The 252,266-nt window shown below is 44.0% G+C and overlaps 4 protein-coding genes and 1 pseudogene across 4 annotated transcripts; 2 read left to right on the forward strand and 3 right to left on the reverse strand.

Annotated features, from left to right (window-relative positions):
* Positions 1-6,797: 6,797 nt before the first annotated feature.
* On the reverse strand, positions 6,798-146,478 carry LOC118592293 (coiled-coil domain-containing protein 144A-like). The gene is given in 30 exon segments (XM_036201110.1): positions 6,798-7,013; positions 8,815-8,968; positions 8,970-8,995; positions 34,766-34,833; positions 34,836-34,939; positions 36,461-36,671; positions 44,370-44,448; positions 45,123-45,156; positions 47,467-47,619; positions 47,621-47,635; positions 54,121-54,293; positions 57,733-57,966; positions 60,950-61,011; positions 62,777-62,870; positions 64,509-65,549; positions 72,099-72,186; positions 73,649-73,685; positions 76,320-76,378; positions 78,189-78,295; positions 88,650-88,707; positions 97,499-97,593; positions 97,684-97,806; positions 115,258-115,324; positions 127,674-127,777; positions 135,721-135,793; positions 138,043-138,180; positions 140,503-140,609; positions 143,659-143,832; positions 144,171-144,285; positions 146,270-146,478. Coding segments are annotated over 30 exon segments (4,218 nt in total).
* A 13,969-nt stretch (positions 146,479-160,447) lies between these two features.
* On the forward strand, positions 160,448-161,998 carry LOC118592294 (protein FRG2-like-1). The gene is made up of 4 exons (XM_036201111.1): positions 160,448-160,544; positions 160,905-160,979; positions 161,217-161,282; positions 161,547-161,998. The coding sequence occupies exons 1-4, from the start codon at positions 160,448-160,450 to the stop codon at positions 161,996-161,998; spliced, it is 690 nt and encodes a 229-aa protein (XP_036057004.1).
* A 19,620-nt stretch (positions 161,999-181,618) lies between these two features.
* Ccdc117 (coiled-coil domain containing 117) lies at positions 181,619-193,715 on the forward strand. Its single transcript, XM_036201514.1, has 5 exons — positions 181,619-181,949; positions 182,311-182,361; positions 187,259-187,486; positions 187,889-188,026; positions 191,379-193,715. Exons 1-5 carry the CDS (start codon positions 181,768-181,770, stop codon positions 191,614-191,616), a joined length of 837 nt encoding a protein of 278 aa, XP_036057407.1. The 5' UTR covers positions 181,619-181,767; the 3' UTR covers positions 191,617-193,715.
* Positions 190,836-190,932, reverse strand: LOC118592621 (annotated as a pseudogene).
* A 3,414-nt stretch (positions 193,716-197,129) lies between the features above and the next one.
* Xbp1 (X-box binding protein 1) lies at positions 197,130-202,516 on the reverse strand. Its single transcript, XM_036201459.1, is given in 6 exon segments — positions 197,130-198,191; positions 198,430-198,513; positions 198,516-198,575; positions 199,603-199,737; positions 201,485-201,581; positions 202,240-202,516. Coding segments are annotated over 6 exon segments (1,140 nt in total). The 5' UTR covers positions 202,446-202,516; the 3' UTR covers positions 197,130-197,633.
* Between the last annotated feature and the right edge of the window lie 49,750 nt (positions 202,517-252,266).

Raw genomic sequence — 252,266 nt, forward strand, 5'->3', positions numbered from 1 at the left:
CTCGAGGTAAAGGGCTACACTTCATGGACATCCTTGTGCGCTTGACCAAGCTTGGTTTCTGTCCAAATGAAAGTCGCCTTACCCAATAGCTCTTGATGTTTATCTATCTATCTATCTATCTATCTATCTATCTATCTATCTATCTATCTATCTATCTTTTGGTTTTTCAAGACTGGGTTTCTTTGTGTAGCCTTGGCTGTCCTGGAACTAGCTCTGTATATCAGATCCACCTGCCTCTGCCTTTAGAGTGCTGGGATTAAAGGTGTGTCCACCGCTGCCTGGCAGCCCCTGCTTTTTTAATGAACAGATTTCTACAGTGGGGGCAAAAACCCCAAACCCTTAAAACCCCTAAAAGGCTTTAATTCTGGATGCTTTTTCTTTGGGGCCTTAAGAAGACAGTTTGTAGGTTCTGGGTATGTCTACTAAACGGAAGCCAAATACTAAATAGGTGGGCTTCCGCTATGAGTTGATTTCAACTATGACTTGGGGAATGGGACCCAGCACACTGACATTAGGTGACAGTAACCTACAGGGTTGTGTACTAGCCTGAGGGGACATGTAATTTTTAATTTTTGAGACAATTCAATTATAGAGACCTGGCTGGCCTTGAACTAACAAGTCCTCCTGCCTCTCCTCCCTAGTACTGGGACTAAAGGCCAGTGCCACCGCACTGGCTCTGAGATACCCTACTCCCTACTTTCTGTCTTAAGCATCATTCCCTCCTGGAGAAGAGAGCAAATGTGTTTATTGCATCTGCTTTAAGATGTTGAGTAACTTAAGACAGAAGTGCTAGAAGAAGATGAGAAAAGCAGTCTTTCTTGGGTGTGAGTGGATGAGGGTGTACAGCCACTACAGGTCACTCAGGATCATTCGAAGCTCTGAGAAGCACTTAAGAGATGTGTACTTCAAAAGACCAGTGAAAGCTGGGCAGATGGCAGAGCAGGGAGGAAGCTCCAGCCTATTGCCCAGGCTTATCGGAAAGACAGCAGAATAGATAGAGTAAGGGAAGTGTGGCCACATGGACGTGCCCACATTGCTTTCACCAAAGGAAAGAAATTTCTCCTGTTAATTTTCCAGAAAGCTGTCACCATGTGCTTGTCCCAGATATATTCCAGTGCCCACAAATTACAAGGAGTGGTATTCAATTGTCAAATATTGAGACTTGGCTAGAGATACATTTTTTTTGTTGAATGTATCTTCCCAAAAAATTATTTTGAAGGCTGGGCAGTGGTGGCTCATTCCTTTAAGCCCAGCACTTGGGAGGCAGAGGCGGGATCTCTGAGTTTAAGGCCAGCCTGGGCTACAGAGCCAGTTCCAGGACAGCCAGGACAGTCTCTTTTTTTTGGAGACAGGGTCTTTGGATAACCCTGGCCAGCAGATAGGAAGCTCCCTGGTCAGTATCAACTTGATTCTCCACATCCTGTGACCAAAGCATGTAGGCAGACATACTTTTTAATTTTTCTCTTACCACCACTTCCTCCTCTATCCACCCCCTTCTCTTCTCCTCTTCCCGTAACGGCCCCTCTCTTGTATGATAGATTTATGCAAGACTTTATTTAGAGACAGGATCTTTTTAGCCTAGGCTTGCCTGGAAAGACTTGAGACCCTCCTGCCTCCACCTTCTGAGCCGAGAGCCTGGATTACAGGCATGTGCTGTTTATAACATTCCTTCTTTTCTACCTTCCTCCCTTTTTCTGTGTGTGTGTGTGTGTGTGTGTGTGTGTGTGTGTGTGTGTGTGTGTTCGCACGAATGGTCCATTGCCTGCAGAGACCAGAGAATTTCCTGGAGCTAGAGTGACATGAAGTTTTGAGTAGCTGATACTGTTTGCTGAAGCTTGTATTTAAAGAGCCTGGATGTCACTCCCATCTTAGGAAAATATCATCCAAATGATGGTGAGACACCTCATTTTCTTACCAGTGCAGAGCCATGGTAAATAACAAAAAAACCGAACCAGCATGGTACTGGCTCAGAAACACATGTAGACCAGTGGGATGGAAACCAGATGTTAGCCCACAGCAATACAGCTGTTTGAGGTTCAACAAAAGTGCCTGAAACACAATTGGAAAGAGGAGCAGGTGTGCTGGGAAAAGTGGAGATATACAAGACTAAGATGAGATCCCTGTGATCCATGCTACACAAAAAGCATCTCAAAATGGAACAGACATGTTAGATCGGACCAGTGGGAAGGAGGCTTCAGTGTAGAGGGGGAGGCAATGCTGTTCTGGATAGGCCCTGAAGAGCTTAGGGAAGAGCAGCAAGAATCACCCAACCAGATCGTGTATAATTTAGAAGCTCCCACACAGAGAAGGAAGGTGAAATTTAGGTGTGTTGAGTGTGTGTGTCTGTGTGTGTGTGTGTGTGTGTAGGACAGTAAATTAACAGACTACTACGGATGCAGAAGGGGAAAAGGAGGAGGTATGAAGAAGTTAATACAAAGGTGGACATTGTCAAAATGTCAAAGTTGTGTGGATGTATGATTATGTCATATTGTACCTTAGTTGTTTGTACAATTATAGATAAAATACAAACATGCTAACTCAGCTATCCAAATTCCACTACATCAACAATGAATGTGTACAGCAATGATTACAAAAATATAAAGTTGCAGTAGCATAATCTAGCAACTGATGATATAATTGTATTTAAAGAATGTAAAAAGAATTTAGTTTTCTTTAATGTTACGTATTTTTTTTTTACTTCATATAATACATTTATATCATTTTCACTTAAATTAAAACTGTGATTATATGTTGGGTTGTGAATCATTCACTTCTGATTGGGGTGTCAACCTTTCACGCTGCAGGAGACTCAAAGTGTTATGACTCACAGCCAACTAAAGTTACATAGAGGCTAACCTAAAGCATCATGCACTGCACCGTTAATTAGAGGCAGTAATATTCATTTCCTTGGGCCAAGTTTCACTGTAAGTTATACCACTTGGTTTTCATTTATGAATAAAGTTAACATAATTATTTTTAAAATTATTTCATTTTTCATTTATGTGTATGCATGTCTGTCTTCATGTGTACACACACATGCATGAAGATGCCTGTGGAGACCAGAAGCGGGTGATAGATCCTTGGGAGCTGGACTTACAGACGGTTATAAACCACCTGATATGGGTGCTAGGATCCTCTGAAAGAGCAGCAAATGCTGTATTTTAAATTTTTTCATAAAATATATTTGATCATATTCTTTCCCCTTTCCCAGTTGCTTTCAGATCTTCCCCTCCTCCCAGTCCACCCAATTTCATGTTCTCTCGAAAAAGAAAAAAAAAAAAACACCAAAAACACAATAAAAAGCAAACTAAAACAACAACAAAGAAAGCACGCGCGTGCACACACACACACACACACACACACACACACACACAAAGAATTTGTTTTGTATTGGGCCTTGTACCATAAACTGTCTACTTACACACAGACACAGACTGTGGTGTATTGTGTTCCCCAAAATATTGTGCACCCTAATAAACTTATCTGGGGTCAGAGAACAGAACAGCTACAATATTAAACATAGAGGTTAGGCAGTAGAGGCATATGCCTTTAATCCTAGCATTTCAGAGACAGATCTGCCTGGATCTCTGTGAGTCTAAGGCCACACTGGAAACAGCCAGGCATGGTAACAAGAGCCTTTAATCCCAGAAAGTGATGACAGGAAGCAGAAAGGTATAAAAGGCATGAAAACCAGGAACTAGCCTGGTTAAGCTTTTAGTCTTAACCAGTTAAGCAAGAACTTCTAAGATTCCTGCTACACACACATTTATATTATATTTAATATATTATATTATTATATATTCAACATAATTAAGATATCAACCTTTAGTTCTACATAAATATGTATCAGTGATTTGATCCATATGATCTAGAGTCAGTAGGAATGTGATGGCTAATGAAAATGCACTCTGTACTAGGCATCCATCTTGGTACCCACCAGCCAATCATCTCTGATTCCAGTCCCTAGAAGATTCGTCCCCAGCAACCTTGACGTAGTGACCCCCACCCAAAATGTCCTGCCATGACCATCTACTTGTTATGACATGACTAACTGCTTTTTTGGTTTCTGTAACTTTCTTACACAGATACCCAAAGATGATTTTCACCTTAACCACTTAAACTTGGCAGAACAGACCAACTTTTGCTTACTTGTAGGTCTTCTTGTGGTTTTGCCCTTAAAAAAACCTTTCCCCAGGCCCCTCCTTCATGACATGCCCAAGATTCAGCTCCAAGGCTGTCATCCTGCCAGCAGCTAATCAATAAATCTTTTAACTCTAATTGGACTGAGTCTACAGTCTCTTCCCAGGGGTCACAAACTCCATAACCACACTGTCCTGAGGCTGCTCATTACAAGGGCACTCAGGCCAGGCTTCCCCTCAGAATACTTGGCCAAGTTCTCTCCTACTGTTAAGCCACAGAGGTTGTGAACTGGCCACCTCCAGCCTCTCTCTGGTCGCAGGAAGACTGCAGAGTGCAGAACGTATCTCCTTCCCAAGTGACTGTTTCCTAAAAGGAGTCATACAATTAAACAATCTCCATTCAGACAGTGCCTTAAAGGTGGAAAATGCCACTGCACACATTATAGATTTAAAATTATTTTAAATAAACATTTTCTAGCAGGATTTTGAACTAACTGGTGCTCTAACAAAGCAAGAGAGGCGATTTAACAGGAAGGTGACACCGACTTCTGGAAGAAAGGGATCCGCTGACAACAGTCTTGAAGATGGGGCTGGAGAGATGGCCCCAGAGGTAAGATCACATACTGCTCTTCCACTGGGCCCGAGTTCAATTCTCACCACTCACAGCAAGTGTTCACAACCAATTGTAACTCCAGCCCAGGGGGAGCTGACTCCTCTGGCCTCTTTGAATACCTGAACTCATGTGCACATACCCACACATGCACACATAATTAAATTTAAAAAATCTTAGCCAGGAGGTGGTGGCACATGCCTTTAATCCCAGCACTTGGGAGGCAGAGACAGGCAGATCTCTGTGAATTCAAGGCTAGCCTGGTCTACAGATAGAGTTCTAGGACAGCCAGGGCTACACAGAGAAACTCTGTCTTGAAACTGCCCCCCCAATCTTAATGATACCATGAAAATGTTTGTATTAGGGATTTTTATGCCTTTAATTTTTATGTGTATGGGTGTTTTGTCTGTGTGTATGTCCATGTACTATGTGCATATAGTGCCCTGGGATGCCAGAAGAGGGCATTGGATCCCTTGGGACTGTAGCTATGGTCAGGAGCTGCCCTGTAGATGCTGGGACTTGAACCTGGGTCCTCTGGAAGAGCAGTAAATGCTCTTTTTTTTCTTTTTCTTTTCCCTTTTTTTTTTTTTAGTAAATGCTCTTAACCACTGAACCATCTCTCCATCCCTAATATGCATACTTTAAAGAGTAAAATTATGTGGATGATGGGTATAATAATCCGTTTAACTGCAAAAAATATCATGCTTTACATACATTTATTAATAATTATTTTGATCTAAGTGTATTTAATTAAAAATAAAACTATGTTTAAAAATAAAACTGAAAACCAATCTAGAAGTAACTTGTGTTTTGTAAATTGGCTTAGGACTTAAAAAACCCTTTCTTAAAGTCATTTCAATATTTTTTTTTCCATTTGTTTGTTTTTTGTTTTTTGAAACAGGGTTTCTCTGTGTAGCTTTGGAGTCTGTCCTGGATCTTGCTCTGTAGACCAGGCTGGCCTCCAGAGTGCTGGGATTACAGGCGTGCACCACCCCCCCCCCTCACCCCCCCCTCACCCCCCCCACCCACCCACCCCCCCACCCCCACCCCCGGCCATTTCAAGGTTCTGCTTTTACTAGCTGCACGATTCACCTGAAACCTGGGCTAAAGACCTTTTTGACACTGAGGGAGAGGGACGATTGAGGGATGACAGAGAGCAACTCTGGGGAGGAGGAAACAACTGGATTTGGTGATCAGCGGGAGTGAGTGTGGCTGAAGTCCATTGTTGTGACATTACCAAGCCATGCGGGGGTGTGGGGTGTGGTGTGGGGGTATGGGGTGTGGGGGTGTTCTTTCTGAGGTTCACACCCTTCACACTGACCATGCAGTTATTCTGATGATTTTCTGAATTATTCTTTCCTTCATTTGTTTCTTTCCTGTGTCATAAGCATGTCTTTATACAGTCTCGAAAACCTGTCAATGACAGTTTGCCAACAGGGACCCTTCCATAGGTGATACCAAAGATCCCAATCCAGAGCTGGGCGGTGGTGGCGCACGCCTTTAATCCCAGCACTTGGGAGGCAGAGGCAGGTGGATCTCTGTGAGTTCGAGGTCAGCCTGGGCTACCAAGTGCCTTCTAGGAAAGGCGCAAAGCTGCACAAAGAAACCCTGTCTCGAAAATCAAAAAAAAAAAAAAAAAAAATCCCAATCCTGCCCCATGTCAGAATATGCCAGGGCAAGTCCACCGCCGTTCAAGTTGTAATACTCCCCAGTTAGTTAACACATGTTAAGATTTCTATTAAAATGGCAAAGAGTAGTTTAATAAGCATATAAATGCTTTATATAGAAAGCTTTCAAATACTAATCTAAAAGACTCACGAATCAGGTTAGCTACGTGATACATGAGAGCATTGGGGAGGGGCAAACGGCCACAGAAATCCAAACTGAAATGGAAGAAACAAGAGCCTCCCTGAACGGCAGTTCAAGTGCACATCCATTTCTAACTCCGAGTCTGTTGTGCGATCTGTTCCCTGGTACCTGTCAACCTGCCGCAGAGGTAAACCGAGCTCCGCTATTTCCGTGGACTCCGTGGACTCTGCTTGGCTTGCTCACTCAGCTCTTTTCTCAATGGCTGCGTCAGGCCACTCTCTTCTGCATAATGGTGCTCGCTCGGATTTCAGCCTTCCTCCTTCATGGAGACGTTGCTGAGCTCCCCTCGTGGCTAGCTGAGATTCCAAGTTTTTAATTCTGAGTTCCATCTGGCTTATCGTTACATCATTAGTGTCTCTCAAATCCTCAGTGCTGTTTTCATCTCTTGCTTGGGTCTAAAGCAAAAAGTACAAAATTTCAAAATAATTAACCTTCAATCAATCACTTTGTTCTTGTTCCCTTTTGTTAAGAATCATTGAGTCACAGGCAGTTGTAAGTGTGTTAAATAAGATGCTGGGATTTACAATTTATATTCCTAGTGTCAACTGCATTACATTTAAAACATAAAGCCAGGCACATGGGGGCAGAGGCAGGTAGATCTCTGAATTTAAAGTCAGTCCGGTCTATAGAATGAACCCTTGTCTCAAACAAATCTAAACAAACAAAAACAAAAACCTGATTAAAAACTTTAAAACCTAAAAATAGTATATTGTTTTCCCTTGAATGGTGTTAGAGTTAAACACAGGTCCTGTGTTTGCTATCTCAGCTCTGCATCACCCTCATGTCAGCCCCAGTGTAGTTTCCTAAGTCACAGAACAAAAGAATCAACTCAAAAGCATTTAAAAAACCTATCTGTAACTGAAGGAAATATTTAAGAGTATGCTTTAATTTTTCTTTTCCTCTCAATTGTCTTAAAATGCAAATGATTATCTAAAATATTGTGGAAGATCAATTTTTTTTTTTTTTTTTTGGTCAACTTGATACTAACCTAGACATATCTGGGAAGAAGGAACCTCCCTTGACGAATTTCCTCCATCAGATTGGCCTGTGGGCAAGGATATATGGCATTTCTTTGATTAGTGACTGATGTGGGAGGACCCAGCCCAGCCCACTATGGGCGGTGCTGCCCCCAGCAGGCGTTCCTGTGTTGTATAAGAAAGCAGGCTGAGTGCCCCTGGAGGTCCAGCCAGGAAGCAGTTTCTTACCACTTCTGATTCCTCAGTTCCCGCCTTGGCTTCTCTCCGTGACGGCCTGTGAGCAGGACATGTGAGCCTATTACAAACTCTTTCCTCCTGTCTTGGGGTTCCTGTTGCTGTGATAAACACCATGACCAAAAGCAAGTTGTGGAGGAAAGGTCTATTTGGTTTACAATTCCAAGTCCATCATGTAAGGAAGTCGGGGCAGGAACTCACACAGGACAGGAACATGGAGGCAGGAGCTGATACAGAGGCCATGGAGGGGTGCTGCTTACAGGCTTGCTTACAGAGGCCATGGAGGGGTGCTGCTTACAGGCTGCTCCTCATGGCTCTTATAGAACTCAGGACCATCAGTCCAGGGACGTCACTACCCATAATGGGGTGAGTCCTCTCCACCAATCACTAACTAAGAAAGCCAGATCTTAGGGAGTTTTCTTTGTTTTGGTTTGTTTGTTTTCAGAGACAGGGTTTCTCTGTGTAGCTCTGACTGACTTGAAACTCACTCTGTAGACCAAGCTGGCCTAGAACTCACAGAAATCTTCCTGCCTCTGCCTCCCTCTCTGCTGGGATTAAAGGTGTGCACCACATCTCCTAGCTGAAGGCATTTTCTTGAGGCTCCCTCTTAGATTACTTTAGCGTATGTCAAGTTAACATGAAAGCAGCCAGTACACCTCCCCTAGTTCTTCTTAGTCAGTGGGTTTTTTTGTTTATTTATTTTTTGTTTTTGTTTTTTACAGCCATAGAAAAGCAAACCAGCACAGTGACGTACTTTAAACTTTAAAACATACTGAAAACTTTAAGGAAGGATGGATGCCATTCAGAAATCTACAGGTAACCACTATCGGAAGAGGAGGAAATGCAAGGGATAGAATCCTCATTACTGCTGTGCTGAAATAAATTCAAGCATGTTGCAGATTAATTTAAAAAAAAAAAAAAGCTTCCTGCAATTGCCTGCTCTTCTCAGGCTCTGTTTGGGTTACATTGTTCTCATACCACCTACCACGTTGTCTCGCATCCAGCTTTTGAGGTGAAGAACTTCTTCTAAGTCCTTGTGGTTCATGAGTAGGTGTCCACACTTCTTTTGTTCTGTTTTTATTGCTGTTAGCTCTTGCTCGATAAACTGAAGTTTTACAACCATGTGTAGATATTTGTATTTCCCAATTTTCTTTCAACTTGTACAACTATGACTAAAAAATATGGTTTTCACGGTGAAGGATATGAACCGAGACTAGTCTAGCATAAAGCTGACTGGCAACTGATGTCAGTGCGGCTGTAATAAGCTAAAGCCATACTCCATAGCAGACTGCTAGAATGTACTCCATGCAAGTATCCAGAAAATAAGCAAAGTTAAACCCAGCAGTAATGACAAAACGTGCTGTTTACACACATCCTCTTGTCAGACACTTGACAAGTGACCTCACCCACAGCTGTCATTCTCCCGTGCCTAGTTGATTCTTTCCTTAATAACATGATGATAAGTCACTCCAGCAGAAGTCTCGGACACTTTCCTCCCACGTTCACGTTCAGTGCCTGTAAGTTCTCTCTCTCCTTTCTTTTCTTTCCTTCCTTCTTTTCTTTTTCTTTCTTTCTTTTTGTGTGGTGTTTTTTTTTTGTTTGTTTGTTTTTGTTTTTTGGTTTTTTTTTGAGACAAGGTTTTTCTGTGTATCCCTGGCTGTCCTGGAACTCTCTCTGTAGCCTAGTTGTCCCTGAACTCAGAAATCTGCCTGCCTCTGCCTCCTGAGTGCTGGAATTAAATGCATGTACCACTACCACCTGGCTAGTAACATGATTTTTGTTTGTTTTAAAAACAAAAATGTTCTGATTCAAGAGCATTGACTTGTAAACTTTGATTCATTTTGCAAAATACAACACACATTCAACAACGATAGTGACCAAATTTAGCTGGCTGAATTAGGATCTCTTTAGTTATAATGATGTTCTGTGGTTGTGGGTTTAAAACAAGGCTCCATTCTCCCATGGAACCCATCTCCTGGCCTGGCCTCGAACTCACAGAGATCCATTTGCTTTGCTTCCCAAGTGTAGTAGAATATTATTTCAAGGTGTGTTACTTTTGTTTATGTTGCATTTGTTTAACTCTGTGAGGCTGTGTTACTGTGCCTGTCTAGAACATCTGATGGTTTAATAAAGAACTGGCCAATAGCAAGGCAGGGGAAAGGATAGGCAGGGCTGGCAGGCAGAGAATAAATATAGAAGGAGAAATCTGGGAGGAGAGATCTAAGATCTAGGAGCCAGAGGAGGAGGAGGACTCCAGGGGCCAGCCACCCAGCTACACAGCAAGCCACAGAGTAAGAGTAAGATTTACAGAAGTTAGAGAATGGGAAAAGCCCAGGGGCTACAGGTAGATGGGATAAGTTAAGGTAAGAAAAGCTGGCTAGAAACAAGCTAAGCTAAGGCCGGGCATTCATAAGTAAGAATAAGCCTCTGTGTGTGATTTATTTGGGAGCTGGGTGGCTGGCCCCCCAAACAAGTAAAAAAAAAAACTCCACCACCACCCAAGTGCTGGGATCAAGACTAAGTTGGATGGAGCTTGCGCATAGACTTCTCTAGGGGAGCAATACTTAGTAAGTTGCTGCTATGATCATGATTTCATTGCTGTGTTCCCTGGATGTTTAGGGGCTGTGCTCTGCACATGGATTTCTTCTAATGGGCTGAGCTATTGCCCTGTGGATCTTGGGGTGGGGGCTGTGCACCTCTAGTGGTTAAGGTGCAGGGGGTGAATACAAGGAACCACGGTGTCTGAGAATGAAGTTTGTCTGTGAAGAGGATCAACTTTGGTTCCAGCACAAAGTCAGATATCAGGTGTTGTGTCTACTTCTTCCAAGCTGGGGCCCCCCTTGCTGGAGGGAGAAAGAGGTTCCTGGGGCCCAGGAAGCTAGGGAAACCCATAGGCTCAGGAAATCTGCTCAGGTTACTTGATGGGCAAGTCTTTCCCATAGTTGTAAAAGAAGTAATTGCTGGGGAGAGGGTACTATCCAGCAGAGCTGCTGTGAGGAGAACTCCTGGGGTGCAGCCTTCCTGAGTTCATGTTGAGACGGGCCTTTTGAGTCACCCAGGTTCACAACACACCCATTAGGCTTGGGTGAACTCATTTCTTTTTCTTTTCTTTTTTGGTTTTTGAGATAGGATCTTTCTGTTATATAGCCATGTCTATCCAGGAACTTACTCTGTAGACCAGGCTGGCCTCAAACTCACAAGAGATCCACCTGTTAGGATCCTGTACATGCGCAGCTCGGGGTCTTGCATCTTACATCATCAGTGGGCACTGGCGACTACATACCCACCTTAAAAAGCCGGATGCGGACATGCACCCTCTGTCTGTGCTCTCTCTCTGTTCCCGTTCTGCTCCCGCCGTCTTTCTTTCTCTCCAGGCCTGGCTCTCCTCCCTCCTATCCCCTACTTCTTTCTAATAAAGCTCTTTGTAACTCTGGTAGTCGTGATTGTGGCCGTGGCCTGTAACTTTTCTGCCAGTAACCAGCGCTACACCCAGCGCCTGTTTATCATAACCATCACCATCTGCTTCTGCTTCATAAGTGATGGGACTAAAGGTGTGCTCTGCCATGCCCAGTTTTGGATTTGGTGTTTTTTTGTTTTTGATTTGGGTCTATCATCATATCCTATCTTCCCAGAAAACTCACTCAACACCACATCAAAAGAGACTCCTAGGGGTTGGGGATTTAGCTCAGTGGTAGAGTGCTTGCCTAGCAATCAAAAGGCCCTGGGTTCGGTCCTCAGCTCCAGAAAGAAAGAAAAAAAAAAAAAAAGACTCTCACTGCCAACAGTAAGATGACCATTGGTTTAATTTCCAATGAGACAAGCTGACGTCATGTCCCTTTTCTTAGTTGGCCAAAACACTGATGTGAACTAAAATGAAGTGATGAAACTTAAATGCTGTCAGCAGTGAACTGGCTCAACAGATTCTGTGGCCATGATCTGAGGAAATGAGAGCAAAGAGGGAAGTGCTAGGTGACTGTTTCAGGGGAGGAGAAAGAAAAAACCAGCTATCTCTGAAGGCCTGAGCTTACTGTGTTATGGAACCAGCAAGGCATAAGCGGCCACATTAACCCCGCTGGATTAAGAGCTTCCCATCCCACACGAGACTCCCAGAGAGCAAGGGGACTGCAGGGGAGCTAACCCCTCCTCAGCTGCATGCAGGGGAGCTAACCCCTCCTCAGCTGCATGCAGGGGAGCTAACCCCTCCTCAGCTGCATGCAGGGGAGCTAACCCCTCCTCAGCTGCATGCAGGGGAGCTAACCCCTCCTCAGCTGCATGCAGGGGAGCTAACCCCTCCTCAGCTGCATGCAGGGGAGCTAACCCCTCCTCAGCTGCATGCAGGGGAGCTAACCCCTCCTCAGCTGCATGCAGGGGAGCTAACCCCTCCTCAGTTGCATGCAGGGGAGCTAACCCCTGTGGTGATATTTGTTCCCCACAATATTGTTCACCCTAATAAATTTATCTGGGGTCAGAGAACAGACAGCCACTAGAACAGAGCCAGAAATGGTGGCTAGAAAATGGGTCAGAGCAACCCATAGCAGAAGTTGGGTGGTGGTGGTGCATGCCTTTAATCCCAGCACTTGGGAGGCAGAGCTAGCTGGATCTCTGAGTTCAAGGCCACATTAGAAACAGCCAGGCATGGTGACACACGCCTTTAATCCTAGAAATCCAGCCTTTAATCCCAGGGAGTGACAACAGAAAGTAAAAAGATATATAAGGCGTGAAGACCAGAAAAGAGAGGCATTTAGTTAAGCATTTAGCTAGTTAAGCATTCAGGCTTTCGAACACAGTTCAGCTGAGATCCATTCTGGATGAGGACTCAGAAGCTTGCAGTCTGAGGAAACAAGACCAGCTGAGGAACTGGCGAGGTGAGGAAACTGTGGTTTGTTCTGCTTCTCTGATCTTCCAGCATTCACCCCAATACCTGGCCTAAGGTTTGATTTTATTAGTAAGAACTTCTAACCATTCTGCTACAAACCCCTCCTCAGCTGCATGAAGGCCCAGGCTTTTTGTTGTTGTTTTGTTTTGTTTTGTTTTGTTTTGTTTTGGAGACAGGGTTTCTCTGTGTAGCTTTGCGCCTTTCCTGGAACTCGCTTTGGAGACCAGGCTGGCCTCGAACTCAGAGATCCGCCTGGCTCTGCCTCCCAAGTGCTGGGATTAAAGGCGCACACCACCACCACCGCCCAGCAGCCCAGGCTTTTGACAGAGCCCAGGTGGGATCAGGTTAGAAAAGTAATGGGAAACACCACAGCAACTGGAGCTGCTGATAGCTTTTTGAGAGCTCTTCCCTGATTGGCCCCATTTCTAACCTTATTTGCGTGCCACTCAGGGCCCGTAATTTCTGATGTCCTGGGGCTGCAAGAACAGAAGCTTGAGAGCTCGGTAGAGGAAGAGGAGGACTGGCCGAACTTCTGCTCCCTGCACAGAGCTCGGACTGAAGCCTTCTGGATGCGCATGCGCCGCTGCTGCTCTGTCCCTGACCTGCAGGCTTGCTCTGCAAGAGACTGTTCCTGGCTGATGCCAACGCCCTCTAAGAGCCTTCCAGATGTGATACTACAGTCACTTGGTTGGCACCCAGAAGCCTGCTGAGGGCTTACAGCTGCCATACTACCAACTGCTTTCTGTGGGCATCCTGTTGCCGGGTCTTGGGGCTCTTTCTCATTTATACTGTTATTCCCTCATGGCAAATGCGGCCCTAATTTTTCCTTTGCTGTCTTCCCCGCAGGGAAAGTGACGAGAGCGGGGAGGAGAGAGTCTGTTCCTTTAAGAAGGAGAAAGTCTACACCAGAATGAAGTTAACACCCCTACCACAGCTGTCACGGAAGACAGCTGGCAGCAAGCCACGCTGCTGGAGAGGAGTTCTCACCTGAGAAATCGATTTGATTTGGTGCTGGCTTACAGGACCCAAAGCAAACTCCCGTGTTTATGATCAGTTGAAACTCAACAAAATGCTGCAAAATCATTCTTCAGAGCAAGAACAAATTTTTTTTTTTTTCAGTAAGAAATAATCCTGGGACACCTTGGTATCCACATGTGAAAAAAACAAGTGTGGGTGACTACTGAACACCACCAATAAAATTCACTCAAAACGTGACATTAAAGTTTGAAAGTTTGAGACACACAAATTCTAAGGAAAGAACATGGGCATACGTCATCATGACTGGATCAGGCAAAACTTGGTGTTAGGGCCTCAAAGCATAGACATAATGTGCTAGAGTACTTCAGAGACACTGTTATGGAGTGCAAGGGCAAGCTGGTTAGAAGAAGAAAATATTGGAACATTAGTGTGCCTGATAAAGAACTCATGTCCAAGATCTACAAAAGACTAAAAAACCAGTGAGAAGTGAATCCAATTGAAAACTGGAGAAACAATCTAGATCGACCTTCTCTAAAGAGGTAGCTAATGGCCAATAGGCCCCCAGTGACACCTGTGCTCCACACATCAGTGCTCCACACATCAGTGCTCCACACATCAGGGGAACGCAGAGGGAAACTCCCGTGAGCTACCCACCACTTCATGGAAACGTGGTTTAGTTAAAAAGATGAAAAAAGCCAGTGTGGTGGCCCACACCTTTAATCCCAGCCCCGCGGGAGCAGGGGCAAGAGCGGGCAGGGCCAGGGCCAGGGCCAGGGGTGGGCAGGGGCAGGGGCGGGCAGGGGCAGGGGCAGGCGCAGGGCAGGTGGGTTTCTGTAAGTTTGAGGTCAGCCAGGGCTACATAGTGAGACCCTGTCTCAAAACAAACAAAAATAAAAAGATGGAGTGAGTGTTGGCAACAAAGTGGAGAAGTTGTGGTGTGCCTTCAGGACTTGTGGACAGAAAACGGCCACCGGAGAAGGCACACCCTGCTGGCTCCTCAGAAGGGCAAGTATGCAGCTATCACATGACTCAGCCAGCCAAGAGAAATGAAGCCATTTCATGCAGGACCCGGGCCTGCACTGTCAGAGCACAGTCAGCAATCAAAGTTCAAAGTGGACCACCCAGAGGTCCATCGATGGGTGAGCGTAAATAAAACATTTGCTTACCCATGTAACAGGACACCAATCGGCAATGAGAGGAAATGAAGAACTTACAAGGTGTTTGAACAGGCTGAACAATGAAAGTACGCCCAAGAAAAGGAGCCAGACACAGAGGCAGACAGAGCGCAGACTGTGTGAGTCTCTCCACACCAACTGTTCAGAACCTGACAGCCATGACGTGTACAGGGTTCCTTAAGTCTCAGCATGAAAGAGCAAGGCTTAGGACATATTTGGATGATGAAAATACTAAGAAATTGAGATGATATTTGTGTATGTGGGAATATACACAGTGTTACTAAGTTCAACTGACTGGCTTTCACAGCCTGTCCACTGCAGCCCGATAGTGCTGCTAGCTAATAGAACCGGCAGGTGCTTATGACTTTGACATCGTAATGGTGGACTGTTTGTTGTTACATCATCCACCAGCATTAAGAGGAGCTGAGGGATGGCCCAGTAGTCAAGAGCCCTTGCTGCTCTCCAGGGGACCTGAGTTCGGTACCAAGTATCCACACGGTGGCTCACGACCATCTGTAACTCTAGTTCCGGGGCATCCAATGTCCTTTTCTGGCTTCTGAGGGCACTAGTCATGCATGGTATGTACACACATGCAGGTAAAGCACTCATACACATAAAATAAAAGAAATAAGTCTAAATAAGACAAAGATTTAAAAGAGAATTGTAGGGAGCCGCCATTCTAAGATGGCGCCGACTTCCTGACAGCTTTGCTGTAAACAACTCCATATTTGGCTGTGCTTGCTGGGCTGTGTGCCTCCAGGCTTGCGCATGTGCGTATATGGTAATTTGGTCTTATGTCCTCAGCCTATCCCGTGGCTCCCTGTGCTTGCATTCTGGCGGGATCCAATCACAGACTGACCCGTTCGCTTGGTTCCCTATATAAGCAGCTGCCTTTTGGTTCTTGGGGCCCCTCACCTCCCGCTCTCCCTCAATCAAGAGGCGCTCCAATAAAGTGTGATCTGAGAAGAATCCTCGAATGGTGGTCGTTCTTCCTCGCTGGTCGAGGAGCTCGCTGCAGAGAATCAGCACAATTCACCTTTAATAGAAAACATACATTTTCATCGATTGCAAGTCAATGTTTTTCTGACTCTTTGTTTTACTGGCCAATATATAGTTGTATTTATCCAAAGCAAGGGATATTGAAACCTACAGATTATTGAAATTACCTCATGCCTTAGCGTAGTAATTGAATGTGCATATCAAATTGGCTAGTTGGTTTTTAAATCTCCAGGACCACTAAGCTCTCAGTCTTCATGTTTATTTAACTTCTTTTTTGTCTCCTCAAAGAGCTTCTTAATCTGTGAGAATGTACAGAATTGGCATATGAATGTCTTCAGCATCAATATTTAATAATTTAAGTAGATAATTATGTAGTATCATCAAAGGAACAAAGCTGTAAGTTATGAATGTCTCATTTGTCTCAACCTAAAATGAATTGAAAGTATTCTAATGAAATTATAATCTTTACATACATTTTTTTGTGTGTGAATGTTTTGTTTACATGTATGTATGTATGCATGTATGTATGTGCACCACATGCATGCCTCATGTTCATGGAGGCCAAAAGAGGGCGTCAAATCTCCAGGACCAGAGTTACAGACAGTTGTGAGCCACCATGTGGGTTCTGGGACTTAACCCAAGTCCTCTGCAAGAGCAGCCAGTGTTCTTAACCCCTGAGCCATCTCTCCAGCCTGGAATTACAATCTTAATTATTTTATTTTTTGAAATTAAAATAGAATTACATAATTTTTCTCCTTTCCTCCCTCCAACCCTTACCATGCACCCCTCTTTTTCTCTCAACTTCATGGCTTCTGTTTCTTTAATTGTTGTTACACATATTTAGTTCTAAATGTGCTGTGGATATCACTCTGTGTAAATAAAGTTCTGTTTGGCCAGTGGCCAGGCAGGAAGTATAGGCGGGACAAGAGAGTAGAGAATTCTGGGAAGTAGAAGACTGGAGGGAGACACCGCCAGCCGCCGCCATGGAAAGCAACATGTAAAGACACTGGTAAGCCACAAGCCATGTGGCAAAGTATAGACTAACAGAAATGGGTTAATTTAAGATAGAAGAAGTAGATAACAAGAAGCCTGCCATGGCCATACAATTTCTAAACAATGTAAGTTTCTGTGTGCTTTCTTGGTTGGGTCTGAGCGACTATGGGACTGGTGGGTAAGAGAGATTTGTCCTGACTGGGCCAGGCAGGAAAACTCTAACAACAAATGGCGCCCAATGTGTTGGCAAGAGTTTCCACCTAAAAGATTCTAAAACGGAGCTAAAAACGGCTTCCTAGTTGTCTCTCTCAAGTTAGCGGCAGCCTGCCGATTTGAGCTACTATGGCAGGTTCCTGGCTTGTGCATCTGACCAGCAGTGTGGAGGGAATGAGTAGTCTACAAGCCACACTTTACTTTGCTGCATGGTGGATTTAGCCTTTGCTAATTAAAAAAAAAAAAAGTTTCTGGGCTATGCGCTGCTTTGATAGAACTGCTTCTAATAGTTGGTGGTACACATGGCTCCAGACCCAGAGCTGGCGGTAAACTGTACCACCGCCATGTTGGGAAGCTGAGGTGGGTGGAGCCAGTAGCCACAGGGGTGTTTCAGTCTTACAAAGATGGATATTACACAGAGAATCTGGTTTGTGTTGTCTTTGGGATTTTTAACTACAGAAAAAGATTTGATCTTAAAAGCTGTTGAGTTAAACAAATATGTAAATTTTAAAGATAACTTGACTTCAAAATTTGGATATAAGGATATGTTGCTTTGGAAAAGAGTCTCTGCTTTTGTTTCCACAGAAAGCCAGAGGCTGTGGATTTGTTCCAGATTAAGATACATCAGGTTTGATCAGCCAAGACCACCTGAAAGGTCTCCAATGACACAATGGCCCAGATGATCCAACATCCAGAATGGTTTCAAGGCAACTGGTTCAGAGGTTCACCCTAATGGACTACTCCATAATCCTAAAATTTTGTGTCCCCATAAGATACAGCGCCTCCCTCCAGCAGGAAGTAGTAAGAGAAACTATGCCCACATTCCCAAAATTATCAAGCTGGCTTTGGAGATGGAATTGGCTCACTCCTTCTCTAAACCCAGACATACTGCTAAAAGAAAAAGTTAAGAGATTCTTGTGTCCCAAATCAGAAGAGCCCTCTGGTGTGGGACAGAGAAAAAACAATATTTTTCTTTAAAGTAGATTGATTATAAACATGATCTCTTTCTAAAGAAGAAAAGGGGATATGATATAGATATAATATGATAAAAGGGTAGTTTAAGGAACTTACTTCTAAAGAGCAACAACTTGTTTAAAATGTTTTACATTGGTATAGACTTTAGTCTATTGGTACAAACTTAAAGTTAATTTTGTTATACTGTGTGCATATTTCTACTCATGTTTAAGGTATTATGTTTGTATAGCTCATTTAAATTGTAATGGATAATTAAAAATAGATTAATAATTAGTCATCTATGATAATCATACTCGTAGCCATGTTAGTTAAGTCTTCTAGGTGTACATAGAGATATTTCAGACAGATAGGTAATCTTCAAATACTTCAAAGACCTACAGAATATGGCATTTAAAATACTTTTAAAATTTAGACTTTCTGGACAGTGAGACATGTCTGCTCCTAGCAGCACCAATTTACTTCAGAGAGGAGGATGGGCATTGAAGACACTTCATATCTTATCTTCACCTTTGCAAAAATAGCCATTTGGGCAAGAAACTGTTCTTGCCTGGACTTCTTGATCGACTGGACATGCAGGACCCATAGAAAGGTGACCACTAAACTTTGCTTGACAAAATGGTCCTTCAGGTTCCTGCTTCGCAGAGGAAACTGCCAGACATTCTTCAGGACACTGAGAGAAGTGATCGAGAGACTCTAGCTCTGTGGGCTGAAGACAAATGCCCCAACTTTACAAAGGAACATTAGGTGACTGTCCAGGCTGCCAGGTGTCTCTGTCTACTCTTGCAAGACTCCCAAAAAATGCTTGCATCCTTCTCCTGGTTCTCAGGTAATATTATATCCTTCTGAGGTCTTTGATGTGGTTGAAGACTAGATAGTTATAATTTCCTCAATTATGATAAAAGATAAGTTAGATATAAAACCTTAGACTCACAAATATAAGATAGATAGGATATCTTCTTTAATATTGTAACTGTAATTCTTGCTTGATAATTGTTTTGTTATATGTAATTGTACTATGTAAAAGTTAAAACCTTCCTTAAAAAAAAAAAAGAAAAGGGGAAGTGCTGTGGATATCGCTCTGTGTAAATAAAGTTCTGATTGGCCAGTGGCTAGGCAGGAAGTATAGGTGGGACAAGAGAGTAGAGAATTCTGGGAAGTAGAAGACTGGAGGGAGACACCGCCAGCCGCCGCCATGGAAAGCAACATGTAAAGACACTGGTAAGCCACAAGCCATGTGGCAAAGTATAGACTAACAGAAATGGGTTAATTTAAGATAGAAGAAGTAGATAACAAGAAGTCTGCCATGGCCATACTGTTTATAAACAATGTAAGTTTCTGTGTGCTTTCTTGGTTGGGTCTGAGCGACTATGGGACTGGCGGGTAAGAGATATTTGTCTTGACTGGGCCAGGCAGGAAAACTCTAACTACATAAATGTATAAATACAACCTGTCAATCCATATAATGTTACTTGTATGTATACAATTTCAGGGCTGACCACTTGGTACTGGAAAACCAGGTGGAGGGCTCATCCCTGGGGGAGACCGTTTCTTCCTCTCTCATTGTTTCTTAGTTACCTGCAGTTCTTTGTCTGGAGTTGAGGCCCCATGAGATTTCCCCCTTCACGTTAGCGTGTCTGTTGGTATCATTCTTGTTCAGTTTGTGTTGAGATTTCATGGTTGCAGCTTCCTGACATTTCTAGGGGACACAATCTCACAGCAAACTTCATCTTCTTTGTTTCTTGCAGTCTTTCCGCCCTTCTGCTCTCATCCTCGAGTCTTAGGAGGGAGCTGTGCTGAGATGTATCAGCTGGAACTGGGCTCCACACAACCTCTTGCTCTTTGCATTCTGACCAGTTGTGATTTTTTTTTTGGTAGTTTTTTTCTGTTTATTGCAAAGAAATATTTCTTTGAAGAGGTGCGAGAGCTACACTTATTTGTGGATGTAAGAAGAAATCTTTAGAATGCAGTTAGAAATTACATGGGTTTAGTAAAGTAGTGGTTGTAGGTGTTCCTCCAAGACCTGTGACTTCGCCAGCCCTGAGTCACTGCCTAGGTCTCTGAGCCGGGTGGTTCCCCTTTCATTGAGTGGGCCTTAAGAGAACTCTTGGTTACTTCTTGAGTATGCACGCCACTATTGCACCATACGGCTGCTGTGCAATGCTGGTTGTTGTTCATCAGCATCATAGTTAGGTAGGATGAGTGTTGTTTCCCCCCTTGAAATCTTGCATAGCACCTTCTGATACCAGAAAGGTTAGGGAGGAGGCATTCAGGTCAGTTCCAGCTCAGGAGTCCCTGGACCCTGTGTCTGAGTGCTCTGTGTTTTCCACAATGGGAACTTACTTCCAACCTCTGGCAAATATCCAAGGGCAACATCAATAGCCTATACTGGTTTCGGAGTCTCTTGGAAACTCTGACCAACAACTCAAAATCGGGCTTCCCATGTCTGCTGTTGGGACTTTTGTTAGATAGTCTATGGCTCATGGGTAAATTATAGACTTAATAAATAATATGAAAAAATTTTTATGACATATATGTTACATGAGGAACAAGTATTAGATCCACATGCAGATGTTTTATAATTATTATTATCCATTTAGCATGCAGTACTGACACATTATTAAAGGTTAGCTGTAACTCGGAGATTAGTAGCGGGGGGTGAAGCAGGAAAACATACTTATATATCAGTGTCACTGAAAGATGCAAATACGCCTTGGTAGTTGTCTACTCAGGTACACAGGAAGACGAGGCAGTGCATGCCGAGAGCACTCAGGGAGCATGGGAGCTTAAGCACAGTGGTAGAGTGCTTACCGTTAATCATTCAGTAGTGCTCTGTTTGGCACCCATATATTTGTCAAGGACCTGCCATTTTTCTTCCTATTAATTTTAAGTTTCATTCCATTATGATCCCAAAAGAATCAACAAGTTCTTTTGATTTTTTTGTATTTATTAAGATTTTCCTTTTTTGGCTTTAAATGTTATTTATCTTTAGGAATGTGACATGGGCTTCTAGAAAGTGTATTCTGTGGTTGTTAGTTGGAACCCTCTGTAGGAGTCTGGTAGGCCCATTTTGATCTGTCCTTTGATTTTAGCACTGCGGGCTTTAGGTTTATTTAAAATCCTGAGTCTGGACATTACATGTCTATTTACAAGTGCAATGCATTCTTGGAAGAATATTCCACGTTAACTCACCATCTTTTCAAGTTTTGTCTTAAGTACCACTCAATCACATGTGCACTTAGGTACTCCTAATTGTTTTCAGCTTCCATTTACCTGCTGTATCTCCCCATCCTTTCTCTCTCGGTGTGTGTATTTGACTGCACTGTGTTTCTTCAAGATAAAACCATTGCTATTCTTACGAAGTCACATTGGAAGGGTCACTCCAGTGTCAAAGCTCTCCAAACTGGCCTTCACTGCAAATTTATCACAGATCCACTAGGAACGATCCCCCACAACCTTGATCTTTTATAGTTGTTGCTCCCGGGGAACAGCCTTGACAGACAAAGAATCTACAAGTGGCTTGTAGATAAGCATCCAAAGAACCCGACACAGAAGTAACAGGAGCTGGAGAAATGCTCTCCCTGCTCTCACAGAGGACCTGAGTTTGCTTCCCAGCATCCACATAACAGCTCACAACTACCTGCAACTCCAGTTCCAGTGGATCCAACACCCTCTTCTGGTGGGCACCAGGCATGCATGTGGTGCACAGACATACATGCAGGCACAACACTCATGCACATAAAATAAATGACAGTAAAGTTATACAGCACCAACTGGTCATCCCTAAAATCCGTGCATAGGAGCAATCTGAAGTGGACCCAGTAGACTGTATTTACACGTTTACACTCACATAAGTGTAACAATAGAAATTAAAGAAAAAGAGGAATTTGAGAGGAAGTTGGGGGCCGTGAGAGGAGTCAGAGGGAGGGGAAATAAAGTAAATATGGCACTCATATATGAAATCCTCAAAAATATGAAATAATAAAAATTGCGATGCAACTAATGATTTAAAATATTAAAATCTTGAGCCGGGCGGTGGTGGCGCACGTCTTTAATCCCAGCACTTGGGAGGCAGAGCCAGGCAGATCTCTGTGAGTTCGAGGCCAGCCTGGTTTACAGAGTGAGATCCAGGAAAGGTGCAAAGCTACACAGAGAAACGCTGTCTCAAAAAACAAAACAAAAACAAATTAAAATCTTACCCAGTTAGCTCTGTCATCAATTCCTCATTTTTAGCCATCTGTTTTTCCAAAGTACATTCTAGAGACTGTGTTTGCTGAATGAGTTTCTTTGTTTCATCACCAAGCTTTAAAAGATTATAAAAAATATTTAAAAGTATCAGGAGCCATTCTTCTCTTTTTGTAAGAGTTTAAAATTACTTTTTTATTTGTGAAATTACATAAATTTGACTGTATAGGGCCTTAAAAGGGTACTTAGTATATCCAGTGTATAGCCTTAGCAAAATATAAAATCAAAGGAAGAACAAAAGAACCAAAAAATAACAAAACAGCAAAACAAAACCTAAATTCATGCAAACCCCAAAGCAAACCAAAACTATTTACACTAAGAAAGAAGCATTCTCATCATGCAGAGTTACAGCAATGTCCTACACTCTGTGGCTGGCTTTGGACACAAGTTGGAAGACAACCCTGAATTGAAATAACCTCTTCAAGACAAGTGTAGCCATGCCACTTTGGGGCTTTTAGGTTAAGCCCTTGCCAAAGTTGATCTTATGCCGTGTTTGCCATTATATAATTCTGTCACCCAAAATGTGTCTGTGTGCAGATTCAAGACCAAAAAAGAACATGGGGAGCATCAGCTACCAAAAGACATAAAAGTTCATGGTGACATCCTTCCTAAGTCATTTCTCAGAACCATTCACTTCACCATCACAAGTGCATGAAATTGAGTAGCTCCAGCACTGGACTGGAGTGAGAATATGATGCTTCCTCTGTGTGTTCTATCTGGATAGCAGCATGACATCAACACAGTCTCTGTTGACATATCTCCCTCCACATATGAAGGGCTGAGGACTCAGTCAGCTAACAAAAGTTTGTAGCAATAAACTTTCAGAGTAACTATGAACAGAAACATATTCTCCCTCCATGTTGTTGTGGTCCTCACTGGGACCACTTGCTGGTAGATATCAGCTTTTTCTGCATAATTCTTGGTGTTTATTTTTTGAATCTCAAGCATCTTCTTAATGGTTTCTTTATTCCATAACTAGTGAGTCAACAGACACATGGATCAGATTATGGATGATATTTGCCTCACTGGTGATTTTACAACTAGTTGTACATGTCTTGTTTTGAGGAGGTCTTGATCATAGAGTGGAAAATGTCAGGTGTTCTGGTTGACTATGGATTCCTTCAGCCTTCTCAGTTCTCATAAAGGGTGTTGCTTATGACACTTAGTGCTCCTGCTGCATCAGCTCTGTTGGCAGAAGGCTCTCATCCTGAGCTGTGGACTGTTCCAGCTCATGTTGGAGTTTTTCCTGACCTCATCTGGGAGACAGTCAAATGATGTTGCAGCTTTATTGCCAAGTGTTTTTGCTGTGTGACCAGCTCCTTCTGCTTCAGCAAGCTCTGAAGTCTCTCCTCCATTTGTTACTGCTCTTGCTGTTGCTGGTTCTGGAGGCCACTGGTCTCTTCTTGGTCCTTACTGATCACTTTCAAGTCACCCAAGTGGTACTTCAGCAGGACCCAATCCTCCAGTAGTGTTTCTTCTCTTGCCTCAGCAAGTCCAACTTCTTATTCATCTGACTCTGATCCATCAGGAGCCGGCTCTGCAGATTCTCATTCTCAAAATTCTGCAGGTCTGACATGACCTGTTGATGTTCCATCTTGAGCATTTCACAGAAAGGATTTGGCCTATGGTATGGCCTGTTGTCCAAGGAGCCCTCAGTTACTACATTCTTCTCTTATAAAATCATTTCTTATAAGCTTATGAGTAATATGCATTTGTACAACTTTATAGCATTCCATTTAGGATCAAAAAATAACTCCTTAAAACCAATTCTTATTTATTTATATATTAATCTTTAAGTTTGAAGAAATTTATTATTTTCTATTTGTGCCCCACCTCTCTCTCTCTCTCTCTCTCTCTCTCTCTCTCTCTCTCTCTCTCTCTGTATATATATACATGCCATATGTGTGCAGGTGCCAACAGAGGTCAAAAGAAGGTGTCAGATGTACTGGAGCTGGACTTAAAGATGGTCGTGAGCCACCACATTCGGTGCTGGGCACTGAGCTTGGTCCTCTGGAAGAGCAGCCAGCGCTGTTAACTGATGAACCATCTCTCAGGCCCCTCATCATTAATTTTTCTAGAATTTACAGTCCTTTAATTTGTTGAATCATTTTCATCTGATTTTAGAATGAGAAAAAATATTCATTCTCTGTAAGAATTCTCCTGGGAGCTTGAAATTTTCTTCTCCACTTACTATTTTTCTCTAAGGAGTGTCTTCATGCTAACACCACAAAGCATTACCCATGCCCAGTTCTTCTGAATTCCCTGCCATCCTGATTAAGCCCTCTCCATGGGCTCCAATATTCTTTAATACACAGTTCATCTAAAAATCTCTTTTCGTCACTTTGTACCTTCTATTAACTTAAAATCCAATTTTAAGAAGGATTTATTCTGTTTTCTGTGCATGTGTGAGAGCCTGCATGTATGTACATGTACCTGGTGCATGCAGGTATCAGTCCTTCTGGAACTGGAGTTATAGATGTCCATGAGCCACCACATGGGTGCTGGGGATGGAACCTGGGTCCTCTACCAGAGCAATGCATGCTGAGCCATCTCTGCAACCTCTTAAAATTTAAGATTTAATCCTACAATTCATTAACAAAATGCAGAGTGACAGGGACATTTTGGAGTCCTCCCCATGTTTTATGTCTTGTGAGCAAATTCTAAAGATGCGCATACTTCTCCATAGGCAGCTTGAGCCCCACTTCATTCGAGAATGCAGAAGCCCGGCTGTTTCTTTCCTCTGTGTAAGTCACCCACTTCTTACAGAGCTCCCTGGGACTTCCTTAGCCCACATAGTCCACAGTTCCAGTCTCGGCCTATTATTGAGGTCACTCTTTCATTTATATCTTCCTTTCTTGTTCAGGTCTCGTGGATTACCACCCATCATCCATCGCTGAATGGATGATTAATGGAGCGAATTTCCTGTGGATTTTGATTGGTGCTACTTTGAAAGTCACATGACTTTTTCATACACATATCACTGCTTGTTTCCCTCTTTTCCTTTGCTACACTGACAACCTTGGGTAAATATTGTTCTGAATTTCCCTTTCAGATGGAGACTCAACTATATTGATGGAGGCTTGGGTGAGCCAGAGCTCCATTTTCTACCCACCTCAGACATTTTGCACAAAATTGTAAAATTATATATGTAAAATACCTCAGCTCTGATCATCTCTTGGCATATTGAGGACATTCTGGAGAAGTTACTGAAGGAGCTGGGATAAAAAATCTCTTATTTATTTTTTGAGTCAGAGTAGGCCTCCAAGTGGCTGCAATTTCAATGCCTTATTCCTTATTCATTCTGGGGGGAACCTGTAAAATATGCCTCTTTCTTTTAAGATTTATTTTATTTTATGTGCACAAATGTTTTGCCTGAATGCATATATGTGCACCATGTGCATGCCTGGTGTCCCTGGAGGTCAGAGATGGCATCAGATCCCCCGGAGCTAGATTTACAGGCAGCTTTGAATCCTCATGTGGGTGTCGGGAGTGGAAACTGGGTCCTCTGCAAGAGCACCAAGTGTTTTAACCTCCCAAGCCCCTGCCTCCTTTCTGAATAAACTGAATAGGTTTGAAATCCTACCATTCACCTCTCAAGCATTACTATTTCAAGTCAATCCATTTCTGTATGACACTTAGTAAAAGGATGTCCTTGGTATTCTCTCATGCAGAAGATGCTTCAACACATTCTCCTTTTTGTTGTGTGGGAAGGATTGAAGTAACACAGCTCCAATTTCTGAGAAATCTAGAATTACTTTTCTGTGCTCCTTCATGGTTGGAGGGGACTAAGCTCTGGTTTCTGTGTTGTCTGTCACCAGCAATGGAGCCGCACAGCGCCTGCTCTTTGAGAGTTAACAGGTAACAGGGGGCAGCCGTGTCCTGGCTCCAGGTGGGTGTTCATGCTGTAGACGTCTGACTGTGATGCCTGGAATGCAGTGTGAGAATCAGGAGACTTCTGTTCTGTCTGGGGAGGAACAGAGCTTTCACTATCCATCATTAAAGTGGACTCCGAGACTATTGTTTTCTCTGAGCAGGACAGGAGCTTCTCTGCAGATTTGGAAGTGGGCTCCACCAGGAAGATTCTTTGCAAACCCCTCCTCCCCCCCCCCACACTTTGGTTTATCTTCCTGCCTTGTCCCTGCTGAGCTTCCGTGTAGAGAACAAAAAGGCCTTGTGCACACAGAGAAGCATTGGAGGAGAAGGGAGAGTTAAACACACTGCACACCTCTTCTTCAGTGGAATGAGGTGTGTAGCTGCTCCTCCTGGAGCGCTAGGGGTGATGTTGTTTTACAGCCTGGCCATCTTCTGCTGTCTGATGAGACAGGACCTGTCCAGATCTCCCAGAATTCTTCTTTTCACTTATCTCACTAAATCCTGAGCATTGCTTTTAGGCCATAAAACCCACTCTTATGAGTGAGGTCACTTGTGCCTTACAGCAGCCTAAGTGACGGCTACGTCATCTGAGGGCCAGGCCAATCCCAACATCACAGGCCTATGTTTCCCTCAGTCAAGCTTCCTAGACCCTAAATCTTGGGCACTATCTCTGAGTCTACAGTACCCATTCTTGTGAAAAAAGCCAGATGTACTTTGTAAGGAATCCAAGTGTAAACAAGTCTTAAATAGTTGTGCACTTGGGACTACGTTAATGGTTATCTCAGTACTTTTTTCCAAAATTGTGCTGTGCTTAAATACGGCTAAAGTAAAATGATCTGGGCCAGACTCCAGAAGTCTGGTCCAGTGCTGGTTACAGTAAAATTGGGCTGAGCCGAGTTTCATTCTTGTCTCTTTGTGGATCATTTTCTCCCCCGCCTGCTGTAAAGCCTGCAGAGGAATCACCACACTTCCATGCCTGTGATCCACTCCTGGGACAGCCACACAGCTTCTGCCATTGAGATTTCCTGCAGACAGGGGCCTGTCACTGGGGGAGTGGGGGAGGGAGCATTGGACAGCAACTCCCCAGGGCAGCCACACTGAGGCAAAGTAGAGGACTGTGTTCTTGGAAAGCTGATGGACATGATGAATAACAAAACCGTTTCTTCAGTTCTTTAAGGTCCCACTCAACAAAACATTTCCTTCATGTAGTCAATGGCATCGCCTTTCTTTTTGAAAAATGTTCCTTGGTGGAAATGTTTGTATAATGACAAAACAACCATTCTTCAAAAACATTTTTTCAATACTTATTTGATGTGTATGAGTGTTTTGCCTGCAAGTATGCCTGTGTACCATGTGCATGCCTGGTGTCTGTGGAGGTCAGAAGAGGACATCAGAGATCCCTTGGAACTGGAGTTATGGATAGTTGTGTGGCACCATGTGGGTGCTGGGAACTGAACCTGGGTCCTCTGCAAGAGCAACAAGTGCTCCTAAGTGCTGAGCCCTCTTTCTAGCCCCAAGTATCTGTTCTTAATTAGAATTGGAAGTTATAATTCATCCATTCTCAAAACTTCACTGAAGGCTTCTGGTAACAGACTTGGAACCCTAGACCAGGTATCTACGGAACAGTCTTAGAATAGCAAGACCTTCCCAGTGAAGACGACAGTTGCACACTACATCCACAGCAATCCTTCCATAGTAACTATGAGCTGCAAATAGTCCACAAGTACATTAACCAACTAATGGAGAAACAAAATGATATATTCTAAAGCATTGTTATGTATCTCAATATATTTAAAACTTATTTATAATATAAAATTATAAAACATTCACTTTATAAGAATCCTGTTTAGTAAAATCTTTTTTTTCTTTCTAAGGCAGGGTTTCTCTGTGTAGTCTTGGTTGTCCTGAAACTTGCTATGTAGACCAGGCTGGCCTTGAACTCAGAGTTTCACCTGCCTTTTGCCTCCTGAGTACTTGGATTAAAGGTATTCATCACCATGCCCAGTGAATTCTTAATTTACAAAGAAAAGAATTTCTTTTCATTTATGTGTATGTGTACATATGCCAAGTGTGTACAGGTGCCCACAGAAGCCAGAAGACAGCATCAAATCCTCTGGAGCTGGACTTCCAGATGGTTGTGAGCTACCTGACATGGGTGCTGGGAACTGAATTCTGGTCCTCTACAAGAACAGTACATGCTTTCAATCCCTGAGCCATCTCTCCAGCTCCTTGTTTAGTTAAGTCTTACTACCAAAGTCCCTAATTTTTATCATTTCAACGAACTTCTATAAAATCAAGAGGATGTCCATTATTGGTTAAAAAAAAGTAGTAGCATTATGAACACCACACACACCACACCACACCACACACACACACACACACACACCCACACACACACACACACACACATACAATGGTCTCAGCTATGTAGCCCTGGGTGGTCTGAAACTCACAGAGATCCATCTGTCTTGGCTTCCTGAGTGCTGGGATTAAAGGCATTTGCCACCATGCCCAGATACAAGAAATATTTTTTATCAATGGCACTGGTCATATATCCTAAAATATTCCCATATAATTGTAGTGATATGTAAAGTGTCTGACTCTGAGTAAAATGTTTCAGCAAAGCCTTTGCTATGCTTGGGTTAATCAGTAGAGGCTGAGAAACTGTTTTGAGGCTGAACCTCAGAGAGTCTGTACTGGGTGCTATGTGAGAGCTTGGTCCTAAGACACTCTTGGCAGACTTGGACTTCTTTCTTTCGCTTATGGCTTGTCACAGTCAAAAGGGACAGAGATTTGTGTGGGTTGTCTGCTCACAAGGCAGCAAGAGTGAGATGACTCTGGAGTTGGAACCTTTCCCAGCCCCAGTGAACCCTGTACAGGTTTGAATAAAGGAACTGGAGTGAGCTAGCTGGGCATCAGTCTTCCAAGAAGGCTGAACCCCTCTGCTCCTTTGGAAAATGAAGACTTAGCATCTTGGAGAACTTCTCTTTCTACTGCGGCACCTAGGAGCCACATCAACAGTCTGTAATCCCACAAGAGGAGAAAACATCTTTAGTATAGCAGAAAGAAACAAGACTCACCAAACCTTCATGTAGCAGTTGAGTCTGAATCTGTTCAATTTTTGCTGATTGCTCTTTCAATGTAATTTTTAACTTGGAAAGTTGAACTTCAAGCCTAAAATGTATTTGAGTATGATTCACATATAGAGTTTTAAAAAACATTACCACAATTCCTGGACTAGCATCTAAAAGAAACATTTCATTATTAATGTTTGAAAAGCATGTGGTTTGGAAATTTTCATTTTCTTCCTGCCGTGTTTTGTGGATAATGTACATAATAGTGTAAAATATTACACATTTATTTTTTGCAGGGTTTGGAACCAAACTCTTCACTTGGTACACACAGAGATCATGCCCTGTCCAACTGAACTACATAATTCTGAAAGTTCCCTGGCTCTCCAGAAGGGTATTCATTATCATAACGGTAGACTTTTCTATGCTGTACTATTCTTTTTTACCAGACTCATAATACTCTGTGTGCCGCTCTACTTTGTACCTTTGTAAGATGGCGTGTGTCTTCTCAGAACTCTGCACTGTCTCTGAGAGTTGATCCTGTGGTCCTTGTAACTAAAAAGAGCAATGAAGAGGAATTTAATCTTCCTACTTTGTGGCCTCCTTCTAGGTATGCAATCTTTCTTTTGAAGGTTTTTTTTTAACAATTGAAACATTATTTTTTCACGTGGTGTATTTTATGTTTTTCTCCCCCTCCACTTTCTTCTAGATTCTTCCCTGTTATTATCCACTGAACCCGTTGTTCTTTTCTTCTCTTTCTTCTTAAAACGAAGACAGAAAACCAAGAAACACCCCCTCTCACATAAACAGAAATCAAAATAAACAAGCTAAAGGCCAACCAGACAAAAAGCCCCAAACAAAGCAAAGTGAGGTAAAAAAGACACTGGATTTTTCACAGCTGCCATGGCGGTCTGGATCCCAGCAAAGTCATTCAGGCGTGGTGTCAGCTTGAGTAATTGATTTTCCACACCTTGGTGTCTTCACCTGTGAGACAGAGCTAAAGTACAGAGCCTACCATCTGGAACAGCAGGATTTAGACTTGGGAGTCTCCATGAAGCAGTATCCACATACGTTGAAGAGCTGCATTTGGTATTTGCTATTACATTAGTATTTTGATTATATTTTATGCTCTAATGAAATCTGATATTTCACATGGTTAGTATGCCAGTGGAAGTGGTCCCTATGTAGGCCCAGGGGAGACTCAAGGTGGAGCATCAGGGCGTGGAGAGCCACACCAGAGACTGTGGAGGAGAGAACTAGCTGGGAGTGTGCTGACATGTGGATAGTGTCTGTTCAGGCAGACAGTAGCAGACTCCCAAGAGAAAACTAGGAATGGACACTGCAGCCCTCAATACCAGTTCCACAGAAGAAAATGTCTCCATTCCTTTACAACTCAATACTCTCCTGAACATTTGCATGCCTACACTAAAAGAATAAAGGTGACTTAAACAAACAAACCAACAAAAAAAGAGACTCAGTTAACAAACTACTTCAGACGTGCAAGTCCCAGCATGGATATATAAGGAACACAAAAACTTACCACAACATGTTCCCTCCCACAATTACTAATTCTATAGTAATAAACTCCAATGAGGATTATGTGGCAGATCTTTCAGACAAAGAATTCAAGAGAATTATTATAACTGTCTTCAAACAATTCATAGAGGATAGGAATATACTCAGAGAAGCACAAAGACCTGAATGAAATGCAGAACTCAAATCAAAACATAAAAATTAAGGGGTTGGGGACTTAGCTCAGTGGTAGAGTGCTTGCCTGGGTTCGATCCTCAGCTCCAAAAAAAAAAAAAAAAAAATTAACTCAATAAAGAGAATTGCTGGAAAAAAATCCAAATTTAAAATGATCCTGGAAAATAAAATAAAAAAACAAAAACTAAACATCAATGGGAAATCTCACCAACAGAATGAATCATATGCAAACCAGAGTGTCCAGACTAGAAGACAAAGTAGAGGAAATGGTTACTCAGTAAAAGTCAGTGAGAAATTAAAAATCAAACATGGGAGAACTTTTTTCTTTTTTTTCTTCGAGACAGGGTTTCTCTGTAGCTTTGGAGCCTGTCCTGGACTAGCTCTGTAGACCAGGCTGGGCTCGAACTCACAGAGATCCACCTGCCTCTGCCTCCCGAGTGCTGGGATTACAGGCGTGAGACACCACCGCCCGGCAGGAGAACTTTTTGATACAGTGAAATGACCCAACCTTACAATTACGGGCATAAAGGAAGAAGAACACCATAGTGAAGATGTGGAGAATATTTCCAATAAAGTCATAGAAGAAAGTTTCTCAAACCAAGAGAAAGAGTTGCCTACCCAGGTATAAGAGGCCTTCAGAACACCAAATAGACAGGACCAGCAAAGAAACTCCCCATGACATATTATAGCTAAAACATTAAAAACACAGAATAAAGGGAGGGGGTATTGAAAGCTCCAAAAGTGAGGAGTCAAGTAGTTTATGAAGGCGAGTGTATCAGAATGACAGCTGCTTATTATTTGACAGAAAAATTAAAAGCCAGAAGTACTTGGAAAGACACATTCCAAGTTCTGAAAGGCTGAAACCACCAACCCAGATTATTATACCCAGAAAAACTATCTCTAAAAGTGAAGGATAGCCTGGTGATAGTGGTGCATCTATTGGCATTTCTATACAAGTTATTTTGAGATTCACAAAGTAAGATATCTAGATCTAGGGCTGAAGATGTGACAGAAGAATATTTGCTAAATAGTCACAGTATTCTTAAGGGAGGGAATGTTCTTAGAAAATGGGTCTCTGCTGGTTTTATTTTTCCTCCTTACATGGTGGTTGAAATATTAAAATTGCACAGAAATCTCCATAATAGCACATCAAGGTCAAGTCACTGTCCCAAACTAGAAAATGTACTGTCTGTAGATGGGTTTGAAATCCTAAGAATGACCTATTTCTATGGAAAACACAGAAAGCCTTTTCTTTGGATTGGCCTATTATGAGGTCATGACTCAGACAAACAGAGCTAAATTAAGAACATCACTGTAACTTGGGAAACAGAAGTAGGATGATCAGGAATTCAAGACCAGACTTGGCTATGCACAGAGAGCAAAGATTACTCAATCCACCAGTGCCACAACCTCTCCCCAGACACATCCATTATATGCATAAACGTAAGGCTCAAGATCTCTGTCTTTTCCATGATACAAGTACACATTGGAAAATGTCTCAAGTATCTTAAACCTCCTCTCTGCTTTGTGCATTTACTATCAAATCTTATTGCAAAGATGATTTTCCCCAGTCCTATCTTATAAGATGATGGCATTGTGTTCTTGAGAAACTTGCAATTGGGGCTCTTTTTGGTCCTTAAATCACTGGAGAATATTTCACTAAGGGTCCAGTCTTGTGTAAGCGCCCACACTTTGAAAACAGCACAAAAGAACCTTAAAACAAAGCACAGAAAGCCAGGCAGTGGTGGAGCACACCTTCAATCCCAGCACTTGGGAGGCAGAGGTAGGCAGATTTCTGTGAGTTCAAGGACAGCCAGGGCTACACAGAGAAACCCTATCTTGAAGAAACAAAACACAACAAACTAATCCCCCCAAAACACCCAAACAACAAACCCAAAGCACCAAAAGGGCATGACCTTCTCAAGGATGGTTACCCCACATGAATCACTTTAATTGCATGAATAACCAAAATTTTCAAAGAGCAAAAGCAGCTGCAAAGACAGGTGTAAATAAAACTGTTACTTTATAAAAGATATAGCAAGATACATGACAGATCCAAATATGGATACCCCATTGTAGGGAAAGGGGGCTGGCTAAAGAAATCCACCCTGACCCTGGAGTCTAGAACTAGGAAAAAATGGCTCAGTTAAGGCAAGTGAAAGAAACACAGTTTGGCTCAAATCAGAGCCATCTCTGCTCCTAGCCAACTGACTTGTGAAACCAACCAATCACCAAGCAGGACAGTAGCACCCTGGCCCTGGGACCCAGGAATAGGGAAAGAAACACAGCCTGTATTTGGGACCTGAGCCAGAGAAATGAACACTTTATCCCCAAACCCAGAACAAGGGAAACACCCTGACTCTGAAACTAGTGCCAAAAATATCACTCTTGGTCCCTAAAATCAGAGTCAGTGAAAGAAATGTGCCCTGGCCTTAGAGGTAGTGTCAAAAAGCCTAGAAAGGCCAGTGAAAGAAACACAGTTTGGCTCTGAAATCAGGGCTGTCTCTGCCCCTGCCCACAAAACTGGCCAATCCCTGGGCAGAAAAACAAAACAAAACAAAACAAACAAAAAAACCAACTAACCAATCACTGGTTGACTCTGCCCCCAAGACATCCTATATAAACGGCCCTGCCTCGTCAGTTATGGGCTGTTCTCTCCACCCTGGTAGAGGCAGCTACTCTCCTGGACTCCTCCTTCCCAAATAAACCTCTTTCTCAGAAGAGTTTTGGGTGTGAAGATCTTCATTCACTGGTGTAGAGAAGATCCTTGCTGAGACTCCCTCAGTGGACAGAGCAAGGGAAAGCTGAAAGAGCTGAAAAAGTAACACTTTTCTCTGGAGACAAAGGAGATTGCTACATCTCTGCAACTTCTTAGGCTGGAGAAGCAGAGCTCTGCTGGGAAGCCCCCTTAAGTGGGGACTGAGCAAAGCTCAGCTGTAGCAGCTCTCCAGGAGGGGAGCAGGATTGCTATATCCTGTGGGGAAATCATCCCCCATCACACTAGGTATAGCCTGACTCTCCTGAGCAGTCAGGATACCTTTCCCTGCTGAAGCAGTTCCAGGCCTGACTCTCCTGAGCAGTCAGAAAAATTTCCCTTTCAGGGCTGAGCTACCTCTTTGCAGCTCTAGCAGGCAGAGCTGCCCTGAGCAGCTTGCCCTGAGCAGCTTGAGGTGTCCGGGATACCTTGCCTTTCAGGGTTGAGCTGTCTCTTTTGGAGCTCCAGCCATTGGAGCTGTCCTAAGCAGCTCAAGGTTTTGCCTGACTCCCCAAGTAGGCAGGACACCTTTCCCAGAGTTGTAAAACTCACATTTTGGTGCCAAAACCTCGGATCAAATCCACAGAGTTGCAACAATTTTACTCACACCCATGTTCTAACATAAAACTCTAAATGGTTACCCAGGTGGTGGCCATTGGCTAAAACATCAGAGACCCTTTAGTCCTTCACTCAGGAAACACATGGTGAGTACCATTAGATGCCAAGATTTATAATTTGCAAACTTAGCTATAAATGCCTTAATTTAATTTTAGAGTGAGGTACCTTTTGTTCTAAGTAATTCAAGAATGAATGGCATAACAACATTTAGGTCAACAATAGACTGGATACACAGTGTCCACAGTGCTCCATAGATGACACTGTCAAGTGATGAGTGCATGTCTCACGTTTGTGTAATTGCATGCTTTCATGTTTTCACAGTGATGAATTGCCAAGAAATACATTTTCTTCTGATCATTTTCTGTTAGTCACATGTATTTATCTAAAAACATACAAAATTGAAGTGATCCAACTAATATCAAACCTTCAGAAACACAAAATTTTACTCACAACTAATTTACCTGTCTGAGATCATTTTCTATGGTCTTTACATCTGTAATCACTGTCCTGATTTCAGGGTGTTGATCCTTTCCACATTTTCACCATATTGCTCCTCTTTCCTGCTTAACTGCACCTTTTGCTGTTGAAACACAGACTCAGCATTTTCTTGCTTCTCATCTTGTTTTAAGGGTAAACTGAAATATTAAGACATATTACAACTCATTTTTAGGGAAAATGTTCATTGTGGGATGTGATTTCATTGCACTAATAGATAGACTTCTTGATTTATTACCCTTCCAAACAACTGAGTAAGTTGACCTGAAATAAAATTTCATCACCATGCAAATGTGCAGATGTGCCTCAAAATGATTGGCGTTGCAAAGGAGAACTTCCAGATGTTCACACAGCAGGACCTGTCATAGCTATAACCCAAGATCTGAAGAAGGAATCTAGTATCTGTTAACTCTCATTCTGTTTTTTCTTAACACTTCAAGCATATCTCAATATTGTTTATTACATAAGAAGCTTGATGATCTTTTGTGAACAACACATGTTCTGATCATTTAACAGAAATGAGTAGTTCTTTAACATAGAAATATGTCTTAATTTTATCAATGCATGAAAGAGACATATTGAATAGGTTAATCAGTGATCTCCATTTTCTTTTTATTTCATTTGTGTTAACCAAAGTACAGATGGAAGTCTAGCTTATCAGCCTCTAGAGGGCATGTCAGTCACGATTACCTTTGTTGGATCCCTAGCAATGTAAATGAGTAATTAATTCAAGAGTACAATTGTATAAGTTTAAAAATATTTGAGTTGAGAGATAATGATCCCTTCATACTCTTTGGATGGAGCTATCAATGAATGTTAAGCTTTCTTTAGAACAATTAAGATGTATTGATCTAAAGTCTTTAAAAATATTCCTATATTTTGAACAAGTAATTGTATACAGATGATTTTTTCCAAAATATTTAGAAATTCAGAAAACAGCTGGGTGGCAGTGGCATATGCCTTTAATCCCAGCACTGGGAGGCAGAGGCAGGTGGATCTCTGTGAGTTCAAGGCTAGCCTGGGCTACAGAGTAGTAAGTTCCAGGAAAGGCACAAAGCTACACAGAGAAACCCTGTCTCAGGAAAAAAAAAAAAAAAGAAATTTAGAAAACAAAGTCCAAATGGTATTTCTTGCAGCATCAACTATAACAGAAAAATTTGAGAAGGATCATACATTCTTATTCCTAAGTGAATAATAGAACTCAGCATAACCATTTGAATTCTAGTTTTGAAGATTATAAATTTACTTATTTAAAATGCTCATACCTAAATGAGGTGGTTACACTTTCTCTAATAATTCCATACTTTACAGGACTTAAAATGTTCTTCCCCTCTAGGGCACTAGACCATAAGCCAGCAATTATGAAAACCTCACAGCGGATCTATAATACAATATGATGGTTCAAGTGTTTCTTCAAAACTAAAATGTCATGGGACTGGAGAAAGAGCTCAATGGTGAAAAGCCCTGGCTGCTCTTGCACAGGACCTGGGATGGATTACTAGCACCCATATGGTGGCTCACAGTCACCTGTCACTCTAGTTCCAGGCCATCTGATGCCCTCTTCTGGCCTCTGAGGGCACTGTATGCATGTGGTATACAACAACACATACATATAAAATAAAAATTTAAAAAAATTTAAAAAACCAGCTAAGATGTCATGCCTCAAGGTGTGGAGTTCTTCCCCTTCCACTCCTTTATGCTGTAGCCAGGATTTTATTTTCTTCATTTCTGTCTGTTCTCTCTGTGCTCCACTGGCCTCATTTTCCATGTTTTCAAGTTTCCTTGTGAATAGTTCGTAGTGACTATTTTTAAGCTCTGTCAGTCTTTCATATGAATGAATCATGTCCCAGAGCTCCAACAGGCTACTAGAATCTGTATGAGAGAGGATAGCATGGGGATAAGTTATGCACAAGCATATTTTGTACACAGAGACTATGTTTTCACAGTCAGTCACTCATACACTGAACAATAAAGCACTATGTGCCTATGATGAGGAAGGTAGTGTTAAATTCTGCTGATAAAACCAGTGAGACCTTGTGTGATGGCTATTCTTGGTTGTCAACTTGACTACATCTGGGATTAACTAAAACCCAAATGGCTAGGCACACATGTAAGGTTTTTTTTCTTAAATAATTTAAAATGGGAAGACTCATTTCTAATCCAGTTCCAGAAGTGGGAAAGTCCACATTTAATCCAGATCTTTTGAGGTGGGAAGATCCACCTTTAATCTGGACCACACCTTCTGCTGGCAGCCTATATAAAGAACATCTAAGAAGGAAGCTCTCACCGGGCAGTGGTGGCGCATGCCTTTAATCCCAGCACTTCGGAGGCAGAGCCAGTCGGATGTATCTCTGCGAGTTCAAGGCCAGCCTGGGCTACCAGGAAAGTTTTTTTTCCTTTCCAGGAAAGGCACAAAGCTACACAGAGAAACCCTGTCTCAAAAAAACAAAACAAAACAAAACAAAACAAACAAACAAAAAAAGGAAGTTCTCTCTCTTTGCCTGCTTGCTCTCTAGCATGTCCATTCCTTCATTGGCATTAGAGCCTGCTTGTTCTTCTTCAAGATTTCAGCATATACTGAGGAACAGCTGAGACATCCAGCCTCATGGACCGAACAATTACTGGACTCTTGGACCTTCTATTGGTAGACAGCCATTGTTGGACTAGCTGGACCACAGTCTGTAAGTCACTCTAATAAACCCCCTTTATTTAAATATATTCATCCTATAAGTTCTATTACTCTAAAGAACCTTGACTAATACACCTTACTTTTGTTTAGGTTCAAATCTAGAGGAGAAAAGATACAAAATGAGGTGTATATAGTTTGATAAATGAGCATTATACATTCAGATAAACACTGTAAGAGACCGTCCTATGATCACCCATGAGAATCAGTGATCTAAAATGGCTCAAGGCAGATTGTTCCATAGAGGAAAAAGCTGCACTGAGAAATGGAGGATGAGCTGGAATCAGACACACACAGAAGGTGAAGAACTCTAGCTGGTCCATTCATTTATGGAGACTCCATTGCAATCAACTTCCATCCAAGATGTAAAAGGTACTGATTTCACTTCAACATGAAACAACAAGAAAACCGAAACAGCCAAAATATTTTCATTGATGATTATTAAGACAATAGGTTATGAAGATAATGATCTATGTTTGACAGAAAACAGATGAAAAGGTGTCCCAGTGTCATATCTTCCTGTAAAGAGAAGGTCCAGGTCGGAAAACGAGGAACTGATGTGGAGCCTTCTGGACTCTATGGTGAGGAAGGTGAATTTGGTAAAATGTGGCTTGCAGAGACCACAGGACAGAAGACCAGAGGGAATGGAGCAGTGTGGCAGGACACTGCCGATCTGCTGAGACCCCTTCAACACAGAGTATGACAAGACGCTCATGCAGGAAGCCATCTTTATTAGTGGAAAGACTGGGAGAGCTTCCAGGGAACTGCAGTGCTCACAGAATGCCAAGAGGCATGTTCCTTCCCAGTAGGTCGCTGGATAAATTCATGAGTCAGGGTACAATAGGCTAGCAGAGAGGTTCTGCCTAACACTGGAGAACTGGAGGCTGTCTGAACAGGACTGGGAAGGGTCGAGAGTTTAATGTGTCTTAAATGTAGTTAAATGTGGTTACTTTTCTATTGCAGTGAAAAAACGCCATGCTCAAGGCCACTTATAAAATTTTAATTAGGGGCTTGCTTTCAGAGGGTGAGAGTCTATCAACCATCATGGCTGTGAGCACCGCAGGAGGCAGACCGGCGTGGTGCTGGAGCAGTATCTGAGGACTCACATCTTGAAACATAACCAAGAGGCAGAACAAAAGAGACACTCTGGGAACAGTACAGCATGAATCTTTCTAAACTTCAAAGCCTTCTGGACTCTTTATGGTGAGGAAGGTGAATCTGGTAAAATTCGGCTTGCAGAGACCATAGGACAGACACACCTCCTCCAAAAAGGCCACACCTCCTAGTCCTTCCCAAACAGTTCGACCTACTGGGGGCAAGGCAAATTCCAATATATGAGCCTGTGGGACCATTCTCATAAAAACTACCACATTCCGTTCCCTGGGCCCCACAGGCTCATGGTCAGATCATAATGCAAAAGTCCCAATAGTCTTCCAGGAAGGTTCTGCCCAACACTGGTGTCAGAGGGGACTGGAGGCTGTCCTAACAGCAGAAGGAAGTATCGATTTGTTTCAATGTATCCCATATTGAAATTCAAAGAGAGGTAGATTCACTGAGAGCCACCTTTTAAAAAACTTAATGTTTGCTCAAACAAATCCAAATCAATATGAACAGCACAATGACAGACAAATTTAACACAGCTCACCTGTGTGTTCAAGCAGTGTTGGTCAATGTATACATTGTATTTTTTTAATTGTATCAGGCCTTCACATAATCTGAAAAGTTCACAGAATCACATACCATAGGTATATTGAAAAAAGCATAAGATATATGTCATGAATGTATAAAACACACATATGAAATAGTCTTATTTTATAATCTGCTAACAAAAGAAAACACAGGAGGCCATAACATGCAATTTATCCGTTATGAACATACTTCTGTCCCTAAGTCCCTGAAGCCAAGACAAATATAAACGAAGGTTAAAAAAAGCCACGTTCTACAACCACACTGCTTCTTAACCACACTGTGGATGCCAGCCATCTCTAGCAGGGCAGTTTGACTCTTAGGCAGATTGGTGATTGCAACTCAAGGGTAAAAAGGACATGAGTGCTGTGTGGTTAAGCAGATGCCCTCACATGGGGTCTAGCAGGAAAAGTTGAAGGCGATTGTTAGGTTGCTGCAGGAGTTCCATTTCAGAAGTAAAAAATGCTTGTAAATTTTAGATTGTCGGGGTTGTTACTCCTATGTCCAATAAAATGTTATTGAAGAGTCAATAGAGTCTAAGTAATTATGTAGAACGAACATGATTGAAAACTTCAGGTGAAGGACAGATTGTCAGGTTAAATAAAAAGCAAGCTACAACTACATCCTACACCACCACCACCACCAACAACAACCAACAACAGACAACAACCACCTAAGGGCTGGAGAGATGTTCAGAGGTTCAGACTACTGGCTGATCTTGCAGAGACCTGAATTGAACTCCCAGCACACACATGGTGGCTCACAACCACCTGTGACTCCAGTTTCAGGGGATCTGATGCCCTTTTTTGACCTCTGCTGGCACTGTGCACACATGGTGAACATGCATACATTCACGCCAACACATGGACACATAAAACACAGGCTTAAAATGCACTGTAACACAGGGCCTGCACTCATGAACTCAGAGCACTCCTGGCTATGTCCCTGAAGAGGACCAAGTCAGTCATGGACGGGGAGGACACAACAGGACATTGCTTCCTGCCCAGTTTGTGCATCCAGTGATAGTTTACAAATACAAGACACAAAATTTAGTCACAGTGCCCAAAGAAATTCAGACACCATCTGAAATTCCAAACCGGCCTACTCAGTAAGGGATGGAGGAGACAGTCAGTGTGACAGTGTGTAGTGTAAGCATGCTTCATCACATCAGAACACATGCTAAGATCCTAAGTAAACCTGCATAGGATTATTAAGTCAAAACAATTTAAGAGTTGTGTCCCCTGACAATAAAGAAATCAAATGGAGTTTAATGATTAAAATTTAATAGATATTGGCAAAAGTATCAAAAAAGACAGTTTATTAATGAAGATATAGAATTCAGGCCTAGCATGTGGTTAGTTTCTACAGTCAACTTCATATAACCAGGGAAGAGGGAACCTCAACTAAGCAATCAGATTGGCCTGTGGGCATTCTGTGGGGCATGGCCTTGGTTGCTAATGGGCGCAGGAAGGCATAGCCTGCTGTGGGTCGCGCCATCCTAGGCAGATAATCCAGGCTGTGTAAGAGAAGCTAGTTGAGTGTGAACCTATGAGTCAGCTGGTGAGTCAGCAACATTGTTCTCCTGTGGCTCCAGACTCCAGGTACCTGCCTCGACTTCCCTCTTGTGATCTGGAAGTGTGAGCTGAAATAAGCCCAGGTTGCTTTCATTTGCCAGGGTTTTCAAAGTGACAAAGGGAACCTGGAACACCCAGTGGCAAAGGTCTGTAACCCCAGCTATTTAGGAGATTGAGACAGGAGTATCAAAGGCCACTTAGTACCTGAGCCACACCAGGAGTTCAAGGCCAGCTGAGGAACTTACCAAGACTCTTTCAAAGTAAAAAAGTAGCCGGAGAGTTGGAGACACAGCTCAGTGGTACAGCATGTGCTTAGCACGCACAAGGACCTAGGTTCAATCCCCAGAACCACACACACAAACACCATACAAATAGAAAATAAACACACGGAAGAAGCTTATCATTGACTTTACAAATAACACTGAATTGGGGGACAGAAACCAACTAGACACCCCACGCTGGCATAAAGATCCCTGTATCTGGAATAGGTTACCTTTTTTTGAGTTGTTGGCCAATGAGGTCACATGACACTATTGCCAATACTTTTGGTTACCCTCCAGAGCTTGACAGTAAGACCCTCTTGCTGAAGACAACACAAACTTCAGTACCAAAACATGGAAAAATCACCTGGAGGCCACATCCCTATTGGCTAGCTTTCATGGCACTGGGGGGTGCTATGCATGCTACTGGAGGAGAAAAGTACTCATCAGTCTCCCCAGCTGTGACCCCTGCACACCGCAATGACTAGCCTGACAAGATACGCCCACTGGGGAAATAGTGGTACACACAAATGTCATGGGATTAGCCAGTCACTTTCTGATTGGATCTGAGGTCTGCGCCATGAGATGGAATCCATACCTGGCACTGTGAAAATGGCCAAGAATCTGTGGCTAGACAGGCCAGAGGCGCTGGAGAAGAATCTAAAACTGTTATTCTGCTAAATGGACGCAGCACTACAATGACCCCTAATGACTTACTCTGTACACATCAATCAGAACGTCTCTCAACCTCATCAGAGAAGCTCCTCCTTGCTGTAGATGACGATTAATACAGACTCTCAGAGTCAGCGTGTAGAGAAGAGACTGTCGAGTGCTCAGCCCCAAATGCGACGTACATATCACACCCCTCCTTAAGGCCCAGGGATCTTCGAGGAAGAGGGGTTGGAAAATTCTAAGAGGCAGAGATTGTGATAACACCAAGGCACAGCAGGACAGTTTCACATATAAAACCACAGTGGCTGCTATGGTATGCAAAAGACATGCATGAACTCAAGCAGAGAAAAACCCGAGCATTAGACAGGGAGGTGGGCATAAAATCCTATGACCAGCTCAGGAGCCATTGGCATTTGATGTCGGTGGAGGGAGAAAGACCCCTGGTAGGTCACCAACATGCCAGGGCAGGTCCCATCCCCAAGACTAACTGGGCAACACACTGGACTGCATGGGGTAGAGGGGGCAAAACTCAAGGCCGGGGGGAATGGAGAGGAGGGTGGGGAAGGGAGGGTAATATGACCAAAATACATCATATGAAATCATCAAAGGAACACTAAAAATATTGTTTAAAAAACAACACTGATCTATACAAGGGGCACTTACTAGAATGGCGGAAATGAAAAAGGCCCCTGATAATACTATGAACAAATACAGAGGATCTGGACACTAGGAGTCTATATATTGATAATGGGAGTGGAAAATGATTCAATACTTGTCAAGATCAATTAGTAGCTTCTTGATAGGAGACTATAAGACAACTGAAACAACTGTGGAGGAAGATTTATCGTTACCCACGTTGACAATAGTGGTGAAGCATGTGTTTAAACATTCAGACACCTAACACATGGCACACTTTACATACAAGTAATTTATTTTGGGCAAGAAGACCTCAGCAGAGTTGCTGAAACACATGGTTCTGTTAGGGTGACACATGTCTAAGGGGGTGTTAGGCTGAAAAGAGACCCACAGAAAGCTAGAGCAGCCAGAGAGAGCGAGCTCTCGGCAGTGAGAAGGGACAGTGGGGATCTGGAGGGCAGAGGAACGTGGCAGGTTCTGGATTTTCAAAATAGATAGTTCTAGGAACAGAAGTGATCAAGGTTTGAGGAGGTGGAATTCTAAGGTTCCTACAGCAAGATGAACTGGCTGCCTATGCCTCTCATGTCGGGTGCAGTGCAGCGGGAGTCCCCAGAGCCCCTTGGCTGGGAGTTGAAGTGGTTCTCTGTCTAGCATGGTATAGATGATAGGAAATCACAACATGTCCACACGGTTGGGCTTTCCCGGCAGACCGCCTAGTTATTTCCGGTTCAAAATAGCCATTTCCAGGTCAGAACATCTCACGTGGCTAGGACTCCATGGCTTTACATGGTTGCGTAAAGCGGGCGCGGCCATGTAATCTACGTGCATGCGTGGAGTAGCCACATGCGGTCCTGTACGCATGCACGGCTCACTCTTTAAAAAGCCGGCGCCATGTTGCACAGGTCTCTCTCTCCTCTCCTCACTCACATATGTGCTTCACACAGGCCTGTCACATCTCTTCCTATCCTCTTTAATAAAAACTCTTCTGTGGATTTGTCGTGTTCGGGACATGTTCCTCACGGGGTAAGAGCACTGATAAATAACTAACATTGGTGCTGTGAGGGAACGGGTGCTTCTGGGCACTTTGTGCCTGGAAACCCGGGAACCAGGGACGGAAACTCTGTGCTACACAATCCGGGAACTCTGCTCCATTCACGACAGATCACTCTCCATTAGCCTGGTCGCACAAATCCGCCTGCAACACCGCTACTGATTGGTGAGTTTTCCCCTTCTTGGCTAGCGTAAATGGTTTCCTGAATCTGTAAGAATGACAGTTGAGCATCCAGCACCTCACTGGTTATTCTTTAGACCAGGGGAACCCCCGGCCATGGTCTCCACTGGCTACGGTCGGCCCCCATCGCCGGCCCAGATTTCCAGCCACCTCCCATGTCTGCAGCTTGAGATATTTTTGGTAGGATCACCACCGTCAGGTGCGTCCTGGGGCTGTGTGAAGCCGGCACGTTCTTCAAGCCCGATGGGGCAGCTGGGTGTTAAGGGCTTCCGGGGAGTCCTTGCTTCACACAGCGGGCCCCCCCCCTCTCCGCTTATAAGCTGACGAGCTGATAAGGTGGCTTGTGCCCGAGATCTGTCCAGCCTCCGGGAGGTCTTGGCTCCGGATCATGTTTGTGTTTTTTTCTGCCTCTCCACTGCAGACATGAGAAATAAGGCTTCCAACCAGATCCCTTAGGTTGTCTTCTTGAGGCTTTACTTAAAGATTCCTAAGCTTATCTGTCTCTGTACTGAGAGATGGCCCAAGTATGCTTTAAAAAATAACAAAAATCCCAATCTTTTACAGGAGTTATCTAATTCTGGCCAGCGAACAGGCAAATGGAAAGAGTTGCTCTTTATCTTAGCTTTCTCTCTCTCTCAATAAAGCTCTAGAAAGGTAACCATGGCTTGTGATTCTTCCGCCAACCAGCACGCACCTCCAGTTGGCCACCTCGGGTGGTGGCCAGCCATGGGAAGCGCGGCTTTCCACTATTGATACCGCCACAATTTTTCACAGTGAGTCTGCTGTTCTAATGGTTGAAATCTGAGCTAAATGTTTGCGACGGACAATCCCGGGGGGCTGGGATGCTGCAGTGGACGTCCACAGGGTCACCAGCTGCAGACACTGGGACACTGTAGTGGACATCCTGGGGTCACCAGATGCAGACACCATAAACCTTTGCCTGACTTTGGCCCTTCATAGCTTCATTCAGCCAACTTTGGGAACATTCTCTAACTCCTCATTCTTCCCCCTATAAGCTTATGATTCTGCTAATTTTGCAGTGAATTGTGTGAAGGATCTTGGGCCATGGACAGTCTCTAGAATAGGTAAGATCTTCTATGTATTTACTGCCTTGGACTGAAGCCACCAGGACCTGAAAATCTGCATTTTCCATCCCCTTCCTTCCTCAGCATCAGTCTCCATCACCCTCAGGGAGGAGTGACTTCCTGGGTTACTCTTTTTGGCCGCCTGGCACACAGAAGCATTGGTCCATTCCTCAGGTTGAAACTCTTATTTTCATGGGATAAAACTTAGCATTGTTTCCAAAACCTTCCTTGCCACGACTATGTCTGTAGGACAAACACTACCCTTGTGAGGACTCGCAGACCTGACTCCCTACCAGATACCCTTGGTGCAGGCTTGGGGTGGGCAGGACCAGGGATGGGCACTGGGAGGCTGCAGGTTTGCATCCTGTTGGCAGCTGTGACAGCTGTAGCCCCTCCCAATGTGACGTCACTCAGCCGGCAGCCCAGGTTCCCCAGGGTCTGCTTCACTCCTACAACCAATCGAACTGTGCTTCTGATTATTCACTTACAGTACCTTGTGCTTTTCTTCAGCTTGTCTCTGTGTCAGCCTTAAAAGAAAATTAAAATCTTTTCAGGCAAATGTTAAATATCTAAACCACAAACACTGTCTTTTTTTAAAAATAACAATCTCTGCAGTAATTTACTTCACATGTCCATAATAATTATATTTGATTTAAAGTACAATCCTTTCCTATAAAGCAGATTCAACTATAAACAGAACTTAAGGGACAAAGAATAATAGAACTTGTGATAGTTTTAACTGTCAATTTGACATAACCAGGAGTCACCTGAGGGGAGAATCTCAGGGGGGATTTCTAGATCAGGTTGGCTTGAGGTCATGTCCATAGTGGACTGTCTTGATTGTACATTAAAGTGAGAAAACTCAGCCCATGATGGGTGGCACCATTCCCCATGCAGTGGCTCCTATAACTGGGGTTGGAGCTCTCTATCAACTGTGCAGTCGGTGCACAGTACTCTGAGCACTCTGTGTGTCACAACTGTTCTTTCCCTCACAATTGGTGTGGTAATGTACTAGATAACCTGTAAAGGAAGGATGGGGACAAGAGAAGGGCAAGCCACCGTGTGAGCGCATACAGAGAGCCGACAGGTTCAGAACTGAACCTTGGAATGGCTGGGGTTGGATGATACTGTTTAAATCATAAACACCACATGCCACGACACGCCAACATGAACTGTGCAGTGATGAACATCAAATGAATCCACGTTTGCATGTCCTTTGTGGACATATACAAACAGTAGCTTCAGAATCTTGCAATTTACAAAAAAGGCTGAACTCTGCATGGAGTCATAGCTTGGAAGCTCAGCTGTACATGGCAGCGTGATTTCCAGGTCAGCCTGGGAGGCTCAGACAGGCTGTCTGGTGGCTTTAAAAAAAGTGACAAGAAACCTGGGATGGATCTCAGTGGCAGAGTGCTTGCTTGGCTGGCATGAGGCCCTAGGTTCAGTACTGTCGTCAAAGCTTGACGAGCATGGATAAACTAACAGAATTTAGAAAAAAAAAAGGGGGGGGGGTTGCAAATCTGTCATTCTACTTCCAGTGAAATTAAGTTACATTTTAAAATTCCTCAACATGTGTCTTTATCAGTTGAACTAACTGTTCATCACCCCTTAGACACCTGTTCAGCGCTCAATGCGCAGAAACAGCATGTTGGACCTGCTGTAAGCAGGAAGACAGTTCTGTATGTTGTGACTTTATTATTCAACATTAATCTCTGACACACTGTTAATAGTTTACTTAGCTACTGCACATGAGGAAAATCTCCGTCATCTCCGGAATGCATACAACAACCTCTAAACCAAAAATCCTCACATTCAAGGGCGGCCTACAAAACCATAGTTACTCATCATGATCCTTAAAACACACAGGAGACGATTAAGTTCATAGTATGCCTTGAGTGTCTTAATACTCTGTTATTTTGTAAAAGGGTTATTTTATAGTTTTTTTAACATCTGATTTCAAATTTTTATATATATATATATAGTGTGTGTGTGTGTGTGTCTGTGTGTGTCTGTGTGTGTGTCTATGTCGGGTACGTGCATGTGAATGCAGGTGTCCAATGAGGTCAGAGGAGGGTACCTGACACCCTGGACTGGAGTTGTTGTAAGCTGCCTGTGTAGGTTCTGGGACCCAAGCTTAGGTTCATTACATGAGCAGTCACTTTTAACCACTGGGCCGTCTCTACAGCCCACAGCTTAGTTTTATGTTGTCATTCCAATTGGCAAATAGAGCAGCATTCCATTTCTGATCCATTTTCACATAAACAATCTTTCTCTGTCTCTCTGTTTCTCTCTCTCTCTCTCCTCTCTCTCTTTCTCTCTCTGTCTCTCTGTGTGTGTGTGTGTCTCTGTGTCTGTGTGCATGCGTATGTGTTCACATTTATACAAGCTCAAATTACAGTTTACCATTAGCCTGATATAATGTATCAAGATTTCAAATACTTTGTCATCCAAAATTTTCAACTGCATTCACTGCCTGCCCACTGGATCATTTCCACCCTCATGCAAATATCTTCTCAAAAAGCTTCATTTTAAGAGGGAAAAGGAAATGCGTCTCAATTCCACCCTCTTCTTCACTGCTGTCACTAACTGCTCTCTTTCTTTTCTGAGAAAAAGTCCTCCAGGGACCTGCCCATCCTGCGCACTGTCTGGCTTTGTTGACAGCCACTTATTAAAACTCTGCTCTTCCTGGTCACGTGTCTGCGCTCTCCCTCTGCCAGCAACACTGCCAGGGAGGGCGCTCCTTATTTTGAGTTCCATGACTCTGTTCTGCTCTGTTTCAGAAAAAGTAATCCCTGTTAGCATTCCTTCACAGGAGGTAATGAATGCACAGTTTTTACCTCTTTTCATCCTGACCCATTTCACCCAGATGGTGGCTGTCCTTCACCAGCAGCAGGCCATCAGCTTCTGAAAGGGACTTCTCAAACACTGATGTGATCATGGCTTGTCTGGGGGTCCACGGCTCCCTCTCACTTTTCTTTATTTCTTTTATACGAGTCAGGAACACTCCTTTGAAAAGTCTATAAATATCAACATTTTCTAGTACATCTGCTGAGTAAGGTTAAACAGCAGTTTGGTAACATTTCAGTTCTTCTCCATTTCTTAGTTGTAAAAACATTATAAAATACCAGGTAAGGACAAGGAAAGTCACATTCTTCTTAAAGTAGGCAAACATAGGACTGAGTTTGTGGGTCAAGGGTTGTGTGTGAGTATACGGAAGGCTTTACAAAAGAGATCTAATAAAACAAAAAAGCAAACTGTGGAAAACCTAGTTTTAGGGACTTCAGAAGGTTAAGAACACTTGTTGCTTTTGCATAAGACCCAAGTTTGATTCCAAGCACCCACAAAGTGGTTCACAACCACCTCTATCTCTAGCCAGGGAATTTAGCTCACTCTTCTGGTTCCCATGGGCACTGCACACCCATGACACATATATGCAGGGAGAATGCCATACATACAAAATAAACAAATTTAAGGAACAAATTCTAGTTATAGGATAGAATGTAAGCACAGAGACTAGGTGCATGTCAACTAGACATTAAGTATAAACTTAAACCGGAAAACCTAGACACCCAGAGATGAATACCACATTAACAGGAAATGCAAGGCTAAAAGGCTGGTACTCACAGGAATTATGTAAGGTGCTAAATTAGATTTTGTTTTAAAATACAATAATTTTAAATATCACAATACCACAAGACATATAAGATAAAATGAAAAATTGAGGAGTTATCTTTGGGGACCAAACATTAATTTGAAAATACAGCAATATACACAGTTCAAATATCACAATATAGTGATTTGCTTTCATTTTGTGTAAAATAATTTGACTAATTTTGTACACTTCGTGCCCAGTTTCTAATCCTATTTAAAAGGGCTGTATTTACCCATAGACTACTGTAATTCTCTTTTCTATGGAATTCTCATGCACTGCAACTATCATATACCTGCAAACATCTCTGAAGAGTTTTATCACTGGGAAGTTCTCACTAGTAGTTAGTATGTTATAGCCCTGAAGGTTCTAAGGCAAAACCCAGAGGTCCTTTTACTTTATGAAGATCTTGTGTAGCTCGCTCCCCTGATGAAACCCAAGTACCTATAAGACCAGCCAAGACTCAGGAGGGCAGTGACTAATTTATCTAGAGCCAAACTCCAATGATCACTTTATAATCATAGAAGGCATTATTATTTTCATTTTGAAAAGTTTATTGAAAAGAAATCAAAGAGAAAACATTTGGATAAGGTTTCCTCAAAAATCAGGAAGGCGCTAACCTGCAGTGCTGTTCACCATTAGCTCCCTAAGGCAGCCCATGAGAGGAGCCAATCATTGCTAGATTTCCTGAAACCATGCTGTCCATGTCAACCAACAAACTTGAATAGTTGTGTTCCTGCAGATACTAGCTGGTTCACCTTCTCAGAGTTGGTTTCTAAATGTTGGCTGATTTTAAATGTTATTGCCTCCTGTCCCATGTCTGCCCACTCACGTTCCACAAGTTGGTTGAGCTTTGAACTCCACTCTTACCCATACCCTGGCAAAGTAAGCCAGGTACTCTGGTGTCAATCACTGTGCCTGGTGCAGAGCTCCTCTTCGATAATGAAAATGACAAATTCAAACTTATAGTTTCTTCAAGATATTCAAGGGTCTTAGTGTTTTCACAATTATTTAGAGTTGACTTTAATATCATATTTAATTCTAAATATGTATCTATTATTACTAGTGTACATGTATGTGCATGTGTGTGCATGCACCATGGAGTGTGTGGAGGTCAGAGGGCAAATTTGTAGTCATTGGTCTTCACTTTCCACCTCTCTTCAGGCTTCAGGATTGACCTTTGGTCATCAAGTTTGCCGAGAAAATGCCTTTACCCACTGAGCCATCTTGGTGGCCTTTGATTTTAATAAAGTACAAATACACTTTGGAATTTATTCAACACAGTTTGCCATAGTTGAAATTATCTTAAATACCAACCAAAGAATAAAGAATCATGGCTACAGTATTGGATTTTTCTGTGAGAAAATGGCATAATATAGGGAATATGGACTATCATTTGCCAGAACAATTCAAAATTCATGTATCTGCAAATGAAGAATTTAAAAAATATAACTATGTGGGATGACTCATCCCTAACAGGCCTGAGGGCCAGCTGGCCCAAACCAGTAAAAAGATACTTTCTGAGAGCCAACCTGGGTCTGCCTAAGGGCCTTAGCAACAGCAGCTGAGACATGATCTGGAGATGACCTGACCAATGAGAGGCAGCCATGTCACACCAGCAGATGCATATTCATCAGACCTTCTCCCAGGGTGGGGTAGAGGCTTGCCTCTACTGAATATAAAGCTTGCCTCTTTCTGAATAAACTGAGCTTGATTACTTCAGCATTCTCCCAGAGTCTGTGTCATTGACTCTGTGCCTACTTGGCCCCCTCCCCCAAAGGGAACAACAGCACAGAACCCTGATACACAACTAGTCAAATCTTTAATGGCACCAAAAAATGCCATTCACTAATGTAATATGAGGAGCCACTGAGGATAGTACACCATCCCCATTTATACCCAATGTGTTTGTGTCGGTAGCTGGACAAATTGGTGTTATCAGGGATGAAATATGTGATACCAATCCACAAGCCAGACAGCCCACAGAAAGATGCCAAAGGGGGGAAACCGGAGCAGGGCGACGAACATGGAGGTATGCTGGGAATGCTGTCAGTGTGGCCACATCCTTTCTTGAAAGGTGCTGCGTGAAGCCAGTGATGTAGAGTGCTCTCATAGCATACACAAAGCCGATTCAGTCCTCGAGATGTCAACATGGTGCAAGTGTGTAGTTCCAGCCTTGGCTACATGTGACCAGTTTCAGAGAGGCAGAGGGAGAGAAAGTAGCAGTGGACCCCCACATTTTAGGAGAACAGTCACAAAGTACCCTAAACCAGCAGCAGAAAAGGAGTGATGAATTCTAGGACATAAATTAATGCAATGGAGATGAAAAGACTATGAAGAACCAATGACACACAATTATTTCTTTGAAATGATGAACAATATTAACAAGCCATTAGGCAAACCAACCAATAGAAACAGGAAGAAACCAAATTCTTAAAACCAGAGATGGTGGAAAGTAACAATGCAATAGATACCAAGAAAACATAGGATGACCAGCAAATACTTTGGGAATCTACATTGCTGAAAATTTAGAAGAAAGGCAAAACTCTCAGACCACAGGACCTATAACATCGAGTCAAGACCATGAACAGAGTGACAGCGAGTAAAGAGGCAGGTGGGGTTAGTGAAGGGTCTCTCAGCAGGCAGTCACTCAGGCAGATCAATGTAGACTCCAGTAAGCTGGGCTGAGATATATGGGGTGTGTCCGAAGGTCAGTCCTGACTGCTGGGGAAGCAGTGGAGTCTAGAGGGCAAGTTCCAGGTTCAGATCTTGGCCCTCATTTTAAAGCTGTGACTAAACGAGGCGGAATATCGGCCTAAAGAAGCCTGCAACTGTGTTTCAGTGAATGGATGAGGTGTGGATTTTAGTAACAGTTCTGGCATGCATTGTAAAAATTGCAATAAAATACTGGAAAAAATAAACAAAAAAGAGTCAGCGTTGGGAAGGATGGGACTAGGCAGAATCCATGCACAGTCAACCAAACACTCAAATAAGGACTAGCACACAGGCCTCATACTGTTCCATAAAGAGGAGTGGAAACTGCTGATGATATATGTTTGGTCATTACCCTGGCATCAGAATCAGAGAAAAAATAAAATAAGCAAATGAATAAACAATCAAAATTATAGATCAAATGTCCTGATGAACACAGGCACAAAACTTCTCAGTAAAAATGCTTGCAAAAAAAACCTCAACATATTAAAATATACAGTTATCAAGTTAGTTTCATTTCAGCTATGCAAGCTATGGTTCAACACACACAAATCAACAAATGTAATTCATCCCAAGATACTCAGAGACAGAATCCACCTGATCATCTCAATGGATGTAGCGGCCCTCTGTCAAAGTTCAGCATCCCTCACGGTAAAAGGCCTGAAGGAATGTACCTCATCACAATAAAGACTGTATTTGAACAACATTCCACAAAATGGGGAGAACTCGAGTGCATTTCCCCTATAGTCAACAACCATTTTAGTTAACATAATCCTTGAATTTAGACATAATGTAGCAAGCCAGAGACACAGGACTATAGACAGGAGAGGAAGAGAGCAAATCAGTTCAATTTGTAGAGTAAGTAATCATCTTAAAAGATTCTTTTATCCCAGCAGAAACCTTTTAGATACAATAATATTTCCAGAAAGTGTCAGGACACAAAATCAACATAAAAATCAGTAGCTTCCTACAGTAGTTCACCAAGAAAATGAACACGTGAAAAAAAGAGATCAGAAAAACAATCCCATTCCAGTTGCCTCAATATCTTTTCAATGAGATGAGCAACATAAGAAGGAAATTAAACATGAAAGAAGACGGAAAGGTACAGGAGAAATGGAGAGTAATAAGTTGACGTTAAAAGGATCCACTAAACTTGCTTAGGAAATGGTGACTCACACAAAGTGGAATTAGCTAAAGGAATACTGCCAGTTCTCCTATCAGTGTGATTCTGCTGGGGAGGAGGGAGGACCCTGGTGAACAGCTGGGCAAGAGGGAGGACCCTGGTTAACAGCTGGGCAGGAGGGAGGATCCTGGTGAACAGCTGGGCAGGAGGGAGGACCCTGGTTAACAGCTGGGCAGGAGGGAGGACCCTGGTTAACAGCTGGGCAGCAGGGAGGACCCTGGTCAACAGCTGGGCAGGAGGGAGGACCCTGGTTAACAGCTGGGCAGGAAAAACAGCCCTGGTTAACAGCTGGGCAGGAAAAACAGCCCTGGTTAACAGCTGGGCAGGAAAAACAGCCCTGGTCTGTCTTGGGATGACCATGACAATATTTTTACATTGCAAATTTTATACAAACAACCAAACTAAAATTTCAGTCTCTGTAAAACTCAAAGTATAACTTGGGGCCATGAAACCACATAAGCTGATGGGGGTTTCTGTTAGGGCTGGTTCATTTTGTTTGTTAGGCAGATCTAGCTGTGCATGATTAGTAGAGGTTTTCCTTTATTGATCTCTAAGTTGTGGAGTGATTTCTCATTGGGAAGGCATATGAATTCCGTAACAGAAAGCCCCCTCGTATTCCTGGTTGACAGTAATAATATTGTGAAAAGGGCTGTATTACAACAATAACAGTAAAATACAGATTTGATACAATCTCAATACAGACGTTCTTCACAGAAACAGACAAAAGTTTAAAATGATGGGGAATCAGGAAAGACCCCGGAATAATAAAATTCTAAACAGAAAAGGTGATGCCAAAGGCGTCACAAAATGTGGCACAGAGCCACAGGAACAGAAAAAGCATCACGCTGACAACGAAACGGAAAGATAAACCATGGGATGGAATGGAGGACCAGAAGGAAACCCTTAGCTACTGCCGCCCGAGTGTTGACAAAGGTACCAAAGTACACATTGGAGAAAGGAAGTTTCTTCAGTAAACAGTGCTGGGACAGCCCATTTTCGACACAGAGGAAGGAAACTAGATGCCCATGTCTCACCCTGTACAACATGCAGTTAGAGTGAATCTAACACCTTAAGGTGAGCCCTGGGACGTCTGAGTCAGCTTAACAACTCATTTTATTTTATGTGTGCAGGTGCTTTGCCTGGACATCTGTCTGTGCACCACTTGTGTGCCTGGTGCCTGTGAGTGCCAGGATGCTGTGTCCCCTGGAACTGAAGTTACAAACAGTGGTGAGCTGCTGTGTGGGTGCTGGGACTTGAACCTGGGTCCACTGCAAGAGTAGCCAGTGATCTTAGTTGTGGAGCTGTCTCTCTGGGCCAGAGCTCATTTCTTAAATAGCTACATATTACAGTCTTTTTGTGGACATAAAACTGTAAATACATCCTTATTGATAAGTACACTCTGAACTAATAATTCTAGCATAAGTACCCATCCATATTTATGGATACGTAAAATATTTATATAAACATTTTAATAATATGTCCTTTGTGTTCACATTATATAATGACTATGTATTCACCCATTCATGTTGTATATAATATGTAATAAATGTCCTTAACATTTGGTTTTTATGTGTTTCCAAGCCATATCTTTCTGTCTCAGATCCTGCTCTAGAAATGAAGATTTTTAGCTTCAAAGGATGACGCCAAAGAAAATGTTGGTACACGCTATACTCAATCACCCTCAGTTCCTCTGCTCAGCAGTGTCGTTAAACAACAGTACACCAGAAGGATCATCACTTCACACTAGTCAACCCACACTACTTAAAAAAACTTATCAATTTAATTGGATAAATAGTATCAAATTACTTACATACTTCTGCTAACCATGCAGAACCTGAATAGTCCTAGCAGAAGTGTAAAATTTGTCAGTTGCGCATGTTAGCCCGAATCAGGATTACTTTTTAGGACGGAGTGATGATTGACTTTGAACTATTCCTACAATCTTACTTAGCAAGTTCATCTTTCTCCTCAGTAGGAAGCAGCTTCTGGGTCCTTCCACTTTTCCTTTTGACAATCAACCTGTTGTCATTATAGTCAGTGACTGTAAGACACAGGTTCTCTGAGACTCCCAATTCCAGACTTGGCTGCTTCTTGCTCATTTCTTCAACCTTTGAAGTAAGCTGGAGGCAAGGATAAACGTTACTGTTCAAGAAGACTAACTTTATTGTTCTCATCACTCGGCTCTTACTTTCACTGCATCATCTTAGTGCATAAAAAGGTTTCTGGAGGGCTGGAGAGATGGTGCAGGGGTTGAGAGCGTCTTCGGTTCAGTTCCCAGCACCCACCCACATGGCAGCTCACAAAGTCTGTAACCCTAGTCCCACAGGATCCAAAGCCTTCTGTCCTCTGAGGGCACCACACACACCAAGTGCAATACATACATACAGGCAAACTATTTATAAAGTAAAAATAGACACATCTTTTAAAAAGACTTTTGCTTTGTTTAATTTTAGCATTAGAGACATGAATATTTTGTGTAAACTCTGCTTTATTTTATTTGTTTGATCTAAAAAAAAACAGAGTTCTATAAAACTTCAAAACTGGGCCTTCTTCTTCTTCTTTTTTTTTTTTTTTTTTTTTTGAGACAGGGTTTCTCTGTGTAGCTTTGAGCCTTTCCTGGAACTCACTCGGTAGCCCAGGCTGGCCTCGAACTCACAGAGATCCACCTGGCTCTGCCTCCCAAGTGCTGGGATTAAAGGTGTGCGCCACCACCGCCCGGCTCAAAACTGGGCCTTCTTAATTCTGTGTCTTTTTGCGTTCATTCTTAGCCATCCAGCATTTCCACTACCTGTCTGATGGAAGAAGAGGAGAAAACACATCACCTTCGTGACTTGCTGCCGGGGTTGCTCATGGGACAGTCAGAGTCCGAGAGTGTGCTCTCATGGGTATTAGGGCAGAAATGAGTGACTCCTCGCTCCACAGCCATTCTCTCCCCCTTTAATGTTGACAACTTTTTTTTAAGTCACTTGGATACCAGGTCATCAAGAAAAGGGAAGTGCCCCTCCCCCCTGCTGCTGAGCCGAGTTTCAAACTCTGGAGAAGAGATGCCTCCCAAACAGGACAGGCACCGACGGTATTTCACAAGTGAAACGTACCCAAGTCATTCCTGCTTTAGCTGCAACCACTCACTCAGAGCTCTCGGGGGCCATTAGGTAGCGTTTGACAGCACCACAAGACACAGTGCGATCCCACAATGCTGGGTCAGATAAGTGACCCAACAGCTTGGTTAGTCAGTCGAACTAAAGGGCTGTGAATCTGTGTGAGGAGTGGAGGAAGCCCTGCGTGAATGAAATCCTGAGTGCATGTGTGTTGCTGACACTGGTGAATGGATCTAGAAAAAAATCATTCTGAGTGAGGTAACCCAGACTCAGAAAGACAAACATGGTATGAACTCACTCATAGGTGGATACTAGATGTAAAGCACAGGATGACTAGACTGCTACTCACAACTCCAGGGAGGCTACCTAGTAAAGAGGACCCAAAGAAAGACACAGGAATCACCCAATGACAGAGAAATGGATGAGATCTACATGAGCAAACTGGATGTGTGTGGCGGGAAATGAAGGGCAAGGGTTGGGGGAAAGAGAGCTTAGGGGAGTGGGAGATCCCAGCTGGATCAAGAACAGAAAGGAAGAACAAGAAGATAGAGACCATGATAAATGAAGACCCCATAGGAAGTGCTAGAGAGATCCCCAGAAATCCACAAAGATACCTCCACAATAGATACTGGCAATGGTTGAGAGAAAGCCCGAACTGACCTACTCTGGTCATCAGACGGCTGAACACCCTGTCGTGACAGAACTCTCATCCAGTGACTGAGGGAAGCGGATGCAGAGACCCACGCCAGGTCCCAGGTGGAGCTCTGGGAGTCCAATCATCAAGAGAGAGGAGAGATTGTATGAGCAAGAGATGTTGAGACCATGATTGGGAAAAGCACAGGGACAAAATAGCCAAACAAGTGGAAACACATGAACTATGAACCAATAGCTGAGGAGCCCCCAACTGGATCAGGCCCTCTGGATAAGTGAGATAGTCAATTAGCTTGAATTGTTTGGAAGGCCCCCAGGCAGTGGGACCAGGACCTATCCTTGGTACATGGGCTGGCTTTTTGGGACCTGGGGCTTATGTGGAGACACTTTGCTCAGCCTGGGTGTAGGGAGGAGGGGAATGTACCTGCCTCCACTGAATCTATCAGGATGAGCTGAATCCCCAGGGGAGTCCTTGCCCTGGAGGAGGTGGGAATGGGGCGTGGATTGGGAGGAGAGGGAGGGAGGACAAGGGAATCTGTGGCTGATATGTAAAATTAAATTAATTGTAAAATTAAAAAAAAACTTTTATTATTTAGACAGTAGAAATCATCTCTACCTAGAAGCGGTTTCATACATGGATAATCCCACTGTTTAGGGAAACTTTTTGTTTGGTTTGTTTGAGACACAGCCTCTCTATGTAGCCCTTGCTATCCTGGAACTTGCTATGTAGACCAGGCTGGCCTCATACTCACAGAGATTTTCTACCTCTGCCTCCCATGTGCTGGGATAAAAGGTGTGGAATACCATGCCAGCCTGTACGGAAGCTTTTCATCAGCAAAAATTAGTGAAATTGAAAACAAGAATAGCAGCATCTTTTTGAAAGTGAAATTTTCTTTCTTTCTTTTTCTTTTTTGAGACAGGGTCTCACTGTGCAGCCCTGGCTGGCCTTGAACTCACAGAGATCCACTCGCCACTGCAGCCATCGGGCAATCCCTGGATTAGTTATATTATCTTATCAATGTCTTTAGTTGCAGAAACACTGTGATTAAAATTATTATGTTATGCGTATGGGTATTATGTATATTTATTCCTTGCATGTGTGTCCATGTACCACATGCCTGCCACCTAAGCAGGCCAGAATAAGGCATTAGTTCCTCAAGATGTGGGTGCTGGGAATCGAACCTTCATCCTCTAAAACAACAGCCAGTGCTCTTAACCACTGAGCCATCTCTACAGCCTCTGTGTTTTGTTTAATTTCAGCCACAGGATTTATTTCTTTGAAGTATGTAAGCCCCTGCCCTTTAGTTTACTAGGCGTGTGCTCTGTCTAATAGCTAATTTCCAGTTCCTACCTTTAGCACACCAGTATCAAGCATGTTACTTCCTTACATTTCAGTTGTAACACTTCCGGGGACTTTATAATCTTGTCTTCTGAATCACAAGCAAACCCTTGTTTGTGTGCCAAGTATGTTCACAGTTTGCCTTAATCACTCAGCAAACGCACAGGATGGCTGGCAAGCTCGTGCTCAGACCAAAAGCATAGAGGAGATGGAGGACATGCTCAGTGTTCCTTTTCTCACATTTGGGGAAGTCCATGTGACCTCAGACATGCACTCCAGACACACCTTTACTTTACCCTCACATCAGGCAGATTATTTGCGGAGGTTACAGGTAATTACCTTGAACTGAGTTTTTCCCCTATAGCTACCCAGAAGTGGCTCTTTGTCAGGACAGATGTTTGCAGACACATCCCTAGCTGTGTGCTGTAACTCACAGATGCTTTTGTCTGGCTCTCGATTATTCCCTGTTACATCTTGAGTGAGAGACATTTTCTCATGTGCTCTCACTGCAGGAACTTCTGAATGTACAGGTGCACACTCTCCATCACATTTCTTATTTATTTTGGGGTCTTCAGACATTTTCTCCAGATGCAAAGGTGGAGGGTGGCTGTGTTTGCTTTCCTTCTGAAACTGAGGGTGGGTTGGCCTGGGTGGATCTGCAGATGTGTTTTGTGTTTGGGGGCATGTCTTTGAGAGGACTTTATCCTTCAGGAGCCACAGGATATAGATGAGAAAAATAGTTATAAATAAATTTATATTTTGCATTTAAATTTCTTAATATATGTTTAGATGTCAGAAATCACTTGGGCAGTCATTTTTTAAAAAAGTTTTAGCTGGAGTTTTTTCCAGTCCTGCCCGGGCCTGCAGCCACTCAGACCCAAATAAACACACAGAGGCTTATATTAATTACGAACTGTATGGCCTAATGGCTCAGGCTTCTTGCTAGCTAGATCTTACATCTTAAATTAACCAATTTCTATAAATCTATCCCTTGTCACGTGGCTCATGACTTACTGGTATCTTTACATCTTGCTTCCTCTGTGTCTGGCTGGTGACTCCTGACTCAGCCTTCCTGTTTCCAGAAATCTCCTCTCTCTTTGTCCTGCCTATACTTCCTGCCTGGCTACTGGCCAATCAGCACTTTATTTATTAACCAATCAGAGCAACACATTCACAGCATACAGAGCAATATCCACAGCAAAAATTAATTAAAAAGTAATTGACTTAACCAATATGAACTAGAAAAGTCAGGTTAGTCACTGTTGTTTGGACAAAACAATGAATTATGAGTTAATTAATATAATTAAAAATAATTATGAGTTAATTATTAATTAATCCTCTGTGTGTTAATTTACCAAAGATGATTACTTATTTTTAACATTACAAATTTGCCCTTATGTAAAAATATTTGACCTCACTGGACCTCAAAAAATGAGCCATGCCTGTGAGCTTTATCCATTATCTGTGAAGAACTAGGGAGATTGAAACTATTAAAAGACAAACCCAAAGCTTTATATCACCAACAGCCAGAGCATGAACACCAGTCATACAAAAACTAATTGCTAAGTTGTAATTTAAATCACATAGCAACACACTTGTTGCTTTCCTTCTGAAACTGAGGGTGGGTTGGCCTGGATTCTGGGTGTTAAGGTTTAATGTACTCTAACATCCACAGAAGACAGTGGGTAATACAGCATCAACCTCATTCTAAATATCTATGCTACCCTAGGACAAAGCCACTCTCAGCCAATTAGAGGAGCCTGTCCTCACAAAGAACAGTGGTGAATGCAAAGGTTTCTCAAGATGCTGAATGTAAGCGAGTGCTGAGTTCTCAGCCTTAAACAAGGCACTCATAATGCCCCCTTCAAGGCTCAGAGGACACCATGAAAGAAGGGGCAGACAGAATGTAAGACTGATAGACAGGGTGACGACTATGATATGTCATCCTAGACTCAACACAACCAATGTAATCAGTAACTTGCAACAGCTGGGCCACCTGCATTGGGTTCACACAAAACTGGCCTGTCAATAATTAGTCATGGATGGGGAGCAACTCAGGGTGTCCACCTTTTCAGCTAATTATTGGGAAAAGGGAAATTGTGGTCTTCAGCTGTGAACCCACATCTAAGCCCACCAGGAGTCAACAGTAGCTCAGGAAACATGGTCAAGCAGAGGCCCCTTGTAAAACTCAGTGGGTCACAAAACAACATGACTAGACATGGATGTGAGAGAGATTTTTGGGAATGGAGGTAGAGAGGAAGTGGTAGGGAAGGGGTGGGGTGAGGGGCAATATGCATTGTGATCATGTGGAAAATATTCTAAGAACAGATTTAATTAATAAAAAAGCTCTGTAGCAAGTATCAATTCACAACACTGAAATTGAAACACACAGAAAGTGACTGTTTTTACAGTTCATACACTTGACTACAGCTGAGTTTTCTCCCAGCAGGCATGAGCTTATCTTTATATGTGCTATCTCTTTCAATACAGATGCTGAAGGCAATTATTGACTAAGGGACAATATTAACTCTTTGAATTTCCCACCAGCCATTGCAGATATGAATCAGTGAGTTTAAGCCATAGGGCATAATCTCCAACAGTGGCCATCACTGTTAGGTATGGGCTACATAGGTCTACAAGGGTTGACACAGGTCCACACAGGTCCATACAGGTCCGCACAGGTGCACACAGGTCCACACAGGTCTACACAGGTCCACACAGGTCCGCACAGGTCCACACAGGTCCACACAGGTCTACACAGGTCCACACATGTCTATACAGGTCAATGGCTCAGAGCTGACCTCTCTCTGTCATGAGAGGAAGCTAAACATGGTGAAGGGAAAATGCTCAGAAAAATGTCTGCACTCAAGCAACAAACTGTACTCACTACAGCTTCAAACAGTACACTGTTTCAGAACTAATTAAATTTTATAAAAAATTAAATGTCAAATATGATCTAAAAATTGCCTCTGAGTCAGGCAGTCATGACACACACCTTTAATCCCAGCACTCAGGAGGCAGCGGTAGAGGATTTCAGTGAGTTCCAGGCCAGGCCAGCCAGGGCTACATGAAGAAACCTTGTGTTGAAAAACAAAAACAAACAAACAAAAATTGCTTTTGGAAAGGTTATTATGAAAGTGCTCTTTGGAGTGTGGCACATTATTAACACAAAGAAAACACTAATGAGAATTTATATTAAGTTGTGCATACTTGCAGCTGGGAATTTTCACTGCCATCAAGACTCTTTTGTTTTGACTGGCTTGTCACCTCAAAGTCCGAGTCCTCTGTAACAAATATACATTTCTCTTAAAAAACCACCCACTTAGAAGAGCAGCACTTAAAACAGATGAGAAGAATGAAACTCTAAAAGAATAATGGTTATTTTCAATTTCCAAATTAAAATTTAAATCAAGCTTAATACACAGGTATTATTAGAAAATATTTTATAAGCCAGCTACTACACACACACACACACACACACACACACACACACATGCACACAAAACCACACATATACAGATACTCACATATACACATATGCTCTCTCCCCCCACCACACATACACATGCACGCTCTCACACACACAGACATCCACATATACTCATGTGTGCTCACACACACACACACACAAATACCCCACACATACACATATAGGTGTGCTCACACACACACACACATCCACACACACCCTTTTTGCAATCTTGGGCTTGATGAAGCCTTCTCCTACATGGGGAAAACTGTCTCCCCACGCTTGACAACAGTGGTTCAGGTGAGAGCAACTTCTTGTCACCTGTGTTGGAAAGATTCTACAAACGCAAAGGCCTGACTTTGTGGACAAGATCCTCAGGAAACATGAAAGCAGGAGAGAGGGGAAACCAACACAACCACACCATAGTTCTTTGCCTCATAATAATTCATTTTAGACAACTATGTTATTAATTACTGATTCCAAAATTAATAGGATGTTTTTACACATTTATATGTGAATACCCTATTCCTTATATCACAAATGTTTTTGTTCATTTTGTGACAAATTCCCTTCCTCCACTGCAGCTGAGGTCCTCACTGATGGGGACTACACAGATGTGTTTACCAATGGCATGGGGACTTGTGTTTCAGAGTGTGAGGTGGCCATTTTCACACAGACAGAGCATAGCGACTGTTGAGAGGCGGAGGTGAGGGGCCTGTAATGTTTAGATGGCAATAGCATGCTAGTGATGTAGGCCTGAATTGAAGGAAAATTCCCAGAAAGTTTTTTTGTTTGTTTTGTTTTTTGTTTTGCCAGGGCTGAGGACCAAACCCAGGGCCTTACGCTTGCTAGGCAAGCACTCTACCACTGAGCTAAATCCCCAACCCCCCCAGAAAGTTAAAATACAAAAGTGCACAGCAGAGAACCAAGTTTTATGAAACAAATATACAAGTCTGTGCACTTGGAAAACTCGATATGGTTCACTTCATCACAAAAATAAACAAAACCCCATGATTTTTATATGCAAGGCCTTTTAGATGTACAGCTTGCTCTCTCTGCTTTTGGAGAAAGTTGGTAGCGATGTACAAAGTAACAAGGGTCCCAAGCGTAAGTGGAAAGTGCCCTCAGGCTTTGCAGCACTCATGAAGGTGCTGAATTAACCGATGCACGCATCGATGCAGTAGATGCAGCTAAGAAGGCTGGGTGTTAGGGAAGAGCCCAAACTGACTGACAGTACAGCCCCACATCTGCTGGTCTGCATGTGCACACTCACATGGTTCAGCCTGGTGACTCCAGCCTGGTGACTCCAGAGAGTGGCAATCTTGTTTTACAATAGCCTGCTTCCAAAGTGTTCACCGTTACTTTTGGGCTCTGACCTCAAGTTGCCCTTATCAGACAACTCACATTAAGATTGCCAAAGGAATCTGAAACTCTGGTAACATTTCTAAAGACCTATGTCTTTTTAAAATTTCTTTATGGCAAATCCTACTTTTTCTTCTTTCAAGCCTTTGAAATAATGTGAAATAACATTTTCCCCAACATTAAACTGTATACCTATGTGGCCGACCACACACATTTAAATTTGTTTACTATTAAAATGTAACACAACTGTGTGTGACCTGGGGGAAGACAGGAGTGAGAGAACTTGGTTCTGTTTGAAACCGGAAGCTGTCTCCCAGCTCTTCTGGTGTTTCCAAGCACCTGTCTTTGTCTGTGTGAAGAAGGGTTTCAATTCCCTGCCCATCACTGGGCTGTAAAGCTTCATGCCCTGCATCCACACCTGCACTATTGGCCTTTCCTGTCTTCCCCTCCCCTGTCTCTAAGTCCCACCTTTCCTTAGATCTTAGCACATCTTGACACGGAACTAATAATGAGTATTTAGAGGTGCTCTCGGTTGTCGTGGAGTGACAGACACCTGATTCCCACTTCTCTTGTCCTTTCCTTTCTATGCATCTGGTCGACACATTTCTTTGGCCATAGGTCACATTCCTGTCACTCAGTGGGTGAATGCTATTTCCAGTGACTTCCAGGACAGGTTGCTCCTACCTCCTGGGTCTTCGTTTTCTAGATAGATCCTCTTTGGACCCATGGCATCAGATGAAATCCCCTCACACTTGTTCAGCAGATCCTCAGAGACACTCTGAAAAAATTAATGTCTATAATTAGCCTGGAAAGACCCAATAATTTCATAAGAAGGTATCTGAAGTTTTCCTATTTATTCTTTATTTTTTTACTTCGTTATTTAAAAAAACCTTGGAAATGAAAACATCACACACCAAAATTAACCAGATCCAAAGACAATACACATTAATAACTTCTTACTGAAGTTCCTATTTCAAAAGCCATCATTTTAAAATTAAGTGCATGTTGAGTTCCAGAACATCTCCATGCAGCATCTTTTATACGGTTTCTAGATGCAGCCAATCCTTTTGCTTCATATGGTAACCAACCCTTGTATGTTGATCATGGGGTCCATGGCTGTCATAGAGATGAACCAAAACTGGATTGCATGTGCATCTCAACAAGGAACTACATGTAGGATCTCTGCCTCTGATTTGTATTTGCACTGAAATTAAATGTCTATATAAAAATTTAAAATACAATTTTATATGTATACTGCCCTTAATATAGATGAGGGCAGAAAAAAGTCCCATGTCTTTGAGACATTCATTATCTTCCTATGTAGCTCAGGCTGACTTCAAACACGATGTGTAGAGGTTGGCGGCCTCATCACATTGCACTCTTGCTCACCCCTACCAAGTGCTGGGGCTACTAGCCTGTCAACCATACCCAGAGAACACCCAGACTGCTTCTCATGAGCCTGTTTCGGTAGTTCAGCCCCATATTTGCCATGCTGAGATGCACTAGATAACACCTTGGTGAACACGGGCACAGGATGGCAGACCTTCATTTAGGTAAACAAGAGCATAGACAATCCAGATGTGCAGTGGAAAAACTGCCGATGGGAGGCGGTTGACTAAAACGTGAGCGCAGTAAGAAAGCCTTCCATGTAATGTTAAAAACCCCTAAGAGGGACTCGAGAGATGGCTCAGTGGTTAAGAGCTCTGGCCAGTCTTCAAGAGGACCCGGGTTCAAGTCCCAGCACCCACGTGGCAGCTCACAACCTTCTGTAACTCCAGTTAAACATACGTGTAGGCAAAAACACACACTAAAAATAAAAATAAATCTAAAAAACAACAAACAAACAAACAAAAACAAACCAGACCATCATGCAAATATTATACCTGCCATGGCATTTTTTCCTCATTACATAAAGGCCACAAAGTATTTCAAATCTAGAGAAAAAGGAATGTTAAGAACAATACAGAACAAGGTGGCGCACGCCTTTAATCCCAGCACTCAGGAGCCAAGGCAGTTTGATCTCTATGAGTTCGAGGCCAACCTGGTCTACAAAGTAAGTTCCAGGACAGCCAGGGCTACAGAGAAACGCTGTTTCAAAAAAACAAAAAAACCAACCAACCAACCAACCAACCAACCAACCAACCAACCAAACACCACCACCACCACCACAACAACAAAAACAAGTTATTTATTACATGTTTACAAAATGCCAGGAGTTTAATTCACACCTTCTCTTCCTAGTACCTCAAATGACACTCAAGGTGGTTTAAGGAGCTGATGTTACGGCCTTATGCTCCATTGCTTAGGAAATAGAGCAGTCTACATGGCTACGCACACATAACCCAATTTTCACTAGTACACAGTTTTTGCTAACAGAAAATCGGAGTGAAACCCGAGGCAGCACAAGAGCCATTACCTCGTTCTCGAGGTGGACTTTCTCCCAGGCCAGGATCTCTTCCTCCAGTACGTGGAACTCAGCGTCCGACAGCCGGTCCTGAAGATCTTCATCTGCAAAAGCGTTTGCGGTCCTGCCACCTGGGGGCCGGGCACGGGCGGTTCCCACGGTGCGCGGCGGGGCTTCGCAGTTGCTGTGCAGTGGTTTCTGGGTAAAGTCCCGTGCACCTTTACTTTGCTTGTAAGTGTCGCGAAGGGTAGAATCACCCCAACCTTTTAATTCGCTCACCTGAGTCTTTTCTTTGAAGTCTGAAAGCCCTTTGGGCTCACTGGACTTGGGCATGTGGCTGATCTCTAACTGCCAGGCCATGCATTTTGGTTTCATAGTGTTTTGCATCTGGTCCTTGAACTCCCGGGCTCCTTGCTTTTCACCCATACAGGCTTCCGGGTATGTACCGTCTACCTTTCCACTTTCTGGTTTTTTAGAAGATCTCTCCTTACTTTCATGAAGGGATTCTTCCATTTCGGACTTGTTATTTTCACAGTCTAATTTATTTTTAATTAAAGGAAATTTAGTAACCGACTGGCCACTGTTTCCCACGACCTGAGAGGATGAGGGAGATGGAAAGACATCACCAAGGTCACCTTCCTCCCATCCGGGAAAGGTCTGCAGTGTGACAGAGACCGGCGCTGCAGCTCCCTCTCTGTCCTCACAACCAAGCCCGTCACAGGCCGGTTTAGGGGAGGCCGACTTCAGGGGTGTTTCCCCTGAACAGTCCTCACGTGGTCGCTCTTCCTCGTGCTGAACATTAATTGTGACAGCTTCCCGAATCTCGCGAGGTTTCTGGTTTACAACAAGTTGTAGAGCATCTTTGCCCTCCAGTTTTTCTCCTCTGAGCACTTGCCCCTCGGCAGATCTTGAATGTCCAGACGTATCTTCTCCGTCAGAAGCCGCGTTCGTCTCCGGCTCCTCCGCTTGCTCTTGGAGTGGTAAAGGTGCGGGGCTCTGCTCGGCTTGACCCGAGGATGCTCTCTGTGCCAAGAGATGTTTCTCTAACTTATCCTTGGAAATCATAGGACAAGAACAAAAAAAAAAAAAAAAAAAAAAAGATTTAACGTGTACCATTTGGCTTTTCATAATCTATATTTAGTTACACAAAAATCACACAAGCAAAATTAACAAATAAAACTAGTTTGGGCTGGTGAGATGGCTCAGAGAGTAAATAAAAGTGCTTGCCACCAAAGACTGACGATCTGAGGTCAACCCCCAGAATGCACGTGGTGGAAAGAGACAGCCAACTCTCCCAAGCTGTTCTCTAATCCTCATGGGGTGCTGAGACATGCGCATGCTCCCACACATACAATAAATAAATGGAAAAAAAAATCCTTCATTTACAGTCCTTCCAGGAGAGAACATGACCCAGGAGGCTTAATGCTGTCACTACTATTTAGATGAACACTCACTTGGTATGTGTTAAGTAATTTTAAATACTACAAGAACATTCTCACATCAAAAGGTTTTATTTTGCCATTCTTTAAATACCAAGCCCTGATGTTCACTGACATTTAGTCTCTGAAAATCAGTAATTGAATAGTAGGAGAGCTAAGATATTTACTTCCAAAACGGCGACACCATGTGTGCAAAAACAAATTAACATTAGAAGAAACCAGTTTTACTATGATGTTTGAATAGCCTGCAAATTTGAGGGTCTCCTAAGTTTTCCAGGTGAGGTACAGCTTCAGGAAGTATGCAAGCCTTAGCAAGAACAGAAGCCGGAGAACACTGATTTATCTAGAACATGCCAAGTCCTCTCTGTGCTTTCAGTTATGAGAAGAAAATGACTTTGGGGGTGATTGTCCTACTGCTGGGTTCCCTATTTCAGGATATTAAGAGGCAAACTATGGAGGGCTGGAGAGACGACTCAGTGGTTAAGAGCACTGGCTGCTCTTCCAGAGGACCCAGGTTCAATTCCCAGCATCCTCATTGTGATTACAACCATATGTAACCCCAGTTCCAGGGAATCCAGTGCCCTCTGCTGGCCTCCATGGGACCTTCATGCATGTAGTGCACAGACATGCAAATACCCAGAGACATAAAATAAATAAAACTGATGATAGTCTGAACTTCCTTTCTGAATCTCACTAGGACTTTTACACATGAAAATATGCAAAGAATCATAGGGGACATCAAATAACCTGGAATCATCCTTCAGATTTTAGATGTTAGTCACAGCTCATAGTGTTCCTTGTAGCTTCTACACTTGCATTTCTGTACCATATAAATATATTATATATTATAACATATATATACACATACCATAACAGCTTTATTAAAATGAGCCTTACAAAGTAGCGGAATTGTACTAATGATCAGTACGGAGCACCAAGAACCAACCACTAGTACTGGGGTGGTAAGCACACGACTACCTCGTTAGTTTCTGTGTGGGGAATGTGAGGAAATAACACTGGGCAGGCATATGCAGAAGTCTCACTACATGTGTATCCTCAGCTGACTGCCTCAGCCCTGTGTGGCGGGATTACAGGCACACAGCAGCACACCTGACTCTCTTTCATACTCTTAACATCTCTTGATGCTTATTTAAAAATAATTGCAACATTAAGAAAGGAAATACTTCAGAACCTCAAGACAATTCTTCATCTGTCCCCTTGGCTAATACATGTGATAGCTACAGAATATAGTCACAGGTCCATGAATTACAACAATTATTACTGTGATTTGAAAAACTTATACATCTAGCTCTGGTTATCTCAATGATATAAAAGTACAGCTAAAGATGGTCAGGGATTTGAAACCACTTCAGAAGGAGGTCACTTTACAAATGAAGGTAGCAAAGGAAGCGTGCAGAGAGGCGGGCCGTGTTGTCATTCATTTGCCTGGCCTTTGAACGATGGTGTCCTTCACCGCACAAAGCTTTTCAGTTTCAAGAGGTTCCCCTTTGTGCCTCCGTTGCTGGTGTCCTGTTCCATGTCGATGAGTTCAAATCTGTTCCTCCCAGACTCTCCTGTCAGACTCAGTGTATCTGCCCTTATGCTGAGGTCCTCGACCCATTTGGAGCTGAGTTTTTGCAGGTGATGAACTTGAGTCTATTCACATTCTTCTTCATGTAGCTGTCCAGTTTGACGAGCACTGTTTGTTGGAGATGCTGCCTTTTCTCTAGTGTGTATTTTTGGCTTTTTTTTTAAATCAAAAATCAGGTGTCTGAAGGTGTGTGGAATTGTTATGTCTGGCTCTTTGTTTTGATTCCATTGATAAGCGTGTATGTTTTTAGGTCAATACCATGTTGTTTTTATTACTACAGTACAATTTGAAATCTGAGATGTGATTTCTCCAACAGGCCTTTTATTATTCAGGGTGTTTTAGCTATCCTCTGTGTGTGTGTGTGTGTGTGTGTGTGTGTGTGTGTGTGTGTTTCCATATTAAGTTGAGGATTATTTCCTCAATTCTGTGAAGAACTGTGTTGGAACTGGGATGGGAATTGCATTGAAGCTGTAGACTGTTTTTGGTAGACGGTCACTTTCATTACATTAATTCTAATGACCCAGGAGCATGGGAGGTCCTCTCATCTTTTGATGACTTTAACTTCTTTCTTCAGTGTCTTAAAGTGTTTATTGTACAAGTCTTTCATTTGCTTGGTTAGAGTAATTCCAAGACACACATTTTTGAAATGGTTCAGTTTCCAGGAGCTTACAGACTCTCTGCTGTTTCTGTTGTGGATATCCCACTTTGATCCATGGTAGTTGGATAGGATGCAGGGTGTTACTTTAATTTTCATGTGTCTATTGAGACGATTTGTGTCTCAGTATGTGGTCAATTTTGGGGAAAATTTCATAGCTGAAAAGAAGGTATATTCTTTTGTGTTTGGGTAAAATGTCCTGTAAGTATCCGTTAGGTCACTTGGGTAGAATGTCATTTGTTTCTGCATTTCTCGGTTAAGTTTTTGTCTGGATGATCTGTCGATTGATGAGAGTGAGATATTGACATTACCAATGACCAAAATATGTGGTTTTAGCTATAGTAGTGTTTATGAACCTGGATGCTCTTGCATTCAGAGCATAAATATTTATAATTGCAATATCTTCTTGGTGGATTTTTCCTTTGATGAGTATGTAAGTATCATCATTATAATAGCATCTGACTTCTCATTGGAGACTTTGAAAGCCAGAAGGTCCTAGACAAATGTTTTGCAAACTCAGAGATGCCTGACCAGAATACTATACCCAGCAAGACTATCAGTCACAATCAACAGAGAAAGAAAAATATTCCATGATTAAAAACAAAGTAGTTTCTATTAATCCAGTTCTACAGAAGCCATTAGAAGGAAAACATCAGTCAGAAAGGTTTAATCACACCCAAGAAAACCCAAGGAATAAACAATCCTAAGCAAGTAAATCAAAAGAGGGGAAATTTCCACAATAAAAAACAAAAACAGGAATCAATAAACAATGCTTCCCTGTCCCTTGTGTTTAGTATTTGTTTGAAGTCTATTATGTCAGATATTAAAATGGTGACATCTGCTTGCTTCTTGGGTCTATTTGCTGGAAATACATTTTTCTGTCTCTTTTCTCTGAGGTGATATATCCTTGTTGGTGAGGTGTGTTTCCTGGATGCAGCAGAAAGGTGGATCCTGTTTTCTAATACAATCTGTTAGTCTGTGTCATTTTTGTGGGGGAATTGAGACCAATTATAATGAAAATTATTAATGAGCATTGTTTATTGATTCCTGTTTTCCTGTATGTTTTGAATCTGGATGTTTTTAGATTAAACATTTTCTTTAAATGGGATACCCAGTTCTTCTATCTTGTCTTCAATGCCTGAGATTCTCTCTTCTATGTCTTTTAATCTGTTGGTGAGGCTTACCTCTGAGCTTCTTGTTTGACATGCTAAGTTTTTCATTTTGAGTTTTATTTCAGTTTGGGTTTTCTTAATGATGCTGCTGTTAAATTCTACTTCTATGTCTTGTATTGTTTTTATTATTTCTTTTAACTGTTTATTTGCATTTCTATGATCTCCATTAAGGCATTTATTAATATCCTCTTTAAGGTCTTGAATATATTCATAACTGCTATTTTGAAGTCCTTGCCTTGTACCTGAGCTAAATTGCTTTTCTCAGGACCTATTGCAATAGGGTTGCTGGCTTCTGGAGGAGGTATACCACCTCGACTGCTCCTGTTTGTGTTTTGTGCTGGGATCTAGGCATCTGGAGTTGCGATGTTTGAGGTTTTCCTTGGTGTAGCTGTCTGGTCTCATTTTGGTTGGTTGAGTGTTTGGTTCAGTGGTTGCTGCTGCTCACCCTGGATCCTAGGCAAGTGGATCCTAGGATCTATGTGTTTGTTTCTGTGGGTTGATGGGTGATGTAAATGCATGGGGATGAGCAAGAAGGAAAGGGTGAGGGGGCAGCAGGAAAGAGCCAGAGGACCCTGGGTCCCCACAAAGAGGTGGGGTCCCCAAGCAATGCAGGAAGGTGGGAGGAGGGCCTTCTGCTGCACGGGTCTATAAATAAGTCTGGAGAGGAGAGTGAGAGTTAGGGGACTCTGGGTCTGCCAATTTTTGTATTTTAAAGTATCACTGTGATGTTAGAAACGTGAAACCCTATGTTAGAATCACGCTGGTTTTCCTAATTCTATATCGACAGCAGACACATAGTTCTTCCTTTCTAGCTTTTCCATATGCTGTGGAAGTTAAAAATTAGACAATAAGCTAATAAAATCACAAATCCATCACTCTTCAGATCTTAGATTTATAAGCATTCAAATACTTTCCAGATACTGTCCGAATGTTGGAAACTTAGACCCAACACTGACACACTGCACTACTCAGTTACACACTCAGCTGTGGTGTTCACAGTTGCTAAATCTTTACACGTGGACTCTTTTGGAGTGTTGGAGGAATATAATCCTGAGGATTCCTGAGTTTCAAAGTTGAAGGAAGTTTTATGTTATTGAGGTGGGGTAGCCATGTGGTAGAGCACTGATTACATACACTTGGTTCTGGGCTCAAACAGTCCAGTTAAAAGGAAGAAAAAACAATGAATATGAATGTCAGTCAAGCCTTCTGTGAGTGCTTCCAAGGGACTTTATTAGAAGGGATACTTGAAAATACCGACAGGTGCTATCTAGAGAGGGTTTTGTTGATTCTGTAGTTCATCTTGCTTTTCATTCTTTGATGACAGATACTGACTCTTAGAACATACCATGACTTAAGTGGCTCAATGGATGTGCCAACACGTGTTTCTGTAACATGGTGACATTATTATGAGAAGACAAATCTGAACTGCACAGAAAAATGCAACATCTACATTTTAAAATAGTCTTTCTTTTTGATTGTCCCAGATGAAGAGTCCTCTCCAGTGCTGAGAGTGTGGCTCAGTAGACGGACTTCCTATCACATGTATGACACTTGGTTTGATAACCAACACCCCAAGATAGGATGCAGGAATACAGCTGAAATCTTCATTACTACGCTGCAAATAATGCTTGTTTTTCTTATGATATAATTGATTTTCTTAAAGCACCACAGTATGGGCTGGGAAAATGGACTGGGAAGTTAAGAGCACTGGTTACTCTTCCAGAGGTTGGTTTCCCAGCACCCACACCAGGCAGATCACACAACCCACACAACTGCCTAACTCCAGCTTCAGAGGATCCAACACCTCTCACCTCCATGGGCAAGAGCACACAGGTGCATATATGTGCACTTGCGCGCACACACACACACACACACACACACACACACACACGCACACACAAATGATAGCATAAATCTTTTAAAAACTCTACATGATAATAAATCAAAAATCACTGAAGGAATAAAAATCTACATGTCTTGGTAGGTAGTTAGAACCATGGGACACCAGAAAATTCCTTGATCACTATGTTAAGTGACTATATTAAAATTTTAAATTTATTTTGTGTGTAAGTGTTTTGCCTGCATGCATGCCTGTGCACTATATGTGTGCCTGATTCCTATAGAAGTCAGAAAAAGGTTGCTGGGTGGTTGTAATGCATGCCTTTAATCCAAGCACGTAGGAGGCAGAGACAGGTGGATTTCTGAGGTCAAGGTCAGCCTGGTCTACAAGAGTGAGTTCCAGAACAGCCAGGGCTACACACAGAAACCCTCAAAAATCCAAAGAAAGGAAGGAAGAAGGAAGGAAGGAAGGAAGGAAGGAAGGGGCAGGCATCTGAATCCCTGGAACTGGACTTACAGATGGTCGTGAGCCACTGTGTGGTACTGGGAACCAAATCCAGTTCTTCTACAAAAGCAGAAAGTGGGGGCTGGAGAGATGGCTCAGTAGTTAAGAGCACCGACTGCTCTTCCAGAGGTCCTGAGTTCAATTCCCAGCAACCACATGGTGGCTCACAACCACCTGTAATGAGATCTGGTGCCCTCTTCTGACCTGTATGGACACATGCAGACAGAGCACTGTATACGTAATAAATAAATCTTTAAAAAAAAAAAAAAAAGCAGTAAGTGTTCTTAACCACTGAACAACTCTCCAGGGCTGTGACTGGGTATTTTGTAAGTATGGAAAGTAGATTATTATTGAATTTAAGAATAAATGCTAAAACAATCAATGCTCAGAACAAGATGAACCTCAAAGATTTTTACCTTTGTATCAAAATTACATTTGTCCTTTCTTGCTGTGGTCTCAGGGTCACTACGATCAGGTTTGGTGGAGAACCTTCAGAATGAAAATATATAATAACAAATGAGTTCTGGTGTTTTAAAAACTGCCTCGGTTCAACTGTGATCGTGTTGGGCACACTGAAACTGTGTTATGTAGAAAATCCACTTCTCTATATCAAGGTTCAGCAACTCATTTAAACTGTAACCATTCTGTCTACTTTTCTCAGAGAGAAGCTAGCAATGTTTTTATACTGGTCTTATGAAGAATATATATGATTTGGATGTTTATCAATGACAGTCTTAATCCATTTTAAGCTAAACACATATAAAAACATTTCTCGGGGTTGGGGATTCAGCTCAGTGGTAGAGCGCTTGCCTAGCAAGCACAAGGCCCTGGGTTTGACCCTCAGCTTAAAAAAAAAACAAAAACAAAAGTAAAAACAAACAAACAAAAAAAACCACACCAAAAAAACCAAAAACCATTTCTCTTTAATAAATGCACAGATTAAAAACAATCCATTTTTAAATTTTTCATAGGAACCAGAGAATGCTATATTAACAATATTATAAGCAAATAATTATGATTGTGTTATTGATTAAAGTCAAATGTGTTTGGTTATGAAATGTAAGAGATAGAATGCAATATTTAGGAGTCTGAGAAGTGTTACCAAGTGCAGGAGACTATATCAAATTTAATAAATATGTCCCAAATTCCTGTATCATCATGATTATGATGCTATAGACCCCAGATACTCTAAACTCATCAGCATGACCAAAAGCAATCTGACCTTCTAAAAGCGCCTCACTTCGTGGCAACTCCATCCTTAGAAACTGCCATGAATCTGCCTTTTAATTCCACTCTCATCTTCAATGGACTTCACTATTCTTACACACTTCGTCTTTAAAGCACTGACCTCCAGAACAATAACTAAAGGTCTCTGTCCTTAGGAACATGAGGTCAAATGGCTTTTTTTCCCTGACTCCCTATTTGTGTCTCCCTTGAGCTGCCCACTTCGTTAAATTTTGTCTAGTCTGTTCACCGACACTGAACACACTTGCTGCTGGTGTTTCCTGCATTACTTTATCTTCCTTTCCTACAGCTATGTATCCCCTTTGCTTGTGCAGACCCGATGACAGTCCACACAGTGACAGGATTGGTTCTGACTACAGCTGTAAAGTTAAGACCATGATTAGAGAACCACCACGCTTGCTGAGAACACTCTGCACATGAGCTCACACGTGCCCTGGACATCGTGAATTATGTTATATGAAGCAGTTTCTTTGGTCTATCAATTATGCAGAAGAGCAGGAAAACACACTGTAGTGCACAGGCCTGGGTCGGCTTCCCGACAATTACAGGATTGTGGGCCCTTCAGTGAGAGCCACCTACTGGGTTGTGACCGACGTGGTGTGAGGACTGTGAGATAGCAAGTGTCCGGCACACCATGTGACAGTGAGCTAGAGAGTACCAACAAACACCAGTTCATTTTTTCTGTACTTCACCTTTAAAACCCTACCTTAGCACAGAGCAGGATTCAGTACTTTCAGCTGCTTCTAAAGGTAGAGGAAAATATGTTGTTAATCAGCAATATCAAATACTAGCAAAGAGGTAAGTATGATGTCTTAAAACTGTATAACTGATGATTGTTTGGTAGTATGAATAAATTTGGAGCCATGCATCAAGAGAATTCTTGTGGTAGGCAATCCACTCTTTAAAGGCCGATACTTCCACTAGTTTGTGTCTTTCAAATCAAAAGAAGAAACCTGTCAAAATTTAATACCTAAACGTAAACTGCCATGCACACTGACCACGATTGTAGCTGCACACCATCAGACTGATGGAAAATGACATTATTAGAAGAATCAGTGTGACAGGCTGACAGTGTCCAACAAGTAGTGTGACTCTCGGGTAATGGCACCAGGAGCAGTGCTAAGGAGTTTGCTCACTTTTATTTTTAGATATTTTTTCATTTTTATTTGACCTCAGTGGATGTTTTGCCCACATGCAAGTCTGTGCACCACCTGTACATCTGGTGCTTGCAGAGGCCAGAAGAGGGTGCTGGATCTCTTGGAACTTGAATTACAGATGGTTTTGAACCATCATGTGGGTGATGGGACTTGAACCTGGGTCCTCTGGAAGAGCAGCCAGAGTCACGACCCAGTCACTTCTCCTCCTTAACTTACTTTGTTAAGACACAACATGACCCTGCAGGGTTTCAGAGGAAACTTCCCCACTACAGATAAAAACCTGCCATAAGCAACATCAGTGAACGGCTGTGGTCCTGTGCAGCTTTGCAAAACATAATGGACAGAGCAATGGGGGAGCAAGATCTTTTTCAGTCTCCAGACTCCAGCAGAAGAAAAGATAGAGAGGCATCAAGATGCTTGCTCTTGCTACGAAACACTAATAACCTCTCTCAGTTCTGCTCTGTTCTCTACCTCATGTGTGATTCAATGGCTCACTTTGGCTCCCATGGAACTATTTCATGGGAAGAACATTCCTCGATGATTTATCCATGCTTTACATTACTTATAGCCAGAGACAGGCTTGAAATGCACCACTGAGGGAAAGAAAATTGCTATCAGATATGAAAAATGTAGAAATGAAATCATTATCTCACTCAAGCTTCAGAATGGGTCAACACAGGGCTCTCTGCATATAAAGAAAACTTTCTTTATCTCATCTAAAGCATGAAAACAAGTAGTGGAATTCTCTTAGGTATTTCCCAGGACAGACAATCTACAATACTCATATATATATATCAGAGTGTACTCTGTGTGTGTGTGTGTGTGTGTGTGTGTGTGTGTGAAGTATGGCTTCCTTAGAGTGTTGGCAACTGTGGTGGTCTGAATGAGAAAGGCCCCCATCAGCTCATATGTTGAACACTTGGTGTCCAGTTGGTGGAACTGTTTGGGAAGCATGAAGAAGTGTGTCTTTGTGTGTTACTGGGGACTGGCTTTAGGACATGCCATTCCTACCTAGTTCTCCATGCCTCATGCTTGTGAATCAAGATGTAAACTCTCAGCTATGCTCCAGTATCATGCCTCCCTGCCTGCTCCCATGATCCCTTCTATGATGGTCATAAACTCTAACCCTCTGAAACTGTAAGCCCCAAATAAACTTCTTCTATAAATTGCCTTGGTCATGGTGTTTCTTCACATCAATAAAAAGGTGACTAAGACAGAGGTGTTAGGTACAAGGCCTATCACTAGGAAATAAAACAAAGATGCTAAAATGTAATGATTTCCAAAAGGAACTTCATTAGGTTATAAATTTACAGACTGCGCTCATGTTCATCCCTTGCGTTCTTTCATGTGTAACAAAGTGTCTCTTATTCAGATTTGTACTTTACCCAACCTAGAGTCTTCTAAAGGAGTCTCAATTGAGGAATTGCCTACATCAGTGGCCTGTGGCCACTTCTGTGAGAGATTGTCTTGACTGATGATTGATGTGGGAGGGCCCAGCCCACTGTGGATGACACCATCCCTAGGCAGGTGGGCCTGGGCTATTTAAGAAAGCTAGCTGGGCATGAGCCAGTGAGTGAGCCAGTAAGCAGTGATCCTCCATAGTTTCTGCTTGAGTTCCAGAAAAGCAAACTAGACTAGAACAAGACTCTAGTCTTATTTCCAATGGCAAGGTAGGTATGAAAATCATTGTGATGACCATTTTATAAAGTATGAATTCTTAAGAATGTATCCTCCTATTTTGTAAATGTTGTGTCTGGATGTAATTGAGCCTTGTTTCTCCTAGGTATTACAGAATAATGACATTCCTCTCAGCCATTCTCAGTCTATTGCATATCTCTAAAGAAATTAAGTTCTTTATATGAACGTCTACATATGAAAAGCATTCCATGAGAGCTTACACCCATAAATGACAATAAAAGAAACTCTAGAACAGGTGTATTTCAGTGGGAGAGCATTTATCCAGAACTGGGGAAGCCCTCGGTTCAACCTCAAGACCACAAAAGGAAAACAATCTTTTTCAGGTTACACTGCTTCAGAAAGCAAAATATATTTAACGATTAACTCATTAAACAGCTCTGATTCTAGACAAATAAGTGATTTAAAACTACAAAATCATTTTACAAGTTCACTTTGTAAACACCACTTTCATGATTTGAATTACTTATTACTTTTTTAATCAAAGAAAGGATTATCTAGAATAATTCCTAGTCCAAGTCTTACCTAGATTGCTTTCTTGACAAGTTTCCAGTCCCATTTCTTCATATCTTAAAACACCTTGTCTTTTTCCATAAATGAGAAAAATAATAAGCATTAATTACTATTTTAGTAGAGGTATGAAAACATTTAACAAATACTTAAATTCTTCAAAGAATGTTTCATTAAATACAAGAGAAGTTGTCTCATATACTTCAAATGTACAAACTTTTAAAGTTTTGTGGCATTTGAAATTGAACAAGCAAATAAACACATAAAGACAAAAATAAAAACAAGTGATACAACCACTAACCAATGTCTCAAGGCCACACATCTAGCAAGTATGAAATCTAGGAATTAAATGCTCTCTTATGTGAATCTAAAACCTATTTGTTGGAGAATATTATTTTAAAATGTGTTGTATTTTTTCCTTCTGCTTTTGTTAGCAATTAAAATATATGTTTGATTAAATAAAATTAACCTGCAAGCAGGAGGCTGAGTCAGCAAGTAGCTGACAGGAAGTGGTAAGGAAGAACCACATGTAGCAAGGGTTTTTTAAGTGGGTGCTCAGAGAAGGATGCTGGGTTTTCTGGAAGACACCAGCAAAAGGAGAAGATTAGCTACTTGCTATTCAGCCTCTCTGAGCGACAGAATTCTACCTAAACCATTGAATCATGAGTCTTTACATTTAGATAAGTTCTCTTAGTAGCTTTGAAAGAGTCGGTGCCTGAGGGAACAGAATCCCCTCAGGCTGCAGCCCTTGCAGCTGAATCACTGCTGGTCACAACAGAGTTGCAATCTCTGACTAGGATAGCCATTGCTTAAGGGCAGCCACTGTTGCTAATAAAAAACAGATGATGCCTACTTCTGTTCTTGTTATCATCCACCTATTCCCTACATTCACTGAAGAATGGTTAATGCAAATAAAGACAGTTTACCCCAAATTTCTGTGCTCACTACACATAAAGTCTAAGACACTATTAAAAAGAAATGTAAAAAGACCTAAGTGGATTCTGGTAATCACAATCAACAGTCACTCATAAATACCATCAGGTGAACATTCCTTAGAGATAGCAATCTGAAGCATAGTTATCCAAACAAGAAAGTGATTTTCAATTCCTGTTGTGTTTAACAATGTACTTTCATAAGACATGTGCATTAGAAGCAGTGATGAAAAAGAAAACAAGATGTTTGTGCTCAATGTTGAATAAAATATGAACAAGTCCGTATTTTACAAAATCTGTAAAGCTAATGTGGAATCCTTTAGCATCATGTAACATAAGACCAGGTTGTGAATAATGAGTACTATGCATCATTAAAGTGAGTATCAATCCTTTTCAACACTTCTTTTTTGTGTCTGCACTGAATAGTTCATTTCTAAATTACTTATGCTCTGTGTTGGTAGTTTGAATGTAATTGGCCCCATAAGCTCATAGTGAGTGGCACTATTAGGATATATGGCTTCGTTGAAGTAGGTGAGGCCTTGTTGGAGGAAGTGTGTCACTATGGGGTGGGCTTAAGGGTCTTATATATGCTCAAGCCATGCTCAGTGTCTCAATTCACTTCCTGTTACCTGTGGATCAAGTTATAGAACTCTCAGCTCCAGCACCATGTCTGCCTGCATGCTGCCATGCCCCACCATGATGATAATGGACTGAACCACTCAACTGTAAGCAAGCCATTCCAATGAAATGTTTTCCTTTGTAAGAGTTGCTGTGGTCATGGTGTCTTTTCACAGCAATAGAAACCCTAAGACACTTTGTTTTGATAACTATATCTCATAAACTAGAATTGAAATTGGTTTCTCGCCATTGAATTTTTCAGATCTCAGCACTGACTGCAACCACCCAGAGCACAGTAAGGCTGTTCCTCAGAGAAAGGAGGAAATGGGGTCACCTCTTCAGCTTGGCATCTGTCTGTAACTTGGCAGCTTCTGTTACTGAAAATTCTTTCCTCTGTAGTTTGTTTTCCTCCAGAGGAGCTGAAAGTGACACCAGATCATCCTGTACAAAACCAAAAACACAGTAACTCAACAACTCACAAAATGACACATATTCAACATAGTTAAAAATCTCCTAACACACTCTGTTAACATGGTTGTGTAAGGCAGATGGGAACTAAATGGTGTCTTTCCCCTCCTCTGAGCCTTCCCCTGTACAGTTCTTCCCTGTTCCCCAACTGGAGCTGTCATACCAGCCCCCTCTAAACTCAGTTCATGAAGGAGAGTTGGAGTGAGGACAATGGACCGTATCTCTAGTAGAGGGAGGATGCCACCAGTCACCAAGTGGAAGGAGAAACAAAGAGCAGCAGAGAAGTAAGTGAACTCTGTTCCTTGTGGAAGGAAGGGAAGCAGACGCCATATCCAGAAGGCACAAACCACAGTCCTCACCAGCTCAAACCCAGTGGAGGATGTGGGTGAAGTTGCGAGTCTTCTATGGACAGGCCAGTTAGTGATGAAGAGAAATTGTGTGTGTTGTTACTACATGAAACATGGAAAGGCAAGGCAACATGATTCCTTCAACAGATCATAGCTCTTTAGACAGAAATCAAAGATACTCAGATGTATAGAATATTAGAAGACTGTAACATTTTTCTGGTAAAAGTTATTGATGACCTGAAAAAGAATACAAATGAGCAGATGAGTTCTATCAGTAGCTCACAGGAAGTAGTTAGCAAGATGGCTGAGAAAGTCAGATGTGTGGATGACAGGGTCACCAACCTGGACGTACAGCTCAGCAAAGAAGTTGAGATTTTTTTTTTTCCACCAGAAAACACTGAGTGAGGCTTGATAAACATTTTCAGCAAATTATCAGGATACAAAATCAACATGTAAAACTCAGTGGCTTTCCTACATGCCAATAACAAACTAGCCAAGAAAGAATTAAGTGAGGAAAAAAAATTCATTCACAGTTGCTTAAAAGACAAAATACCTAAAAATAAACCAAACAAAGGAGATTAAGAGTTTTATAAGGAAAAGAAGACCCAGAAGAAGGGAATTGAAGAAGACAATAGAACATGGAAAGAACTGCCATGTTCATGACTGGCAAATTGAACATTATGAAAACTGGTATATCACCAAAAATGACCTACAGATTCAATACAATCCACATCAAAATTCCAATTGCATTCATCATAGTATTAGAAGAAACTGCTAAAATTCATATGGGCCCACAATAAACAAAGCAATCCTTAGAAAGAAAAATCCCCAAGGTATTACAATGACTAATCTCAATTTCTGTTACAGAATCATATTAACAAAACCAACATTATATTGGCATAGAGACAGAAGTGGGACCTGGAGAAATGCCTCAATTGTTAAGAGTACGTGCTGCTCTTGTAAAGGACCCAGGCTCAGTTCCCAGCAGCCACAGGGCCACTCACAACTGACTACAACTCCAGGTCCATGTAATCCAGTGTCCTCTTCTGGTCTCTAGGGGGAACTACATGTGATGCCCTTAGATATGGGCAAAACTCCCACACACATAAAAATAGTTAGAACACAAACATGTGAAACAATAGACTAGAATACAGAATATACCTATAAACCCAAGCACTTAAACCCACTTTTTTTTTTTTTTATAAAGTTCACAAAAACACACACTGGAGAAAAGACAGCCCCTGACCAATGGTGTTCAGAGCAATGGCTCCATATTAAGAAGCCAGGAACTAAGATCCACACATCTCACTCAACACAATCATCAATTCAAAACAGATCAAAGGCCTCAGTGAAAAACTGTAAAATGTATGAGGAAAACCCCTAAAAGCTATGTTAAGTATTAGTATAGATTTTCCTTCCACAAAGGATTCTAGTATTGCAGAGACTAATAGATGTGTAGAAGTTGGGATTGTGTGCTATTAGAATCATGAACAGTGAAGAAGGCAGAGTAAAGAGACAGCCTATAGAGGGCTCAAAACAATTTTTGCCAACTATGCATTGGAATTGACTTAATATCTAGGATATATAAGGAACTGCAAAAATTAAACATCAACAAACCAATCATTGCTGTGGAATGCCATTCTGTATGCTGTGAATATGTGTTGCTCTGATTGGCTGATAAATAAAACGTTGATTGGCCAGTAGCCAGGCAGGAAGTATAGGTGGGATAAGCAGACAAGGAGAATTCTGGGAAGAGGAAGGCTGAGTCAGAAGTCACCAGCCAGACAGAGAGGAAGCAAGATGGCAAGGCAGAACTGTGAAAAGGTACCAAGCAACATGGCTAAACATAAATAAGAATTATGGATTAATTTAAGTGTAAGAACTAGTCAGTAATAAGCCTGAGCTAATGGCCGAATAGTTATAATTATGAAGCCTCTGTGTGATTATTTTATAAAAGGCTGTGGGACTGTGGGTGAAAGATTTGTCCCAACTGTGGGCCAGGTGGGACACAGGAAAACTTCCAACTAAAAATCATCAAATCTATCAATAGACTGATGAACTGAGTAGACAGTTCTCAAAAGAAGACACACAAATAAATGATCAATAGACTCTTGAAAATGTCCTCGATGTTCTTAGCTGAGATGGCTGGTTTTTCATTGTCAACCTGACTTCATTCAGAAGCATCACAGGAACACAGGTCAACCTGTTGATGGTGTCTCCAGAAGGGTTTTACTGAGGTGGGGAGGCCAACACTGAATGCAGGCATCATCCTCCTGTGGGCTGGAATTTCAGGATAACAGTTGGAGGAAAAAAGCTGAGATCCAGCCTTCATTCCTGAGCTTCCTGGTGGCCGACATAATGTGACCATCACACTCACATTCTTGCTGCCATGGCTTCTACCATGGCGGGCTAGCCTCAACCATGGTGGGCTAGCCTCAGACAGGGGACTGATATTAACCTTTCCTCCATTGAGTTGCCTCCATCAGGCATTTGTCTACAGCCAGTCAGAAGGACAGCAATATTAAAACTACTTTTGAGATTCCATCTCACCTTGTCAGGGTGGCCATCCTTGAGGACAGTCAATAATGGAGAGGATATAGATGCTGCTGTCATCCCAACAGGAATGTAAATGGGGAGCCCCTATAGAAATCAGCATCAAGGTTCCTTATAAAATGAAAGACAGAACTACTATTGGATCCAGCTATGTCCACTCCTGGGTATACACCCTCAAACTCTAAGAGAAAACCACCAAGATACCTGCACACTCACATTGATTTCTTCACTATTTGTGGTAGCCAGAGAATGGAACCAGTCTAGATCTCCATCATAAGATTAATGTATAAAAATGTGGTACTGTACCAATGGGAATTTGTATAGCCATAAAGAAAAATGAAATCATGTCATTTGCAGGAAATGGGATTAAATTAGAAGTCACTATGTTAAGGAAATAACCCAAACTCAGACAAAACTTCATGTTTTCTTCTATATATGAATTATAGATTTAAAATTCATAGATATTCACATATATATTTGTGTTCATATAGAAAGGGAGCTTATAGAAGGTTGGAAATAACAAGTATAACTTAATACATGTGGTAATAGATTGCTGGCAATGGTGGAGAGAAAGCCTGATCTGACCTAGTCTGGTGATCAGATGGCCAAACACCCTAACGGTCATGCTGGAACTCTCATCCAATAACTGATGGAAGTGGATGCAGAGATCCTTGGCCAGGCCCCAGGTGGAGCTCCAGGAGTCCAATTATCGAGAATGAGGAGGGACTGTAAGAGCATGAATTGTTGAGACCAAGATTGGAGAGGCACAGGGACAAATAGCCAAACGAATGGAAGCACATGAATTATGAACCAAAGACTGTGGAGCCCTCAGCTGGATCAGGCCCTCTGGATAAGTGAGACAATTGAATAGCTTGAACTGTTTGGGAGGCATCCAGGCAGTGGGACCTGGACCTGTCCTTAGTGCATGAGCTGGCTGTTTGGAACCTTGGGCTTACACAGGGACACTTTGCTCAGCCTGGAAGGAGGGGACTGGACCTGCCTGTACTGAATCCACCAGGTTGAGCTGAATCCCCAGAGGAATCTTGGCCCTGGAGGAGATGGGAATGGAGGGGAGGGGCTGGGGGGAAGGTAGGGGTGGGGGCAGGAGGGGGAAGGACAGGGGAACCCATGGCTGATGTGTAAAATTAAAACACAAATATAATTTTAAAAAAGCTTAAAAAAAAAAAGAAATACAGGAAAACACACACACACACACACACAAAATACATGTGGTAAGAGAGCAGAAAGGGGACTGGTTGGGGAAAATAAAGGAGCCAGGAACACAGTGTATCAGGAGAGTGGAATGAAGGAGAAGAAAAAGAGAATCCAATGTAATGTCACTTATGCATGAAGATACCATGACTAAAATATATTTGCTTACCAACCCAAGAAAATAACAGTGAAGGATAATCTCAAGGCCTTGAGGTGTCAGGCAGCAATAGACAGCTTTCTCACCAAGTTTGGGACTCTAGTTTGATATACACAATGTATGCAATGAGTCTAACTGATATACAGACACCCGTGTCAGTATATTGCTGGTAAGATTACTTTCCTTGCGCTACAATTCCATTTTAAAAGCACTACAATCACACAGCGTATTACTTTATAAGGGGAGGAGATGGATCAGGTGGTATGAAGGGAGAAAGGGGGTACGGGATGGGAGGCAGAGCAGAGGAGGGAGTATAGGGAAGGATGCAAAGACTTTTGAAGCAGCATGGAAGCCTTCTGTAGAAGTGTCTTCCAGCATACACACATAAGGAGACTTTAAACTGTTACTGTATAACAGAGGAGGGCACAGACTATCAAATGAACAGTTCAGTGCCAAGAATGGGTGCTCCCTCTCTTGAGTTGTTGGCCAGTGGGATCATCCACAGTCTCATCCAGCTATGAACTCTGCAAGCTACAACGATGAGTGGCCTGGCCAGATGTGCCTGTAGGTGCAGGAGTGGCATGGATGTGACTGGAGTAACCAGCTACCTTTTGGTTGGACTTAAGGCCCATTTCACAGGAAGGAACTCAGGCCTCACACTGCTGATGGAGCTGAGGGGGACCCTGCAGGTGTCCAGGGAGAGAAGGGAACCACAGACAGGGAGAAGGAAAACTCAGTTCAGACTGACTTCGCCAACCTGGATCAGACTTGGGGAGTCTGATGACAGATGGTTCACTGTCAGCATATTTAAAACATAGGACATTTTGGGAAAAGGTTTCCAGGCAACAACCAGTTCAATTCTAGGTGCACAATAAAACTTAAGTGTGACTACTTAGAAACTTCTTTACAAAGTCCATGTGACCACGACAAGTGGGTTCCATAGCTAAAGTGCCTAGAATCTGGTCCCTGACTGAGACAGCATAGAGGTCAGCAGGCCATACAATACATGTGACATTTCTCCAAATGGGTTCTATTAACTGGGAGCTGGAGAGTGAGAGTCAGATAAGCATTCTGGGGGATTTGAGTGAGGTCTGCCTCTACAGCAATAGGTGGGTGAGGTCTGCCTCCACAGACAGCAAAGAGGTCACCAGGTTGTTAATGTTAATATTCTGATCCTCCCCTTGAAATCCCACCCTTGGTGCCCCCCCCACATCCTGATATAAGCCTCATCCTAAGGAAAAACTCCTCTTCTTCCTCTCTCTCTTCTGCTTTTCCTCCCATGGGTGTGCACCCCTTGACTGACTTCTCTCCTCTCTCTCTCTCTCCTTTCTCTCTCTCTCTCCTCCTCCCTCCATCTTTCCTATCTGTCTCTTCATCTCTCTATTATAGTAAACCATTTCCTCACAGATGCTGAATTACTGAAATACTGGCCGCCACCACCGCCATGCCCACATGGTGTGCATCATCTGCCCAGCCCACCGCTGCATCTGCTCAGCATGTTTCCCTGAATGTGTGGGCTACCTTCAGGGGTCTCCCTGCATAATAATTCATAACAGTTAACAATATCCACTCCCAGCTTTCTGGGCAGGAAAACAGGTATTTTATCTTCCCCATTGAGGAGAGGCACCTGAATGTTTAACATTCCTGGTTTCCCTAGTGATCTGTGGGCAAAAAGAGCTTGCCTTAGGTTCTTTTGGGGGAGGGGGTAGAACCTAAGACATTGTAGGTCATAGGCCTGAGGGGAGAGCCTATCACTATTATTTGGCTGAATTATTAAAATGACTCGTAAAGATGTATCATTATATCCATAAAATGGTGTATCTTTCAACCCTTATCAGAAAAGCTTCCTTTTGCAGTAGATGGTGATTAGCACAGAGACCCACGGCTGGCCAACTGTTAGAAAACAAGAGACTACAGAGTCTCAGCCCTAATGGGACATCCATACCCCACTCCATCCTCCCAAGGTTCAGGGATCATTGCTGAAGATGTGTAAAGATGACAAGAGCCAGGGGCAGTGGGGATCATAGGGACACTGTTCTCTGGACACAACAGGACAGTTTCAGTGAGATTTTATAGTGGCTGTGACCATAGGCATAAGGCCTAAGCAAGACATAGTCACACAAAAGCCCAGCATAGAGGGGTAAGGGAGTCAGGAATGATTGACACCTGATAATGCTGGGGGAGGGAGAGTCGGTTTTCTTCAGGGATGCAGCCCTGAGAGGCTGCCCATGTTCCAGTTGATGCTCCTACATTGATGCATATACTGGTAATGCTACGTGGATTTCATAGGTTTTAAAGGAGAGAGAAAGGCAGGGCGGTGGTGGCACACGCCTTTAATCCCAGCACTCAGGAGGCAGAGGCAAGCAGATCTCTGTGAGTTCAAGGCCAGCCTGGTCTACAAAGTGAGTTCCAGGACAGGCTCCAAAAGCTACACAGAGAAACCCTGTCTCCCCCCTCAAAAAAAAAAACAAAAAAACAAAAAATCAAAACAGAGTGTGTGTGTGTGTGTGTGTGTGTGTGTGTGTGTGTGTGTGTGAGAGAGAGAGAGAGAGAGAGAGAGAGAGAGAGAGAGAGAGAGAGAGAGAGAGAGAGAGAGAGAGAGAGAGAACACATGAAATTAGGAGATAAAGGTAAGAGGAGACAGGGAATAGGGAGGAGGAACTAGAAGAGAAGGAATGAGAGGCAGATTTGATTAAAACATGTTATATGCATGTATGAAAATCTCAAAAAATAAGAAGGCATTTCCCATTTTAGAAAAGAAATAATTTAGTCAGCTAATCACAGCTATATGTGCCTACCTACTTGAAAGTCTTAACATTTCAAATAGAAAGACAAACAGCAAGAAATATTCTCTTGATTTGTCGCTTAATTAGTGATTAGAAATCTAGAAAGATGTAGAGCATGAAAAGATGATGAACAGAAATGAGGTATGCCTAAAGACTTTAGGGAAGTTCTAGAACCTTCATGAAGGGGGGGGGTTCACTGGGATGAGTCGTAAACTGTCTTTCCTATTTTATACATTTCCCTCCTTTTTAGCCCTAACATAGCTCCTAGAGAAAAATCACCCAGAATTACAAATCCTAATAGACCATGAATTAATAGCCTGTGTTTAAATTTTCAGCATGTGAAATTGAGGCCAGACTGGTGTACATAGAGAGCTCTGGGCCAGCCAGGACTATACAATGGGACCCTGCCTCACAATTTTATTTTATTTTTAAATGAAACTTAACATATAATTATTGGTGATATAACTCCTTGATGGTATATTGCTTGTAAAATTACATCACAAAAATCCATATGCATGTTCATCAATTTAGATTTAAAAACATCAAAATGTGTCTTTCATACAAAATATATACTAGGTGTTCCAGGCAACAAAGAAGTAAATTTCCATTTGTTTGTTTTTGAAGTTGAGTCTCACTGTGTGACCCTGGCTGACCTAGAACTTGTAATGTAGACCAGGCTGGACTCAGAGTCACAGAGTCCCACCTGCCTCGGCCTCCTGGCATAAGTAGGTCTCTTAACCTTGTAGACATGAAGCGATAAAGAAGCATTAAGGTGTGATCGAAATAACAGAGTAAAAGGCTTCTGAAATGTGAAATACTGAAATGATAAAAGAATTGGTTGAATATGTTTTTGAACACGGTAATAGAAATTAAAGATTTACCATGGAGTTACTGTACCTCTGTTTTATGAACTGGTTATTAATGAGGTAAAATATGTTATTCAGACCCAAACATATTCCTTTAAAATATTTTTATTAATTCTTTGAGAATCTCAGACAATGTAATTTGGTCATCTCCATCTCCAACTCTTCTCCAGGTCCTCCCAGATCCAACCTTACCCCCAAACACACACTTCATTAAAAAAAAAACAACAACAACAACAAAAAAAAAAACACACACACTAACTCTAACTTGTGCTACCCGTATACTCCTGGGTATGAGGTAATCCACTGGAACATGGTTGTCCTACCAGGGGCCACACATTTAAAGAAAACTGACTCTCTCTTCCTCAGGAGCTATCAACTCTATTAACTATCAATAGATCCTTAGTTATGAGTTGAGGGGGGGATCATGAGCCCCTCCCCCATGCTAGAATACTCACTGGCTAGAGCTGGTGCCAGCCTTTACCAGACAGTCACTGCTGCCTGAGTTCATGAGTTCAGTCCTGTCACGTCTAGAAGTCAGTTTCACTGTGACCCTCCCACACCTGTGGCTCCTAGCCACCCACTTCTGCACTAGCCCCTTAGCCTTGGGGACAGGGTGTGGTATGGATGTCCCACATGAGCACTCCACTGATGCTCATTCTCTGCACTTCAATCAGCTGTGAGTTGCTGCATTAACCACCACCGACTGCACAAAGAAACTTCTCGGATAGAGTCTGGGAGCTGCACTTATCTATGGATGTAGAGAGATATGGATCTGGAGGGTAATTTAATACTATCTCACTTAAAATAATAATAGTAGGACCACTCCTGGGGCCTGTGAGCTCCTACCCACAGATCCTTAGTCAAATTTATAATACTAGGCATGTGTTTCCTCTTATGGAGCAGGACTTAAATTCAATCAGAAAGGAGTTGGTTTCCCCCTTACCATTCCTGCCATTATTGCAGACATAGACTTATCTTGCCTCACTGGTCATTACTGTAGTTCATAGGGTTCACAGCTGGGTAACATGTCAAATGTATTTTTTTAACTGAATAACTTAGAAATCATAGTATACTTCTTTTGTAATGCAAATATTGCTAAGCTGTGTATACACACCTATGTTTCCACAATGTTAGGATTAGTCTAAAAGTAGCATCAAAGATAGAAATAGGGGACAAGTGCTCTTCAAACTAAAATAAAAACGTGCTAGAGGAAAATACACCCACAGGCTCTCTGCTGCATAGCTTTACATTGCAGACAGAGGCGTATTCCTTGATTATTATGATAATTGGATACATATTTTAGGCATGAATATTGGATTAATATTTACTTATCCAAATAATCTTTGCTTAAATTTCACTTTTACTCTACTGTGATGTGGTGTTTGAATGAGAACGGCCCCCATAGGCTCAGATATTTGAGTGACTGATCCCTGGTTGGTGGAACTGTTGGGAAAGGATTAGGAGGTGTGGCCTTGTTGGAGGAGGTGTGTCATAGGGAAGGGGGGTAGGCTCTGAGAATGTAAAAGCCCATGCCATTCCCAGTTAGCTCTCTCTGCCTTCTGCTTGTGGACCAATATGTAACCTCTCAGCTACTGCTCCAGCACCATACCTGCCTGCCTGCTGCCATGCTCCCTGTCTGGATGCTCATGGATTCTAACTCTCTAGAATCATGAGGACCATATTAAATGCTTTCCCTTATAAGTTGCTTTGGTATGGTGTTTTGTCATAGCACTTGAAAAAAATTAACTAAGATATGTCAGTAAACCACTTCTGGTAGAATTTCCCTGTTACTGGTATCTCTAGGCCATTGTTTCGACTCCTAATGGCCTTCAAGTGGTCACTATCTCTTTGGCTTTCACCAAAGTTTTAAAATATTCACTACAAGCCAGGTGTGGTGGCATACACTTTTAACTCCAGCACTGGGAAAGCAGAGGCAGGAGGATCTCTGTGAGTTTGAGGCCAGCCTGGTTTTATAGTGAACTCTAGGACACCCATGACTACATAGAGCAGTGGTTCTCAGTCTTCCTAATGCTACAACCCTTTAATATAGCTCCTCATGTTGTGGGGACCCCAACCGGAAAATCATTTTTGCTGCTACTTTATAACTGTAATTTTGCTACCATTATGAGTTGTAATATAAATACATGATTGTGGGATATTTGATATGTGACCCGTGAAAGTGTTGTTCAACTCAAAGGGGTTGTGACCCATAGGTTGAGAACTGCTGATATAGAAGACCCTGTCTCAAAAACAAAAAACAACTCAACTACAACAAAATTGCATAAGAAAGTTTTCTCTGACAAACTCTCCACATAAAAATAATAGGAGGGTACTGCATAGCTTGGGATAAATACTGAAAAAGCTGAGTTTAGAACAAAAAATTAATCTAATAAAGTGTCATTTTACCTTAGCATTCTCTTTCTCTGTAGGATCAGAATCATTAGCACCAGCTTCCTTGGAAACCCTTCAGAGTGAAAACATACAATAAGACATGAGTTTGGCTCTTTGAAAAATTCTGGAGCATGATCAACTCTGTATATTAAATATATTTTTATTTGTATACTTCAAAGTTACTCTTGGTTTAAAAAAAAAAAAAGCAAAGCTTTTAGTTACTACCTCTGCCTCTACTTCTCTCATCAAAGAGTGACAGACAGCCAAAAAATTCTCAGGGGTTAAGAATGATTGGACACTGTGTAGGCAAAATTCCTCTCTCCAAAGCTGACCTAAAAAATCAATTACTGGTTCACGTGATTTTTGCTACATGAAGTGAGTGATTCTAACATGATAATAGGAAGCAAGGTGGAGAGATACATGCTCTCATCTTCATTATCTATCCCTGATTAAACAGTAAGCTATGCAATTAAAGATAGCAATGTTGGTTCTCAAGCATAGAAACAATGTATTTGAAAGACCCCATTGCTCATCTTTAGCCCTAAATAACATAGGACATTCCTAAGATTAAAGCATTGGGAAACTGTGCTGGCTAGTTTTATGTCAACTTGACACAAGGTAGAATCAAAAAGGAGGGAGCCTCCATTGAGAAAATGCCGCTATGAGATCGGGCTTTTAGCAAGCTGGAAGGGTGTTTTCTTGATCCAGTGCATCTTTGGTGTTGCCATAATCCTTGGGCTTGTGGTCCTGGGTCCTATAAGAAAACAGGCTGGGAAAGCCATGAGGAGCAAGCCAGTAAGCAGCACCCCTCCACGGCTTCTGCATCAGCTCCTGCCTCCAGGTTCCTGGCCTGCTTGAGTTCCTGTTCTGGCTTCCTTCAGTGATGAACAGTGATTTTCAAGTATAAGCCAAATAAAGTCTTCCTCCCCTATTTGCTTTTGGTCATGGTGTTTCAACCCAGCTGTAGTGACCTTAGCTAAGTCAGCCACCATCTGTAGCTAGACCTTGAATTTCTATTAGAGACTCTTTTCTCACACCTGTCTGAAATGACCTGACTAAGCAAGTGTGTGATACACTGTTTTACACTGTGATACATGGATACTAACTTCTGTACTCCTAAAATCAGAATGTTATTTGCATTGATTTGGAAATGAAATGTGCCATTTAATTTGAGCCTGCACTTGGAGCATAAAACTTGGCTTCCCTTTACATCTTGAGCTAGCTTTCTTGGAATTCTCTTTTGAGTAATGTTCAATAGCAATTATATATGGATCCTTATTCAGTCTTTGGAAAGTTTAATCAGAGCTGCTACTGCCAATGAGCCAGCTCTGGGCTTTCAAGACTGGAAAATATGCAGTGAGACCCAAATAGTCATTTATATGGAGCTTGGTTCTATGACAGACCAGAAACAATCCCATGACCCAAGGGGCTGTGGGTGCCCTGGGAGGCCATGGGCAGGGAGGGGAAGTTGATGTAATTCACAGGCCTCTAGTGAGTTCAGACAGAGGGAGCCAAAAAGTGAGAGAAAAACATTGGAGTGCTTTCTCTGTATCATTCCAGGTCCAACGGGACCCTCTTGTGTGGGCAAGAAGGGGAAGGTGAGAAAAATAATGAGATATGCAGCTTTATTGCCTGCTCCATGGTGACCATGTACCTCTTTCTAAAGAAGATGGAGGAACAAAGATGTCTGCCAGGCTGTGCAGGCCCCAGGCGAGGGTGAAGTGCTTGATTTTGAAACTTCAGTTTACTCATTTTTTTTATTTTCTTCATTCCTTTCCTCCCTCCCTCCCTCCCCCCCCCCCCTGCCTCCCTCACTCCCTCCATCACTGGATCCCTCCCTCCCTCCTCCCCTCCCTCCCTCCCACATCACTGGATTCCTCCCTCCCTCCTCCCCTCCCTCCCTCCCACCATCACTGGATTCCTCCCTCCCTCCTCCCCCCCCACCATCACTGGATTCCTCCCTCCCTCCCCCCCCCCCATCACTGGATTCCTCCCTCCCTCCCTCCCTCCCTCCTCCCCTCCCTGGATCCCTCCCTCCCCCCTGCCTGCCTCCCTCCCTCCTCCCCTCCCTGGATCCCTCCCTCCCCCCTGCCTGCCTCCCTCCCTCCCACCATCACTGGATTCTTCCCTCCCTCCTCCCCTCCCTCCATCGCTCGATCCCTTCCTTTCATCCCTCCCTCCCTGTTCTTTCCTTCTTTTTCAGCCCTCCCTCCCCCTCCCTCCCCCCTCCCTCCCTCCCTCTCTCCCCATTTCTTCTCTCCCCTCCTTCCAGCACTGATGGGTTAGATTACGGGCACTTTCTAACGTAATGCTAATGTACTACCAATGATCCATACTCCAGCCCTGGGATTTTTCAGATAGGATCTGGCTATGTAGCTCAGGCTGGCCTTAAATTCATGATTGCTTCCCCCTCCAGAGGGCTGGGGTTACAGGCATGTGTCACCATGTCTGCTGCACAGCTGTAGTTTTCTGAGATGGAGGAAGATGAATCAAACAGGTGTGCAGGCCTTATGTGCTGTTAGACGGTGGAGAAGACTCACAAACTAAAGGTGACACCCGGGGTTGGGGATTTAGCTCAGTGGTAGAGTGCTTGCCAAGCAAGCTCAGGGCCCTGGGTTCGGTCCTCAGCTAAAAAGAAAGAAAGAAAGAAAGAAAGAAAGAAAGAAAGAAAGAAAGAAAGAAAGAAAGAAAGAAAGAAAGAGGGAGGGAAGGGGAGGGAGGGAAAGAGGGAGGGAGGGAGGAAGGAAGGAAGGAAGGAAGGAAGGAAGGAAGGAAGGAAGAAAGAAAGAAAGAAAGAAAGAAAGAAAGAAAGAAAGAAAGAAAAGAAAGAAAGAAAGAAAGAAAGAAAGAAGAAAGAAAGAAAAAGGTGACTGACACCCACAGGCAGCTGGGAACCAGTTAATGTTAGCAGGATAGAGCCCTGAGCACCTGAGTGAGACCAGACAGACACCACCTCCCATCAGCCACCTGGGCCTCTATGTAGACACAAGGGAAATGAATCAGCAATTTTCCTAACACTTCCTCGTGTTGGTAGGGTGAGAAGGTGGAGGGTGACAGTCTAAAGACCCTCTAGAGTAGAAGACCTGTCAAAGAGAAGGATGGGGTTCCAGCCCTCTGTCCTCTCTCTTTACCCCTAACTTAACCCCAGACCATGGAGTTGACCAACAGAGAAAAGTCACCAAATACACAAAATTCCCACTTTACCACCAGAGAACACGTATCTACAGGGTGACTTACTAAAGCAAACTTCATGCAGTTTAAACACACTTCAAATTGAAACCCCCAGTGCTGGACCGGCTCTGATGTTTCAAGAATTTGACCACATGGTCCAAAGGATTTTGGCAAGACAAATGGTGTTCTTCCTGTGGAAGTCGGCTTGGCTTTGCTGGGCAAGGCCGGCAAGCATGCCCGCCACGTCCTGCTGGGTTTTAGTCCTGAGGCATCCTTCCCTGTCTTACTGAGTGGTCAGGGCTAAGGCTCACGTTTCTACACGGTGGGACGATCCACAGCTTTGCAGTAGATACGAGCAAGCGACTGTGAGTGCAGGGAAACCGCCGTCACATGGCTTGATCTCAGGGAAATGCTGACTGGGGAGGGGGGTTTCAAGATGGCATCTTTACACAAATTTCTTTACAGGAACTTTTCTCACTTAATGCTTTGATAGGGTAGACAGTACGTTTAGTTTACATTTTCCACACCAGTAAGAGTCTAAAAGATGTAGGCAAGACAGGAAAGACTAGGGAAGATGTACCAAGGACCTAAACAATATGTGTGGTAGCACACAGCAAGTTTGCTCTTGCAGAAGAGATAGTAACTGAAGTTAAGTATAACAAATATTGGGAGTTAAAACAAGCCTTTAATGTATTTATCAAAAACACAGCAATATAAAACTACTAACAAGAGTCCAAAATTCTAGATTATTCTAATGTGAGTGGCAGAAAGAAGCCAGTGCACTGCCCACTGAACCCTCTCCAAGGCGGTTAACTACTGACTGGACATCCAGTGTGCATGGAGAGACTGGAGTGGGCTACTTTCCCCCAGTTGACAGCCATCCCTTTCCACCTTTGTGTCTCACCTAACATCTTTGTGACTCTGAAGTGACACCACTGGAATGTAACTTAACCAGCCACTGCCTTCCACCAACCCCAAAGTCAAGATGTCATCAGACTGCACCCCAGAGAGCAGGGCTCTCACTTGGCTGTAACCCACCCAGCTGCTGATCTGTTAGGGCATTCAAAAAATGCCTCTATTTATGACTTCATTCTGCTACTACAAAATTCTCATGAAACTGCTGTGTTGTGGAATATTTAACCACAACAATGGAATGTGCAAAGATGTGTTACGTTTGTTTATGCTGCAGAATATTATGTTACCTGTGTAAAGGTATGTTACTTTTGTTTATGCTGCATTTGTTTAATTATGTAAAGATGTGTTGTATCTGTTTCACATTGCCTGCCTAAGTCACCTGATTGGTCTAATAAAAAGCTGACTGGCCAAAAGCTAGGCAAAAGAGGGATAGGTGGGGCTGGCAGGCAGAGAGAATAAGTAGGAGGAGACATCTAGAATGAGAGAAGAGAATGAGGAGAAAGAAGCCAGGCAGCCACCAGCCAGTCAAGCATGAGAAGCAGTAAGATATATAGGAGGAAAGAAAATAAAAAGTCCCAAGGCAAAAAGTAAAGAAAGAGAAACAGATTAAAGAAACAGATTTAAGATAGAAGAGCTAGCCAGAAATGAGCCTAATCTAGGCTGAACATTCATAACTAATAAGAAGTCTTCTTGTTATGATTTTAGAGCTGGTTGGTGGCCCAAAAAAAAAAAGCCTGTTACACACAGGGATTAATGTCTACTTGGTGGCCCAAAAGAAAAAGCCCACTGCACTGTCGCTGCATGGGAATATTGAACTTGGGGTGACCCCTCCAAACATTACAGGCTATGGCTATTATTCTTGGTTGCCCACCAGAGCCTGAAGGTAAGATCCCATTGCTGAAGACACCACATACTTCTGTCACAGTACTTGGGGAAATCAAACTGGTATTGAACTAGATGCTTCCTCCATGATAGCCAGCTCTCCTAGTGCAAAAGTTAGCAGGCAGATGGAAGGCAAAGGTACCAACAGTCCTACCCAGTTCTAAACACTGACAATTACAGTAACAACTTTCCAGGTAAGATATGCCCATTGGTGAAACAGTGGCATTACTGTTATGGAGGAAACCAACTACTTCAAAAAAATCAGATTTAAAACCTGTTCAACAGGAGGGGACTCATGCCTGATGCTAGAAACCTGTCTAATGACCTGTTGCTACAGAGGTCACAAGCCCTCTAGCATACTACTGTGATTTTGTTAAATTAGTAATATATCTGGCTGCCTTCTAAATACTTATCTTTGTGCCCACAGATTAGTACAGCTCTGACTTCTCATGAGGGAGGCTTCTTTTTGCAGTGGACAGAGGTTAACACAGAGAGCCACATTATCAGGGTGCCGAAGTGAGTGAGTGTGGAGTACTCATCCCCAAAGGGGACATCTAAGTCCACTCCTTCTTCTTCAGCTACGGGAGGGTCATGGAAGAGGGGCAGAAAGTCTGTAAGAGCCAGGGGTCTTCTGTGAAGCAGTGTCTTCTAGACATGGCAGGCAGTTGTACTTATGAGCTCTTGACAGCTATGCTATCTACACAAGAACTGCACAAGATAGAGCCAGTCCATATTATAGAATATCGGGAAGCTCACAAGGCCCTGCTTCTTGGTGAGAAGCTACAGGTAGGTGACTACTGATATATGTATAGCTCTCATATCTATCTATGTACTGATATATGTATCCTACTGATTATATATATGTATATAATATATGTACATGATGTTGCAAGGGGAATATTGGTAGAAAGACCTAAAAGAGGATTTGATCAAATTAATAAAATGCATTCATGTATGAAGGGAAAATAAATTAAAAATAAAAAATGAAATGAATATTTATAAAACACAATAATTAATTTACAACATGTGTCCTGCACTTTCAGAGCCATATAAACTAGCAAGCACTTCAGAACCTTCGTAGGCACTTAAGACAATGCCAAGGAGAGGCTGGCAGAAGGGCAGGGCCCTGTGGGTGTGCCTGTTTCTCTATGAGGTTCCAGGATATCTTTCTTCCTATGAACTGCCAGTCCTAAGTCCCTCTTCAGCATCACTCAAAGGGATCTTCCATAAAAATCTGAAGTCTATGAATGCAGGCACTCCTGGAACAGAGACAGACTCAAATGATCAAATGCATGACTTCTATTTTCTTGCTCCTGGAAAAAAACAAAACAATGAGTCTGGTATTGAACTAGGAGCTTCCTCCACGATAGCCAGCTTTCCTAGCACCAAAAGGTAATAGGCAGATGAATGGAAGGCAAAAGGTACCAACAGTCCTACCCAGTTCTGACAACTACAATAATAACTTTCCAGGTAAGGTATGTCTATTGGCATATCACCTACCCTCAATATAGGCACAACAACAACTAACCTACTGAGCATACAGGACTCTGGTATCCGTCAGTCCTAACCCTTCCATACCCCAGATGGACATGGAAAGACTTGTGCAAACAGGTGCAGCTGAGGAGACACCTGCTCCAGCACAGAGAACTCATTTCTGGTCTCCTACTTCCTTAGGGTCCCTGGGCTGACGAGTTTTGTCAACCCGACACAAGCTAGAGACTCATCTGCAAAGAGGGAATCTTTTTTGTTCTTCTTGGTTTTTTGAGTCAGGGTTTCTCTGTGGAGCTTTGGTGCCTGTCCTGGATCTTGCTCTGTAGACCAGGCCGCCCTTGAACTCACAGAGAGATCTGCCTGGCTCTGCCTCCCGAGTGCTGGGATTAAAAGCATGTGTCACCAACGCCTGGCCAAAGAGGGAATCTTAAATGAGACAATGCCTCCATAAGACTGACCTGTGGACAAGGCTGTGGGGCATTTTCTTGACTAATGATTGATGGGGGAGGACCCAGTCCACTGTGAATGGTCCACCCCTGGGCAGGTGGTCCTGTGAGTTATAAGAAAGCAGTTGAGCCAGGCGGTGGTGGCGCACGCCTTAAATCCCAGCACTCAGGAGGCAGAGCCAGGCAGACCTCTGTGAGTTTGAGGCCAGCCTGGACTACCAAGTGAGTTACAGGAAAGGTGCAAAGCTACACAGAGAAACCCTGTCTCAAAAAACCAAAAATTAAAAAATTTAAAAAAAAAAAATAAAAGAAGAAAGCAGTTGAGCAAGTCATGAGGAGCAAGCCAGTAAGCAGCAATCCTCCATGGCCCCTGCTTGTTTCTGCCTCCAGGCATGTGACCTGCTGGAGTTCCTGCCCAGACTTCCCTCAGTGATCTGTTAGCTGGAAGTGTAATTGAAATAAACCCTCTCCTCCCCAAGTTGGCTTTGGTCATGGTGTTTTATCACAACACTAGAAACCCTAAGGCACCGTAAAACAAGATGGGGTAGGTGACGGCATCGTGCCCTCGGCTGCAGAGACGCTTTTGTGTTGCTGGAATTATTTGAGCAGCCTTTAACTCAAACTTTGATGTATATGTCACAATTTAAATGAAGAATTCGGTATTTCTCTCCAATTCTGATTTCAAAATACTATGACATATAGTCATCAGGTAGAAGTTAAACATGTAAAATCCTTTCGCATAAAAATGATCATTTTAATTAGAACAATTATTAGTCATAGTAGTTCAATTAACAATGTGAATGAGATTGAGGTAGACACTGAACTAAATGTAGATTTACATACTAAACAATGATCTTGGCTATATCATATTCCTCTTCACATTAGAGGAAACATAGCTGATGACAAGTAATATTTCCAAGGTGATATACAAGCAGGTCCAGAGGCTGGCACTCAACCCCGGAGTCACGTGACTCTGAAACCTAATTCTCTTCTCTTCAACACCCCCTTGACTGGTCTTCACTGAGGAAAATTTATTCACAGAAAGCTATTGTATCCACACTTTCCAAGCCAAATAAAATGGGAACCTTCAAAATTTACTACCAAGGAAGAGGTGAGAAATACTGTCTGGAGTATGTCAGTCACAATGAACGGTCATTCAGAGATCAAGCGACATGAATAATCTTCAAAGACTGTGACTCACAGCAGGGCCATACTGATAGAAATTCTCACCATGCCCCCACGGTCGCGCATGCCCGGAGGGACACTTAGTCATTCCCGCCTAGTCATTTCTGGGTCATACGTCCTGCGTGATCCATGACCCTGTGGCTGCGTAGTTGCGTAAAGCACAGTGCAACTACGCATCTATGCACATGTGCTGAGTAGCCACATAGGCCTGTGTGTGCAGGGTGGCTTGGCCTTTAAATGCCAGCACCTATGTTCCCCCGCCCACTTCACACACGTGTTCTTTCAGCAGGCCTGATCACATCTATCCTTCTCTCCTCATCTTAATAAAACTCTTGTTAGTGGATTCTGTTGTGTTTCGTGACTTTTCCTGGCAGGGTAAGAGCGCCGCTAAAAACCAACACGTATGATGAAAAAAGTACATTCAGCACCAATTGGTATTTAATGACTCAGTTTTTATAAATATAAATGTCAATTAATTTGGATTTAATTTATAGGAAAATGTACATTAGAAGCTGGGAGGTAAAACGACACACATACACAAAACAACTTAGGCCAATGTGGAATCAGACATAAAACCGCAGACTCTTTACAAAGCAGGAAATTAATCTGAATAATTACCTTTTCTATTGATTTAGTTTGTTTTGATAATTTGCACTATATTCTCATCACTGTGTGTTAAATTTCTCCTATAAATCTAATACGTCCGATCACGTGGCTCTCACGCCTTCTGATCACCACTCAGCTGGCTTTTCTCAGAGAAATGAATGCCTGTACCTGGCTGGCCACTCATGTGTCTGTGCATTTCCCAACAACACTGACGTCGGATGTTTGCCTTCCTCTAGAGAAACAGACTGGGATTTCATGTCTTCCTGTATTAAAAAAGAAAAAAAGTTTATTTTAAAAACACAATATTTCATGCTTTTCAGCTAAGCTTAAAGCGTTTTTAAAGCCAGCTTTACCCTCCATTCGATTGGGTTGTAGACCGCTGGTTGCCTGGAGAACTTAACGGGTTCCGGCCAATCTGCCGGATACCCAATCCAGAGGTTGGCTTCGGTGAACATGGGTGACTGGATCACTGGAGTCTGTAGAGAGAAGAAGTGTGGTCCTGAGTCTGAGAGAACTGACAACCCGACACCCACTTCCCATCCCCACCACTGCTTGAGGAGCTACACTGGATCCCCGGAAGTACAGGTCGGGCGCAACTGGCTGCAGTGTCCTGACCCCACAAAAGATGAACGAACGCAGGTGAGTGAGCCTTCTACACCATTTAGAACCATGGTCTCAGAAAGTGTGCAGACAGACAAATGCCCCAGACGCCAAAGGTAAACTGCATCATCAGACCTGGGACACCAGCAGAGAGAACACTTCGGTCACAGAACGCTTTCTCAACTGGGAGGGTGCACTGACTTGTGATCAGGCCTCGTCTCTACCTGCACATCTGGAGACAAACGAAGGGGAAGAGGAAGGTGGCCTCCATATCACGAACAAACGCGGACTGTAGCCATAACAGCATCTTTCACTTTGATTGCTTATTTTCATTTTCATCTTCCCTACTTTAACTTTTTAGAATTTACACATTTGGACTTTGTTTCATGTTGTGTCTTAATGACTGTGGTGGTTTGAACAGGTATGGCCCCCATAGACTCATGTGTTTGAATGAATGGCCCATAGGGAGAGGCACTATTAGGAGGTATGACCTTGGTGGAGTAGGTGTGGCCTTGTTGGAGGAAGTGTGTCACTGTGGGGGTAGGCTTTGAGGTCTCATATGCTCAAGCTAAGCTCAGTGTAGGACTCAGTCTGCTTCTGCTGCCTGCAGATCGATATATAGGACTCTCAGCTCTTTCTCCAGCACCATGTCTGCCTGCACACCACCATGTCCTACCAGGATAATAACAGACTAAACCCCTGAAACTGTAAGCCAGCCCCAATTAAATGTTTCCCTTTATAAGAGTTTCTATGGTCATTGTGTCTCTTCATAGAAACAAAACCCTAAGTAAGACACTAGCCATGCTAAACATGCCCCAGGACATCACTGATGACCACTGACTGTCTGGCATCCCCACTCTGTCTTGTGAGGGTGGGGAAAATGCACCCCACCACAGCCTTCTATGGCCACGGTGGACTCCCTTGGATGGCTGGGCAGGCACATTTTGTTCAGGTTGGCTTGGTTGGCAGGTTTCCTTTTGCTTTTGCTGGCTAGTCCACTGGAGTCTCAGGTCTGCTCCTAACTGACTGAAAATCCTGTCGGCAGGCCCTAGATTTCTCCTTGGACCAGTCCCTCTCTCTGGTGATGGAGCTTGGGTAATGACCCCTCCCTCCTAGAGACCTCTCTATCTGACATGTGAGAACCTGGGGGACATGCTTGGCTCTGGACCTTGGCTCCCAGTCACCACTTGAAAAGGGGATCAGCTCTTTCCATTCTGACTGATATATCTCTGGGATGTCTCCTAAAGACTCCAATTCACACCCAACATTACTGATATATCTTAGCACTCAAAAAAGGTCCTTATACTCCCCTAGAATATCAAACAAAATGACGACCTTTACAATTTTATGGGCACATGAACCAACAGAAGGGGATACCGCTTCCTCCCTGCCCCCCTCTCTAAAAATTGCCTATGTTTCCACCTGCTTCCCCCATCCCCAAGCTTTCCCTTGCACTCTCTGTTACCCATCTCACCTACTATTGGCCATCAAAACCTCCTCTGCATGACTGACGGCTCAGTGCTCTGGGCCCACCCCTCAGCTGGTCACCAGCCCTCCAGTGTCTCCCTGCCACCCACATGCAACGCTGCTGTCGCCCCCACTGCCACAGCCATGGCAGCTCTAGGAGTGTGGTGGTATGTTGTTTGTGATCTAACAAATAAAGCTTGCCTGGAGATCAGAGAGACAAAGGATCAAGCCACAGCCACCACTTCTTACCTCGACAACTCCTCAGGCTGAAAGAGACTGAGCTCCTATCTCCTCCTGCCTTATATTCCTCTCTCTGCCCAGCCATATCACTTCCATATCCCACCCCCTAGCACTGGGATTAAAGGCATGAGATCTTAAGTGCTGAAATAAAGGTGTGTGCAAGCACTGCCCGGCCTCTATGGCTAACTAGTGGCTTAGCTTCACACTCTGATCTTCAGGCAAGCTTTATTTGATAGATCACAAACAAAACATCACCACATAGGAACCTTTCACCTCTCCAAAGCCCTCCTCTGCTGCTGTCCCCTGCTGTCCCTGCTGCACAGTGACAAAAGTCCACTGCCAGAGCCCATGGCCACCTGAAGCTGCCTCCCTCCCCTTCCTGTCCTGAAGCTAAATTCTCCACCTTTGATAAGCCCCTCCTTACTCACCCCCCAGCAACCCTCAATCACTGGCCTTTTCAGACCCCATCTTCCATCTGCCTCCACTTCCCAACTCAACCATTTTCCATCTCCCTGGGAACTGCAGTCCTGCCTGGCCTGCAGACTGTGCTATCTCTCAGCTCTCGCCTGCATCTACCCAGCCTGCTCCTGCTTGCAGCTCCCTCCTAGGATGCCTGCTCCATCTTTTCCCCTGGTGGAGCTCCTCCTGAAGCTCACACAGGACCCCCAAATCTCTTACATCTTCTTCTCTTCTACACTTCCTAAAGTCTCTTATCTCTGCTTATAAACTCTTAAGCCTAAAATCAGACATACTAGATAGATGGTCCTCTTCACAGATCTGCTGAATACAGCATTTGAAATTGTTGTGCCTAGATCACAACCCCCAGAGAGACCACCAAAGATGAGCATGCCAGAATGCGAAAGCAAGGTTTAATTTAGGATATCCAAAAGCAATACAAGCCTAGGCAGGGACTTTGTCCAAAAGATCCAATGCAGTGGAGGCTGGAGGAAGTGCCTGCCTCTCTGCAAACTCAGTTTTTAAAGGCAAAAACCATAAGTTTACATCATTTGGGGTGCTAGTACAATTCTGATTGGCTCACTTCTAGGGACTTTCTAGAAATCATGGCTTAATATTATTTCTAAGGGGCTGGTTGCCCATCACCATCTCTCATTGGCTGCCCTCAGGTGGGGACATTTCTATGGTCAATTACCCTGGGAACCAGGGTTGGAACATTCTTTGGTCAAACAGTTACCTTGGGAACCAGGGAGAGGACATTCCATAGTCTGGCAGTCATTACCTCATGACTACCTTGTGACTCTATACTTTTACACTTCCTGGTTTCTGGAACCTGGACTGACTGGTTTCAGTAACTCATGGCCTGTTCCAGTAACTCATGGCCTGTACCTAAACCTAAAAGGAGAAATCTTAGGCCTTAGTTTTCGGGTGAAAGCATTTTGGTCTTATTTTGGTTTCACAGAAATATTTAAACTTCCCATTATAGAGACATGACAGCTCCTCACAAAAACTTTTCAATCTCTAGAGAAGATAGGACATGATGACTATTCCACCTGAATTATGGTAGCACTAACCACCGAAAGAAACTGCCTCATGCCTCACCTGCCAGGGTTCTGCACAAACTAAACACTTTGGGGTTGATTGCCTTACTCTTACTGGATGTAGGCTGGAGTTACATAGGCAGAAAATACTTCAGGATATGTGCTTGCCCCTGACTGAACCTGATGGGAAATACTTATGCCCCTGCAAACTATGACTTGGGGACATTTTCTGAGAAACCAGAGATGGACCTGGCCAGATAGTCCATCCACCTGGCCAGTATTCAATTAAACTTTGCTTCAAATTTGACTTTAAACTGTGGTAGTGGTCTTATTCTTGACTGGTGGCATTAACATTTTCTGGAGGCCCCAGCAAGATTCAGACTACCCATCCAAATTCTAAAGCTGGACCTTCACTCTGCAACTCCAGGGCTGAGGGACCACTTCAGGAGGCACATGCCTTGAGATGTTCCAAGGCTCAAAGGCTGCCCTACTGAGAAATGCATCAAGGATCCACAGAGACCTCCTGGTTAGTCATAGTCTGGTTCTGTTTTGTGGGATCCCTCTCTGAGATGAGGAGGGGGTTTGACAGGACCCCAATATTCTCCCGTCCAGAGCAAATAGTAAGACGTCACTTGCCCACCTGGTTCTGGTTGGTTGGAAAGTTTTGTCTCTCTTGCTGCAAAGTTTTGACTGTCTGTTTCTTAAGGAAGTTGTATCTGCCTACTGTCTTGGAAAGTTTTGTCTTCTCTGTTTTCTGGGGTGTCTGTAAGTGTTGTTTAAACATGGTGCTGAGACAGAAATGGGTCAGATATTTTTGCTGTCTCTGTGGCCACCAGCCACCAGCCACCACTGCTGCCATGGTGGCTTCTATGGCCAAGGCTCACAATTTATCTCTGAGCTCCCTGGTCACTGGATTTGTGTTAGCAGTTCAGATGCCTTTTTTGGTGTGGATAACTTTGACGTTGTTTTTTGCTGTTCTTTATTGGAAAGCCAGCTCTAGAGTTGGGTTGTGGCTCTCCTTTCTCTAGACCCAAGCATATTTGAAAGTTTCCTCTATGTCCTGTGTCTGTAGATCTACTTGACACTGTGACAAGGAAAAGAAAGCAAAAGAACAGCCAAAACACTTAGACTTGGTTTATGTGAACATTCTGCACCTCAAGATTTATACATTTATTTTTTTGAATATGTTTAAAAATCTGTAAAATCTGTGGAAAAAAAAAGTTAACTTAAAAACTTATAATATGGGGGTGATAGTTAAAAATCTATGCATAGGCAATCTTAAAGGAACCATGTGGCATGATTCCCTTTGGGAATATAAGCAACATGTGGATTGCCACCATTTTTAGATAGCCACAGGGCTGGCAGCCATCTTTCCTAGGATTGGAGAAAGCAGATATCATGTGACTTCACCACCATCTTGATTAAAGGTGACCATGTGGTGTAGACCTACCAAGGAGGCACCAGCAGGTCTCCAAGATAGTTTGGATTACAATGGATTTTTGTATGATAATTCATGTCCTGTCCTGAAAACAAGGATTTGTGGAGATAGGATCTACCTTCCATTCAGCCTGAGGATTCCGTAGTGGTAAGAAGTTTCTCTAGTGGCTTGTTCTTTTGTCTCTCTGATCTTTCAACATTTACCCCAATATCTGGCTCTTGGCTTTTGTTATAAGGCCAATTAGGATTCATGCAACAGATATTTTTTAAGGAATAGCGTTTAAGATATTTAAATTTGTAAGGCTATGAGACATTTTAAGTGTATAAATTGTTTTATATTGTTAATATTTTAACTTAAAAATAAGCAAAAAGGTTAAAATTTAGGGCACAGCAGAAGCTGGGACAGTCTTATGATACAGGAAGACAATGACCTAAGCAGTCTGGCAAAGGGCTGGAGCAGCTTCTCAACTTATGAGTCTCAACCATTTGGGGGTTGAAAGGCCTTTTTACAGGGGTAGCCTAGGACATAGCCTTAGATGTTTGCACTGACATTCATAACAGTGACAAAATAGCAGTTGTGAAATATCAGTGGGAATAGTTTTTGTGGTTGAGGAGTCACTGCAACATGGGGAAGTGTGTTGAAGGATCAGAGCATTGGGAAATTTGAGAACCACTGGCTCAGAGAATGTCTCTCCTTACTTAAGGTTTATTCATGCCTAAGAATGCATGTCTAGTCTCCTTGTCTTTGCCAACTTTGTTAAGTTTAAGCTATTTTGAGAAACTGAGTCATATAAAAAATATATATATTCTTTAATGGTGTAATATAAAAGAATCAGGAAATTTCCCAGTCTCTCTATGGACTGTGTTTCTGAGTTAAAAGTTTTATTTTGACACTAAAAAAAGCTTCCATTCAGCAATTGTCATTTTTTAAGGCTAACTTGTAAACTGTTAAAGATAATTAAGACATGAAAGTAAATAGTCACCTCATAATGATCAAATTCTTTATCATACTTGGAGTCATGCTAAGTACTAATGTAATTAGTTACAGGGAAAAGATTATTTAGCCTCATATATGCATTTTCAAGGTAAAGTCTAGGTTTGCTCAGATATACTTAATAGATAGTGGCCCTCAAAACTGTCAGAGATCTGATGAATATGGCATTGATTAAAATAAGGCAGATCTTAGCAGTGATCCAAAGGTCTCCAAAGATGATGATGGGCACCACAATGACTCTACCTGGATTATGGTAACACTAACCACTGGGCAAGACTTCCCCAATGTTGTACCTGCCACCAGGACCCTGCCCAATCTGTGGACAAGCAGGACACTGGAGAGTTTTTTGTCCCACTTTTGCTAGACAAAGTAAGGTCAGTCCCCACTATGTTCCTCCTCCACAGGGAACCCTCTTACCCTCTAGACCTGATGGCCAAAGCTGATGCTGTCATAGTACCTCTGCCCCCAACACCATGGAGACCACAGGAGCCTGGGATGACCATCTAAGTAATAAACTAGTCTCTGTCATTTTAATTGATACATGGGCCATTTGTATTATACTTTTTCTTGCTATATTTGATCCTTCTCAGATCTCTTATGGTATTGGTGGCTAGGCTAAATAGCTTTGTCAGCTTAGCAGCAGCAAGCAACCAGGTTCTTCCCCAAGGCTGCAGCCACCTTGTTAGCTCATTTCATATGTAAAAATTAGCCCTTGCTTTTTCTAGAGCTACTAGGTCTCCTGTTGAGAAAAGGAAGACAGGTTTGTCTTGCTAACAGGCTTCATATTAAATTGTAGTAGGAATCTTAAAAGGTCTTATTAATGAAATCAAACCCGAGGCCAGTTATTGGGGTGATTGCTGGAAGATCAGAGACACAGAACAAGCCACAGCTATCTCACCTTGCTAGTTCCACAGGTGATCCTGTTTCCTCAGGCTGGAAGCTTCTGAGTCCTCATCCAGAGTGAATCTCAGCTGAACTGTGTTGCTCCAAAGCCTGACCGCTTATCCAGCCAAATGCTTAACTAACTACATGCTTAACTCCTTTAGTTCCTGGTCCTCACGCCTTATATACCTTTCTCTTTCTGCCCCCACTCCCTGGGATTAAAGGTTGGGTTTCTGGGATTAAAGGCATGGGTCACCATGCTTAGCTGTTTCTAAAGTGGCCTTGAACACAGAGATCCACCTGGCTCTGCCTCCCAAGTGCTGGGATTAAAGGCGTGTGCTACCACCACCCAACTTCTGTTATGGCTTGCTCTGACCCATTTTCTAGCCACCATTTTTGGCTTTGTTCTAGTGGCTGTCTGTTCTCTGACCCCAGATATGTTTATTTCAGGGAACACACAATATTTCAGGGAACACAATACCCACCACATTAAATGGTAAAAATATTTCAGACGTAACTTTCCACTAAAGGAACATGATTTACAATGATGTTTTACATGATACATTGTTTTCAGTAATAACTACATGTGTATCTAGTAAATGATTAGATAGAAAGAAAGAGGGTTAAAGTCTATGCAAGTGTTGAGGGTCTAAGAAAATGTTTTAAGATATATAAAGGTCTGAGGATGCAAAGGCTTAAGTAAGTCCTGATATATAAATGCAAGTTGTAAAGGTATAAGTACGTAATTTAAGGTATGTAAAAATGAAAATGTTTCAGATTTCTTTCCCTTTCTATTCTATTGTTACACTAAGATTTCAAAAGTTCAGTTTTAACATTGATCAATGGAGTTCTGATAAGCTGGTAGTGCACTGACTACTTACTGTTCAGTCACAAGCTCAATATTTTAAATTTTCTTTGATTGTCTTCTGAGTATAGAATTAAAGGTGCTTCTCATTTGGCTAAAAACATATCTGTCTAATCTATATCTGGCTCTCTGTGAGTCTACTCCAGCTGTTTTACAGACACCTGTTACCTGCTTTTTCTACAATGTGGATTTCAGTACTAATGCCAAAATATCTAAAACTTTTTATGTCTTTTTGTAAACTAAAATATAAAACAATCATGTAAGCTTCAAAGAATCTAGGGAGTCATAAGACTTGGATCCACCTCTCACAGGTCAAAAAGACTCCATATAAGAACAGCCTAAGTTTCTCCACCTGTCTATTCGTAAGGATGTGATCTCTCTCCTGGTCTTGGAACTCCTCCCTCCCCCCAACTACTAGGACTATGGGCCTGAAAGTTCCAAATGTAAGATTTCCCTTTACATTCCTAAATTTTAACTTGTGTCTAGTTAATAACTAATATCTGTCTCAGCAGATTTCCACTTATTTGACAGACAACTAACCAAGTGCAGCAGGCTTTGTTGGACTGCCAGCCCCCAAATCATGACATGGAGACTTATTATAAATTATGAATGCTTGGCCTTATCTGTTGTTTCTAGTTAGCTTTTTATATTTTTTAACTTAAATCAACCCATTTCTATTAATCTATGTGCTACCTCAAGGCTTGTTTAGGACAAGGACAGTACATCTGTGTACTGTCTATCCTGCTTTGCTGCATCCTCCAAGTCTGGGTGGCTGCTCTCTGGCTGGCTGGCCCCTCTTTTCTCTCTGTCCACCATCTATCCCTCCTTTACCTAGCTATTGACCATTTAGCTTTTTATCAGACCAATCAGGTGCCATAGACAGGCAAAGTGAAACAGCAACACATCTTGACATAGTTAAACAAATGCAGCATAGACAAAAACAACACATCTTTACACAGTTAAATATTCTATTCCACAACATCCAAGCATCAGCTGCTGACTACAACCTCCTCCAAATGACTGTGAGTAGAAGGCTGGAGAGATGACGGCTCAGTGGCTAAGATTGCCTGCTTCGTAACCAGGTAGAGCAGAGTTCAAATCCCATCACCTATGTAAATAACATGCTTAGAGTCCAGCAAGTGCCTGAACTCAGCTCCTGGGTTCAACACCTTCTTCAGGTTTTGTGTTTGAAGGGTATACCCATCCACCTACCCATACAAGAATGTGTGCACTCACACAGATACACACAGACACACACACACTCACACAGATACACACATCCACACTCACACAGATACAAAACACACTCATACACACATACACGGACAACTCAAACACACACACTCACTGACACACATTCACACATGCTCATTCAAGCACATAAATAAATGATTGTTTCAAAAACGATGTAGATGAGGCAGGGGAGGCTGTTCAGTGGGCACAATGCTTGCCTCACAGGCACTAGAACTTGGTATGAAAGAACCCGTGTATCAGATGGTGCAGCATGCATTTGTACTGTACTCCAGAAATCCATGGGGAGACAAACAGGATGGTCCCCAGAGCTTGCGAGGCAGACAGGTTAGCCAAGTGGGAAAACCTCTGGGTTCACTGTTCAACAAAATAAGGGCCAGGAGTAACTGAGGAAAACTCCCAATATCAACCTCAGGTTTCCATGTGTAACACACACACACACACACACACACACACACACACACACACCCGACCACTCTCAGTTGCACACACACGTATACACTATACTATACACAAAACAAAGAATAACCACTGTGAAGGACCAGAACTCAGCTGTCAGTTGTTTATAAGAAATACAAAGCACAGCCAAAGACACCCCAAAACTCAACAAGTGGGGATCAAGCTATTAAGCAAGTAGACTCCCCGCAGCATCAGTGTGGCTACTCTCACAGTAGGCAAGAGGAGTGCAAGCCACAGCTCACCAGAAGGGGCAGAAAGGGCAGGCAGAGTTCCTCGAGAAGATGTAAAATCCATGTTTAGGTGAGAAGGCTAGGTCCCCCGTTGTCATAGAAACAAACAGTAACTGCATGGAAGAATAGGTAGGTACCAATCCGGCAATAGTGAGAAACGTCAACACCTGACTTTCATCTTTAGATAGAACTTCTAAACTAAAAATAAGAAATTCCAGACTGAAATCATACAAATTGATTGCATTTAATAGATCTCTAAAGAATTTCCCATCTGTCCAGTAGGGAATGCACATTCTTCTTGGTGACTAATGGGCCACAAAGTAAGCCATTTTCAAATAAAAGCACAAATGGCCAATGAACATTTTAAAATGTGTTCAGCTTCCTTAGCCATTAGAGAAATAAATTTTGAAACTGTTTCGAGAGTCCATCTCCTGCGAGTCCGAATATCTAGCATCAGGGAAGCAATGGCTAGAAGTGCTGGCAAGGATGTGGGGAAGGAAGAATTCTAAGAATGTTGAGGGGTGTGAAGCATGCAGCCCCAGTATATTACATATTATATAGAAGCAGCAGTACCGAGGCTTCTCACAATCCCACAGTAGAACCACACATGATCCAGGAACTCATTTTTGTCAAATTTCTTTCTCATTATTTTACATATACAATTTTCCTTCTCTCCTCTCTCCCCGTCCTCTTCTCCCATCTCTTATCTACCCCCTCATTCTATTCCTCCTCCCATGGGAGTCAATAAAGCATGGCATATCAAGTTGAGGCAGGACCAAGCTCCTCCCCCTGCATCAAGGCTGGGCAAGGAATCTTGTAGAATAGGTTCCAAAAAGCCAGCTCATGTCCCATTGCTAGGGGTCCCACAAACAGATCAAGATATACAACTGTCATCCACATGCAGAGGGCCTAGGTCGGTCCCATGCATGCTCCCAAGCTGTCGGTCCATAGTCCATGAGCTCCCACGAGCGCAGGTCAGCTATCTCTGTGGGTTTCCCCTTCATGACCTTGACCCTCCTTGCTCATACAATCCCTCCTCCCTCTCTTCAATGCCTGGTGTTTGGCTGTGGATAATCCAGGAGTCTCAGTCCTGGATGTGCACACAAAGAGCAGGAGGTCTTAGGGTTAGGGCAATAGCGGAGAAAAATTTGTACATCTGTGCTTACTCTGGTCTCAAGACCTAGGAAATGGATTCAGTCTCGATGACCAACAGCATGGAAATGGACAAAGTGAACTGGATATGGTACCAGATAGACCTTTAATCCCAGCACTTGGGAGGCAGAGACAGCCTAGTCTACATGGAGTTCCAGGCCATCTAAAGCTACATAGTGAGACTCTGTCTCAAAAAAAAAAAAAAAATAGAGGTTCATATATAAGAAAATTTAACTATGAGGAAAAATGAAATCTTTTTTTTTAAAAAAATCAATAAAACTATAAACTATTACTTTAAGCAATGCAATCCAGACTAAGAAATTACTTCATGCTTCTCTGAATATGGTCTTAGATCTTAATTTATATACAATGTTAATTGCATTTAACAGAAATCCAAGGAATATTTGTGCATGTGTGTCTGTGTCTCTGTGTATGTCTGTGTAGTGTGTGTTGAACAGGAAGATAGATCATATCAGAAAGGACCAATGATGGGGGTAGGGAAAGAGTTCATAAAGATGGTTATGGGCAAGAAACTCATAAAACAGTCCAACAAAATCCCTGTGGAATGGGAGCAGCAGGTGACCAGGTGGGGGTTGGGGAAAGCGGTCTACTTAGTGGGAAAGATGATCAAAAGCCAAACTGTAGTTGGATGAGAATGTCCCCCATAGTCTCTGGCATCTGAACACATGGTACCCAGTAGGTGGCTCTTTGGGTAGGTTTGGGTGCGCAGCCTTGCTGGAAAGAAATGTATTACTGAGCTGGGCTTTGAGATATAAAAGTCCCCACCGATTCCAGCTGGCTCCCTCCCCGCGTTGTGCTGTGGTTCAAGAAGTGAGCCGCCATGCCTGCCGCGTGTGCCTCAGCTCCACCATAATGGACCCATCTCTCCGGCACCTTAAGCCAAAATAAACTCTACTCCTTTAATCTATCTTTGGCCGTGGTGTTTCATCACAGCAACAGAAAACTAGTACAAAAGTACATATGACAATCCTATAAGAAAATGCATTGGCTTGTGTAGTAATATATATAAAAAAAAAAAAAAAAACCACCTGTCACCATAAAAGACCCTGTGCCTACAAATATGTCATGCACAGAGGGAATAACTGAGAGTTTGAGTTCTTCCTTCTCCTCACTGTCCTCTCCACCCCACTGCCCCTTGACAGCCCCCCCTGGGCTGCACCACCCTCTCCATATCTCCCGCCACACGTTTACTGGTTCCGAGAACCTGTGTCTCTGTCACAGTGTTGGTCATGTGGTTTGGGGGTCCTGATTATTTTTCCATTTAACAAAAGCCTTCCTGAAGGAAGGGCTCTCTCTTGACCTCCAGGGTTGCTAACTTCAGCTAGTGAAGATGGAGGTTTTGAATAGTTTATTAGATTAATTAAGCTCAGTCGTCTCAACTGCAGAGTATCTCAATGTGTCATCCAAAGCACATTTCTGTCTCTTAAAGTGACACATCCTCCAAAGAACATTCCATGCTCATCTGTTTGAGAAATGACACAAAGCTATGCAACAAAGGTCTACTACTATAGAGCCTGGGTACCCCAGTCCATATGTGACAAGGCATTTTTGTGACAAGCACTTACATTTGAGGGAGTAGTGTCTCGGGACACGGTGTACAGAGCTTTCCAATTACACGGGCATCCCTCTTGTAGGCACTCCTTGGTTTCTTCTGTCTGTGTTGTCTGCACTCCTGGTCCCAAGGCCAAGAGCTCACTTCCCATAGCTCACTGAGGGATTTGCTAACTGCCTGCTGTGTTTGCATGAATGATTTCTTGAGGGAAAGTGTATGCACTTGCCTCTTAGTAAAACCTCCTTGGATGCACAGGGTTCATAATACACATAGGGTGTTGCTTCTCAGTGTATAAAGAGTTAAGACAAATGATAACATGAATTCCTCTCTTCCTAAAGAGACAAAAGACAGTTCTACTGGGACAAAAGTCAATGAAGAAAGCCACATAAAGTTAGTGAACAAAACATCATAAACAAATCAGCAAAGATTTGACACAAAGATGGACCAAAAGGCACCTAGTAAGGCACAGAATTGAGACCAGTGGAAATCATTTTTCTCAAAAAGAAGGGGGAGAAACAGAAAAAAAAGACAACAAAACAAAACATTCCCTAAGGAAGATAAACCAGAAGTCACATAAAGAACGGAAACTTACCACACTTCACAGACTATGTGGGCATGTCTGTAGTGAATGCAGCTCTAATGTATAGCAATGATCACTAAAAGAAAGTGGTGATATTTACAATGTTCCTGAGGTGAAATAACCGTTGTTCCAATCCTAAAGCCACCGGTGCCATCCTGTAGTCTCATGCCCTCAACAGCCAGGAGTTTGGACCCTGGGTCCATCTATTCTCCCCATCAACTGAGACAGGCAGGAAAGGGCAGCTTTGTTGCTAGGGGAAAGGCTTTGTTGCTGGGGGTGGGTGGCTTTGTTACTAGTGGAAGGTCTTTGTCGCTGGGGGGGGGGGTGTTGCTATGGGGAGGGCTTTGTTACTAGGGGAGGGCTGGCATTCAGGCCTTTGCCAGCTTTAGCTTTTTTCAGTATAGTTTACTGAATGCTATTTTTTCTTAGGGTGAGAAAAGGGGACACACAGTTAGGAAAGGGCCAAGAAGTGGTTGTGTGACATTTGAAGCACAGACCACTTTGAAGATACAAGTGAATACTTCCATTTGGAAGAGGAAATGAAATTACTTGAAAAGCACATAGGTTTAAGAACACTGATTTGCACCAGGCGGTGGTGGCACATGCCTTTAATCCCAACACTTGGGAGGCAGAGGCAGGTGGATTTCTAAGTTCAAGGCCAGCTTGGTCTACAGAGCAAGTTCCAGGATGGCCAAGGATAAACAAAGCAACCCTGTCCTGAAAAACCAACCAACCAACCAACGAAACAAACAAAACACTGATTTGCAAAATATATTCAACTGAAAAATTAAATAACACAACCAAAAAAAAAAAAACTAGGTCTACAGATCGAGATCCAGGATAGACACCAAAACAATACAGAGAAACCCTGTCTCCCCCCCCCCAAAAAAAAGATAAGAAAAGAAAAATGAAATAACACAAACCTATATAAAACTAAATTTAGCTGGGCGGTGGTGGCGCACGCCTTTAATCCCAGCACTCGGGAGGCAGAGGCAGGTGAATCTCTGTGAGTTCGAGGCCAGCCTGGACTACCAAGTGAGTTCCAGGAAAGGCACAAAGCTACACAGAGAAACCCAGTCTCCAAAAACAAAAAACAAAAAACAAAAAACAAAACTAAATTTAAAAAAATGAAAATAAGGTAGGGAAAGACAGCTCTGTCAGTTACGCAATTACATATACAGAAAATGTTCATTTATAATAACATATGCAAGTCATTTTCCTCATATGAATGTGCATTGGTACACAGAATTAAAAGATCTCAATAGGCTGGGTGGTGGTGGCTCACGCCTGTAATCTCAGCACTCGGGAGACAGAGGCAGGTGGATCTCCGTGAGTTCGAGGCCAGCCTGGTCTACAGAGCTAGTCCAGGACAGGCTCCAAAGCTACAGAGAAACCCTGTCTCGAAAAACCAAAAAAAAAAAAATTTAAAAAAAAAGATCTCAATAGAAAACAAAATGGAAAATATTACAAAACTACAATTTTTTAAAAAGAAAATGTTACAAAAAGGCTCCTTTTGAAAATAATTCCTACGTGTTTACATCATGAGCTGAGGCTGGCGCTGTACTCCTGAAGTCCACGCCATTTGGATGTGAGCAGGAAGGTCAGTTGAGTCAAATGGATTTTTTTTGTTTTTAAAGATTTAAAGTGTTTAAATTTTATGTGAATGAGTGTTTTTGCCTGCATGTATGTCTGCTGCGGCAGAGGCCAGAAGAGGGCGCTAGATCCCCTGGAGCTGGAGTTATGGAAACTGAGTGGCCACGAGGTTCTGGAAACATGAACAGCGAGTACTCTAAACTGCTGAGCCACCCACCTCTCCAGCCTTGAGCCAAACAGTCTAAGGAAAATATGGGCAACATACTGAGAACCTACTTTAGATAATTTTAAAATATAAACTTATATGATAGTACAATTAAGCTTTTAAAAAGAAAAAAACCACAAAGAAAAAAACAAAAGCCTATTTTAAAATTATCCAGATTTTCCTATGCCTAATCAGCATCCTGATGGATCACATTTCCTACTTGAACCACACACAAATGTGGTTTAAAACTAGACAAATAATCTAATAAATAGCATATATTTACTACTGTTAAAATTGCAGACATTAGTCTTTGCATACTTAGCAAATCCTTAGTAGTCTGGATCCAGTAGCCATACTAGGAGTAAACAATGTGTGTTGGGGGGGGGGGTCTGGAGGACAGACTTTTGGCAAAGGTAGTGCTGGGCTGACAGACACCAAAAGAAAAGCATGTCATGCATACAACTGATCCATGCATTTATATATTGCTAATAATATTTGTTTTCTTTCTTTTTTCTGTTTTTTGTCTTTTCAAGACAGGGTTTCTCTGGGTTGCCTCAGCTGTCCTGGAACTCACTCTGTAGACCAGGCTGGCCTTGAACTCACAGAGATTCCTAGAGATGTGCCCCCCAGTGCTAGGATTAAAGATGTGTACCACCACTGCTTGGCATCAATTCTTTTTCTTAAGCTATGACTACTTTTGTAAATACTGCAATGATAAAAGTTTCGTTTTATTGCTATGAAATGAGAGTTAGGGACCAAAACTGTCCACGCCAGAATGAAAACTAGGCCATTTCTAGTGGAGAGAAAGACAAGTTGGAAAAAGAAGTATTGCTTCAGCTTTTTCTTTCCTAAAAAGGATTTACTCCTTTCTTTCTTTCTCTCCTTCTTTCTCTTTCTTTCTTTCTTTCTTCCTTCCTTCCTTCCTTCCTCTCTCTCTCTCTCTCTCTCTCTTTCTTTCTTTGTTTATTCTGTATGCCTGCATGCTTCAAGAGGGCACCAGATCTCATTATAAATGGCTGTGAGCTACCATGTGGTTCCTGGGAATCTGGAAGAGCAGCCCGTACTCTTAACCTCTGAGCCATCTCTCCAGCCTCTTTGCTTCAGCTTTTAATCAAGAGAAATAATTGGTCCGTAGAATGCTAGACAGCAATGCACAATATGAAGACATTTAATGAAAAGACAGGAGCTGACATTTAAGACCCACTCGTGTAAACCCCAGCCTAAAGGCATAGTTGGAAGACGCCAAGGACCAAGCGAACCTTCCGGATTTATGGCCCTCCTTGAAGTTGTTTCCTCTCCATTTATGACAGAGCTCCTTAACGAAAGTCACCCCAGAGTACACATCTCACACATTAATAAGGAAAATGAACCTAAGGTACATGTAAAATATTCAATGTAGTTAATTGCTAGTATTTTCCTATTTTTTTCTTCATACTAAAATGTTGTTCATGTGCAAAACTCTATTCTAGGAACTAAACGTGACCCATCATCAGGTAGGTTTCTTGCCTTCTGCTAGCTCTTAGTGTGCAGGAAACCTAAGATGAATATTTAAGTGATTAAGTAAAAGCCTTCTAAAATTTAAAACATTAAATGTGAAACTCAGAATGTGAGCTAAGCATAAAAACTCAGAAATTGTATTTCTACTCCATGACTGAATCTCTACTTGTGCAGCTTGTAACTATTTGGGGAAAATGTATTATTTAATTCTACAGACTTTATTATTTTATTAAAAGTAGATTCTTCTCTCATACAATACATCTCTACCACAGTTTCCCCCCCTCCTCTCCCTTCAGAAAAGAGCAGGCCTCCAAGAGACAACAACCAAACAGCAAAAACAAGATACAATAAGACAAGGCAAAGGCCCTGATTCTGAAGCTGGACAAGGCAAGTGAATGGGAGGAAAAGAGTCCCAAAAGCAGGTGGAGGAGTCAGAGACACCCCCCTCTCACCGTTAGGAGTCCCACAAAACCACCAAGCTAACAGTAACAACATATGCAAAGGACCTGGTGCAGATCCTTACAGGCCCTGTGCTGTGTTCACTTAAATCAATGTGAAAAATACAGGGCAATCTCTAGTATAAATCTTGATGGGCTTCAATTGTAACTCTCCATAATTTCTTATGTTATTCACTATAGAAACAAAGGTCAAATCCAAGGACACATTCTGTCAAAAACAATATAAAATGAATCCAAAGTTTTGAAGGAGAAAGAAACTATATCCAAGCATTGTTCTGAAATCAAAGGCCCACCCGTCAGCTGTGGGATAAGTTTTCAGTTTCCTTATAACTCTGAAACATGAATATAATGAAAGTCACACCATTTTTCTTCATTTTTGAATCTTTTTACATTTTATTTTATGTGTAGAGTGTTTGCCTGCATGTCTGTATGTGCACACGTGCGTGCAGTGCTTGTGGATGTCAGAAGATGTCGTCAGATTCCATGGGACTGAAGTTACAGATGTTTGTGAGTCACCATGTGGGTGCTGCCAACCGAACCTGGGTCCTCTGCAAGAGCAACAAGTGCTCTTAACCACTGAGCCATCTCTCTGGCCCCCAGTAAAATAAATTAAACCACAATAATGTATATTTATCCCAAAGTTCCTGGCTCAAATTTCAGATTTGCTCTATTGTGAAAACTATGCCTTATAGAATTCTCTCTGTTATGTATTTTCCATACCTGAATCCAACCCCCACTACTTCAGAGGATTTACTACCTCTGGCATTTCTCAAAGTAAAACCAACAAGCAGGCCCCAAACCAAAACCCAACTGGTCATAACTATATAAAAGTTTTTCTCTGGTCAACTTTTGAGATGCAATAATAGAGACCATTGTTGAGTTTAAGAATAAACAATAAGAAATCCAAATTCAGAGAGAGAAAGTGAATCTCACAAAGGGGCATTTTACCTTGGAGCTGAAGATACATCCATCATCTTCTGTTGCAGGCTCGGGAGTTCTAGGTCTGTGGGCGAGGCTTAAGAATAAACATGAACAAGAAAAAAAGAATAAACATGAACAAGAAGAGGGTATTTTAGTGATCAGTTATCAATGGTATACTAGATGCCATTTCTATAGATATATTTAAAGTTGGTCTCTGTTAAAAAACAAGGGAACAAGCAATTGCTCTGCTTCAACTCTCCCTATTATTTATGGAGACTCGTTCATATATCCATGACAAAGAATGGTAGACCATACATTGACAGAGTCCCAAAATAACCTATCTTCACAAATTTCTTCTATTGAAGACAGAAATGAAAACGTGCCCATATATTTTAGTTGACAGGATTGGAAAAAAAAATACAAAACAAGGCTCAAATATATAGTGTTCCTTCTTTGCTGTCTCCCATTTAGTGACTATAATTCAAAGTTGGACATCTTGATTCTTTACAGTTGAAACCACAGACTGAAAGATGCCAGTGTATTGTTTGTTTAATGTGTAAATGCTCTGTCTGTAGCTATGACTGCAGGCTAGAAGAGGACATCAGATTCTACTACAGATGGTTGTGAGTCACCATGTGATTGCTGGGAATTGAACTCAGGTCCTCTTGAAGAGCAGACAGTGCTCTTAACCACTAAGCCATCTCCACAGCATGATGCCAGTGTTTTGCATCACCTTAAAACAGCACAAAGCCCAGCAGTGGCGGCGCACGCCTTTAATCCCAGCACTTGGGAGGCAGAGGCAGGAGGATCTTTGTGAGTTCGAGGCCAGCCTGGTCTACAGAGCGAGATCCAGGAAAGGCGCAAAAGCTACACAGAGAAACCCTGTCTCAAAAAAAACACAAAAAACCACAAAAAACAAACAAACAAACAAACAAACAAACCAGCACAGAATCTCCCCAGATGGAACCATTGAAATATTGGAAAGCCAACAGGCAATAGTTAAAGAGCATATGCCTACAATGTTACTGACAATCTTCTCTTCAGAAAGATTAAAATATTACAATTATAAAAACCAAGGGCATCAAGAGCATGGTGGGGGAATCTATAGAGACAACCAAACCAAGCCAGTAAGAACTCAGGAACTTTAGACAGCTGTGGAGCTTACATGGGACAGACTAGACCCTCTACATAAGGGAGACAGTTATGCAGCTTGATCTGTCTAAGGAGCCCCTGGCAGTGGGATCAGGATCTATCCATCCCTGGTACATGAGCTGGCTTTTTGGAGCCCATTACCTGTGGGGGAACACCTTGCACAGCCTGTATGGGGGTGCAGGGGTTTGGACCTGCCTCAACTGAATGTACCAGGCTTTGGTGATTCCCTGTGGGAAGCCTTACATTTTTGGAGGAAGGGATGAGGAGTGGGTTGGGGGAGCGAGGCTGGGGAGGAGCAGGAGGAGGGATGAGAGGGGAATCTGTGGTTGGTATACAAAATGAATAAAAAGTTTCTTAATAAAAAAAATTACAAAAACCAATTCGTTTTCTTCAGATGACCTTCATTTCCAGCTCTGCACAAACCACCAAACAATAAAATCCCCTCTCGGGCACATCCTCACTAGGGAGAGACTGTGGGGAAAGCAGGCGGAGCCTCTAACCCCCCAGGAATATATTCCCTCCTAAGTACTCACGCTCCAAGATCCTCTTTCTTCAGGGCTCAGTCACAGTCTCTGTGGCAAAGCATCGTGATAAAAATATCCCTTGCATTCTGAAAGACTGAAACTTTTGCTGGACCTCATAGCCAGAGTTAATAATAGACCTTGAGGTCACCTAAGCGCTAAGACTGCTGTCCTACTGTGTGCTCAGCCTTTGTCTAACCTGCTTTTAAAAAGAGCCATGGGCTGGAGAGATGGCTCAGCAGTTAAGAGCACTGGCTGCTCTTCCAGAGGACCCGGTTCAATCACCAGCACCCATATGGCAGTTCACAACTGTTTGTAACTCCAGTTCCAGGAGATCTGATAGCCTCCTCTAGCCTCCACAGGAACTAGGCACAGACATACATGCAGGCAAATCATCCACACACATAAAATAACAACAAATAAATCTTAAAAAAAAAAAAAAAAAGAACCATGTAACAATCACCCTCACTTGGCTTGGATTTCCCATATTATCAGTGTTTACAACCTACGCTAATGCATAACTGTCCTCTTAAATTATTTACTACTCCATGCCCCTCACCCAGGTAATACATATGTATCATTTGCTGAAAGCAACAAATACAGAGGTTAAAAGCAATCTTCGAAAGTGAAAAGTTACCATAAATGTGAACATGACACGTGGATAATTGGTTGGTAAACAATGATGTCTGTAGTACTGATTGTTATCTGAGCCAGTCAGAGCCAATGACTTAATCCCTTGTAAAATCCTGTTAAAGATTTTTTGTAAAGTCTCCCAATCTTTCCTCATGTGATGCGTTCTGTGTCGTTCAATAAAGACAGAAAAAATCCCTTTGTCAAGGGAGAGACACACACACAGGAGCATGAAGTAGAGAACTCAAATATGGACTTGTTCTTGGCTAAATGTCTCCAAAGGGAAGCATTTTTCTTTCTTTCCTCAAAGGGACATCAATGCATTATTGGTGACTCAGAGTCCATCACCAATACATTTAATCCACACGTTCTCTGACGTTAAACCTCAACCCTGTGAAAGCACAGATAACTGAGGTAAGGATTGATGATTAAGATTACAGGCCTTATTTCCTGAGCCTGCCAAACGCTCTGGGGTCTCAGCACCCGGCCTCAGGTTGACCTGATGTGACTTCTCTAGGCCATTGATTCAATTAGCATTTTCCTAGGTGACCATCTATAAATTAACACTGAAGTGGGTGAGAGAAGAACACTACCTGGTACAGACTCATTGAGTACCTGAAATCACTTTAGCATTGTTTAACAGAAATCTTGAGTCTGTTTCTTTTGAATTCTTTATTCTAATATGGTCTTCTAGATTCCCCAATGTTCTGTATCAAGAATTTCCACATTATACTTACCACACGTGCTACAATCCCCTAAGTGCTCATGTCTTTCCTAAAATTGTGAACAGCGTCCATAACTTTTTCCTTAACAAAGCCCGTTCTGTTAATTCTGTAAAGCCCAGAGTGAACTCACTGTTATCTCCATCCTGATCCTCTTCACCTGCCATCTTACTAAAATACTCATCACCAGTGAGGGGGCTACCGGCCATAGACTGAAGGGTCACGGGTCTCATTGCTGCCTCTCAGTGTATCCAAAAGAGTCATTTCAGAATCTTTTCGTTTGTTTGTTTTTTGAGACAGGGTTTCTTTGTGTAGCTTTTGCGCCTTTCCTGGATCTCGCTTTATAGACCAGGCTGGCCTCGAACTCACAAAGATCCGCCTGCCTCTGCCTCCCGAGTGCTGGGATTAAAGACATGCACCACCACTGCCCGGCATCATTTCAGAAGCTTTTGGTTTCAGGTTCTCCAACAGAGCAGTCATGTGGGAAAGATTCTAAACACAGGTTCAAGTACCTGTTGGTAGTTTGATTAGTCTCCAGCACTCCCTAAAGTTATGAAACTATACAAGCAAAGGAATACTTAGCAGCCAGATGTAAAATAATGAGAGAGAAGCCAAAAGAAATAATCATTTATGAAGGTAGTATATTCAATGGAAAAGAAAATAGACTAGAAAAAAGGTGACTGAGGAACTAGACCAATAAGACAGCTTATGTCAGTAAGTAGAAAAGTCAATGAAAATATCTTCCAGAGAGTTTGAATATTACTCATAGCACATGCAAATATTCTTCACGTCTACTAGAATACTTATATAGCACCACTTTGTTCCACGGCCACATGTTAGTGAGAGCTTCTCTAAACCTTTAACTGCTAAAAACAAGGCAATGCTTACCAAGAGAGCATACATTAAAATACTGGATTAGGATGAGGCACGGAAGAAAAACTTAACATTATGTCTAAAATGACTTTCTGAATTGGTGGTATATAGACCCGTATTTTTGCCCTTTCAATCTCTGCAGAGGAAGACAGGACAGCATTGTAGAGCTAGGCAGGCAGGCAGGCAGATCATGGGTCAGGATTATGAGCCATTAAGCTGCCCTTCAAACCAGAGGAGCCAATTACGGAGAGAAGTAGTGGGCTTGTTTGCTTGTTTGTTTGTTTGCTTGTTTTGGAGATAGAGTTTCTCTCTGTAGCCTTGGCTGTTCTGAAACTCACTCTATAGACCAGGCTGGCGTGGAACTCACAGAAATCCACCTGCCTCTGCCTCCAGAGTGCTGAGATTAAAGGCATGCACCACCACTGTTCAGCATGAGCAGTACGTTTGCCTCTTTGTTTGTTTTTGGTTTTGTTTTGTTTTGTTTTGTTTTTTGAGACAGGATTTCTCTGTGTAGCTTTGCACCTCTCCTGGAACTCGCTTTGGAGACCAGGCTAGCCTGAACTCACAGAGATCCACCTGCCTCTGCCTCCCAAGTGCTGGGATTACAGGCGTGCGCCACCACCGCCCGGCGAGCAGTATGTTTAAATTGGACACTTTGCATATGTTCTGTGATTTCTCTGAGATGGCAAGTAGTATGTACATCATATAGACTCTAGCCCAGAGAACACACAACAACAAGTATTAGTTGCTTTTCTCTGAATTCACTTAAGACTGCCTTAAACAATTAAATGAATCAAATCTTACCTTGTTTTAGAGTAGCATTCAGGACATGTATCTGCTCCTGAAGATAAAGGAAAACTATATTTTAAACCAACAAAATGAAGAAAATGGGGAAGTACAATCTTTACATTAAATGGCATCTTTTGTAGTGTGATTCTCCGTAGAACCATACCTGGTTGAGTGTTCTACCACGAAGATCAGTGGCTGGAGGCTAATGCATTGGGAGCTCTGAATTTAACTTCTTATATGTTCCCCAAAGAAGATGGAAGAGAGAAACGTCTCAAAATGTTATCTATGAAAGTAAATGCCACTGCCCAACCCCACCGTCACAAGAGAACCCTGCCAGACTGGCAGCAAACTGCGTGGTATGCAAAAGCAGAAACTGGGTGTGTCTAATGGCTCTGTGGTCTTCTGGACCGAGGACGACACTAGGGACAGTTCTGTTTGTGTTTTGTTATTACAAAACATGGCTTCTCCAGATTTTCATTCAAAACTGTGCTGTGTAAGAGGATGAAGAGTGAGGCCACAGGGAGGCCGGTTTGCGGGCACCGTGTGGCACAGCAGGAGAAGGGTCTCTCCGGAGTCTCTCTCTCCCTGGGGCTGTCCCAACAAGATAACAGCCTCTTCCATTTTGCCTCCAATGGAAAGATCTCACGGAAAGCACATCCCTTTATATCCTTATCCATTCTTAACCATAACCACTAGACAGATGCCTAGAAAGGCACTACAGAGATTCAAGAAAGTTGGCAAAAGATAGGAAAATTGTAGAAAGAATGAGCTGGAAGGGTGGCTCAGCAGTTGAGAGCACTGACTGCTCCTCCAGAGGACCTGAGCTCAGTTCTCTCTCAGAACCCACATGGCAGTTTAGAACCATATGTAATTCCAGTTCCAGGAACTCTGACGCCCTCTTCTGGCCTCTGGGAGCATATGGTACACAGGCATCTATGCAGGCAAGGCACCCATAAACATTAATTTAAATTAAGATAAAATTAAAAAAAAACAAAACCTGTTATCTTGATTAACCTTCCAGAATGTAGCAGTAATTGTGTAATGCTGGCTTTTTTTTTTTTTTTCTGAGACAGGATTTCTCTGTGTAGCTTTGTGCCTTTCATGGAACTCGCTCTGTAGACCAGGCTGGCCTCGAACTCACAGAGATCCGCCTGCCTCTGCCTCCTGAGTGCTGGGATTAAAGTTGGCATAAGATCATCGCCCGGCTGTGATGGTGGCTTTTAATTGTCAACTTGATGCCATTGGTGGGTTAACTGTGGGAGCCCATTTTCAGGTTTTCTCGTGGCTTTACCCAGCAGGTCCACATATAGAGGATGATTGGACCATCTCGTGGCTTTACCCAGCAGGTCCACATATAGAGGATGACTGGACCACAGGCCTGAGTGCAGGTGTCTGAGATGGTCTGCACTTGGCTGTGCTGGGGAGAGGTCTTTTGCTCCACCCCTTGGAGTCTCTATAAATACCCTGGGGCAGAGACGGGGCCCATTGGAATAGGTTCCAGGCCCTCTCCAGGCTGCTATCCTGTATTTTCTATCTGTTTATCTCCACAATCTAAATCCTTCTATCTAATATTTCCTGCTGCTCCCACTCAAGAAAACTCGGGGAGCTGTGGGGTTGGTGGGTAAATGCCTCGCAGGTATTTCAGTGAGGGATTGTCTAGATTAGGTTGTCCTGTGGACACATCTAGGGATTACCTTTGCTTTGTTAACTAAGGTGGGGAGACCCTGCCACCGTGGGTGGCACCATTCCCCGTGCAACAGATCCTGAACTCGGCAACCGTGGACCAGGGAGCTAAACACAAGCACACACTCATCTGCTGCTCTCTTCTAACCGTGGACCTGATGTGACCAGTTATCTCAAGCTCTGGCTGTGGCCAACTCCCTGCTGAGAAGGACCTATAAGCTAAAATAAAGCCTTTCTCCTCTAATTTGCTTTTTTTCAGGGTATTTTTAATCACAACAACAGGAAATGAAACTAAGTCAAATGGGATCTCTGAAATCAGAGAACGTTTTCCCCCTCTCACTTTACTTAAGGAAAACAAATATTTGGGCTTTATTAGGTATTTCCCCAGAACAGAAAATCTACTATAAAAGGAAGGTTAGGGATCTAGGTCAACGACAGAGTAACACACACACACCTGCACACAAATACTCAACTTCTCGCTGATTTCATAAACGTTTCTTTTTTGGTCAGTATTTCTCACTCCTAGTTATTTTAACAGGGGTCGGGTCCGAGTTAACCCACCATCAGGGGACTTACTTGGACTGCAGTCTTCACAAATTTCAAGCTCCTTCTCTTGTTGTTCTAAGGCAACTTGGCTTTTGCCATGTGTGATAAAAGGAAAAACAAAATCAATATTTTAGAAATTATATGAAAAAATTAAGCAAGGACATTAAATAGTTGAAGGCTTATTTTATAAATTATGGGTATTATGAGGCTAAACACCAAAAGTTCCTTCCCAAGTTTCCAATCAAAGAAGAAAATGTAAAAATGTAGATGGAATGATCACCAAAGATAATGCAGCACAGACCAGAAACTGGATTAGCTTAACATCATAGAAAGTACTCAAGACTGTTTTCCTAACACACAAGTTCCTTTTCTTATGTTCTAACTACTTCTAAAAAAAAAAAAAAAATCAGAATTTAACCGGCTTACTTTATCAAGGAATTTTCAAGATTTGAGATGCTAAAGAAGGTGAACAGAGAATTAATAAAATTCCAGTATATCTTGTTCTCTACGGTTGAATGAGCTAGAATCCAAAGATGAGTTATATCACAGGTCCAAACAACAAATGGCTGCACTTAGCAGAGATGATGTCTTAAATCAGGTTACTACCTGTTATATTTTTGTGACAGGTAATTCAGAGGAGATAAGATAATCATTTGTAACCATAAATTCTCTTTACCTTAATTAACATGATTGTCAGTAATTATAGCACTAATGAATTACAACTGTGCAGGCCAAGACCAGAGTCGGAGCGCCTACCAGTGTTCCTTCATACTTAACCACATTGTTTGGTTTGGTTGGTCGGCTGACTGGTTATTTTGAGAAAGCACCTCACTTTGTAGCCCCGGCTTGTAACTCACAGAGATCTGGCCACCTTTGCCTTCTGAGTGCTGGGGTCTTTAATCTTTTAGCACGCACTGCCATGCCAAGCCTCTAACCCAGTTCTCGACACACAGTACATCACCCACAGAATGACGCTTTATCTCCACACGACAGTCAGGGAAGTGCCCTGGGAGATTCATTGCCATGTACAACGCGTCCTTTGAAGGACCAGATCAGGCAAGTGCCTTGGAGAAGGGCACAATGGAGACTTCCACCATCTGAGACTGAAGGGTGTCTGAACCTCTCGGGTTTATAATGGCAAAGGAATCCCCCAAAGGCTGTCACCATGGGTGAATAGGCTAATGTGGATTCCACAAAGCATGGGATCTGGAGAACAATGATTTTGTGTGCTGTGTGTGTGGTGACATCTGGGAGACCTAGCTAGCTGTTCAGTCTGGCTCCTGATTCTATTTTTACTGCTGTGATAAACACCATGACCAAGGCAACTTATAAAAGAAAGTGTTTAATGGGGCTTATGGATTCAGAGGGTTAGGGCTCACGACAGCATAAGGGCATATGGGAAGGGCTTTTCCCGTCCACTTTAGCATGTCCATTGGTGTTGTCCTTATTCAGCTCATGTTTGGACAGTCCTTTTGGCGAGACTTTATGGATGTGGCTTCTGGCATTTACTGGGAGACACAATCTCACCACAAACTCCTTCTTCTTCTGGCTCTTAACAATCTTTCCATTTCCTCTTCTACAGTGTTACAAAGGGAAATGTCCTTGATGAGGGATGAAGACTATACTTATCTGTTGGTATAAGGATGAATATTTATATATGGTTGTCAGGAACTGTGCTGGTTTAGTAAAGCAGAGGTTGTAGGTTCTCCAAGATTCATAACTTCACTAGCATTGAGTAGGTTTTCAGTACCAGATATGATTTCCCTCTTGAGTGGGTCTCAATTATAGAGCTGTGGGTTACACAGCCCAGGGTATGTGTGCACTACTGCATCACTAAGATTATTATGCCATGCTGGTCATCGACATGACTCACAGGCATCATAGCTGGGTAGGACTGTTGGTTCTCTCTCTCCTGTGGAAGCTTGCATAGTGCCTTCTAGTTTTGTGAAAGTGTTGCTAAGGGAGGGGGCTTTCGGTCAGTTCTAGCTCGAGGATCCCTGAGCTCTGATTCTGAAGTGCAGGGTGTCTTCAGTAAGAAGGACTTATCTTCCACCTCTGGGGGACAACCAGGGACAACAGTCATAAACTATGTTTGGGGATTTTCTTGGACATCCCTGGCTAACAACTCAAAAGAGGGCTTCTCATGTCTGGTATTGGAGTTCTTGGTTGGTAGACTTTGGCTCTTGGAGGGTGCACCATCAACCCAGATAAGAAAAGTTCTTTAAAACTGTGTATTTATATACTGAATTATATGTATTATAGGGGTTTTTTTTGGTTTTGTTTTGTTGTTGTTGTTGTTGTTGTTTTGTAAATCATTAGTAGAATCATTCCTTGTGGCCTTTTTAGACATTCTTCTGTATTGTCACCTTCCCCCTCCTGGAAGAAGCCCTCCTTTCGCTGCTCCCTATGAGTGCACACGAATCCTGCTATTCCTCTCACTTTCCTCCCCAAAGCCCCTTCCTGGGGATGGTCTGTTTTACTGTCCTTGTTTCTGTAGTTACTACAGGCTATGAACTCAACATCTGAAGATTTGGAACTAGGCGCCTCTAATAAGAGGAAACATGACATTTATCTTTCTGGGTCTAGATTACCTCACTCAATATGGTCTTTCCTAGTTCCATCCACTTACCTACAAAGTCCGCAATTTCATTTTTATTTCCAGCAGGATAGTATTCCACAGAATGGACCATGTTTTCATTGTTCATTCATCGGCTGAAGGACATTTGGGTTGTTTTCATTTCCTGATTGTTGTGAATATAACAGCAATGGGCACGGATGAGCAAGTATCTGTAGAGTAGGATATGAGTCCTTTGAGTGTATGCCTAAGAGTGGTTTATCTGAATCTGGAGGCAGATCCCAGCTTCCTGAGCAACTGCCACACCAGTTTCCTCAGTGGCCGTAGAAGTTTTCACTCCCACTAGCAATAAATAAATGTCCCCTTTCCCCACATCTTTGCCTGCACCAGCTATCATCTGTTTTATGACCTTAGCCATCCTGATTAAGAATGAATCTCAAAGTAGTTTGAATTTGTATTTCCCTGATGAGTATGGATGTTGAACATTTCTTTAAATGCTTCTCAGCTGTTTGTGTTTCATCTTTTGAGAAGTCTCTGCATTGCTCTGCACCTATTTTTAACTTGGGTTATTTGTTTTCTTGATGCCAAGGTGTTTTGTTTGTTTGTTTTTTAGTTCTTTATATCTTTTAGATGTTAGCCTTTTATCAGACATGTAGTTGGTAGAGATTTCTCCCCCACCCTGTTCTTTAGCCTGCCACTTTGTGTGACTGACAGTGTTCTTTGCCTTACAGAACCTTTCAGTGTCATGAGGTCCTGTTTATTAATTGTTGATCTTAGTGCCTGTGCTGTCAATGTTCTGTTCAGGAAGGTGTCTCCTGTGCCACTGCGTTCAAGACTATTTCCCACTTTCTCTCTTACCAGAATCACGTGTCTGGCCTTATGCTGAGGTCCTCATCCATTTGGAGTTTTGTGCAGGGTGATAGATATCGAGTTGTGTTATTCTACATACAGCCATTCAGTTTGACCAGAACCATCTGTTGAAAGTGCTGTCTGTTCCCCAGTGTGTAGTTTTGGTTTTGTCAAAACTCAGGTGAGTGGACTTATGTCTGTTTCCTTGATCCAATTCCATTGATCAACATGTCTGTTTTAATGCAAATGCCATATTATTTTTTTTACTGTATCTCGTAGTACAACTTGAAATCTGGGATGGTGATACCTTCAGCTGTGGTGGTATTGTGTTCCCCAAAATATTGTGCATCCTAATAAACTTATCTGGGGTCAGAGAACAGAACAACCACAATATTAAACAGAGGATAGGCAGTGGTAGCACACATCTTTAATCCTAGCATTCCAGAGTCAGAAATCTGTCTGGATCTCTGTGAGTTCAAGGCCACATTGGAAACAGCCAGGCATGGTAACTGACATCCCAAGAAGTGATGGCAGAAAGCAAAAAGGTATATAAGGTGTGAGGACCAGAAACTAGAAGCATTTGGCTGGTTAAGCTTTTAGGCTTTTGAGCAACAGTTCAGCTGAGACCCATTCTGGATAAGGACTCGGAGGCTTCCAGTCTGAGGAAACAGGATCAGTTGAACTGGCAAGGTGAGGTAGCTGTGGCTTGTTCTGCTTCTCTGATCTTCCAGCATTCACCCCAATAACTGGCCTCAGGTTTCATTTTATTAATAAGAACTTTTAAGATTCCAGCTATATTCAGCAGTTCTTTATTATTCAAAATTGTTTTAGCAATCCTGTTTTGTGTGTGTGTGTGTGTGTGTGTGTGTGTGTGTGTGTGTGTGTGTGTTTTCATCTGAAGTTGAAAATTGTTTTTTCAGTTTCTGTGAAGAACTGTGTTAGAATTGGATGAGGATTGTGTTGAATCTGTAGATTGCTTTTGGTAGGATGACCATTTTCATGATATTGATTTTATTGATGAATGAGCATGGGAGATCTTTCCATCTTCTGATGTCTCTTCAATTTCTTCAATGTCTTGAAGTTTTTATTATACAAGTCTTTCATTTGCATGGTTAGAGGTAAAGATTAAAGAAGTAAAAGATATTTGCATAAAAACCAGTAATAGGGATCTGTGGTTGGTGTGTAAAATGAATTTTTAAAAAACTTAAAGAGGCTGGGCAGTGGTGGTACACGCCTTTAATCCCAGCACTTAGGAGGCAGAGGCAGGCGGATCTCTGTGAGTTCGAGGCCAGCCTGGGCTACAGAGTGAGTTCCAGGAAAGGCTCAAAGCTACACAGGGAAACCCTGTCTAGAAAAACCAAAAAAAAAAAAAAAAAAAATAGAGTGGTTAAGTGAACGGCACTGATAATCTGGAAGTCAGCACTGAATGAAGCAATGGCTTCTTGCAGCACCTACTAGTATGCAGCACACTCCTGTGTCAGGAAATAGTTATAAACCCAGCAAATGGGGAAGCTAGGACCTAAACTAATATCACATACCTATGGCTTTTTTATCCAGTCAAAGGATTTTCTCCTCACAAACACACCTCAGAGGGGAAAGTAAAGGAAAACCTAATCTAATTGAATGACCTCAACTGATAGCCACTCACAAACAATATAGTGTTGACGTTTTTTAAAAAATAACTTTAAGCATAGACATCCCAGATCATTTAAACTCTAATTCATATTTAATATGACACCTGTAGCAGTATGCCTGTGACAGAAGTCAAGGAAATGAAACACAGAGCTGAAGTTCAATGCTGAATCAAAGGGTCAATGCACATCTGTTCTTTAACAACCAGTGCAACTCTTGGAATCCCGTTTCACCAGTCTGAGCTCATATGACCAGTCAGGCTGCAAATGGCAAATATCAGGCAGTTTTAAAGGGAGCATAAATAAATAATTGCTGTTATCATTAACCTATGCTTTGTTGATTTGGTTTTCAGTAACTACCAATACTTGCAAATTACTTTCTTCTTATCAGTTTAACATGACTGAGTCACAGCGACCATCCCCTACCCCCCTTGAGCTTGTGTTAACTAAAGGAATGTACAAGCAGCTATACCTCCCCAGTTGGTCCACTGTGTCTGTGTTTTCCTCTTCCTTTGCTGGCAACTGTTCCATTCTTTCCCTGTCCTGCATGGGGTGTGTGCAGGGTGTGCAGTCATCCTGTTAAAAAAAGAGAAAAAGCCAAGAACTCAACAAGTTACATATTTCCTAGCTGCACTGGCATCTTAGGAATGGACCGGTGACTAGAGCATGGGGCACAGGGTAGATAAATGGCCCCTCCTCCCCTAGATGCTGCCGCTACTGTGAAAGGCCCCCTTGCTGACCAGCACCACACAGGCTCCTCCTGAACTCCTATCATGCCTCCCCTGTTTCTGAGACCTTTGCTTCCATCACATTTAAAGCATTTATCATGATGCTTGTTTCCATTTACAATAGGTGCTTGCTGAGCTGGGGCTCTTTGCTTCCACAGACTAAAACTCTAGGATTTAGATGGAATATTTATTGAATTCATAGAGCTCTTCACTGCTAGAGCAGGCTTTCTCAATTTCTGTCCCAAAGTGTTTGAGAACATTACAAAACTATGCATTGTGCAGAAGAAAAAAAAACTATTTTAAGTTCATATCTAGTCAACAGGAAAGCAACTGGCAAGCCTCAGAGACAGCTTCTTCCTCGTCAGTCCTGTTGACAAGGACATCCCTACATGGTCACTACATCTGTTCCTCAGGGGTGGCCACCCCTTGCCTGCTGTGGCTTGCCGCCCAAGGTTGATGACAGATTCTTGCGGTTGTAACAAGGCAGTGAGAGCCTGGCCTCTACAGTGTTCCCTTCTGGATGAGACCACCATGTTAGCCCATGTGCTTCAGCAGGCTGTTAGTTAGAGGAGCCAGCCAAGAGCTGGTGGCCTTTTGGAGATCCTGCTCCAAGACTGCCTCCAGAGTGAAAAAAAAAATCCATGAATGCAGTGAGGGCTAGACTTTTCTATCTGAGGGGTAAATAAGGAAACACACACTTTCTGGTGGTAACTTTCTCTTCTACTTCATCTTAAAAAAATCTCTTTCTGGAAAACCTGTCTCCACACAGCTATATTCTTTACATACAGCTACATATCTCTTTACATACATACAAACATCTCTCTCCTGCACAGCCACATATCTCTATACGCAGTTACATCTCTTTCTACAGAGCTCTACATCTCTCTACACACATCTGTCTTTTTTTTTAACAATTTTTTGAGATTTATTTATTATGTATACAGTGTTCTGTCTGCATGTGTCCTTGCAGGCCAGAAGAGGGCGCCAGATCTCATTACAGATGGTTGGGAGGCCACCATGTGGTTGCTGGGAATTGAACTCAGGACCTCAGAAGAACAGAGCTGAGCCATCTCTCCAGCCCCACATCTCTCTTCTATACACATTTCTTCTCTCTATGCTACATTCCTTCACATACCACTACATCATTCACTCACTCTTTACTCACTTACTCACTCACTCTCCTCTACACACACATTTCTGACCTACATACATTTCTGTCTCCACAGCAAAAAACTCTGGAAAAATATGAGTTACATTTTCAGGGTCACAAAGCATTTCTTGAGTAAACAATAAGAGACAGAGCCATTCTGACACTCATAAGGAATCACACAGTTTCTCTCAGACTTGAGAGATGGAGCTGACTGGGCATGGTGAAAAAAGCAGGCACATAGCTCTGAGGGACTAGCTGTTGTGTGATTGTTTGTGTTCTGACAAATAAAGCTGGCCTGGAGATCAGAGGGCAGAGCTAGCCACTAGTTAACCATAGAGGCCAGACCATGGTTATCATTCCCAGACAGAGAGTGACATTGAAATTCAGGACTTAATAAAGAGTTAGTTGGCTCAACCTTGAGGTTAAGAATACGAGCAGAAAGTCAATTGCTGCAGGGAGTTTATGTCTTAATGTTATCTGACAGGCTCTTTTCAAGAAACAGACACACGGAAACTTGCCCTTGTGCAATTTGCCTCCAGGGACAACTAGTCTATTTTGGATTTGCTCTAAAGTCTAAAATCAGTTAAATGTGTAAAAAGCTGTCTTTGTTCTGGTATTATTTTTATTCATTAAAATTATATAGCTTAAGTAGAAATCATCTTCCTGACCATCCACAGCTATTATGTGTGCCCAAAGATGGGATATTTTCATGAGATAAACATACAAGCAGTAGAAAAAATACCCATACTGTTTTTAGGGACAAAATGTAGTGGCACATGAGAAAAATTACAGATAAAAACAACCAGTCACCATGGTCCTTGCCAAGTGGGGCTCCCATCAGTTATTTGTCTGGTGGGTCAACCTGTTGAATACTAGCTGTCACCTGCTTTATACTCCCAGGGCCTCCGGCAGTTAGTTAGAGGAACCAGCCAATAGCTCCTCCAGGGGTTGGTTCTTGCAGTCCCTAATGGTCCAAACCACCTACCATTCCCACTCACATCTTGAGACTCCCTGTCTCTTTTGTCCTATGTTTGTGGCAAATGTCTAGAGTTAAGGAAACCAAGCTTCAGGAACACACACTGTTAAGACCTTTCCAATGATGGCAAAATTCCTCTTGAAGTTATGAAAATATTCATTTAATTCAATTGTATTTAAGGTTTCGGGATCCCTGGTACCAACACCTGACAACCATGCTCCCAGAGGAACACTGGGGAAATTTACCTGCTTGTTTGTTAGATGTTGTAATTTGTTTGCATGGTTTAAATTTACATGAATTTCATCTAGGGAAAATCCAGGCATTTGTCTTTCAACAATATCTTATCTTGGTTAGTATATTACTAATAGTACTTTTCCTATACCTTAATTAACCTTTATGTAATCACCACATAATAAATACATTCATTTAAACTATAACTACCTGAAAATTGTGACATTTCTAATAGAAACACAAATTAGGAAAAAAAAAAAAAAAACAGTTCCTCCTCACTCCATTTGGACAAAAAAAATGGAAATCAGAATTTCTAGAAAACGATGTCCAGGGTGAAAAGATGTACTAAATGAAGAGAAGACGCCATTCAGAAAGCTTAAGAAATGCTCATCTAAATTGCTAGTCTACGATCAGAGTTGAAGGAAACTAAGAATATTCTTTAAGCCTTCTTTCCTATTTACAATGTTTTCTTGATTTGTTACCTATTTATTTATAATAATCATTCAACATAAATCATCTGAAATCACACTCTTTAACATTCACAAGGATGATAAACTTAAAGAATGTTTTTTGAAAATCTGAAGCTGTCCACGTTTCTCTGGTGATGCTCATTTCTGAATGACTGCAAGGACCACTGAGGGTCCTTGGAGAACTCTTGACATGACAAGGGAAAATGCCAATTTTCTTTCCAATGTGTGCACTTCATTCCTTGCCTTCGTTAGTAACCCAGGACTCCTTATTAAACAGACTCATCTAGAAACACATTGATGGAAACTCCTAAAGCTAAAGGAATTGTTACTGTCAGCTCCAGCTTTGGGAATTGTACTAGACATGGCCTAATGATCAGCTGTTATATCCAGAATCTCTCCTAAGTTATAGGATATTGTCAGACACACAGATGAAGACAAAAAAAAAAAAAATGGCCCTGATATCTCTGCAAGAATTAGATGCAATCATTCTAATCTAGAAGTGGAGAGTGGAGGGGCCACCCAAGGGTACAGATGACCTGAGAATGGCAGGGGAACTCAAGAGAAACACAAGATTCTGTCACCCCATGAAGACCAATGGAAAATTAAGGCATTCATGATTTACGTTACCTGAGAACTTTAGCAATCCCTCTCATTAATGACTTGGGGGGGAATGACTAAAATCTGCAACCCCCCAAACCTCACATGAACCTATTGCTCAGTCTCTGCTACAGTGCCCACACTTGCTCCTCACAGCCACTGAGGAGAGATGTTCCCAGAAAGGAATGCAATTAGATTTTACTCAGCTGCATCCATGCCAAGAATACACACATCTGCTGACACCTTAAGAGTACATGGTAGCCTACTCTCCCCAGACTTAAAGAACTCAACAGGTTAGGGTAGCCTTTTCTAGAATAAAGTCTGTCCCCTCTGTGTCTCCAGAGCCTCAAGAACTGCCTAAGGGCAATCAATGCCAGTTATCAGCAAAACATAAGACTGCAAAGCCTAAAACAAGAAGAAAACTCGGGTACAAAGACAAGCCCAACTGTAACTCCATCCACAGCCATGCCTTCACTGTGGCTTAAGTTGTTTGCGGGGCACTGGGGGTATAATCAGATGCAATGATTACAACTTCCCTGCAGTTTTCTTTTAATTTGTTCTGATGCTACATTACTTCTTGGAATTTTTGTTTTTCAGCCACACTGTCAGGATATAAGCATTAATATTTACAAATCAAGGGGTCTCAATCCAGAAAGCCCTTGAGAGTCTAGCAGAAGTACATAAGACAGCTTATGCCGTTATTAGAATGCTGTGCAGATGTTCCTGACAACTTGGGCAAAACATCCTCAGTCCTCTGTGATTTACACACCCAAATTAAATCTAAGTTGGATTCTACCTTACGTTTTATGGTTTCCTATTAAACCTTCATGGAGATCAGGTACCTCATACTAAAAATGCCTTGTTACCTTTGGCATTGATCAGGCCCAGGCACAGCACACTTTGATGTCCTGAATAAGAACAGCCTCCTCACCAGATTCACAGCCTTTATGAGGCACTATTACATCAGCAAGATCAAGATTTTTGAGACCCTGGGTGGACAAGGTCTGCATCCCAACTTAGCAGTGAAGAAACTTCATATATAATCCATATAAAGGAGGAATAAAAGCCTCAGAAGGGGAGACTGAGGCAGGCTACAAAGACAGGAGAAATTGACAGAATGAAGGGGAAGGAAGGCCTGGTCTGGAACCTCCTGATGGCAGTTGACCCATGTAGTCAACTGACCCATGTAGCTAAAGTTTTCTCCAGTCCTGCCTGGCCCACGGTCAGGACAAATCTCTCTCACCCACCAGTCCTGCAGCCACTCAGACCCAACCAAGTAAACACACAGAGACTTACATTGCTTACAAACTGTATGGCCATGGCAGGCTTCTTGTTATCTAGTTCTTATATCTTAAATTAACCCATTTCTATAAATCTATACCTTGCCACATGGCTCATGGCTTACCAGTACCTTACATGTTGGTACTCGTGGCTGTGGCTGACAGCATCTCCTGACTCAGCCTTCCTGTTCCCAGAATTCTCTTCTCTGCTTGTCCCACCTATACTTCCTGCCTGGCCACTAGCCAATCAGCATTTTATTTATACAGAGCGATATCCACAGCAGACCCAGGCAGTCTGCTGACCCAGGGCTCTGAACACAATCAATTCAGTGTGAAGACTGAATAAAGAGCAACAGAGTTTTGTAGACACTTCAGATAATAATGTTAAAATAACCATGACCCAAGCCTACACCTAAACTAATAGCAGCCTTGGGGAGCCTGCTCCAAGACCACCTCCAGGGTGTGCAAAAAAAATCCACAAAGGCAGTGAGGGCTAGACTATTCTAGCTGAGGGATAATAAGGATGAAGCACACACTTTCTGATGGTAACTTTCTCTTCTACTTCATCTTGAAAAATCCGCTTTGAAAATCTGTCTCCACAGTTTCATTCTTTACATACAACTACATATCTCTCTTTACATACATACATCTCTCTCCTGCACAGCCATATATTTCTATATACAGTTACATTTCTTTTCTATATAGCTTCATGCACAGTTACAAATCTCCACACAGTTAAATCTCTCTCCACACAGCCACAGCTATATATGAGACCATCTACACAACCCTCTCACCATCTGTCTCCACACAGCTCATACATATCTCCACATATTTTCCAGTTACATTTTCCACATCTCTCCACAGTCCTTCTTCCACCCAGCTACACCTTTTTACATTTTTTCTACATCTCTCACATTTTCCACACATCTCCCACATTTCTCTGTCTACACATTTGGCTACATCTCCCTTCTACACAGCCACACATCTCCACACAGTTACATCTCTCCCCACACAGCCACAGCTGTACATCTCATCTACACAGCCCTCTCACCATCTGTCTCTACATGACACATATCTCTATACACTCTCCGCATCTCTCTACAGTTCTTCCTTCATCTTTACCTACAGCAAAACCTCTGGACAAATATGAATCACATTTTCAGGGTCACACAGCACTTCTTGAATAAAGAATAAGAAACAGAGCCATTCTGAGGACACAATTTCTCTCAGGCTAGAGTTGTCACACTGACCAGCCAGTGAGTAACACAAAGGGCTCTGCACATAGCCTGAGAGACATCACAGAGAATGACATTGAAATCCGGGACTTAAACAATAACAGTTAGTTGGCTGAACCTTAAGCCTTGTATCATAAACTGAGGTTAGAAGTACATGCAGAAAGTCAATTGCTTATCTCTCTCTCTCCCTTTCTCTCCCAATAAAGCTCCAAAAGAAAGAAAAAAAAAAGAAAGAAAGAAAGCCAATTGCTGCAATGAGTTATATCTCCCAAGGTTGTTTCATGTCTGACCTTGATTCAGCAATAAACACCTGGGAACTTGTCCTAGTGTATTTTAGTTACAGGGCAGCTAGTCTGTTTTGAATTTGCTCTGAAGCCAAAAATTAGCTGTCTTTGTGACTGAGAATACTCTTACTTTCCTATGTCAGTCTAAGTAATGAAAAATATCCTAGCATTATTTCTATTCATCAAAATTATACAGCTTAAGCAGAAATCATCTTCCTGACCATCCACAGCTATATGCATGCCCAATAGATGGAATATAAACATGAGATAAACACACAGCCAGTGAGAAAAATACCCATAGCTGTTTTTAGGGAAGAAATATAATGGCACATAAGAAAAATTACAGACAGAAGAAACCGGTTTTCAGAGTCTGTGGTCCTGTAAGCCTTGCCTGATGAGATTCCTCCATCAGAGGGTTATTCATTTGGTGGGTGGACACCTGAACTATCAGTTGCCATCTGCTGTATATTCTCATGGCCTCCAGCACTAAGCAGATGTGAGTTTCCAGCTTATATTTGCTGTATCCCAGCTGTTAACCTGCAACTCTGTTTCATGAACTTCATTTAAGGTCAAAGTATATTTGTCAACTCCCTGTGACCTCATACAGTAGGGTTTGCTTTGACCTTGTGACTTAGGGTGTTTTCTTATCAGCTTCAAATACTGCCCAGTTCATACTCAGGAGCCATTCGCTTAAGATCTCATTTACAAAAGATGGGGAAAATGTTCCTTTCCAACTGCCTTACTTAGGGTTTCTTTTGCTGTAAAAAATACACCAAGACCAGAGTCAACTTGGAGAGGAAAGTTCATCTTACAGCTTCCAGGGAAGCCAGGGCAGGAGTCCAGGACCAGGAGGCAGGAACTGAAGTTGAGACCATGGAAGAATGCTGCTTGCTAGCTTGCTCATCCTGGCATGCTCCCTTCATTTTCTTACATACCCCAGGACCACTTGCTCAGAGGTAGCATTACCCACAATGGGCTGGGCCCTCCCACATCAATCATCAATCAGGAAAATGCCCCACAGACTTGCCTACCGGTGATCTTAGGGAGGCATTTTCTCAATTAAAATTCTCTCTTCCCAGATAAGTCTAGGCTTGTGTCAAATTGACAAAAACCAACCAGCACATCAAACCCCTGAACAATGTTACCTCAAAAGCCACCAAGATTATATATAGGGCTATTTATAAAACAAATAAATATTACTCTTCATTGAAAAGCTCACACAAATGTTTTCAGAATATTGTTCCTTTTCCTAACTGAGCCCCTCTTTGCCTTAATGCTTGTGCATAAAAATCTGTTAAAGCTTTTTCTTAACTTCAATTTTGCTATTAGAGTAGAAAGAAAGAAAGAAAGAAAGAAAGAAAGAAAGAAAGAAAGAAAGAAGGGAAAGAGAGAGGGAGGGAGGGAAAAATAAAGAAAGGAAGGAAAACAAATTCAGAGCACATTTCCTCCCTCGGAGTAGCTGAGGACCAAATCTAGCCCTTGTACTAGCTAGGAAAGCACCCCACCACTGAGCTAAATCCCCAAAGCCCCAGATCAAAAAGTCAGCATCACAAGTGAGTTTTTTTTACCTTGGCATCAAAATTATGTTCATCCATTTCTGATGTAGGCTCAAGATGACTGGAACTTGGTCCTTTGGAAAGCCTACAGAGTAAAAACTACAGTGAGAAATGAGTTTGAGTTTGATTTTTTTTTTTAAGTCCTAAGGAAAGTAAGCCATCTAGTTTTTGTTTTTGTTTGGTTTGCTTTGGTTTATTTGAGACAGGGTTCCCTGGCTGTCCAGGAACTCACTCTGTAGACCAGGCTGACCTCCAACTCTTGAGATCCACCTGCCTCTTCCTCCTGAGTGCTGGGATTAAAGGCCTGTGCCACTGCCACCTGGCCGCCATCTAGATATTAAATGGCATTTTAAAAGACTTTTTAAATTTTAGTTTTAAATTATGTTGCAGAGGGATACATGATGTGAGCGTTAAGTGCCCATAAAGGTCCAACAAGAACATCAGAGTCCCTGAAGCTAGTTACAGTAGTTGTGAGCTGCTTGGAGTGTAGCTCATAGCTACATCAGACTCAGCTGCTCCTCAAGAGCAGGATGCATTCTTAACTGCTGAGTCAGCTCTCAGGATGCATTCTTAACTGCCGAGTCAGCTCTCAGGATGCATTCTTAACTGCCGAGTCAGCTCTCAGGATGCATTCTTGACTGCTGAGTCAACCCTCAGGATGTATTCTTAACTGCCGAGTCAGCTCTCAGGATGTATTCTTGACTGCTGAGTCAGCTCTCAGGATGCATTCTTAACTGCTGAGTCAGCTCTCAGGATGCATTCTTAACTGCTGAGTCAGCTCTCAGGATGCATTCTTAACTGCTGAGTCAGCTCTCACAATGCATTCTTGACTGCTGAGTCAGCTCTCAGGATGCATTCTTAACTGCTGAGTCAACCCTCAGGATGCATTCTTAACTGCTGAGTCAACCCTCAGGATGTATTCTTGACTGCTGAGTCAGCTCTCAGGATGCATTCTTAACTGCCGAGTCAACCCTCAGGATGTATTCTTGACTGCCGAGTCAGCTCTCAGGATGCATTCTTAACTGAGTCAGCTCTCACAATGCATTCTTAACTGCTGAGTCAACCCTCAGGATGTATTCTTAACTGCTGAGTCAGCTCTCAGCCTCTTTTCTTTCTTTCTTTTTCTTTTCTTTTCTTTCTTTCTTAAGACAGTCTAACTATATATCCTTGGCTGTCCTGGAACTCTATATTGTCCAGACTGACCCCAAATTCACAGAGATCCACCTGCCTCTGCCCTGAGTGCTGGGAGATTAGAGGTGTGCGCCACCACAGTCCGCTATATGGCAGTTTTCGTTTCTATGCCAACTTGTGAAACTATCAAGCCTGCAGGTTCCTCTTGCTGCTTCTGCCTCTTTCGGCCTAAGGAATGTCCAAGGGACACTCCCTCGGATGCCACGGCCAAGAGCAGCAGCCAATGCACAGCTAGGCCCTGAGGATAATCTATGTGCACAAATGTCTCTTTAAGGATGAGCTGAGGAGTCGATGACTGGTTCTTGTAGCTTTTGCTACCTGAATTAACTCAGCTAAGAAAACTCTTAAAAACAACCGGAAGTCTGAATGTAGAAAAGTCAAAGGGAAGTCTGTAGCTTGTTTTTGGGCATGTCTTCCCAGAAAGAGTCAAACATTAAAAAAACTCTAAAAGCCAGGGGCTGGAGAGCGGGCTCAGTGGTTGAGGAGCACCGGCTGCTTTTGCAGAGGACCCAGATTTTATTCTAACAGTCACCTGGCAGCTCACAACTGTGTGTAACTCCGGTTCCAGACCACCAGACGCCCTCTAATGACCTCTGCAGGCATCAGTCATACAAGAGAGTCATAGACATACACATATAGGCAAAACACCCATACACATAAAAATAATTAAAAAAAAAAAAAAAAGAACGGTGTTGAAGGAGACAACTCATGAGAAGATAACCACATTTTCTGCTAAATTTGATATTAAAAACCCAAATAAGCAGTTAGACACTTAGAGCGGGGACTCTAGTTATATCCCTTGTGTGGGTCTTATAATTGGAATGAAAGGGTAGTGCTCTGATCCTGAGACAGGGGCTGGAGCGCACCCCAGTGGTAGACTAGACCTAGCTTATGAGAATCCCAGCTCAAGTACCAGCATTGTCAAGGTAAAAGTCCTAAGACACAGAACTCTGCACCTGTCGCCACCCAACCCAGCCGAGGGCTTTGCTCAGTTTTGTTTCTGGTCTGTGAAGTCAATGAACTCACGGCCAAAGATTTTCCAGACTGGACTGTGAAATCTCATTGCATATATAAGTAAGGGATGGTTATAACCACTAAAAATATCAATTTGAAGTTAACCAGTATTGTAATATGAACACTTACACTTGAAAGGTTTCAAAAACGGTGTAACTTTGTGCAGTCGCTCCATAGACATCCATCAAAGATACATCAGCACCTTGCTGGAGAAGAAGGCTGATCATATTTTTGAACTGAGCTCTCACAGCATGTATGAGGGGGGACCTAAAAGAACAAATGTAATGTCATGATGACATGCTTTGTTTGTTTGCTTGTTTGTTTATTTTTGAGACAGGATCTCTCTACATAGCCCTGGCTGTCCTGGTCCTCACTCGGTAGACCAGGCAAGTGCCACCACACTAGGCTTCCTGACACTCTTTAATAAAGTCATGTGAACAACTATTCAAGTTCCTCTCTTGCCTGTGTGTTACAGTGGCCATTAGCAGGTAAGAGCAGACAAACGCATTGGGGGATGCCATTCACTCTCTTTATCACCTCTAATGCTGAGAAGGAAGAACGCAGAGCCCTCCTGGGCTGCTGCGGTAGTCGGTAGAATCCATGCCATGCAATGGACAGTACTGTCTGTGCCTAGACCATTTACCTGAAGTGGGTGAAATTAAGAAATGAAGAAGTTTCCATTATTTCCCTGGCCTGATGTAATATACTGTAATTCATAGCCAGCAACAGGCCAAATAAGGAAAATCTTTTGTATTGTTTCAAAAGTTATTAATGTAAAATATTAGTAGTAAAGATAATAGCAGCTTGGGGAAATGACTCAGTAGTTAAGAGCACTTGTTTCTTCTTGTGGAGAACCTGGGTTCGGTTCTCAGCACCCACATGGTAGCTCATAACCATCTATATAACTCCAGCTCAGAGGATCTGACACCCTCTTCTGATTTCGTTGGGTACCAGACATGTATGTGGTACACAGACATATATGCAGATAAAACATTCATAAACATAAAAAAAATCAAATCTTTAAAAATTAAAGATAATTTTTAGTAACTGATTTAGTTAATGGGGCTGACCACCTTGTGCTAGGTACTAATATAAATGCTATATATATGATATGAAAACCATTCTTCAAGAATATTCTCCTTATCTTGGCAAGCTGGAGAGGCAGCTCAGGAGTCAAGAGTACTCACTGCTCTTGTAGAGAAGACCCAGTTTCAGTTCCTAGCCCCCACGTCAGGTGGATCACAACTGTCTGTGACCCCAGTTCCAGGGGATCTGATGCCCTCCTTCTGTCTCTACGAGCACCAGGCAGACAAATGGTGTACATACATACATACATACAAGCAAAACATCCCTACATACAAATAAGATAAATGTTCTTAAATGATTAAAAAGGAACAGCATCCTTATTCTCCTATCAGAAAATGTTTGGTGACAAGCAATATTCCTGAGGTCCAGCATTAATCAGAAAGGCACACATAAACCCAGTCTTGTGTGAAGGAAGCCAAGTCACCCTTTATCAGACTCCTCTAACTCACTTTCACTAGATTCATTCCTCTGGACACGCCAGTTCAATGAGTAAACGTCTATTGCAGGTTTTTGGGTTGTTTTGTTTTGTTTTGTTTTGTTGGTTTTTTGAGACAGGGTTTCTGTGTAGCTTTGGAGGCTGTCCTGGAACTCCCTCTGTAGACCAGGCTGGCCTCGAACTCACAGAGATCCACCTGCCTCTGTCTCCCAAGTGCTGGGATTACAGGCGTGCGCCACCGCCCCCCCGGCCTATTGCAGTTTTAAGCATCAGGTAACTGGCTCGAGCTGGTTGTGCCAGTGAGGTGACTGGATTACACGGGTACTAACATCATCACTGTAGTCATTCATTCGTGAGATCCCAGATACCGCATACCCCCACTTCCTGTCATAGTCTACCTTCCCTCTGGCTCCAAGATAAGTCTAGCCCACTGTGGATTGGAACCTGTGAATCAAAATAAATCTTTCCTCTATTAAACGACTTCTCTGTACTTGGTCAGACTAGTGAATAGCTGAACACATCAACATAAATCATAGAAGGATGGGGAGACACTGAGCAATATCTAATGATATATAGTCATTTAGAGGTAATCTGATGGCGATATTCTTCAAACAAAGCAACTTAAAGCAAAGAGCCATCAAAGATACAAGGTGATTTTCAAAAGTAGTTCTCACTAATATAGTATTTTAAAAGGAAATGTATACAAGAGATGGAGGTGGGGGTACTGTAAAATTGTTAAGAATTTCATTGGAATCTTAAAGTAGCAGTCTACACTTCTAAAAATAAGACTAATATATATGAACTATTTTAGTTAATATAAAAATCGCATGACTTAAAAAAATCAACTCAAGTAACAAAGATCAGTCAGTATTAAAAGATGTGAGCCCTGCACTTTGTGTGTGTGTGTGTGTGAGAGAGAGAGAGACAGACAGACAGACAGACAGACCGACCAAGGTGTTCATTTGTTTTAATGGGTTTCCTATAAGCATAAGTGAAATTCTTAGAAATTTGGTGATGTTTTAAATGACCAGAACGTCGGAAGGATTTGGAAGAGTTTTGAGAGATACCTCTTGCAGTTATCCAGGGCGTTTATATTGGCCGCGGCCTGTAACAACAGTTCCACCATCTCCTCTCTGTTTTCTAGCACAGCGAGTATAAGGGGCGTGTAGCCATTCTGTGAAAACAAAAAAAATTTACAACTCACTCAGGAAGGAGCCTCCATGAGATGCAGCTGTAAGGCATTTTCTCAATTAGTGGTCAAAGGGGGAGGGCCTGGCCCAACGTGAGTGGTGCCATCCCTGGGCTGCTGGTCCTTGGTTCTAGAAGAAGGTGGACTGAAGAAGCCATAGCGGCAAGCCAGTAAGCAGCTCCCCTCCGTGGCCTCTGCATCAGCTCCTGCCTCTGGGATCCTGCCCTGTCTGAGTTCCTGACCTGACTTCCTTCAGTCACGAACAGCAATGCTGACGTGTGAGTCAAACAAACCCTTTCCTCCCCAATTTGCTTTCTGGTCCTGGTGTTTCGTCAGAGCAACAGAACCCTAGAACTGTTCCTGTCAGGACGGCGCACATCATGAACAGCTGGCTGTGTGGAGTAAGTCAAGAGCTGCCCAAGGATGGGGGCTGTCCTCACAGTGCCAGGGGGTGTAGTGACAAAGGATCAAAGAACTTTTCTTGAATGGATTAAGATTATCCTCTCTGCAGCAGTTTTTACTCTTCAAAAAAACCAGCCCAGCAGACAACACTGTGATCGCGTTTGGAGAACCCTGCAGGGCTCTGTGTTACCGACCCTGCAGGAAGAGATCGTCTGTATTTTTAATAATTCCTACTTGTCGAAGAATATAACACATTGTTTAGAGTGTTCCAATAATACATTTCCACCAAGTCACAGGAAAGACACATTTGATCCTTCCAAAGTCATGTGATGCTCCTCTAACATGGGCCACTAAACTGCATTAAAATCTGTAGGCCTCTGATGGAGTTTAATCACTCAGTACAGGGTGAAAGGTTGGCCAGTAGAAAGTCCGGTTCATTTGACCTCACACAGAACTGGAACACAGGACCCCTGAAAGTGCACTATTTAAACTTCTCTGTCGTTATAGTTTTATCTTAGACACCATAGTTATTTCTAAGAGATTAACAAAGTACAGGTATATATTATCTTTATTCATTCATAGAAACAATGTTGGAAACCATGAAATCTTGTTAATGCTATGCTGATGCAAACTTCAGTGCACACAGATGAAAATTCAGTGACATGATGAAGTGCCCAGGTGTCCCTAACAAGCTGGAGAACACATGGACGTTTTATATAAGTGATGTCTTGTCCATAGGCTCACAGGAAGTGGGATTCAGCTGATCTTCCCTGCAGTTTTCCCTATCACCACCCCTGAGCCAGCCTGCATGTGCCCCTGAGTCCTAAGCCTATGCAAAAGCCTCCTAATGCTTAGGTGTGGACAGCGGTTTCTGGGTCCCCTTGACTCCAGTCTTTGAGTTTTGCTCTATGTGTCTAAATGATCATGGAGAAAGGGAGTTTTTACACAAAAAATATTTTCCTTTCATTAAAAACATGTTTTACCAACTGTGGTGGTTTGAAGGAAATGGTTCCCAAAGGGAGTGGTTAGGAAGTGTGGCTTTCTTGGAGTAGGAGTGGTCTTGTTGGAGAAAGTGTGTCACTGTAGAGGCAAGCTTTAAGGTTTCATCAAGATACTGCCCAGTCATATACCCAAGGAATGCTCAACCATACCACAAAGATACACACTCAACTATGTTCATAGCAGCATTATTCATAATAGCCAGAACCTGAAAACAACCTAGATGCCCATCAACTGAAGAATGGATTAAGAAAATGTGGTATATATACACAATGGAGTACTACTCAGCAGAGAAAACAATGACAGCATGAAATTTGCAGGCAAATGGATAGAACTAGAAAAAAATCATCCTGAGTGAGGTAACCCAAACTCAGAAGGACAAACATGGTATGTACTCACTCATAAGTGAATTCTAGATATAAAGCAAAAAACAATCAGACTGCAACCCACAGAACCATAAGGCTATATATATATGACATGGAGGACCTTAGGATGACTGTTGCTTATAATAAGATCTGGTTTTACTCAATTACTGAGCAACCCTCAATGAAACATCACAAATTAAGAGCTGCCAGTTTGGGGTGTGCTGGGATCAAGAATAATGGGCCTTAGCGGTTCATGTTCCTGGTGTTGCGTCCATGCCAATGGATACCCACATGCTCCAGAAGAGAATCTGACATCGCTGCTGCCGTTGTTGCTGGTATAACAGTGACGACCACTGCTATTACTGTTTCAGGGATTGCCATTTCATAATTGGTTACTACAGCTAGCACAGTGGGGACCCTGGCAGCAAAAGTAGCTACCACAGTTAATTAATCTTTCATTCTATTGGGCATGACAAATTGAAATCAATAGTTATATACATTTCAATTGGCCATGAAAGCTATAAATTTGCAAACTCTAGTTCCACTTGCTCTCAGGATACCATCTTAGAAGGTCTCCAATTTGCAGTAAAACTTGTTAAGGAAGGGAATGGTTCAGTTGCCTTTAACCTACCGGCTATGGGTGGATTAAGACTTCTTTTGGTCTTTTCTGTGTTGAACACACAGATTGCAAGCCCAGTGCCACTTAGAGATCTTTGGCAACAGTCAACTCTGCAGCTCTCACACAATTGAGCCTGTATGATAATGAGTATTCAGAGACCGGTAATTCCTGGGGGGCGCTCACCAACCTAAGACAGAGGTCTTAAATATTCAAGCTATGTCTAGTGACATTTGTTCATTTTCTGTTGCCCACCAACTCCTTCGAAAGCACCATGTCTGCCTGCACGCCACCATATCCCACCGTGATAATAACAGACTACACCTCTGAAACTGTAAGTCACCACCTCAATTAAATGTTGTCCTTTATAAGACATGGTGTCTCTTCACAGCAATAGAAACCCTAAGACAATTAAAAAAGAAACCGTTGGTGACATATTTGAAAAGCATGCATCTCTTAACTTATATTAAGACCGTCTTCTCAAATATTTTTATGGATACATAAAATAAAGGTATGTGCTATAAAACTTCCTTTGTCAACTTCTTCCAAACCATGTTTAGTCAAGGAATGCTCGCATCAGCTTCTGCATGTGGGAATGGTTCCAGGGAAACACCTTTAAGGTACTTGAGAGATAAAGTTGGGTGTTTGCTACCTTTGCCTTGATTTCAGTGTCTGCGTTGAATGCCAGGAGTCTGGAAGCGATGGCGGTGTCGTTGTTGTAGACCGAGTAGTGCAGGGCAGTGTTCTGATAGGTGTCGATGGCATTTGAGTCAGCGCCATTGTCCAGTAGAATCTTGACACATTCCTCATGCTGGCGTTGTGTTGCCTGCAGGATTGTCCCAAGGGAAGAGACTGTCAAAGAAATTCACAATACTCTTCCCACAAGTTTCACCACATAGTTACACTTAAGTGCCAGAAAATCATTCCTATTCAAGTTTTTAAAAAAAATAATTTGACTGTGCTTTCTCATATATTCCAGGCTGGAATGAAACTTACACGTCCCAGGCATGTGGGGCGTCATAGCCCTCATGCCTCTGCCCCCAGTGAGGCAGGATACAGGGCCTATGTCTGCCTACCCACGTGATGGGGTGCAAGCTTCCCACACCAGAAGGTCCGGGAGTTAGACTAATCCAGCCACTGCTCTACCTGTTGGCTCGTAATTACCTTGATCAGAGCTGTGCTGTCCTCACAGTCTCGGGCTTCAATGTTGCAGTCGTACCACAGCAAGAGGGACACCATTTCTGACTGGCCATGAGCACAGGCGTAGTGCAGAGCAGTCCTGTGAGAGAGAGGGGGGGCCAAAGAGCTACTGCACAGTGGTACAACGAGGCAGCTGTGCAGGGACTGCACCCACTTCTCCTCTGAAGTAGAGTAGCCTACTGGAATTTCTTTCTTTCTACTTAGCTGTAGACGAATTTCCAAATGGTCTTATTAAATAAAAAACACAGAGCCAAATATAGGGGTGGAAAGCCTTAGAGAGGTCAGGGAAATTGGGAAAGCCACCAGCCAACCTTACCTTACCAACTCCACAGCTTCCAAAGAGAGCAACTTCCTGTCTACCCACGTCTATATGCCTTGCTGTTCTGCCCTCTGATATGCTCTCTGTCTAGTACATCACTTTCTCTTCCTGGTCAGCTCTGTCACTTCCTGTCTGTACAGGCCTCCAGAACTCTATGGTTGGCAATGGGATTAAAGGCATGTGTCACCACCCTTGGCTGTTTCCAGTGTGGCCTTGCACACACAGAGATCTGCCTGCTAAGGGATAGGATTAAGGGCATGTGCTACTGCTGCCAGACTTCTTTGTTTACTTAAAATGGCTGGCTCTTTCCTCCGATCTCCAGGCAAACGTTATGTATTAACGCACAAGTAAAATATCACCACATTTCAGCACAAATAAAATATCACCACACTTAGCAGTGCTGGGAACAGAGCACAGTCAAACCTGGATGTGGTGATATTTGGTTTGTGCTCTAACAAAAAAAGCTTTCCTGGAGATCAGAGTGCAGGGCTAGTGACAAGTTAACCATAGAGGCCAGGCCCTGGTGGCACAGCCTTTAATCCCAGGGAGGAGGAAACAGGAAGTGATATGGCTGGGACGAGAGAGGAATATAAGGCATGCAGAGACAGGAGTTCCGCCCCCTTCCAGGCTGATTTGTTGGCAAGGTAAGGAGTACCTGTGGCTTGCTCCTTTGTCTCTCTGACCTTTCAGCATTTATTCCAATATCTGGCTCCGGGTTTTTATTAAGACCAATTAGGATGCTGGGCGGTGGTGGCACACAAATGTAATCCCAGCACTCCAGAGGCAGAGGCAGGTGAATCTCTGTGAGTTCGAGGCCAGCCTGGTCTACAGAGCTAGTCCAGGACAGGCTCCAAAGCTACAGAGAAACCTGTCTGGAAAAACAAACAACAACAAAAAAGAGCAATTGGGGATTTGTGCTACGCCTGGATTATCTCAAAGGGTGACAACTGTGACAGAAACCATGACGATTCTGCTGGGGGATTTGGAATCTGTTATTGCTGAGGTCTGCCCGAAGCAGGGACCACACTGGCAAGTTCCATGGCTTTGATGGTCTCAGAGATGAGACAGCCTCCAGAGAACCATCGCTTCAGCATCAAGGAAGCAACTAATGAAACCCTGAGATGAAGACGGCTCTCAATCAAACTACACCGCTTGGGGCTGGAGGAACTAATTGCCGAATCAGCATGTGGGAAGTGAAGAGAGCCACCCTGAATAACCGACTGTGAAGAAAAACCAGTGAGCTATCTTCTCCTTTCAGCTTCCATGTAAGGTCCCTCAGGAAAGAACATGTATTCCTTGGTTCCCATGAAATACAATGAATATGGGATTTCACTGAATGAATTTTTGCCCTGGGTCCCATAGCATTAGCAATTTTTTTCATGTGCACCTTTAAAGAAAACGCTGTGTACCTCAACTTTGCGGGTTAAATCGCATTTAAATTGCCAATAAAGTGCTCTGAAAGCAGAATTATATGGGGGTTGGGAACGAACTAAGGTTTAGTTTTTGCTTTGTGTCTCATGAAGAACGCCTAGGCTCCAGACCCATCCCGGGTGTGCAGGTTTGAGGTGCTGAGGAGTCTGTGGTGGGAAGAAAGCCCAGCATCCCCTTGAGAGCAGGATTCAGGCTCCCTTCTCCATTCCCCTGAGGCCAAGACCAGGAAGGTGGTGTTTCATCTCCTTAAGCCCTGCTGCCTGCCACTCACTCACCCCTGTTCGAGGCTACCCCCCCCCCCGTGCCCTCTGACCTTTTCTTCCGGTCTGTAATGTTCACGTCAACATGCCCAAATTCGAGCATCCTCTGCACTTCCGTTATGTCCCCGACGCTCGCAGCTTTGTGGATCTTCTTCACAGGTATGTACCCAGTAAGGTACCTGGATTGTTCTTGGTTCTCAGTGCTGACATGCCTAAAGCCAAGGAAGCCCCAAGGCAAGTGGCCCTTGAAGATCTTCTTCATGGCTCAGACTACGGCCCTTCACCCTAGACTCTTGTTTATTATATTGCTTCACTCCTTCCCCATTAACAGCCTCTATGCTCACAGTAACCCAGTTCCTCCAGGGCCCAATCTTAGCCACTGTCAGTCCCAATGCAGAGCCAGCCAAGTCTGGGAATCTCGCCAGGATGCGCCCACAGAGAAGCCCCAAGGTTTAACATCCCTCCACCTCTTAGGCAGTTGGCAGGACTGTCGTTGCCCAGCAACGCCATGTGCGCACGCTCCAGAGGGGAACCCTGGGCGCCAATCACCTCAGGCAACCAACAGTGCTCAGCGCTCGAGTCAGGCTCGTGAACTACTGGGTCTTCCAGTGTCAAACATGTCCACCACTAGGAGGGGGGTCCAGATGCTTTGTCTGCTCACGGCCTGCCTCGCAATTTTGGAATGTACCTCCCTTAGAACAGATCTTCTCACTGCTGAAGACTAGTCTCCAAGATAACCTTCCTCTGAATTCTGATTTTGAGTGCCCAGGATCTTGAGTGCCCAGCCAGCCTGGGTGACATAGGGAGATCCTTTCTCAACAAGCAAACAAATCCTCTCAGAATTTCTATACAGGCTGTTGACGCCTCCCCATGCCCACCAGCAGTTGCAACTACAGAATGCTGCTTTGGTGATTTCATGGATAGTTACAGTATGTGCCATCAAGTGCAAGCCAATGTGGAGGAACTGCACACTCTCCAGACAAAATGAAGACATGCTTCTGCTGCCTCCTACCTTACTCACTAGGCCCTCAGGAGTAAGTTATCTGTGCTCATTTTTTCCCTTTAAATCTGCAGGGTTTATTTGGATCGTAGTGTAATAGTTAAGAACTTTACCTTTTGACTGACTGTCCCAGAAATGTCTTTCCTAATTATGGTAGAATCCCACTGTCCCAGTCTTGCCTCATTGCCTACTTCCTCTGTAACATTGCTGCTCAGATGGAAAGGGATCTTGGCATTGGGAGCCAAGGAACACCACAAAGTCACCATAAGCATAGCAGTTTACAGGGCTACTCCGGGTTTCCCCAATGTATCAATTCTACTCCTGCAGGGGAGGGTTCTCCCAGAGAAAGTTTATAGTTCTGTTCAGGTCCCCAGAGTGTAATAACTCTGCTCCTGCAGGGGAGGGGTCCCCAGAGAAAGTGTTACCGTTTCTGCTCCAAATCTTCGCCACTCAGACTCCGGCAAAAAAAAAAAAAAAAAAAAAAAAAAAAAAAAATTGTTACTTCTCTGCTCCACTCCACTCCAGCAAAAGAAGGAAGGTCTCACCCAAACCTCATTCAAGAGCTTTATGAGGAGGGAAGAATCCAGGAGGGTGGCTGCCTCTGCCATGGTGGAAAAAAGGTCACAGCAAACTGAACAGGCAACAGGGCTTACATAGGGCTTCTTAGGGGCAGAGTTTTTCCAGGGTGAAGCTTTCCGGGGTGGGAATTGGTCAGATTTCAATCCCTGAGCTTGGACAAGACCAGAGATTGGCTGGATTTCGTGCTCAGGGATTGGTTGGTTTGGGGGCTGAGTTTGTCAGGGGCAGAGTGTGCTTCTTTGGCTCTGGTTTTAGGGCCAAAGTGTGTTTCTTTCACTGGCCCTTTTTTAACTTTTTGGCTCTGGTTTCAGTGCCAGTGAATTGGCTCTGGTCTCAGGGTCAGGGTGTGTTTCTTTGGCTCTGGTCTCAGGGTCAGGGTGTGTTTCTTTGGCTCTGGTCTCAGGGTCAGGGTGTGTTTCTTTGGCTCTGGTCTCAGGGTCAGGGTGTGTTTCTTTGGCTGACCCTTTTACCCTACATCTTCCTCTTCATGTTCTCTTCCTTTTTCTCTTCTTCCTTCTCCCTCCTCTTCTTCTTCTTCATCCTTTACTTCTTCCACCTCTTTTTCTCCTCCTCCTCCCCCTCCTCCTCCTCCTCCTCCTCCTCTTCATCCACTTCCTCCTCCTTCTCCTCTAGTTTCTACACTTTCTCTCTGGCTACCACCCACCAACTTTTCATCTAAGCCTATCAGTAGCAGATCTGACTGACTCTCTAATTCTCTGTGTACGCCTCTTTAGGCACATGGTGGCCAGGAACCTCCCCCTGGGGACCTTCCCAACCCTACAGAGAAAATGCCCAAGCTCTGGACTTGAAATTCCACCGGTCCCCATCCTGGAAAGCTCTGCCCCACCCCCACCCCCAAGAGAAGCAATATAACCCTGTCTCCTGTTCTGTTCAGGCTGTTTCTTGCCTGAGCAGAGGCAGCCACCCACCTGGTTTTTTCCCTTCCAATAACTCTTTTGTGTGAGGTTTGTTGTGCGGTGTGACTTTGTGGTATTCTGTGGCTCCCGACTTCCGGGGTACCTTTCCATCCGGGCTGCAACATTTACAGTCTGTGCTAGTTCTTTGACCAGAGTCTTCTCCACATCATCTATTCCTTTCTTTGTGTATGTCTTCTTGTGGCAGGAATTTTAAATGGTCTTATTAATAAAATCAAACCTGAGGCCAGGTATTGGGGTGAATGCTGGAAGATCAGAAAAGCAGAACAAGCCACAGCTTCCTCACCTGGACAGTTCCTCAGCTGATCCTGTTTCCTCAGCTGATCCTGTTTCCTCAGACTGGAAGCCTCTGAGTCCTCATCCAGAATGAATCTCAGCTGAACTGTGCTGCTCAAAAGCCTCAAAGCTTAACCAGCCAAATGCTTCTACTTTCTGGTCTTCACACCTTATATACCTTTCTGCTTTCTGCCGTCACTCCCTGGGATTAAAAGCTCACTTTCTGGAATTAAAGGAGTGTTTCACCATGCTTGGCTGTTTCCAATGTGGCCTTGAACTCACAGGGATCCAGAGGGATTTCTGCCTCTGGAATGCTAGGATAAAAGGCGTGAGTGCCGCCATTTTCTTCCTTTTTTTTCCGTTTTGTTTTGTTTTGTTCCACCCCCCCCCCCCCCCCCCAGCCCCCCCTACCCCCCACTCCCCCCCAGCCCCCCCCCACCCCACCCCCGAGGCAGGGTTTCTCTGTGTAGCTTTGCGCCTTTCCTGGATCTCGCTTTGGAGACCAGGCTGGCCTCAAACTCAGAGATCTTCCTGCCTCTGCCTCCGAGTGCTGGGATTAAAGGCATGTGCCACCACTGACTGGCATGTGCCACCATTTTCTGGCCTCTGTATCTAGTAGCTGTTCTGTTTTTTGACCCCAGATAAGTTTATTAGGGTGCACAATATTTTGGGGAACACAATACCACCACATCTTCTGTTTCCACATCTCCCTGCAAGGTCCTGTTATCTGCCTGGGCCCTGTCTCACACTTCCCAGGTGTCATCAACTATGGAAACCTAACCCCAGTACACTGCTGCCCCTACCTTGCTGACCACCCAACCCTTGCTGATCATCCCTGTTGTTGCCAAAAAAGACAGCAGTGCCCAGGAGGAAAAGCAGAGTGTAACACACACCCAGCTCTGCATTCATCCTGCCACACAAAGAAATACCCAAGAGATGAGCAATGGAGGGATAGCCTACATTAACACTGTGAAAGAGGCTCGGCCTCAGAGGAGGAGGTCCAGACCCTGCCATTAGTCCCCTCCTTGTGAGAAGTAAGCGTACCACTGTATTCACAACATGAGCATCAATGCCATTTCAAGAAGGCCAAAGGCCTCAGATTCACAAGACTGGCAAGGCCTTCCCCCATCCAAGTATAGACATTGACAGGATGTATACAAAGTCTCAACCACAGCTTCTACCTTCCAGATGACTGTAGTCTGAGATGGCTCCCAATCAGAGACTCCCCTATCTAACAAGACTATCATACCTACCTCCTTGTTCAGCTACTTATAATAAATATTCTGAGTGTCTTTATTTGTTTGTTTGTTTGTTTTTCAAGACAGGGTTTCTCTGGGTACTTTTGGAGCCTGTCCTGGATCTCGCTCTGTAGACCAGGCTGGCCTCGAACTCACAGAGATCCACTTGGCTCTGCCTCCCGAGTGCTGGGATTAAAAGCATGCACCACCACTGCCCGGCATTTTTTTTTTTTTTTTTTTGGTTCTTTGCTCATAATTTTTATCTGAAAAAGGAAATGAAGAGTAATAAAATATCCCTCTTTGCCAAAAGCTGGAGCTCATAGGAAAATCCTTTTCAGATGTGCAGGTGGGCTCTTTGGTTGCAGGATTCTGTCTCCATGAAGACAGTACTTGCTGTGGTAAAATAATATTCTTCAGGTCGTAATAATAATTGACTTGTGCAAGTATTGTCTCAATTTGCTTTCTAATGTTATAATAAATACCATTACCAAAGCAACTTGGGGAGAGAAGGGTTTATTTTGGCTTCTGTCTTGATCTGTCACTGAAGGAAAGCCAACACAGAAACTCAAACAAGGCAGGAACCGGGGACAGAAACTGAAGACTGAAGCGCGGCATGCTGGCCTGCTTAGTTTTCCTCTTTTTGTTTTTCTGTTTTTGCTTTTGTTTTCTTCCTTTTTTTTTTCTTTTTCTTTTTTTCTTTTTGGAGCTGAGGATCGAACCCAGAGCCACTGAGCTAAGTCCCCAACCCCGCTTTTGTTTTCTTTAGCAAGGTCTCTTGTAGATGTAACCATCTTGTTAAATAAGAAACACGGAGCCAATTGCAGAGTTAAAAGCCAAGAGGTCAGAGCAATAGCTGAGAGCTGGAAACCTTACCCTTCACTGCTGCTCTGTCTTTCCTCTCTGCAAGAGAGCTACTTCCTGTCTCCTATCTTTTATACAGACTTTCTGTTCTGCCTTCTCATTGGTTATTAACCCAGCCACATGACCTCCTCGTCACTGCCTGTCTGTACAGACCTCCAGGTCTTCTATGGTTGGTATTGAGATTAAAGGCGTGTGTCACCATGCTGGCTGTATCCTTGAACACACAGAGATGCTGCCTAGCTCTGCCTCCCAAGTGCTGGGATTAAAGGTGTGTACCACCACCGCCCAGCTTCTGCTATGGCTTGCTCTGACCCTAAGGCAACTTCATTAATATACAAATAAAATCACATTTTACAAATAAAGTTATCACCACAGTCTCCTATGTAGTGCTGACTGTTCTAGAACTTGCTAGGGTAGAGACCAGGCTGGCCTCTGCCTTCCCAACGATGGGATTAAAGGTATACAACACCACACCTGGCAATTTGCTTTCTTATAAAACCCAGGACCTCTTGCCTAGGGGTATCAACACTCACAGTGGGCTCTTCCATAACAATCATCAATCAAGAAAATATTCTACAGGCTTGCCTATAGGCTACTCTTATGGAGGGATTTTCTTAGTTGAGGTCCCCTCTTCAGATGACTCTAGCTTGTAACAGGTTGACATAAAACTAGCTAGCACAGCTTTCAAAGCGAATAGGCAAATATCTGAATGTCATGGTTACTGTTCTATTTGCTGTGAAGAGACACCATGACCAAGGAAATTCTTATAAAAGAAAGCTTTTTAGGGGGAGGGGTGGCTTGTTTATAGCTTCAGAGGGTTAATTCATGATCATCGTGGTGGGAAGCAGACAGGCACGGCACTGGAGCTTCACTTCCTGATTTGCAGGCAGCAGGCAGGGAAGAGACACTGGGTCTGATGTGGGCTTTTGAAACCTCTAAGCCCACCCCCAATGACATACCTATCCCAACAAGGCCACGCCTCCTAATCCTTCCCACACCATTCCACTAAGTGGTGACTAAGCACTCAAATAATAGGAGCCTATGGGGGTCATTCCCACTCAAACCACATTCGACTCTCTGACCCCCATTCTTTAAACGTTTTTTGTCTCCTTGAGCACAAGACTTGGCTTCAACATTACATTTCTCAGTGTTCATTTTCTCCTCAAACTGTACATCTTGCATTTCTCTTTGCCCTGCCTGCTCCTTTTCATTGTAGATCTGCATAGGAGTGATCACTAATAATCAAGTGACACAGTCAATACAAAGTTGTCTTGAAATCTCCTCTGCCAATGACCTTAGTCCAAAAATCTTCAATTTAGCCTCAGGAAGATTCTTAGGACAAGAGCAAAAAGCAGCTACTTTCTTTGCCAAAATATCGCAAGAATGGTCTTGAACCCAGTTGTGAATATTCTTCCCCTCTGAAACCTGAGCTAGGCCCACACAGCACAAGTCACCCTCAACCACTACTATCTTTTATGCTTCTATTAAAATGGCCCATAAAGCTCCACTGTAGGTGAATTTCTAAATGGTCTTAATAAATTGAAAACATGGAGCCAGAGGTTTGGGTTAAAGCCTGAGGGTTTTTTGTTTTGTTTTGGTTTTTTTGGTTTTTTGTTTTTTTTTTTTTTTTTGAGCTGAGGATCGAACCCAAGGCCTTGCGCTAAGCCCCCATCAACCCTGAGTTATTTTTCAAGCATGGCAATATTTTTTTTAATTACTCTTGATCAATTAGCATAGAACTGATAAGTTTTTCCCCCAAAGGCAGACATAGGCTTTTGTTTTGTTTTGTTTTGTTTTATCTCATAAGAAGTTAGTTTAGAGGCTGGAGAGATGGCTCAGAGATTAAGAGCTCTTGCTGTTCTTCCAAAGGTTTTGAGCTCAATTCCCAGCAGCCACGTTAGCTCACAACTGTCTATAATGGGATCTGGCGCCCTCTTCTGGCATGTAGGCAAACATGCAGACAGAACACTATATACATAAAAATTGGATAAATAAATCTTTCTTTTGTGTATATATACATATATATTTTACATATAGATTACATATATTTTTTATATATAGAGAGATTTAATATATAGAGATATATAGATTTATTTATTTATTATGTATACAGAAGAGGGCGCCAGATCTCATTACAGATGGTTGTGAGCCACCATGTGGTTGCTGGGAAATGAACTCAGGACCTCTGGAAGAGCAGTCGGTGCTCTTAACCTCTGAGCCATCTCTCCAGCCCGATAAATAAATCTTAAAAAAAAAACTAAGTTTAAGTCTTTTTAATTTTGTAGGATCATTTCTGCAAGGGAATTTAACTGTTGTTTTTGTTTTGTTTTTTTGAGAGACAGGGTTTCTCTGTGTAGCTTTGCGCCTATCCTGGAATTCGCTTTGGAGACCAGGCTGGCCTGGAACTCACAGAGATCCGCCTGCCTCTGCCTCCCAAGTGCTGGGATTAAAGGCGTGCAGCACCACCACCGCCCGGCTTAACTGTTGTTTTATAATACCTTTGGATCCTGATCAGCCTGCCTACTTAGTTTAGAAAGCATCAGAAGAGGCATATTTAGTTAAACCATTGATAAATGCCCACCAAGTAGTCTCAGGGGCTCAGTAATATTGTTCTTGCCCAGATAAATTAAACCATAAGGCAAAACAGTAGGCATCAGAATATGAGGAAGTGCCTAGGTTAAAACTTTTGGATATTAGACAAGTTCTAGTTCCTTATAAATCATTTAATGTTGATTTGGGCTGCCCCTAGTCACACTGAGTTTTGTCAGTCGATGGGCTGACAATCTAATCAGAAATCCTGGTTGATTTCTGACTGAGAATGATTAACTCTATCCTCAGGGTCCTTTCCTGTGGCATAGGGTCTGTTTCCCCAGGTTTTCCAAAGGCCAGAATTTTTCTTAAGGAATTTTTTATGAAGCCTCACTTTTACAGCCCCAATTTTTAGTAACAGAAACTCCTGTGTTTCTGGCAACCATGGGGCCCAGCCTCTGGGCATGCATAGACTTGTAAACTCTATATTCCTATCACAAAAGATGAACTCTCAGGTCCTTCCCCCTTCCAATACAACCAAATACGTAAAGTGGGCTTCAATGAGCAAAGGTCAAGATGAACATGGGTTGCTGGTCTGTAGTCACACTAGCTGATTTCTTCCCTGTATCTCTTTTCTTAATTCCCAGGTCCAGGCCTGAGGACAGTGGGGGTTGGGCCAGAGCCCTGTATTCATACTAAACACAGGTCTCAGGAAGAGGTAGAGGGGCAGGGAGTAGACAGACCCAGGGGCCCAATGAAACCTTAGTGTTAATGGGTCCACAGTCCAAAGACTGCCCATTTGGCAGCTTCCGTGGCTTCCACTCTCTTGACCTGGGTGTGGTGAATCCATGGTGTAATGCCAGCTGCCTTCACAGCCATTGGAGTGCAGAGAATGACTGTGTAAAGTCCTATCCAAGTTGGTTTCAGCGTCCCTGTGGCTGCTGCCTGACCCAGACGGTATCACTGGACTGGAACAAGGGGACGCTGGTGGTGGACTCTGAGGTCAGCTGGGTCTGTAGGATGGTGAATAGCTTTTATGGAAGACCGGAGGGCCTGTAGTGACTTGAGAACAGAATGCCTAGAGAGTTCTGCCAACGACTGCTCTCTGAGCCTGGGAAGCAGTGAGGTGGTCTTCCAAACATACTCTCATAAAGGGAAGGGGTAAGTCCCTCCCTATATGGGGTGCAGCAGGCCTAGGCAAAGCAAAGGAAGGGGCCTATCCATCCTTTGGTGGACTCTAATGAGAATATTGTTAAAGTTTCTTTTAATCTCCTGTTTATTCTTTTTACCTGGCCAGACTCAGAGGTCTATATATAAAAAAACAATGTTGCCGAGCGTTGGTGGCGCAAGCCTTTAATCCCAGCACTCGGAAGGCAGAGCCAGGCGGATCTCTGTGAGTTCGAGGCCAGCCTGGGCTACAAAGAGAGTTCCAGGAAAGGCACAAAGCTACACAGGGAAACCCTCTCTCGAAAAACCAAAAAAAAAAAAAAAAGTTATATTTTTGCTGTTCTTAGGGCCTTTTGTTGTACACCCAGGTCAACACCCCAGATATATATATACAAACAATAAAGTTTTCAATCTAGATCTAAAGCTTTAGCCCAGGCCATTATTGGACCAAATTGCTAGGGGGAGGCCAAATCAGGGACCAGTTTCTGGAGGAGCTTTTTAGGTACTATTAGAGCTGTTCCAATCATGGTGGGAAATGCTTCAGCCCACCCAGAAAAAATATGTACAAAACTAGCAAGTACTTGTGTCTTTTCCTGGCAGGCAGGATCTCAGTGAAGACAGTTTCCCGGCATTTGCCAGGGTGTTGGCTTTTCATACAGACCCCTTTCTAAGTCAAGATCCTCTGTTTGGATTTACTTGAGCACAGACCTGGCATCTGGCTGAGCCGTCTTACACTAGGCTGTCCAGTGTAGGTTCACCTTGGTCTAAGCAACTCACATGTGGACCCCAGATGAGTGGCCTGGTGAAGGTCAGTTACCAGAGTCCTGCCAATTGTTTCTAAGAGAATGGTCTTTCCCACTGGTGTCCTCCACCAACCTGTGGGCTCCAGCTGTCCATTCCTTCTTTGGCATCTTCTAATTTTTCTTGGTTACACCATGGAGCCTCAGGCAGCACTGGGTCCTGGTACGTAATCAGAATATTATAGGCCCCACTGGTCTTAGGGCCTTTTGTCAGGCACCCAGGTCAGCACCCCAGGAGGAGAGGACAGCCATTTGTAGAGGAAGCCAAAAAGCCTCTAGGAGGCCAAGATTTTTAATCTCCTTTTTCCCAGTAGTCAGAAGTTCTCTTTTTCCCCCCTTTGGTTTTTTGAGACAGAGTTTCTCTGTAGCTTTGGAGGCTGCCCTGGAACTCACTTTGTAGACCAGGCTGGCCTCGAACTCACAGAGATCCACCTGCCTCTGCCTCCCGAGTGCTGGGATTACAGACGTGAGCCACCAACGCCCGGCCGAGTTCTCTTTCTTTACAGATCCTACCAAGGACATGCCCAGTAGTAAAAGCACACCAACTGGCAGTCCATGTAGATGGAGGTGGCCTTTCTTTTTCCCCCATCTGAGAGCCTAAGTGAGATGAATCAGTTCTGCTCTCTGGGCCGAGGTACCTGGCTTGGGCCCAAATCATTTCATCTCTCATCTGGTTTTATCTCTCATCTTGTGACTATCATGGACAAACCCTGGGTCATCAGGCAAAAGGGCAGCTGAACTGATGGCGGTGGGTTTCTCAAACCAGACTCGAGGGTGGATACCATGATTTGATACACTCTATTTTGCTTCTGCCCCTGCTTTAGACTCATCATACTGACGGCCATCTGTGACCTGCTGGAGCATGGCAGTGGGGGTGGGGAGGAAGCAGGGCAGTCCTGTGGACCCAAGGCTACAACAGGGTGTCCAGGAAGAGTCCCAGTGAGGGCCCAGCATCGATGGTGCAGCAGAGACCAGGGATTCTTTTCCATAAATGGCTTCATGTAAAAATATATGGATAAAAGAGTTTATTGGGGTTGGGGATTTAGCTCAGTGGTAGAGCGCTTGCCTAGCAAGCAGAAGGCCCTGGGTTCGATCCTCAACTCCACAAAAAATAAATTATATTTTAGTTTATAATTTTTATTTCAATAAAAATATTTAATTTTTTAAAATTAATTTTCAATTCTTTTTTTTAAAAGATTTATTTATTATTTATACAATGTTTTGCCTGCATGTGTCCCAGCAGTCCAGAAGAGGGCACCAGATCTTGTTATAGATAATTGTGAGCCACCATGTGGTTGCTGGGAATTGAACTCAGGACCTCTGGAAGAACAGTCAGTGCTCTTAACCTCTGAGCCATCTCTCCAGCCCTAATTTTCAACTCTTAATTTCATTCATGTTTACAAGGTAACATCGTCATTCCCACCCCTCATTAATTCTTTCCCCATCTGCCATTCCCCACATATTTAGCATCTCCCTCTGAACTTCATATATATTTTTTTTAAGATTCACTTTTATTTTTATTTATGTGTCTGTGTGCCTGTGCCTGTGTGCCTGTATGTCATGGGTGTTGAGGGGTTTTACAAGGCCAGAAGAGGGTGCAGGATCCCTAGTGTTGGAATTAGAGGTAATTGTGAGCTGCCCAATGTGGACGCGGGGAACTGAATTCTCAACCTCTACAAGAGCTCCATGTACCCTTCACCATCTCTGCAGCCCCACTTTGTTTGGTTTTTGATAACCCACTAAGTCTAGCCAGTGCATCGTCGTGGGGTCCTCCAGTGTGGGCTAGGCAACCTCTCACTGCCCCTTCCCAATAAAGATGATGCTGCGCCTCCAAGCCATTGACCTCCATCATCTCCTCAGCTCAGACTGGGCATTGGGAGTCCCGCCCCTCTACTCTGGAATGTTTTTCAAGATTAATTCTTATTATTGTTATGTGTCTGTGAGTGTATGTCAATACGTGCAGGTGCTGAGCGAGTCCAGAAGAGCCAGAGTTTCAGGTGGCTGTAGGCTGCCACATGCCTCTTGGTAACAGAACCCAGATCCCCAAAGTGTCACAAGCAGCACTCTGAAGCACTGAGCCATCTCCCCAGCCTCATGCTGGATTTTTAAAAATGGACACTTGGATTTCCAGGCTGTCCTAGAACTTGCTGTGTAGACCAGACTGGCCTCCAAAACACGGAGATCTGCCTGCCTCTGCCTTCCAGTGCTGGGATTAAAGGGTTGTTGGACAAGGCCCAGCTCCCATGCTGGGATTGTTAACTCTCTTGCTCTTGTGGAGGTCTCGTGGGCATAGCCAGGGCTGCTGTGAGTGCGTGCATTTGTGGATCGACCCCGTCCTGCCCACATGAAATCATGCATAGACCTATGAAGTCATAGGCCTCTGACAGCGGTTCATCTCCACCCTCCAGCTCTCACAGTTCTTCCACCCTCACTTCCTTGATGTTCCCTGAGCCTTGTCAGGAGGCGGGTGGGTGTTGCTGTTCCATCCACAGCTGAGCAGCCTCTTTACTCAGCTGACCAAGGTTGGGAACTGCACAGATCTATGGAGACAAATAAAGGATTAGAAAGGAGTTTAACAACAACACCTCTTAGCCAAACAACATAATACTTACACTTCATAGGTCTATGCATGATTTCATGTGACCATAATAAACACTAGGAATTCACACACAGGGATAGAATATCACACACAGTAAAAGAAACCCTGGTGGTTATCTCTCTGAGACTGGCTTCATTTGCTTGATGTGACTGATTATCCCTGGTGCCACCCATTTTTTGTAACAGGACATGAAGTCATTCTTCTTTATGGGTGGAAAGTATTCCATTGTGCTAATATGGCATTTTCATTGTGCATTTCCATTTCTTGAGACAGCTGGATGGGCCCACGACATAGTTATGGTGAGCACTGTGCAGTAACACGGGTGTATTCACCACCACAGTGTAACAACTAAGAGGCTTTGCAGTCAATGCTGCAGTGCTGTGGGTGGGTCTCGTGGTTTTAGGTTCTAAAGTTTCTTCACTGGAGCCAGAATCACGGAGGAACTGAAGTCATCTCTATACTTAATTGGGCAAACCCTGGTTCACAAGACAATGACTATGAAGGCCTAAACATTTAAAATCTGCCTGGGTTGACGGGGAATGTGGTTGGTTATCAAGTAGACACCACAAACTATACAAAGGACAGGTTGGAGGGTTGAGAATTATTTTCTGCAACAACACAGACAAATGGCCTGTGAAGTGTCTGGAGAAGAATGTTCAAATGCTGACATTCGAAATTTGCTTTCACCCTAAGGGAGCAAGGGCATCAGATGAAAAACTCCCAGAGAAGTGTGAACACAGATGGCAGACCCCACCACAAGATGTGGGACGTGGAGCTCCCAGAACACTGTGGAGGGTGGAGCTGAGCTGAGGGGAAGTGTTCCTCTTCCCTTGAGTCACTGGCTGAATTCCTTCCTTTCTCCTTTTCTCTTGAAATTATGTCTTGCTATGTAGCCCAGGCTAACCTCAGTTTGTGGTTGTCCAACATCTACAACATTTCTGCTTGAGTTTTGGTGTCCAGTCCTCAGTATCTGGTGGGGGCTTCGCGGTGGCTGACTTAATTCAATGCACTCCTATTTGATCTAATCATCTCCAGTTGTTTAAATGTGGGGAGTGTGGGCTGGGTGTGGTGGTGGAGGTCTTTAATCGTACCACTCAGGAGGCAAAGACCCAGGTTCAGAGAGTGAGTTCCAGGCCGACTGAGGCTACACAGTGAGACTCTGTCTCAGAAAAGAGCAGGTACATTTGACATATTTTTTTACATTATCATATCCTGTATTTTTACATTATCATATCCGTGTGTTTAAAACATCCTTCTGCAACCTTCTGTGTGTCATTGCTCGATGTATGAGAAATTTAAAACGTGTCTACAATTTGAATATGTGCAAGAGACCGCTATGGAGATGATCCTCTTGGACAGAACATTCATATACTTGTCAATAGAATGATGATTTTATTCCTATCTTAGAAGGCTTGGCTCTCTCTTCACTATCTCTTGGTGGAAAGGGGAAAAAGAACCAATGTGGACCACTGACTTTCTGTCCCCTGTCCCTTGGTTTCTGGTTTTGCTCTCCCTCTTGGGTCATCAGGTAATGACACCACAAAAGTCCAACGAATAGGTGCTTCCCTAGGCAAGGCCTCATGAGTGACAGGAATGAGGGAGTCTCACAGCCCATGAGGGAGCACTGCCCAAGAAGGGTACTTACAAAAGGCCCCCAGAGCAAGCTAACTGGCAGGGCTATTTTGGTTGTCACCTTGACTGCATCTGCAATTCAATAAAAACCAAAACTGGCTGGTAGGACTGTGAGGATCTTTTCCTAATGAAATCAGAGAAGTGGGAAGGTCAACTTCTCTTGAGAATCTCTGAGGTGGTAAGACACACCTTTAATCCAGATCTTTGGAGGTGGAAGCCCCTCCTCTAATCCAGGCCACACCTTCTGCTGGAAGCTATAAAGAACTCTGGAGAAGCAAGTGTCTTTATTTGCTCACTTACCCTCTGCTTGCTAGCAAGTCACCTCCTTCACTGGACTCAGAGCCTACTTGTTTGGGATTTCAGCACATACTGAAGAGCATCTGAGATATCCAGCCTGAGCAGTGAACAGCTACTGGATTCCTGGACCTCACATTCACAGGCAGCCATCACTGGATTAGCTGGACCACAGCCTGTAAGTCATTCTAATGGATTTCCTTTCTATATGTAGAGAGAGATTCCTTCTGTAAATTCTGTTGCTCTAGAAAATCCTGACAAATGCACTGACCCGAATTCTTTCTGTTCAGGGAAGAGGGAAATTCTGCCTTTCACATCAACATGAGCGTGAAATCAGGAAGCCCTGACCCAGACCCTTCCTGCCCTCCACTGCACTCACCTGAAGATGAACAGATCACCTTTGAAAGCAGTACCTCAGGTGAGGAGAACCAACTGAGAGAAAAGGGGGAGAACCTGGCTTCTCATTGCAGTGAGAGAGACTATGAACAAAGTAGATGTTGGGGGCCAGTCCCATGGGGGTGGAGGGAGGGCAGGATCACAGCCACAGAGCTGGGAGGGTTGACAGGGATTGGTAGGAAGTGGGGGTTAGGATTGGGTGGGGAGGGCAGGACTGAACAGTGGTCATCTGAAGCAGATTTGCATAAGTCCCTAAGTCCCTTGGGACTGGCAGAAAATTCTGAGTTCACAGAAGGAATGATAAACTTGGTGAGTCTGTCCCAGGCTCAGGGACTGTTGGGGGACAAGGCAGCCTGCCACCTAAACTCTCTCTGGCTTTTAGGATCACAGCCAAGTGAGACTGAGGGGATGTCCAGGGAGTCAGAGAGCAGTTCCAGAGAGCACACTGATGGATCAGGTGGGTTTTGCCTCTTCTGGGTGAGGGTGACAAGTGGGGAGGTCGGAGTTCTCCTTACATGGCCCCAAGAGCTATTAGGCTTCCTGGTCCCTAGACTTCTTGGCTCTGGACAATGGCTGGGTAGCAAGTGCTTGGGGGCCATGCTCAGCTTCTTGTGTGTTCGGGATGGGCTAGCTGTGTGGGGTGTGTAGCTGAAGGTTTTTCCTGACACTCTTTATCCACACAATCAATTTTCAGCTCAGATGATGGAAAATACCAGGAAGAGGAAACGCTCTTCCAAGGACTCCAAGCAGGTCAAAATGGGTAAGGTGCTTCCTTTTCCCAAAGGGCCAGCCTCCATATGCTTTACATAAGGCTCAGACTAGAAGGTGGCTGGGTGCCTCTGAGCACCTAAGAGGGGCTGGGTTCTTAGAGCATGTAGGATGTGAAAAGAGGTTCAGCTCTGCTTGCCACAGAGGGGAGGAGCAGACAGCTACCCCTGGGTACTGAAGGCTCTAGAGGAGGTTCTGGAACAAGGGTGGATGGGAACTTCCCTGGTGGTTCTCTCATGCTCATGGTTTTCCATAGGAAATGAGGGTACCTCCCACTCGGAAAAGAGACCAAAGACCCCAGCCAAGAACACTGAGCAAGAAGCCAATGGCCACCAACAAGAATTAGCCCGTTGGCCAGAACCTCAGCGCACAAGTCCACCACCACTTCGAAAGAGCCTGGTGCTCTCTCTTCGGGCAATGTCTGAGGCTGTTTGTGGAGACATAGCTCAGCTGCAGGCCCAGCAGCGTCATTCCCTGCTCAGCCAGGAGCAACTCTCTAAGCTCACACAGCTCTCAAGGTCTCTGAATCCCATCGTGCAGACCTTCTACAGCCTGGCCAACCAAGCTGGCTTCTCCTTCCCTGCTGAAGGCTGGCTTGTGCCATGCCCCATGTCCAGCTCCCGGGAGCTGACTAGAAATGACTCTCAGAGTTCTTCATTGGAGGAAGGACAGATCACAGATACTACAAGCCCATCAGACAAGTCCTGAGCCTAGGCCACGAGACCCTTCTAAGCAGGGGTGTCGCTTCTGGGACAACAAGGGACTTCTCCATCTCCCTGCCCACCACAGCCTGGAGCTTCCCCACACTGTGAACCAATAACAAGCCCAGTGGTGGCAGGAGGTATCTGAATTTCTTCCTCAGCTCATGGACCATGTTTCCTGAGAACCAGGACTCCAGGGCGGCATTTGCAGTAGACATTCGCCCTCTGTCTATCTGCCTGAAGAGAGATTTGTGTGTTTTAGAGTGTGATGAATAAATATTGATTTACCAAAAACTGCTGTGGCCATTCACTCCTCCCTTTGTAGTCCGATGAGGGCAGATGCCCAGAAGTTTAGGAGTATGTCCCCTGTGATATGAATTCACAACATGCCCAGCAGACCTAGACACTTCCACCTAGCTATTTCCGTCCAAATAGCCATTTCTGGGTCAAAATGTCTCGCGTAACCAGGACCCCGTGGCTTTGCGTGGTTACGTAAAGCGAGCAGTACAACCATGTGATATATGCGCATGCGTGGAGTAGCCACATGAGTCCGTAAGCGCAGCTTAGCCTTTATAAGCCAGTGCCATGTTCCTCAGTCTCACTTTCTTTCTCTCTTGACCACGTGTGTTTTTCACAGGCCTGTTCATGTTTGTCTCTTTCTTTCCTTTTTTCATTTTCTTTTTTTTTTTTTTTGTCTAGAGACAGGGTTTCTCTCTGTAGCTTTGGAGGCTGTCCTGGAACTCACTCTGTACACCAGGCTGGCCTCGAACTCACAGAGATCCACCTGCCTCTGCCTCCCAAGTGCTGGGATTACAGGCGTGTGCCACCAACGCCCTGCTTCTTTCCTATCCTAATAAAACTCTTAGGTTGGGATTTAGCTCAGTGGTAGAGCGCTGCACAAGGCCCTGGGTTAGATCCTCAGCTCAAAAAAAAAAAAAAAAAAAATGGGTGGTGGTGGCGCAAGCCTTTAATCCCAGCACTGGGAGGCAAAGGCAGGAGGATCTCTGTGAGTTCGAGGCCAGCCTGGTCTACAAAGTGAGTTCCAGGAAAGGCGCAAAACTACACAGAGAAAGCCTGTCTCGAAAAACCAAAAAACAACAACCAAAAAACTCTTGTTAGTGGATTTTGTCGTGTTTCGTGACATTTCCTCGCAGGGTAAGAGCGCCACCAAACAACTAATCCTGTAGCCTACATTCACCCCTTCCCATCTTCTGCCTTGAGTCTCCCTTCTCCTGTCTCCCTCCTGTCAGCCCCTCCTAATTTAATATGAAGTATTGCTGCTGGCCGCAGGAATATTTCATAAGAATACAGCTGGTTATGGCATAGCTCCGACCCTCCCTTGATATACCGGAACTTCCAGGGCACAAGATGGAGGAGAAGAGAAAAGAGAATGGAAGAACTAGATGGGTAAAAACTTGAGGGAAAAAACCAAGATGGTGAAGAACTAGATTGAAGGGCTAGAAGAGAGTACTAGAGGAACGAGATGGAAGATGAGGAAGAGCCAGATGGGGAAGAACAAGATGAGGAGGAACACGATGAGAGAGAAGGAGATGGGAGAGGAGCTGATAGGGGAAAGAACTAGATGGATGAGAACCTAGAAGGGGCAGAACTGGATGAAGGAAATAAGATAGAACCTAGAGGGGACAGTCGTTAAACAGAGAGAAATCAGACAAGAAAGGAGCTAGACATGAGAGCAGAATAGAAGCTGTGTAGAGAGAGAACCATCACAGAATAATAAAGTGTATGAACTAAGGAGTTACATGTGATAGACTAATTTCTTTTCATCAAAGATTAATTGTCATCTGGTTGTAGATTCTTCCCGGACCCTGGGAGGGGACTATCGAGGGGCTGAACCCCCATAGTCCCCCATAAAGTATGACTTTATTGTTGAAAAGGTAATGCCATGTCTTGAATAATACTTAGGTGGTGTATGAGTGTTCAAAACTGTTTGCCTCAGTATTTTGGGATTTAGCGAGGGTTTCTGAGGTAAAGATGTGTACATATTAACACAGTGAACAAGCCATCAAGAAGATGTAATAGGCTAGGTGTTAGAGGTGACTAAGGTAATGCCATCTCATCCTGACTCTTTGTGTTTCCTCACTCACCCTCACGATGTCTGTCTTTACCTCACATTTGGTATATCCATGGATTTTACCAGGGTCCATTTGTATTTACCAAATAATTAAGGCCAATACAAATTTATAATGTGTAATACCTGAAGGTATGTCAAAAATAATTGTCATGCTATATCTAAAATAATTGCTATGTTCTGCCAGAAGCCAATGTTTCAAGGTTACTCTGACCCTCAACTAATTTATGTAAATGATGATCTTTGTGGATTTTTCCTTTAAAACCCCTGTATCTAGCCGGGTGGCTGTGGTGGCGCACGCCTTTAATCCCAGCACTCCAGTGGCAGAGCTAGGCGAATCTCTGTGAGTTCAAGGCCAGCCTGGGCTACGAAGTGAGTTCCAGGAAAGGCGCAAAGCTACACAGAGAAACCCTGTCTCGAAAAACCAAACCAAACAAACAAACAAAACCTTGTATCCCTGACCTCCTGCACCAAGAAACTTTGAGGCATGAGCCCCCTTCTTAGGCACTGTCTAGTACAGGACTCATGCACTTGTAATTGGCTTAATTGGTTGTCTGTATATTTCTTGAGTAGATTATTTCAGTGCATTGGCACATATCTTTAATCTGTACACTCAGGTGGCAGACACAGACAGATCTCTGTCAGTTCAAGTCCAGTCTGTCCTACATAGTGTGTTCTAGGATAGTCAGGCTACATAGTAAGATCCTATCTTTAAAAAATATATTACACACACACACACACACACACACACACACACACAGCTTTACACAAGAAAAAAACATCAAAATATTAAATAATAAAAAACAGAAAAACTACTAAAAATCAGAGGATTGATACATTAATAGTGACTCCAATATCCTGATTTTATCAGTACATTAGACCTACTTTTGCTTTAAAAAATCTATAACAAAGCCTGGCATAGTGGATTGGGCCTTAATCTTAGTACTTGAGCCAGGCTGATGCATGTGAGTTCAAAGCCAGCCTGTTCTACATAGTTTGTTCTAGGACAGCCAGGGCTATAGAGAGACTCTTTCTCAAAAAAAGAGAAAAAAATCATCAAAGAAACAGCAAAACTTCCCAGGGCTGGAGACATGGTTCTCTGGTGAAGAACATTGGCTGCACTTTTCAGACAACCTGGGTTCAGTTCCCAGTACCCTCACATAGGCTTACAATAACTGCCTGTAACTACAGTTCCAGGCCATCCAACACCCTCTTTTGGCCTTCATGGGCACCAGGCAGCATGATGTGCAAAGACCCACATTCAGGCAAACCTCTGTACTCATAAGAAATTTCTAATTTCTACAAAAATAACAACCAAAGTCTATCGGAGATAAGATGTAATTAATAGACATCTACCAAATGTCCAATTCAATAGTTTTGGCATAGATCATTTTCTCAGTAGACCATGGAAGGCACCCTAAAATACACTAAATTTTAGGTTATAAAACAAAAATTGCCAGGCAGTGGTGGCGCACGCCTGTAATCCCAGCACTCGGGAGGCAGAGGCAGGCGGATCTCTGTGAGTTCGAGGCCAGCCTGGGCTACAGAGATCCAGGACAGGTGCAAAGCTACACAGAGAAACCCTGTCTTGAAAAGCCAAAATAAATAAATATATTTTTAAAAAAATTAACAAATACAAAAAGTGAAATAATCTATTGTAGCTTATCATTGTCTCGTTTTGCATTTAACGTCCACAATAGTAGCGATGGACGGTGTGAGGTGTCCACCAGAGAAGACCTACTCAGACACAGGTTAAAGCCAATAGAAAGTCTTCTTAGCCAGCCATCGACTACACTGAGTGTTTGGGATCCCAGTGTAGCCCCCAACCTTTCTCCAGGTGAGCTTTAAAGCATAGAAACCACATCCTAAGTTAACATACTTCAGTTAATAATAGTTAGCCAGAAGCAGAAGCCAAAAAGCAAGGTTAGTAGATGTGGTGGTTGGAAAGAAAATGGCCTCCAAAAGAAGTGGCACTGTTAGGACGTGTGGCCTTGTGGGAAGAAGTGCATCATAGTGTGGGCGGGCTTTGAGGTCTTTTTGCTCTGTGTAATAGTCAGTTGACTTCCTGTTGCCTGCAAGATGTAGGACGCTCAGCTCCAGCACCATGTCTGCCTATATACCACCATGTTCCTCATCATGATGGTAATAAACTGAACCTTTGAAACTGTAAGCAAGCCACCCCAATTAAATGTTTTCTTTATAAGAGTTTCTGTGGCTATGGTGTCTCTTCACAGAAATAAAGACCTAAACTAAGACAATGCATTTAGAGATTTCCCAGAACTACAGATTTTGTTGGAATAGATCTTTGTTCTCCTTCTGGCAAATGTTGCTGCCTCGGTGCTGGGTTCCAAGGCCTACATGGTACTTCCATCATAGTGTCAGTTAGGCTAAGGTCTGGGGACCTGTTATAATGAACAGAATATTAATCACATTTATACAGGTGAACAAAATTTATGTTGATTTGGGCAAAGGTCACTGTTGCATAAACCCTGAATGGTCTTATAATAAAAAAAAAAAAAAAAAAAAAAAAAACAGGAGCGGGTTGGGGATTTAGCTCAGTAGTAGCGCAAGGCCCTGGGTTTGATCCTCAGCTCAAAAACAAAAACAAAAAAACAAAACAGGAGCCAAATATCAGGGTGAAAGCTGAAAGATCAGAGAAGCAGAGCAAGCCACAGCCACCACCTCTTACCTCACCAACTCCTCAGCCTGAAAGAACATGAGTTCCCTCTCCCCCATCCCCCACCTTATATTCCTTTCTCTGCCCAGCCACATCATTTCTTGTCTCAAACTTCCTGGTGCTGGAATTAGAGTTGTGTGATCCCAAGTGCTGGAATTAAAGGTGTGTGCCAGCACTGCCTGGCTCTGTTTCTATTTTAGACTGGATTAATCTCGTGTAGCCCAGTGTGGCCTTGAACTCACAGAAACCCAGACAGATCTCTGCCTCCCCAGTGCTAGGATTAAAGGTGTGTGCCACCACTGCCTGGCCTCTATTTTTAATCTAGTGGCTTGTTCTGTCCTCTGATCTTCAGGCAAGTTTTGTTTGTTAAAAATATCACCACAGTCTAAATAATTTTCTAAAAACTCAGGTGATTTGCCACCATTTTGACACACTCCATTTTTCCACTACTCATGTCTTAGATTCCTAATGCTGCTGTCATCACTGTGATAATTCATCATGATGTCTCTATCTTAATCAACAAAATGTCATTCTCAGTGCCTCTGTTTTGATGTTCCATACATTCCCAGGCTATGGAATTAAAGATGTCAGAGGCATGTTTAGGGTCGAAGAGAAAATGGCCAGGACTCAAACGGAAGTGTCTAGAGAAAGCATTGAGCGTGATCAAGAGGGTTACAGAACCCTCAAAAGCAAACCCATGGAGACAGGAAGTGCATTTGGATTGAAAGGTCTGAACTTTTCCCATTTTACCACTGGGCCTGAGTTTCAGTTTCCTAAAAGGACAATGAGGGAGATAACGCACGCTAGGCCTGAACCCTTGAGCCCCATAGTACCTCAAGGCAGTGACCAAAAGGGACAGTTCCTGTAATCTCCCTAAAACATACCCTGCCTTGCCCATGTATGCCCCAACATGGCAAAACTATAACCACTGCCAATTAAAATTGTACTAATGTAGCTACAGCCTGCTTAAGTAATTGTGTTTGAGATGACCTAACTGTTCCCAGAATTCTCTTTTGGGGCCACCATTTGGTACAAGTGGTGGCCCCACATGCAGGAACAAATGCTCTTTGCATACTATTTGAGTCTGAGGTCTTCCTTCAGCGATTCTCAGACCCTTGCAGGATTTTATCCTAACTCAGGTGGTAACTGTCTTTTCCTCAACCTCAAAATCTTTCTCAGTTGGCAAGTTGAAAGAGAACTGGTACATAGGAAATGATGGAGGAAGGGGAAGGGGCGCCTGCTCCGAGGACAAAGGGGTCACTTCTCCAGGCCATCAAATTCCTGGAACAGAGCAGAGGGCCTTTGTCGGGTGTTCTGTGTTGTGCAGGACGTTCAAAGACAGAAAAGTCACCCCCGAATGTTATTCTAGGCTCTGGTGGCAGGGAGAAACAGTTTCTGTGAACTATACCTCAAGCCTCCGCTCAGAAGCAAATTTATTGATTGGACACAAAGGTTGTGTTTGGGGTACAACAAGTTCCTCATATCAAAGCCCCTTTGATCTGTTCCATATGTTCTCTTAAGGAAATCATTACATGCTGGGCGGTGGTGGCGCACACCTTTAATCCCAGCACTCGGGAGGCAGAGGCAGGCGGATCTCTGTGAGTTCCAGGCCAGCCTGGTCTACAGAGCGAGATCCAGGAAAGACACAAAGCTACACAGAGAAACCCTGTCTTGAAAAACCAAAAAAAAAAAAAAAAAAAAAAAGGAAATCATGAAAATCATGAACATCATCACACCCCTGCAAACCTTTGGTCCTTATTGTACACTGTGCGCAGTACCCAACAATCAAGTCCTCCAAGTGTACCTCAATAGTCTTGTGACCAAAGCCATGCGATGGATGGAAAACTTCCTCAGAAAAACAACCCTATAAATCACAGAAAACCATCACTGTTCTCTACTATGATTTCTTCAAGGTCTAGGTACCTTCGTCAATACTAATACATTCTACTGTTGCCCTAGATACAGTGAGAAACAACTGTTATGTTCTAACATTTGCCCTAGATACAACAACTATTAGATTCCCACTATAAGCCTTTATGTAGACACAGGTTTTACTGAGCAGACGAGAATTAAAACATTTGTGCAAAAGTTTCACAAAGTGGGGGAGATTAAATAGATTTCAATTACTTATCCTAAACTCAGGTTTTACAGTATTTGATAGAAAAGACTCTTCCTATGTTTCTCACAAGAATGGACACAGGTGGAGATCATTAGTGTGCTCTCCACTCCCTATTAATTTTAAAGTCAATAATGTTCCTGGAAGTCTCCAGGTTTAGTTTCCATTTCATGGAAACCTCCTGTTAGCTCCATTTATCTCTACTAATTCCCAGCTATTAAAACAAACATGTTTCAACTCAGTATAACAACCATGAAGTTATATGAAGATGACCATAGAGTACCCTGTTCTTGAATTTCTGTTTGATAAATAGACTCCCTCTATGCGCTGAAAAATACTTATTTAATACTGATTTAGCTCAGTGGTAGAGTGCTTGCCTAGCAAGCACAGGGCCCTAGGTTCGATCCTCAGCTCAAAAGAAAGAAAGAAAGAAAGAAAGAAAGAAAGAAAGAAAGAAAGAAAGAAAGAAAGAAAGAAAGAAAGAAAGAAAATACTTAGACTGTGGAGTGAAGAGATGGCTTCTTGTTTTCCTGTTGGCTTAGCAGCTGCACCCAAATCTACTGACATTTTAACTGTCAGTCTGTGCTCCGAGGCCCCACAGTAAGCATCCAGCCGTTCAGTCTGCAGCCTGGTGGGATTTCTGATCCACCAACACCAGCTCAGCCTCAGCTGACAAATGTAGATTAAACTAAGTTTCTTATCATTCCATTTAAAATAAAGACTTGGGAGTCAGATGTTGGGGTGAAAACCTGCTAGATCAGAAAAGCCAAGAAGCAACCAGCTGTCCTTCCTTTTTGGCTGGAGACCCAGCAAGAAAAGCACCTCTCCCCATGTCCCAAACTAAAAAGACCATGCATCTCTAAGTCCCTCCCTACTCCTTCCTCTGTGCATCTCTCTATCTGTATTACTGGCTCCTCTGTCCTCTCTATGGCTAATTCCTACCAACTAGTCACTAGACCCGTCCCATGATCCAAGGTTAATTTTATCAACACAGAGTTTCACAGTGAGATCAAATATCCCACAACAATGGCTCAGGGGTCAAGAGCACTTGCTGTTCTTCTAGACCCGAGATTGGTTCCCAGAACCCATATCAGTCAACTTACAACTGCTGTAGCTTTAGTTCCAGGGATCCATACCTTCTGTCCCTTTGCAGTTACTGGCCCACATTTAGTATACTCTCTCTCACACACAAACACATACACATAAACTTAAAAAAAAATTAAGACAAATATGGTCTCCGGTTTATCAGACTTCAATATTAGATGCCTTTTCAAGCTATACTCAGCAGTCTTGCCATCAGCTCTTTTTCTTTTCTTTTCTTTTCTTTTTTTCTTTTCCTGAGAATGGGTTTCTCAGTGTAGCTTTTGGAGCCTGTCCTGGATCTCACAGTAGACCAGGCTGGCCTTGAACTCACAAAGATTCGCCTGGCTCTGCCTCCCGAGTGCTGGGATTAAAGGTGTGAGCCACCACTGCCCAGCTGCCATCAACTCTTTATGATGTCAGTTATTTGGATAGTTACCAGTGCCATTGTGCTATCAAATTAATTTAAATAAATACTTCTAAAATAAGCTTTGTGAAAGAAAAATAGAAAACTATCACACTGACTCAGGTTCTCATGAGATAGAAGAGCGACCAATTATATGCTATATTCATTGGTATAGTCCACATATTTCAATGCATATATGTCTTGAGAAAAAACAATGTAGGAGTTTAATCCAGTAAAGAAGTTGGCCCATCCAAAGTGTTAGGGTACAGCCTCTGATTCTTCCACTGCCCACATCTCCCAACAGCTGCATAAACAGCTCTGTTGCTCTGTAGAAGTCCAGGAATGATATTCACCTCAAGCCTTGGTAGTCTACTAATTTTAAGATTTATAGCCCAATTCCAGTTTTAAACATGCAAATGGACCAGCCATATATGTATATCATTCATTATTATGCATCTATGGTGTATTAATATAGTGCATATATTCTAAGTCATATAACAAAAAGGTATAGCATACTAAGAAAAAATAATAGTAATCTAAAATGTTTCTTTTCCAATCTCAAAGATACACAGTACAAACTCTCTATTCTATATCCATTGCTCTGTAAATGTCTATCACCTATCACAGTGAGTTGATTCTCTGGCTCATCAAATGACATTCTCAGTTCACTGGGGCTGAGACAGTTTCTATGGATAAACCTGGCAGCTAAAGGGCTGGAGAGATGGCAGTGCAGTTAAGAGCATGTACTGTTCTTACAGAGGACCAGGGTTCAGTCCCCAGCACTCACACTGGATAGCTCACAACCACCTGAAAGGCCAGCTCCAGGGCAATCTCATGCCCTCTTCTGGCCTCCACAGGCATCTGCATTCATGTGCATGTACTCTCATGCACACATAGTTAAAAACAAAAACAAAAACAAAAAAACAAAAAAAAAAAAAAAAAAAAACCTGTTTTTTTTAACTGGCAACTAAAATATAATTAGGTTTCTTTTTGGTTTTTTTTGGGTTTTTTGTTTGTTTGTTTGTTTTTGGTTTTGGGTTTTTTTTTTTTGGTTTTTTGAGACAGGGTTTCTCTGTGTAGCTTTGCGCCTTTCTTGGAACTCACTTGGTAGCCCAGGCTGGCCTCGAACTCACAGAGATCCACCTGGCTCTGCCTCCCGAATGCTGGGATTAAAGGCGTGCGCCACCACCGCCTGGCTATAATTAGTTTTATTGTTTCTTTTTTAAATTTGTCTTAAACCTCAAAGTTAAACAACTGGGAGGTTTTTAACATACATTCAATTTGAGAAAAGTAATTTGCTTCTCTCTGAACTTTTTGTTTTGCAATGCTGAAGTCAAATTCACAGTCCTGCACTGCATTGGTCTTACATTGGGAACAGCTGGTGATCTTTACATTCAGTTTTGTGGAGGCTTAAGAATATAATGGATGTTTTAGCCTGGCAAGGTAGTGCACTCCTTTAATCCCAGCACTAGAGAGGCAAATGCAGGTGGATCTCTGTGAGTTTGAGGCCAGTGTTGTCTACATAGTGAGTTCCAGGATAGTCATGGCTATGTAGAGAGAACTTGCCAAAAAAAAAAAAAAAAAATGAATATATTTCTTGTTATTATTTTTACTCAAAATATCTTTTCTTAGGGAGTGGGGGTTTCAAGTCAAGGTTTCTCTATGTAGCCCAGGCTGTCCTGGAACTCACTCTGTAGACCAAGTTAGCCTCAGAGATCTGCCTGCCTCTGCTTCCCAAGTGCTGGAATTAAAGGTGTGCACCACCACTACCCAATTCATTTTTGTTTGTTTGTTTGTTTGGTTGGTTGGTTGGTTGGTTGGTTGGTTGGTTGGTTTTTCAAGACAGGGTTTCTTTGTGTAGCTTTGTGCCTTTCCTGGATCTCGCTCTGTAGACCAGGCTGGCTTCCAACTCACAGAGATCCACCTGGCTCTGCCTTCGAGTGCTGGGATTAAAGGTGTGAGCCACCACCAGCTGCCAATTCATTTTTGGTTTCTATTTTACAGTATTTAGTGTTCATCACTTTAAAACACTTGACTCCTCAGGTGACGAGATACACCAGATTGGTCATGTGTGTCCACTGTCACCAACATGAATGAGTTTTCTGAGAAACTCAAGAAGAAAAACTCTTTTATCCCCAAAATCAACTGAGGGGGGGTTTGTATGAGATAGATAATGGCTTCAGAATAAATTATGATTGCATATTAATAATTTATTGATTAATAATGATCACCTAATAGTATAAAGTAACTGAAATGCAGAATGAATTCTTTGGATGCAATTGGAAGCACAGACTCTGACTAGATGTTACAATCTTATACTTTTATCTCCCCTGTTATAAAAACACAGGCAGCAGAGGCACATATAACATCTACATATAAACACACATATATATACATGTACATTTATGCACTTCTGTACACATAGGCTCACAAATTGACACATTTAAATGAACATACCTATGCATTAAACACAGAATACACACAAACCCACAAATACATTCACAGGCATGCACACATAGAAAGATGCAGGCACATATTTATAAACATTGTTCATAGACACACATTTTCAAACAAGTACACACAAATGTACATATGTACATTTACGCATACAAGTACACACAGAACAGACAAGTATATGTGTATGCCAGTACAGGTATAAATACACACATACAAAAACAAGTGAATATGCACATGTACACACACATCAACATGTATACATGTATCAATACATAGAGACAAAGGCACACACATGCCTGCACAAATATCTATGAGTGAACACACATGTACATGCATGCATATGCATACATAAGAAGATCATCCCATGTTGTAAAATAATGTTCTTGTACACTGTGAAGAAAGGCAGGTCATCAGGACACACTGGAGCACAGGTAAGACCGTGAGCCACACAGCAGCACATAGATGAATAGAAATGGGTTAATTTAAGTTATAAGAGCTAGTTAGAAACAATCCTAAGCTATCAGCTGAGTTTCATAATTAATAATGAGTCTGCATATCATTATTGGGGAGCTGACGGTCTGATGAAAAATCTACCTATAATCCCATATATTCACACACATAGCTGCACAGAGCACTTAGTGTGCACAGGTACATGTGTGCTTTCCTAGTTGGATGAATATCTCATCCAGAACTATAATAAAGGTGCTAACTTTCCCTAAACTGGCCTAGGCTCTCTCATCAAGGCTTAAGATACCATGACCAGAAGCACCAGCTCGTGAAGAAGTGGTCCACGTTCCTGGAAGATCTCTGTCTATTCCCAGAAAAGGCTTAATATTCCTCTTTTATTAGTTAGGGTGTCTCTCCATCATTTCTAGCCTCTAGCTAAATCCCTCAGTCCCTCTGTGTGATGGTTAATTTTATGTTTCAAGTTTAAAGAGATCTATAAAACAGAAGTGCCTCTAACCTGTAAGCACCACTTGCCCAAGGACAGGTAACTTCCTGGAATGCTGGGGGCTCTTGTTCATGTAAGATAAGAAGCCACATGTTTTCACTTCTGTAAACAAGCTTGCTTGCTCCAATGGCACAGGATGTGCTTAATCACAGGTAGGCAGGAGGAACATAGGCAGGGAGTTTGTCAGGATGTATGCTTGCCTCTGATTGGACAAAGATGAGAAGCATGTATTCTTATGGCTTTTGTCCCTATAAGCCCCCCACGAACGTAATTCAGCACCATATTCTAAGAGTGGGTCTTGAGTTTGAACCTGGCCAGTATCCATGGTCCTGGCCAGTATTTAATAAAGTTTGCTTCAGTCTTGGCTCAAAAATTGTGGTGGTGGTCTCATTCTTTCCTGGTGGGATTTACATCTTGAGTGGAGAAGCTGGTGCGTGAACAATTCTCCATTCTTTGGCCATTATATAAACCCTTCCTTGGCCCCCACCATTTAGCTCTCAGACATTGTTTTTCTAGGGGATGAGCGTCTAGCTGCAAATTAGATAAAGATACAATTTGGGAGGCTTCGGTGTCCTGCTTGTCCAACCTAAGCAGGAGACGCTGTTCAGGGCTGGACATGCCAAGCTGCACTTTCTTCTCCCCGCCCCAGTGTTCTACCAATCTCTGTGAGGATTTTAGTAATTGCCCCTGGGATCCAGTAACTTCATTTGTACTAAAACACAGAAAGAAATGAAAGATAGTATTAAGTGTGTATGCATATATGATCAGCAGTTTTCTAAGCTTGGCTGACCGCAAACAATTCTCCTGCCTCAGTCTGCCCATTGCTGGGGTCACAGGTGTGAGCCCTCACATCCAGCTACTTTGCTTATATTTTTGTGGTGTTGTACTGTTATGCTCAGATCATGGGAACCCCCAAAAGACTGCCACAGAGACCAAATCCTGCATGTTAAAGTGAAGAGCCTTATTCTCTTCAAGCTCCAAGCTTGGTTTCTCTGTCTGTCCAAAGCAGTGGTAAGAGCAGAGAGCCCTGGGCTCAGGTGGGGCAGAGTTTTTATCACTGCAGAGGTTGAGGTGAAGGGATTTCCAGGGTCCAGGACCCTGACTGGCTGACAATTGTCTAGGGGTATCAGTAAAACAGAAATAGGTGTGTGCTAGACTCAAGGGCATCTGGCCACCTTATCTAATGGTTGGGATGTTTGGGATGTCACGTACTTCCTCACCCCTGGGTGGATCCCTGGGTGGTACCAGCTGAAGGCTTTTCCTGGATCTGGGTGTTGCCTGCCAGTAAGCCTGTCACAGAAGCTGTATCTAGGCCCCTAAGCCTGTCATGGCTGCTGTGTGGTCAAGCTGTTTTGGGACCCCTCCACAGTGATAGAGATTCACAATATTCCCCCACGGTTGTGCATGCCCGGCAGACCTAGACACTTCTGCCTAGCCATTTCCGGTTCAAAACGTCTTGTGTGAGGACCCCATGGCTTTCCGTGGTTGCGTAAAGCGTGCAGCACAACCATGTGATCTTCGCACATGCGTGGAGTCACCACATGAGCCTGTGTGCGCAGGCACGGCCCAGCCTTTATAAGCGTGCGCCATATTCCCTGGCTTCTCTCTCTTTATTCACAATGTCTTTCTACAGGCCTGTTCCCATCTGTGTCTCTCTCTCTCTTATCTTAATAAAACTCTCAGTGGTAGAGCATTTGCCTAGCAAGCACAAAGCCCTGGGTTAGATAGATCCTCAGCAAAAACAAAAAAAAAAAAGAAAGAAAGAAAGAAAAAGAAAGAAAGAAAGAAAGAAAAGAAAGAAAGAAAGAAAGAAAGAAGAAAAAAGTCAAAATATCACCACACATGCCGGGCGGTGGTGGCACACGCCTTTAATCCCAGCATTCGGAGGCCGAGGCAGGCAGATCTGTGAGTTCGAGCGAGTTCCAGGAAAGGCACAAAGCTACACAGAGAAACCCTGTCTCGAAAAACCAAATAATAATAATAATAATAATAATAATAATAATAATAAATAATAAAACAACTCTTGTTAGTGGATTCTGTCGTGTTTCGTGACATTTCCTCACAGGGTAAGAGCACTGCCAAAATGACTAACATCTGGTGCTGTGAGGAAACGGGTGCTCTGTGCCTGGAAACCCGTAAACCGGGGACTCTGTTCCATATGCAACAGACCACTGTCCATTGGCCTGGCTGCACAAAGTCGCATGCAACACCGCTTCTTCGATTGGTGAGCCCCTCACTTTTCAGCTGGCATAAACAGTCTCCTGAATCTGTGAGAACGACTGTTGAGCCGGTGCCTCACTGGTTATTCTTGAAACCAGGGGAACCCCCGGCCATGGTCTTGGCCCCTATTGCAGGCCTAAATTTCTAGCCATCTCCCATGTCTGCAGCTTGAGATATTCCTTGTGGTTGGACCATGACCATTGCGTGCATCCTGGGGCTGTGTGGCAGCGACACACGTTTTTCCGGCTTGACAAAGCAGTAGACGCTGTTCCCGATTCCCAGGGAATCCTTGCTTCAAGCAGCAGAGGCCCCTGTTTCTCGGCTGACAAGTCCTTTAGAAGCCTGTGCCCGGTATCTGTCCTTGGCCCTAGGGATGCCTGGGGCCTTGGCTCTGGATCACGTTTGTTTTTTTATTTTTATTTTTTATTTTTCTGCCTCTCTGCTGCAGACATGGGAAATAAGGCTTCCAACCCTGTCAGTCCTTCCTCTTCTTTAGGCTGTCTTCTTGAAGCTTTAAAACCTCTCACCTTAATGCCTCACTTAAAGATTCCTGAGCTTATCTGTCTCTGTACTAAGAGATGGTCCAAATAGGCTTTACAAAATAATAAAAAATGGCTGCCGTTTCCAAAGGCCCTGCCCTGGCTCCAACCTTCACTCTTCCTACTACCCGTTCTTGAACTGCTAAAGTGCCTGATTCCAGCCATCCAAACCCGTCCACTGTTCTCCCTTTGCAAGAGGTGGCTGGTGTGGATGGACTGATTAAAGTTCATGCTCCATTCTCTCTCGCAGAACTCTCTCAGATAGAAACTAAGCTGGGTTCTTACACTTCTAATTCTGCTTCCTTTATTAAACAGTTTCAATATATAACTCAATCTTATAGTCTCACCTTTCATGATACATACATGATACTCTAATAATTTACTTCCTGAGGAGCGCAGGCGGGTATGGGAACAGGCTAGTACTCATGCAGATGAGGTTCACCAGACTAACCCCTCACATCCTCCAGGAGCCGAGGTGGTTCCTGACCAAGAACCACACTGGGACTATAACACCCAGGGTGGCTCTCTAGCCAGAGATAGGTTTATTACCTATCTCCTGACAGGCCTCTGTAAGGCTGCCCTAAAACCAGTAAATTATGAAAAACTAAAAATGGTAATTCAGGATAAGGACAAAAATCAGTCTCACTTCTAAGAGCAGCTCACCAAGGCTCTAGTTCAGTTCACTAGCTTAGACCCGGAGAGCCCCGAGGGCAGGCAGCTCCTAATGACCCACTTTGTCTCACAGAGCTTCCCTGACATTAGGGCTAAACTTAAACATTTAGAGAATGGCCCTCTGACCCCACAGGCAGATGTGCTGGTGATAGCATTTAAGGTGTACCATGGGAGAGATGAGAAGGCCCAGAAAAGGAGCTGCCAGATGCTGGCAAACACTATCCAACCAGTTCCCCGAAAGCCGTCTGGTGCCTGTTTCAAGTTCGGGAAAGAAGGCCATTGGGCCCGGCTTGCACCACCGCCCCACGAAGGGCACCAACAGGGCCTTGTCCAAAATGTTACCAAAATGGTCACTGGTCTGCTGACTGTCCTAATGTCCCAAGCGACATAGGAACGCCAGACGAAGACCACCCTCTGGCTGACTTTCTAGGCTTGGCTTACAGCGACCACTGAAGCTGCCCGGTTTCCGCCCCGGCCACTCCCATCTCACACAGGGAACCTAGGGTAGTAATAAAAGTAAATGGGCATCCCATCTCGTTCCTTTTGGACACGGGAGCTACCTACTCTGTCCTGAGAGAGTTTGGGGGCCTACCTCTCTTTCTCGTCTCCTTATTGTCGGGGTTGGGGGACAGCCTTACCTACCTCATCAGACACCACCACTTAACTGCATTTTCAGAGGCATCCCTCTTACACACACATTCTTAGTGGTGCCAGGCTGCCCTGTACCTTTAATGGGAAGGGATCTTCTAGCTAAGGTAGGAGCGTCCATTGCTTTTGCTCCACACATTCGCCTCATCCCAGATGTGCCAGCAGCTCCTCTTCTCCTTCTCCTAGCCACTCACTCTACTGACTCTAACAATTCTTTTCCCTTGCCACTCTCTCAGGTAGACCTAAAAGTCTGGAATACCCAAAACCCTTCTATGGCTAGGCACCATCAGCCTGTTACTATCCAACTACAGAACCCTACCAGATATATCACCCAAGCTCAGTACCCTCTCTCACTCCAGAGCCTAAGAGTCCTTAAGCCTATCATCTCTGACCTTCTCAGGAAAAAACTGCTCCGCCCAACCTCTTTACCTTTTAACACTCCCATACTTACAGTTAAAAAGTCTAATGGTCGGTGGTGGCACACGCCTTTAATCCCAGCACTCGGGAGGCAGAGCCAGGCGGATCTTTGTGAGTTTGAGGCCAGCCTGGTCTCCAAAGCGAGTCCCAGGAAAGGTGCAAAGCTACACAGGGAAACCCTGTCTCAAAAAACCAAAAAAAAAAAAAAATCTAATGGAACCTACTGCCTGGTTCAAGACCTCCGGCTCATTAACTCTGCAGTGGTCCCCCTCCACCCTGTAGTGCCTAATCCTTATACTCTCCTGTCCACTGTCCCTTCAGGAACCTCTCACTTCTCTGTTCTAGACCTCAAAGATGCCTTTTTTTCTATCCCATACCATCCTCAATCCTCAGGAAAGGTGGAGCGTACCAACAGGTCTTTAAAAACTATTCTTACTAAGAGGTCACAGGAACTTCACCTCGACTGGATAAGATTATTGCCTCTAGCTCTTCTCAGGCTCAGGGCTCTTCCTAAAATGCCTCTTTCAATTTCTCCATTTAAACTAATGTATGGAAGGCCAGTACTAACACCAGGTCTTTTATCCAACCCTCCAACTGTTCCAGATAGCCTGTTCACTCCTCTCTTATGTCACCTAAGGTCTATCCTATGGAGCTATTCGGACGGGTGATTACCTCAGCCATATGACAATCATTGTCCACCTCCAATCCACATCAGGGATCAGGTTCTTCTGTTTCCTCCAGGCCAGTGCCCTTCACTCCTTTCCCCTAAATGGCAGGGACCCTTCAAGGTAATTCTTGTGACTCCTACAGCTGCTAAATTCAAGGGCTTTCCTCACTGGGTCCACCTGTCTCATCTAAAAACCTTTTATCTCACCTCCATCCCTGAAAAATCTCTCTTCATATACAGTAAAACAAACAGGGCCTATACTCTCAAGCTCCAGAGGACATCAGGATCCACTGCCTTGTCACCAATTCCAGAGGAATAAGGTATCAGCCCTTCTTTTCCCAACTAGGGCCACACAGAGCCAGAGGCAAAAAGGACCATCAAAAATATCCAGGCGGTAAGGATATAACAGTCTATCATTGTTCAATACTCAGCAACTGATTACCTGTATTTCCTAAATGCTAAACTAACAAAGAAACAGGTGCCTTAAATAAACTACCTCTAATAAGGCTTGTCTCAGGTTAAAAAAAAAATTAAGCAGAGTACTAAAACACCATAACAATCATTAATTCTATCACAGCCACCTTTTTAACATGTATCTGGACAGGCCAGATCTACCTCAGATAAATGTCAACTCCCAAAATAAAATAATAATGATTCTTTTTTCTCTAAGCTTTTTCTATGTCACCAGTATCTTGTCAGACAAAAGGTTCCCAACCACACCAGGAAGGATGGACAGCTGCAGAACAAGGGATGACAGAACTTCATTCCAGGACTCCCACCTTCATCCCAGAACTTCAGAAGCTACCCCTCCCATTTTCCCCAACTGCCTACCAACGCCCACCATTCAGCTGGAAGCAGTCTTTGAGAGAAACGATGCCCCATACCCACTAATGCGCCATTTTTTCTTTAAAAAAAAAAAAAAATGAGTCCAGGATGATAGAGATTCACAATACGCCCCCATGGTTGTGCATGCCCAGCAGACCTAGACACTTCTGTCTAGCCATTTCTGGGTCAAAATAGCCATTTCCAGGTGAAAATGTCTCACGTGACCAGGAGCCCATGGCTTTGCATGGTTATATAAGCGAGCAGCGCAACCATGTGATCTACACACATGCGAGGAGTCGCCACACAAGCCTGTGTGCGCAGGCGCGGCCCAGCCTTTATAAGCCAGCGCCATATTCCCTGGCTTCTCTCTCTTTGTTCACAAGTCTTTTCACAGGCCTGTTCCCATCTGTCTCTCTCTCTCTTATCTTAATAAAATTCTCGTTAGTGGATTCTGTCGTGTTTCGTGACATTTCCTTACAGGGTAAGAGCGCACAGTACATGTGTCCTACCACTGAGCCACACCCTACCCCCAGATTTTTATTGACTTTTAATCTTCTATTCATTATTATTGTATGTGTGCATGAGAGTGAATGTGTGTACCTGGGGGTAGAAGTTAGAGAACAACTTTCTAATAGTACTCCAGTTGTCAGTTCCCACTTCTAGACATTTTTTTGTTTTGTTTTGTTTTGAAACAGGGTCTCTCTATGTAACTGAGGCTGCCTGGAACTGGCTATGTAGACCAGAGTGACCTCAAACTCACAGAGATCCTCCTGCCTCTGCCCTGGGACTATTGGGATTAAAGGCATGTGCCACTCTACCTCTAGATTTTTTAATTCATTAACTTCTCACTTCAACTCTGAAAACACTTTTTTTTTTTTTGGTGGGGGGGTTTGAGACAGAGTTTCTCTGAGTAGTTTTTGCGCCTTTCCTGGAACTCACTCTGTAGACCAGGCTGGCCTTGAACTCACAGATATCTACCTGCCTCTACCTCCCAAGTGCTGGGATTAAAGGCTTGCACCACCACTGCCAGGCGAAGACACTTTCATTATCCTGTTTTATTACAGGAGAAACAGGCATTTGGGGCTGGAGAGATGGCTCAGTGGTTAAGAGCACTGTTTATCCAGAAGACCCCGGCTCATTCCCACCACCCACATGGCAGCTTACAACTGTAACTCCAGTTCTGAGGGATCTGACACCTTCAGACCAATGCACATAATAAAAGAAAGGTGGCCCACACCTTTAATCACAGCACCCGAGAGGCAGAGGCAGGCGGATCTCTGTGAGTTCAAGGCCAGCCTGGTCTCCAAAGTGAGTTCCAGGAAAGGCGTAATGCTACCTGTCTCGAAAAAACAAGAAAGAAAGAAAGAGAGAGAGAGAGAGAGAGAGAGAGAGAGAGAGAGAGAGAAAGAAAGAAAGAAAGAAAGAAAGAAAGAAAGAAAGAAAGAAAGAAAGAAAGAAAGAAAGAAAGAAAGAAAGAAAGAAAGAAAGAAAGAAAGAAAGAAAAGAAAGAAACAGAGGCGTATAACCTTTTTGGGGGGTGGGAGGAGGGACAGAATCTCATGTAGACCAGGCCGACCTAAACCATGGAGACATAGTCAAAGGTTAGCCTCGAACGTTTGATCATCCTGTCTCCACCGTATAAGAGCTGGGCGGACAGTCATGAGCCACCACGCCCAGCTCAGTGTTCTGTTTCGGGAATTGGGATTCGGTCAGCCTAGGGACCGGTGGGGGTGACCCGATCTCCAGCGATTCGCCGAGTACACCGCCAGCCATCTTACTTGTAGTCCTCCAGAACCACAACTCCCGGCATGCCTCGCGACAGCGGCCCTCTATTCACAACAAATCCCGACGTGTCTCTGGGCGGTCGGGAGTGGAGGGTTCTAGAAGGCGTGACGTGGGGGTCGAAGCGGGCTCGGAGGCGGGTTCTCGTGGGCAGCGGCGGTGGCCGCCAGTGCGGGAGCTGGGGGACACACTAGCGACTGGGGCGGCCGACTCAGCCTCGTCTCAAGCCATGGCGGCGCTCGGCCGGCCCTTCAGCGGCCTCCCTCTGAGCGGCAGCGCGGACTTCCTGCAGCCGCCGCCGGCCTTCGCGGGCCGGGCCTTCCCGCCGGGAGCCACCGGCCCTGACCTGGCCCCGCGGCCGGGCGCCCGCGTTGCGCCGAGCAGCCCGGGCGGGAGAGCAGCGCGCGGACGGTGAGGAGCAGGTGGGGCGGGCCCGTTAACCCCGCGGGACGTTAACCGTGAGTCCCGGGTCGCACGGCCGGCGACCCGCCGAGGGTCCTTCGGCCTGGCCGCTCCCTCGGCAGTGCGGGGACAGAAGTGGGTCCTGGAGCGGGTGCTCAACTGTCACTGCCCCGACCGAGTGACAACTTCAGATTCCCCTGTCTGGTTGCTGGGAGTCCTCCGCTAGACTGATCTTGGAATGGTGCTGGTCCCTCACGGCCACAGAAGGGATATGCAGTTGGTGGCGGGAGATGGAGGACGACGGGCTGCAGAAACCTTAAATTTAAGTTCCTGCCTTGGTTGACCGACGTGTTTTTGTTTGTCCCCACAGTGCTTCCATTCACTGTCGAAAGAAACACAAGCGATTGGCGGAGGATGATGAGTAAGTTTCAGGACCATTTGTCATTTGTCCTCTTTGTGATCGCTGTCAGCTTAACGCTGTCCGACCTACTTGAAGTGGAAAAGGCGAAGCATGTGTATCTCTTTAATCAAGGGACGTTGTTTGCCCCTTAGGGGCAGGCACGGTGGCAGGCAGGTAGAGGGAAACTCACTCCGTAGCCAATGTAATGTTTGGATTTTAAACCGTGTCGTTTTAGACACAGCTTAAAACAAAAAGAAAAGAAAATCAAAGGATATATATATATATATATTGGAAAGGGTTTGTGTCATTGACAGAGGTAACCTTGCAACCCGTTTCTTACTTCTCCTTAGGAAAATACTCCAGAAATTTGAAGTTTATAGCTGTGTGTGCTGCAGTGTTTACTGAACAGCTAGACACACCTGTTCATACTGCAGTGCCTGGGGGTTTTGTTGTTTGTTTCCTTGTCTTATAGCTTAATCCAAATAAGTGCATACGAGGTCTACCTGTTGGTTTTTGTTTTGTTTTAAAAGACAGCCTCACTGTGTAACCCTGCCTAGTCAATGCTGGCCTTGAACTTAGAGATCTGCTTGCCTCTGCCTGTTAAGATTAAATGCCACCATGCTTTGACACCTGCTTGCTTTCTTTTTTTTTTTTTTTTTTTTTTTTTGAGACAGGGTTTCTCAGTGTAGCTTTGCGCCTTTCCTGGAACTCACACTATAGCCCAGGCTGGCCTCGAACTCACAGAGATCCACCTGCCTCTGCCTCCCGAGTGCTGGGATCAAAGGCGTGCGCCACCACCGCCCGGCTCTTTTCCTATTCATTACCCACATGCACAAATGCCACCGTGGGCGTGTGGAAAGTAGAGGACAACGTTTAGAAGTGGGTTCTGAGAATGATGGCCCACTCCAGTAATCCCAGCCAGCCCTGGACTTTACAGAGTAAAGTAATCTCAGCTTTCGGGGTAAGGCGCAGGCAGAAGGGTCAGACATTCAGAGCCTTCCTCAGTAGCATACTGACTTGCAGCCAGCTTGGAATATATGAGACCCTGGCTTAAAAAGAATTAAAAGAAACTTTGAATTGGCTAATTTGTTGGTGCTTAGACTCATAATTATTTGGAAAAAAAAAAAAAAAGCAATGCTTGCAGGTTACCTTATGTTTTGTGACTGAGTGAGTGAAGGTAGACTTGGGGGAGAGGAAGCAGAAGTCAATCTTGGATGTCCTTTTTGGTTTTTTGAGACAGGGTTTCCCTGTGTAGCTTTGTGCCTGTCCTGGAACTCACTTGGTAGCCCAGGCTGGCCTCGAACTCACAGAGATTGGATGTTCTTTCTTGATATCTAGCCTCTTTTTTGTTTGTTTGTTTTGTGGAGCTGAGGCTCGAACCCAGGGCGCTCTACCACTGAGCTAACTCCCCAGCCCGCCTCTTTGTTTTGAGGCGGTGTCTCACTATGCTGTCAAGTATGTGGAGACCAAAAGTTGACATCAGGAATCTTCCTCAGTTGCTCTTCCTGTTGTATTTTGAGGCTGGGTATCTCACTTGATGATCCCAGAACTTTCATTTTAACTTGCTCTGTGAATCCCCTGTCTCCTCCTGAGCCCCTATAATTACAGTGGGCTACTATGCCTCCCTGTCATTTACAAGTATACTCTCTTTTTTATTCTGGTCAGCGTGTGCTTTTATCCACCTCTCCCTAGCTGCCCACCTGGTTTTTGAGGCAAGGTTTCTCACTGGCTTGGAGTTCACTACGTAAGCTGAGGTGAGGTGGTCCAACAGAGTCCAGGGATATTCCTGTCACTGCCTATGCTGCTAGTATTACGAGTCACCAGTCTTGGCTTGGGATTGAACCCAGGTCTTCATACTTTTCATGACAAGCACTCTTCCCACCAGCTGTTTACACCCCACTCCAAAGAATTGCCATAAATTAAAAACACCTACCTAGATCAGGGGAGGTTTTGCCTTAGGGTTGCTATAGAAAACACAAGAACCTTTTTTGTCTTTCATGGAGCTCTAGACTGTTGAATTATTGATTTTAGTGTTTGTTAAAGTATAGAAACTCAGCCTGGTGTGGCAGCACATGCCTTAAATCCCAGTGCCCGGAAGGCAAAGGCAGGCAGATTCCTGAGTTCAAGACCAGCCTGGTCTACAGAGCGAGTTCCAAGATAGCCAGGGCTACACAGAGAAACCCTGAGGGCGGGAGTGAGGTAATAGTGGTGGAAGCTATTAGTTTAAAAGTTAAAGCCGGGGGCAGTGGTGGCGCATGCCTTTAATCCCAGCACTCGGGAGGCAGAGGCAGGAGGATCTCTGTGAGTTTGAGGCCAACATGGGCTACAGAGCAAGATCCAGGAAAGGCGCACAGCTACACAAAGAAACCCTGTCTCAGAAAACCAAAAAAAAAAAAAAAAAAAAAGTTAACTACCTTTGATTTGTGAATGGAGAGATTGAGGCCTTAAAGGCGGTGGCTTAGACATTTGGATATATGCCCAATTGTACACAGTTGAGCTTGCCACCTTATTGTTCTCAGTATCTAGAAGCCTTTCTTTAAAATTCCCTTTTGTTTTTTGGTTTTGTTGTTGTTGTTGTTGTTGTTGGGTTTTGTTTTTTGTTTGTTTGTTTTCAAGACAGGATTTTTCTGTGTAGCTTTGAAGCCTGTCCTGGAACTAACTCTGTAGACCAGGCTGGCCTCGAACTCTTAGAGATCAGCCTGCCTATGTCTTCCTAGTGCTAGGATTAAAGGTGTGTGCCACCACCACCCAGTTCTAACATACATTCACACTTGTATGCAGATGGTCAGAGCCCAGAAGGTGTTGGATCACCTGGAACTGGAATTGCAGGTGGTTATGAGCCATCAATGTAGGTGCTGGGAACTGAACTTGGGTCTTGCAAAAGCGGTGCATGCTCTTTCTTAACTGATGAGCCATCTCTCCAGCTCCTAGAAGCCTTTCAGTTCACGTTTTCAAAGTAAACCTACAGGCATGAAATACCCCAAAATCAAAGAACTGTTTCATAGATGAATTGTTAAGTGCTCTGGGATATTGCCCATTCTCTCTTGATTTATGCTTTTCCTTAGCTGGTGTTTCACAGCATGCATCAACACACCCAGTTTAAAGTTTTTTGTTCGTTGTTGTTTTGGACAGAATTTCATGTAACTCAGGCTGCCCTAATAGAACTTGTATGTGGCTGACTCTGGCCCCAAACTCCAGACCCTCCTGCCTCTTTTCTGCTAGATGTTTCTAATGAGGCCAAATTCTGAAGCAAGCATATATAGTGGATTCTGATTTCTTTTAAATAAATACAGGTTTAAGAGGGCATTATTCTCAGATTTTATATTCCAGTAACTTTAATAATTGTTAATGTGGATTAAAATTTTCCCTTATGAACATGTTCATTCATTTCCTTTGACTGTCAGTTTAGAGAATCTGAAGTGGGAATAAAGAGCGGGTGTTTTGCTTACATGGCTGTGCTCTAGTCCTGATGCTGTACACACTGCTGCCATGCACTAGAGAGCTTGTGATCTAAAGACTTGTTTTTAAAAAGGAAACACAAGGCAGCCAGCTGTCTTACTTGCTGCTTACTGCTGTTAGCATTGTAGTCCTGATACATAGGAGCTCGTGGTAAGTGTTCAACAGTTAACTTCCTCTCTAAAATCATAGAGGCAGAACTCTGGGTCTCTGGCTCTGCTCCTCAACATTCAGCTTTCTTTTGCGCAGACACTTTGGAAGGTCAGTTGACCGTTTCTTGGCCCTATTTTCCGAGTATCTCCAAAAGGAAGAAGCTGGGTTTGAATTCTCAAGTCTCTTAAGTACTAATAATAGCTAGGAAGCAGGTGGGGTGTGTTATACTAGGAGAAAGGAAGATCCCATTATTAGTCAGGGACAGCTAGCCAAAGAAGAAGTTTGTGCTACTGGCCTGTTCTTGTGGTACTTGAAGCATACTTTAGTAAATAGGTGTGTTTGCCGTAAGGAAATATGGGGTGATAGCCAGACACTCGTCCTGTGGGTCAGGGAATAGTGTGATGCAGCAGTGACAACATGCAGCTGGAGCAGAATTGCTGCTTTGTCTTTTTAATGTGTGTGGGTATTCTGCCAGTGTGTGTGTCTGTGCACTAACCAGGTATGTGCCTGGTCCCTTAGAGGCCAGGACAGTGTAGAATTCCCTGGAACTGGGAATTTGTGGGTACTGGGACTCAAACCTGTGTCCTCTGGAAGAGCAGCCAGCGCTCTTGTCTGCTTAGTCACCTCTCCAGCTTTACTTTGTCTTTTATTGCTTTGCTTCCCACTTGATCTTTCCTTCAGATCTTCTCCCTTAAAAGGTTAATGGAGGTGCTGCATAAATTGGTAAAAAAAAAAAAAAAAAAAGAAGAAGAAGAAGAAAAAGGGACACTATGAGGGGAAAAGACATGATGTTCTAGCTGTAGAAAAAAGTAGAGGTTTTTGTATTTAAGAATTTGATTTAAAAATAATAATAATAAATAATAATAAACTGGGGCTGGAGAAATGCTTGGCAGTTGAGAGCACTTGTTCTTGCAGAAGACCCTCAGATTCACTTCCGCACATCCACATGGTCTCTCACCGATGTCCATAACTCCAGTTCCAGAGGATTTGAGACCTCTTCTGACCTCCTCAGGCACACACGTGGTACACATACATGCAGGCAGAACATTCAAATGTAAAGTAAATAGATCTTTTTAAAACAAATAAATTTGAGCTGAGCATGGTAACATGTATTATTAATCCCAGCACTCCAGGCAGAGGCAGGCAGAACTCTGAATGAGGCCAACTAAGGATCCGTAGTGAGACTTGGTCTTAAGAAAAAAGAACTATTTTTAATTGATTAGAGAAATGACTTAAATTTCGTCTGTAAAGGGGGTTTTAATTTTTCTCCTTCCCTTTCTTCCTACTGCTTTCCACTTCCTCCTCCTAGGTGTCCAATAAGAAAGAAGCGATTGACTGAAGCTGAATTCTCGGCAGTTGCTGCTAATGAATGGGTTCTTGACACACACCAGGGGGTAGACAGTCACGGGGTAAATGCGTGTCCTGGTGGCCTTCCTGTGCCCAGCCTGCTAGATGCTGTCTGTGAAGAGATGGATCAGACAACTGCAGAACCCCAGTGTGAAGCTGCCCTCCGGAGGCTTCAGGAGATCGAGGACAGGTACTGGGAGTGTGTGCTGCAAGGCTTGCTGCTTGCTGCTTGCTGCCCTGTGTCACAGCGCTCTCGGAAGCTGCTCAGCAGAATCATTTGGTGACTCTAGAGATGAGGGTGTAAGACACTTGGAAGTGGTAAAGCGAGCTCTTACAGCTCAACTCAGCAGTTTACTGACAGCGTCAGGGTCAGTTCTCCAGGACAGTCTTCATATTTGACTGCATTCCAGAGGCTTCTGTTATGTGAATCACTGCATAGCTCTTCCCCCCAGGAGGAGACAAGTGGCCTCCTGGTCACTGGGCTCTGAGGTATACCTTGCTTAGTCTCTTGTGAGAGCGCCTATGACCTTACTCATATGCAAATTTGACTAATTCTTTTTCTTTCTCTGCTTCTGCTTCATTATTTATTTAGGATAATTGACGAAGATGAAGAGGTTGAAAGTGACAGGAATGTTAGCCACCTCCCAAGTCTTGTCCTTTCTGACACCATGAAAACGGGTTTGAAGAGGGAATTTGATGAAGTCTTCACAAAGAAGATGATTGAGTCCATGTAAGTACGGTACATAACATTTCCCCTTTGTGGGGGACCCACCACCACCTTCCCCCAGGGCACTCTTGAGTGAGGGATAAGAGATTTAGATAGAAACATAGAGGAGAGACAGACAGGTAGAAACACAGGATAGCCTCAGGAGGGCCTGGGTCCCTATCCACCAGCCCCATCTGTCTCTTCTAAAGGGCTTTTTAAAGGAATGCCAAAGGGTGGAGCAAAAGACCTCCCCCTAGCACAGCCAAGTGCAGACCATTCCAAACACCCTGTAACCACAGCCCTGCTGTAGAAAGCAAGCTCAGCTCTCACTAGGAAACCTTTGTGGGCTCCCACACCACTTAACTGGTCCAACACCTGGGAAAGGGTCTGTGTTAGAAGCCCATCTCTTAAATTCTTACAGGAGGAATAGGAACCACATTTTGAAAACCTGGTTTATTTGGTTTTTTTTGTTTGTTTTTTATTTAATTTAATTGTATGTGCATTAGTGTGGTGGTGTTAGATCCCCTGGAACTGGAGTTACAGTTGTGAGCTGCCATGTGGGTGCTGGGAATCGGACCCAGGTCCTCTGAAAGAGCAGCCAGTGCTCTTAACCTCTGAGCCATCTCTCCAACCCCTTATCTTTTCCTTTTAGTTACTCAGACACAGCATGGAGACCTAAGAAACAGAAAATGATATGTCAAATGAGTAACAATTGAAGTAGTTATCCAAACTCCTCAAACCATAGCACAGCCTTTTGGGGCCATTTTAGAGCATTTAGCTCGTTTTGTTTGGGGGAGTGGGATGTTACTGTGTTGTAGCCCAGGCTAGGTTCAAATTCACAGTTTTCCTGCCTCATCTTCTTTTGCTCTTGATTTAAAGCATAATTTAAACTAGGCATGGTGGCCTACACAGGGAGCCCCAGCAGCATCAAGAGGCAGAGGTATTAGTTTTCAGCCTATCTGATCTCCACAGTGACTTCCAGGCCAGCCAAGGCTACATGGTGAGGTTCTGTCTCAATAAAAGGAAAAAAGAGCTGGGCGGTGGTGGCGCACGCCTGTAATCCCAGCACTCGGGAGGCAGAGCCAGGAGAATCTCTGAGTTCGAGGCCAGCCTGGTCTCCAAAGCGAGTCTCAGGAAAGGCACAAAGCTACACAGAGAAACCCTGTCACGAAAAGCCAAAAAAAAAAGAGGGGGGGGGGGAGAAGAAAGATTGACAAAACATAACACAGTTTTAAGGTGACTGTGGTGGTGTCAAGCCAGACTAAGCTGTGCACTGAGACTGTATCAAAACAAAGAATAGGACCACGGAAGTGACTCACACCCCTGTGTAAAGCCCTGGGTTCCATCCCCAGCACCCACCACAAGAAGAAAAACAGAAAATAAGCCCATGGTTCAGTGAGCTGGTCTAATTGCTTTGTTCTATTGTTGGAGTAGAGACACAGAGGTAGTGGGTGAGGAAACAGAGTAGTGACTAAGGGGGGGGGGGGGGGTTAGGGAGGAAACGGGACAGCAAAAAGGGCCCCTGGGACCCAGACCGCAACAGTGCTGGCCAGGGGCAGAGTGGGATCAGTTCAACTACTGTTTGGGAGCTCCAGAAAGCTTTCAGGCAGGCCCTGACTTAAGTTTATAATTAACTACTCAGCCCTGAGGGTGTGTAAATAGTGTAGCCACTATGTATGCAGGTCACATTGCCCTCCTGCTCAAAATAGTGTCTGCTGCTCTTAGTAGCTTGCCAGACTGGGCCTTTGAGAATATTCTTCATTGTAATATTGGGGTTTTTTTCTTATTTGCTTCTGGGTCCCAGAAGATTTCCCTATACCAAGAGTAAGGAACTTTTTTTCTACTTTGTAGATAAAAAAATGGATTCTCATGTAGCCCAGGCTAGCCTAGAACTTCTGGCCCTCCTGCCTGCACCACCCACGTGCTGGGATTACAGGTACTATTCCAGCTGTGGTTGGGAAAATACATGGTATGCATATCTAGTGTAATTGTTTAAGTGCAAAGCATTCTCCTTCATAACTATATGGAACAAAAGGTATCGGAAATTGATGTGCTGGTCCAGGATTTCATTTTTATTTATAATGATTGAATATACAACAGTCACCCACAGGGCTAGGGAAGTAGTGTAGTACTGCAGCTGCCAAGCTTATGAGACTCAGCGGTCCTCAGTATATATGCGGCCTTAGTTCCAGCACCCCTACTTCAAATTGTAGCTTTCAGTTAAATCTGGGGACCTAGTTGTTTCCTTCCTTCCTTTTTTGTTGTTGTTTGAGGCATGGTCTCTGTATATAGCCCTGACTATCTTAGAACTCGATATGTAGACCTGGTTAGCCTTGAACTCACAGAAGTCTGTCTGCCTCTATCGCCTGAGTGCTGGAATTAAAGGCCTGCACCATTACTCCTGGCTCAAGGGCCCTGGTTTTCACCTGGATGTTTATAGTACTGCTATTCATGATTTAACATAAATAGGGCTGGTGGAGATCACTAAGGAGTGGAGCACTTACACATGTGTAAGGTCCTGACCTCAATCTCCAGCACATCCGAGAAGAAAGAATAATGTGTGGAACTGTGAAACTGTATTTGAGGACCTGGGAATAATGCTCAACCTTAGAGGACATTCTGCTCTTGCAGAGGACTAGAGTTTGATTCCTGACACCCACATCAAGTGGCTCACACTGCCTGTAATTTCAGCTCCGGGGGAATTTAAACTTCTCGGGCACCTACTGCACACATGTTCACATCCCCATACAGACACAGACACATGTGCGCATCATTTTTTTTTTTTTATTTAAGCCTAGTTTGAATTCTAAATATCTCTAGCTCTCTTTTAAAACAAAACATGGATAGCTTCATGGATTTGTGTATCCTTGCGCAGTGGCCATGCTAATCCATATCATTCCAAGTTTAGTGTGTCTGCTGTTGAAGTGAAGATTTATTTTTTAATTAAAAGATTAAAGTTTATATAATGAGAACTGATGGGAGACATCAGGATCAAAATAACAGTGAAATTGTGGCAGTAATTAAATGGGTAGAGGTGCCGGGCGGTGGTGGCGCGCCTTTAATCCCAGCACTTGGGAGGCAGAGGCAGGCGGATCTCCATGAGTTCGAGGCCAGCCTGGTCTACCAAGTGAGTTCCAGGAAAGGCGCAAAGCTACACAGAGAAACCCTGTCTCGAAAAACCATAAACAAACAAACAAACAAACAAACATAAATAAATAAATAAATGGGTAGAGATATAAAAGAACAGCAGACTGGCACTGTGAGGACCATTAGCTCTTAATTGGAAGGTCTTGAGTAGTGAGCAGGAGCTTGTTGACAGATTTGCATGTTCTAAAGGTTGGTTTGTTTGTTTGGAAATCTGTATTTTATATCCCAGGAGCCGTCCTTCTATGGAGCTTGTGCTCTGGAAACCTCTCCCTGAACTCCTTGCTGAGAAACCAAAGCCATCATCTAAGCCTAAGAAGTACACAGGAGAGAGCCAAAGGAAGTGTGCAGCTGCCAGCACTGCCTTTCCACAAAGAACTGAACTGGTGCTGAAACCCCAGCACACAGACACGCCACTCTACCCTAGTCTGGAGACCGCTGCTAACACAGAGGAGGAGATGGAGCTCTAGAGACCAGTTTCTGCTCCAACTTGGCAACTTCTAGAAGGCTCCTGTGTTCGGTAATAGCCTGCCTGTATAGTATAGGGACCTGAAAGTTTTATGAAACGGGTGTAATATCTCCACCTGTGATTTGGGGTGGGAATGTCATTGTGGGTAGCCATTTATTGAATTCAACTTTTTGCCAAGGAAGCTTATCTCAAGGGAAATGCAGTTTTCTAGCAGGCTTATCCAAGAAATGTTACAGTCTCTTTAAAGACGACCATAGACGCTGGATGTGTTGTGGTGACCATCTGTCACACTGCTAAAGCCATTCATTCTTAAGATGATTATAATGCTCCTAATTGCCACTGCACCCTGACAGCTGAGTCCTGTCCCAAGCTTGTCGTGGGAACTGTGCTTGGGGAGCGGGAGGGAAGAAAGTCGTAGTTAGTCTCTTGTGGAGGAACTGAACAGGCAAGGAAAGTAGTCAGGCTGGTGTAGCCATCACTCCTCAAGCAGTAGCCCTGGTCTCCTTCAGTGACTGAGGAGGAGCTCAGGTGGTCAGTAATGTTTACACCTCGTTAACTAAGTAATTGATTAAAAGTGAGGGAGCCCTTCTCTAAACTGCCTGAGAGAAGTGTCTTCATGAATCCTAAGGACGTGTAGTGTCACCTGAACCCAGCATTGATGGCTTCTAGAGTTTAAAAAGGGAAGGTCGTATGTGTGTTAGCAAGTTGAGTTTTTTAATGGTGGTCTTTGAAAACAATGAATTAGCTGAGAATAAATGGGCAAGTATCTTGGAGATTTACTGAAATAGCTCATTCATTGTCCGGTGCTTAAGCTATTGTACAATAAGCCTCAAAGTTATTGAAGATGGCCTCCTGCCAACAGGATGATAACCTTTGAGTACCTGAACCAAGCTCAAAGTGTTCTTTGGGAATAACCAGGGTTAAAGTTTTTAATTTCTCAGGAAGAGCTCTTCAGCATGGCAGGTCGTGTTATTGAAGGCTTGGCAATCCTTCAGCGCTGTAGAGCAGTCTGTGTAAGATAGGGTGAGTGTGCTAGCTCGTTTCGACAGCAGAACACCTCAGTTCAGTTTTCATTGTCTGGGTTTCTTCTCCCTTTGTGGGGAAAAAAGAAAAGGCTTATGCCAAGTGGAGGTGAATTTTTAGAAACTAGCTTCCAGGCATTTTTGCAGCCCATGCTGAAATCCCTCCTGTGGATGGCATAGGAGTCACAAGTCTGTTCAGTGGACTGTCTCTTCTCTCGCCTATTGTTCTTGCTCTCTCTTATTTCTGTCTGGATGTCAGGAAAAGGTTTAATGTTTAATATTTAAACAAAATATTTATGTCTACACAATAAAATTACTCAAGCTTCAAACCAGTGTTGAAACCAGTTGGAAACCAGCTAATTGTTTCTTCATCTCAGACTCAGAGGTGAATGAAATCTGTCTTCTGTTGAAATGTGCAAGGTTTGATTCATGTCATTTGAAAACTCCTGCCTTGTTTAATGGGACCAACTTGCAAAGTTTATAGCCTTAAAGAAATCTCTCTGCTAAGAAGTTTAGTACAATTTAGCAGCATGCAGGGACTGCACGGAGTTTGGAGTTAGCCAGTGTGAGTGGGAAGGAAGTGGCAGCTTTCCAAAGGGCTCAGAACACCAGGACTGCCTTTAGCAAAGGCCCGAACCGGCTTTGATGGATTTGGTAACCACTGGAGAATAGAGGTGGCTTCTAATGAAGATGCAAACAGACTTTTCAGGAGTCCTTATCTGACATGATCCTTATTTCTGCAGGAAAGTTGATGTTCATGCTCCTTTTTGGACTATCTTTTTGCACATGTTTGTACAGAAATCATCTTCATCCTTGTGGTGCTGACTCATCTGACTGTCTCCACAGCCCCGATGCCTCTGCGTTCCATTTTCTTTTCTAGCATAAGGCTTTTGCTTTGCCTTAAGGTTTTCCTAAGGAATTAACAGGTCTTTTCGTCTTACATAGTTTTGAAGCATGGATCAAACATTGGCTCAGTAGCTAATGTGTTACGGTCAGCATTATCTAAAGCAGGTGAGCTTCAGTGAGCAAATGTGTGTTTCTCTGAGTTTGATTGGGGGGGGGGGGTTGTTTTGTTTCTTTTTGGGTTCTTGGTTTGAGGGTTGGTTTTTTGTTGTTGTTCTTAATATTAAGAAATAATATGGGAATCCAGTTCTCATAATTTAAGTCGGTTAAAAGCTGCTCGTTCTTGAAAAGATAAAAGTGTAAAATTTAAGAACAAGTGGGACAGGACTTGGAATAACCACAGGGACATTAACTAGCAGGTTCGTTTGCTGCTCTGCATCTGGACCCTGACTCTAATAGTGACAAGAATGCTACTAAGAATGTTCTGGATGATGCTGTCAATTTTGCTTTAAGAGTGGGAATCTGGTTTTTCTGTATGTTATTTTCAATAAAACACAAGTGTTTTGAACTTTCTAAAGTATCTGTAATCCTGTACATATGGAAATGAAAGATTTTTTTCTTGCTTTAATTAAGACAGGATTCCTATCAGTGAAAACTTAAATTTGTCCTGAAATATAATACTGTTGGGTAAAAAGTGAGCTGTTTCTAGAATAGGCAGGCTGTTTGTCCTTCGTAATGTGCCAACAGCCCTCTTCCGCCTGAGCAGGTCACTGCTGGGCACCGTCTGATGCTGATCCTTCAGTACTCAGAGTTGGAGGGCTTGGAACAGAGACTAGGCCAAGTCAGTGATGTTGGTACATAGCGTTCTCTGCTAAGAGCCGACAGGCACTGGGTGGCAGTATTGCCTGTGTATTTACAGTTCTTTGATAACCAGATCTCTTACTGGTGAGGAGGGAGCTTTATCTTTGGGTTGCAGTTGCAGAAAACAAGATGCTGTTTTATTGTAACCAAATTTGGAAAACCATGGTAAAAGTTATTTAACATAACAGGTGGAAACTAAGATTAGAATAGTATCTAACCGACTCACTGGGTCCAGGGGTGAGTACAAGATGGATAGATGCTCGAGGAAGTGTAGCTTTGTGTGTATTGGTTTAGTTCTGTTAGTCCCTAGTTCTTAGACTAGCACTGGCATTTTAGACTGGCATTTTGAACAATGCTGAAACTCACTTTCTGCAGGACACTGCTGTTGACTTTTCTGTACTGGTTTGGTGGGTAATCCACTCAATCCTACTTCATGAATGATAAAGTCAAGAGGGTTGCTAGGAAAGGGAGAGTCATTTTCTTGTGTGGTGTGGCCACTGGTAAGTTGCCCACCACCCACCCCTACTCATATAAGCAACCTAATTAAACTCAGTGGGACACATGCATACAAGATAGAAGGGAGATTTTTGGGAAGAGAGGGTTTATTGGAAGGGAGATGAAGATAATGGGGTGAATATAGTTAAAACACATATATAGGAGGTTGTCAAAGAATAAAAATTTAAGTCAGAAGAGTAAAACATGTGAGGTGATAACAGTCCTGTATAATCCCAGCATTTGGGGAGGCAGATGAAGGAACATCCCAGGTTCAGGATCATTGTCTGCTCCATATTGAGTTTGAGCTCAGCCCGGGCTACATGAGACCCTATCTCAAACAGTGTCTGGGGGTGGTAGGTCAGTCAGTAAAGTGCTTGGTTTGCAAGCAGGATGACCTGAGTTCAGATTCCTACTGCTCATTTTAAAGGGGTTGGGGGGGGTGTATCTGTCATCCCAGCACTTGTCTCTACAGGAAGATCTCTGAGATGGTTGGCCAACTAGTCTACCTGAATTTGTGAGCCCCAGGTTCAGTTTGAGAGCTTGTCTCAAAAAATAAGGTGGATACTGATTGTGCCAGATATGCTGACCCCTGGCCCAACATGGGTACCCATGAGAATGCAAACCTATACATGGACATGTATACAAAAATATAGATGTCTCTAAAGTCACAAGAGTAAAGACAGTTTCTCAAGTTCCTAGACAACAAGAATTGAACTAATATTTTGAAGTGCTCCTGGATAAGTCACGTGTCTGTTCAGTTCTTGCTCATCTACTAGAAAAGCAAGGAGGCAGATGCATAGCTATTTCCTGAGTCCCAGGGGTTTTGCCTGTAGCCATTACTTCACCTTTGATCTGAATTTCGGAATAATGCTACATTTAATAGAGTATTTGGTTTCATAGAAAAATGTTCAGTTTTGGATCTAGCCAGTTTGTTTCAATATGAAAATGCCCTTGAAAACCAGGTGTTTTCTCAAAACCAATGGCATTTTTGGCCATCTGTGCAGGAAATGAAACCCTGAAATCACTGTTCTGTCTTGGTACAGCAGCAACTTCTTCGATGTGATGCTATTAAATGTGAATGACAGAGTCTTAACCTACAAATACTTGTGCTCTTGTGGATGGAGGCACACGTCTGCCTGTATAAACCTTAAATAGATTCTTAGTCCTTAAATATTCCAGAGTGAAGAAGGTGAGATAGTTTTCAGTCACAGGGCAGCTGCAGGTGGTCCTTAGGTTCACAACACTGGTACTCAGCCTAAGTGAGCTTGCGTTGCTGAGCACTGGGTTGGGCTGACTCGCCCTCGAGTGTGCACGTGGACACCGTCCTGTCATAGCAGTCAGCTCATGGCCTTCTATTTGTCTGCAGCTCTAGCCTGCTTGACCCTGCTGACTAGGCTCGGAATTCTTGTCTATAGGTTTGCTTTGATCACCCCAAAGAACCTTAATAGGGAAGATGTATTTAAATGCTAAATGGAGGTGAAATGAGTTCATCTGCTTATATGGATGAAATGAAGTTTTTTGCCATCTTTTAAGATTCTCCAGGACAGAATGCACACACCATAAAGGATGATGTCGTTGTCTCTGGAGTTTGGTAGCTGATTTATATACACCCTTAGGCCTTTTCTTCCTAATTAGATTCGCTCATTTGTTTTGGTTCTAGAAATAGAACCAATGCCTCTTGCATGCTAGATAAGCACTGTACTGAGCTATACCCCCAGCCCAATCTTGTGAAATAAGCCCTATACGGAGATTCCATGAGGAATTAAAACCTTTCTAAGTGTATCATGAAATAAAACTGAACTTCCCAGTGCATAGAATGACATCTGTTAGATGGGAGGTACATATAACTCAAGTCTTGTTCAGTCTTTAGAGCCCATCTTTCCAAGTTGTAATTGATTGTCTGTCCCCCTGGGTTGAAATCAAAGAGTATGCCTTGATGTAGCAAATCTAGATGTTAATGGCAAAACAGTAGTTAAGGAGGCTGGGCTGTATCTCAGTGGTGTAGCACTTGTCTAGCATGCAGAGATGTTAAGTTTAATAACCCAGTACTACCCACCCACCACCAAAAAATCCGAGTGGTTAGGGTTCTCCCTCTGCCACTTAGTAGCTGTGATACTGGTCAAGTGTCCTGAAGGAACTGGAAGTAAGACGGAGGCATTTATGACAGGCAAGAGTGGGAGCAGTAATCAGATGGAAAAGCTTTGGGTGACTTTACAAAGTGCTGCACTCACTTCAGGTGGATAAATGACTCTCCCCTAGCAAACAATGAAGAGAAATACAATAACCCTAGAGATCACAGAACAAGGATGCTGCGTTGCTTTTTTAATTGCATGGGTAGTTTTAAATAAATGGAGAAAGCACCTTCCAGAAGCTACACTAGCAAGATCCCATCAAGCATTTACATAGTAAATCTCTATAGTTTTAACAAAGATTCTTGATCTTCACTTGAACTGTACATAAGGTGTACACCTGCATAAGCCCAGCACTTGGGAGATGGAGGCAGGAGGGTCAGGAGTTCCAGCCAAGTCTCAGCTACACAGTTTGAAGCCAGCCTGGGGAATAACTGTCAAATGACCCTCCTGTATTGTGGGGCAAACTACCCACTTTAAGACCTCTCAAAAGCTGTCATTCAGAATTATGATACTTTTGAATACCTTAGACGGCTGGGTGTCAAAAGACAACACTTGGAAGTCATCTATGAAGTTGAAAAGAATACTTTAGAGGAACTCTTTCTCTGCTATCCTCTAAGGCAGTGTGATGGTCAAGGAAAGGGGCCCAGTGCTAGGTAAGAGGCTCTTTAGACACTAATCAGCTGGGGAAAGAGTTCATTGGCAAAAGTGTCCTCCCAAGAATGGTCTGTACCAAGTGGAGAAGACATGTCACTGAAGGGGGAAGAGGAGCCCTCGTATCCACAGTCACTATAAGCATCCAGCAGGCAGGAAGAGGGTTTCAGACAGTGGCTGGATGAAAGCAGGTTTGAGATGCCCAGCTCTGGAATGAAGTCTTCTTCCAAAGGTTCTTTCTTCACTGAGACAATGAATTCAGGGTGTTCCTCCTCTGGAGAGCTGAGAGGTGCTTCCTCAATTTTCACTACCACATTAGTTTGGCTCTCTGTCTCAGAGGGGATCTCTAAGACTAGAGGCTTGGTGTATACATGGTCAAAACGAATGAGTTCATTAATGGCTTCCAGCTTGGCTGATGAGGTCCCCACTGACAGAGAAAGGGAGGCTGGTAAGGAACTAGGTCCTTCTGGGTAGACCTCTGGGAGTTCCTCCAGATTGGCAGACTCTGGGGATGGACATTTGAAAAACATGACAGGGTCCAGCTTGTCCAGAATGCCCAAAAGGATATCAGACTGCAGAAAGTAAAACAAAAAGAGTCACTGTTAGGAACACTTAGTACCGAGTTCCAAAATGTCAGTTAGGCCTCCTTATGCTCTAAGATCACAGGACCCACCCACCAGAACAGCTTCTCCCCACTTCATGGAGATTAGGAAGTGACTGATGCTCACCCCAACCCTACCAACACTGACTTCTCCATGTGCCTGGGTAGGCATGTCACACAGCATACAGGTACTACAGAATGAGCTCTACCTCAGAGTCTGAAGAGTCAACAGCGTCAGAATCCATGGGAAGATGTTCTGGGGAGGTGACAGCTGGGCCTGCACCTGCTGCAGAGGTGCACGTAGTCTGAGTGCTGCGGACTCAGCAGACCCGGCCACCGGCCTTACTACATTTCCCTGGAAGGAAAGACCAAAGTGAGGAAACAGCCAAAAGTCTCCAAGGAAATGTATACGGGGCAACGGAAGTCTTTGCTCTTCAAAACCCTAGAAAGGAGCTGGGGAGGTGGCTCAGAGCATAGGTCTGCTTGCCATGCAAGCATGACGACCGGAGTTCAGCACCAGTGTAAAAGTGGAGCATGACATTCTGCCTGAGGGAGGCAGAGACAAGAGGATCACCAGGGTTTGCTGGCCACCAGCCTAGCTCCAGATTCAGTAAGATACTCGGCTTCAAAGGAGTAAGGTGAAGGGTGATAGGGCAAGCTATCCAACCTTTGCACAGATGTACAAAAACCCACACTCACGGGCAGACACCATGCCTACAAGACGACACCAAATAAAGTAACATGCCTATAATCTCGGCAAGTGGAGACAAGATTATCGGCTACATACCAAGTCTGAGGCCAACCTGGGCTACATGAGACTCTATCTCTAAAAAGAAAAAGCCCAGGAAACAAGCCACTTGTAGTGGCTCAAGCCTATAATCCCAGCACTTGGGAGGCTAACAGAAGAGACATGAGTTCAAGGCCAACCTGGGTTACATACAGAGACTATCTCAAAGAACAAAACAAGACCAAAACCTCACCAATCTGACTAGCCCTCACAGTCTCGTTCTATTTGGTGCTTGCATGGTCCAGCTTGGTGGCTGTTGGTGGCTGTAGCTGTTGGTGGCTGTTAGCACTTGTTCCGAGAGCCCTGTAAGTCACTTGTATTCTTAGGGCCTTGCAGCACTTCATTACACACCTGAAGAATGAGTGTCACTGAAGAAAGAACATGCTGCCTGATGGGAATGTGGAGAAACTTAGGAGAAACGTTCAGAACTGATCAGCGAGGCATGGTAGCACATGCCTGGAGTTCCACTACTCTGGAAGCGGATGCCGGAGAAGTGATGCAGGTTCAAGACCAGCCAGAATAAAGAGCTAAAGACCCTGTCTCCAAAAGGAAAGTTCAATCCACTCATGTCACAGCCAGTTCTCATAAGAGTTACCTTGGACTCTGTCTCTGGAGCCTCTTCAGTAGCCAGGACATCCATTCCCAAGCGAGTTCGTAACTCCTGGTTCTCAATCACAAGGCCATGAGTTTTCTCTCGTAAAAGCTGGTTCTCTAACAGAAGCTTTTGGTTCTGTAAGAAAATCCAGAAGAGGCTATTGAAACATGATTTGCTACAATTGGTGTCCTCATTGAACTGGGAAACTCTACACTTACACAGTTGTTCTAATTACTGTACCACTGGTGGCTAATGGTATAGATGAGTTGGTAGAGTGATTGCCCTACCCCACATAAAGCCCTGGGTTCAAGCTCCAGCTCTGCATAAAACTAGCATGGGTGGTTCGTGCTTGCAATCCCAGCACTTGGGAGATATCACCAGGAGGAACAGAAATTCAGGGACATCTTTGGCTACACAGCAAGTTAGAGCCCAGCCTGGGACACATGAAATGGTCTCCAAAAAAAGCCACTGATCCCTCAGCAGGTAGAGGCCAGAAAAGCTGTTGTTCAAGGCCAGTCTCTGAAGAGAACAAAAGTGTTATCAGTGGTGTCAGAAACAACATAATTCCTACAACTACTACTACTTCCAGGTTTCAGGGGGAGAAAAAAAGTGACTTACAGCCTTAATTCACATATGTGTTAATACACTATTTTAAAGAAAGGTATGACAAGGTGGTCCATGCCTGTAATTATCAGCATGCTGAGACAGGAGGCTTGCCATGATTTACATGCCAACTTATGACCCTATCTTAAAATAATCTTTTTTTTTAAAATTATTATTATTAAAAAAAATAAAAAGCTGAGGCAGTGGTAGCAGTACCAGTACTTGGTAGGCAGAACCAGATGGATCTCTTATGAGTTTGAGGTCAGCCTGGTCTACAGAGTGAGATCCAGGACAGGCACCAAAACTACACAGAGAAACCTTGTCTTGAAAAACAAAACAACCAAAAAACCCACGAAATTTAAAAATCCACTATCCTGTCTTGAACTGACAGGTGTTAATACAAGTGGTAGTGTTCCAATAGCAAAGAAATGGAGGCAGCCTAGATGCCCATCAACAGATGATCAATGAAACATGAAAATATACATGTACATAGTGAATGTTATTCAGCTGTAAAGAAAATGGAAATTGGCAGGAAAATGTATAGATTTGTTAAGTGAGGTGGCCCAAACACAGAACCAAGAGTTCTCTTGAATATGTAGATCTTAACGTGTTTGTGTGTGTGTATGTGCAGGCGCACGTGCATATAAATGGATGTAAATGTGTGTAACACCTAAAAAAAAAAAAAAAAACTAGAAAGAAGTCCTAGAGAGGGTAAAAGGATGCTGGGATTGAGGTCACGTGCCCTGAAAGTTAAATACTGGGTACTTGGGGGTAGGAGGGGTGTGGGGAACAGTCAATCAATTAAAACAAGCTGTTTGAAATGTCCCAATGATACCTAATACTCTGCATGCTGAGTGTAAAATAAAGTAGGGCTGGTGGCGATACCTGACAAAATATTGTTTTTCAACTGCTACTGAGATGACCCACATTTCATTTAAGAGCCAGTTGATGATTAAAACTTTGAAAAGCACAATGGCCCTTGCTCAGATTAGATAACAAGAGAACCCTAGAAGGAAGGGCAGCTCTAGTGAGCCTTTGGCAGAGCCAGGAGTGCTGAAGGTTAAGCAATGCTCTATCTGACCCAGCTAATCTCTGAGCAGTCTACTGATAATATCTAGCTGCCAGGAGTTAGTCACATCTGCCTTCACCGCCTATCTGCTACGCTAGTTAAACTTTAAATAGCACTTAGCGTTGCATTCTAAAGGGCTGCAGCTTAGGATGGGCAAGGAACCCCAGGGGCTGATGTGGAAGGGAAGAAAGCATGGCCTGAAGGCGTTACCTCTTCTTCCAAATCCACCACTTGCTGCTCCAGCTCGCTCATCCGGGCTTTCTTTCGATCTCGGGCAGTCTGCGCTGCTACTCTGTTTTTCAGTTTCCTTAAGGAAGAAGACAAGGAACACAACGAACTGGGTCATCTCCAGCTCTCCTGTATCTTCACTTGTAAACGCGGCCAGCTGGTGCTTTCGTTGACTTTACAGAATAAGGCTAAACAGTGGTAAACACACTTTGCGGCTCCTCCTCTCAAAAAGACAAAAAAACCCACAGCTTTCTGTCCGTGGGCCTTGAAGATCTGCTTGATTCTCTCCGTGTGGCTTCCCACTCGGGTCTGACACATTCCCGTTGCGTCAGAAGCATCTTCTCCCCTCCCCCGCGGCTTTCTGCCTCCAATTCCGCCCCACAGCCTCCGTGCAGGGGCGACACCCGTGGAGGAAGGCGGCGGGGGCGCTTACCAACCGTCCCTCCCAAGCTCAACTCGGGCTGCCGTGTCCCCAAGCCGCTGCAACGACAGCCGGAGCGGTCCCTGCCCGGGGACCACCAAGAGCAAGCATTCGCAGAGGACTGGGCGCCGGGCACGTTCTGACCTCCCCCGACACAGACTGCGCTGGAGCAGCCCTTCGGAGGGGCTGCCACCTCGGCCCCGCGCCTCCCTCCAGGAATCTAGGCCACCCTTCCGAGCCCTCCCGACGGGCACACCGAGGGGGTCCCATGCCCGGCCCTGCCGCCCCGCGCCCCAGCCCCGCCGGCCGGGCCCACCTCCGCAGCGCCTTCTCCTCCGGGCTCAAGTGCGTCAGGCGCTGCCGCTTGCGAGCCTGCGGCGCCCCGCCCGCCTCGGACCCTGCTGCCCGCGAGCCCGACACCATGAGTGGCAGCGCCCGGCCGCCCGCCGAGGGCTGGCCCGATAGGAGCAGTACTTTGGGGGCCGCCGCGGCCGCGTTCGGCGCCGCTGCCACCACCACCATGGCCAGGAAACGTCTACGCCAGCGCCGCCACCGCCCCGTGGCCGCTCGCCGCGCCCAGCCTTTCTAGGGTCGTGGCCGTCTGCGATAGGCCCGCGCCGCGTGACGCGCGGCTATTCTCAGCGCCCATTGGTCCTACAGGCCCGGGGGCGGGCCCAGCGCGGGCGGGGCGGGTGTCCAGCGTGGCTGCACAGCTGTCCTCCTCTTGACATGCTGGGCCTGAGGGCCAGTGGACCACCCAGACCGGGTTGCAGGAGCCCGGGGTCCTCCGCAAACGCGTCCCCACCCCCCGACGCTGGGAATGCCAGGCTTTTCTCGCTGGCCAGATTTCCAGACTGAGGCTCAAAGATCCTTACCCCAGCCCGACCACATTTTAATGTCCTGCGCCACGTTGGCCACTAGAGCAGCGGTAGCATATCCGGTTTGCAGTTAGCGGACACACACACCCCCTCCCCGCCACACACACAAACACACACGCGCGCACACACCTGGACTCATTTGCAAAATGAGTCTTTAGGAAATGAGATAATTTCCAAACTAAATAGTCGGACGCGGTGGTGCTCGCCCATAGTAATCTCAGCACTTTGTTGCCAGTTTGAGGACAGCCTGGGCTACATAGGGAGGTCTGGGCCAGCTGGAGCTATTTTTAAAAAGAAGAAAAAAAAAAAGGCAAAATAAGTTTAAAAGAAAACATAGTAAGGGACTGATAAATAATGTCTGCATAGTGGGAATACATGTGGTTTCATTTTCCTTTGCATTTCTAAATTCCCTGGTATAAGCTTATATCACTGTGGTTATCTTTGTTTTGCTGTGCTGGAGCCTGAACCCAGAACCTAGTATTCTGCCAGTCAACTATTCTTCAGCCCCACTGTATCTGTGAAATTAGAGATGCCACTGAACTGTTGTCCCCATCCTTGACATTAGTGTTTCTTTTGTTGGGGGCTGCGGGGGTGGAGACTGGGGGGGGTAGGTTGCAGGGGGTGTTAGGTGTGCCCCCCTGTTGCTCTCAGCCTTATTCTATCTAGACAGTGTGTCCCACTGTACTTGAAGCTTGCCCTGGGAGCTATGCTGGCTGGCCATCAAGCCTGATCTGCCTGCCTTTGCCCTCCAACACTGGTGTTACAGGCACACTCGGCCATGCCATACTTTTCACCTGGGTGCTGGGATTCGAACTCTAGTCTTCACGTTTGTGCAGGAAGCATCTTACCCACTGAGCCATCTGTCCAGCCTCTACATTAGTATTATTTTATGAGGAGAAAATAAAATGTTCTATGTGAAAACAGAGTTGGGCTTTATGTATCCATTGGCCCGTGGGAAAGTCCGTTGGGTGGCTAGAACTTTTTTCCAACTTTTAGACCAGTAGTGTTTGGTTTTATCCTAGGTCTCTGGGCTATCTAGTCTCTGGTTCTTGGCCACCCAAGCCAGGTGGCTCTCAGGAGGAGAGGCCAGGTTCCTGTGGAACAGGAGTCAGCCAGCAGCAGCAAGAGCAATTTAGACTCAAGATTATTAACTGCTGGGAAATGCGAGAGGACTCACAGATGCATGCTCCTTTTCTGGAAGCAACAACAAGTGTCAAGTTCCCTGGATTACAAAACAAAACCTTCGCACCTAGACACTACTTCCTGCTCAGTACCTGGCACATGTCTGGTTCTAGGGCACAAGGGCGAGAAAAGTTGGTACTTGCAACTGGAAATTACGCCAGACCTCGAAGAGGTCTACGGAAAGGTTCAGGGGTGTGACATCAGATTAGCTCTTCCCAACAATAACTACACTCCTCCAGGGAGGAAAACCAAAAGCAAGGTCTCTTCCATCTACCCTTTAACACAGCGGTTCTCAACCTTCCTGATGCTGCGACCCTTTAATACAGTTCCTCATAGTTGTGATGACCCCAACCATGAAATTATTTCCGTTGCTATGCCATGTCTGTAATTTTGCTACTGTAATGAATTATCATGCAAATAGCTGATATGCAGGATATCTGATATTGACCCCTGTGAAAGGGTCATTTGACACCTCTCCCCCAGGAGGGGTCACAGCCCACAGGCTGAGAAGCACTGCTTTAAAGAAACACAGTTTTTGTTATTCCTGGAACAGGGCATCCATTTTCTCTGCCCATGCTGATGAGCGGGGAAAAAATGGCCATTCCTTTAAACAGGCAGGTCCAGCTCAGGATCTGCACAGCCCATATCTGTGGGTTTGTAGAAAAGAGTATTCAACCATTCTGCAGGAAGAGAAACCTGCATCTCAGGCTGTGAGCTGCTGGATCCTAAAGTGCCTCTGTAACAGGGGCTCGCTGCTGCCTGTGGGCTCTTTCCAGAGAAGCCTTTGGAGGTGTCTCCTGGCAGAGATCCATGTGAAAGGACCTTGTAAATCTATGAGAGGCTCTGAGGAAAGGCGTGTAACTATGGCATACATTCTTCTATTTATTAGGATTCATTAATGCCAAGAGAATGTCTGGTACTGTGCTAGAAATCCCAGAGGAACATTTGAAAGGACCAAGCAGACACCATAACAGGCTGTCAGTCTTCTCTCAGAGATCAGGTCTTCTCTCAGAGATCAGGTCTCAATTTCAGTTTCCTGAGACTTGAGCAAGCAGTTTCTGGGAGGGCCATGAACAAAAGACATAGTCCTTGCAGTAGCTCCCTTTCTGCATGTACTCTGACCACTCAAGGTTCAGCCAGTTGTTTACTGTCTGGGACCCCTCACTATGTCCATGGCAGCTCAAGGACAGAGCCTGGACCAATGAATCAGTACCCACAGTCAGTATGTGCTAGGCCAGCCAGCCTCCATGGCAACTCGAGGACAAAGCCTGAGCCTTGTCCAGGCCTGCCCAAAAATGATAACTGTAACCCCCAACTAAGCCTAGCCAATTAAAAGTTACTAACATGATTGTCACTCGCATAAACCAATCCTGAGTCTGTTGCTATGTAGTCTGTAGACCTCCAAGCCCCCCTTGCTTTAAAACCCTGCCCCATTGCTACTCGGGGTCTCTCCTCCTCTGCTGCTGTGTCAGATGGATGGAGAGTCCTGAGTTAACTCATAACAATACAAAGACTCTTGGCTTTTGCATTGGATTTGGCCGCTTGGTGGTCTTAGGGGGACTCTGGGTACAACACATTGATATTCAAAGCATTGGGGAGTTATAAAGATAACTTAGTCAAGGCCTTCGCTCCTGACAGATGGAGATCTGAGCTGTTGGCTGGAAGCCACACAAAGGTAGAAGGAGAGAAGCAATTCCACAGTTGACCTCCAACACACAGGCTGTCATATACGTGCCTAGTCACATCATGAGTCCATACACACAAACACACCGGTGACGATGATGATGTTAATAAGAACCATTAGACAGAAGAAAATGCAGGGTTGGGGATGTAGTTCTGTGGTAGAGCATTTGCTTAGTAATCATGGAACCCTGCATTCAGTTCCTAACACTGCCAGGGGTGGGGAGGTGTTGGAGGTGGTGGGGGAGGGGTGAGTTAACTTAAAGAAAGCAAAGGAGGGAAGGAGGAAGAAACAAGAGAAAAATAGGAGGAATGTAAGGATTCCTTCAGGGCAAAGTGAGTAATTCTGTGGGTGGATAAAGTACAAGAAGTGGGACAGAGGAGAAAATTTTAGTGCCTTGTATTTTGGTCTTGGTTAACAAGGTAGAAGTGGAATGTTGATTTTTCACTCCCATGGATGTTTTTCAAGGCTTTTTCTCTTTCTGGCAAACATTTCAAAGTATACTGAAAACAGTAACTTGACCCACTGCAGACTGCTGTTGCTGAAGTCTTCAGCAGTTGAGAGCAACACTTGGAGGTTTCATATCCTCTGCAGGATTAACTAGATAACTCTTGCGTAAGAGAGCATTAATGTTTTGAAACATCCACAAGACACAATTGATATAAACTAGATAAACTACAGAGTCCCCAGTCTCTGTGACACAAAAGAATCAGTGATGAAGAAGTAAAACATGGAGTCAGAAGACAAGCCCCGGGAAGGCTGGAGGTGGGGTCACTCACCTGAACTACAGAAGAGCAGCTGTTTTGTAGACCTTGGACAAGCCATGTGGCTGCTCTGAGGACACTTCCCTGCACCCTAGGAAGTAGCTCATGCCACCCAACTATAGGTTTAGAGATGCTGAAAATGCTAAATTGTCTATATATCTTAAAAATAAATCAAGCCAGGTGGTGGTGGTGCACGCCTTTAATCCCAGCACTTGGGAGGCAGAGGCAGGCAGATCTCTGTGAGTTTGAGGCCAGCCTTGGCTACCAAGTGAGTTCCAGGAAAGGTGCAAAGTTACACAGAGAAACCCTGTCTCGAAAAACAAAACAACAATAATAATAATAATAATAATAATAATAATAATAATAAAAGCTAAGTGTGGTGGCACATACCTATAATCCCAGCACTTGGGAGGCAGAGGCAGGCAGATCTCTGTGAATTCCAGGCTAGCCTAGTCTACAAAGTGGGTTCCAGGGCAGTCAAGGCTGATACATCAAGAAACAAACAAGCAAGTCAAAAGACTGTGTCCTAGATGGGGAATGTGGTTCAGTAGGGAACAATGAGCTCTTATCTCCCAGGCACAAAGCCCTGGCTGGGCTCCTGCCTCATCTGGGGAGAAGTTTAATCCCAGACCCTATTTACATAAATAAATGTGTTTATGATTTCATCCGTTTCTTCATACTTCACTGTTTAATGGAGTACTTTTAGAACAAGGTTTCAATCAGGTGGCATGGCTCCTATGGAAACTGAGGCTGGATGATCCCTTGCTCCAAGAACTCCAGGCCAGCCTGCACCACACGGAGAGCCTATTCCTAAAACTAAACAAAACCAAGGATGTGTGTACCCTCTGCACAGAGCCATGTGTGCCTGCAGATAAACTCTTCCCAAGAGTCAGGTACCTGGAAGAATGAATTCCTGGAAGAATTCCTCCCACTCTCTCACAGAGCCAGTTCAAACACCCCGATGAGCGAAGACCTCTTCAGCTAGGCTTCTGTCTGCGGAGCCACATCCTAAGGCAGAAAGCTCTCCAGACACAGATCCTGTCACCAACCACCTCATTACTGGGACCCTTCCTTCCCCACCACAGGTACTTCCGTCATCCCAGTGAAGCTAATGGAAGACAAAGCTGAATTCTCAGCTGCGCTGGTGAATCATGTGACTCAGCTTCTAACAAGAAAGGCATTCAAAGGATCTTCAAAGCCTGACAAGGATGGGATCTTCCAAGGGCTGGGATTACAGACACAATCATTCCTGGCTGGAAGTCCCTTCTTGGAGTATGGAGTTTATATATTTTTTTAATTTAATTTTTTAAAGTTACGAACATTTTTAAACTTATTTTTATTTTGTAAATTTTATTTATTTGAGACAAGGTCTCACTGCGTAGCCCAGACTGGCCTGAAACTAGCTATGTAGACCCACCTCCCCTCAAACTCACAGAAATCCCCCTGCCTCTGCCCTCCCCCAAGTGCTGAGATTAAGATCACGACTCTCAGTTGTTACTTTTATTTATGTGTATGAGATTTTGGCCTGCTTGTAAGTATGTGCACCACATGCATACTATGCAGAGGAGGATAGAAGAGGCATCATCATATCTGCTAGAGCTAGAGTTACAGGTGGTTGTGAGCAGTCCTATGTGTGTTGGAAACTGAATGTCCCTTGGAAGACTCAGAAGTGCGCTTAACCACTGAACCATCTTTCCAGACCGAACTCAACGAATTCTTGTTGACGTGTTCCTGTAGCTCTCCCGCCCCTGTGCTGGGCTGAGCCCAGGGTCTTGTACATACTTGGCAGTTCTGCTGCTGAGTCAGAACCCCTGCTGTCTTCATTATTTTTTGATCATTTTTGATATTTTTTTAATATATTTTTTAGGAAGTCTTTTAAAAAATCTTTTTTATTACTTATGCATATGGGTGTTTTGTCTGTATGCATGTGTACTACACGTGTTCCTGCTGCCTTCCAAGGCCAGAAGAACACAACAGATCTCCTGGAACTGGAGTCAGAGACAGTCGTAGCTGGGAATTGGATGCAGGTCATCTGCAAGAGTAGCTGGTGCTCTTACCCACTGAAGCATCTCCCAGCCCGTATGGCTGTTCTTAGTCCAGATCTAGTCTGTAATCACCGTTGTGCAAGCTCTGGGGATGGAACACAGGGCTTAGCACATCCCAGATAAGCTCTCTGCTACCGAGCTACACCTGAACCCAAAAGATCTTCCCTCCTTCTTTCCTTCCATTTTCACTTCCTTTTTTTTATTATTTAATGCAGAGTGGGTTCTTCCTCTATGTACGTACTCCTGTACAGCACGTGCATGTCTGGCAACCGTACAGGCCCAAAGGGGGTGTTGGATCCCCTGGAACTTACAGATGGTGTGAGCAGCTGTGTGGGTGATGGGAAGTGAACTTGGGTCCTCAGCAACCACAGTCAGTTCTCTTAACCACTTAGCCACTAGGCCATCTCTCCAGGCCCTTTTGCTGTCTATGAGACAAGATTTTGCTATGTGACCCAGGCTAGTCTGGAACTCAATGTGTAGAACAGGCTAGCCTCAAACCTGTACCAACTCTCCTGCCTCAGCCTCTCCGTCACTGGGATCACAGGCATGCACTACCGTACCCTGTTTGGGGGTTGTTGTTGTTGTTGTTGGTTTCTCTGTGTAGCTTTGGAGCCTTTCCTGGAACTCACTCTGTAGCTCAGGCTGGCCTCGAACTCAGAGAGAGTTCTGCCTGCCTCTGCCTCTGCCTCCCAAGTGCTGGGATTAAATGTGTGTGCCACCAACGCCTGGCTCCCTGGTTTTTTGGGTTTTTTTTTTTTTTTTTTTTTTTGGTCTGTTTTTCTTTTTGGCAGTGCTGGGCATTAAACCTCCGGCCTTTAACAGAGTGTGACCTCACACTCCAGCGCCTTCAGCATACTATAAAATGTGGATGTTCTTTTTCCTGTTTAAAACAAAATGGAGACTGTTGTTTAGTGAGAAAGATCTGGCACTAAGTGTGCTTGTTGCTGCTAGAGTTTATTGCTTCTATTTGTTGTTTATTTTGTTTACTCATTTATTTGACAGTGTTGGTGGGAAGCCACTGTTTCTACCTTTAATTAGTAGACAGATTAAAAATTAATGCACATGTACTATCTGCATTATATCCAACAGATATAACAAGATGTCAATGTAGATAGGTGTACTTACTGCTGTGTTGTATTAAAAACTCTGAGTTCACTCCAATAACTCCAATTCTAACCCAACATCAAAAGTTACTTTTTTTTTTTTTTTTTTTTTTTTTGAGGCAGGGTCTTACTATGTAGCTGGCTGTCCTGGCCTCCTCGAACTCAGAGATCTGCCTGCCCCTGCCACCCAAGTGCTGGGAGCTAAAGGCGTGCGCCACTATGCCAACCTAAAAGATATATTTTTACCTTTTCTCCCTTCATGTCCTTTTTTTTAATAAAGATTTTGATGGTTTTTTTTTTTCAATTATGTTTATGTGTTTGGGTGCAAGCATGCAAATGTTGGTGCACTAGAGGCCGGAGGCTTAGGGTCTGCTGGAGCCGGAGTTACAGGCAGTTGTGAGCTGCCAGACCTGGGTGCCCAGGACCAAACTGCAAGAGCAATGCTTGCTCTTAACTGTGAGCTTCTCTCCAGCTCCCCCGTCCCTTCAGGTTCGTGACTGTTCTCTAAGAGTGAGAACATACTTCCAGTTGAATGTGGTGGCTTGGGCCAGTTATTTCAATGAGTGGGAGACCAAGGCAGGAAATAGATGAGTTCAAAGGCAGCTGGGTACTGGGGGGAGGGGCGGGAATTCTGTCAGAGAGGGAGGGAGAGAGGAAGAGAGGGGAGAGAGCTCTCATTAACTTTAATGTCCTTACTTGCTAAATAGTCTCATGTTTGTATATGTATGTAATCTATCTATTATCAAGAGAGAGTTCAATCTTAGCCTCAGAATGTGTGTGTGTGACAGTGTGCATACCAATTTGTACATGTGCACATGGGTAGGGTAGGCGCACATGCCTATTTGCATGTATACAGAGGTAGAGATTGATGTCAGAGGTCTTCCTCTGTCACTTGTCACCTTATTTTTTGAGACAGGGTCTCTCACTGAACCTGGAGCTCATCTTTCCCCCCTGGATGGCAGCCACTGGGCTGGGAGAGCTGCCTGTCTCTACCGGACCCCCATCCCCGGTGTTTGGATTGCAGGTACCACTATGACCAGACTCAGCAAACCCTTAGCCCGCGGAGCCTCACTCCACAAATCTCCAGCTATTTTAAATGGATGATGATGAGGTCTCATTTACCATCTACGGTACTTACATTTCCTTGAACAGGTTTAAAAGAACAATAAACAGAGTTTTAATTGTTTTTAAATTTTATTGCATTTTATTCATTTAAACCGGGATGTGTGAAGGATGTCACAACATGCATGCAGAGGTCAGAGGACAATGTGTGGCCATCAGTTCTCTCTTTCTATGACGTAGATTCCAGGAACTGAACGCAGATCCTCAGACTTGGAGGCAAGTGCCTTTACCCACTGAGCTGTCTCACTGGTGTTAGTTAGTTACTTGGGTAGTTAGTTAGTTAGTTAGTTAGTTAGTTAGTTGCTAGAGCATAAATCCAGGACACTGTATATACTAAACACATGCTCTGCCACTGACTTACATCTCCAGCCCCGAAGTTTTATATTAAGATGTCACAGTGGGAGCCGGAGAGTTGGCTCAGTATAAAGAGCACTTGCTACTCTCTCAAGAGTTTATCTGCTGGCTCCCAACTCCCTAAAGCTTCAGCTTTGGAGGATCCGAGCCTCTTCTGGCCTCCATGAGCACCCATGTGCACATCCCCACACTGACACACAAGCATACACATAAATAACAATAAAAACAAATAATTTCATTCTATATTTTTCAGATATTTGGATGTGTATGGATGTTTGCTTGCATGTATGTTTGTGCACCACATGCCGAGAAGAGGGTGTCAGAACCTCTGGTACTGGAGTTACAGATGGTTGTGAGCTGTGGGTGCTGGAACTGAACTCCTGTCATCCACAAGAGCAGCAAGAGCTCTTAAGCCCTGAGCCATGTCTCTAACCCCTAAAAATAAACCTTAAAAAAAAAAAAAGATACAGGCTGGGGAGTTAGCTCAGTGGTAGAGTGCATGCCTAGCAAGCACAAGGCCCTGGGTTCGATCCTCAGCTCCAAAAAAAAAGATACCAGCCAGGTGTGAAGGTGTTGTCTTTGACCTCAGCATTTAGGAGAGGGAGGTGGCTATTTGAGGCCAATCTAGTTGACACAGTGAGTTCCAAGCCAGCTAGGGCTACATAGTAAGGCCCCGTCTCAAAAAAAAAAAAAAAAATCTAAATTAGGTTTCATCGGTTCCAGCTAAGAAAGCATCTGGCTGGGTGTGGGCTCTTGACTTTCTAGAAGCGGATAGCGGATGGAGTCCTTTTGGTTTACTAGGGTTAGGGGTTCTCATGTTTTTGTTTCATTTTATTAGTAAACTTTTGTCAGCAGTAACAGGAAGACAGCCCAACATGGCCACTACCAGCCTGAGGAGCCCCCTCCCCCCCAGGACCTCCAATCTTCCTTGGCAATGCTGTGGGAAAGAATTTCAGGGGCAGCTAGAGCAAGGCAAAGTCGGCGAGTTTATTATGAACAACCTGAGTGTGGCTGCCCCAGAGAGTTTTTACAATGGTTACATATGTGATCCTGTGGCTTCCTCAGCTGGATCCCTCAAGGATGCACTTGCCACAAGGTTTAAAGATGACTAAAGCCATACATGGAGGTGAATGCCTTTAACCCCAGCACTCAGGAGGTAGAGGCAGGAGAATCTCTACTTGAGGCTAGCCAAGGCTACATTTTGAGTCCCTGGGTTCAAATTAAAAAAAAAAGAAAAAAGAAAAAGTCAATGTTCTGAGTTATATAATGAACCTGGGATTAAAACTTAGTTTTGGAATGCTTTAACATTCTCAAGGCCCCAAGTTTGCTATTCAGTGGCACAGAGGTGACAGCAGTGAGGATTCAGTGGAAAGAGGGCTGCCTTAGCGGGCTCGATTCTCAGTCCCACATAAGCTGCCCTGGGTGGCACATGCCTGTAAATCTTAACATCTAGAAAGTGGAAACTAGAAGATGGAGAGTTCAAGGTCATCCTCAGATAGCAAGTTTGAGGCTAGCCTAAGCTACATAAGACTATCAAAAAAAAAAAAAAAGGAAAATAAAAAGAAAGAGAGAGAGAGAAGGAGAGAGGAAGAAGAGGAGGAGGAAGATGGGGGCCAAGAGGAGGAGGAAGAGACCTGCTAGTTTGGGCCTGAGAAAGTATGCACTCGGCATGTTCATGCTCTGGCTTGGATCCAAGCACTGCTTTTTTTTTTTTTTATTCAAAAAAATGAAACAACGTCCTTTGCAAATATTTACATTTGTGGCAAGACATTTTAGTTATCAAATTAAAAATCTATAGGGGTGTTGAAGAAAACATACCCCAGGCTATTTGTTAAAGACATCTAAACAGACTTTATTCACTGTCAATGCAGGGGTTGAGAAATGGATTCTGAAGCTGAGGAGAGAGATTGGGTCCAAATCCAAACACAGCATGGCCAAGTGGGGCTTTTCAGCTCAAGAGCAGGGTGGAAACCAGAGGATGGAAAATTACTAAGAGGAAACTTCAAAGGTGAAGGAGATCCTGGCTAAACCGACCTAACAGGATGTGTGCAGGCAGGTCAGGTAGTCAGCCATGACCGTGGGGGGTGGGGGTGGACACGGAGATGGCCCGGACAGACTGGACACGACACAGTAAAGACAGAGGAGCTGATGGCATGTTGACAGTGAGTAGATATCCAAGCCAGGGGTTCCCAATAAAGTGACAGACAAGTGTTCTTGATTCCATAAAACAGCGCACACAGTGTTGTGCTGAGTTCCCAGTACCAGAGAGAGAGAGGGAGGGGGAGAGAGAGAGAGAGAGAGAGAGAGAGAGAGAGAGAGAGAAGGAATAACCACAAGAAATGAATAACTAGAAACATGAAATAAATTAGTAAACATAAATCCAAATGCATCGATATTTTAAAGTAAGTGTGAGACTTGGAGCTATGGCTCAGCAGTTAAGAGCACTGGCTGCTCTTCCAGAGGACCTGGGTTTGATTCCCGGCACCCACATGGCAGCTCATAACTGTCTTTAACCCCATTGTCAGAGGATCTGAGACCATCTTCTGTCTTCCACTGGTACCGGGCACCCCAGTGGTGCCCAGACATACATGAGGACAAAACATTCATACACATAAAATGAAAATAAAAAAGAAAACAAACATGAATACTATGGTGTGATGGCACAATGCCTACAATCCTAGTGATCAGGAGGTGGAGGCAGCAAGATCAGGAGTTCAAGGCCATCCTTGATATATTATGACTTCAAAGCCAGTCTGGGCTAAATGAGACCTTGTGTTAAAAAAAAAAAAAAAAATCCAGGCAGTGGTGGCACATAACTTTAATCCCAGCACTCGGGAGGCAGAGGCAGGCAGATCGCTGAGTTTGAGGCCAGCTTGGTCTACAGAGTGAGTTCCAGGACAGCCAGAGCTACACAGAGAAACCCTGACTCAAAAACAAAACAAAACAAAACAAAACAAACAAAACAAAAAACGGGCTTAGTAGATAGAGGTGATTGCCATGCATTCCTGATGACCCCAGTCTGATCCTTGGAACCCACAGAAAAAGGAAAGACTTAAGAACTGACTCCACAAAGTTGTACTCTGATCTGTACACACGAAACAGTGTACCCCATCACACACACTCACACATCCACACACACACTAATAGTAAATAAAACAAAGTTAAAAGGAGAATAAAAAGTGGATGAATTATAGTTTCTTCTTAGAAGAGAGTTTATTATATATTATATATAATTGTAGTACCAAGTGCCCCTAGGCATCCAATAAACACCAAGTTTGGGGGGAAAGGAGTTGTTTTGTTTGGAGATGACAGCTTGCTGTATTGTTTAGTCTGCTCTCAAAGCTGACTTCTGCCTCAACCTCCTAAAATGTTAGAACTGCAGGCTTGCAACCCCTCATCCAGTAGGGAATTAATAGTTTTGAGTGATTGCATCATCATCATCATCATCATCATCATCACCACCACCACCATTATCATCATCATCACCACCACCATCATCATCAACACCACCACCACCATCACCACCACCACCATCATCATCATCAACACCACCATCATCACCATCATCATCATCATCACCACCACCATCATCATCATCATCACCACCACCACCACCATCATCATCATCACCACCACCATCATCATCATCACCACCACCATCATCATCATCACACACCACCACCATCATCACCATCATCATCATCATTGTGGTGGTGCTTGGGCACCAACCCAGGGCCATGCACATACTAAGCACACACTCAACCACCAACCTCCATTCTAGCCTGTTGGATGATGATTGACCTACCAGATTTCCTAAAAGAGTCTTCCTTCCTTCCCTTTTCCTTTCATTCATTCATTTCTTTGAGGTTCATACTGTCACTGGCCTCAAATTGACGATCCTTTTGTCTTTGCTTGCCAGGGCTGGGATTTCAGGCATGTTCCACCATGCCCAGCCTACAATATACTCTAAATGATAGAACATTCTTTTAATCACCCGGAAGACTGATGCATAATACTGTTCTCGTGAAGGCAGAGCTCAGCCTCAGGCTGACTCATCATGGACACAAAACGCTGGATATGCTGGCTCTACAGCATCCTGACAGCATTCTCAGTAGTCAGTGGAGAATCTATTCTACTTTCCTGTCTTACAGCCAAATCTATTTTGTTCAGGGAGCCTATTTGAAAACACCCAACTTCCAGATTCCTGTGAAACTGAAGATAGCTGAGTAGTACAGTTTGAGTCAATGTGTCAGTGGAAGTTCAGAAGCAGAGGATTCCAGGAAGTTTATTCAGTGACAAGGACTTTTACCGGGAGCCTTTCACCTCTTGCCTATTGGCTTCACCTCCTTTCCTTTCCATCCTGCCTCGAATGTTGACCTAGTTCCATAAATTGAGAGGGTTCAGCAGCCATTTTGCAAGTGTGAGGAAAGAAAGTTCATGCATGTTAAAGATGTGAGAGGGAGCCTGGATGCCTCATGGCTTCATAGCATGGCCATCCACCAAGGACTGAGTACTCCCACATGAGCGGTTACGTAAGAACTGTAAATACCAGGGAAGCTGGGTTCTCGTGACATGCCATAAAACACAAGTCCTTGTTTTCCACACTGCCCATGATGGCTTCTCTGAACACTGCGTCTTTGTTGTTCTCATGGGTGGGTCACCAGCCCTGAGAGGAACTACACCTAAGCAGGCCATCTGAAAGTAGGTGGCCTGAGACAGTAGCCTGTTTTCTGATACCAGGAAAGGAGATGAGTCATTCAGCAGGACTAACTCTTGTGGGTGAGAAGAAAGAGAAAAAACAATCATCTTAGAAAGAGAAAAAAATAATCATCTTAGAACTACTGACGACTTTTCCCATTTATGTCTCAGCTGCAGCCCTGTCGTGTTCCAAGACACTTGTGTGTATGTGTGTGTGTGTGTGTGTGTGTGTGTGTGTGTCTGTCTGTCTGTCTGTCTGTCCGTATCTGTATGTGTGTCTCTCTGTGGGTGGTGTTTTGTATGGCTGTGGTATTGTGTGGGTGTGGTTTCATGTATGTATGTACTCAAGTGTGTGTGGGGTTTCATGCATGTATGCATTCAAATGTCTGTGTGTGTGTGTGTGTGTGTGTGTGTGTGTGTGTGTGATGGTGTGTGTATGTGTGTGGTAGTATATATGATAGTGTGTGTGTATATGTGTGGTGTGTGTGTGTGATGGTGTGTGTGTATGTATGTGTATGTGGTAGCATATGTGTGTGATGTCTGTATATATGTGTTTGTGGTGTTTTGTGTGTGTGTGTGTATGTGTGGTGTGTGTGTGTGTGTGTGTGTGTGTGATGGTGTGTGTGTATGTGTATGTGGTACCATATGTGTGTGATGTCTGTATATATGTGTGTGTGGTGTTTAGTGTGTTTGTGTGGTTTTATCTGTGTATGCATTCGTGTGTGTATGTGTGTGTGTGTGTGTGTGTGTATGTGTGTATGTGTGGTGTGTGTGTGTGTGTGTGTGTATGTGTGTATGTGTGGTGTGTGTGTGTGTGTGATGGTGTGTGTATTGTGTGGTGTGTGTGTGGGTGGTGTGTGTGTGTGTATGTGTGTGGTTTCACATGTGTACAGGAGTATATGTTGGAAGGCCAGGGGCTGGCATCTGGTCTCGTCTATCACTCTCCACCTTATTTTTAGACTCAGGGTCTCTCACTGACATACTGTGGCTAGACTGCTCACCAGCAATCCTAGGGACCCTTCCTCCTCCTCCTCCCCAGTGCATACAGGTGTGTGCCAGCGAGCCTAGATTTTACACGGGTGCTGGAGATCTAAAGTGGGGTCCTCGTGCTCATGTGGTAACACTTCAGCAGCTGAGCCATCTTCCCACCCACTCCTTCCCTTTTGTTTTGCTCACAAATCCCGTTTCCTCTTTCTGTTTAAGTCAGTGTTTCTACCTTAGAATTATTGATATTTGAAGCTAGACAATTTTGTGGTAGGGGGTGGCCGTCCTGTGTTTTCTGCCTCACAGGTATTTAACGGTATGCCTGGGGTCTCCACCTACAAAATCCCAAAAGCATGTCCATTCCCAGTTGTGACAACCAAAATTGTCTTCAGACATGACCAAATGGCTTCAAACCTGCCAACATGTCCCCTCCCTGAGACTCAGGACTCTGAACCCAAGCCAAGCATCTCTCTAGACTGCACCCCCTGTTCCTAAAGCTCCAGCTGGCCTGTCTGCACCCCCAAAGCAGACTACAAGCACTTTGAAGGTAGGAGCTGCCTCTAGCTCAGGCCTACATGTCCCTGATTACCAGCTAACTAGGTGTAGAAATGGTTCTGTAGAAAGGGAATAAAATTCAAGCTGCTTGATATCATGTTTTCCTGAGCGCTTTGCTTTGCATTTTCCAGCAAACAACAACAATAACAACAAAAACACTACACTGAGCCAGGTGGTGGTGGCGCACGCCTTAGATCCCAGCACTCGGAAGGCAGAGGCAGATGAATCTCTGTGAGTTCAAGGCCAGCCTGGTCTACAAAGTAAGTTCCAAGACAGCCAGGACCCCACATAGTGAGACTCTATCTCAGAAAATAATGGTAAGTAAAATATATTAGCTTGAGGTTTTTTTTTATTTTCTCTTATGGTCAATATTTCTTTTAAAAATGTATCGCATGTATTTGTTCAGATAGTTGTGTGCTGGAGAGTATACCGGGTTAAAGTGTGGAGGTCAGGAGGACAACCTCATCTTTTTCCTTCCACCCTGTAGGTCCAGGGAATTAAACTCAGGTCGTCAGGCTTGGTGACAAGCACCTTCACCCACTGAGCCATCTTGCTAGCCCAGGTTGGTTTTTTGGTTTGTTTTTTTTTTAAATAAAATTGTAAGGTAACTGGTTTTATGAGGTGAACTAATGAGGAATACTAACACAGTGGAATTCAAAGTCAGGAACTTCCGGTCCTGAGTAAGCACATCTGCACATTCATTTCGTGTTTACAGCGTTCTTGTTTGATGTCCTTAGGAAAGCACGCACTGTCTCTGCAGGCAATCTTGGTTTGGCCAGTTGTGTTGAGGTCCTCTCGGTCATTGGGAAACGCAAACCAGATCCCAGGGCAAGCGGTTCCTTCTTCTCAGACTCCTTACATTCTCCGCCTTTCTAGCCTGCTTCATCTTCATTTCATTTTTTTTTTTTTCCTTTGCAGGGCTGGAGATAGAAGCCAGAGTCTCTCCCAGGTGAGGCAAGTACTCTCACTGAGCTACACTCCTGGTATATCAGACGGCTGTCCATTCTTGAGCCGTTTGAACTTCTTTGAGATCCTGCGTGCGTGCGTGCGTGCGTGCGTGTGTGTGTGTGTGTGTGTGTGTGTGTGTGTGTGTGTGCAGGAAGTCCTGGGTCACGGCGTAAGCGTTTCCTTCAACTGTGACCACTGGCCTCTTTCGGAAAAGAGTTGCATTACTTCCTGAAGTTTACTTGTGTATTTAAGGGTTCCAAGAACCTCAACCCTCCTTCGGGAGGTTGGGTTTGCAGAATGCTACAATTGGTTTACCCAGTCAATTGTACAGGGGCTGGAAGAGCAGTTAAAGAAAAAGACGGTGTCACATGCTGCCGCCTGCACAAAGCCAGGTGGTGGTGGTGCACACCTGTAATCCCAGCACTTGGGAGGCAGAGGCTAGCCCGGTCTACAGAGCTAGTCCAGGACAGGCACAAAGCTACACAGAGAAACCATCTCGGAAAAAGGAGGAGGAGGAGGAGGAGGAGGAGGAGGAGGAGGAGAAGAAGAAGAAGAAGAAGAAGAAGAAGAAGAAGAAGAAGAAGAAGAAGAAGAAGAAGAAGAAGAAGAAGAAGAAGAAGGAGAAGAAGGGCTCCAGATTTGATTTTTTATCTTTTTTTTTTTTTTTTTTTTTTTTTTTAAATCACAAGCTATCCATTGTCCCTAAGTATTCTGGACTCTAAGGTTCAAAAGCATCAAGAGAAACTAGTTTTATTTTCTTGAAAGAAGTTTAACAATCATGGATGGGCCTCCTTTATCACTAGGAAGAAATAAAAATCACTCTTCTGACTTTAAAATTTCTTAAATCTTTTGTTGTGATATTATTTATATTTTACCCAAAAAGGTCTAGAGAGATGGCTCTGTGGTTAAGAGCACTTGTTGCTCTTGCAGAGAACCCAGGTTGGAGTCCCAGTACCCACATGGTGGTTCACAGCCATCCCACCTGTAACTCCAGAATCAAGGGATTCAATGTCCTTCAGGAGGATAAGGCACATACCCACCTACATACCTGTAGGTACACTACAGATAAAATGGAAAAACCTAATTTGATTTTTTTTTATTTGATCAAAACAACAATTGTGAAGCTAGAATGGAGAGGAGCTGGCTAGTAGGCAGAGGGATGGACCAGGGTGGCTCAGTGAGCAGGAGCTCTCTCTCCCAAGCCTTATGACTTGAGTTCCACACCCAAGACCCACAGGGACCTGGTGGAAAGACAGAACCAACTTCAGCAAGTTAGTTACTCTGAGTTCTACATGGTATACACACACACACACACACACACACACACACACAATTTAAGTCACAGGCCTTTAATCCCAGCACTCAGGAGGTAGAGGTAGATGATCTCTGAGTTCAAGGCCAGTCTGGTCTATAGAGAGAGTTTCAGAGAACCTATCTCTGGAGAAATCAAGTCGGTGCAAATCTGGAAGCTTCGTCCCTGCTGGCTGGCTAGCTTTCATGCACTGGAAGATGCTGGGCATGCTCCTGGAGAAGAAATCACCAATCTTGTGCAGCTGGGAACCCTGAAAACTGCAATAATGACCAGCATGGCAAGCTATGCCCGCTAAGGAAATGTTACGAGAGTAACTAACCACTTTCTGATTGAATTTAAGATCCACTCCACAAGAAGGAAGCCGTGTCTGACACTGATATTGAGCCCAAGAGCCTGTGGCTAGAGAGGTATAGCCCCTAGGGGAAACCCTCCCACCATTATTCTGCTTAACAGACATAGAACATAGTAAATTGGCTCCGAAAGACTCATCCTTTTACCCAAGGTCAGTGCATATCCCAGCCTGCGTGAGAGAAGCTTCTTTTTGCAATCTATGTCAATTACACAAAGAGCCACAGTTGGCTCATGTGCAGAGGACAAAAGACTAAAGAGTACCCATCCCTAAATGGGACTTCTATATCATACCCAGTCCTCCCAAGGCTCAGAGATCATCATGGAAAAAGGGGTGGAAAGACTGTATGAGTCAGAGGCAGTGGGTGACTACAAGGGCACAGCAGGGCAGTTATATCTATGAACTCAATGCAGCTGTGAGATCAAGGGATTAATGAGATCAAGACATCAAAATCCAGCATGGAGTGGTACCGTGGGCATGAAGTCCCACCCCTAGCCGAGGAGCTATTGGCAATTAATGACTACTGGGAGAGGGAGGATCCATTTTCTCTGGGGATGCAACCCTGAGAGGCTACCCATCTCCAGTAGATGGCCCTATACCTGGGCACTAACTGGCAGCACCAAGCATACTCAGCGGTATTGAAAAGAAAAAAAAAGAAAGGAAGAGCACATGAAATTGGAGGGGAGAGTGGCAGTGGTTGTCTTAGTTACTTTCCTATTGCCGTGACAAAACACCATGACCATGGCAACTCTTATAGAGGAAGAGCCCACAAGGGGCTTGTTTACAGTTTCAAAGGGTTAGAATCCATGACCATTATGGTGAGGAGCATGGCAGCAGGGCATGATTCTGGAGCAGTAGCTGAGAGCTCATATCTTGATCCACAACCATGAAGCAAAGAGAGAAACTTGGAATCTCAAAAGTCTTTTAAGACCCCAAAGCCCTCTCCCCAGTAACACACCTCCTCCAACAAGGCCACACCTCCTGATCCTTCCCAAACAGTTCCACCAACTGGGACCAGGCATTCAAATACATGAGTCTCTGGGGACCGTTCTCATTCAGACCATCACAGTGGGATAGGCAAGGAACTGGAAGGGAGGGAATGGGGAGTAGACTCAGTCAAACACATTATATAAACGTATGAAATTCTCAGACAAGAAAACACACACACACACACACACACACACACACACACACATTTTCACACACACACACACACACACACACACACACACACACATTTTTTAATAGGCAGAAAGGCAAAGTTGGGTGAGAGTAATAACTTTTTTAATTTGTTTGTTTGTTTGTTTGTTTGTTTGTTTGTTTTGAGACAGGGTCTCACTGTGTAGCCCTCACTATGAAAATCAGACTCGCCTCAAACTCACAGAGATCCACCTGCCTCCGCCTCTGCCTCCCAAGTGCTGGAATTAAAAGTGTGCACTGCCACACCTAGCAGCTTTTTAAGTTTTTGAGACAGGGTCTCAGTGTGCTTCCCATGGTAGTGTTAAACTCTTGTGTCTAATAATTGTTCTTCTTCAGCCTCAGTTTCCCTTACTGTTGTCAGCTTGCATTATTTTGATCCATTTGTCCTAAACTAAGAAAGCAACAGGACGCTGCTGTTCATTGAATTGGACTTGAGGTGGATTTGAGCCATTGTTCTCAATGTTCCCGCCTTGTTCCGGGTCCTGCTTTATTGTTGACATATGCTCTCCCTCTGCCATCCAGGCCGACCTCCCACCATCCCCAGAGCTCTGTCAGGAGCCTTCTCCAGTCCAGGCATCGGCTCTGACTGCTAGTTAAGTACATGAACTTGGCCTGGTGGGATGTTGACTGATCCCAGTTAACCATATTGATGCAGAACTGACTCAAGTTCACCTCCAAAGACAAAGATGCTGCTGCCTTTGGGGGATGTCAGGATCCTACTGGAGTCTTACTTCCTGAGAATGTTCTAGGGACTCTAAACTTAGAAAACAACAAACTCTGGTTTGGTGAAGAAAGGAGACGGGAGAAGAGAGAAAAGCTTCAGGCCTGGAGGAGGAGGAAGAATTCCATTTACTTCAGAGGGCACTGGGAGAGAAACCACTCAGCTTCCATTCCCAGGAACAGTGGGGCGTTGGCTTGTGAAATGGAGACACAGGGCGGGATGTCAGACCTCCCACATACTCTGGTTGAGTAAGCTTGGACAAGTTCCTTACTCTCTCCAAGCTTGGTTTCCTTGTCTCTAAAGTGAGATTGCACAAGCGACTGCATTCAGCCCAGAGTGTGTCAGAGAAAGCATGGAATCTGTAAATTACTGCTATCACCAACAGCAGCTCATCTGCTGCCGACAGCACCCCGCCTCTTCTCAGGCTCCCATCAGTCCCAGCCTTTCCTCCCTCTTTGGGTATTTGGTTTCCTCTTTCTTTCTAGTCCTTGGGCAGAGGCCAAAGATGGAATCAGGGCCTGGTACTCACAGGGCAGAACACTGTACTCTTCTGCTGTACCTCCACTCCTCCACATCTATCCTGTAGATAGAAGGTAGCCAAGAAATACAGCGCTTTCCAGAAGGCCGAGGGAACATCCCATAGCCAATTCTTCAAAATATTTACTTATTCATTCATTTACTTTTATGAGTGCTGATGTTCGCCTGCCTGTATGTCTGTGTACCACATACATGCGATACCCACAGAGGCCAGAAGTACAGATAGTTGTGAGCTGCCATGTGGGTGCTGGGAATCAAACCAGGTCCTCCGGAAGAGCAACTAGAACTCTTAACTACTGAACCCTCTCTCCAGGACACCCCCTCCCCTTCTTTTATGAGACAAGGTCTCTCATTGGGGCCTGAAGCTTGGCAATTAGAGCTGGCTGGCCAGCCCAGAGTTCTGCCTGTCTCTGCCTCGCCAGCCTGGGGATTACAAGTTTGTGCCAGCATGCCCAGCTTTTCTCATGGGTGCTTGTGAGGCAAACATTTTACTCCTAAGCTATCTTCTTCCCCTGCATTTTGAGATGCTCTCTTGTTGCCCAGGCTGGCCTTGAATGTACTGTGTCCTGAAGATAACCTTGAGTTTCTGACCCTCCTGCCCCCAGCTCCTGAATGCTGAAATTACAAGCTTGCTCTACCACCCATGGGCAGCGTTATGTATGAAACCCTGGCCTGCATATATTAGAACAGCACCACCAACTTAGATACATCCTCCATACCCTGCTTCTTTAAGATTTACTTATTTATTCGGTATGTGTGTGTGCCTGAGTGTATGCATGTACTCCAAGGGCATGCAGGAGCCTGAGGAGATCAGAAAAATGTGTTGGATCTCCTGAAACTGGAGTTAGAGATGTTTGTGAACCACCATGTAGGTGCTGGGAACCCAGGTCCTCTGTGAAAATGGTAGTGCTCATAATCGGTGAGCCAACTCTCCCATCTGAATCTACCTCTTTGAAAAGAGAAACATGGGGCTGGAGAGATGGCTCAGTGGTTAAGAGCACTGTCTGCTCTTCCAAAGGTCCTGAGTTCAATTCCCAGCAACCACATGGTGGCTGACAACCACGTGAAATGAGATCTGGTGCTCTCTTCTGTTCCACAGGGATACATGCAGACAGAATACTGTATACATAATAAATAAGTAAATAAATCTTTAAAAAGAGAAATATGTCTATAAAATGTTTAAATTTATTTGTATTTTATGTGTATGTGTGTTTTGCCTGCATACATGCCTGTGTGCCACTTGTGCTCAAGGAGGCCAGAAGGAGTCAGATCCCCTGGAACAGGAGTTACAGATGTTTGTGAGTGTACTGAGAATTGGACCCGGGTCCTCTAAGAGGAGCAGCCAGTGCTCTTAATCACTGAGCCATCTCTCCAGCTCCATATCTATAAAATTTGATCATTGGTCACAGCACAGATGAGGTACGCACCAGGTGGCTCTGCTCTCATTGCTCCTTCCCACAATGGGGGCTCAAACGCCTGCTCACCCTTTGTGGGGGCATTCCTGTTCCCAGGCTGCCATTTATTTGCCCCATTAGTGTGACCTGAAACAAAATGTCCAACAGAGGACTTACAAACACTTGCCAAGCACACAGATCGCAGCCTTCAGGGCAGTCCCGCGCAAGAGCTGGGATTGCACCATGGCTGGCCGTGGGTGGCTTCCGACAGCTGCTCTGTGCCACAAACCCAGAGGTGCTCAGGTCTGGGAATGATGGAGACACAAGCTGTAATTTTCAATGTGACCTCCAGGAGGGCAAGGTGGTGCAGCCCTATGGTCCCAGCTCTGGAATCCAAGTTAAGAGGGAGACTAAGAATTGAAGGCCAGCCTGGGCTACACAATGAGGCCTCCATCTTAAGAAGCTAAAATTAAACTGTGACCTTGTGCCTAGACTGTGGCTTAACACCTAGCACTCCAAAATAAGTAAGAGTAAAACAAACAAGCCGGGCACGGTGCTTCACACCTGTAAAGCCAGCATTCAAGAGGCTGAGGCAGGGGAATTGTTATGAGTGTTGGGCCAACCTAGTCTACAGAGTAAGACCCTGGAGATGCCGTCTCAAAAGAGAGGAAAGAAGGAAATGCACACACACACACACACACACACACACACACACACACACACACAGGCACATAAGCACACAGAAGCACACACAGGCACATAGGCACACAGAAGCACACACAGGCACACAGCACATAGGCACACACAAGCACACACAGGCACATAGGCACACAGAAGCACACACAGGCACACAGGCACATAGGCACATAGGCACACACAAGCACACATAGGCACACACAGGCACACAGGCACATAGGCACACACAGGCACACAGCACATAGGCACACACAGGCACATAGGCACACATAAGCACACATAGGCACACACAGGCACATAGGCACACACAAGCACACATAGGCACACACAGGCACATAGGCACACACAGGCACACAGCACATAGGCACACACAGGCACACAGGCACATAGGCACACACAAGCACACACAGGCACATAGGCACACACAGGCACATAGGCACACACAAGCACACATAGGCACACACAGGCACACAGGCACATAGGCACACACAGGCACACAGCACATAGGCACACACAAGCACACACAGGCACAACCACTTTAACCCCAGCTTGCGTGGTGGAGGCAGAAAGGAACCACTGCCAAGCCATCCTTGGTTACAGAGGAAGTTTGAAGGGACCCTAAGACAGATGAGACCCTGTCTCAAAACAAACAAACAAACAAAACAACCCAAGAACAAATGAAAGAGGTGCCAGCAACTGGATCAAAGCCTTTGCGAGACCGCCTTCTCATGGGGTCAGCACAGGGTCATGTGGGCCGGGTTTGGAACATGCTCTCTCCGAGTCTTAGAGCCTGAGCCAAGGGCACATCCTTACTGGAAGGGGCCAGGCAGCTAGTGAAGGGATGAGTGGAATGCCTCGGTAGCTATCACTCAGTCTTTCCTGTCGCCTGTGCAGTGGTCATGTCCCTCGGCAGCGCTGATGGCCTTTGATGTGTCTTTACCTTCAGCAGCAAGGAAACAGCTGCAACCACACCTGGCTCTTTTCTTTCCCTCTGTACTGAGGACTGATCCCAAGGCCTTGTGCAGACTAGACAAATGCTCTACCACTGAGACACACCAGGTCCCCAACACACACACCACCTCCACCCCCATACTCCACCACCACCACCACACATCACACACACACACACACACACACACACACACACACCCTTACTCTCCACCACCAACACATGTACACAGACCACTTTCACCCACACACACCAACACACACCATTCCCCAGCCCCCCCCGACCCTCTATACCACCACCAACACACACACACACACACACACACACACACACACACACACACATCACCAACACTTTCAGGAAAGTATCTCAGCTAAGCTACTCAGGCTGGCCTTTGGATATGATAAGATAAAAAGGTAGATCATTGAATCTACTTTTAAAAAGCAACTATTAGCTTTAAATAGTTTATATTGGATTGGATTTTTGTATATTGTGTGCAAATTTTGTATATCAATACAAATTTGAGATTATTTTTGTTAGAACATACTGTACATACACTTCTAATCTTGTTCAAGGTATTGTACCTATACAGTTCATTTAACAATATAATGCAAACCGCTAGTCCATGAAAGGTATTATTACCAACTAATTAGAATAAAAAGAAATGAAAGTTGGTAGTCATTACAATCAAACTTGTAGTCATGTTAGGTATATTTTCAAGGTCAAACAGAGATATATTTTAGATAGACAGATCATCTTCAAACACTTCAGAGATCTGCAGAATATGACATTTAAGATGTTTTAATAACACAGATTCTTTCTTTCTTTATTTTTTATGACAATGAGACATGTCTGCTCCTGGCAGTACCAATCTACTTCAGAGAAGATAATGGGTATCAAAGAAACTCCTTATGGAGTTTACTTTCTTTGTGGCAAAAGTTAGCCACTGAGCAAGAAAGTGCCCTTGCCTTGACTGCTGACAGTGTGCTGTCCAAACTGGACCAGCAGGACACAAAAGGAAGGACTGTCAGTTCTTGCCAAGACAAGATAGGAAGGCTCTTGAGAAAAATCCTGCTTCACAGATGAGTCTATCAGACATGCTAGGCCTATAGGCCAAAGGTGGATGCCCCAACGTTGTGGAGGAACCTTGGGTGACTGTCCAGGCAGCCAGCTGTTTCCGTCATTTTTCACATTTTTTGGAAGTTGCTTGTTTACACTTTCTGTTTACTTAGGTAATATTATTTCCTTCTTGGGTTTCTGAGAGAGTTGAATACTAGATAGTTATAGTTCTCTTTGTTAACAAATTCAGAAAAGAAACTCACTAAAGAGATGTAAAGTGTGTAAGTTTGAAATACATCAAAAGATAGTTTTCAGTTGTTAATACAAGTTACAATAGAAAGTGAATTAGGTACAACATTTCGGACTCACCAAAATAGTATAAATGAAGGAGTATTTTCTCTGAATCAGACAAATGTTAATGGACTAGACATTGCTAATGTAATTCTTGACTGTATATATTATATATACTTATTGTCCTTATTGTATATAGTTTTTCTTATATTAGTTATAATCTCTTATTATTTTAGACAAAAAAAGGGGGGAAATGTGGTGATATAATGCCTGAGGATGAGAAGACAGAACAAACCACTAGATTAAACATAGAGGCCAGGCAGTGGTGGCACACACCTTTAATCCTAGCACTTGGAAGGCAGAAATCCATCTGAATCTGTGAGTTCAAAACCTCCCTGGATTACATGAGATTGATTCAGTCTCAGAGAGAAACAGAGCCAGGCAGTAGTGGCACACGCCTTTAATCCCAGGACTTGGGAGTCACACACCTTTAATCCCAGAATTTGAGATCTCATGCCTTTGCTACCAGTTTGGGAAGCACGCGTGCCATCAATCCCAGCACTAGGAAGGAAGTGGAATGGCTGGGCAGAGAAAGGCATCTAAGGCGTGAGGAGAAGGAACTAGAGCCCTTTTGGCTGAGGACTCAGAGGCTTTCAGTCTAAGGATTTGAGGATTCAGTAGTGGTGAGAAGTCTCTCTAGTGGTTTTTTCCTTTGTCCCTCTGACCTTTCAGCACTTACCCCAATATCTGGCTCTGGGTCTTTATTGTAAGACCATCTAGGACTATTGTTACAGACCTTGGACTCACTCTGTGGTCCAACCAGGCTCCGAACTTGTGATCCCCCTGTCTCAGCCTTCAGAGTAACTGGGATCACAAGTGTGTGACACTGCCCAGTTCTCTTGCAGCATGATTGTTAAAGGCCCCTCGAGAAGCCTGGGAACAAGGTCCAAATTCCCAGGCTACAAGGAAGGCTTCATAGAGAAGGGCGTATTCGAGTAGGCTTTGAGGATGGGTAGGGGTTTGTATAGGTTTAGCTTTACTTTTCCTCCTGCTCGGCTTCTCCCTGGTAAGGAAGCTCAATGCCATCTGGAACCCAAGACAACATCTCAAGAAGGAAGTAATAATGCTCATCCGGTCCTAAAAGTGACTTGAAGCTGACAAAAGAGTGACAGATACAGACCTCCACACCTGCCACTGTCCCCAAGAGAGCACAAGGAGACTCCGTGTCCGCCTATGAACTCCTTCCTCATCTCACTCACAGACCATTCAAGGTTCCGACCATAGAGAGATCAGAACAAATGGATAGAGACATGAGTAGAGAGGGTCTTGCTCTACAGCCCAAGATGGACTTAAAATCACTAAGCAGCCTAGGCTTGCCTGGAACTCATAATCCTCCTGCCTCAGCCTCAGTACTAGGATTATGAGGAAGGTACCGGCCACCATGGCCCAGCCTTCCTGTTTCTCAGCAACCTTTTTATTTTTTGGTTGTGAGCCTAGCCTTTAACGGCTGAGCTATCCCTCCAGCCCTCAGCAACCTTTTTAAAGTGGGTAAGTAGCCAGGTATAGGGCCCGTGCCTGGAGTCCCAGCACTTGGGAGGTGGGGTCAGTGGGATCAGAGGTTCAAGGGCCACCCCCACTACAGAGAGAGTTGGAGGTTAAGCCTGGACTTCATGACATTCAATAATAAATAGATTCCATAAATGAATGAATGAATAGAAGTAGGGATGTGTGCATGTGTGTGTGTGTGTGAGAGAGAGAGAGAGAGAGAGAGAGAGAGAGAGAGAGAGAGAGAGAGAGAGAGAGAATCTCCCCACCTCTTCCTTTCAGCCTCCAATTCCTCACCCTCCCATATCCCTGCAGGGGCTCTGGCCTTTGGGGTTAGGCAAGGCTACTGTGTGCCCCAGGCTCTGAGGGATGGCAGCCCCCACCCTCCTCTTCCTCCCTCCTCTCTTTCACAATGAGCCTGCTGACGTTCAGTCTCGTGTTTTCTTTCCAAGCCTCCTTTGGCTTGGCAACAGTACAGGTGTCTTTTTTAAATGGGCCACACTTGAATTACAAACGCCGAAGAGGAGCGGCCAGGTGGACCTTGAAACATGCAGCTTGCCTTCTGGACCTGGCGGCAGGCCTGACGGGTGTCACAGGTTCTCCTGGGAGAGGGAGCAGCTGACGAAATCCCAAAGGCCTGGAAGCCAGGCTTCCAGTAAGGGGCCTTGTTTACCAGTTCAGAACAGGAAGCTTGGGTTGGACGTTGAACAGGGGGTGAGTTACCAAGGAGTGGGTTTGTTCCCAACTGCCCGAGAAAGAGGGCATCTGTTGTTTTTACAGATTAATATCTCCCTGGCTTGCTTACTTCCTAGAAGTTCTTGGAAGCTTTTTCCAGGAAAAGGAGGCTTCGTAGGAAACAGCAGCGAGGTACGAGAAGCCCGGTTTCTGCTAGCTTTACTCGAAAGTGTCTTTATTTGCACAGAAGCTGCAGGAGGCTGCGTTAAACAGCTCAGTATTAGGAGCAATGTCTAAGGCAAATGAACACAAGCTGTGCACTGTGGACAATTGGCGTTCTTTCCTGTTATTCCTGCAAGGCCAAGCCATGCACGTGCCAGGCAAAAGTCCTGTCCCTCCGGTACGTTGCCAGCCTGGGCAGCCTACGCTTTTCAAAGGAGAAAGATGAGGTTCTGAGAGGTTAAACACCAAGTCACCCCAGCTGTCCACAAAGGAATCTGGGTCCCTGCAACTGGAGATTTTGTGCAGAATCCTGCAGGTTACATGGACATGGAAGGAACTAGGGCCTGTCCCCATTGATTTTTGGTGGCAACACTTCTCGAATGACCTCTGCTTTGGGGTCTAGGAATGGAGCCAACCGGGGTCCCATGCGTGCTCGGCAAGCAGGCAGTCACCTCACCAGCCCTTGCTTTGCATACCGCTAGACAGAAACTGAAAACCGAGCGAGGGTGTCTGGAAACAAGCAATAGAATGTTCCTCTCAGTCTTCGGTCCCATTCTTTGGTTGCAAAGATAGACTGGTGAGGCCCAGGTGACATTTGCAGAGTACACAAAAGTTCAGAAGCAGGCAGAGTCCACACCCAGCTGAACAAACAGCATATGGAGGCCACAGAAGGGCTTACAGCTCCCAGGCTTGGCCTGGCTTAGAGAGCTGACCAAGAGAATGTGCCCAAAGTCTAAGCGCTCAGGAGGGTCCAGCACTGCTTTAAGAAAAAAAAAGTTCTCGTGTGGCAGGGATAGCAGGACTGCGCCACCACACCTGCTTGATGCTGTGTTGGGAATCAAAGTCAGTGCTTCCTGCCTGCTAGACAAGCATCCTACCAACTGAGCTGCATCTCTAGTTCTGCTATGACTAACCAAGCCCCCTGTGTGCTGCTCATCTCCAAAGGGGAGGGTACCAGCTGGTTGCTAGGTGAGTTCTCAGGCTACAGAGGCCACAGTTGGACATGGAAGCATGATCATTAGATCCAGGGTAGACTCTAATTGCTGGGTTGAAGCACCTTCAGGCCCACACACTGTGACCCATGACTGTCTTGGCTTTCCAAGACCTCTGTTTTCTCTCAAGGGCTGACAGAAAGACTTGCCTAGGGTTGGCAAGTAGAATTCAAAGCACTCATGGAGTCAGGCGATGGTGGAGCACGCCTTTAATCCCAGTACTAGGGAGGCAGAGGCAGGCTGATCTCTGTGAGTTCGAGAGTTCGAGGCCAGCGTGGTCTACAGATCGAGTTCCAGGACAGTACTCACAGACTTCTAGAATATACTGTCACACAAGTCTTTTCTTTTGATTCCCAACCCCCTTTTCTTTTCTGATGGTGAAGTCCAGAGTCAGTTAAAACAAAAGACAAATTAAAAGGGGGGGGAGGAGGCAACATTTAAAAGTTAAAGCTTAGAGTCAGGTGCACGGCTTAGGCCTGTAATCACAGCACTTGGGAGGCCCAGGCAGGAGGATCACTATGAGTTCAAGATCATCCTCGATACATAGTGAGTTTCGGACCAGGGCAACCTGGATTATATAAGGAGGCTGGCTCAAGGGGGAAAAAAGCCAAGTGTTTTGGCACATATCCATAATCCCAACACTTCAGAGGTAGAGGCAGGAGAATTATAAATTCAAAGTCACCCTTGGCTTTGCAGTTGAGTTGAAAACTGCTTGGATCCTGCCACTCCTCCAGCTGCATGACCGCACATGCGCAGTTCAGTAGCCAAGTAAGGGGTCTTACTTCTTACATCCGTGTGCAGCGAGGTGTGCAGCGAGGTCACGCAATCTGCGCATGCATAGCGTTGCTCCTTAAGCCCACATGCGCATGTGCAGGGAAATCCGGAAAAAGCTGGTCACAGACTCCTCCCCTCTCTTCTGCCCCCCCCCCCCTCACCTCCGCACTTGTGTTTTACAGGCCTGATCACTCTCTTCTGCCCTCCCCAATAAAGCTCTGGTACTGGGTTTTGTCGTGCCTCATGACCTTTCTTGCACGGTAATAAGCGCCATATTTAAAACCAACAAAAACCAGCCTGGTTTCTTTGAGACCTGTTTCAAAACAGCAGTAAGAAAGTGAAGCTTTATTCAGGAGAAGGATGTTGAGAACTCTCAGTCCATCTTAAGAGTTACTAGTGATTTCAAGGGCTGAGGTATAGTTTAGGAGCAGAGCATCTGCCTCCTGTGGATAAGGCCCCGGGTTCAATCCCTAGCTCTGCCCCCTACTTAAAAGAACTTCTAACACTTTAAAAGTATGCTGAGGGCCTGACATGGGGTACAAGACTTGTCTTGAAGAGTGCACAGTCAGGGATGAAGACAGCTGCAGCAGTTAAGAGCGCGGGCCGCCCTTCCAGAGGACCCAGGTTTGATTCCCAGCACTCACACAGCACCAACTGTAACTCCAGTCCATCGCCCTCTTCTGGTCTCCAAGGGGACTGCATGCAATGGCAGGCACTCCACACCGTGCAGGAGGAGCCTCACAGGATGACCCTTACAGGATGACGACCTCACAGAGTGAGTCACCCATCAGGAACCCGCGCTGAGACTACGTGCCTGCCCCAGAGACCCACTCACAGCAAGACACATGGAGTAGGTTGAGACCCCTGTGTAGCGTGAACTTCAGAACAATGTCGGGCAGTTCACACAACCCCTCCAAGTACTTTCCCTCCAGTTTGGGAAACAACCCGGCGTGTGCAAGGCTGTCCACTGAACGCGAACCGTCTTGTGGATGTGGTTCCTATCTACCATCCGTCAACTCAGGTAAAACAGGTGACCTAGGCAGGCCTCCGTCAGCCAGGAAAGGCCTGGGGTAGAATAGAACTGAGGTAAGGAGGGGGAGGAAGAGGAGGGAGAGGAGGGAGAGGGGAAGGAGGAGGCGGCTGCAATGCGGGCATCCACCCAGGGCTTGGCTCTACCATGCTGGTCTTCTGTCCCTCTTCAGATTCTCTGAGCCAAGCTGATTGCCTGGAATTAACCTCAGCCGCTCTAGACAGCCACCTCACCGGCTCCGGTTCTGGTCCTCAGGCAGCAGGCAGGAAGACAACTCTAGTTCCCTTCCTCTCTCCCACCGTCCCAGGCCTCCTTTATTTCCCCCACCCCCAGTGGTGAAAGCAGAGTGTAGATGTGAGGGGACCCTTGAGACCCTGTGTCGCCCCCCACCCAACACACACACTGGTTCAGGAGATGGCCAAGCATTTTTCTTCCTGGTCCTAAAAACTGCACAAACATCAATAATCCAAAGATAGTATCTTTTCTTAAAAAAAAAAAAAAAAAAACACTCATGTGGTGTGTGTGTATGTATGATGTGTGTGAGTACAGGTACTCATATGCAGAGGTGAGAAGACACCTTTGGGCATTGGTTCTCACCTTCCATGTTGTTGGACACAGGGTGTGTTATTCACTGAGGCTAAGGCCAGGCTAGCTGATCCTTATCTCTGCCACCCAGCTCTACACCGAGGCCCTGGGGCCACACTGACTATTGTGTCCTGCTCTATGTAGGTTCTGAGGTTCAGATTCAGGCCTTCACGCTTCCAGAGCAAGCGCTTTACTTGATGAGCTATTGCCCCAGCCCGAGAGAAATTACTGTTGAGGAAGTATTTCTAAAATGATCAAAAAACAAAACCATTTAATGGCATTGTGGGCTGGTGAGGCAGCTCTGTAAGTCAAGGTAATTTTGCCAGGCATCACAGCCTGAGTTCAGTTCCCAAAACCTAGGTAGTGAAAGGAGAGACCTGACTCCTGCGAGCTGACTTCTGACCTCCACACACAAGCCATGTCATACACATGTCCCCCAGACAATAGAAATGTAACTTTTAAAATTGGCATTTTGGCCAGGGGTGGTGGCGCATGCCTTTAATCCCAGCACTTGGGAGGCACAGGCAGGTGGATCTCTATTTGTTTGAGGCCAGCCTGGTCTACAAAGGGAGTTCCGGGACAAGTAGGGCCGTTATACTGAGAAGCCCTGTCTTGAAAAAAACAAACAAATAAACAAACAAAAACCCTCCAAAACACAAGCACTCGCGCGCACACATAGCATCATGATACTTTCAAGAGTAATTGTGAGAATTAACCATTTGTGTATAAGGTGGCCTGTGTGGTCCTCTTAGGAGCTCAGTGGTTATTTTCTCAGCTCTCAGCACTATGTCTGGAACTTGCACATGAGTTTTGAGGACTGAATTCAAGTTTCATGATTGTGAGGCAAGCACTTCCCCAACTAAACTATTTCTCCAGACCCAGACATTTTTCTTCCTCCTTTCCTTTCTCTCTTTCTTTTTCCTTTTTCTCTCCTTTTTTCCTTCCTTCCTTCTTTTCTTTCTTTTTTCCTTTTAGCTATGATGAGGGCTAGGGCTGGAGCTGAGTTGAGGCTCGGTTGGTAGAGTGTTTGACTAGCCTGCACAAAGCCCTAGGTTCAGTCCTCAGCACTGAGTGAACCCCATTGTGATGATAAACACCCTCGAGGCACTTGGGAAGTGAAGTCAAGAGATCATGAGTTCAAGGTTATCCCCTGCTACACAGCAAGGTAGAGGCCAACCTGGGCTATATGACACCCTAGCTCTAAAAACAACACAAAACAAACAAACAAACAAAAACCCTAAAAATGAAATAGCAGCCCACTTTATGATTGTTTAGATAAATTCCAAGTAGACGCTGTTCAACAGATGGCTGGTGGCCTTTCCTGCATTTGAAACACCTGCTGATGTTTCCAGGATGTTAACATTTACTTTGGTCTTTATGTCAATGCCACCTGTGGTGACTTTTCTTTTCAACCTGGCCTCTGACTTTTACTTGGTTGATAAGAAAATAAACACGCTGTCATCAATGGCACTAGGGCAGCCTTCAAATCCGGGGCAAGGAGGGATCTTGTACCCAAGAGAAGAGCAGCTTCCCACAATTAACTTTGGGAATGTTTTCTTCTGGGCTGAAGCACCCAGCACTTGAGTTCATGTTGTTTTTGTCTGACTCTCCTTCCTGGGAGCCCTGAAGCGCTAAATGTTTCCTCTCTTCTTGTGTAATTTTTATCAGGTAGAAAATTGACAGGCCATAAAAAGGAAGGGCTAGGCTGAAAGCAGGGTCGGGGTTGCCACATGCTGGGCAGGGGTGAGGGGGAAGACCCAGTTAACAAGTGGGGTGTTTCCTGTAGGAGCCAAAGGGAAAATTCAGTGGAATTTGAGCAAAGCACAAAACAAAATGAATTGGACAGTTCTTGGAATCAGAGCAGTTCTGAGAATCCAGCCCACAGCTTTTGTAGAATAAAATGGAGGCAACAGGACCTGGGGATGTGGCTCAGTGGTAGAGAGCTCACTAGCATGTGCCAGGAAGGGCGGGGTGGCATGGGGTGTTCCATCCCCAGGACGGAAAGGATGGAAGGAAGGAGGGAGGGACAGAGAGGGGGGACAGGGAGGGAGGAGGAGAAAACCAGAGCTGAGAAGACAATGAGCGAGTTGGCTACCAGATGTCCAATTTGTCCATTCAATTGGTTATTGCTCAACTAGTTCATTGTTTCCAGCTTTATTAGCTTTTTCTCTACCCAGCCTCCTGCAACCAAAAAGAGTCAACTACTCTGGCTAAAATCTGTACTAGTTGGACCTGTTGGGTCCATTGCAAGTGTCTAGTCCCAGACTGGAGCCGCCTATAAAATCTTTCCTAGCAGGGGTGTGTGGACTTTTATTTTCAAGCTAGACAGGGGCACTGGTTACCCAACATTGTGAGCTAAGTGCCATTAACTACACACCTTAAGATGGTTTCTTAGCTGGGCGGTGGTGGCGCATGCCTTTAATCCCAGCACTCGGAAGGCAGAGCCAGGTGGATCTCTGTGAGTTCGAGGCCAGCCTGGGCTACCTGGTGAGTTCCAGGAAAGGCGCAAAGCTACACAGGGAAACCCTGTCTCGAAAAACAAAACAAAACAAAACAAACAAACAAAAAGATGGTTTCTTTTGGTGGCGGTGGTACCAGGGATCAAACCCAGGGCCTTGTGTGCACAGGGTCTACCAATGAGCTACATCCCCAGCCCTGAATTTCTTTGAGCCAGGCAGAATCTCACCATGCAGCCCAGGCTATAGCCTTGAACTAGAGGTCCTCCAGGCCTCTGCCTCCCTCTGCCTCCCAAGCACTGATATCGTAGGTGTGGATCGATGGCCACACCTGGCTAATGATTACTTTTATGCCATGTGGATTTCAGCTCAATTCAAAAGCAAACATGACCTCCCAGGAGACCAGGCAGATGTGAAAGGGCATAGGCTGTGAATCTATGCCCATGTGGTTCAGGAATCAGCTGCACTACTCTATAGTGAGAACAATCAGAAGGTGGTGGGTCTTTCAAAAGAGGAACAAAGAGCAAGGCCTTCCTGGGGTGACAGCAGTGTCTTGAAGCTTGCTTTGGACAGTGATTACAGAGCACTGAATAACTGAAGATCTGAGGGTCAGGTTGCTATGTGATCTCTGTCCAAAGCAAGCTGCAAACTCACTATGGTGATCTGAACGAGAACAGCCGCCATAGCTCATCTATTGAAGGCTTGGTCCTCAGTTAGTGGAACTGTTTGAGAAGGAATTGGACATGTGACCTTGTTGGAGGAGGTTTGTCAGTGGGGATGGGTGTAGCTGGAAGTTTTCCTGTGTCCCACCCAGTCCACAGCCACTCAGTCCCAAGTAAACACACAGAGGCTTAATATTAATTAAAACTGCTCAGCCATTAGCTCAGGCCTACCACTGACTAGCTCTTACACTTAAACTCAGCTCATTTCTGTTCATCTATATGTTACCATGTGTTCTGTGGCTTTACCTGTGTGCCATTACATGCTGCTCCCTGGACAGCGGGCTGGCGTCTCCTCACTCAGCCTTCCTTTTCCCAGAATTCTCTTTGTCTGCTTATCCTGCCTATACTTCCTGCCTGGCTACTGACCAATCAGCATTTTATTTATCAACCAATCAGAGCAACACATTCACAGCATACAGAGTGATATCACCCATCAGATGGGCTTTAAGGTTTCAAAAGCCCGTGCTGTTCCCGTGTCTCTCTTTCTCTACCTCATGCGTGTGGACCAAGATGTGAGCGCTCAGCTACAGCTACCGTGCCGGCCTGCATGCCAGCCTGCTTGCTGCCATACTCACCACCATGATGGTCATGGACTCACTCTGAACCCACGAGCCCCTAATTAAATGCTTTTTTCTCTGAGTTGGCTTGGTGGTGGTGCCTCTTCACAGCAATAGAAAGGAACAGAGATACTCAAAACCTGCCTCTGTCCCCAAGTGCTGGGATTAGAGGTTTATGTCAACATGTCGGGCTGTAGACTCTTGTATTTGTTTACGTGGTTTGGTGGGGTTTGCTTTGTTTTGAGACAGATCTTACTGTGTAGCCCTAGCGAGACTAAAACTCACTATGTTGACCACGCTGGCCTCAAAGTCACAAAGATCCACCTGTGTCTGACTTCTGAGTGCTGAAATTAAAGGCATGTGTCACCCTGCCTGGCCTTAATTCTTTTTTTTGGGTTTTTTGTGACAGGGTTTCTCTGTGTAGCTTTGCGCCTTTCCTGGATCTCACTCTGTAGACCAGGCTGGCCTCGAACTCACAAAGATCTACCTGCCTCTGCCTCCCGAGTGCTGGGAGTAAAGACGTGGGCCACCACCGCCTGGCTCTTAATTCTTTTTTCCCCCTTCTTAAAACATTTTTTAAAATAATTTATTTATTCTTATTTTATATACATTGGTGTTTTGCCTGCATGTATGTTTATGTGAGGGTGTCAGATCTTGGAGTTACAGACAGTTGTTAGCTGCCATATGGGTGCTGGGAATTGAACCTGGGTCCTCCAGAAGAGCAGTTGGTGCTCTTAACCACTGAGCCACCTCTCCAGCCCCCTTAAAACATTTTTTAAGGAATGAGAAGATGTTCCCAATGGTAAAGCACTTGCCCCATAAGCGTGAGGGTCTGAGTTTGGATTCCCACATGACCACATAAAGCCAGATGCATTAGATTGAGTCTGAAGAATCTTGAGATGCTTGTGGGCCAGCTGGCCTGGAGGACACAGTGATGAATGAACAGGATGGAAAATGAGGATGTCTCTTTCTTTCTTTTTTTTTTTTTTGATATTTTATGTATTTTTTATATGTATGAGTGTTTTGTCTGAATGTATGTCTTTGCACCATGTATGTGCTGTGCCCAAGGAAGCCAGAGAAGACATCAGATCATGTGGGTGCTAGGAATTGAATCTGGGTCCTCTAGAAAAACAGCTAGTGCTCATAACCTGTGAGCCATCTCTCCAGCCCCTAAATTTGTCTACTGACCTTCACACTCACACTGTGGCATGTACACACCTACACACATGAAAACACATGCATAAATGAAACAAATACAACATTGTTTAAATCAGGCATGGTCACACCTGTAATCCTAGCACCAGAGAGGCCAGAGGATTGCCAGGATTCAAGACCAGCCTGGTCTAGGTAGTGATTTCCAGGCCAGTTAGGGCTACCAGGGGGGCCTCGAACTCAGAAATCCACCTGCCTCTGCCTCCAGAGTGCTGGGATTAAAGATATATGGCACCACCACTCGGGAACATTTCTTTTTAAGAAATTATTTGTGTGTGTGTGTGTGTGTGTGTGTGTGTGCGCGCGCGCGCGCGCGCACGCTTGCACGCGCGAGTATGCACACTACATGTATGCTGATGTGTGGTGATATTTTATTTGTGCTGAAATGTGATATTTTATTTGTATGTTAATAAATAAAGTTCACCTGGAGATCAGAGGTCATAGCAAGCCATAAACAGAAGTCAAGCAGTGGTGGCACATGCCCTTAATCCAATCACATGACAGTCAGAGTCTCTGTGTAATCAAGGACACAGCCAAGCGTGGTGACACACGCCTTTAATCCCAGGACCAACCATAGAGACCAGGAGGTCTGTATAGACAGGCAGTGCAAGGAAGTGATGTAGCTGGGCTTAGAGCCAATGAGAAGGCAGAACAGGAAGGCAATAAAGGCAGGTTAGACAGGAAGAGACTCTCTTGGGAAGCTATGGCGAGGTGGTGACCTAAGGTTAGTTGGTGGCTATTGCTCTGATCTCTACCACTTGCACCTCTGTATTTGGCTCTGTGTTTCTTATTTAATAAGACTGTTTAGAAATTCGTCTACATTGGTGCTCACTGAGGCCAGGAGAGAGAGTCTTAGGTACTCTGGAGTTGGGATAACAGGCAATGAGCTGCCCAACATTGTCCTCTAGAAGAGTTATACATGCTCTTAACCTCCCTGCTCGCCTTCAGCCTCCCCTTCCCCCTGCCTTGTGATATTTCAGTACATGTAGGTTGTCCATATTTAAATGGACTCCTCTGGTGAACTGTTTTCTGATGCTTCATGTGTTGTACAAAGGTGGGGAGGAAGGGGCCTCGTGACTCCTGTGGGGACATGAGGCTTTTCTGCATCAATTTCTTTGTGAGAGCATCATGTACTCCGAATGGAAAGAGCCTGTTGATGAGTGTCCCCACCCTGGGAGGGGCTCTGGTAAGTTGGTCTCTAGCTATGCTTTCCCAGGCGATGCCCTGCGTTTTCATCCCACCTCGGGCTTCCTTCGATCCTTGCTTCACCTCAGCTGCTTGTTACTTGGCACCTTTGGGAAAGTTGTTTAACTCCTCCAAGAAGACCTTCCTGCTGGTATGAAGACAATATCACAGCCCTCCTTAGCAGGACCTGTGAGAACTGAGTTGATGCCTAGGGCCCGGCATAGCATTTAGACAATGAAAGTGATAAGGAAACCTGACTGTGGCAGAGAATTGTCTGGCATGCACAAGACCCTGGGTTCCATCACTGCCCCTGTAAAAGGAAGGAAGGGAGAAGGGGAGCAAGCAAGGGAGGGAGGGGAGGAGAGAGAGAGGCAGGCGGGCAGGAAGGCAGGGAGGAGAAAGGAAGAAGGCAGGCAGGATGTGGAAGATTATCCAATAAAAAGCAGGATATCCAGCTACATTTGAATTTCAAGGAAGTATTTTTAGTGTAAGTGCATCATGTATATTGCACATCTAAGATCAAGTTCAGTCGGGAACTGTGAAGCTACACTTAATAAATCTGGCTCAAGGTAGTATAGAATGTCTTGTCATCACCAAGAGACACAATGGGATGAGTCATCTGATGAAAAGTGGCATTTCAGCTGCCATTTTGCCCCCAAAAACTTTACTTGTGAAGCAAAAATTGGACATCTAGAATAATCAAACCCAAGAGACTCCCAATTTAGGGGCTGTGTTTGTCCATTTTCCATCACCGGGTCATCAACCTGTAAAGAGGAGATTGGCTCAAGTTGGAGGCTTTCTGTCCACGGCACCTGCTGTGCTGCAGGGCCTAGGCAGTGCCGTGGAATATGGGAACAGACCTGTTCATCTCCGGACAGGGAAGGGGAAGGGGAGGAAGGGCCCGGGTCCAGTACCCTCTCCTAGGGCACATCCCAATGACCTAAAGACCTCCAATTAGGCTCCGCCCCTAAAAGTGACACCACTTCCCAATAGCACCAAGCTGGGGACCAAACCTTCAACACATGGGCCTTTGGGGGACACTCCAGACCTGAATCATAGCAGGACCCCAAGTCTGGAAGAAGGTGAATATAAAACTTGGAGCTGAGGATAGATGGATGGAGCTAGGGTTGTAGGTCAGTTGGCCAAGTGCTTGTCTGGCACCATGGATGGGTCCCCAGCACTGCATAAACCAGGTATGCCTGGAATCCCAGCATTGAGGAAATGGAGGCCTGAAGATCAGGAGTTCAAGATCGTCCTTGGCTACATGACAGTTTGAGAGTTGCCTGGGAAACATGAAACCCTGGCTCAAAACAAAAACAAACAGGTCACCCAGGAGGATGAGAAAGCCACACAACAATAATGACAAACATGCCATATAGTTCCTCCAAGGAACAGAGAATGTGGCAAAGCAGGATACTACAAAAGGAACGGGCCCAAAAAATAAGTCTGACAAGAATTGGGGGGGGGGGGGGCAGGTGGCAGCGCACGCCTTTAATCCCAGCACTCAGGAGGCAGAGCCAGGCAGATGTCTGTGAGTTCGAGGCCAGCCTGGTCTACAGAGCAAGATCCCAGGACAGGCACCAAAACTACACAGAGAAACCCTGTCTCAAAACAAACAAATACACAAACAAACAAAAATGTTTTAATGGTCATGATGAGGAAATTTTATAGTATTTGTATTTCTAAATTTTGGGCTGGGGATGTAGCTCAGGTGGTAGAGTGCTTGCCTAACATAGGTGAGAAGCTGGGTTTGATCCCCAGCAGCGCACAAACTGGGCACATGCCTGTAATCCCAGCAAAGGGGAAATGGTGGCAAGGGGACCAGAAATTCAGGGTCAACCTTGGCTACATGAAGACTTTGAGGCCAGCTTGAGAAACATGAGACTCTGCCTCAAAATTTTTTATTTTAAAAACAAGATATAGCCGGGTGGTGGTGGCGGCACACACCTTTAATCCCAGCACTCAGGAGACAGAGGCAGGCGGATCTCTGTGAGTTCGAGGCCAGCCTAGTCTACAGAGTGAGTTCCAGGAAAGGTGCAAAGCTACACAGAGAAACCCTGTCTCGAAAAACCTAAAATAAAATAAAAACAAGATATGGAATATGATACTAATGTGTGTTATGACACAAATGATCCTGGTTAAGTTCCCAATGGGAGTGAGAAGAAATGAAACTCCACACAAGGGAAAGAGGCCATCGAAGAGAAGTATTATATTATATGAGTTCACCCTTACGAGAAATCCAAAAGAAGTCAATTCATAGAAAGAGAAGGTGGACGGTTGCTGAGGCTGGGGTGGGCGTGACAGCTTAGAGGATGACTAAATGTCTGAAAAGAATCAACTGTGTGGGTAGTTTCAAAACTCCATGAGCTCACAAAAAGCCGTAAAACAACACTGTAAATGGACTAATTGGATGGTATGTTGATTACATTTAAATAAAGCTGTTTTTAAAATGTATGTTTCAGGTGGAGCGGTGGCTCAGTGGTTAAGAACCCTGGCTACTCTTTCGTTGGACCTGCATTCAATTCCCAGTACTCACATGGCTGCTCACAACTGTCTGTAACTCCAGTCCTGAGGATCTGATGCACTCTTGTACCTGCTCAGATACCAGGCACATACATACATATATGCAAGCAAAACATTGATACATGCAAAGTGAATCTTTTTAAAAAATAAATATTTTATGTGTATGGATGTTTTGCCTGCATGTATGTCTGTGTGCTGTGTGCATTCGTGGTGCCTTTGGAATCCAGAAGAAGGTATCAGGTCCACCGGAACTGGAGTTAGAGATGGTTGTGAACCACCCTGTGGGTGCTGGGAATCAAACCCAGGTCCTCTGCAAAAGCAGCCAGTTCTCTTAACCACTGAACCATCTCTCCAGCCCCTAAATAAATTTTGTTAAAAAATCAAAATGATGAGAGGGGGTAGAGAGATGGCTCAGCATTTAAGAGCACTGGCTGCTCTTCCAGAGGTCCTGGTTCAGTTAATTCCCCCGCACCCACTTGGCAGCTCACAACTGTCTGTAACTCCAGTTCCAGGGGATCTGGCACCCTCACACAGACATATATGCAGACAAAACATCAATGCACATTAAAAGAAGAAGAAGAAGAAGAAGAAGAAGAAGAAGAGGAGGAGGAGGAGGAGGAGGAGGAGGAGGAGGAGGAGGAAGAAGAAGAAGAAGAAGAAGAAGAAGAAGAAGAAGAAGAAGAAGAAGAAGAAGAAGAAGAAGAAGAAGAAGAAGTTGTTGTTGTTGTTGTTTTAAAAAGTGACAAGAGACAAAGACAAGATCCAGGAAAATCATTCCAGGGATGTTGTGCAACAGGCCAAGAGAACAGGCAATGTAGATGGAAAAGGGGGACTGTAATTATATAAACATCGATTAATTATACAAACAGCCAGACTTGCCGGGAGTGTGCCTGAGAGGGAGAGCATAGGCTTAGCATTCGTGAGAACCTGGGTTCAACCCACAGCAACAACAAAAGAGATCCTCAGAAACGTTGAGTAAAAAATAGCAGTAGAGTCCACTGTGGTGGTGCACACCTTTAGTCCCAGGACTTAGAGGCAAAGACAGGTGGATCTCCATGAGTTAGAGGCCAGTATGGTCTACATAGTAAGTTCCAAGATAGACTACCTGGTGAGACCTTATCTCAGAGAGAGAGAGAGAGAGAGAGAGAGAGAGAGAGAGAGAGAAGCAGTTAGAGAGAAAAGCAGTTATTAATCACATAAAAACAGAAAGTTATAGAATGACATTTTAATCACGTGCTGCACATTGCAGCTATGAATAAAGACTCACAATAAGGCACGTGCGGAATTGGCCTCCTAAGAGTGGTAGTATATGAGCCAGAGGTGCCTGCTGCCAAGCCTGACAACTTGTGTTCAATCCCCAAGATACAGCATCCAGTGGCAAACCACAACTGTTTGTTAACTTCAGATCCAGGGAATCCAGTGCCTATCTTCCAGCCTCCATGGCACCAGACACACGTGAGATGCACACACACACACACAGGCAAAACACTCATACACATTTTTTGGTAACGTAAAGCCTGAGGGAAGGGAGGCGTAGGCAAGCTGGCTTTGCTGTGTTGTTTGGTACTGCAGACCGAACCCTGGGCCTTGCAGGTGCCCTCTAGCACAGCAAGCTGGTTTTGTTGTGAGCTTGGAAAATCTGCCTTGACGAATAAAACAAATTATAGGTATGTGTTTCTTAAATAAAAACAAAATGCAGTTTGAAAATGGAAGCCTAGAATTAAAATAATCAAATCGCATGCCTACTGAACCATTTTGCATGCTTAGCTCCTGTTGAGGAAAACGGTTTAATTTTAGGGCTCAGAGTACTCAGAGGGAGGAGACAGGAAATGAGAGCACGGGGGAGTCATATCTCCCTTCCCCCAAAGTCTCTAATTCCTGGACCTCCTGGCCAAGGCAAGATGCTGGGGCATCTTTCCCTGAGGCTCTTTGGGGTTTGAGATTCTGAGTACCCGGCAGTAGAAACTTCCAAAATGCTCTTGATCCTTGAGCCCCCTCTCACTCAAACCCCCCCCCCCCGTCCCTGAAGTTCCTCCGTACAGCCTTCAGACTTGAATGTCTCCTCTGCACCCCGCAGCTGCAGGCTGCAGGTGCCCAGCTGCTTCCCCACCAGCATGGCCAGGTGGCAAAGCCCCATCTCTGAGAGAAGTGCTATTTCTATGCAATGCCCAGTTCCTCCTTCTGGTTCACCTGGGACAAAATACTCGTACAAATGGAGAGCGTAAACCTCGCTAACCGCAGACTGTGAGAGTTCATGGTCCATAACGTTTCGAAGCAAACAGAAAATGGGTTGGAGAGAGGGTATGCGTCTAAGATCAATAAGCCAAACACGAACATCTGTGACTACTTAGAAGAGATCAACAGAGTTTCTGAATTGCCTTCGCAATTTTTTTCTTTTTCTTTTCTTTTCTTTTCTTTCTTTTTTCTTTTCTTTTCTTTCTTTTTTAACATTGCTCTGAATTTTCTCACTTTTGGTTTAAAGTGGTTTGGCCCCTGGAAATCATTTCTACAAGGCGGTTGGCAAAGGTACCGCAAAGAGCTGCAGAGCCTTCTAGTGGTCACTTATTCTCACTGCATATGCAAGGGTTCCGGATTCATTTACACCCATCCAATAACCTGGACCATTTTGTGAAATTTTTTCATTTTAATTATGTGTATGCATATGTGTCTATGTGTAGGTATGCGGATGTAGGTATGAACGCCTATGAAGACCAGAAGTATTGAGTCTCTTGCGGCTGGAGTTTTGGGTGGTTGTGAGCCACCCAACATGGCTACTGGGAACAGAACTCAGGTCCTCTGTAAAAACAGTATGCGCTCTTAACCACGGAGCCACCTCTCCAGTCCATGAATCCTTCTAAACAATTTCTGTGTGTTTGTGTAGTGTGGTGTCTGTGTGTAGATATGAATGTAGGTACACGTGTGCCCTGGAATGTGTGTGGATGTCAGAAAACAACTTTCTTTTTTCTTTTCCTTCCTTCTTTCCTTCCTTCCTTTCTCCCTCCCTCCCTTCCTCCCTCCCTCCCTCCCTCCCTTTCTTTCTTTTTTTGTTTTGTTTTGTTTTTTTGAGACAGTTTCTCTGTGTAGTTCTGGCTGTCCTGGAACTTGTTCTGCAGACCAGGCTGGCCTTGAACTCAGAGATCTGCTTTTGGAGTGCTGGGATTAAAGGCCTGCACCACCATTAGAGGCAGCATCCAGCTCAGAAGACACCTTTAAGAAGTCACTTCCCTTCTTTAACCTTGTTTAGGTGGTGTCTTTCTCGTTGTCTCTTCCCAGCTGTCTAGTGAGCTTCCCGCTGACCCTCCTATCTCCGTGGCTGATCTTACTGGGATTACAGATGTGCACCTTTACACCTGGATTTTCCATGTGAGTTCTAGGCATCAAACTCAGGTCATCAGGCTTGTAGTGTAATCACCTTTACCTGTGGAGCCACCTCACAGGCCTACTTGGTAGAATTTTTAAATTTATTTATTTATTTTATGTGTGGGTATTTTTTCTGCATGTATGTACACCACATGCCAGAAGAGAGTGAGTGGTCCCTGGAACTGGAGTAGGAGTTGTGAGCCACGTGTGGGTGCAGGGAATTGAACCTGGGTCCTCAGGAAGGGCAGCAAAGGCTCTTAACTGCTGAGCCATTTCTCCAGCCCTATGGTGAAATTTTTGAAATTCATTTTACAAATATCTCCATGGCTTTGGACATAGGAGGATTTCATTGCTATAATGTAGATTGAGTTTCCTATATATTGCTGTTACAATTTTGAACACAGCTAGCAAGTGACACAAGCCTGAGATCTTGCCAATGCGTGGTCCTGAGCAGTCCAACTGAATGGACTGCAGAACGATACAGAGACTGATAGAGCAGCAAGATCATTCCGCCACCTTCAATGACATCAGAACTTGACAAGACCCACAGTGGCTCTTTGGAGGAAGAGAACGGCACTGTAGTGGGTACCAGGAACATGGCGGTCTTAAGCTGCAAGGGCATGAATGACTCTTAGTGAGCTCATGCAGAGGGTCAGTCTGAGAGAAATGACGTGGTTGCTTTAAGCAAGGTGGCAAAGAAAACAAACTTGCCTTTAAGCTTAGCGGCAGAACCACCACCCTGAAAAGAATCTCAGAGCTACTAATATCAACCACCTGAAGCCTGGCCCCTTATCAAGAAGGTCTGTAGGATTTACCTTACAAGGCTGGCAGAATGTGGATGGGACAGTAACCCGATGTAGTTTGGTGGCTGTCTGTGCCACACCCTGAAGCACTGCCCCTAGTGAGGTAGCAGGTAGATGTTACACCTGTCTCTAACCTTGAGATGCATGTCCCTGGAGTGTGGCCACTGAGGAACCCTTAAGACCTGGGATGCCTATAACCTGTGTCTCTTTGCTACTTTGTGGTTTGGGATGCTGGTATGAACCAGGGCAGAACTTATCAAAGAACCACGTTGGCCCATGCCTCACTCTTCCAGGATGCTGCAACAAATTCCTTTATTCTGTCTTGTGAGTTAACCTCCAAATAAATTCCTTTGATCATTAAGCTGGCTCTGTGGATTGCTAGCAATATAATCCCATTATCTGGCGCCCAACATGGGGTGCCAAATGTAGCCAGAAGGTTTCTCCAGTCCCACTCAGCCACACAGTCCCACCCTGCCCCATGGTCCTGCAGCTGCTTATAAAATAATCACCCAGAGGCTTATATTAATTACTATCTGGATGGCCTATGGCTCAAGCTTCTTGCTAGCTAGCTCTTGTAACTTAACCCTTTTCTATTAATCTATAAATTGCCATGTGGCCATGGTGTTACCTTGCTGCTCCTTGGGCAGCAGCTGGTATCTCCCCTTCCTCTGCCTGTCCTCTTCTTGTCCTCCTTTGGATTTCCTGCCTGGCTATTACTTGACTCACCATAGGCAAGAGAAGCTTCTTTATTAACTAATCATAGCAACACATATTCATGGCATGCAGAAAGACCATCCCATTAACCTACCGTGAAATCTGGGACTCTCTGGATTCCCCAGGCTGGGAGCAGAGAGCCAGAAGTAGAGATGCAAGGTACTCCCTCCTGAGATGAGAGGTGTCTACTGTTTTCGGACATGAGTATCCTACAGTGCCTCAAATCCACACACCCAACCAAGGTGATCCTTTCACTTGCCCTTCAGCGAGATGCCTTAGTAGGTAAGGATGCTTGCCACCAAGACTGATGCCCTGAGTTTGATTCCTGGAATCAAATAAAAGCTACATGTAGCAGCATGCCTGAAATGTGAGGTGAAAGGTGGAGGTAGGAATTTCATCCAGAAGTCGACAGGCTAGTACAAGTGCACACACTCACACACACATAAACAGACTCACACACATACTCTCACATACACATACACACACTTATACACTCTCACACATACACACACATGCATACACACATAAACACATTCTCACACAATCACATACACACACTCTCCCTCTCTCATACACACTCTCTCTCCCTCTCTTTTTATCTGTCTATCTATCTATCTATCTATCTATCTATCTATCTATCTATCTCACACACACACACATACTCACATACACACATACACACACACACACACACACTCCCTCTTCCTCTCTCTCTCTCTCTCTCTCTCTCACACACACACACACACACACACACACGGCAATTTTTTTTTGAGAGAACCATTTTTTCTGGGTGTTGTAGTAAATGCCTTTAATTCCGGCATTCTGGAGGAGAGGCAGGGGGATCTCTGCAAGTTCCAGGCCAGTCAGGGATACACAGTGAGATCCAATCTCCAAAAGACTAATCACAAATGAAAACCATTTTGCTTTATGAGGTTCAGTAATCTATGATTTCCTGGAACTAGCAGCATCTTACACTTTAAGTTTCCAGGGGGAAAATATCCAAACTTTTCTAGAAAAAAAAATATTGAAATAATGGTAGAATGCATATAATGTAAAATGTATCATGTCAACTTTTTTTAAAAGACAGGATCTCAGCCGGGCAGTGGTGTCGCACACCTGTAATCCCAGCACTTGGGAGGCAGAAGCAGGTGGATCTTTGTGAGGTCGAGGCCAGCCTGGTCTACAGAGTGAGATCTAAAGCTACACAGAGAAACCCTGTCTTGGAAAAAAACAAACAGTATCTCATGTAGTTCAACTGGTCTCAAACTCCAGCCACAGCTGAGGATGACCTTGAATTCCTGATTCTCCTTCCTCTACTTTCCAAGTACTAGAATTACCAGGATTTTTTTTTTATTATTGATGGAATCATTTCTTTCTTTCTCTCTCTCTCTCTCTCTCTCTCTCTCTCTCTCTCTCTCTCTCTCTTCTGGTTATCTATGCTGAAACTACAAACAAACCAAACCAAACAGTGTGACACATCACACTGTGGCATGCACACACACACAGATACTTCATGTTTGACCCAGATACTTGCTAGGATCTATCCCATGCCGGATAAGAGCATACGAAGAGAAGGAAGATGGAATACACAGTCCTTGTCTTCAAGAAGTGCAGCCAGATGAACCACAAGGAAGCCTTTGTGAAGGAGATTCTGGTTTGGACATTAAATGTCTTCCCAAAGGATGAGACTGCAGTTCCATGCATGCTCAAAGGCCTGAGTTTGATCATCTGCATTGGGGGGCGGGGAGGGAAGAGGGATGAAGTGTGATGGTAGTTTGAATGTTAATGTCCCCCATAATCTCATAGGGAGTGGCACTATTAGCAGGTGTGCCTTTGTTGGAGTGAACATGGCCTTGTTGGAGGAAATGTGTCGCTGTGGGGGAGGGTTTTGAGGTTTACTGTGCTCAGAATAACACTCAATGTCTCAGTCAACTTCCTGTTGCCTACAAGATGTAGGACTCTCAGCTACCTTTCCAGTACCATGTCTGCCTGCATACCGCCATGCTCTCCGCCAAGATGATGATTGAACGCCATGACTGAACCTCTGAAACTGTAATCAAGCCACCCCAATTAAATGTTTTCTTTATAAGAGTTGCTGTGGTCATGATGTCTTTTCACAGCAATAAAAACCCTAACTAAGACAGAGAGAGAAAGAAAGAAAGAAAATGTAAGATTATTTAGGGGCTAGGGATACAGCTCAGTTGGCAGAGTGCTTGTCTAGCATACATGATGATTGGCTTCAACTCCCAGTACCACATGAATCAGTCATGGTGGCACATGGCTGAAATCTCAGCATTTGGGAGCAGGAGGATCAAGAGTTCAAGGTCAAGCTCAGCTGCCATAGTGAGTTCAACATCAGCCTGGGATACAAGAGGGGCTGTGTCAAAAAACAGCTCCCACCACCAGTAATAACAAAGTCAGGCCTGGGACCAGGCTTGCTGGCCAGAGATCTCCCGATACCTATTTTCTCATAATATCTTTTTCTTCTTTCCTACCAAATTAAAACAATATACTTCCACTCAGTCCATGACAGGCACATGCCTAGAAAGAGAAATCATACCTTTAAGACACTTTTTGCAGCTACAAGTGGCCATATGGCTAGGATCTCACCAACAAGATAGACACAGACAGCTCTAGAAAGAAAATGGAGAGGACGACATATCTGTAATCCCAGCAGGAAGGTCAACAGTTTGAGGCTACCCTGGGCTACATGTTAAAGCCAACCCGCCCTGCACAGATCTTGTCTTAGAACACAAATAAAAAAGGGCCTGAAAGGACCATTGAAGCCGGCTATAGTGGTGAACGCCCACGATTCTAGTATTTGGGAGGAAGAGACTGGAAGGTCAGGAATTTAAGGCAGTTCTCAGCTACATAGTGAATTCAGGGCCCAACCGAGCTCTGTGACCCCCAAAAGACCACCATGGAGACTGAATCCTGTATGTAAAAGCAAAGAGCCTTTATTCAAGCTCCAGCTTGGTCTCTCTGTCTGTCCAAGGCATCAGTGAGAGCAGAAGCCCCCAGCTCAGGTCGGGTAGGGTTTTTATCATAGCAGAGGTTGAAGTAAAGAGATTTCCAGGCTTCAGGACGCTGATTGGCTGGCATTAGTCTAGGGATATCTCATCAAAAAGGAGAAATAGGTGTGTGCTAGATTCAGGAACAGCTGGCCATTATGTCTAACCTTATCTAATGGTTGGAAATGTTTGGGATGTCAGGTACTTCCCCATCCCTGGCCATCCCTGGGTAGATCTCTGGGTGGTGTCATCTTATGGCTTTTCCTGGATCCAGGTGGTGCCTACATGTCATGGCAGCTGTGTCTGGGCCTCTAAACCTGACATGGTAACTGTGTGGTCAAGCTGTTTTACAACCCTTCCAACTATCATAAATAAAACAGGTAGCTCAGTTGTTAATGGGTTTTCTTGCAAGAATTACAACCTAAATTCAGTCCCCAGAATCCACGTAAAAATGCTGGGACTAAACCAGGCAGTGGTGGCACATGCCTTTAATCCCAGCACTCAGGACCCAGAGGCAGGAAAATCTCTGAGTTCAAGGTCAGCCTGGCCTACAGAGTATGTCCCAGGACAGTCAGGGCCACACAGTAAAACCCTGTCTCAAAACTACAGTAAAATGCTGGGCCTGGTGGTTCCTACTTCTAATCCAGCACTGAGAAGGCAGAGACAGAAGAATCCCTAGGGCATTAGCCAACCAATCAAGCTTAATTAGGGAGCTCCAAGCCGATGATAGACCTGTCTCAAAGGAGGTGGATGGCTCCTGGGGAACAACACCCCAGGTTGTATGTGCACATGGCATCTCAGAACACATACAGACATATGCATGCATAAAAAAAATGACTCTTTATTATTTGTTTGTGTGTTTAATGGGCATGTGTGTGAGTGTGCATATGCAACGGAGTATGTGTGGAGGTCAGAGGACAACTTGTAACTTGAGGGGATCGAACTCAGCTCCTCAGGCTTGGCATCCAGTGTTGAGCCTTCTCTCCAGCTCTGGAAAAGGACTTTGGAATGAATTTTCTTTCTTCTTCTTTCTTCTTTCTTTTTTTCTTTTCTTTTTTAAATTTATTTATTTTTATTTTATGTGCATTGTTATTTTGCCTATATGTCTGTTTGAGGGTGTCAGACCTTGGAGTTACAGACAGTTGCTAGCTGCCATGTGGGTGCTGAGAATTGAACTCGGGTCGTCTGGAAGAGCAATCAGTGTTCTTAACCACTGAGCCATCTCTTCAGCCCCCTGAATTTTCTTACTAGTAAATCTTTTAAAGATAATTGTGGGGCTTCACTTAGGGAACTTTTTTCTTTATTTTCTAAAATCATTATGACAGATATTGTTTTAAATAGTTTTCCTAATTTAAAATATGTTTATGGGGCTGGAGAGATGGTTCAGAGGTTAAGAGCACTGGCTGTTCTTCCAGAGGTCCTGAGTTCAATTCCCAGCAACCACATGATGGCTCACAACCATCTGTAATGAGATCTGGTGCCCTCTCCTGGTGTGCAGGCATACATGGAGGCAGAATGTTGAATACATAATAAATAAATAAATCTCTTTCTAAAAATATGTTTATATTTGAGAGAGACTTAGGCCCAAGGCACCTCAAGAGGAAGGGGAGATCAGGAGCAAGTGCTCTGATACTCTTAGTTCCGGGATGCTTGCTGTGGGGAGAGAACGAAGAAATGATACAATACCCCTCATTTGAGAGAGGGTCTCGTGAGCCCTTTTTGAACATGAATGGCATTGTGAGCAGACTAGGTGACTCGGTGGAGAAAAGCCCTTGCTGCCAAGCCTAACTGCCTGAGTTCAATCCCCGGTACTAAAGTGGGAGGAGAGAGAACCAACTCTGACTTCCTCATACATGCTGTGGTACACGAATGTCCATATTCTCTCATTCCATATCATAGATACACTATTCGAGACAGGGTTTCTCTGTGTACTTTTTTTTTTTTTTTTTTTTTTGGAGCCTGTCCTGGATCTCACTCTGTAGACCAGGCTGGCCTCGAACTCACAGAGATCCGCCTGCCTCTGCCTCCCCAGTGCTGGGATTAAAGGCGTGTGCCACCGCCGCCCGGCCTGATTTCAGTGTTACACAATCGCTAAGGGGTGGGCTCTGTGGCTCGCCGTACATGCTCCAGGTGTTAGGTTCCATCCTCCGTGCCAGCAAACAGAACGTTCCGCAGTGTGCATGGACCCAAACGCCAAGAGGCTCCCATCAGTCTGTACAATTGAGATGTTTTATGGACCAGTTAAAATGGACTTAGACTAAACAATGGTGGCGATAATGCCGATAGTCGTCACCAGCTGGTGTGCCCACTTGCCCGACACTGGCTCCGGTGATGCTCTTTTCCCCCAACTGCAAGCATACCCTCCTTCCATCCTTCCATCCCACGAACGCCCAGCACCCTCCACGCCAGTCAACTTTCTTGGTGCCTAGGCTGTCACTGTGGCCAAAACCGAGTCGGGGAGACTCGACTCTAGTCAGGGAGACGGATGGGTGACAAACACGTTAATAACCCATCCGTCGTGTCCTCTGAAAACTCCTATCTGAGGCTCAAAGCCCTTTGAAAGGGAACGTTTTAGAGATGGGCTTATGAAGAAGCCCAGGGCCCAGGTTCCCTGACCCCAGGTGGCGCAAATTCAGCGTTCACTTCTAATTTCCATCTTTCCAGGCCCCTGAGCCATGTGTAGTACCCCAGCTTAAAACGCCTTTCTTGCTCAGGCTTTTACCATTTATGGGTTGGTTTGGTTTCTGTAACTGAAAACCCAGCCAAATAATGGCCTGGCTCATCTCATACAATAAAAACCCAGACACGGGCATCCCAGGGCTTGTGCACTGTGTGGTGTGCACCATGGTTGGGTGCTGCCAGCAGAACCCATTCTTCATCTGTTCTTCCTCACCCCAGTGGTCACCCTTGAGACATTCCTTCAAGGTCACAAGATGGCTGCTCCATCTCTAGGACCTGTCCTGTATTCCAGGCAAGGGGCAAGTTAAAGATCAAATGGTTTGCTGGGGGCTAGGTAGATGGCTTAGGGATAAAGGTGATTGCTGCTAAGCCCGAGGAGCTGAGTTTGATCCCTGGAACCCACCAGATTCTTACATGTTATCTTTTGATCTACTCTCTGTCTCTCCCTCTCTCTTTCTCTGTCTCTCAAAATAAAA

The sequence above is a fragment of the Onychomys torridus genome, chromosome 10, assembly GCF_903995425.1.
Source record: "Onychomys torridus chromosome 10, mOncTor1.1, whole genome shotgun sequence".
In the NCBI taxonomy this organism is placed as follows: domain Eukaryota; kingdom Metazoa; phylum Chordata; class Mammalia; order Rodentia; family Cricetidae; genus Onychomys; species Onychomys torridus.

Excerpts from the sequence above, each read along its gene's own strand:
- LOC118592294 (XM_036201111.1), top strand. The coding sequence starts at position 160,448 with ATGAGCGTGAAATCAGGAAGCCCTGACCCAGACCCTTCCTGCCCTCCA. Across the intron at positions 160,545-160,904 it reads CTTTGAAAGCAGTACCTCAG|GATCACAGCCAAGTGAGACT; the intron begins GTGAGGAGAACC and ends TCTGGCTTTTAG. Across the intron at positions 161,283-161,546 it reads CTCCAAGCAGGTCAAAATGG|GAAATGAGGGTACCTCCCAC; the intron begins GTAAGGTGCTTC and ends GGTTTTCCATAG.
- Ccdc117 (XM_036201514.1), top strand. The coding sequence starts at position 181,768 with ATGGCGGCGCTCGGCCGGCCCTTCAGCGGCCTCCCTCTGAGCGGCAGC. Across the intron at positions 182,362-187,258 it reads CGATTGGCGGAGGATGATGA|GTGTCCAATAAGAAAGAAGC; the intron begins GTAAGTTTCAGG and ends TCCTCCTCCTAG. Across the intron at positions 187,487-187,888 it reads CTTCAGGAGATCGAGGACAG|GATAATTGACGAAGATGAAG; the intron begins GTACTGGGAGTG and ends TTATTTATTTAG.